The sequence below is a fragment of the Rattus norvegicus genome, chromosome X (genome assembly GCF_036323735.1).
Source record: "Rattus norvegicus strain BN/NHsdMcwi chromosome X, GRCr8, whole genome shotgun sequence".
Taxonomy (NCBI): domain Eukaryota; kingdom Metazoa; phylum Chordata; class Mammalia; order Rodentia; family Muridae; genus Rattus; species Rattus norvegicus.
Window position 1 is genome coordinate 67,104,223 of NC_086039.1, and position 288,358 is coordinate 67,392,580.

At 37.8% G+C, this 288,358-nt stretch overlaps 1 protein-coding gene across 1 annotated transcript; it reads left to right on the top strand.

The window, feature by feature from the left end:
• Window positions 1–31,094: 31,094 nt before the first annotated feature.
• Ar (androgen receptor) lies at window positions 31,095–200,254 on the top strand. Its single transcript, NM_012502.2, has 8 exons — window positions 31,095–33,651; window positions 129,948–130,099; window positions 166,033–166,149; window positions 186,256–186,543; window positions 193,976–194,120; window positions 197,821–197,951; window positions 198,782–198,939; window positions 199,667–200,254. The coding sequence occupies exons 1-8, from the start codon at window positions 32,090–32,092 to the stop codon at window positions 199,820–199,822; spliced, it is 2,709 nt and encodes a 902-aa protein (NP_036634.2). The 5' UTR covers window positions 31,095–32,089; the 3' UTR covers window positions 199,823–200,254.
• Window positions 200,255–288,358: the final 88,104 nt, after the last annotated feature.

Sequence of the window (288,358 nt, forward strand, 5' to 3'; positions counted from 1 at the left end):
TTGTACGATTTTCAATTAGGTGTAAAAAATGTTCCTTGTGGACTAAAGGATAAAACACTTGTTGAGTGGGTGTAAGCACTGAAAACCTGGTGTGAAAGAGAGAACTCTCACCAAAGAGAACTTTAGTTTATATTTTTTCTGCATTTAAATAGCTAAAAGACAATAAAAAGTTTACTTCAGATTTACCATGCTTAGGTTCCTCTTCTGTACAACAGACATAAAATTGTATGTTCTGCTGCATTCTAGAGATTGCTAAGAAAATAAATTAAATACCTCAATTGGTTTGCTAGTACCAAATGGTGAACCCCCAAAACAATATATACAAGTAGCATTATATGAACTGAGCAGGTTATATTTAAGAATGTATATGTGTATGCATATATATTCATTCAATAATGAAAGAAGAGGTTTCAAATTTGAAGATCAGAAAGGGGCATATGGGAAGATTTGCATGGAGGAAATGGAAAAGGAAATGTCATATTATGCTTTCAATAAAAATTGTCATAATGGAGTTCTTATGTTATAAATGATAGACTCAGTTGAACAATTTAAAATATCATTTTCTTATGTTTAGTCTAGATCCATACTGAAATCTAATATTAATCTGAGCTAATTAGAAAAAATTTAAAAAAGACTGAGGTATTATATGTGACTATTTTGTGAACTGCTTTGTTATATACAAAGTTTAGGTGGTATTTCATGCTGCCAAGAAACCAAGCCCCAGAGATGAAGTGAGGTTATCCCCTTTTCTTCAGTCAGAGGGAGAATATAAATGTTATAGCAGTTTGAAATCTATTGAGAATTGTGCCTTCTGTGACAGATAGAGATAGTCCTATTTGCATTGTTTGGCCTTGGTCTGATGTCTTTAGAATAATTCATTATTTTCAAAGAATGTTTGTTTTAAAGAGTATGAACTGAAAAATTTGAACTAAAATATTATTATGGCACATCTCCCTGTCTTTTCTCCCTCCAATCCCTCCCATGTCACCTTTCTCTACATTCTGGCTCCCTGTCAAATGATTGTCTTGTTTCTTTTAATATTATTAGCACAAATATATGCATAAATATATAAATATAACCTGATGAGCCCATTTAGGGTTTCTTGTGTATATATGATTTCACAGGTGACCACTTTGTGTTGAGTAGCCAATTTGGATACCGCCCCTAACAGAAGCTAATATTCCCTCTCTCAGTAGTTATTAGTTGCCTTAGTACATTTTCTAGGAATTAGGTCCCATAAGAATTCCCATTCCTTTTCAAGTCTATTGGTATGGCCATGTTTCAGATCTTCTTTAGGTAGCTGTATTGTTGAGGTATCAGAGGTGTGTGCTTCCTATGATTTTTAAAGGACATAAACTCATAAAAAAAATCTTCCTGGTATTCTGGCCCTTAATATATTTCCATTTTCCCATCTGAGATGTTCCCTGAGTCTTAGGGCTAAGAATTGTGTTGTGGATATGTCCACTGAAGCTGAGCTGCCCAACTGTTGATTTCTGCATAATTATCAGTTGTGATTGTCTATAAGGAACTCCATTTTCTGTAAAGTAACAAATATTCCAGCAGCAAGGGAAGAAACTTCCTTCAAATTGTTAGGTTAGTCCTAGTGACCCTCAAAACAATTTCAGGCACTTGGTTGCCTCATAGAGGTCAGAGATAAGTCTCTATTGCTAAAGACACCATGCACATTAGACACAGGACTATCCAAACTGGATGTAACTTGAAAGCCTCCTTCCAGAAGACTAGATTTCATAGTTGCACAAGGTGCTAAACAAATTGCCAAGAAAGAAACTCAGCAACAACCCTATCCATCTGTGACACATATGGACTATACCAATAACCAGCAAAGAATGATATCTCTAAAGGTATAATCGTGACACTCCTCTTGCCAGTTATCTATGGCTAATTAATTGAACTTAAGGTCCACTCAATAGAAGGAAAATCATACCTGATATTAAAAAATAAGCCAACTACACAGCACTAGTGAGGTCATGGATTGTTGGGAGCATAGCACTAAGGTCTTGTGCCCACAGATCTCCAGAGAAACCAGGAACATTAAGCACACAGGATTGTTTTTTCAATGGGAAAGATGAAAAACCTGTTCTTCAATCCAGAAAGCTGAGAATTAGAAATGATTAGTAGCCCGCTGATCTGTGTTATCTGTTGGCCATATCAAGTCCTACAAACAGGACAGTAGATTAGTAGTAATCTAAATAACCCAAATGGCCAGAGGCTACCCAAAACTCTCACACCAGGACCAGAGATAACCAATAGTACAAATGACCTCTGCGCTATCTGTATGGCTGAGACCAGGCCAGACCCTTAAGCCCTTAAGCTAGTACAGGTAGTATATCTCTAGAGCCCATCTTCTTGGAAGAAATGCCATTATCCTGAGTTGAGTTTCAATGTAATTATACTTCCTTGTGCACTAGGGATTGTACTACACAAGAAAATAGTTATACTGGGCTTAACTACATTGGGAATAAATTGCCTGTTATTAGACTCCCTGAAATCTAATCAAGGTTGATGAAGTCAATCTGTAGTAGGTTTTCATTGTTATCTCTCCATGTAGTTCACTTCCCTGCCTGATTATCTATAGGGATGCCCTCAACGGATCTTAGAAGAAGGTTACTACTATACTTCACTAGACTAGCATAATTTCTAATTGTATTCTAAAACTTATCCTTTTACCCACAAATGAATGTACCTTTTTTTTTAAATTTTTTATCTTTATTAACTTGAGTATTTCTTATTTACATTTCGATTGTTATTCCCCTTCTCGGTTTCTGGGCCAACAACCCCCTAGCCCCTCCTCTCCCCTTCTATATGGGTGTTCCCCTCCCCATCCTACCCCCATTACCGCCCTCCTCCCAACAATCACGTTCACTGAGGGTTCAGTCTCAGCAGGACCAAGGACTTCCCCTTCCACTGGTGCTCTTACTAGGATATTCATTGCTACCTATGACGTTGGAGTCCAGGGTCAGTCCATGTATAGTCTTTGGGTAGTGGCTTAGTCCCTGGAAGCTCTGGTTGCTTGGCATTGTTGTTCATATGGGGTCTCGAGCCCCTTCAAGCTCTTCCAGTCCTTTCTCTGATTCCTTCAACAGGGGTCCCGTTCTCAGTTCAGTGGTTTGCTGCTGGCATTCGCCTCTGTATTTGCTGTATTCTGGCTGTATCTCTCAGGAGAGATCTACATCTGGTTCCTGTCGGCCTGCACTTCTTTGCTTCATCCATCTTATCTAATTGGGTGGCTGTATATGTATGGGCCACATGTGGGGCAGGCTCTGAATGGGTGTTCCTTCTGCCTCTGTTCTAAACTTTGCCTCCCTATTCCCTGCCAAGGGTATTCTTGTTCCCCTTTTAAAGGAGTGAAGCATTTGCATTTTGGTCATCCTTCTTGAGTTTCATGTGTTCTGTGCATCTAGGGTAATTTGAGCTTTTGGGCTAGTAGTCACTTATCAATGAGTGCATACCATGTGTGTTTTTCTGTGATTGGGTTACCTCACTCAGGATGATATTTTCCAGTCCCACTCATTTGCCTATGAATTTCATAAAGTCATTGTTTTTGATAGCTGAATAATATTCCATTGTGTAGATGTACCACATATTCTGTATGCATGAATGTACCTCTTATCCATAAAGGAAACTTTTCTTTAAAGTTTATATTTACTTCTTTACTTAGTATACATAGGTATATACATATATACATATGCATATACATATACACATACACACATACACATATACATGTACACACATATATAATTTCCTCTTTCCTTCTCTCCTATCTAACCCATTCCTTGCTCCCACCCCTGCTCCCTCTCACATTCATGGCCTTTATTATTGCCTTCATAACTGGATAAATATATAAATACAACCTGATAAGTTTATTTAATGTTACTCACATGTATATGGTTAACCACTTGATATTAGATAACAAATTAGGGGTATCAACTTTGGAAAAGACTGATTCTCTTCTTTTAGCAACCATTGATCACTTGTAGTTCTTCATCTAGGTGGGACCTTGTTATATTTCTCCCATCCATATCAGTATGCCAACTGTTGTGGTCTGTTAGGGCAACTGTATTTTTAAGATTTCAAAAGTACAGTTTCCCATCACATATTAAAAGACACATTTTCCTTAATGATGGTGAAGGGCAAATGTTTAAATTGTTGTTTGGGATTCTGCTGGTTAAGAAAAGTAATAGCTGTGAGTTCTCCTCAAATATCCATGACTTCTCTTGCCCTGAGTAGTTAACTAGGTTTCCAGTAGCAGCCATTTATTTCCCTTTTGTTAAGTGAGTCTCAAGTCCTAAGTCCAATTAGAAAGCTTTTGTTCACCACTAAGGTATGCATGTCACTAGTGTGTCTCTAAGGGACCATGCTATGTTGGGTATTGATGTGGTCCACAGCCATCAAATCTGGTTAGTACTGTTGTTTGCTTCCACCCTCTGGTTCCACAAAGGCTAGTCTTTGAGAAGGTATTCAGGTCAATTTAAGTCATGAGCCTCTGAAAGTTTGTTATGAGATTTTATCTCATAGTAACAGCAGAAGCTTCACCCATAAAGTCTCACCAACATGACTGCCTAAGCATGAAAAGAGTAACTACAACACAAATATATATGCCAAAGTGGACAGGTCAAGGCTCTCAAGGCCTCAACCCAGCAAAATACTACAGGCACCTAAGGAATGTTGAGAATGAGAAGAATTGTCTTCCACAGGAAAGAGGACGCCAATTGTTTATTCAATAATAAATGGTCAGCCCTGAAAATATATGTACAATTAATGGTATAAAAACTGAGCAGATCGTATTTAGGAATATGAGTACATATGCATAAAAGAAAAATTAATAACAAAAGATGGCATAAATTTCAGTGGGCTAGAAGCAGTATATAGGAGGGTTTTGAGGGAGAAAACAATAGTGAAAATGTGATAATATTATAATCTCAAAAAGAAAGGTAAATAAAATTATAATCTAAAAAATATAGATACAATCCCACAGCACATCCCGGTCCTCAATTTCTTAAAATCATGTTTTCTATGATGTTGTCAGAGCCATAAGTAAAAAGATTATGTTGAAGATGTACCAATTGGATATGTACAGAATATAGTCAGTTGTTCTCTTCTTGTCCTGGACTCCATCTGCTGTGAAAAGTAGCATCTTTAATGAGTGAGAGCTACATTTATCAGTGAGTAGAAGTATACATATTTAGGATGCAGTTAGGTATTATATGAATTTCTGAAAGTGGCTGTAATGTGTTCTCCTCTAAGATCCATGACTTTGTCAACCATAAGTAGTTGGCTAGGTTGATAGTATCATACATATTTCCTCCTATAAATGGTATTCACAACCACTTACACAGCTACCGGTCCTGCCCAAGATGTAAGTACCATTGTCGCACCTTTCATTACTGGATAGTTTATATATTTACATTTCAAATTTTACCCCCTTTCCTGGATCCCCTCCTCCCATCATACCTCCCCCTGCTTCTATGAGGATGCTTCTCCTCCCACCCACTCATTCCCACCTCAATACATTGGCATTCACCTACGTTGGAGAAATGAGCCTTGAGGTAACACAGCCACAAAAGAGCACACATGGTATGTACTCACTGAAAAGTGGATATTAGCTCAAAAGCTTAGAATACCCAAGATACAGTTAGTTCACAGACCATATGAAGCTCATGAAAGAAGACATAAATGTGGATGCATCAGTACTTTTTAGAAGGGGGAAAATACAGGAGGAAATACAGGGACAAACAGTGGAGCACAGACTGAAGGAAAGGCCATCCAAAGACTGCCCGACCTGGGGATCCAGCCCACATTCAGCTACCCAACCCAGTCACTATTGTTGATGCTAGGAAGTACTTGCTGACAGGAGCCTGTTATGGATGTCTCCTAAGAGGCTTTGCCAGACCCTGGCAAATATAGATGAGGATGCTTGCAACTAATTATCAAACTGAGCATGGGGGTCTTCCCATAGGAACAATAACAATATCAGCCAACCAGACCCCCAGAGCTTCTGGGGACTAAACCACCCTAAAATAGTACACATTGGGGAACCCATGGCTCCAGCTGAATATGTAGCAGAGAACGGCATTGTTTGGCATCAATAGGAGAAGCCCTTGGTCCAATATTGCACCTTTACTGATATCTTGGTAAGTTGCTCATTGTTTTGGTTCACAGAAACCATGTAAATAGTGATTGAATTTCTGCCTTGCTGCTTTGAATAACACCTTCCACTATTATGCAAGCTACTCTTCATGGAAGATACCTCTGAGTCACATCCAAATTAATTACTCCAATTCCTGTGTTTAAAGTGTGTGGTGTCTATCAATAGAGACTTACCTTCAAATTCTGAGTGAAAATTATGGTCAATAGCAATAGCCTATATTGGTTTGGGAGTTATATTTAAATCACTTGACCAACAAGTCAAAGATCTTCTAGTCTGGTTCAGCCTATGACTCTTTGGGCGAGCATTGTTATCTCAACTAGTATAACTTCATTAGTTATATGTGGAATATATATTTGCCTATGGCCTTTTCAAACATTTTTGTGTTATTTATCCCTTCTTCCTTCCTTTGTGTTACCCCTTCCTTCTAGGTTAAAGTCCCTTGTCTATAGTTCCCATTTCTTCAATCATAGAATCCCTCCCTAATAGTCATCTCTCTAAAACTCCACACCACCATTCATGGTCACTTTTAACTTTGCTAGTACTGTGGTTACTCTAGGCTATGTATTCACATTTAAAGATTTAGAGCTAAATATCGTGAATGATAGAGACTACGTAGAATTGGGTTTTCTGGGTCTGAGTTACCTCACTTGATATAGTATTTTCTAGTTCTGTTTATACATTTACCAAAATTTTTCATATCTTCATTTTTCTTTACATCTGAATAATATTCATAGTGTATGTAACACAACGTTATTATCCATTTATCAACTGTAGGACATTAAAGGTGTTTCTATTTCTCAGAGCAGCAATGAATATGGCTGAATAAGTATGTGTGTAGTAGAATGTTGCATCTTTCAATATATGACAAGCTATATATGTATATGTGTGTGTATATATATATGTATATATAAATTTATATATATAAATGGGTCATATGGTAGATTCAATTTTTGCCTTTAGTGGATTCTCCATACTGATTTGTAGAGTGACTGCAACAGATTTACAGTCCTGCCAAAAGTGAATAGGGTCCCTCCTTTCCTTAAATCTTCACTGCCATTTGTTGTCAATTGTATTCTTTATCTCTGTCATTCTGACTAGGATAAGATGATAATTCAAAGTAATTTTAATTTACAATTTCCTAATTTCCAAAGACAATAGGTACCTTTTGAAATATTGTTTAGTTGTATATCCTCTTTTCATAAATCTCTTAGATCTACATCATTTTTAAAAAATGTTTTGTCATTTGTTTTCTGAACTTTAGAATTTTTTTGTTTTTCATTTATTTGTAATATTGATCCATTATGAGGTGAATAGTTGGCAAAGATTCTCTTCTGTGTTGGGGCTTCCTATTAATTGGATGGACTGTTTCCATTTCTGTACAAACATCATGTTTTAGTCTTGTGAGGTCCCACTTATCAATTGTTATTCTTCATTCCCGGATAAATAGTGTCCTACTCAGAAAGTTCTTTCCTCCACCTTGAAGGATATTGTCATTGTTGCAATTGTTTCAAGTTACACACAGAGGTGTTTTGTCCATTTCGGATTGACTTTTGGCAGGGTAATAAATATAAGACTATTTTCATTTTTATACATGTGGATATTTTCCAAGCACAATCAAGATTTGTTGAAGATGCTGCCATTTTTAAAGTTTATGCTTTAGTATCTAAGTCAAATATCAGATGGCTGTAGTTTTAAGCACTTATGCTTGAGTCTTCTATTTTGTTCCATTGTTTTACATTCCTATTTTGTACCAATATAATTATGTTTTTATTATTATAGTTCTGAGGTATATTGATATATGGAATGACAACCACTCCAGCATGCCAGCATGGTTTATTTTCTCAGATTGTTTAAGCTGTACAGGGTCTTTCTTTCTCTCTCTCTTTCTTTCTCTCTCTCTTTCTTTCTTTCTTTTCTTTTTTTTTTTTTTTTTTTTTTGGAGCTGGGGACCAAACCCAGGGCTTTGCGCTTGCTAGGCAAGCGCTCTACCACTGAGCTAAATCCCCAACCCCCCTCTTTCTCTCCTTCTTTCTTTCTTTCTTTCTTTCTTTCTTTCTTTCTTTCTTTCTTTCTTTCTTTCTCTCTCTCTATTCCTGTAAAGAATGCTTTGGAGGTTTTGAAAGGGATTGCATTGGATGTATACATTACTTTGGATAGACGAGTCAATTTACAATATTAATTCTACCAGTTCATTACCATGAGAGGCCATTGCATTTTGTATTGCCTTCTTCCATATCTACCTTCTGAGATATAAATTTTCAATTTTAGAGTCCTTTCACCTGCTTTGTAAGGTTTATCCACAATTATTTCATTTTCTTTGATACGATTACCAATTATTAAAGTATTTTCATAACTTAGTGTGCTTGGACATAATGCATAGAAAGGCTACAGAATTTTGAAAGTATATTCTGTATCATGTGATATAATTGAAACCACTAATAAAATTGTTGATCAAATCTATTGTTTTATTCAGTTTTTATTGTTTAAAGTTTCTTGTGGAATTTTTGGGAATTCTCATATATAACATCATATTATCTTAGAAATATTGGCGATTTGACTTTTTTCCTATCTGTAAACATTTGAGATCCTTCACTTGTATTATATTGTCTAGCTAGTTCTTCAAGTACTAGTTTGAAAAAGCGTGGAAATAATAGGCATTGCTGTTTAGCTTTGAATTTTAATGGGATTCTTTTGAGATTGACAGGAAGATGATGGTTATGAGTTTGTCACATATAGCCTTTCTTATGCAGCGGTATTCTTCCTCTAATCTTACTCTCTCTAGGCCTTTTACGACAGGCCTTTCTGCATCTACTGAAATGATAATGTGATTTTTGTCATTAAGTTCATTTATATGATTTGTCACATTTTATTTTTTCTTTTCTTTTCTTGAATATTTTCTATATTTACATTTCAAATGTTATGCCCTTTCCCAGTTTCCACTCTGGAAAACCCCCCTCACATTCCCCTCTCCCTGCTATTATGAGGGTGTTCCCCCACTCGCCCACCCAAACTCTCCCTGCCCTGGCATACCCCTATACTGGGGCATCTAGCCTTCACAGGACCAAAGGACTCTCATTCCAATGATGCCTTACAAAGCCATCCTCTGCTACACATGCAGCTGGAGCCATGAGTGGCTCCATGTGAATTATTTAGTTGGTGGTTTAGTCCCTGGTAGCTCTGGGTGGTCTGTTTGGTAGATGTTGTCCTTCCTATAGGGTTGTAAACCCTACAGTTCCTTCAGTCCTTTCTCTAACTCCTCCACTGGGGACCCTGCTCTCAGTCCAATGGCTGGCTGTGAGCATCCACTTCTATATTTGTCAGGCTCTGGCAGAGCTTCTCAGGAGACAGCTTTATCAGGCTCCTGCCAGCATGCACTTTTTGACATCTACAATAGTGTCTAGGTTTGGTGATTGTATATGAGATGGAACCCCAGGTGGGACAGTCTCTAGATGGCCTTTCTCTCTGTCTCTGCTCCACACTTTGAGAATTTTCCCCCCTTCTAAAAAGTACTGATGCGTCCGCATTTATGTCTTCTTTCTTGAGCTTCATATGGTCTGTGAATTATATCTTGGGTATTCGGAGCATTTGGGCTAATATCCATTTATCAGTAAGGATATACCATGTGTATTCTTTTGTGACTGTGTTACCTCACTCAGGATGATATTTTCCAGTTCAATCCATTTGCCTATGAATTTCATCAAGTCATTGTTTTTAATGCCTGAATAGGACTCCACTGAGTAAATGTACAACATTTTCTGTATCAATTCCTCCATTGAATGATATCTGGGCTCTTTCTACCTTCTGGCTAAATAAGGCAGCTATGAACATAGTGGAGCATTCACCAGAATGATTTCTAGAGTGCTTGAACCACCTTGCAATCCCAGCAACTCTGGAGGAGTATTACTTTTGCCCCACATCTGGACCAGCATCTGCTGTCACTGAATTTTTTTATATTAGTCAGCCATTCTGACTGGTGTGAGGTAGAATCTCAGGGTTATTTTGATTTGCATTTCCCTGATGACTTAGGATATTGAACATTTTATTTTTTATTTGCATTTAAAATGATATTCCCTTTCTCAGTATCCCGTCCATATACCTCCTATTCAACCCCCTCTTCTTCTATGAGGGTGTATCCACTCCCTAGTCACCCACAACTTCCCAACTCATGCCCTGACATTCCCCTAGACAGCAGGGTCTAGCCTTGGCAAGAACAAGGGCTTTTCCTCCCATTGGTGCCCAACAATGCCATCCTGTGCTACATATGCAGCTGGAGTCATGGGTCGGTTCATGTGTACCCTTTGGGTAGTGGTTTAGTCCCTGGGACTAAATTGTTGTTTTTATAGGGTTGCAAGCTCCTTTGGCTCCTTCAATCCTTTAGCTCCTCCAATGGGGAGCCTGTTTTCAGTTCAAAGGTTTGCTGCTAACATTCCCCTCTGTATTTGTCACACTCAGGCTGAGCCTCTCAGGAGACAGCTATATTAGTTTCCTGTCAGCATGCACTTTTTGGCATCAGCAATATTGTCTGGATTTGGTGGTTGTATATATATATATATGGGCTGGATCCCCCGGGGGGTGCAGGTTCTGAATGGTCATTCCTTCAGTCTCTGCTCCAAACTTTGTCTCCATACCTCCTCTTATGAATATTTTTGTTCCCCCTTTTAAGAAGGACTGAACCATCTGTACTTCGGGCATCCTTCTTGAGTTTCATGTGGTCTATGGATTATATCTTGGGTAATTTGAGCTTTGGGGCTAATATCCACTTATCAGTGAGTGCATACCATGTGTGGATTTGTGTGTGTGTGTGTGTGTGTGTGTGTGTGTGTGTGAGAGAGAGAGAGAGAGAGAGAGAGAGAGAGAGAGAGAGAGAGAGAGAGAGAGAGATTGGGTTATTGGGTTACCTCATTCAGGATGACATTTTCTAGTTCCATCCATTCGCATATGAATTTCATGAAGTCATTGTTTTTGATAGCTGAGTAATATTCCATTGTGTAGATGTACCACATTTTCTGTATCCATTCCTCTGTTGAAGGGCATCTGGGTTCTTTCCAGCTTCTGACTATTATAAATGAGCATGCTATGAATATAGTGGAACAAGCGTCCTTGTTATATGTTGAAGCATCACTTGGGTATATACCCAGGAGTGGGTACAGTTGGGTCCTCAGGTAGCACTATATCCAATTTTCTGAGGATTCTCCAGAGAGATTTACAGAGTGGAAGCACCAGTTTGCAATCCCACCAACAATGGAGGAGTGTTCCTCTTTCTCCACATCCCTGCCAGCATCTGCTGTTACCTGAAATGTTTTATCTTAGCCATTCTGACTTGTATGAGGTGGAATCTCAGGGTTGTCTTGAATTGCATTTCCCTGTTGACTAAGTTTGTTGAATATTTCTTTAGGTACTTCTCAGCTGTTGGATATTCCTCAGCTGAGAATTCTTTGTATAGCTCTGTACCCAATTTTTAATAGGGTTATTTGACTCTCTGGAATGTAGCTTCTTGAATCCTTTTTATATATTTTATGTTAGCTCTCTATTAGATGTAGTATTGTTAAAGATCTCACCCAAATCTGTTGCTTGTTGTTTTGTCGTAATGACAGTGTCCTTTGTTTTACAGAACCTTTGAAATTTAAAAGTTACCATTTGTTGATTCTTCATCTTAGAGCAAATGCTATTGGTGTTCAAGGAGTTCAGGCAATTTTTCCCTGCGCCCATGAGTTTGAGGCACTTTCCCACATTTTCTTCTATTCATTTCAGTGTATCTGGTTTTATGTGGAGGTCCTTGATCCAGTTGAACTTGATCTTTGTACTGGGCAATAAGAATTAATCGATTTGCATTCTTCTACCTGCTGACCACCAGTTAAACCAGCACCATTTGTTGGAAATGCTTTCTTTTTTCCACTGTGTGGTTTTAGTTCCTTTGTCAAAGATCAAGTAATATAGGTGTGTGGGTTCATTTCTTGGTCTTTAATTTTATTCCATTGTTCTACCTGCCTGTCTCTGTACCAGTACCATATAGTTTTTATCACTATTGCTCTGTAACACAGCTTGAGGACAGGGATGGTGATTCCCCCAGAAGTTCTTTTATTGTTGAGGATAGTTTTGGCTATCCTCTGTTTTTTGCTTCTCCAAATTTATTTTAAAATTGCTCTTTCTAACTTTATGAAGAACTGAGTTGGATTTTTGATGGGAACTGCATTGAATCTGCAGATTGTTTTTGGCAAGAAGGCCATTTTTACTATATTAATACTGTCAATCCATGAGCATGGGAAATCTTTCCATCTTAAATCAGGATCAGATATACCAAATAAAGAGTCCCATAACCCCTACAAAAATAGAAGGAGTCATTAAAAGTCCCCCCCCAAAAAAAGCCCAGGACTAGATGGATTTAGTGCAGAATTCTCTCAGAATTTCAAGGAAGACCTTATACCAATGCTTTTCAAACTATTTCCCAAAATAGAATCAGAAGGAATTCATTCTATGAAGCCACAATTATGCTTATACCTAAACCACACAAAGACCTAAAAAAGAAAGAGAACTTCAGACCAATTTTTTTATAAATATCGATATAAAAATACTCAATAAAATTCTCACAAACCAAATCAAAGAACACATCAAAGTCATCAAAGTGATTATCCATCATGATCACGTTGTCTTTATCCCAGGGATGCAGGAATGGTTCAATATACAGAAATCCATGAACATAATCTACTATATAAACAAATGCAAACAAAATAACTACATGGTCATCTCATTAGATGCTGAGAAAACATTTGACAATATTCAGTACCCCTTCATAGTAAAAGTCTTAGAAAAATCAGAAATTCAAGACCCACACCTAAACATAGTAGAAGCAATATACAACAAACCAGCAGCAAGCATCAAACTAAATGGAGAGAAACTTGAAGCAATTCCAATAAAATCAGGGACAAGACAAGGCTGCCCACACTCTCCCTACCTATTCAATATAGTACTCCAATTTCTAGCCATCCTGATTAGACAACAAAATGAAGTCAAAAGGATCAAATTGGAAAGGAAGATGTCTAAATATCATTATTTGCAGATGATATAATAATAAGTGACCCCAAAAATTCCTCCAGAGAACTCCTACAGCTGATAAACAACTTTGACAAAATGGGTGGATAAAAAATTAACTCAAACAAATCATTGGCCCTCCTCCACTCAAAGGATAAACAGGGTGAGAAAGGAATTAGGGAAATGACACCATTCACAATAATCACAAGTAATATAAAATACCTTGGTGTGATTCTGTCCAAGCAAGTGAAAGATCTGTATGACAAGATCTTCAAGTCTCTGAAGAGAGATTTATCAAATTTTAAACATGTATATTGAAGCATTGCTGAATTTCTGGAATAAAGCTACTTGATTGTATGAAAAGTTTGGTATATGCCTGTAAATGTTTTATTGAGAAGTTTTGAATCTATGTTCATTAGAAACATTTTCCTGTAGTTTTCATTGTTGGTTGTAGTCAAGTTTTTGTTGTTTGTTTTATTTTCTTTATTTGTTTCCTTCGGACATTAGAGTAATAGTGGTTTCTTAAATGACTTTCCTAGACTGTTGAGCAATTTAAGAAATATCAGGAGTAGATCTTTATTGAATATCTAGTACAATTCTTCTGTGACTGCATCTGAACCTGAGCTTCTTTATTAGTGGAGCATGTATTTATGATTGTTTCACTGTTCCTATTTAAGTTGTTAATTTCTCCTTGATAAATTTAGAGGTTTAGATGAATTGAGAACTTTATCCATCTCCTTTAGATTTTACAAGTTTATATTGTATGTTTTTAAAGTATTCTTTTATAATAGTCTGAATTTCTTTGTGCCTATTGTAATGTATTCTGTTCTTTTCTGATTCTTTTTATTCCCATTTGCTAGTTGGACTATGAGTCTGTCTATCTCATTTATTTTCTCAAAAAATTCAAATAAAAACAGATCGTATATTTCCTGATTTTCTATACTATTTTCCTTCTTAGAATAGTCCACCCTTAAAGACCCTGAGATGACATTTATTCTACAATGATTATTTCCATTAAGAAGCTACTGATTCCTTTGTCAAGTAGTAATGCATTCAAAATGAATGTGAAAGAAGGTATGTGTGTTGCTATCTAGAAAAATATTTTTCTAGCAAAAATTATAGCAAGAGAATTTCTAGAGTGTATTTGGATATATGATGAAATTGAATAGGGAAGAAGAGAAGGTCTTACTGACAGTTACAAGTTTTGACTCCTCCTTCAGAATTAGAAATGATTTAAATAGAATTTTAACTTTAAATCTCACTATTATTCCTAACACCTGGATTTGGGGTTAAATAATTTTACATAGTTTATAACCACTTTACAGATAATACCAGTACACAATACATTGCTAATGTATAAGAGGTGTTGTAACATTTGGTTTGTGTCAGAACAATGTGGCATCAAGCTCCAGTGTTGCCTCTGTATTATCTTTAAAGGCAAAAAATGACTGGGTATTAACTCAGAAATTGAGCAGTTGGGTAGCTAACTTAATGCTTTGGGTCCATCACTAGCATAGAAAGAAAGAATGATAATGAGAAATCATATTTACCACATAGAATTGTTATAAGAACTACAAAAACCTATCTATCACATAATCAACAAACAATTAAAACAATTCATTATCTCTTTCTTTGCATTATTTTATTTGTTATTTTTTACAACAAACTATCAAGAAGGAAGAGACTTTTAGCTCTATTTTCCAGCAAGGTAAAATGAGGTACAAAATGATTAAGATATTAAAACAGAGGTCACAAGGTATATTAAAAGAAATTAAAATTATCTTTTACCTTTCACCTAATATAACATTAAAATTCCTTTCAAGATGAATATATTGCTGTGGCAAACATTCCATAGCACCTTTTCTCATGTACAGTCTGCCTGTATTGAATGGACAAACTACCTCATCATAGTTTCAGATAAGTAGCTGAGGTATAGAGATCAAAAGAGCAGTGTGTTTTAATGGAACATGTAATGTCATAGGTCTGATGCTGCCTTTTATAAGTTTCTTGATCTTGAGTAAATTACTTAACATTTCTGAGCCTATTTCCTCTATAAAATGAATGATAATCACTCATCCAATGTTATATGTAAAATATGTTATTTTCAATGTGCTCTTATGCCAATAGGTTTGTAGTAAATTATTACGAGTGGCTAAATGGCTGAGCTATGGACAAAGTTACCTGATTTTTTTCTTTTTTCAGTTTTTTAATTTAATGCTTCAAACCTTAATTTTGGTTAAATGGAATATTTAAAACTCTTTGTCCTAGTGCCTACCCAATTACCTTGCACAAACAGAATTTCCACTTATATTTTGAACAAGCAAAATGTGAATGTGAATAAATGACATTAAATTCCATTGAAGGAAGACTGCCTAATAGAATAGAAAAATCTCTATCTACAGTTAGGAGATGGATCTGATTGTGTTAAGTATTTTAAAAGATATAAAAAGAAAGTATCACTCAAATTAACTGTGCTTCAGAAATCTATGAAGCTTCCCCGAAAACTCAGTTTTTGAACTGCATTGTAAAAGATAAGTTACATTTGATCATCAAGTAAAAGATAACTGAATTGTCTGAAAAAGAGAAGAGCACAACACGCATCAGGCCATAGAAGGAAAAGGAATATGATGTAGATGAAAAGAGAAATAAGTAGACATGACTATACTTTTACGGTTAGGCTATAGGACTTGGATTTGAACCTGAAAGCCAGAGAGTTAAGGATCAGCAGTCCACAAACTGACTTTTGTCTGCAGGTAGGGTTACTTTTCATAGCCTTAGCCTAAATGTTGTTTATGAACTCTCAACAGTATCCAAAAATTTTAAAAATCAAGAGATATCATAGTAAAATATGGAATGATGTTGTTCTTAAAAATAATAGAACATCTGAAACTCTGAAGTCACATTCCTGTCTGACAATAAACAGAACTGAATAGTGTCTGCCCACTTCAGATGTATCTGCTCCCTAACCAACCACAGTCTCTACCTTCTATAATATTGGACTCTGATACCTGGTTTTCTTTGCTAATTTTTGTTTAGAAGAACATCAAATGCTTAATTTAAATAACTAAAGATTATGTAGAGGAGACATTATGTGATCAAATTTGTCATTTTGGAAAAAAATATTCTTTGATTCTAGTTGACTACTATACCCTGCAAAACTCTCAATTACTATAGAGGGAGAAATTAAGATATTCCATGACGAAGCCAAATTTAAACAATATCTCTCCACAAATCCAGCCCTAGAGAGGATAATAGAAGGAAACCTCCAACACAAGGAGGGAAACTACACCTAAGAATAAGCTAGAAACTAATCTTCTCGTAACAAACCAAAAAGAAAAGAACCACATAAGCATAATTCTGCCTCTAACAACAAAAGTAATAGGATCATTGGTTCTTAATATCTCTGAACATCAATGGACTCAATTCCCCAATAAAAAGATATAGACTAACAGGCTGGATATGTAAACAGAATCCAGCATTTTGCTGCATACAGGAAACATAACTTAGTGACAAAGAAAGATACTGCTTTAAAGTAAAAGACTGCTAAAAAATATTATAGGCTAATGGTCCCAAGAAACAAGCTGGAGTAGCAATTCTAGTACCAAATAAAATAGACATTCAACCAAAAGTTTTCTAAAAAATGGGGAAGGACACTACATACTCAGCAAAGGAAAAAGCCACCAAGAGGAACTTTCACTTCTAAATAGCTATGCCCCAAATGCAAGGACACCCCCATTTGTAAAAGAGAGATTACTGAAGCTTTTTGTAAAAGTAACATTATTGAAGCTCAAAGCACACATTGAACCTCACACAATAATAGAGGGAGACTTCAACACCCCACTCTCACCAATAGACAGATCATGGAAACAGAAACTAAACAGAGACACTGTGAAACTAATAGAAGTTATGAACCAAATGGACTTTACAGATATCTACAGAACCTTTCACCTTAAAACAAAAGAATATTCCTTTTTCTCAGCACCTCAGGGTACCATCTCCAAAACTTACCATATAATCAGTCACAAAACAGGTTTCAACCAATTCAAGAAGATTGAAATAATCCCAGGCATCATATCAGATCACCATAGATGAAGGCTGGTCTTCAATAACAACAAAAACGACAGAAAGCCCACATACACATGGAAGCAGAACAATGTTCTACTGAATGATAGCTTGGTCAAGGAAGAAATAAAGAAAGAAATTAAAGATTTTTTTGAGTTTAACAAAGGCACAACATACCCAAACTTGTGGGACACAATGACAGCAGTGCTAAGAGGAAAGCATTGTTCTGAATGCTTCCATAAAGAAATTGGAGACAGCATACACTAGCAGCTTAACAGTAGATCTGAAAGCTCTGAAAGGAGCTTGGAACCAAAAAAATGCTTAGAGAAGATTGGAGCTCTCAGAAGACATAATATAAGAGATAGGCTCTAATATTGATCAATAGGAAAAAATATAGAGAAAATATTCTCGTGTTGCTCTATTTGTAGACAAAATGATAGTTGGACCTTACATCTAGAGAGGGTTTGATTTTAAGCACTGTTTTTGTAAGTTTAAATCCTCATCTCCAGTTCAACTCAAATATAGTTATTTAAATGGCTTTCACACTCCTTCTCAGACTATGGACAAGTTCATCAAAGACAGAATCCACATTATCCTATTCATTAGTGAGTCCCAAGTGCCTAGTAATGAGCCTGACAAATAAGAAGTGTACAATAAATAGTTGTTAAGTGCATGACTAGATGGAGTCTCTATTTGTAACTTGATTTTGAAAAAGAAGTTATTTGTTTGTTTGGTTGATTGGTTATTGTTTTTATCCAAACCAAACTCCAAGTTTTGGAATAGAATATTAGATATGTGGAAAATAATTTATTTATTCATTTAGCATATATTGATTACAAACTCTTATTCTAATATGAATTATGGCTCACTCAAAAAAGCTCATGAAAAAGCTAAAGCTGTATTCATAAGTTTCCAATGGGAATGAGGAAGGCATCTTGAAATAAACTAGTCTAGATGTGCTAAACTCTGCTGAAGCATTTGTCTACATTTCATCTGTGTAATGTAGCATATAGGATGTTGCATTTATTTTTTTATTCTTCTCTCATACATTACATTTTGACTGCAATTCTTCCTCCTTCCAATCCTCCACCCCCATCATCTCCCTCTCCCCCAGATCCAGTCCCCCTCCATTTCTCTTCAAAAAATAGAGTAGTCCTCCCAGGAATATCATATTACGGCCAGACAAGGCAACCCAGTAGAAGGAAAAGGGTCCCAGAAGTAGGCAAAACTACACAATTTTGACATATATAAAGAGGGCATAGGTCAGTCCCATGCAGACTCCCTGATTGTAGATTCAGTCTCTCTGAGCCCATATGAGCCCTGGCTAGTTAATTCTGTGGCTTTTCTTGTAGTGTTCTTGACCCTTCTGTCTCCTACAATCCTCCCCTCTCTTCCACAGGGTTCACTGAGCTCTGCCTAATGTTTGCCTTTGGATCTCTGCATCTGCTCCTATCATTTGCTGGATGAAGCCTCTCTAATGGCTATTATGCTAGGCTCTGGTCTACAAGTATAGCATAATATCATTAGAAATATTTTATTGACTTTTGACAATAAAAAGATGTTACATTTAAAGATGTGATGAAGTTTAAAGTTGGTCCAATGTTTGAGCTATGAAATCTTTCTTTTTGCTTATTTTTAAATTTATTTCTTTTTGTTATGCTACTGTATGATGTGGGTAGGCAAACATGCAATGTTGCAAATGCAGAGGTCAGGTTTTTTTTTCAACATCAGATGGTCCTACTTGTAAAGCCAGGCTGTTTACACGCCGGGCCATATTGATGGTACTTTTCTTTCCTTTAGTCAGGCTTATCACCGTAATCATAGGTGTAAAAAAAATCATAGGAAAGAAAATCAGTTTTGAAGCTCTTGCACTTTTACCAAAAACTAGAGTATAAACTTGAGACTAAAAATGGCATCCTTTCTGAAGGTATCGGTGTTATTATAAAGAAATCAAATATTATGTTTTGAAATCTTAAGGAAATGCCTAATGTTATTACTGGAATTGATCAAGCTACACCTATCACAGTCTTGATAGTATGAAAGAGTAAACTCATTTTTTAATAATTTTAAGGGTGTGACAACAGCTCTAGAACACACTGAATCCTAGTAATTTGTTTTCTCAGGAATTGCTCCACCATGCTCAGCTGCCTGGAAACTCAAAGGCTATTAGAGCTATGCTTGAAGGGCACTGGGTAGGTAATTTTTAAACCAACAGAAGCAAGCCTGCTCTTCTCCATGTACTGGTGAATTTGCAGGTAGTTAGAATACAAAGATTCACAAGATCGTGGATGCATCCACTCTGCTATCCAAATCAAACTTCTTGGGTATAACTTGTGATAGGATTTGGATCTCTGCATGCATCCCCTGCAGATGTTTGTAATGCTGTTATAGTAGCATCCATGAGGTAATGGAGATGCTAGGAATACAGAATGTCTGTCAAGGAAAGTTGTATCACACACTTACAGCCAGGCCAGTGGGTTGTTCATGTGGTTTTCTTTTTTTTTTTTTTTTTTTTTTTTGGTTCTTTTTTTTTTTTTTCGGAGCTGGGGACCGAACCCAGGGCCTTGCGCTTCCTAGGTAAGCGCTCTACCACTGAGCTAAATCCCCAGCCCCGTTCATGTGGTTTTCAACTGTAATGAAATACAGGTGTTAGACTCCCATGGCCTTTACATATCACCTGATGCCCCCACATGCCTCATAGGTTTGCCTGCTGAGGTCTTCTCTTATAATCTGATCCATTCTTTCTCACGCTCTATTCCTTCCTAATGGAACTCTTGTTCTATGCCTCTGTACAATGGGGGCTATTTATTATTTTTAAATTTCTGGAGATTTACAGCTACATTTTTGCCTTGAGTCCTAAAGTCAATTTTGAATATCGACTTTTTTTTTTGTCTTTAAATTTTAACTGTTTATTAGTCCACTTTTTTTTTCTTTTTTTTTTTTTAATTAACTTGAGTATTTCTTATATACATTTCGAGTGTTATTCCCTTTCCCGGTTTCTGGGCAAACATCCCCCTCCCCCCTCCCCTTCCTTATGGGTGTTCCCCTCCCAACCCTCCCCCCATTGCCGCCCTCCCCCCATAGACTAGTTCACTGGGGGTTCAGTCTTAGCAGGACCCAGGGCTTCCCCTTCCACTGGTGCTCTTACTAGGATATTCATTGCTACCTATGGGGTCAGAGTCCAGGGTCAGTCCATGTATAGTCTTTAGGTAGTGGCTTAGTCCCTGGAAGCTCTGGTTGCTTGGCATTGTTGTACATATGGGGTCTCGAGACCGTTCAAGCTCTTCCAGTTCTTTCTCTGATTCCTTCAATAGGGGACCTATTCTCAGTTCAGTGGTTTGCTGCTGGCATTCGCCTCTGTATTTGCTGTATTCTGGCTGTGTCTCTCAGGAGCGATCTACATCCGGCTCCTGTCGGTCTGCACTTCTTTGCTTCATCCATCTTGTCTAATTGGGTGGCTGTATATGTATGGGCCACATGAATATCGACTTTTAAGTACTGCTGAAACAAGAAAACTATGGGGACTATGAGAGGTGAATTGAATGCCTTTTCATTGTGAGCTAGGAATGAACCTGTTTGATGCAATGGCAATTTGAATGAGAATGGCCCTGATATGCTGATGTACTTGAATAGTGGTCCCTAGTTGGTGAAATTCTTTGTGAAGGATTAGGAGGTAAGGACTTGTTGAGGGTGCTATGTCACTGGGGGTAGGCACGTTTAAGATTTCAAAAAAATACCTGCTTTCCCCAACCTCTCTCTCTCTCTCTCTCTCTCTCTCTCTCTCTCTCTCTCTCTCTCTCTCTCTCTCTGTGTGTGTGTGTGTGTGTGTGTGTGTGTCTGTCCCTGCCTGTGTCGCTGTCTCTTTCTCTCCATTATGGTTGTGTCTGTCAGCTACTGAACCAATGACATACCTGTCTACATGCTGACATGTGTCTTACCATGATGGTTATGAACCCTTCTTAATGGTATTATAAAGAAAGATATTCTCTATGGAAAACTAAATAAATCAAAATAGATGAAACACTGAAATAATATATGTTCAACAAAAATACACAAATAGAATATTTGTGATCTTGAGTTAGAAAAGTATTTATTTGATCTTGATACAAAACCACAACTCAAATGGGGGTAAATAGATAAGTGAATTTTCATCATAATTTAAACTGTTCAGTCTTCAAGAAACACCGTTTTTCTAATTTCTTATGATTTTTTTATTGAGAGAGAGAGAGAGAGAGAGAGAGGAATGAAATTGAGTTGGTGGGAGGTGGAGAGGATCTATAGAAGGGGAAAAGATATGATAAAATAAAATACAAGAAAAATAATTAAACAAAAAGACACCTGCTTTTAAAAACACTAAAAATAAAACTGCAATGCAATCCAGTTATACCACCCCCTTCCCTCGCCCCCCTCTCTCTGTGGGCGAGGGGTGTGTGATGTGTGGGGTGTGTGAGTGTGTGTGTTTAAAAATACAGATTACAAAAGAGATATGTACACTTTCATTGTCATTGTGCCACTGTAGGCAAGATATAGAATCAGCCTAGGTTTCCTTCAACAGATTGATAAATAAAAGAAATAGAGTATAAATACAAAGTGGAGTTATATTTGGTCATAAAGAAAAGTGAAATTATACCATTTGAAGTACAAGAGGTGGAAATGGAGATTACCATGTGACTCAAATAAACCTAACTTAAAAAGAGATATCAAAGTTTTTTTTTTCTTATATACAGAAGCTTGAAGAAAACCTCACAAAATTAGAAGGGGGAACTGTTTGGGAAGAACAATGGTGGAATTAGTGGTGATAGAAAAGAAAAAGAAAATTGTGGGGGATAGAATATGTTTAAAATCATGATATATATAAAGGTGGAAAATGTCAGAATGGGATTTATCATTTTATAAAATTAATAGGCACTAATGATAGCATATATCCAAGGAATATGTAAGAAGAAAAGGGAACTATTTTGGAAAAGGAAGGGGACTACTGGTAACAAAGTAAGATAGGAAAATGGGGGGAGGTAGATTACCAAAATCTATAACATACATATAAATGAAAATGCTATAAAATACACTTTTATACACTGACTACATACTAATAAAATATTAGAAAGAAATCATTGATAAGACAATAAAAACAAACTATAGACTAAGAAAAACATTGTTAAATCTTATATCTAATATAATACTTGTTTTCAGAGTGCCTAATGTTTTAAAATTTCTTAAATAAAGTATTAAATAGCTGTATTTTAAAATGAGGAAAATTGTAAATATAAAGAGAAACAGACAGAAGATAATCAAACACAAAATAAGCAGTGTAAGAATCTTTGCCATCAAGCCACCAGAAAGTCCCGGATGCTAGGAAAGCAGGAGGCTCCCAGGGCCCAACCCAGATGACATTAGCTGAAACAACCAATAAAGGGAGAAGAGAACTTATAGAGATCATATACAAAGGCTAGGCATGGTCCCCCGTTGAGGAATGAGGTCACCCACCCAACTCAAAAATATTAACCCAGATTTGCTTCTGTTTAAAGGAAATACAGCGACAAAGAGTGGAGCAGAGAGACTGAAGGAAAAGCCATCCAGATACTGCCCTACCTGGGGATCTGTCCCATATGTAGACACCAAACCCACACACTATTACTGATGCCAAGAAGTGCATGCTGACAGGAGCCTGATATTGCTGTCTCCTGAGAGGCTTTGCCAAAGCATGGCCAATATAGATGCTTGCAGACTGAGCATGGGGGCCCCAATGGAGGAGTTAGAGGAAGGGCTGGAGGAGCTGAAGGGGTTTGTAACCCCATAAGAAGAGCAACAATATCAACCAACTGGACCCCCAAACTCCCAGGGACTAAACCACCAACCAGAAAGTACACACGGAGGGACTCATGGCTCCAGCCACACATGTAGCAAAGGATGCCATTGTCTAGCATCAATAGGAGAAAAAGACTTTGGTCCTGTAAAGGGTCGTTTTCCCATTATAGGGGAAAGCTAGGGAGGTGAGGCGGGAGTCATGGGTGAGGGAGCACCCTCATAGAGGCAGGGGGTGTGTGGTAGGGGATAGGGGGTTTCCAGAGGGGAAACCAGAAAGAGGAATAACAACTGAAAAGAATAACTGTAAGTAAATAAAATAACTAATAAAATTTTTAAAAAAGAATCTTTACCATCTAGCCATGTCACAAAAGATTAATATCCAGAATATACAAAGAACTTAAAAACAAATAACCAAGAAAGCAAATGACCCATTTAAAATAATGGGCTACCTAACTGAATAGGGAGTTCTTAAAAGAAAAAATACAAATGGCTAATAAATATCTTTAAACAGATTTAATATACTTAGCAATTAGGAAAATGCAAATTAATTAGTAATTTCCTCTTATTCTCATCAAAATTGCCAATATCAAGGAAACAATTGACAACAATGCTGGCTGGCAAGGATGCAGCGAACAGTGGCCCCTTAATCATGGTTAGAATCACAAACTGTTACAGCCATTATTAAAGTCAGTGTGGAGAATTTTCAAGAAGCTAAAGTATATCTTCTATATGTTCCAGCCAAACAAATCCTTAAAATAAGCCCAAAGGACTCAATATCTTACTCCACAAATATTTGGTCAACCATGTTCATTGATGCTATCTCACAATAGATCTTTTGTTAGAAACGAGAAACAACCTAAATATCTTTCAATATCCTGATGAATGGATAATGAATATGTCAAAGTGCTTACACAATGGAATCCTATTTGATGTTTAAAGAAACATGAAATCATGAAATTTTCAGGTAGATGGATAAACCTAGAAAAGTATTAAGTAATATAGCCAAAATCCAGAAAGACAAATGATGCATGCTCTCTCTTATCGATGGATCCTAGCTTTCAATCTTTAGATGTGAGTACATAACTTGGAATATTGCCAGAAATTAGAAATGGACCATGATGGTAACTCTAGAGCAGTGATTCTCAACTTCCCTAATGCTGCAACCCTTTAATACAGTTCTTTGTCTTATGTTGACCCCAACCATAAATTTATTTTCATTTTACTTAATAAATATAATTTTGTTACTGTTATGAATCATAATGTAATTTAGGGGGATAGAGATTTGTCAAAGGGATAATGCCCACAGATTGAGAAACACTGCTCTAGAGAGAGAAAGAGGGAAATTAGGACATGGTGCTATGAAATGGAAAGTGTGGGAAATGGGGAGGGAATTAACTGGAGAGAGAGAGAGAGTAATACAAAGAGAGAGGGAGAGGGGGGATAAATAACCCTGAAGATGTTTGAAAAGTCCATAGGAAATTTTATTTAATGTTTCCCTAAAATATAGATATAATATATGACACACTCTCTCTTCCTATCTCCCTCCCTCTCTCTCTCTCTCTCTCTCTCTCTCTATATATATATATATATATATATATATATATATATATATATATATATGCCCACAGATTGAGAAACACTGCTCTAGAGAGAGAAAGAGGGAAATTAGAGAGAGAAAGAGGGAAATATATATATATACATATATAGCACATATATACATATACATATGTATGTATGTTTGTATACATGTATGTATACAGACAGAAAGACAGGCAGGCAGGGAGGCAGGTGATTTAAATGAAGTAATGATTTAAATGATTTAAATGAACCTCATTTGTGGTTATTATGCTTATTTCGAGATATAGATTATCTTACAAAATTACAAGTGCCAGGCATGGAACACCTTCCATTGAGTTGTTAGTAAGAAGAGACCTCCCTAAAGCAATATATATACCTACTGATGTTGTCCTTGATTACCTCCTAGAACTTGAGAGTAAGACCTTACTGCTGAGGACACCATACATTTCAGACATAGGACTTCAGGACTTAGAACTGACTTAGAAACCTTCCAACTGAGAAATAGCTTTCATAGCATCTGAAGATGCTCTCCAAGGGAGAAAAGCAACAAAACCAAATACTCTGTGAAGATTATTAACCACAACCAAGACCAGAATGGAAACAACATTGTGTTGCTGCAATAGTGCCAATTATATCTTGGGAGTAGCCAACACCTATCCAATTTGTCTTCAAGTCCACTCAGTAGTAGAGAAGTTATTCTTTGTACTTAAAATATTGTCAACTACTCAGATAATAAAACAGATTACAACTGATCATAGGATGCTCAGCACTAAGTGATGTATCTACCACACGACCCCTACACCCAATGCTCAAAGAGCATCATGAAAGAAGAGAATGTCAAGGCAGGGAGGCAGGAAGGGGGTCTGGGAGGGGTAACACCCTTTTAGAAGAAGGGGGAGGGGATGGAATAGGGGGCTTATGGACAGGAAACTGGGAAAGGGAATAACATTTCAAATGTAAATAGAAAATATTCAATAAAAAAGGAAAGAGAGATGGAAAGCTTGTAAGAGCCCAGGAACCAGGAACTATGGTTCAAAAAAGCTGTACACATGGAATTTTAACAATATTGTCACCCAAACAAGAGCTGTAAAGTGGCAGTATCCAATTTACATGACAATATGGATGGAGAAAATTTTACAAGGCTCTACCCCTAGATGAGAACTATAGGAAGTTAATAGCTGCTGAGAGAGGGAAAATCAGATTTTCCTAGGGATAAACTAGATGATAGATTATACAATCCCAAATGGTTAGTCATAAACATATATTATATATTATAAATACACTATATTTTATTAATACAATATATATCTTCAACATTAAATTGACTCAACTGGTTGTGTCTGTCTGCCCATTTGTCTGTCTTTCTCCTTCTCTCTCTCTGTATGACAATAATAGTTCAAAATTTAGAAAATTATTAGGAGGTTGAGGGATACACAGAAAGAGTTGAAGGAGAGGAGGGAGTTATAGAACTCATGTAAAATAATACTCATGTATGAAATTCTCAAAAATATTAAGTAAAACAAAGAGAAATAAATAAATAGGCAAATAAACAATAAACAAATGTCACCATTGCTTCAGTAGTTAGATCTCTCCGTGCTGACCATTGCTGTGATTCATTGGTGTCACAGCTTGTAAAGACTACTGAATGCCTTCCCTTCCTCAGCAGCTTTCATAATACCTTGTGATACTATGAAACTTAGTTGTCAGGGAGGAGGTTTTCAGGTCAGATTCAGATTGCATCTTCATAATCCTGTGTCTGAAGTGCATGGTGGCTTCAGCAAGAGAGACAACCTAGAACAATAGCAAAAGTCTATATTGTTTTGGAAATCTCTTAGACTCATCCAACCAATAGCTCCCTAATTTGATTTATGACCATTCAGCAGGAGGAAAAGGTATGTCTGGCACTGGAAATCTTTCCAACTACCCAAGGTTAGGGAAGTCATGAATTTTAGAGAACTTATTACCACTATGTTACTATACTAGTGTAATTCCTAACTACATTCAAACTACTTATCCTTATATTTAACATTCTAAGTGTAGCTCTCAACCCTCATCAAATAAATTTATCTTTGCAGCAGGTGGAGACCATAATAGAAAACACACAATTGCTCAAAACGGAGAGAACAACTAACCATGGGGTGCCCAGCCCCAATGGCTACGTGCATAAAGTCTGAGCTTCAGAGAACATAGCAGAAGAATAACCATGAATATACACTCATGACACTTCAACCCTATGGTCTCCTAGACATGACCGAGACAAGGACAACACTAGTAGACATTCTTGACAAACAACTACAGACAACTAGCAACTACTGGGGGGCAGGATTAATCCTCCTCAGAGATAAGCCCTCTGTTTATCCAATACTAAGTAATCTGAAATTGTACATCCAAGTCACATGAAGTAGATTATTCAGGTTATATTCATGTATTTATGAACATGTTACAGTGTATGTATGTATGTATGTATGTATGTATGTATGTATATAAAACAATCACAATTAAAGAAAGCAAATTAAAGTGAGCAAAGGAAGTTTGGAAGAAGGAAACAGGAGAAGTTATATAATTACATTTTAATTAAAATAAAAACTAAACAAATAAATCATAGACAAATATAAAATATTATGCATAACTGTTCATTGAGTAAACACAAATTCAGAAAGAATTCTTCATTCACTTGACTAAAAGGTTATTATTAAATATATTTGCCATATCAAATATTGGTGAAGTTTTTGAAATGCAAATTGGTGTGATTATTTCAGAGTAGCATGGACTATGACTTACCCAATCATTTTCCGAGTGTTATTTATTTAAGAGAAGCTAAAACATAAGCCAAGGTCAAGATTTCTGTGGAGATATTACAGTATCCTTTTTAGTAACATCCTTATCTTGAAAGAAAATATGTATCTGTGAACAAGTGAGTTGCTAAATAAAATGATACAGGAACACAATGGAAAACTACTTAGCAATAAAGAATTAATTGTATACTAATCCATATAAGAGTTTGGATAGATTTCAAAACATTATGTTTGGTGAAAGACATAAAATACAAAGTACATATTTTATTATTTCCTTGCCATAAATTCCTGGGGAAAAGTCAAACTAATCTCTACTGATAGAAAAATCATCAGCTGCTGAGTGGAGTGAAGGAGGGAGGGGGAGACATACAAATAAGCACAAAAGAATCCCTTCACATGCACCAGTTTGCTGCCTTGAATAAAGATACTATTGTTGGTAGATGCATATATGAATAACAATTTCCAAAATTGAGCAATTTGTACAGTTTTAAATGTATGTGGTTTGTTGCGTGTAAACTCTATAAAGCTACTTATAATCTATTTGCCTGATCAATGCCTGATTGGTGAATGAAAAGTTGTCCAGGCAGAAATTGAGAGTGTCTTGAACTGTATCGGAAGCAGCCAGATTAAAAGAAATAAACAGACTTATGGAATATTTCAGAATATACTCAAAAGAGTAAGTAAATGTCCCATTTTCCAAAGGTTAACTCGTTTTAGTTTTCTAGAGCAAAAGCTAGGGAAGATTCCATTCTGAAAGACCCCTGAACTTGTAGAGAAACTTACTATGAACTCAAATGACCTAGGAGAACACCATGGATTCTATTCAACTGCTAAAAATATTTCAAGGGGAAAAAAGAGTAGGAGGAAGCAAAAGAAAAACATTGTGTAAGTACTAATTTCTATCACATTCTTCAGCAGTTGTCTCTTGATCATGAAAGCAAAGTAGGAAAAGTAGATTTGAGAGATGGGCATCAGAGTATGAAGTTCAAATACTGCATATGCCCATAGTGGGACCACTGTAGTCAATCTTCCCCATCATGATATAATTTGTGAAAGTTTGTTTCACTTTGGAAGTTAAAAAAAATCTAGAAGACAGCTCAATCTGGAAAGGTCTCAGTAGCCAACCTGAGGGCCTGAGCCTGAGCCCCAGCACACACATAAATAAAAAGCCAGGGAAAGGCACTGCATACTTTTAATCCCAACATTGCAGAGAGAGAGACAAGTAGATCTCTGAGACTCACTGACCAGCCAGCCTACCCTACATGATGAATTCGAGGACAGTGAAAGACCCTGTAAAAAGAAACATTTTGGGTGGTGGCTGATGAACGACATTCATAGTAACACAGTATTCCTTTGGCCTTCGTGTGTGTGTGTGTGTGTGTGTGTGTGTGTGTGTGTGTGTGTGTGTGTGTGTGTGTTTCTCTGTGTGTTTCTCTGTGTGTTTCTCTGTGTGTTTCTCTGTGTAAAGAGAGATCCTTCCAACTTTTAGAATGCTTCCTTATTCACAAATTGCTTTTATACATTGGATCTGTTTTCAGTCCCTGCAGCCTTCTGAGGGAGGTATTTTTAGTTTCAATTTTCTGTGAGGATATCTGTAAAGACAACTTTGATGCTGTGGAAACAACTTAGGCTTCAGATTTTTCACTCCTGTGTTTGAATCTGTATAGTGCTTTCAGCTATGGAAAGCTGAATCATTTTTCCTGTTCATTTTTCTGAATTTCCTCTCTACAACCTTCCCTCTTTCCTTTTGCCATTGTTTATTCACTGCTATTAGCCCTCTCTTTCATTGTCAGTCTATAAAAGAGAATAATCCTCCTGGCTCTGAGACATACGTTCATTCTAGTCTACCACTTTGCCTGTGCATTCAATTCCCTTGGACTAAAACCATTCAAAAGCTTTGGTAGATGTGAGGCTGTAATGACTATTCAAATAGGGTCTTCAAAGTATCTGTGCGTTTTGAAACACTTCACTAGAATAGTGAAAAATTAGCCATTTTACAGTTTGTCAGCTTTTGAATAACTTTGCTTTTTTTTTTTTTTTTGGACCCTACGGAGTGATTTGTGAAACTAAGCAAAAAGCAATACAATAATCACAATAAGGCCTCAGCTGCTATCCTTACAGCAGATAATTTTTCACCTGGGCAGGAGGAAGCACTCTCAGGTCATTTTGTTCTAAAAGATTACTTCATGCTGTTTTCCAAGGGTTGTGGACCTGATGAGAGCACAACTAATGTAGAAAAAACCTGGAAAGTTTATGTTCTGCTAACATGGGGAACATAACAATGTCCTTGCTTCACTTCTTTATCTGTGAAACAGAGTTGATCATGCATACTGCTTTTTTTTCCCTTGAGGTTTCAGTTAACTCCTTCAGTCAAGGTAAACCCTCAGTATAATGGAGAAAGCCCTCCCCCTCACTGTAGAGGCCTGTAAATGTGGAAATGGCTGGTATGATTGCATAGTCCACCAAACCCAGAATTTCAGAAGCTGAATCAGAAGGATCATGAGTTCAAGATCTGTCTGGGGGTATGAAACAAATCCCTATCTCAAAAGAAAGATAAAATGACTCCCTCCTCCCCCAAATACCCATTCTTTTACTTGCTGGGACAGATCTAGAGGTATAAAGTCTTTTACAAGTGCTGGGGTCTACAGCCTTTCTCTAAGGACATTTTCTCTATAGGTCTACTCTTGATCTTTCTATTGCTCTTTTGTCTTTACAGTTGGGAATATCCTACATCATATTCATCTGTTCTAACCTGTCCATTAAAAGAAAGATCAGCCCTCTGTGATTTCTCTACCCAGGATAAGAATTTTCAAGTGCAAACAATTTGGACATCTAAAGGCTTCTATACAAACAACACTTTGGACAAAATCGAAGGTTCATGTGTGCATGACAAGTGTTTTTGACATTTGTGTTTGCACACTTGTCTGAGTGATTTTTTTGCCTTTGCAAATCTGGAGAAATCAAACAGTGTAAGTTACAGGCAATTCCCAACAGAAAGAAGGGCAAGAAATGAGGTAGAAATGACCACTGGCTTCTTGGGCCCAGAATTCCCAGAGTAAATGGCTTGGTGTCGGGAATTCCCCATCTACGCTACTGGAGGATCTCAAAGGTTTCTGCAAGAGTTGCTTTGGCTGCAGCTTGTTCTTTAATCTCTTGGGACTCTCCCTTCTGCTTGTCCTGGTGGGCCCTGGGGGAGAGGGTACCTAAGAACAATTGGTAGCCGGTACTTCTAATGCCCCTTCCTCCCTCGGAGAATCTGTTTTGGGATTGGGTTCAGGAATGAAATCCGGCCTGTGCTAACCTTTTGAGGAGCCGGTAGGCTTGTCTGTTAAAAAATCGCTCCAAGTTAAAGCTTCTGCTTTGGAGTCTAAAGCCCGGTTCCGAAAAACAAGTGGTATTTGGGGAAAAGGGGTCTTCAGAGGCTACAGGGAGTCCTTCCAGCCTTCAACCATACTACGCCAGCACTATGTTCTCTAAAGCCACCCTGCGCTAGCTTGCGGTGAGGGGAGGGGAGAAAAGGAAAGGGGAGGGGAGGGGAGGGGAGGGGAGGGGAGAGAGAAAGGAGGTGGGAAGGCAGGGAGGCCGGCCCGCGGGGGCGGGACCGACTCACAAACTGTTGCATTTGCTTTCCACCTCCCAGCGCCCCCTCGGAGATCCCTAGGAGCCAGCCTGCTGGGAGAACCAGAGGGTCCGGAGCAAACCTGGAGGCTGAGAGGGCATCAGAGGGGAAAAGACTGAGCTAGCCACTCCAGTGCCATACAGAAGCTTAAGGGACATACCACGCCAGCCCCAGCCCAGCGACAGCCAACGCCTGTTGCAGAGCGGCGGCTTCGAAGCCGCCGCCCAGAAGCTGCCCTTTCCTCTTCGGTGAAGTTTCTAAAAGCTGCGGGAGACTCGGAGGAAGCGAAGAAAGTGTCCGGTAGGACTACGACTGCCTTTGTCCTCCTCCCTCCTACCCCTACCCCTCCTGGGTCCCCTCTCCCTGAGCGGACTAGGCAGGCTTCCTGGCCAGCCCTCTCCCCTACACCACCAGCTCTGCCAGCCAGTTTGCACAGAGGTAACTCCCTTTGGCTGAAAGCAGACGAGCTTGTTGCCCATTGGAAGGGAGGCTTTTGGGAGCCCAGAGACTGAGGAGCAACAGCACGCTGGAGAGTCCCTGATTCCAGGTTCTCCCCCCTGCACCTCCTACTGCCCGCCCCTCACCCTGTGTGTGCAGCTAGAATTGAAAAGATGAAAAGACAGTTGGGGCTTCAGTAGTCGAAAGCAAAACAAAAGCAAAAAGAAAACAAAAAGAAAATAGCCCAGTTCTTATTTGCACCTGCTTCAGTGGACATTGACTTTGGAAGGCAGAGAATTTTCCTTCCCCCCAGTCAAGCTTTGAGCATCTTTTAATCTGTTCTTCAAGTATTTAGGGACAAACTGTGAAACTAGCAGGGCAGATCCTGTCTAGCGCGTGCCTTCCTTTACAGGAGACTTTGAGGCTATCTGGGCGCTCCCCCCCCCCTCCCTGCAAGTTTTCTTCCCTGGAGCTTCCCGCAGGTGGGCAGCTAGCTGCAGATACTACATCATCAGTCAGTAGAACTCTTCAGAGCAAGAGACGAGGAGGCAGGATAAGGGAATTCGGTGGAAGCTAGAGACAAGCTAAAGGATGGAGGTGCAGTTAGGGCTGGGAAGGGTCTACCCACGGCCCCCGTCCAAGACCTATCGAGGAGCGTTCCAGAATCTGTTCCAGAGCGTGCGCGAAGCGATCCAGAACCCGGGCCCCAGGCACCCTGAGGCCGCTAGCATAGCACCTCCCGGTGCCTGTTTACAGCAGCGGCAGGAGACTAGCCCCCGGCGGCGGCGGCGGCAGCAGCACCCTGAGGATGGCTCTCCTCAAGCCCACATCAGAGGCACCACAGGCTACCTGGCCCTGGAGGAGGAACAGCAGCCTTCACAGCAGCAGTCAGCCTCCGAGGGCCACCCTGAGAGCGGCTGCCTCCCGGAGCCTGGAGCTGCCACGGCTCCTGGCAAGGGGCTGCCGCAGCAGCCACCAGCTCCTCCAGATCAGGATGACTCAGCTGCCCCATCCACGTTGTCCCTACTGGGCCCCACTTTCCCAGGCTTAAGCAGCTGCTCCGCAGACATTAAAGACATCCTGAGCGAGGCCGGCACCATGCAACTTCTTCAGCAGCAGCAGCAACAGCAACAGCAGCAGCAGCAGCAGCAGCAGCAGCAGCAGCAACAGCAGCAGGAGGTAATATCCGAAGGCAGCAGCAGCGTGAGAGCAAGGGAGGCCACTGGGGCTCCCTCTTCCTCCAAGGATAGTTACCTAGGGGGCAATTCGACCATATCTGACAGTGCCAAGGAGTTGTGTAAAGCAGTGTCTGTGTCCATGGGGTTGGGTGTGGAAGCACTGGAACATCTGAGTCCAGGGGAGCAGCTTCGGGGCGACTGCATGTACGCGTCGCTCCTGGGAGGTCCACCCGCCGTGCGTCCCACTCCTTGTGCGCCTCTGGCCGAATGCAAAGGTCTTTCCCTGGACGAAGGCCCGGGCAAAGGCACTGAAGAGACTGCTGAGTATTCCTCTTTCAAGGGAGGTTACGCCAAAGGGTTGGAAGGTGAGAGTCTGGGCTGCTCTGGCAGCAGTGAAGCAGGTAGCTCTGGGACACTTGAGATCCCGTCCTCACTGTCTCTGTATAAGTCTGGAGCAGTAGACGAGGCAGCAGCATACCAGAATCGCGACTACTACAACTTTCCGCTCGCTCTGTCCGGGCCGCCGCACCCCCCGCCCCCTACCCATCCACACGCCCGCATCAAGCTGGAGAACCCGTTGGACTACGGCAGCGCCTGGGCTGCGGCGGCAGCGCAATGCCGCTATGGGGACTTGGCTAGCCTACATGGAGGGAGTGTAGCCGGACCCAGCACTGGATCGCCCCCAGCCACCGCCTCTTCTTCCTGGCATACTCTCTTCACAGCTGAAGAAGGCCAATTATATGGGCCAGGAGGCGGGGGCGGCAGCAGTAGCCCAAGCGATGCTGGGCCTGTAGCCCCCTATGGCTACACTCGGCCCCCTCAGGGGCTGGCAAGCCAGGAGGGTGACTTCTCTGCCTCTGAAGTGTGGTATCCTGGTGGAGTTGTGAACAGAGTCCCCTATCCCAGTCCCAGTTGTGTTAAAAGTGAAATGGGACCTTGGATGGAGAACTACTCCGGACCTTATGGGGACATGCGGTAAGTTTATCCTAAAAATGCCTCCTTTTGACCAAGGGCACAGAGTAGCAGTTTGCATTTTGTGGAATCTAGGGACTCCCGCCCAAGAGAACATTCGGAGGGATCCTAAAACAGCTCAGTCCAGTTCTATAGGAAGGTCTGTCCTACATCTGGAGCCCTCCTGGGGACTGTCCTCTTGTGAAATGTTCCACCTAAGCCCAGAGAATCTTGCTGCACTCCGGGGTGCTAATACATACTCTTTAAAATTCCCCTCCAATTTCCCTAGACTTCTAAACTCCTCCATTAAGATCTTTCTGATATTTCAAGTCCTATGACTTCCAAACTTAAATCCAATTGCATGGGCCATTTTCAGGAATGACGCCCATAAGGTTTTTCACTGTTTTTCCTTCTCCTTTCCTCAAAGTCCTGAGAACAGGATCAGAAATGTGGGGAGTTTTTTGTCTATGGGTCTGTTGGTATTCATCTTCTAGTCCGTGAAGTGAATGGTCTTGGCATAATAAAAGGGAAATAAAAGCAAAAACCTGATTTCGGCCCGCATCCTTCAAAGAGAGATAATAGAATTCTCAATTCTCGGAGAAAGAAAAGCCGCATCTGATTGCTGAGGGGCTCGGGGTGAAGGAGTGCAGTTTTGTTTCCCTGGAAGAAAGCGGGGGACTTGCTCTCTGGTTAGAGATCAGCCTAGAGAATTCAACAAGCACATTTAGAGCAGGTAGATGGGGTTACTTTCGTGGTAAACAGTGAGCAAAGTTTGCTCTCACGTATTTCTCAGCATTGACTGATTGTTGGGAGTAACTGTGTGGGCCAGTTTTCTCTTGAAAAGTGTTTACTTTCTGTAGATTAGAACACATCAGAAAGCCTTTATTTGGGGCTCGCACTGAACCTGTAAAGAAAAGAAATGTCCTGTAAATGAATAATTTGAGCAGGTTTGAGTTTGACTTACAAGTTTTGCAAACAAAACAAAACTGTAAAACATGTCCTGCTGCTTGAGTGTGCTCAGAAATTTATACTGGAGAGAGAGGAATACGGCACCACATTACATTTTTCATTTTAAGGACATACTTATATTTTAAACCTGGAGTTGCTTGTGCTAACAAATTGAGCAAGAACTGTCAGTGACCTATGAACCACAATGTTGCCTCACAGTTTTAATTAGGACAGGAGAAAAGTGGCGGGCAATTTTGCCTTATTAAAAGTATTTACCACTGCTTCTTGAGCCTCTCAGAGACTAGTTGAAACCCTTTTCTCACTAAGTTAAGATAATCTTTTCATCTGATAAGATGGAGTATTGACTGAGTAATTAATGGTTGATTTTCCTGAGGTGTTCGCATTTCTCTATGGATTTATGTTTGTGTCTCAAGTGGTTTTCTTTCATTTGGGATGTCCCCCAAATGTCTTTGTTAGATGTGCCATAATTTTTGGTGACTTAATTCTAACAATTTGTATTCTCTTATTGTTCTTGGTTGTTAGGACAATGTCCAAAAATGAAAAAGGGAGGATAAGTTTTCATAAAATACACTTTTTGTTGAGTTGTTGAAGAAACAGTTTATCACAGTTTATATTCTATTTGGTTTTAAGGTTTGTCTTACAGGATTTTCAAAGATTTATCTGATAGCATTAAATCTTTTCCAGTTAAGTTAGAGTGTTTATTTTTGTGATGGGTTTTACTGTGGGATAAAAGGTCTTCGTTTTATGAGAATAGATTTACTCGGTATGGTTAATTTTTTCTAGGGCTGTCAACTAGAGAACGGAGTCCCTCTTTTACTACAAACTTTACTTTGGGTGGGAATGTCTAAAGTGCTTTCTAGTCTAGCACAGTGCTAAGCCTAGCCCCATGAGCTAGCCACCCATCCTCGGTCTATCCCACCCCAACTCTGCACACTTAAGAAGAAGAAAAGTAGTAGTTCTCAGTGTTGGTTTTAGAAGCTGCATTTTTAAAATTACAGTCTGACTTCCTACCAAGTGAATTTAAATACTTTCTAGCATTTATACAGTGAGCATTCTGATTTTATCTCTGTCCTTAGTGGGAGGGGTCCCTTTGCTATTAGAATGATCAGTACACTTTGAAGCTTCATTGACACTTTAAATTTTTGAGAGAGAATTTGGCTAGAGTCAATGAAGTTCCTGTCTAAGTGAGCAGACAATTTCCATTTCTAGGATCTAGAAAATCATTTGAATCATTTTGTTGCAAATTAATTAATTGATCTCATGAGAATGCAACCAACATTTAAAATGGAAATAGTTTCTGACTTTTCTTTTGTTTCCCGTACTTCGTACTTGGATGAAAAGCAAAGACTTTTTAAAGGCAAGTCCAGAGCGCATTCCCTCTGGATGGCAGGCATTCGTGTGCTGATTTTGAATTTAATATCTCAAAATTCTGGAAGCTTCTCACAACTTTATTCAATTGTCGGTGACCATGAACATTAGTTATATGAGGGAGAAAGTTTTTTAGCTTTACTAACAGAAGCAGTAATTCGGTGTCAGACATTAGCAACATGTCTACTGAGAAGGCAGAAACTGAAAATCTGCCCTGTCTTATTTTTACTTAGTAAAAAATAAGCATATGCTTTGAACAGAAAGAAAAATAAAATAATGGGCCTTGTTTATAAGTCTGATGATATCTTATGGAGCTGTTTTCTTTTGGAGATCAAATAAGACTAAAACTTTGCAGCACAATACTGTGGTAAACATGAATGCTTACAAATGAGAGCCCTGGAGAACCCAGAAAAGAATTTGAGTTGGGGCTAAAGAGAAATTACTCAGATGCAGAATGGAAATTAATATTTTTGTGTGTTTGTTGCAACATTCATAAAAGGCATTATTTTACTGACAATGACAAGTTGTACCTTTTGTTTTATTTTTTCTAAGTTTCCTGTTTTATCAATTCTCATGTCATCTCCAATTCTCCTTCCTAGTTACCAAGCATTTTTTCCCAGCTACGATATAAGGAGTAGTTTGCATGTTTTATAAAGCAAAATTTGGCTTTCTGATCAAGGAATGATTTCTGCTGTCCTCTGTAATTTGCAAACACATAGTGAGTTCTTCCTGGGTGTCAGTCACCCGAACACGAACACCAAATAGCCAAGTCAGTTGGCACCCATTTGTAAGTAACCACAAGATGCAGCCATGGCAAGACCCTCTTATGTAGGCTAGCTCTCACAGTAGAAAATGTTTCCTATATCACTTATAACTTTCCAATTGTTAGTTTGAGGTGCTTTCCCGGCATTATTAATTTTACCTCATTAAAGAGCTGATAAATGGAAATAATATGTTGAATGTGCTGACACATTTCTTTTAAGTGTTTTCTTCACTGTTTTAATTTTCTCATCTGGTTTGTATATATACTTTTAAAACAGAGTTCTTTCATCTCCTGATTTGTACACATATAATGGTCACTCTTCAAGGTGTCCTGCAAGTTGTACATGGATATTATTATTATTATTATTATTATTATTATTATTATTATTATCATTATCATTATTGCTATTACTACAACTACTACATATGGTGATAAGGAGACCATTAATTTTAATTGGAGTTTGGTTTAAGCAAGGAACAGAATGAAGACTTGGAGGGACAAAGGCTGATTTATAATCACATCTGAAATCATGATAATGAAAAATATAGATAATTAAAAATAAACAAAAATTTACATTTTTTCATATTGGTAAGAGAATGAAAAAAACCTTCCCCAACCCCCAACTACTCCATTTTCTCTTTGTCTGCAGCTTCCTCAAATCCTGCCTATGCTTGGTTTTCTTTTATTCCCCTTTCCGTGCCTTTGACATCGAAATATAGACTCTTCTTTCTACTCCATAGGATTTTCCCCCCTCATTATACCTGTGGCATGCCCCTAAAGAATCTCTTTAATGAAAATCTGGCAAGTAACAGATCAGGACGAATGCAGAACGCAGCACCTCTCTTAAGACTAGACAGCAGGAGCGAACTGTAAAGTGAACAGCCGCATAGCAGGACATTTTTACCTTCAGGTTAGAGCAGGTTCAACAGTTGCTGCGGAAATTGTGGGAAATAGCTTATACAACTTGAAGATTTAGTGAAATATTTTGCCTCCCCCAACTCCAGGTGTGGATGTATATGTGTGTGTGTGTGTGTGTGTCTGTGTGTCTGTAGGTATATGTCTTGCAGAACTGGAGTTTGAATCCAGGGTCCTCTGCACTGAGCTATCTATACAGCCTATCTTAATCTCTGTCCTTTTCCCTGTGATGACCCTCCTGATAACCTTCTCTCAGACACTGAAGATAATTATACTTGTAGTTTCTCAAAAACTCTGTCTCAATCTGTATCTATTCATCCATTCTGTATGTCCAAGTCAGTTTTTGTCTTCACATGAAGCTTCTCGGACTACATGAAAATTAGTATTGGTAAACAAAATAGTAAAGAAATTAATTTACTTCAGTTTCATTGTCAGCAGTTCGTCGAGTTCTGTGATATTCATTTATACTCAGTTATACTTGTCCTGAACACAACATTGACCTTTAAATAGTGACTTGTGAAATAACATACAATTAATATTATGATAACCTTCATGATATATAAGAAAAATGTACACTTTATGCATACATAGTATTTTCTAGTTTATTCATTAATAGTCAAACAACTTCAAATAGGCCAGTAAGGCACTTAATGTTATCTCAACTTCCTGACTATTGGTCAGAATACTAAAATATTGCATTTTGAATACCTGTTGGTCATTTGAGGAAACGTCTCTGAAGCAGAACATAAAACTTCTGGAAGCTTCTCTCCTGATTCTAATGTTTTAGATTGTTACCTAGTAAGGGCTCCACATAGTGTCTACATCGCAAAGCTGAGACGGCACAAATTGTGGTTTTCAAACTCACGAATGATACTACTTTTCTCTCTCACACTGATTGCTGCCAATCTGCCAGATATGTCATGTTTGGGAATGGCTCACTCATAAATTTATAGCATTAAAGTGCTGTTGGTCACTAGAGAATGTTGACAATTTAGATCATGTTGTATCAGAGTTCTATTTTGTTACCAGTAGCCAATTCAAGACATAATTCACAATCCATACAATTCATCTATGCACATTTGAGTTCTTTATAGCAAATTCTGAGTTATGTACCTTCTATCACAATCAATGTTGGAAACTTTACTCACCCAGTCAAAAACCTATGTGGTTGGTAGCAGTCACCTCTCTACCTAACTCCCAACTCTGATGTAACACTAATTTGCTCTTAGTCTCTATGGATGTACACATTCTGCATCTCATCTAAATAAACACAGCAATGCAACACTAGTTCTAGTGTGACTAGGTTCTTTCATATAATTTTTCCTATATAAGAAAAAGTACATTTTATGCATACATAGTATTTTCCAGTTTATTCATTAATAGTCAAATAACTGCAAAGAGGCCAGTAAGGTACTTAATGTTATGTTAACTTTCTTGCTTTTGGTCAGAATACTAAAACATTGCATTCATTAGAGTTAAATGCACTAAAACAGTGTTAAATCACATAGTGAGGACTTCATTATTTTTTCAGAATTGAATAATTTTTTATATTGTAGATTTTGCCACATTTTGCCAGCTTATGGAAATTATGGTTGTCACCATTGTTTGAGCATTACTACTACTATTATTATATAACTGTATTGCCACAAACTTTCATGCATACTTTTTAAAATGTTAATTTATTTACATTAATTTATGTGTATGAGTGTTGTGCCCACATGCATGTATGTGCACCACATTCATGCCTGGGGTATCTGATTCTCTGGACCTGAAATTCGGGATGGTTGTGAGCTGCCATATGGATGCTGGAAACTAAACAAGGATCCTTGGAAAAAGCAACAAGCGCTCTTAAACACAAAGCCATCTTTTAAATCTTCTGGGTAAATAATAAGTAACAGAAATGTCCTTTCATATAGTACCCATATTATCAATTTTATAAGAATATGCCAAGCTGTTTTCAAAAGTGTCTTTTTAGACAGTTTGGAAGTGTCTAAATTATACAAAAGTGTACTTTAGAATTGAAGGAGTATTATGTCAATATACTACTCTATCCATATCTTGTAAACACTTATTATTATCACTTTTCTTTAAAAGTGTGTGTGTGTGTGTGTGTGTGTGTGTGTGTGTGTGTGTATGCACAGGTGTAGGTACCTGTGAAAGCCAGAAGAGGGCATCACATCTCCTAGAAGAAGGTTGTGAGTCATTTCATGTAGGTGTTGGAACAAGGTCCTCTGAATGAATAACAAGTGCTTTTTACCACTCAACTCTCTCCAGCCCCATATCATTGTCATTGTCATTATTATTGTTGTTGTTGTGATATCTAGTGGGTGTGAAGTTCTAGCTTATTCTCATTTTTATTGTGTATTTTTCCAATCAATATATTTTCTTGAGTGTTTGTTGATTATCTTTTTTGACAAAATACCTATGTATATTCTTTATTCATGCTTAGTTGTGTTGCCATTTTGACATTGAGTTATGAGTCTTTTAAAATATATGTTTGATAAAAAGTCCTTTAATGGAATGATTTGTGAATATTTATAAATTTGTTAGCAGCATCCACGGAAGGAAAACATTTTTGATTAATTTGATAAAATTCAGAGTTTCTTTGTATTGGATTATTCGTTTGCTGTTTTATATTAAGAGGTTTTCCCTAATTCTAAAACAAAAACATATATACCCATGTTTCTTTCCATGAGTTTCCTAGTTTTTGCTACTTATATTTTGTCTTTGATAATCCTTGATTTAATGTTTTATATGTTGTGAAGTAAAGATCCAGGTCCCATTTCTGTTCCTATAGATATCCAGTTATCATTGTTGAATCTTTGTCCCATTCATCTATCTCAGAATTATTTGTACAAATGCATTAACCATGCATATGAGATATTTTGACATTCAACTATATTTTCTGGTCTATATATCTTTACTCATCCCATTTCTACATTGCTTAAATTGTGCATATTTTATTAAGTTTTTTTTATTCAATATTAACACTCCAGCCATATTAATTACTAGTTTCTTCCACAGTTTTTTTGACTATGTGATTGCATTTGCTGAGAATATAATTGATGTCTTTGTCTGGAAAAGTCTGCAACAATATAAATTAAATGTAGCTTAATTAATGAGTCATAGTGTGGAGATTTAAGGAACATATCCACTATGGGGTCAGACCAAGAGTAATTGGTCTGACTGATACAAAGATTTCAACTGATACAAAGGTTTATTTTGAGCTTCTAAATAAATGAGCCCCCCCCCACTTCCCTCAGGGGAGGAAGGGATAAACACAAGTGAAATAATTCAAGGAATAAGAGAAAAATAATAGGGTCATTATTGTACCACTAACAATATTTTACTGGCTGGTCATTGGTGATTTAAAGGTAAGACTTTTGATTGTTTTCCTGTCTTTGAAGCGTATATAGTACCCTTAGATCTATGAAAGCTCCCCATGGAGACTTCCAGATCAGTTCTCTCATTTCCTTCAAGGCCTGTGTACAAAGTGTGTGGTGTCTTCAGTAATAAGCTCTTGCTTTAAGGTTCATGGAGGCAACCAAGGGCAGTAACAATAATCTACATTGCTTTGAAAGTCTCTTGGACTTCCATAAGGAATTACTTATCTGTACTATTTGTTATTCAGTCTATGGTTCTTGAGGTGAGCATTATCTGTGTATCTATAGAATCTGTGTCTATATATTAATATTTATTGATATACTTGTTTTTAAGTAAGCATATGAAACAATGCTTTGCTACATTTTTTCAAATATCTGTAGTGTATGCTTCTTTCTCTATAGTACCCCTCATTCCTGTTCCCCAGTTAAAGTACCCACGCTCATTTTCTCACTTTTCCCTTTCATAGTACTCTTGTGCACTCTCCCTACCCCTCTTCCCTCTAGAGCAGCAGTTCTGAACCCATGGGTTGTGACTCCTTTTGGGGGAGGTGTTAATTTTTTTTTACAGGAGTAGCCCAAGACCATCAAAATCACAAATATTTACATTACAATTCATAATGATAGCAAAATCACAGTTATGAAGTAGCAATGAAAATAACTTTATGCTTGGGGTGGTCACCATGACATGAGGAACTGTATGAAATATCACAGCATTAGGAAGGTTGAGAACTGCTGCTCTAGAACATTTCCAACCCCCTCATAAAATGGTCCATCTTTACTTTTCTAGTTTCTAGGGTTACTTCAGAATACATACTTGAATTTAAAAATTCAGAGCTAGGATGCACTTTCCAATTCCTTCTATAAAGCCAGTATTACTCTAGTATCAAAGCAGGATAAAGATACATCAAGAACAAAAAATTACAGTTCAATATCCTTGATGAACATAAGCTCAAAACTCCTCATTAAAATACTTACAAAATTGAATTTAAGCATATAACAAAAGTCCAACATGTTTTCATTATAAAAGCCCTAGAGTCCTGAAAGAAGATTACCTCAATGGCTAACATCATCATAATTAGAAAGTGACTTAAAATTATCACATTCACATAAAGGTATGTGTATATGCATATGTACATACAGAAATTTAATAAAAAACAAAAATCCACTCATCAAAAAAAATTATCACATTCAAAATAAGGACTAGATAGGGCTTTCTATGACCCTTACTCCTCTTCCACATAGTGCTTGAAAGACTAGCTAGAGAAATAAGAGTCTAGAAGTAAATTTAAGCAATGTAAATAGGAAATGAATACGACAGATTTTCCATATTTAGAGATGATAAAGTATAAATAAGAGGTGCCAGGAATTCCACCCAAAAGCTTCTAGAAAATGAACATTCTGCCCAGATGGTTTACAAATTTACCACAATCCACAACAAAAATACCATGACTTCCTTTACAAAAATAGAACACAAACACACAAAAATCAAATCCACAAAAAGCACACACACGAACACACACACACACACACACACACACACACACACACACATTCAACCTTCTAACAATGATATAAAAGAAGTACAAAACCACTGGATATTTAATCAATCCTGAACAAAAAGAACAATGTTGAAGTGACTATAATATGAGATTTCAGGCAATAAAATAATGTTTACCTTGTAAAAATAGTATAGGTTAAGACTACTGCATATGACTCATTGATAAGTGGCTATTAGCCCAAATGCTTGAATTACCCTAGATGCCTAGAACACATGAAACTCAAGAGGGATGATCAAAATGTGAATGCTTCACTCCTTCTTTAAAAGGGGAACAAGAATACCCTTGTCAGGGAATAAGGAGGCAAAGTTTAAAACAGAGGCAGAAGGAACACCCATTCAGAGCCTGCCCCACACGTGGCCCATACATATACAGCCACCAAACTAGACAAGATGGATGAAGCAAAGAAGTGCAGGCTGACAGGAACCGGATGTAGATCTCTCCTGAGAGACACAGCCAGAATACAGCAAATACAGAGGCGAATGCCAGCAGCAAACCACTGAACTGAGAACTGGACCCCCATTGAAGGAATCAGAGAAAGGACTGGAAGAGCTTGAAGGGGCTCGAGACCCCATATGAACAACAATGCCAAGCAACCAGAGCTTCCAGGGACTAAGCCACTACCGAAAAACTAAACATGGACTGACCCTGGACTCTGACCTCATAGGTAGCAATAAATAGCCTAGTAAGAGCACCAGTGGAAGGGGAAGCCCTTGGTCCTGCCAAGACTGAACCCCCAGTGAACGTGATTGTTGGGGCGAGGGCGGTAATGGGGGGAGGATGGGGAGGGGAATCCCATATGGAAGGGGAGGGGGAGGGGTTAGGGGGATGTTGGCCCGGATACTTGGAAGGGGAATAACAATCGAAATGTAAATAAGAAATACTCAAGTTAATAAAGATAAAAAAAAATTGACCCAAAGAGGAAAAAAAAACCAAAAAGAAAAAAAAAAAGACTACTGCATATGTAGCAGAGGATAGCCTTGTCTGGCATCAATGGGAGTGGAAGCCCTTGGTCCTGTGAAGGCTCGATGGCCTAGCATAAGGAATGCCAAGGCCATGGGGCAGGAGTGAGTGTGTGGCTGGGGGAGCACCATGATGGAGGCAGAGGGAGGGGGAAGGGAGGAATGGATGGGGTTCTGAGGGGAAACCAGGAAGGGAGATAACATTTGAAATGTAAATAAACAAAATAACGAATAAAAAGACTATTATAATAATGTTCACAATTGTGTTCAGAAAGTTTCGGTAATATGCAGATAAATAGCTTCAAAGGAGGAAGGAATTTCAGTTTCACTGTTTTATTTTCAGTATGTTTTTCCAGCTAATATTTATTGAACATTTACCACATGCATAGTTCTGTATCGTCAATGAAAAGGCATTGAAGAATCTAACCGTGGAACTGACAGTGTCACGAGAATATGACAAATAACAAGTGTCATGAAGATGAGATTAGCAGAGTGACTAGGATAAGTACTAAGGTGTGAAATCACAGTTTGTATTTGTTGGTCAGCTTAGGCCTTACTGAGAACGAAGTACTTGAGAAGAGGCCTGAAAGAAATGAAGAAATAAGCCACGTGGCTACACAAGATTAAATAATTTCAGGCACCAAGAGCCTAAAGAAGGTCCACACTAGTCTTGACAAAAGACAGAGGCTTATATTACTAGTTTGCCTAAATAAGGAATGATAGAACACAGCATCAGAGGTGTAAGTGGATCTCCTAAGTATTCTTTATTAATTCAGAGTTTACTCTGAGAACATAAATAAAATAACATAGTATTTTAGTAGAACTCTTTTTCATAGCATCTGTTACTTTAAACCCATGATACATTTATTTGGCAACTTATATCTGTGGAGAAGTGACTGCAGAGTAAATGGGAAACAAGGAGATGAAACTGTTGCAGATGAAGCTGTTTCAAAAGGAAGATGATAGTTCAGAGTAAGGTTGTGAAAGAAGTAAGAAATGGCTGGATTGGGATGTTTTAATGAAAGAGTCAGAGCATTTACTGACAGCTGATACACATGGTGAAAAAAGAAAGTGGACAAACATGATTGGCAAAATGTTGGCTTAAACAACTGGAAAAGCACATTGTCATTTACAGAATGATGAAAAGTATATGTAGAAAAAGTATAGGACATAGAAATCAAATATTTAGTAATATTTGTGTTTTCCAGTGAGCTTCTTCGATTATTCAGGTTTCATTCAGAGACTTCAAGTTTCCTCTTCTTTGAGGAGATTAAAAATCTTACAGATTATTTCTTCAGAGAAAGGATGAACTTTTTTCTTCTTTCCCAAGCTTTAAGACAAGTAATTAAATAGGAAGCCATACAATTTGACAGCTACACCCAAAAGAGTGAATATATTTTTGGAATATTATACCAACATTATAGTTCAGTTTTTATAAGCATAGGTTTTAACCAAGGGTGAAATCTATAGGAAATGTGAACAGAAATAGTCTTAAATTAGAGTTCATAGAATTTGGGCAGTCATCTTTTCTAGCTATCTCATTTTATGGATGAGGTGCCTAAGGCACAGATATAAAAGTCTTGGCCAAGATCTCACAACAAGTTATTGTCTGCATCTAGTCAGAACCTATTCTGAAGGCAAACTGTATATTATTTTCTTAGAAAACTCTACATTGACAACTCCTGTTTCATAACAAATAATTATAACAATAGCAATAATAGCAAGAGCACATATTATTTATTGCTTGTAAACCTTTGACATTTGCATGGGTTAATAAATTTAGTTATTATGCCAACTTTTGGAAACTAGGCCTTTGCCTACATGTCAAAGAGGTGGGAAGTGATTGGATCTGTGTGTTCCCCAGAAAGGTTGGCTTTTATGTTTAAGACTGTTTTTAACCTCTGAGAACTTCTAGCTCTGCCCATATGTGCATCTGTATGGGCTTATCTACTAGGAGATGAGAAACTTACCCATGACTCTGGCCCCAAAGAAATGACTCTCTTCTCTAGCACCTGTCAACTGACTACAGCAACTCAGTCAAGGTGTTAACCTCTGTACTATACCACGAGTTTCATGGATTACCTAACTGGTTCCCTTTACCATCGCAAAAGGCAGGACACTTCAGTGGCTTTGTTGGTCCCTTCTGTTATATAATCCACTGCTATGCATAGGGCAGCTCAGTGGCCCAGATATTAGTTTAGGGATATGGGATGAAAGGGCATGATAAAGAGTGGATAATTTATGGTAAGGATTAGAAAACATGATGGTAGGAATTATAGACGAGAGCTCAAAAATACTGTTTGCTGAACTTTAAAGTGAACTACCAACTTGTACAATCGAATGCCTGCTTAAATAGGACTGCTTTGAAGTAAGAAAGAGAAAAGTGCCCAGTTCATGTGATTCATAATAATCCCAATGACATACATGCATATTCCCGTGCTACAGATGAAGAAACAGCCACACAAAAATTGAATAACATGCTCAAGTTGACTGAACATATAAGCAAAAAACGCTTGTTCAGAATTCACTACATCTATGCAAAGGACTGCTGCTCGTATTACAGAAAGTTTTAACTTTAACAATATTATATCTCAACTTTAAACATTAAACATTTTTAGTTTAAGCCAGTTTCCTGTGTAAGAGCTCTCACAAAGGGAGATATCCAAAATCGTATGTAAGCGACAGAGTCAAATCTTGAAAGTGAAATGCCCAGCTTTCTGTGCCCTTTCTATTCTATCACTCTGGCTCCCTTTTCAACATCCTTTGTTGCCCTCTATTTCTCTTTCTGTCTGGCCTAGTTGCTAGTAAAACACAAACAAATGACTCCATGAACAAGATTAGACAGACAGCTAGTTGAGTGAGCAGAACTCATCCTTTTTTAGAGAGTGATAAAGTGAAATAAATCTGAAAACAAGACAGCAGGTTGTGTGATTAATATTAAATAAGAAGGAAAATTTCATAGCACTTACTCGATGTTATCTCTGTCCTTTTAGGTCCAATTGGTTGCACAGAGTCCCTTACATCATGAGCATGGGTGTCACATTGCATTTCTTTCTTTCTTTTTTTTTTTCACTGTGGCAATGGAGCAGGCTGCTGCAAATGTGCCTTGCTCAGTGTTTTCTTTGAAAGGTGGCATAATCTTTCTACTCATGCAAATGATAACCACTTAACTACTTCTTTTGAAAGTTGGCAATGCCTGAGTGAAAGTGTCTTTCCAAACTTGCCATATTGTGTCACAGCTCTTCAGCATTGTCTAATCTCTAATTTGATGAAGAAAGCACATAAACTCAGGGTTGACAGTAAAGATGGAAACATTTGGTATTCAATATTTGAATGTTAAAATAGAACGTATTATATATCAATTTATTCTGCCTATCTACCTTCCCCTTTTATCTTTGCTTAAAACACCAAGGTTAGCAACTTGTAGTCTGTGGGAGTTTCCAATTGTTCATATGAAATCTGCTTGATCAGCCTTTTAAATAAAAAGGACCAAGTTAGACTGAGATATTTTTCTTAGCAATTATCTAATAATAGAACAAAAATCTTAGCCATGCTCCTGTTTTTAGATGGTATGTTGTTTGCTTTAGATGCATGCTGAACCTCAGTGAGGTACTAGGCTGACTCAAAGTATTTCAGGTCAGATGTAGAAATGAACAGAGTGGTCTCTTTGAGGAATCATTCCCCTTCCAGGTTCAGCATTTTCCATCAGAGTTGACCTTAGAGTTTCTGGGAAAAGACAAGACTAAGATTTTCAGAACTATGGCGCTAAAAGAAAATGTTTCCCTAAGCACTGTTGGTCATTCCTTCTACCCACATTCAAATCCTTATCACTTCTCACTCTATTGTGAAGTGATCTCAAGTTTCTTATCTCCCATGCTCTTTACTGTACTTTCATTCCCGTGGTATCCTTGCCACAAAACAGTACTAAAGTTCAATTAAAATATTTTTTAGAATCTTATTTCAAATATCCCAGGACTGTAAGTTCCTTGACAATTGAAGCCTTACATGATTTATCTCCCTATTCTCAGTATTTGTCACAAAGAAGCTTTCCTGAATAATTACATAATGGAGGATTGAATTTTCAGCTCCTTGGACTAGGCTAATAGAGTCCTTGCCTAGCTTAGGCAAGACAACGGGGTCAATCCCAGTGGTACATGTCTACTACACAACCCCCACACAAAATCAGATCCTCTCCAGTTGTTTGGAAGTTCAATTCCAAATTTGGTAAATATGGTGTTCAGGTCTCTTTATGATCTGCCTCTTGATCTGGCTCATTTTCCCAGTTGTTTCCTTTTTTAACAATCTTGCCAAATGGATCTAGTTGCCATCGCTTTAAACCATCCCCAGTCTTTTGTTTTTTGAACTTACTGTTTTTCCTACTATCCCTTTAACCTTGAAAGCTATCCCAATTTCAATAATGTCTACATGTCTAATCATAGCTCTAATAACAGCTTCCTACAAGATAAATTTTCTCATTCTCCAACCCAAGAAAAAGTGATGTCTGATAGGATATATTTGAAACATGTTTGCTGTAGTTTCCTTGTCTATAAAGCAGGGCTAGAAATATCTAGCTCATAAGATTTTAAAAGAAATATTCTGATGATGGAAAGAATGCTTAGTAAAAATCAAGAATCAAATTATGCTTACCTCTTCATTCCTTATTAATGAATATACATAATAATTAGTCCTTCAAATTATAATCATTTACATGTATGCAAATAATTTTGATGCATATATTCTTTTAAAACTTCTTATTTAGAAAAAAGATAGCTTCCTGGATGTTTCTTTATAAAATTGCCAAAATGCATAACTTACACTTCTCTATGTAATGGATAGTCCATATGTATTAGGTGATTCTAAGTTAATAGCACTGACTGCCACGAACAACTCACCGGGTCAGAAATTCTCTCTCTAGAACTGATTACTTGGAATAAAAAGAAATATTGCCTTGCTTTTATAAATTCTAATACTTGCAATATGTTATTCAACCTCATCATTTATGTGACATTAAGCATGGAGGTGTTAACTAAGATTCTGAAAAAAAAAGTAAAGGAGGAGGACAGCAGTGGACTATTCCCTACATGCATTTGAATGATTATGTTCAATTTTTTTCTGTAGTACCACAAAGAGAAAAAACAATGAGGACAGGTTATATTTTAGTAAAAGAGAAAAGTTGTCCACTAGAACCAGGTATGTTTTACCTACCCTAAACAGTGTGTCTATGAATGCACTCATTGAATTGCTATTCATATTTCCCATGGAAATTCAGCTTTCTACTTTGGAAGTGAAGACCTAACAATATTGGATACTGCCTGGCAAAGGAGAAGAGGAAGTGAAAATTGTTCTGCATCCAGATAGAACGTGTGCAATTTAGTTTCTCCAGGGACCCTTGAACTACTTTGGTCACTTAAGTTATTTACCTAACTCTTATACACATATGAATTTGCCATAGATAGATCAATGGCCTGGGTAAATCCCAAGGGCCATTTTCACTTTAAGAATTTTTGCTCCTCACATAGGAGAAGCTAAAGAAAAAGTGCAAGGGACTTCACAAATCACATCAGACCTGACTTGCAATTCTGACACAATCGTTTACCAGTGGTACAACCTCAAGGTAGTAACTTATCTTTGATCAAGTCCTTTGCCTATGGAATACTTTCCTTAAAGCCTTATTGTAAGCTCTAAATAGAGCATCTTAAACAAAGAGCATTACACTTAAGTAAGTGCTAAAATATTAATTCCCTTTTTATTCATCACACCCTGTGTGTCTATTGGCATGAGGGCATAAGTAGTAAATTCGCCTTGCTGAAGATATTCAGAAACAGACAAAACCTACTGAAAATCATGGGAGGCACAGATTTGGATTCAAACACACAATGCCCATAGTTACCTCCTAACCACTGTAAAGCTTCTAAGTGAATTTAAAATGTTCATTGAGATGACTTTAGGGGGATCCCATGAAGTTCAGGATTTCCAATAAGTAAGACGAAGCTGAGTGTGTGTATGTGAAAGTAAATAATAAATACAAAGCATTCAGCCTAGTGTCTGACTCACAATAAAAACTTGATATACATACAATACCACAACATCTATCATTATAATTATTCCTAGCACTGTTGTTATTACTATCATTATCACCAACATCACCACCACCACCACCACCACCACCACCATCATCATCACCCGAAGGGAATAGGCTTTTCTCAGGCTATTTCTGCCTGGCTTTCTATTATACAATACTTCTAAAATACCTTGGCTGTACTCTAAGTGTGAGGTCATTGAAGATAACAGGGAACCTGGTTTGCTTTGGTAATTCAAGTTATTAAGTTACTTTCCTCGGTCCAGCTGAAATCTTTTACTAGCTAATGCTTCAGAATACAAGACTAAGCTGGTCTAAAGACAGACTGAGATTGAGAAGAACCTTGTTTTCAGCCAGAGGTCATGGTCCTTTACAGGGAACAGAATGACCCAGTGCAAAGTCTGGGCCCTTGGTGACTTTGGAGCCCCTACATTTCAACCAGTTACTTCATTGTACACATTGAGCCACTTTCCCCATAGAATTACAGAGCAGGAATTTCCTGACTCCTTTTCTAGCCTAGAACCATCATCTCCCTTTTCCTCCACTTAGCAGACAAATAGCAGATGACATAACAAAAGCAAGACATTTAGCATACAGAGAAGAGGTTCATAGCGGTGCTGAATTTTTTTAGGAAACTCATTGTAACAGAGGATCTTCCTGACCACTCTTGCACATCCCAAACAGATTAAAATGGTTTTTGTTAATGGCAAGCTGTGTCTCAGAGCAGATTCTTGCCTGGATGTATTTAAAGATTTGCTGAGTCATTTGGAAGCAGCCTGAGAGATTGCAGGAGGCAAGGACCATCCTCAAGTCCACAGATGTGGGTAAATAAGTGATGGATTCTACTTAGTTATTGTCCGTGGGGACCAATAACATGACCTGCTTTTAGCTCCACCCCTTCTTCATTCTAGAGAATATCTTTAGATTTTTCCTTTGAAATTTTATTCTGTTTGACAGTTTCATATATATTCATTATATATATATTTCATATATATATTCATTATAGAATGAATTTTAGTAGTTTATACCCCTGTTTTCTTTCTTTCAACCTCCTCCCTCTTTTGTTAGAGTGCTGCCTCTTAACAAGTTCCCCTCCAATTTCCATGGTATCCCCTCCTTGTTTTTCTCTTACTCTCCTTGGAAACAATGTCCTCTTTTAGAAAAATTGCTGATTAGATACACACAAAAATATGTGTATACATATACACATACATACATGCTCCTAAATGTGTAAATTTAATCTGCTCAGTCTATATAACATTACTGGCAAATATATAACTACATTGGGGTGTCTATTGTTATTATAATTGTTTAGGTCTTCTTTAGGAAGCCATGTTGTTGGCATTTTCATGGATGTTGATTCTCTGTCACACATAGAAGGCACAATAAATATAACAGCGGACTTCCTAGTCCTCTGGCTCCTACAAACTTTCTGTCCCTCTTCTTTTATAGTCACTGAGCCTTAAGTGTCGGAGCTGTGCTGTATCAGTTGGTGCTAAGAACTCCATGATCTGCTTTTGGACCAGCTGTAGTTTTCTTGCAGTGATCTGCTTCTTCTGCAAAATTTTTCTTATTTTATCACACTTGGACTCTTCAGCTTTTAAAAGTAAGAGTGGGAGAGAGCAGAAGCTCTTGTAGAAGAGAGCATCCTGTCTTGAATTGTAAATGCTCTTGCTGTTTATAGTTGATAGTAACATGAACGTATCATATTCATATGTTTTTCCAACTTTCTTTTTCAGCCTCTTGTCTCATAGCTATTATGGTGTGAGTAAGTAGACATATATTTTATTTATACATTTTGACATTATTCTTCATTGCAGTTAAAGATTAGGGAAGAAGTCAATGGCAAGTTTTAATTGAGTGTTCTTAGAGCAATTATGTCCATTGATTTTGTCCCATAAACCCTCAGCACTGAATTCGGGGGGCAGGGGGCAGTGATTGTTCTTGATATTGTACTCTTTGCACTCTATTTCATTGATCATCATCTTCTGTTTCTGTTAAGGCATCTGTTCATTTCCGTTATTTACCCCATGCTCTTCTCAGCTTGGGACTCATCCCACTTTCATCACATTGCTTTTCTCCCTAGCTGCTAACCAAACCCACTTCACTTTTCTTCCTTTGGCTCAAACCATTGCTGGTTAGTGATCCCCCAAAGAATGATTCTTTTATGACTTTAAAATTTGATATTAAGATGTTTTGTCAGTGGCAACACCAGAATATTCCAGTCAGTTCCAGGATCTAAATGAAATCAGGCAAACTAAAAGTTGTTTGGACCTGACAGAAGATATAGTTCTCACTGTCCTTTTCATGTGGATTTTAGATGATCTTTCCCTTTTTTTTTCAGAGGACCTAGTGCTGAGCTTTGGTAAAGCCAGTCAAAATGATAAATGAAGGAGGACTGGAAAATGGGAATAGAGCCATTGGGCATGCTTGTGATTGAATTATTACAATCTCTAAGAAGTATAATGTGCCTGAAAGTCCACCAAGTACTTTCAAGCACATTCTCTAGTTTTCAAAACCAGTTGAGATGTAGGCAAAGGGATAAACATATTTTTATTCACAGATAAGAAAACTAAAACTGGGGTAATTAAAGCATATTCATAAGGCAATGCAAACAATGTGTTCAAGTGGGATGTGAACTATGAACATCTATAGTAGGTCAATAGTTTTTAAGCACACTGACCAGTTTTGATACTTTCTGTGGTTCTGGAACTAGAATGTAAGGTCTATCCCATATGACACGAGCACTACTACTGATCTGTACTTCCAACCCTGAAGATCTGTTATGGAATAAATTAATGAGCAAGTATATAAGTTATTTGAAACTCTTCTCAATTTTGAATTCCTTCAATATTCAACAATGTCAATTTGATTGGTGAAGTTATTTTATTCTTATTCATCAATACATTTCGGTAATGCCATCTTTATACCAAGCCCTGTATTTGATCCCAAGAATAGAAAAAGGAATAAAAAAAATAGTTTAGGACTCAAGATCCTACTCACTGGGGACTATCTCTCACTAATAAACCTCTGAGATACTGCTTATGAAATGTCAAATGAAATAAGCAAAATTTTACATTTCATTCTGACTAGCCAAAGGAGTATGACATCCTTAAAGGTGGTGTCTTTTTATTTCGAGTACACAAAGATGAAGCCTTATGAGTAACTACATTTTAATCTAATCTTGACTTATGAGGAACAGAAGGGAAATGATTCAGCCTCTGTGAGTGCACGTGTGAAGAGGAGGGAGTCTTGAGTTGATGCTACAGGATAGGAGCTAGGAGTTTGCTACATAACAACGAGGTTGACTAGGTTGTCCATCTAAGCTCGAACTATATCTTCACTGTGTATATATTAAGGTTAAGGGCGAGGGTGGCAAATATTATCATATAAGCTTATTTCCTACTTTTTCTAAGTAAATGGTCAATGGCATTGAAGCATAATCTTTATAATTTCAAAGCATAAATTTGCTTTGAAAATCTGGCTCCCACAGCTCTCTCCTCTGTGGGTAAACTGTTTCTGGTCAAACATTACATTTTCTTGAGTATTTTTCTCTTTACTCTTGAGTGTTGTTAGATTTTAATTTTTATTTTTTTGTTTATCTTGTACTCTGATTCTAAGTGGTCCTTATTAGTTCTACTTTATGGGTAAAGAATCAAACTTCACAGAGGTCAATGACTTATTCAAAGTCACACAGTGAGTACCTTAGTGGATTTGGGATTTGAATTTTGATTTCTCAATTTTTTTGGTCCTCTGGCCTCAATGCTATTTTCACAATTCCAAACCACTTTAGCTTTATTTTTCATAGAGGCCATTAAATCTACCCTCCATTAGCCAAACCCTCTTGCCTCCCTTCAACATAGCTCTTTTCTAGCATGTTCTTAGTAATCATCTGAAAATGTTTTACAGCCTTTCTGGGTACTGTGGTCCAGAGTCTTAATCCAGGCACTTAAGTGCCTTGGTTAACTGTAAAATGGAAAATCAAAGTCACAGCTAATTCAGGAAAAATGAGTTTGGGATGTGAATTTCCTGGGCAATGTGTCATCTCTCTCTCTCTCTCTCTCTCTCTCTCTCTCTCTCTCTCTCTCTCTCTCTCTCTCTTTCTCTGTTTTTTTTTTATTTCCTTAGCTTCATAAACTTACCCACAATGTTCCCTGAGGACTAGGAGTAATAAAGATGATGGAGAAATGCTTCCTTCTCCTCTATTCCAAGAGTCCATCAGCCAAGTGTCACACCACCTCCTGCTTCCCCATTCTCCGAGCAAAGACGGAGGTGGATGATAGATAAGCATCCCTTACTGCTTCAGGCTCAAGCCAGGGAGGGCTTTCTTTCTCTCTGGCTGGACGGAGGTAGGAAGAAAAGTTGAATGGCTACCAAGAGGACTGAGAGTGAAAAATGGGCTCCTTGAAAGATCAGTGGACCTACACTTAAAGCATCCAGATTTATGTCCACAATTTGTGGGCTGTTATCTGTGTTTTCTCATCTGTGTACTGGGACATAAATTCTCCTTTTATAGTTGAAAACTTAAGTCTAAAAGTATATTGTCAATTCAAAAATGACTTCTAGATTTAAAGTGCAGCGGTTTTATTATCCCAAATAAATGTTATACTTTAGCTAAGCTACCTTGTTCAATATTTTTCTAAAACCTGAGTATGTATAGTTTAAGGACTGAAACTTAGCCCTATATATATATATATATATATATATATATATATATATATATATATACTTTACAGTTATAGTTCAGCTGAGGGCCAGGGACTGTCTGTACTCTCTTCAGATGTTTGGGGGGGGTTGCTTTTGTTGTTGTTTGTTCATTTGTTTTAAGGAATAATTGTGACACTCCTCTGAACATGACTTTAAAAGAGTAGGTTGAAAGGAAGCACACTTAACACAAAACAAGACAAAATAATCAGATAGTGAGGATTTAGAAAATACCCTAAAACTTAATTCTTTTTGTCTGGATTAGGCAAGTCAAAACAGACAGGAAGGGGGATTATACCAAGTTCACAAAGATATCTTTGGCATAATTGGATTACAGATGATTGTTCTTGCTCCTGGATCATTTGTAAGAGCCCTGTCTAGGTCAAATGATCTTTAAATACAATGGTTTTGACTCTCTCTACTAGAGGACAATGGGATCAGCTGAAAACTAAAGAAAGATTTTTGTGCCCCCATAACCTTTGGTCCTGTGGGCCTCTAAATCAGAGAGAAGGCAATCTCCCTATAGATCTTGGGTTTCTTTACCTGCCTCTTCCCCTGCCCACAACTTACTATGGCCAGGAAGAAATGTTATCACTTCATACTTGGAAAACTCTTTTTTTTCTTCCTTACATTCAGAAAGCAGTGTGGTTCTAAGTCAAAGTCTCTCCCCAAGCTGCCAGAGAATGGTTTTACAAAGGACTTTGCACAGACACCAGAGAGATGAATGTTTCTGAAACACCACCCCCCTTCCTATGGTACTCTAGCTTCACAAGTGAGAGTTTCAGGGAAACTGTTTTGCAAAGAGCCTGACGACCTGAATTCATATCCCGGAAGTCATGCAAAAAAGCCTCATGCTGTAGGATGCATTTGCCATCTCAGCATACCTACAGCAAGTTAAATAACATAGACCAGCTGCATTGTAATATGCAACAAAACATCATAAACAAGAGAGGCCCTGCATCAAACAAATGGGAGGTGCTACTTGTAATGAAGTATATGTTAAGAGATTTGACCTATAGTCTGTAGGATGTAATCTCGGCATTATCTGGTAGGCATCTGAACAAATTTTCTTGGTTTATTCTTTTAGCATGTAGCAACTTGGGGCAGTCTACAGGGTGAGTGGGAGCATAAAGGGGTGATCAGTATAGTATTAACATGCACACATATATGAACAAATAAAGTAAGGAAATAATGGGTTTAAAATTGCACATACTGATTGTAATGCTGAGAAATAATATATGCATTGTAAATCTTTTAGTGATGATTTCATTGTTGTTGAATTAAGTGTAAGGTTTCTGTTCTGTTATTACATTATCTTATAGAAATTCAGAATATTGATGTTATAGAACGTACTTCTTTTACTGGGAAGTTTCATTACCTGGTTAGTAGGGTTACTTCTCTAATTTTGGCTATTTGTTTTGAAGAGTTATCACAGATGTAACTTAAAAGATATCGAACTTGTAGGCTGACTTAAAGACACAGAATATAAAACTAAATTAAAGATGACAGAAATGGATATGCTCTTTATTTGTGTGATATTATCTAGGGCCCAAGAAGACATTTATGGGAAATAGAGAGATAAAGGTCCTGGACAAAAGCTTCCAGATCCCCATGCATCTTTGTTACGGGCTACTGTTTCCAACCAAGAAAAGTAGAAAGAGATGGGTAGAGATGTGGAGGAAGCCAATTGTCACTTTTCTTTCTGGTAAAAATTACTTCTTGTAGTAATTGTTATTGTTGTTGTTGTTGTTGTTTTGGTTGATATAGTCATTACTTGATATATCCTTTTCTATTTTCTGCAATGGAAGGAAGAATGTGGCTTATTCCTTGTTTGTTTTTTTTAAAGAAATTAAAAACAGAGTGTTAAGTGTTACTATAACCACCATATAAACCAATTATCTTGGCAGAGATCCTTGATGCCATTGACAAGGTATGTCTGGTGCTTACTGTGGACAGCCATGACTTTTCTTATGATTGGTTGTATTCACTTTCTTAATATGTATGTAGCATTTTAGGTGTACATTTTCTTCAGAATTGTGACTTGAGAAAAGAAGCTATTACTAACGAATACAGTTGTAAGAAATCAGTTTGCTATTCAATTTAAAGGCTCTATTTCTAGGAATCAATCACTTGGTGTTCAATAGAGGGCATGTACTCCATGAATACTTTAATTGGATCCCTCTTAAAGATTATAGGAGAAATATTTAGAATACTGAAAACTATATTTACAAATACTCTAGACATTATTTTCATACAATTGAAAGAGCTTACTCATTGTATCATTTTATAAAAGTAGACTTATTTAGATTCATTTGAATTATTCATTACTAAAACAATGCAAAAACAAAGCCAAGACTTGTGAGGCTGAAGAATCTATCTTACCTTGAAAGTAAAGAATATTATTATTATTATTATTATTATTATTATTACTATTGTTGTTGTTGATTTAAATTCAGAGAAACCTGTAATTCTAGATTCAAACCAGAAAATGGAGATTTGTATGTTTGTACCATATTCTCAGAAGCCTTTTGAATCTCATCAATTTCAAATTACAAATTTATTTTGTAACTAACAGCCATCATAAAATCTGGCTCAGTTGTTACCTGATGATTGTAGGTGACAACATTCTCACTTATTTAATGAAGAAAAATTAACATCATAGTGAATTTTATACAGTACAAAATATTCAGTTAAAGTAATATCCTAAACCATTCTTTTGCAAGCAATCTCTGCCATTTTATTTCTGTAGAAGGAATTTCAGGCTCCATACTGCCTTTTCTGGAAAGCAAAGGTGAGTATTTATTGAGAAGGAATAGAAATTCCTTGTGATGATGTATCCATAGTGAAAGCCAGTAATAATCCATACATATGGCATAAAATATCTTGTCTTTTCCGTCACCAAATATTTAAGTTGTAACTTTATGACCTCCATATTTTCTGTCTGTAGTGACCTCCAGATTTTCTCTTAACTTGATTGTGAAAATAAAATCAAAATATTTATTTTTACTAAAGTTTCATGAAAGCATTAAGATAATTTCATTAGTATCTGAGACAAGGTCCTAGGTGTTGACCCTCATATTGTTGGAACATTAGACTTTAAAATTCTATCAAAGTAAATACAGCTTCTTGGAGTTTGCTGTGTTTTTCTTTGAAATCTTTTCTTTTCTCTTTTACTAGTATGTGGAAATAAGGATTTGGGCTCATAAGCAGATCATTAGACTGAAGACAAGTCTAGAGGAAGGAAAGTAATCTGACCGGTTTATCAAATAATCACTTACCTGGCAGGAAACCCTACCATGTATTTGCTTAACTCAATAAACTAGTTAAAAACAGTTAAATGTATGAATCACAATTCTAAAAATTTTACAATTGTAATTAAAATGCTTTTTAAGACTACCCTATGTGTATCAATCTTTAACTTTTTCTTTTTATAGAGGAAACTGAGAAAGTGAGACCCGGAAATATGAACTAATTTGACTAGGATACTGTCACTAGAATTTAAGAGTTAGAGTTAGAGCCTAGCATATCACTGTTTTTCTAAAGTTATTGGTTATATTATTTATGTAAGTCTATGGATCAACCCTACACTCTGCTGAGATCGCCCACTCTACAAAACAGAAAACAGAAAGACATTCAAATGAAGTGTCTATAATTTTAGAGAACACTCCACGAGCTAAGACTAAGCAAAGAGAAACAACAAAAATGCTTCAAATGAAGTACTTTAATTTTTTTTTTTCGGAGCTGGGGACCGAACCCAGGGCCTTGGTAAGCGCTCTACCACTGAGCTAAATCCCCAGCCCCTCAAATGAAGTACTTTAGCAAGTACTTGTGAAACATTTACTCTTAGATAATTTGCCTTTGAGTTAGTGAGGTAGAATAAAATAGATGAACCGGTTTTTCCCTGGATTGGTATTTATTTATCTTGCTCCTCTGACATCTAGGCCAACAGTTATATTTGTTCTGAATGCCTTCATGTTTCTCCATATAAGAACAGCAGATTTAAAACAAGTGGATGGGTTATCTAAAAGTATTATATGGAGTGCTACAGTGACTGACCTTTAAAATTCCCTTTCAACTCCAAACCCTTGCCATCTTTTCCAGATCCTCTGAATCCAAACTTTCATTTGGAATACAATTTCTGTTTTCTTTCTAATTAACAGAAGTAAGCCATCAAATGGGTAGGGGGCACGCAGCTGGCGCCTAAGAGTACGTAGTCTTAAATTTAAAGCCAATCTGGGTTACCTAGCTAGATCCTGTTTCAAAGGACAGCCCTGCAAGATACCTTGAAGCTGAGAATATAGACTGAGGACACTTTTCTGATATTCTCCATGGTATTAACATTCTTTATACCTATGGATCATTGAAAGCCAGATTGAAAGAGAGACCTTCTCTGTGTCTCAATGCCACACAGTGAGTTATTGTCAGATGACCAGGTTTCAGTCTAAAGAACAATGTAACAGTTTATTTATAAGGATAATTAGTTCTAGAAGTTCTGCTGATTGATGTACTTACATAGCAGCTTTTATAATTTATGCAGATGTATAAATGCATGATTCATAATGAAGGAAAGTACTTACTTATCTGAAATACTTGGATAGAAAATATACTCTCTGATAAATGCACTTACAGTATTTTTATAGAATCTGGGACAACATATAGAGAAGAAAGGCAGGGCATCTAAGGGTGTGAGAAATGGGCCAAGAATGAGTACATTTTCAAAGTTGACAATGAACCTCTGCAGTGGAGGGGACAGTGTAGGAATGGTGAAAAGATTTGTGATCTACATCACCAATCAGCTCAGAAAACATACAAAGAGCCTTATATGGGTTGATCATGTTATATTTGTAAATATATGTATATACAAATGCATATATTCATGCAATAGCAACTGATGGAAAAAAGGAGAGGAGGGGATATATAGGAGGGTTTAGGGAGAGGAAAGGGAAGGGTGAAATATTGTAAGTGTAAAGATTTGGGTTCATAAGCAGATCATTAGATCCAAGAGAAGCCTAGAGGAAGGAAAATAATCTGACCGGTTTATCAAACAATCACTTACATGGCAGGAAAACCTACCATGTATTTGCTTAACTTAACATACTAGTTAAAACAGTGAATACACAAATCAACAAATAGAAAACAAAAAATGAGAAACCAAAAATATTCGAAACAAAAAAGTTGAACAATTCATCTATTGAAAAGAAACATTGAAAGAGGTCAGGAAAGTGTTTCTTAACTTCTTGTAAGTAATACATTGTTCATTGTTTGGTTTATACTTGAATCATTGTGAGATATGATGGAGAAAATTCTAACATCTTTTTATTTTATTTAAATTAGCTAATAAATGAGTGTTTCATCATAAGACTTCTCCATACATCTTTAGTGTTGTTTAATCCTGTCTGTTTTGTGATCCTTTCCTCTATTTCTGTCCTTAACCCCTTTTAATTGTTTAACTCAGAGTATCTCCCTATTCTTTCATGGTTCTTACTGATACTAGTCAGAAATTGTCAAATCTATTTGAAGAAGGAAAGCCTAATTGTTATCTTTTCCTTGGCTTGAATCAACTATACTACTTCTTTAGAATTTGTCTTATGAAGGCAGAACAATTTTAAGAAATCTAAGAAGGGCTACATTTGATTCAAGCTTTCTTTGACTCAACACTGTTGCCAAAATAAATGGGATCACAGACTAGACTTTTACTATAAATCTAAGAGTCAATAGACTAAAATATGATGGTGATCATTTCCTTAGGCTGCATGGCTGTTTGACATAAATGGTTTTAACAAATTAAAGAGTGGTTGTAAGCCAAAACTGAGAATGTAGAACATATATTTTCAAACTAGCCTAATAGAACATTAGGACATTTGAGCAGATTCCATTTTGACAAAAATGTATTCTCAGTAATATACATCTCAGGAAAAATATATAAATGTCTTTGTTATTTGAAAGAATAGGACAAAGAGGGGAATGAGAGCCAAATGTAATTCCCAATAAAAGTCAGAGACATAAATTTAGAAGACCAGAAAGAAAAGAACTTACTCATTAATATTTTTCAGACTATCCTCTCTGGGTGGTGTTTCATAGGACTACTACGAGTAAAGTGAACTAAATACTACTTGGAATAATAATGTCCTAATCTCCTGGCAAGGGACTTAGTTATTTTCATCTGCCATCATCCCTATATTCTAATCATCTTTCTCAAATGGTATAAAAATAATAGGGCCCAGAAAATGTAAGTGATTCTGTATACTGCTTCAATAGCCAGAAGACCCAGTGCAATGTTGACTTCATTGTGAATTTTATTACTTGGGTTATAAGATCATAAATTCCCATGTGGCTTCTTTATGAACATTTCATTTTGGTTAACCATTTTCACACACACACACACACACACACACACACACACACACACACACACACACATATATATATATATATATACATATTACATATGCATGTATATTTATATATACATAAATATACCCAACCGAGTCCATTGGGTGTTCCTCATATGTATTTAGAGTTGACAATTTAGGATGAGAAAACAAATTAGGAGCTTTTTCCCTGGAGAAGGCAGATTCAGCCTCTCTTTGTGGTCATTAAATTGTCTTAGCTTCTCTCTTACAATTGAGCTTTGTATGTTGGCATATGCTGTGGTCATTGTTCAGGTCTTGTTTGGGCAGCTATATTGTTGAGATTTCATAGGCACAACTTCCCTGTCATATATAAAAAGCATAGTGTCACTTGTTAGTTATCTAGCTCTTACAATATTTCTGCCCCCTCTTCCATAATATTCCCTAAGTTTTTAGTGTAGAGGTTGTGTTGCAAATGTATCAAGCGGGGTTGGGTACCACAAGGTCAGCTGTTCTTTGTTTTCTCCAGTTGTAGATCCCTGTAATGATTTTAATGTTCTGTAAAACTCTAGTTTACACTGCTACCAGCAGTATATAAGAGTTTCACTTTCCCTACACCCACAGCAGGTCCAGTTTCACTTGGACTCCTGATAATGTCAACATCTCTGATGAGGGGTGAAAGCCTCAAATATCTGTGGGTATAATGATGAGTATTTTGAATGTTGTTAGGAATTATACTACTTTAAGAAAGATGCAGGAATGAATTCTCTTCTAAGACCCTTAGCCTCACCAGCCAAAGTGGAAGATCTGGGTTTATCATGTCAGTTAACTGCTTCTTATTGAGTAGCCAGGATATCAGTGCCACTGTTGCACTTTTCAGAATGTCTTCCCATTCTGGTCATTGATATGGATCTCAGGAATCACAACTGTATAGCTTTATACATTGACTTTACCCTTGGCAGATTTTATTGCTCCTTCTGGTTCTATAAATGCTAGTCCTTGGGAAGAAGTCTTCTAGGTCAATTCAAACTGGCATGCTTTGTATCTTAATTTTGTGGTACCTTCCACTTTTATTATTCATTCATTAGTTGATAGACATATAGGTTGATTCAATTTCCTAGTTATTATAAATACAGCCTTACTAAATATGAATATACAAATAGCTTGATAGCAATAGATAAATTCATTTAGGTAGATGCCTAAAAGTGGCATAGCTGGTTTTATACCACACATCCATTTATAGTTTCTTGAGAACTGCCCACACTGATTTCCAAAACAGCCACTCTAGTTTACACTGCCACCAGCAGCGCATAAGGGTTTCACTTGCCCCACACCCCCAGCAGCATTTGTTTCACTTGGACTCGTGATAATGTCAGTTATGGCTGGTGAGGAATCTGAAAGAGGTTTTTAATCTGCTTTTCCCTGATGGCTAAAGATGTGGGACACATTTTAAAGTTTGTATTAGTTACTTGTATTTTTTGAGAGCTTTCTGTTCAGTCCCAATTTTCATTTGGGCTACATCTCAGAACTATAATGATTTCTGACATTATTTACATTTGTAGTAACTCTGAGGTATTCTCTCTCTCTCTCTCTCTCTCTCTCTCTCTCTCTCTCTCTCTCTCTCTCTGTTATTCCCTTTCCCGGTTTCCTGTCCATAAGCCCCCTTTCCCTCCCACTCCTCTTCTTCTATAAGGGTGTTCCCCTCCCCATATATCCCACTTTCCACTCCCCCCAGCATTCCCCAACACTGGGTATCCAACCTTGGAAGAACCAAGGTCTTCTCCTTCCTTTAGTGCCCAACAAGGCCATCCGCTGCTACATATGCAGCTGGGGCCATGAGTTTGTCCATGTACCGTCTTTGGGTAGTGGTTTTGTCCCTGGGAGCTCTGGTTGGTTGGCATTGCTGTTCTTATGGGGTTGTCCCTTCAGCTCTTTCAATCCTTTCTCTGATTCCTCCAATGGGGTCCCGTTCTCAGTTCAACAGTTTGCTGCTAGCATTCATCTCTATTACTAGTCAACCTACCTGTTTATCTGGTTTGCATTCATCTGTGCAGAAGATCATTGCAGAGTTTATTTTGGTAAGAATAACCTCATTTTTACTAAAACTTATTAGTTGAAGTTTTATATGGAGAACAGAAACAAATGCAATAGAAATAAATGGCCAGAAACAGAATTATGGAAAGAAAAACAGTCAAGGACATAAGGAAATACTAGGCAACTTGTAGAGATTTATGTATATTATATAGAAAATTTACTAGAGACAAGTGATATAGTATATGTGTTACAAAAGTATTCTTCAGGAAGAGAAATAGGTATACTTCCATGCCTGAAGCATAACTATATACCATGGGGATCCCAAAAGATCTAGAATATGGATATGGATAATTTGGACTGAGTAGTTTGACTGGGTTTTACTTTAGGCCCTCAATGTAGTCTCTAGCTTCTCTTACCATATGGGAATGAGTATTAACAGTCTTTCTAAAATAACTATTTCCTATATGGTTTCTATTTTAGAGTTATCCAATATTTGTTTTAATTACTATATAAAATATACCTGTTTTCTCCTGTATCTATAGAAGAGCTTCCATTGAATGTGTACATAGACAAGGCAACAGAACTGTGTTCAAGAATAAACAGTTTGTGTCTTGAGAAGTACTGCTATCTCTTTGACATTCCTCTCACTTAATAAAAATTGTATAATACAAAGAAAACCACAGGAAGGAAGAAACATAGGCTGGCAAATATCCACCTCCTGATATATCTTTCCAAGTTTAGATATTCTGCAATTTGCCACAGAGTTTAGATTTTCAGTGAAACGGCCATTAAGAACAGTTATCTTTATTTTTCTGAGATTTTTAATTGAGGCTCATGGACTAAAAAAAGCAGACATGATTCAATCAAATTGCTAAAGGAGAATCAGTGCTAGTAGAAATGACAAGATATCATTTACATTTCTCTGACAATTATTCTTTTCACATTTCATGTTTTTATGCTTTATTTTTTGAATTTAAAACTTTTATTAATTAAATTTAAATTTGACAATTTCATATATGCATATAATGAGTGAATGAGTATTCTCATACCCACTCTCTCCTATTGTCTCCAATATTTGTCTATTCACCTTTTTACCCTACAAATCTCTTTCTCACCATTTTTTGGGTTGATTTGTGACCCATTGAGTTGAACTAATGCTGGGTTTAACAATGACCTGGAAGACAATGGCTCCTCCTCTCCCAGAATCTATCAACAGCCATTAGTTCATACCGTAAGAGCCCATGAGTCTCTTTCCCATCCATGAATTAACTGTTAACAGGAGAAGTTTTATGCAGACACAGTGGAACTAATCATGGCTGCTGTGAGTACATAACCTCATCATGTCCTATTAGATTGCATTTTGCAGCCTTTTTTCTTTAGATCTTACATAATTCCCACCCACTCTTCTACATTGCCTTCATTAGAGGGAATGACCTAAGTGTCTTATTGGGGACAAGCCATCAGCTGTCACTTATTTTCAACATCTTGGGGCAACCATGAGTCTCAGCATTTACCTACATTCACTGCAAAGGGAGGCTTCTCTTATTAAGGCTGGGAATATCTTGTGTTTATGGTTATAAACATAGATAGATGGAATTTGACTGCTATCTCAGTTTTGTTAAACAACATTGACAAGATGCCCCCATAGGTCCTGAGACCTCCCCCTTGGTTCTGACCAAGCTTAGAGTACCAGGCATGAGTTTCTTCCTTTGGGAAAGGAGACAAAACCAATCTGATTGGTTTATCTTTTTAAGAATCCTGCCTTTTTTTGCACTAGAGAGCACATTTTACCTGGTTTTGATTTCCATACAGTTTACAGATGTTAAGATCATTATTGTCTTTTCTCCATGAAGAGTCAGCTTTACCATTTTGAAAGCTAATCAGCAACAAGGAAGTTTCCAGTTCAGTTCCAGCATGCTTGCTATATATCTTAAAATGGAGGTGAGCAGTGTCTTCATCAATAGTGTTTTTAGTCTCTAGTTATAGAGGACAACAGAGAGGACTAACAAGAGCCTGGATTATTTTGGAGACCTCAGGAGTATCCCTGACTATCAAGTATTATTAATGTATTCTCCATCTGACAATGAAAATTTTCATTAAGAATAATGTTCCTCTCCTAACAGAATTATCTAGCCATGCAAAATGTCTTTCTTCAGTATGTTTTTAATTGGGCTATAATATAGTATTTTTCACAATTCCATTTTGTTTTAACCTCCTTCCATTTTGCACTCATCTCTCCAATCCACCCATTCACTTTCTGATCACCAGTGCCCCACTTGTCTTTCTTTCTACTTTATTTTTATCTATGATCTACTCTTCTTCCTCCCTTAAGGTGACTCCCTCCTGCAATGGCCTCTTCCTAATGTCATGGATTCCACAGGTTCTCTGACTTAAATAACAAAATTAATTAGTTGAAGTGAAAATCACCATATGAGACAAAAATATTCAGGTTTTGTCCTTCTAGGCCTGAGTAAACTTACCCAGTTTATTTTTCCTAATCTCATTCATTTATCTTCATATTTAAAAATTTTATTTTTATTTGTAGCTGAAAAAATACCCGTTGTATACATTTATCTTATTGTCATTGTCTATTTGTCAGTTGACAGTCATCTAGGCTGCTTTTATTTTTTAATATTATGAATAAAGCAGCAATGAACATGTATGTTCAAGTGTCCAGGTAGAAGGATGCAAAGTTTTGGAAATAGGCAAAGAGTGGTATAGCTGGGTCATATGGTAGTTCTATTTCTAGAGTTTTTAGAAACCACACTGGTTGATACTGGTTGATAAAGTAGCTAAAGTAACTTATATTTGTATATTTTCTTGATCCTTCCATCATTTCCTGTTGTGTTGTCTTTTAATGATTGAATTAGAAGCTTTCAGCTTTGTTTTAGATGCATGTCTTTTAGGAATAATACCTTTAAAAAACTGATTTTTTAAGCAAGCATTTGTGTTGCTCTAATAAAACTCAATTTTAGATACATTTGCTGCTTTGCTGGATATGAATGTGTACAGCATCTGGTGGCCTTGGCTTCCTGCTGAGTATGAAGGCCAGGACTAGAAATTAATCATAAATGTATCAGAAATTTACCATGTGATTCACTGCCCCCATAGCATTCTTGGATAAGAAGAATTCTCACGCAAAAGTTGATATTTTCAGTTGTGATGCTTGACTTTATCTTATTTGATTTAGAGGCCTTTTTTAGAATCTTGTCTTATACAAACAAAGCATGGACAAAGCAGGACATATGTACTTATGATAGAAAAATGAACATTGTTATTAAATTTGTCATAATTGTTGTCTGTAGGACAGGAGACTTCAGGAGAAAAACTGGATTTTTAAAGTATGTATAATATGTTTACTTGTTTATTTATTTGTATGTTACATAATGTGTGCTTACATTCATAATATATGTGTGGGCCTGTTCAAACCAAGGTGTACTTGTAGAAGTCAGAAGACAACTTGAAAGGTTCAATTTTCTCTTTCCACCATGTTAAGTCCTATAAATAAAACCCAGGTCTAAAGACTTGGCAACAAGCACCTTTTCTCCACCAAACCATTTCCCCAGAACAAAAATCTGTAATTTTTCAACTCTTAGATACTCAGAAGTACTGATGAGACCTATGCAACGTGTATGTAGTGCATATATAAACTCTGTATTTGTGAGTGAGTCAATGGTCATGAATTGTAACTCCATCTACCTCTTCTGGATTTGCTGGAGGCAACTTGTATCTGTGATTTTAAAATTAAATAACCTAAAGTTTAGGCATTAGTCATATGTCAGAAGAACAAAGATATATTTGATTTTTACTTTAAGTATCTACATTTATTGACAGAAATAATATAACAACATTCATTCTTCTACTCATAAACATCTTTCTCATATTACAGTTATTTTATTTCATTTATTTTTGAGAATTTTATTCCATTGATATATACAATGGAACATGATCATATCTACCCCCGTTTCCTATCCCAAATTCCCAAATGCCCCCAAGCAGATGCCTTTTGCAACCTCAGGTCCTTTTAAAAAGATAATTTTATTGAGAGTTTCATGCATTTGTGTGTGTTTCAATAAATAATAGCCCTGATATCTCCATTTCCTCTCTATCCCCATATTTCCATCTCAAGTTCATGTGCTCCTTTTCTGTAAATTCCCAAAGTCCATGTAGTGTTGCCAATATATGCATGGTTTTAGTGCCATATAACAGGATCATGGGTACCAACTGCATCCTTGATGGAAACATGATTTCCCAGCATTCATCAACAGCCAATCAATAGCTCCTGAGAAGAGGAAATTCATGAATCCCTCCACTACCCCTGCTGGCAATTTCTGGCCTGATTTTGGTCTTGTTCATGCAGCCACAACTGCTACTGGTTCATATGTGCAGCACTGTTATCATATATGTCAAACACTGTTGTTCATCAGACTCTCACTATTTCTGGCTATTATAATCTTTCCACTTCCTTTTTTATGATGATCCCTGAAGCTTCAGGGGGAGGAGGTGTGATATTGGTGTTATTTTCAAGTGAGAATGCCAGTTGCTTTCTCTCTGCACACTGAGCAGTAGTAAGTCTATATATCTGATGAGAGTTGAAAGGTGCACTTATCTATGCACATAAAGCTAAGAAATTATAAGGCAGTTTAATACTATGACAACAAAGTAAGAAAGTAAGATCATCATTAGGTTTTCCCTTAGGGCCTACATCCTTCCGAGACAAGAGGTTTTGGGAAAGTCAACATTGCCAGGAATGGGTTCAGTTCTGTGGAGCACTCTATATCTATTTAGAAAGGAGTTGGTTTATGAAATTCATAGGCAAATGGATAGAACTGGAAAATATCATCCTGAATGAGGTAACACAATCACAGAAAAACACACATGGTATGCTCTCATTGATAAGTGGCTATTAGCCCAAATGCTTGAGTTACCTAAGATGCACAGAACAGATGAAACTCAAGAAGGATGACCAAAATGCGAATGTTTCACTCCTTCTTTAAAAGGGGAACAAGAATACACTTGGTAGGGAATAGGGAGGCAAAGTTTAGAACAGAGGCAGAAGAAAAACCCATTCAGAGCCTGCCCCACATGTGGCCCATACTTATACAGCCACCAAACTAGATAAGATGGATGAAGCAAAGAAGTGCAGACCGACAGGAGCCGGATGTAGATAGCTCCTGAGAGACACAGCCAGAATACAGCAAATACAGAGGCGAATGCCAGCAGCAAACCACTGAACTGAGAATAGGACCCCCATTGAAGGAATCAGAGAAAGGACTGGAAGAGCTGGAAGGGGCTCGAGACCCCATATGAACAACAATGCCAAGCAACCAGAGCTTCCAGGACTAAGCCACTACCCAAAGACTATACATGGACTGACCCTCGGCTCCAACCTCATAGGTAGCAATAAATAGCCTAGTAAGGGCACCAGTGGAAGGGGAAGACCTTGGTGCTGCCAAGACTGAACCCCCAGTGAACGTGATTGTTGGGGGGAGGGTGGTAACGGGGGAGGATGGGGAGGGAAAGCCCATACAGAAGGGGAGGGGTAGGGGTTAGGAGGATGTTGGCCAGGAAACTGGGAAGGGGAATAACAATCGAAATGTAAATAAGAAATACTCAAGTTAATAAAGATAAAAAAAAAGAAAGGAGTTGGTGAGGCCCATAATATTTGTACCATTATTATACCAATGATAATATCTTTTCAGTTTTGTCATTTTTGCAGCTATGAGGGTTCACAGCTGGGTAGCATTGTTAATTTCTTTTTTTTCCTTTCAATGTTCATAGATCCTTCTAGAACTACAAAATCTACCCAAAAAGAATGAAGCCTCCAGTTGGGCACTGGTTTGCTTCCCCCCCCCACCATGTCCTATTACACAAATATGTATTATCGTTAGCAATAGTGTCTTGTCATCAAATTCTGGATGGTAACCAAGACTAGTTTGTAATATAGTGGTGGTATATGGGACTCCACTGAGCAAACACATGAAAAGTGATAGCCTATATATAGCACTGTTTTATTTTAATTTGATCTTGTATGGACTCTAACAGAGGAAGTGTCTCTCCATTATAGAGCAAATCAATTTAAAGGTTTTTATTTATGTACAAGTACATTTCTAAAGAACAAACTAACAAACAAAAAAATCCTTATAATAATAAGTTTTTATGTGGCATTTCCAGAAGTCTTTAGTGTTAGTTATCTTTCACCATATTCCTTCCTTTACCCTACTCTCCTATTCTTTCTCCTTTTAATTCTCCCTATTATATTATTTTCCTTTTTCTCTTCATACCACATGTGTCCTATCTCTTTTCCCCTAAGATCTCTACCTCGTTGCCCATTACTCTTTTCCTGATAGGTATGCATACCCCATCTTGAACATGTTTAAATCGAGCGTCCATATATGAAAGGGAACATGCAGTTTTTCTTTTTGTCTTACTCAGAATGACTTCCTTCACTGTCCATTTATCTATGAATTTCGAATTCCTAATCTTTTTGCACCACATTTTCATTATTAGTTCATTGGATGAACATCTATGTTGCTTCAGTTCCTCGTTATTGTCAATAGAGGGGTAATAAACATGGATAAGAAAATACATAGCACAGTACTATGCCCAAGTGCTGTCCAGCTGGAACATACAGTAGATTTATGTCTAGCATTTTGAAGGGCCCAAGCCTTATTTCCATTGTAGCCATACAAGTTTGAATTCCCACAGTGAATAAAATGTCTTCTTTCCTGATGCCCACGGCAGCATTTGATTTGTTGGTCTTAGTTATTCTGACTGGGGTAAGATAAAAATCTCAGAATACTTTCAATTTGTTTTTCCATGATGGCTATTTAGCATTCTTGAGTTAAGTTATTTAGCATTCTTGAAATTTCTCATTCATTTGTATTTATTCTCTTGTCTAGGTCTTTGCCCATTTTTGTCATTAGTTTGCTTTGTTCGCTTGTTTGTTGTTCATATTTTGAGGTCTTTATATATTCTAGATATTAAAACTCTGTCTGATGAATAGCTGGTAGATGTTCTCTTATTCTGTAGGAGGCCTCTTTACTCAAATGATGTGTCCTTTACTGCACAGAATCTTTTAAGTTTCAAGGGGTTCCATTTAACACTTACAGGTAGGTCCTAATGCCTGTTCCACTGGGTTCCTATTCAGAAAATCCATTCCTCTGCCTGTAAGTTGAAATGCATTACCTACTTTATCCTCTAACAGATTCAAGCTTTCAAGTCTTGATCCATTTGGGGTTCTTTTGTTCTACATGAAGTTATCAAGTTTGATCAGAATTACTTGCTAAAGATTTCGTCTTTTCAAACATTAGGTAGCTGTGAAATCATATGCTTATATTTGGTCCACAACTATATTCTGTTGATCAGTGTGTTTGTTTTGTGCTAGTACAACAATACTGTTTATATTACTATGGCTTTGTAGTATAAGTTCAAATCAAGAATACTGATACCTCTAACAATGTGTTTATTGTTAAGAATTGTTGTAGCTATGCAGGAATTTTTAAAAGATTCTTTTTTCATTTTCTCTGAGTTTTGGAATTTCTTTGAAATTTTTATGGGAATTTTGTTGAACCTGTAGACAACCATTAATACAGTGGCTATTTGCACAATATCATTCCTACCAATCCATGAGCATAAGAGTTCTTTCATCTTTTCTTATCATTTTAAATGTATTTTTTCAGTGTTTTAAATTTTTCATTGTACAAGGCTTTCACTAATTATATTATATTTACTTATTCCAAGATACTTTTGAGGCTACTGTGAATAGTATTTTAATTATTTCTTTTTGATGTGTTTATATTTGTATGTAGGAAAACTACCTATGTTCATATTAATTTTATATCATTACACTTAGAAGAATGTTTTATTAGCTGTAGGAAGTTTCTTTTTTTTTTTTTTTTTTGGTTCTTTTTTTCGGAGCTGGGGACCGAACCCAGGGCCTTGTGCTTCCTAGGCAAGCGCTCTACCACTGAGCTAAATCCCCAACCCCTGTAGGAAGTTTCTAGCGGAGTCTCCAGGTTCTTTTATATGTAGAATTATATCATATATAAATAAGAATAATTTGCCTTCTTTCCTTCTTACTTTTATTCCATTTATATCCTTCACTTGTCTTACTACTTTAAGAGAAACTTCAAGCACTACAATAGGAAATAATAGATATAGTTATCTGGTTTCTGATGACAGAGGAAAATCTTTAAGTCCCTTTCCACTTAATATTATGCCAGGTATGGGCCTGTTTATAATGCTCTTATTATGTTGAAATTTGTCCACTATATCATGAATGGATATTAGATTTTCTTTAGGGCTTTTCTCTGAATCTAATGAGATGAACATGTGGTTTCTTTCACTGACTCTATGTGGCAGATCATCCTTATGAATTTACAATTGTTGAACCATTCCTGCATCCCTTAGATGAAGCTGACTAGATCAGGCTGAATAATTCTTTTCAATGTGTGCTTGAATTGATTTTGTAAGTATTTATAGTGAATGCTTGCATCTTTGTTCATTGGAGATATTTTTTATCATTCTCTTGATTTCTTGGGCCTGCGTCTGGTCTTTGTATCAATATAAAACTAGTTTTGTAAACAGATTTTGAAAGTTTTCCTCCACTTTTGAATTGACAGAATAATTTGAGGAATAGATTAGTTCTTCTTTGAAGCTCTAGTAGCATTCTCTACTAAACTCATCTGGCCTGGCCCTGACCAATTTTTAGTTTAAGCGTTGGTTAGTCTCTAAGTTTGTGTATAGTCTGTAGTTTGCATTGCTGATGATCTCCAGTTTTATTCCATTGTGGTAATTTTAAAACTGCAGAACTTTATTTCAGTTTTTCTATATTTGTTCATTTTCTTTGAATCCTAACATGTAGGCAATTTAAGAAGAAGTTGTACTGGTTGCTGAGAAGAATGTGTTGCTTTTGATGGTGAGTAGCATATAGCCTTTTAGCTCAATTTAATTTATTTTATCATTCAACTCCATTGTACCTTTGTTTAGCTTTTGTACAGATGATTTGTCTATTGGTGAGTGTTGGTGATTCCTCAGGGAGCCATAAAGTTCTGTGTCTGAAATGAGTGGTATCTTCATCAATAGGATCTTACTTTTATGTTGTAAGAGGCAACCAAATACAAAAGAAATAGCTTATATATTTTTTGCCGTTTGCCTTTTATTTTATTTTTTTTCTCCATCTTTATTAAACTAGGTATTTCTTATTTACATTTCAATTGTTATTACCTTTCCCGGTTTCCAGGCCAACATCCCCCTAAACCCTCCCCCTTCCCCTTCTACATAGGTGTTCCCCTCTCCATCCTCCCCCCATTACCACCCTCCCCCCAACAATCACGTTTACTGGGGGTTTAGTCTTAGCAGGACCCAGGGCTTCCCCTTCCACTGGTGCTCTTACTAGGCTATTCACTGCTACCTATGAGGTTGGAGCCCAGGGTCAGTCCATGTATAGTCTTTGGGTAGTGGCTTAGTCCCTGGAAGCTCTGGTTGCTTGGCATTGTTGTTCATATGGGGTCTCGAGCCCCTTCAAGCTCTTTCAGTCCTTTCTCTGAATCCTTCAACGGGTGTCCCGTTCTCAGTTCAGTGGTTTGCTGCTGGCATTCGCCTATGTGTTTCTCATATTCTGGCTGTGTCTCTTTTGTGGAAGTTTCTTGGGCTCCTCAACCCAACTACTTGAAGGTAGGTTTCCCATTCAAGGCACAAGAGTTCTTCTTATATAGTCTCAGGTTCTTAGGAGGAACATTATCACCTCAAATGATATAATTTCACTTGATATAGATAGATAGATAGATAGATAGATAGATAGATAGATAGATAGATAGATAGATAGATAGATCGACCATTTGTGCAAGCTCTTCCTTTTACCCCTTCATTTTCCTGGTTCTCCCACACTCAGCATTGCTTAAGCCTTTCCACATCCCTGTATCCTTCCTAATTTGATTCATCTATAATATACGACCCCCCTCTGCTAACATGCATGCCCCCAAACCTTCCTGCTTAATTCACTGGATTCCCCTTGGATTCCAAGTTAAATATATAAAACAGTTCCACATATGAGAGAGAACCTGTGGCCTTTGTCTTCCTTGGCCCGAGTCACCTCATTAACTATGACTTTTTTTTTTTCAGTTGCAACCATTTACCTACAGATTTCATCATTTCCCTATTCCTTTCACTGAGTAATAGTTCACTGTGTACATGGGCTACATTTTTCTTATTCAGTCATATCTATTGCAGGATATATAGCTTAATTCCCTCCCCTCCATATTGAAAATAGAGCATTAATGAAAAGAGTTACATCTCTATAAAAAGATATATATTCCAAATAGGGTAAGCATACCTAAGTACTATAGCGTTGTCATATGGCAATTTTACTTCTAAATCTTTGGGCAATGTCCACACTGATTTCTAAGTGACTGTACCACCTTATACTCCCTCTAACGATGTTTAGGTGTTTCCCTTTTACCATATCTGTGTAAGCATGCTTTTGCTCTTCTATTCCTGATAATGCCCATTCTGACCAAAGAGAGGTGGAAATTGAAATTATATGTAATTTTCTTTTTCCTGATAGCTAAATATGTTGACTGGTTTCAAATCCATTTGCACTCCTTCTTTTGAGAAGGAGTCTTTTGAGTCTCATGGCCAATTTTAAATTTATTCTTTATTATCTTAATGTTTGGGGGGTTTGTTGTTATTTTGTTTTGTTTTCTTTCAAGTTCTTTGTGTAGTCAAGATACTAATTCTTTGTTAGATAATTGGCTGGCAAAGAATTTCCCCACTCTGTTGACTTTTTCTTTGCTTGCTTCACAAGCTTTACTTGTTTCCTTTGTCGTACAGAAACTTTACAGTTTCATGGGATCCCATCTGCTGATGGTTGGTCTCTTTTTATGCTACCAGAGCGTTATTAAGAAAATCATTATGTGTGCTTTTAAGTTGAAATGTGTTTCTTACACTTTCCTCTAGTAATTTTAGAGTTTCTGGTTTTATGTCTAAGTCCTTGACCAATTTGCACTTAAGTTTTGTGCAGAAGGAAAGATAAGGATCTAATTATGTTATTCTGCATGTTAAAATCCAGCTTTCCCAGCACCATATGTTATTTTTTTTCTGTTTTGTTAGCTGTGACCATGTGCAAAGTATTATGCTTCACTGGGTCACCATGTCTTTATTATTAACATATATAAAACCCCATTTTCCCCAATTCCTGTGATTACAAAATGAAGTAATGAACATAAAAGTGTCTGCCACATAATAAATGCTCAATAATGCGATTACTATTTTGCATTTGACGGTAAGAGCTAGTGGGCTTACAATACTGTATTTATTGCACAGTTGCGTGTTATAGTATACTAGAGTCTATAGATAAAAGTAGCCTGGAAAAATGAAAGGAACTGAGCATTTATTTTCTCCTCTATGTAGACCACATTCTTTCTAATTACTAATAGTCATTTTATCTTGATTATTACAATGTTTGAAGGTTCAGTTGAAATTTGCTACAATTATAGCAATCAGTTACATTTATTTGCAAATTTTTGCCTTTTGTAGAAAATCCCTTATTACCCTTTTCTTTGCTATTATTTATAATGTCATGTGAAATGGGTATATATTGAACATCGATTCTATTTTTTCACATTCAACAACTTAAGCACAAAGACATTTACTGACTTGTCTAACTTTACATTCCTAGTTTAGTGACTATTTGAATTAGAAATAGACTTTATCTGTAACTCTTTTCTGCTGTATTATGTCAATCATTTTAAAACCATTTATAATTATTGAATGTGAACATATATTAATCTTTTATTTATTATGCTATTCTTTTTTGGATAAATGTATATTTTAATTTGGTTTTACTTTTTGAGAATTTCATAGATGAGTACTATATTTACATTATTCAAACAGCTTCTATTTCCTTTCCAACTCCTCCTGTGCCCCCCACACTATCTTTCTTTCTTTTTTTTTTGGAATTTTTAATTACTTTTACTTTTTTTACACTCCAATCCTCCTCCAGGTCTGCCTTCCCACAATTCCGCATTCCATTATTCCATTCCCCTGCCCCCCACCCCTGTCTCCAAGACCTTGTGAGGATGTTTCCCCAGCACTGCACCTCTGCCAGGCCTCCTCACTCCTTGGGGCCTCAAGTCTCTTCAGAGTTCAGCCCATCTTCTCTCACTGAGGCAAGAGAATGCAGTCCTCAGTGTCAGGGACCTCTGGCCAGCTCATGTATGCTGCCTGGTTGGTGGCTCACTGTCTGAGAGATGTAAGGTCCCAGTAAGTTGAGACCGCTGGTCTTTCTATGGGGTCTCCCTCCTCCTCAGATTTTCCTCTATTTCTATAATTCAATCACAGTCGTCCCTGACTTCAGTCCAATGGTTGGTTGTAAGCATCAGTTTCTGTCTCAGTCAGCTGCTTGCTAGGCCTCTCAGAGGACAGCCAAGCTAGGCTCCTGTTTGTAAGCACACCACAGCATCTGTAATAGTGTTAGGCCTTGGAGCCTCCCCTTGAGATAGATCCCAAGTTGGGCTGGTCACTGGAACACCTTTCCCTCAGTCTCTTCACCATTTTGTTCCCTGCAGTTCTTTTAAACAGGAACAATTCTGGGTCAGAATTTTTGACTGTGGGATGGCAATTCCATTCCTCCACTTGATGCCCTGTCTTTCATCTAAGGTCTCGCCAGTCTCTCACCGTCCAAGTCCCTGGTAGTTTCTAGAGTGTCCCCTCACCCCCAACCCCCAAGGTTGCATATTTCCCTCCATTCTGCTTCCCTCTCCTGTCTCTCCACAATACCTGATTATGTTCCTCTTTTCCTCTCTCCCTCTCCTCATCCACTTAGATCCTTCCCTCCGTCTAATTCCCCTGATTGTTTTCTTCTTCCTCCCAAATGGGATTGAAGCATCCTATCTTGGGGCCTTGTGCTTGTTAACATGGTTGAGTTCTGTGGATTGTAACCTAGGTATTCTGTACATTTTTTGCTAATATACACTTATTAGTGAGTACATACCATGCATGCCCTTTTGGGTCTGAGTTGCCTAACTAAATATATTTTCTTTTTTAAAATTTTTTATTGGGTATTTTTTATTTACATTTTAAATGTTATCCCCTTTCCCAGTTTCCCGCCCATAAGCCTCCCCCTTCATCTATAAGGGTTTTACCCCTCCCTAACCAACCCCTCCCCCCTGATATTCCCCTACCCTGGGAGTCCAGCCTTGACAGGAACAAGGGCTTCTGTTCCCATTGGTGCCCAACAAGGCCATCCTCTGCTACATATGCAGCTGGAGCTATGGGTCCCTCCATGTGTACTCTTTGGGTAGTGGTTTAATTCCTGGGAGCTCTGGTTTGTTGTTGTTCTTATGGGATTGCAAACCCCTTCAGCTCCTTTCTCTAACTCCTCTAATGGGGACCCTGTTCTCAGTTCAATGGTTGGCTGTGAGCATCTGCCTCTGTATTTGTCATGTCCCAGCAGAGCCTCTCAGGAGAAAGCGATATCAGGCTTCTGTCAGCATGCACTTCTTGGCATCAGCAATATTGTCTGGGTTTGGTGGCTGTATGTATATGGGCTGGATTCCCAAGTGGGGCAGGCTCTGAGTGGCCATTCCTTTAGTCTCTGCTCCAAACTTTGTCTCAAAATCTCTGCCTACGAATATTTTTGTTCTGCCTTTTAAGAAGGACTAAATAATCTGCACTTTGGTTCTCCTTCTTGAACTTCATGTGGTCTGTGGGTTGTATCTTGGGTAATCTGAACTTTTGGGCTAATGTCCACTTATCAATGAGTGCATACCATGTGTGGTTTTATTTTGTGATTGGGTGACCTCACTCAGGATGATATTTTCTATTTCCATCCATTTGCCTATGAATTTCATGAAGTCATTGTTTTTGATAGCTGAGTAATATCCCACTGTGTAGATGTACCATATTTCCTGTATCCATTCCACTATTGAAGGGCATCTGGGTTCTTTCCAGCTTTTGGCTATTAAAATAAATATGACTGCTATGAACATAGTGGAGCATGTGTCTTTGTTGTATGTTGGAGCATCATTTGGGTGTATGCCCAGGAGTGGTATAGCTGGGTCCTCCAGTAGTGCTATGTCCAATTTTCTGAGGAACCACCAGACTGATTTTCAGAGTGCTTCTTGGCCATTCCAGATTCTTCTGTTGTGAATTCTCTGTTTAGCTCTACACCCCATTTTTGATTGGAATGTTTGGTTATTTGGAGATTAGCTTCCTGTGTTCTTTATATATTTTTGATATTAGCCCTTTATAGAATAAAGGATTGGTAAAGATCTTTTCCCAATCTATTGGTTGCCTATTTGTCGTATTGATTCTGTCCTTTGCCTTACAGAAGCTTTTCGGTTTCATGTCGTTCCATTTATAAATTATTGATCTTAGAGTCTAAGCAATTAGAGGTTTGTTCATGAAACAACCCCCCCCCCCATGCAGTGAGTTTGAAGTTCTTTCTAACTCTCTCTTCTATTAGATTCAGTGTATCTGGTTTTATGTTGAGGTCCTTGATCCACTTGGACTTGAGGTTTGTGCAAGGTGGCAAAAATGGATCTATTTTCAATTTTCCACATACAGACTACCAGTTAGACCAGCACCATTTATTGTAGATGTTTCCTTTTACCCACTATATATTTTTGGCTTCTTTGTCAAATATCAAGTATCCATAAATGTGTGGGTTTATTTCTGGGTCTTCAATTCTATTCCATTCATTGACCTGTCTGTCTCTGTACCAATACCATGCAGTTTTTACCACCACTGCTCTCTAGTGCAGCTTGAGGCTAGGAATGGTGAATCCTCCAAAAGTGCTTTTTATTTTTAAGAATTATTTTTTACATCCTGGATTTTTTGTTTTGTTTTTCCTTATGAAATTGAGAATTGCTCTTTCCCTGTCTGAGAAGAATTGTGTTGGAATTTTGATGGGAATTGCATTGAATCTGTAGATTGCTTTTGGCAAGATGGCCATGAGCATGGGAGATCTTTCCATCTTCTGAGGTATTCTGTTTCTTTCTTCAGAGACTTGAAATTCTTGTTGAGTGGATCTTTCACTTGCTTGGTTACAGTCACACAAAGGTATTTTATATTATTTGTGACTATTATAGAAGGTGTTGTTTCCATATTTTCTTTCTCAGTCCATTAAGGATTTGTGTAAAGGAAGGCTACTAATTTGTTTGTGTTAATTTTATGTCCAGCCACTTTGCTGAAGTTGTTTATCAGTTGTAGAGGTTCTCTGGTAGAATTTTTGGGGTCACTTATATATACTATCATATCATCTGCAAATAATGATACCTTTAATTCGTCATTTCCAATTTGTATCCCCTTGATCTCCTCAAAGTTCTAGCTAGAGCAATAAGACAACCAAAGGAGATCCTCCTCCCTTTTAAATTGAAAACCTCTTCTTTAGCTTCCTCCATCCATGCTAGCATGTCAATTGATGACATTACATAGATATTGTTTACCTAAGCATACTTTTGGTGTTTCATTGCACGGCTTTTCTATTATGTCAAGAAGACACTGTCTCACAGCAGATATCGTAGTCCTCTGACATTTTAAGGTATTTCTACCCATTTTTTCCATGATGGTCCCTGAAACTTAGGCACAGAAGTTAAATTATAGATGTATCCTTCTGTGTTAGCCATCCCAGAGGCATGTAGTTTCTTCATTATTCCCAAATATAATTCAACAAATTAATGAATAATAAGAATGTGATATACATACACAATGAAATTCTATTATGTGTAAAGAAACAGGAAATTTGTGGTAAATGAATGGACCTGAAAAATATTATGCTGAGTAAGATAACTCAGACCCAGAATGGAAAATACCACATTTATGTTCTCTCTTATTTGGAGACCCTGTCCATTAATCTCTAGGTTTGAGTACTTAACTTGTAGTAAACAGTAGTCAGAAAAAAAGAGGGATAATGTTAGGATGAGAAGAAATACAAGCTCTGGAGAGGGTGATAATAAAACACAGGTAAAATGCATAGGAAAATGGGGAAATGGGAGGGAGGAATGTGAGTATGGAAGAAGAAGGGTAATACAGAAGGAGACAAAGGAAGGAGGGAAAACGTAACAGTAAGAATGTTTGAGAAACCCATAAAGAAACATTAGTTAATATGTTAACGATACAAGTATAATATTAACATCTATAGAGGCACACACACACACAGACACACACACACACACACACACAGAGAGAGAGAGAGACAGAAAGAGAGAGAGAGAGAGAGAGAGAGAGAGAGAATGAAATTATGACACAAAGAATGATAATGTCTCTCCACATGAGAGCCATAGACTGTCTATAAAACCCTCAGCTCTATACATGGGAAAACTCCCTAACAATTGTTAAGGGAATTTAAGAGACTCTGAAAACAATAAAAATGTTATTATTTCTCTTATCAATCTCCCATTATTTGGAGGTAAGACCCTGTTGATGAGCACAACAGATACTTCCTAGAAAAGACTTAGAGGAATATAGTGGGAAGTAATCTGGAAGCTTCATACTTGAGGACTAGCTCTCACAACACCAGTCACAATTCAAGCTGCTAATGGAGAATAGCAAAGGATAATTCTACACAACTGCAAAGTCTGTAAGTGATAGCAATGATTGGCTCAGCAAGATAGCTCAAAGGGTGCAGTAGTGGCTCTTTTACCTTGTGGGTAACCAGTAGCTCTTTAATTGGACTTATAAGGTCTACTCAAGGGTCAAGTATGATTGCTAGGTGTTTTAAACCTAGGCAATCATCCGTGGATGGACAAGTCATAGATCCTGGAGGAGAATCTACCTTTGCAATCTTCCTAAACAAATCTTATCTCCTACTGTATCCTATTTTTTCTTTGTTTGCTCGTTTGTTATTTACTATGGTTTTGGATATTATAATGACCTCATTTGCTCCTTCTAAGCTCTCCCTCCAAACTTTTTCATATAATACCCCCATTGCTCTCTTTCAAATGCTTGACCTATTTTTCATTATATTCATGTAAATATATCCATATTTTCCTAAAAACATGAATACAATCTGTTCAGTCTGTGTAGTGTTACTTGCATGGATGTTTTCAAGGCAGAGCATTAGGAATTGGGTATGCATTTAATATGTTATTACCATGGGGAGGACGATTTCTCCTCGTCTCAGCATTCATTGATTGTCTGCAGCTTTTTTGTGTAAGTTTAAGGCCCCACAGTCTCCTGTGTACATGTTCACTTTAGCAAGCCTACTATTGTTCTGGTGACACTCACCTTTGAGAAAGCTGGAAGCACACAAGGTGGATCTCTATGAGTCTGAGGCTTGCCTGTTCTACATAGTGAGCTTCAGACCAGACAAGGACTATATGATAAGACCCTTTCTTAAATATAAATACAAAACAATACTAGTAATTGCTTATTATTATAACCACTTATTAGTGTAGATCTCACCCTTCATCAAAGCTTTTATTTTGCAACAGGTGGGTTCTGTTACAGAAAGTTACAACTCAACAAAATGTAAAGGATTGTGTTTTTATTTTAGCAATTTTTTTATCTTGAAGTTATTTCAAATGTTGTCCTCCATTTTCACTTATATTTTGAGACAGGGTCTGGCCTCAAACTCATGATCCCCTTCCTTTAGTCTCCTAAGTGGAAGATTACGGGCATGCAAGTCTGTATATAAAGATTTTGAAGTCCTCTTATTGGTTTATTTTTGGCAATATTTTTCCCTGCCCTGTGTTTTTCAGTTTATTTAATTCATTGTCATGAAGGGCCATAATATTCCTTGTGGTCCCAATGAGCAGTTTTTATTTCAGAAGGATCATGGTATTGGGGAACTAGAGACATTGGATAAGCAAATAAAAACCATTTTCCATGGCAGATGACATTTTATTGAAGCAATTTAAAAGCTATTTACATTCTACAGAAGCACTAGTTAAGAGGAATGTTATAAGAACAAGTTATGCACTTTGGATAAGGTAAGAGATGTAAGCGTCTATGAAAAGGGTGGCGGGTTATTGCCTTGCTTATGTTCAGAAATATCAAGCAAGTAGTCCTTGGAATACTATCTCAGGAAAATTTGAATATACTTTTACATATTCCTAACACAACCATAAATTTGTGGTAGTAGGCCATGGTAGACACCTTGAATAAAAATTGTGAGTTTTGGATTTCTATATAATTGGTAAAGTATTTTATCTGCTTATCGTCATTATACCTTATGCCCTTCATCACATTCTTTCTTTTCAAATTTGCTTGAAAGGACAGTGTAAGTTTGTTTTCCTTTATGTACTAGGACAAATGTTTAGATTGCTGTGGATAATAATGTTGGTTTCGTAAAGTAGTGGTTGTATATTCTCGCCCAATAACCATGAGTAACTTGCTAGGCTTCCAGTACAAGGCATTATTTCCCTCTTGTTGAGTGGGTCTAAAATCCAATGAGAAAACTATGGATTACCACCAATATGTGTGTACGTCACTACGCCACTGTTAGTGTTACCATTCCATGCTAGTCATTGATGTGGTTCATAGGCATCATAACTAAGTAGGGCTGTTGGTTATTGCTTCCCTCCTTTACAAGCTTCTGTGACTCCTGGTAAAATGAAACTCTTCCTCAGGGAGGAGAGATTTCAGATCAGTACCAGTTCAGGGGCCTCTAAGTTTTTGGTGACAATATTTCTCCTAGTAATATCATAAGTTACATCCATAAATACTTGCTTACATGACTGGTCAAATTTGAGCTGAACAAAGATGACACCAAAACACATGACAATATGGACAGGGAACAGCCTATGAAGCCTTATCCCTACACAAAGACTTATAGTATTGATATTGTAACGATTAATCCCATAATACAGAAACATATTAGGTGTAAATGATGAAGAGTTTTTCTTTAATTACTGATCTATAACCTGAATATTTGATGGATGTTCTATTGGAATTACAGCTGTCTTTTTTCTGTCCCTTTTGCCTGTTTTGTTTTCAGCCTACAAACCCTTTCTTCATATTGGCCTTCCTTGACCATTTTATTTGAAGTTAATTCTATCATTATTTCCTAAAAGAGCATGCTATTTATTTCTGTCAAGTACTTACTACTACTTGTCATTAAGAGTTATAATTTATCCCCTCTTTGTTTATAATTCACTCTCCCCACTGTGTTGTCAACTATATGAGGGAAGAAACTTGTTCACTGTTATGTATAGTCCCAGCACTATGAGAGTGTTATGAACACTGAAGAGACCTAGTAAACATATATTCAGTGAATTTATCATAAAAGAATAGCCATATTTTAACACTACGAAGTTAAGCCAGAGATTCATAGTCTTGGTTTCACACAGGAATCATTAAGGGAGCTATAAAAAAATGCCAAAGCATTCTGTCAAGTTGACAATGAAGGTTATCATCACTCTGATACTTAATGATTATTATATGCTAACTACTTTGTTAGGCGTTTGATTTATGATAGTTTATACAAGCAAAATAAGCAACACTGTCAGTTATCTTTATACTTCCCCATGAGTACATTTTTTTTTCGGAGCTGAGGACCGAACCCAGGGCCTTGCGCTTGCTAGGCAAATGCTCTACCACTGAGCCAAATCCCCAACCCCTATACTTCCCCATGAGAAAACTGAAGGTGGAGAAAAATTATTTATTTAATGTCGTCTAGATCATAAGTTGACTCTATCCTGTTTAAGCTTTGTTTTTCGGTCCTACCTATAGAACAGAGTAACAGATTTTTCATATGCGCCTGCCAATATTTAGATCCATTGACTATGAACTATAGAATTTGGAATCACCAACACACACACACATATATACACACACACACATACACACACGCGTGTGCACTTTTAGATATGTCTATTACCATAGAAGAATTATGAATGTGGTTGGCGTTCATGAACTAAGGTCCTATGACTGAACAAAGTGGAGAAGGGAAGCTGAACACCAGCATTTGCCTCATGATGCTTCTTGAATGCAGACCAGTGGTGACTAATTAGCTCATTCCCTAGCCTACATCCCTTTCCTCTCATGATGAAGCACATTCTAATTCTGTGAACTAAAGCAAACCCTTCCTTAAGCTGCAATGAGAACAGGAATTAATACAATTAGTAGAAATCAAGCCAAATCAATCTGCCCTCTCTCCTCCAGTACCCTTCTCTCCTTCTGTTATTCCTATCTACTCTTGTAATTGTGAGATTATCGTAGCTCGGTATGGTACTTTTATTTGACATTGGCTGTCTCTAGCAATTTTTCATAGAAAAATCAACGAAATTTCACTTAAGTTTTTAGGTACTTCTTATAGAGCTTAAGATTCAAGATTCATCATTCTTAAGAAACTTCAATTAAGAAAAAGTCATTACTGAATATTGATAAAGTTTCAAATAGTAAGTTATATTTTATCCCCAGATACTATTTAATGCTACCCAGTTCTTGTTTTGTAGATGTGGTTCGCATCCCTGACACAATCACCTTTGTAAGAACTGGGTTGCTCCTATTTTTGCTCACTTAAAAACACATAACTCATAGACCAGTTAATTGCTTAGGACCTCATGCACAACAGTCACCATGGTGAGCATTTTGTATCAATACTCACAAGAAATCTTCACGATAGTCAATCACACACATTTTATAAATGTGAAAATTTGTCTCAGAGAAAATTGATTATATAGACTGCATACAGCTAAGCCTAGTCTGGGTAGGAATAGTGGTGAGAGAAGAAAAACAAAACAAAATAAAACAGATTACAACAGAAATAATAGACAGGCTCTGATACAAAATTTTATAAAACCCAAGGAATGGAAAATGTGACATACCAAATTATTTAAAAAGTGAAAATCCCAATACCTGGCATTCTATTAGACTAATAGAATGTTGCTACTACGTTTTTTCTTGACACTCTCATACATATGTAGTGCATGCTGATTACTGCCTCTCTGTTCTCCTCTCCCTCTGTCCTTATTAGCTCCCACTTTCCCCTACAGTTCATTTCCACATCCATCCATTTTGTTGTGATTTGTAACCACTGAGTGTAAACAGAGTCATCAGTGTGACCATAAGTTTTGAATTGTCCATTGGAGCCCAGTGGGATCATCACTGGGCACACAACTAAAGATAATTACTGCTTAGTCCTCAGAATCCACCCGTAGCCATATTCTGTGGGGAGGAGTAAGATCATATGGGTTCATGTGCAATCTATGATTATCTACAGGCCCAGGCTTGTGCAGGCAGCTACTGCTGCTGCTATGAGAACAGGATGACATCAGGTATGTCATACATAGAAGATTCCTTTTCACAAATCCTCTCCCTATGTTCCAGCTCTTGCATTCTTTCCACACTTTCCTCTACAATGTTTCCCTATCTGTAGAGAGTGGACTACAGATATCCTATTAAGGATGAGCACTTGATCATCATATATTCTCATAAGTTGAACAAGCTGTTTGTCCCTGCATCTTCCATCATTCATTGTAAAGAGAATGTACTTTGACCAAGTATGAAAGTAAAAGTTATCTCTGGGATTAAACTGGGAATTCAGAAGGAAACATGGCATTATTTTTGTCTTGCTAAATACTGCTACTATTACTACTACTACTATTACTACTACTACTACTACTACTACTACTATTACTACTACTACTACTACTACTACTACTACTACTACTACTAATAATAATAATAATAAAAGTTCTTTTAAGGATCAAGCTTCTTCAACCATGAAGCATTTGTTTTGTTTTGTAGTTGTTGTTTTTGTTTTTACTTGGTTACAATATACAATACCAGGTATGAATTCCCAGACTACACTTGTTGGTGGGTATAAGGAAAAATGTTTATTGCTTTTAGATTGTTATTGGAGATTATGCTGGTTTCATCAAATAATAGGTGTAGGTTCTGCTGCAATATTCATGATTTCATTAATACTGAGTAATTAGCTATGTTTCTGGTAATAAGCAGGGTTTCTTTACTGTTGAACGAGTCTTAAGTTCAGAAAGAGAGCTATTTGTTACTTCCAAGGTATGTGTGTAACTACTGTTCACTTAGAGTAAACAAGGATAACACGAGTAGACATCCCAAAGTGAACTGGGACAAACCAATGAGACCTCAAACCTACTCAATGAACTATAGGCAACTGAGGAATATGAAAGCAGCAGAAATAATTTTCCCCAGGAAGTGCACACCGGTTGGTTATCCAATATCAAGTGGTCATCCTTGAAAACATACATACAAATAACATTATAAAACCGAACATGTTATATTTAGGAATGAATATACATATTTGCATATAACAGCAAATAATGAAAAAATGCCATAAATTGAAAGAGATCAAGGATGACTATAAGGGAAGAGTCAGAACAAAGAAAGCGAGAGCAGAAATATTATATTACAATTTAGAAGAATTTTTAAAAACCTTACACTATGGCTAATCTAGTATATAAACTACTATATAAACTTTATTTGGTGAGTTAATATCTTATTTTTCCTTATGATACCATTAAAATTAAGAAATTGACCCTGACTCCATTTTCCTAGGTAAAGTAGCATGTTCTCTACTGTAGATGAAGACAGAAAGCATGTAAGATAATTGTCAGTGTTGTATAATGAGGAAATGGCAGCTGTGGTAAAAATACAGATCTTTCTTCCCAAAATGCATTGATAATGACATTGCTTGTTGGCTGCTACTAATGACCACACTGTATTCTCATTATAGAACTAAGAAAATTCTTATATTTTATCCTTTTGAAATTCAAAACATGCAAATAAACAGAGAACACCTGATTGCCTTCCAAAGTGTTACCACCAGTCCTACATCAGTAGGAAGATCTTGCTTGATCTTTATTTTTTTATGTTTTTTTCTGAAATCTACCTTTGATGAAAATGCTTTAACAGTTTTGAGATTTGTTTCAGTGGCAAAATAGAGCCAATTAAAATTTATTGTCCTTTTGTCACATCCGTTTATTTTGCAAGGCTATGGTGATAAATGTATGCATATATAAAAACATACCATGACGTCTTTATCGGACTTTGACTTGTTTTGGCTGTAGAAATGTAGTAGACCCTGTTTTCTAAAAAAGTTCAACATACTACCAATCCAAAGACTGAATTTCTTCATCTTTTTTTCTGCTCCTTTTGGCTGATGACCAAAGTAGCACCACATAGCACTCTTTTGTTGAACCATTATCTCTTCATCACATTGGTTGGGAGACCTGGCATCTCGAGAGTCCTGGCATAGGTGGGTGTTGGTTATCAGGAAAGATCAGGTGATATTTTGCCATAGATATACGGTTCTTAATACATGTCAGCTTTATCAGAAGAAATTTTGTGGATGCAACCTTACATATAAAGAATGGCCTTTGACCTAATCTGTTTTAGCCATTGTTTATGCCTAGATAGTTCTCAAGAGAATATCATTTTAAGCTTTCACATCTACTTTTGTGCCTCTTATACAATGCTAAGGATGTAGTTTCTCAAGTCAATTTACTTCAAAACATCCTAAGGAATCCTAGACCAAAACTTGGCAATCCTCTTGCCTTAGCCTCCTAAATACTGGTATTACAATCCATACCACTATCCATGGCTTTTAAGCAGTTCTTATTCTCATAAAATATTAATAATTTGCTGTTACATAAAACCAAGGGGAGACATGAATAGAAAATACATGGAATCTGTATATTTAACATACACTACAGTAACTTGGCTTGGTGGTACATGCACTTGGGAGTCTGGAGCTGGAAAATGATTAAGTTTAAGGCTACTCCTTTCAATATAGTATGACCTTGAATTTTTCCTCCTTCCACCTCAACATGTCCATTGATATTTTATTGTTCTGGTCTTATTTATACAGCCATTTCTAGGACAGAGTACTCCACAATAGACTTTCTGGTATTCTTCTTGGAAAATCTTTCTGACCTCCCTTCTGTGATATTCTTTGAACAATAGATTCAGGGTGAAATGTAGATGTATCCATTGAGGTAGGACTCTCTAAGATATTTTGACTTCTCTAATTTGTTCCATTGAGGTTTGCTGTGATTATTCGGTATTAAAGAGAGGCTTCTTTCATGGTATCTACAAAAATTTGTGGGTGTAAGGAGAAGATCCAGAATGTAGAAAGAAGTTATGTTGTCCTAGCAAAGTGGCAGTAATATATTCTTTTGTAAGATCCATGACTTCACTAACCCTTGGAAACTGACTAGAGATCTAGTTCTAGGTATAATTTTCCTTCTGTTGAGTGGACCTGTAATCCAATTAGACAGCTGTTAGTTGCCACAAACATGAGTGCTCCTTACTGCACCTTTATTGATATCATGCCATGCTGGCAAGAATTGTCGTTCAGAAGTGTTTCAGCTGGATATGATTGTTTAACTGCCTCTGCTCTTGGCAGCTTGCAGATTGTATTTTCTGGTACCCTGAAAGTTAGACTACAGGAAAGTCTAAAATCATTCTTTGTCTTAAGTATGAAATATCTTCAGCAATAGAAGCCCACCCTCACTCAACCCCCGAGAAACAACTAAGGGGAGACATGAATAGTCTTTATTATTGAGGAAGTCACTTGGCATACTCTGACCAACCATTTGGCTTCTCATGCCTGGTACTTGGAATTTTGTCAATCAGTGATTATTGTGGGGGGGCACTGTCAGCCCATGTGTGTGTGCTCACACGTGCATGCTCATTAAATGTATATATGTATGTGTGTGTGTGTGTATTATATATGTATGTAAATATTGTGCATGTATAATACTAGGTAAATATAAAATAGTATGATTCTTCAAGGCTTTATCAAACAACCTTGGTGATATTTGTCCCTTGTCTTTCCTTTTCCTTCTTCAATAGCCTTACTCCTGTACAGTTGAAGCCTCCCTCATTTTTCCATGTTTTTCTCATTTCATATCACCTATACCCTGCTATTCCCCCTAAAAATCCCCTCACCTCCAACCATGGTCTGTTTACACTTTCCTGGTTTTTGTGGTTACTCTATGTTGTTTACTCACATTTGTGAATCTGGAACTAGAAGCCACAGATGAGAGAGAATTGCAGCCTTTGTTTTTCTGGGTGGTAATTATCTCTCTAATACATTCAGCTAGTCATTGGGGAAAATAGAGAAGAATAAATAGTGTGTATGTTCACTGTTCACTGAGGCACACACTCTATTCAAAATTTCCTCTACTCCACCATGTTCTACATTAAATGACCCAGGGGAAACTGTTAATGGATATGGCAGATTAAAGTAAGGAGTTGGAATTTCAAGGCAAATTGTAAAAAAAAAAAAAAAAAAAAAAAAGATCCAGAGACAATACCAGCCACAGTAGTCACTGAAGAAAGCGAATGTGATAGACCCTGAGATCTTCAGTACACATGTCTGGATGATGAGGTCAAAGTAATTTTAATTTTGATACAGAAAGAAATCTTAAATGTATTGACTTGACTTTAATTGAAAGCACATATAACTTGAAGGCAGATATATTTGCATTTGACGATAGCTTTGCCAATTATAAGAACTTGTGTAAGCATTGGTTTTAAATGTGATAGTATAGAGCCCTGTGCTGAGGAAATACTGAGATGTAAGAAAATTAGTCATTGTTTGACTGTTGCCTAATGGTGCACCTTCATAATCTAGGAAAACCACTGATAACATGTTCTCAGTAATAAAGTTCTCAGAAGAGAGATTTGGGTAAATGTACCACAGTGAAAAGCATACGTCTAATTTTATCATATTATCTTCCAACTCCTCTAGACTTTTATATTTGTAATCATGGCACATCTAACTCTTTTGGGAGAGAATGAAGATAATGAAGAGGTCCTCCTTTTCTTTTGCTCTATACTTTTGGGAGTCAGACTGAACAACATTATATTCCAGTTCTCTGCAAACTTTATTCAGACTAGCTTTATTCACTTTAAGTGAATTATCTCCTACGTGAAAAGTGTAAGAATTAAGGATGGGAAAATTGTTCAGTGGGCAAAATGCTTGTTTGACAAATATGAGGACACGTGTGTGTGTGTGTGAGTGTGTGTGTGTGTGTGTGTGTGTGTGTGTGTGTGTGTGAAATGTTGAGTGGTATCTTGTGCCTGTAATCTTAGTACTCCTACAGTGAATGTACAGAATTGTAAGCAATAGCTTAGCTGTATACATGCAGTGGCCCAAAACAAAGAGACTCTGCATTAACCAAAGTAGAAGATTCATATGAACCCCATCTAATTTATAGAAATAACCAGTGGCCTGCATGAACCTATACTTAGAAACAAGAAGGAACATACCATGTAAAGATATTATAACATACATACACTCATATATCATAACCGCAACACAAAAGAAACATTTGATAACAAAATAAATATATCGTGAGCCTCAGAATTTTTTTGTTTAATATAAGCTTGATTATCCACAACAGTAAACTACGTGGATTGAATTTGTGGGAGAAAGAACAATGAAATGGGTTATGGTGTTATATATTTCTCATATTGGTTTCCTTTACAGCTGCTATGAACTATGTTAGCTCTATCAATTACTTGACAGTTTATGATAAACCATAATGTAACTAATATTACTCAAATGACTGACCTATTTGATACATTATCCACTTAATGAATTATTTCTACAGTGAGAAGTCTGAACTTACCATTTGGGTTGTAGTTAATCCAACTCTTCGAATTATACCTGAAACAACTCATTCTGGTTTTGCTCTATGACCAGGGCCCAGTTATGCTCTCAGTAGGGAACTTTAGAAATCAATTACTAGTACCTGCTTCAATCTTTTGGAAAAGCAGGGGAGAGTTGAGAATGGGAAACTTTATCATATCATCAGTGATCAACCTTCAGTTCAGCCAATGGGCTATGTTGTTACCCAAAGTAAATGATTTATCACATATACATATTTTAATCTGTAATTCTGCATCAACATTTGCCTTCTGCAAAAACCTAGACATTTTGGTGTCTACACATGTTTCTACATCTCCAGATTCTTCTTCCCTTTGGTCATTCTTAAGCCGTTATAGAGCTACATAGTTTTTTTATATTGAGTTCAGGGCAGAGTTGTCCCAAAGTTAAAGCCTTCAGCTAGACCTCTTTGTTACAGAGTTGTTGCCAGCTATATTCTCTTTTAAAATGGATTCAAATTGATGCTTCTCAAGGCAAAGATGTGGTGGGTGTAACAAGATGGCTCAGTGCAATTGCTGCTGTTGCAAAGGGCACAGGATCAGTTCCCCAAACCACATTAGATAGCTCACAACTAACTGCCTATAACTCCAGAACCAGGGAATCCAATATCTTTTTTTTCTACCTTGCAGGCATTTGCAGGCACATGGTACACATATACACAAGTTGGCACATACTCATGTACATAAAAGTAAATAAATAAATAAAGATTATACTCCTTTACTTTTTGCCATGTCTAATGGCAAATAGGTTTTGCCATGTCTAATAGGATTCACTGTGATCGATTTCATCATATTTGTTGATTCCCTTGGCTTGCCTGACAATTCAAATATTGTTTTTATCTTGGGCTTTAGAGTATACAAGATCTTTCTTTCCCATGGTCTTATTTGATACTCAGGCCAGGCATTTTTATTTTTAAAACGAGAGAACTAACTTAATTGCGCAATGTTTGTTATTTCAGATAATATAGCTGGGAACCAGGGGCAAAAGGAATTGATTCTTGGTCCTCCTAGGTCCCAGCCCATTGATCTGCCTACTAAGAAACACTGGATCAACAATTAGGCAGTGCAGGGCGGCTACCATATGTGATATTGGTCTAAACGTGAACAGTCTCTCTGGAAGACAGTCATGATTTATGCTGCATAAGTATTCTGTAATGTTTCTTTCATTTCCTCAGGTACTCATATGCTCTCCAGAGGAAGGCAAGCTAGGGCAAGTTAAAAAAAATCAGCCATAAAGTTTGAATGATTGCTTCTGAAGCTGGTCTGACTGCTTTAAAATACTCATTTGGGAATACAAGATAGCACTTACATAGGTTTTATTCATTAGTGCCTTAATATAGATGAACATTTTTGCTGAAAATATTTGGGCGTTTGGAATACTTTCTGATTAAACACACTAGTTAAATCACATCACATTGTGCATATTAGAGAATTCTGCTGAAATAGTGGTAGAATACTCACTTGATATAATGGAAGGGAAAGAACTATCTCTCATCTTGGTAAGATATGGTCAGAGTCTGATCCCAAGCAAATTATTTAACTACTCTGAATCCCCCCCACCTTTGAGGTAGAAGTTGGAAATGCCACTTTGTATGATTGTTAAAAGACTGAAAAGAAGATCCATCTCTAAGCAAAAACACTTCACAAATACCCCTTCTCTCCTTTGCCCCACCCCAGGCTGTATCCCAAGCCACTGTTAAAAGTCAGTGTTAAGTCTTGCTCCTTGCTGAGGTGCACAGCTCCTGTAAGGACTGATTAGTTTTATTCTTCCAAGGCTCTGTGTTCTGCCCCACCCTCCCAGTTCTGGGGGCTTCCAAAGTGGACAGGTACATGATGTTCTGTGGTACATCAGAGGTTGATAATCTCCTGGCCAGCTGTCTCAGTTGCATTTGCACACATTTCATCTGAAGGCACACTCCAGCTCTTGGTGCCCATGTATGTGTCACCAATTCTTGTTCCCAAATTCATTTCAAGTTTGAAAAGACTAAGATCAGACTTGCCCTGAAGGAGATTTCCCAAGTTGGTTTTGCCCCCACACTATTTGATTAACAGAATGTGCTTTAAATTCATTGGACTTTCTCTATATTAACATCAAAGTGATTAGAAGGGTCGTCTGATGTCAAGGAATCCCAAAGCACCTTGCAAGGCAATGTGACTAGTGCTGAGGCCACAGAGGCCAGTATAGCAGCCGCAACCCAGCACTTCTCAATTAGTCATGCTCAGCCTGAGATAATCAAACCTGTTTTTATTGGAAGAGCAGAAGTGGGAGGGAATGTCAGTTGGCATTTTCCCCACATACCCTTTCTGAAAGCGTCCTTGGCTCTTCCAATTTCACCTAAATAACCAGCTCAGGAAAATTTTCCACTACCAGAAAGCAAAATGTGGTGGTGCCAAGCCGATGACAGGGTGATGTCCCTGGACATTGAGTAAACTAGAGTGACCTCAAGATTGGCTTTTATTCTCCACCTCCTTTTGTACCTTAGGTTCTTTCTCCAGTTTGCTTCTTTCCTCTTCCCGGTCTCCAATGTGTTGTCAGATACAGGTCGGCAAAGGCATGAAGTGTGTAATTGTAGGATGATACTTATATTTTCTACATTTGTCTTCTCTAGTCATCACACCATTAATTTTATATTAAAGAGAAATTTGGAAATGAAAATACAATAGCAACTGGGCTTCTTTCCCACTAATAACACTCAATATGCTTGTAGCTTCATCTTCAAACTTGTCTTTCTGGTTTTGCTTAGAATCATAAAGTCAAGGGCCATCTCTGTATTGCTCACTTTGCTTTGTCAGGCCATATACCAAGTCCAACAAAATGTTTGCTGACTATAAATTAAGATCCAATTAAGAACTCCACTGCTAATATCTTATCTTCCACCTTGCTTGTAAGAAGCTGACCCACTCTAACTACTTTCTCTTTATTTCCATATTTTCCAGAGCAAACTTTAGCCCAAGGGCCTTGTGAAGACTGTGTATGTTCAAATGGACCCAACCACTCTTTTCCATGTGTTCTAACTGGTAGAAAATTTAAGACTGGACTTGCATTGACCATTGTTCTGCCAGTGCAGTTCTTTTTTTATGGTATTGACTATTGTGTCCCACAAATGTCTTTTATGATAACATTTTGTTATTGAACCTTTGAAAGATACTTTGAGGACACACTCAACCTATGTAGACCTGAATAGAGTAAGCATTCTTTATCCACCTCCCAGAAATACCTTCCTATTTCTACAAAAAAAGAAAATTAAAGGAATATTCTCAAGAACAAGTCAAAAAATTAGACATGGCAGGTGTGCTTTTGGATAAGCAGGTGGGCGGCATAGAGCCAGGCAGGTTCATCTTAATTTCCTAGTTTATTTACATAGCTGAGGGCGGTGCTGAGACTGGGAGATAGGAAACTGTACCTTCATGCATGCTTAGTAGTTCTTAATGAATATTTGATATTTAAGTAAGGAAGCTTATCTCACTCAAAGGAGCCTTTTTCTTGACTCTGAAATTGACTTGTTATTTCTATTAGCTATAGAGTGAAAAGATATATTTCTTTTCTCTTTTATTTCTTTCATCCTTCTAGATATTAAATGATCTAAGAGAATGCTATCATTCCAATCTTGACTGGTTAAAGAGCTGGGAATTTGGTTTAGGCCATAAATTTGTAAAAATGGGACTAGAGAGATGACTCAGCAGTTAAGAACACTCCGTGCTTTTGCAAAGGACCTAGGTTCAGTTTCCAGGAAGCTCACAACTGCCCTAAGCTCCAACTCCAGTGGTTCTGTCACCCCCTTCTGGCCTCTACCAGCATTGTAATGTGTATGGTATTACTTACACTGTGGCACACAACTATACACATCCAATTATTTATTTAATTTATTAATCTTCATAAACTGTGAGAACTCGTGAACTAAATTAAGTTGGCGGTGTAAAAATGTCTTTAGTTTTTACAGTGAAGATGAAGAAGATCTTAGTGTTAAAGCCTTGAGTTTGCACATGTTTCACTTATGGTAATAGCAATTGCTTGAGCTTTCTTATCTTAAGATTTGAAGTCAAGGACTGGCTGCACTATTTAACGATCTTAAAACATGTGGTTTTACCACTTTAAACTTCAGTTTTCCTCATCTATAAACTGGAAATAATGATAATTGTTACCTCACAGAGTTTGGTAGAAGTACTTATTGGTAGAGGTACTTATCTCATTAGAGAGAGAATTAGAATTAGAGGTAAGTGATGTGGGAGCATTTTGCAACTGGTAAAATATGAACTTAAGGCTATTTTCCTTTTCCTTTCAGTATGCTGTCATTGCTTGTATTTCTGCTTTTTGTATAACATGTTGGATGTGACTCTGGACAGAGAGATGGACAGAATGATTGCTTAAGGTCTCTACAGTTTAAGAGTTTGTAAACTATGCTTTCCTCCCAGACTAACCCACGTAAGAAAGCCATCTTGTAAGACAGAGCAGAAATCTGGAAATCATCAATTTTGATAATGTCTCTTAAAGTGTAATGTGAGACCTTGCTCCTCCATTAAGTGCCGGTGTCTGCCTATTGTTCAAATAAATAGTAAAATGCAAATGACAGGGAGTTGGCTGAGTTCTGGATCCTAGTTTTACTTAGGGAAACAATAAGCCTGCAATGCTCACCGGGACCTTTGATTTTCTGTTTCTGTAGCTTCACACTTATCTGGGATTTTCCTTCTGCTCTGGCACTTACGTTGGGATTTCTTCCAGGTATTAGACCAAACTTTAAAGCAACTCAGTGCATGTGCGTGAGTTGTCCACCTAAAACTAATTATCATAGGAAAGAAAAATGGCATAGCCATGGAGGAGAAATATGAATGCTACCAAACACTGAATTTGGTGGCCAGAGATCTAGCCTAGAGGAAAGAATACCTTGTCAGTTTACTATAGAAAATCTTAGTAGGTACAGAATGAATATGGGGTAAAATGCTCCCATTGACTGGATGGAAGAGAAAAATGATGTTGTCATAACGTAAATCCTTAGTGCAACTGAGAGGAAAATATGGAGGTGAAAGAAAATGTATAGAAAAAATATTTTTTAAAAAATGAACAGGATAGTGCATACTAATCCATTTAAAATCCAAGATTTTGGACTTCTGCATATATTTCTGATGAATTTGTTTACATTTGCTTTTAAGTTTTTTTTTTTTATTTTTAGAATGTCATACAAAACTACTGGCTTAACATCATTTCAACCATACCTCTTTCTCCTCCAAATCTTTCTGTGTCTCCCCTCACACTGCCTCCCAAATTCATGACTCATTTTCTTTAAATATTGTTGCATACAACTTAGTTTCCTTATCCCACTTCCAAAGGAAATAAAAGCTTTATTAAAAGTTAGGTTTGGCTAAGTAGGTTTTTCTCTTTGTGAATACTGTACCCCTTCTTCCCACCATAGTGCGGTTGAATAGGACTCACTAAGAAGACAGGCTCCAAAATCATACAGTTTCGTTAAGTGAAAGTAAGCAAGCCAAAACAGGTTTTAGAATTAAACAAAATCTCTCCAATTGGCGTAGAAGATTTCCTAGGGAAGAGCCATAAGTTGAATATGCTGGGTTTGAAAAGCTGTAATATAACAATGCCATTACTCAGTTTCCCTCTGAGTTCATATTGACTCCTCCTTTATGCCTAATGCTTACATAATATGTGAAATAATTTCTTTCCTTCAACAGCAAAACATATTTTCATGCAAATGACTAAGGAATAAAAGACTCTTTTATAAACACTACATAGAAAAAAAAACTGTTAGTTTGAATGGTTTCTTCATGAATGGGACGATTCTTTTTACAATGATAGAGGATGTACAAGGAGGTATAGCCAAGATAGTAACTAAATGCTGAAATTAAAATACTCTATATCCAATTATGAAAGTAAAATGATAAATTCAAGAGCAAGATCTTGCTTACAAGAACCCTGATGGTCATCTTATTCTTATAAATGATGGTCATGATCTTGTTAATAAAAAACATGTGGCTGGAAAAGGCACTGAAATAAGTCACTTTATTGCTAATGTGGAAATTTGAAGACCTATGTGTAATGCTTCAGGGGGAGATGGCAGAATCTAGGGATAACCAATAGATAAGGGCATAAGCTCCAGAGATAGTTTTCCTGTTAAGTAAATGTAAAGACAACGCAGATATATACAAAGAACAGCCATGTTTTCATATATTGAAAGAAGTTTGGATGAAATCCTTTTTAATAAGGAAAGTCTTTTCACTGATCTTAAGTATGATTTGATATGTAGACATATCACTGACAATCCAGGAGCACTTCTCCTATACACTGAAAACTCAGTTCTACAAGTTCTAGAGCAATTTGACATTCCCTTCAAACAACTGTCACACTTGAGAGCTTAGAAAAGGAAGCTACTGTAGTTCACATCACGTTGCTTCTTGATTTCTGAACTTGTTTTTAACAATATACTTAGGGAAAATATGTTTATTTACTGTCCTAGGTGTTACAGCAAGACTGAAGATTAAATTATACCAGTATCACTTACTTACAATTAGTTTCATCTCCAGTATCAATAACTTATAAATATTGTTTGGTACTATTTCTTATCACAATAGAACCTTGAAAGAATCCTAAAGAGAATGGTGAAATTAGCTACCTCTATAAGTCTTTAATGAGTCACTGAAACATTGCTTGTCCCTGACTTGTGTGATCTCTTCTTTGGATAACGTAACAGAATGGATACATTGTAGAAGTACAAAACTAAAGGCCAAAGAAGCCAGATTCTTGTGACTTCTTTTTTTTTTTAAATGTAAAATAATGCCAATGAAAAAGAGCCTTTAACTAACAGCAAGGAATGCAAACTCTTCTGCTGCTTCAACAATGCTCTTCTGACCATATTAACTTGAGTGGATTGTCACACCACAGATACATCAGAGCTACAATGTTTACTTCTTACCTGATTTTAGAAAAGGTCAATGGTCATAATCTAGCCTCCTGTGTGATTCCTTTTTATAACCTTTACCTGTCCACTGAAGCACGAATGATCTTTTCTTCTCTAGACTTTTCCCTCAACTTAAATTCCTGTTCTTCTTAGCCTCTTTTAAAAACAGAAACTAAATTCAGTATACAAAATATTCTGATTATAGTTTCTCCTTTCCCAACTCCTTAAAGATCCTCCCCATCTACCCACTCAAAACCACATCGTTCAAAAAATTTTTCTTAATAATCTATTTTAAAATCCACACTATTTTATCAGACAAATAATAGAACTGTGAAATCTTTCATAAAACATTGAAAAACCCTCAGTTTTCTTCTTAGTTAATAATGTTTCTTCTTCAAAAATGTTGACAATACCATTGCCACTGATAGATACATGCATGGTTTTCATTTTTAGAAAACACATACAAAATTTAAAGCAATAGATAATTAAATTTTTAGAGTAATTTTCCAAAAATATCCCAGACCTTTAATCAGAGACAGCTAATAATAATTTGATGATTTTAGATCTTTCTCATACTTTGGGAGGATAATCATTTTCAGTGTAATGGAGAAGCTATAGATAGTGTGCTATATTTATGTGATAAAGCAAAACCTTTCTCCTATAAATCAAGTCTTTCTGATATTTTTATCTTAGAACGGATTAAATATTGCCTTTTAAATAAAATATTTTTATTAATTTTTGAGAACTTAATATAGTGAAATTTGATCATATTCACCCTTGCCTATCCACCGCCACCTCCCTACCCACCACATTCTCTCTCTCTCTCTCTCTCTCTCTCTCTCTCTCTCTCCCCCTCCCTCCCTCCCTCCCTCTCTCTCTCTCTCTCTCTCTCTCTCTCTCTCTCTCTCTCCCCCACCCCCACCCAAATGGACTGGATTGCAGTTCGTATTATCTAAGTACTGTTCTTGGGGATGAGGCCTGCCCTAGAGTTTAATATGTCAAGTCTCTTAGTCAGCTTTCTATTTCTGTGATAAAAAGCAGGAATAAAAGCAGCTTGGGGAAGAAATTGTGTATTACAGCTTATGCCATCGAGACAGGTTAGAGTGGGAACTGAAAGCATTAACCTGTAAGCAGGAATGGAAACAGAGATCATGGGGAAATGCTGCTTCCTTACTTGCTCCTCCTAGCTTGTTTTCTTATACACTCTCAGTTTGCTATATTACACACTTCTGGACTCTCTTACCAAGTGCAGCACTGCCCAGAGTGGGCTGGACTGGGACCTCCAATAGCAATTATTAATTATGAACATTCTCCCACAGTCTTTCTTATAAGGCAATGTTAGGGAGGCATTTTCTGAACTGAGGTCACCTTATCCCACATAACTCTTATGTCAAGTTTACAAAAAAAAAAACAATAACAAACAAAAAACAAAAACGAAAAACCTAACTAGGACAACAGAGATCACTCCATTGGAGAAAACTTTCCCTTTGCCAGCAGCAATGAAATGGCAATAGCTCTTATCTGGGGTGGGACTTCATGCTCACTTCCCCTCCATCAGGTTAAGAATTTGTATGGCTTGAGACTGTACAAATCTTGTGTATCTTGTCATAACTGTTCTGAGTTTATATGTACACTTGCCCTGTTGTGTCCAGAAAACAGAGTCTCCATGACATCATTCAATATCCCTAACCCTTACAATTCCTCTATTTCATCTTCTGAATAGACCTCTGGCCCTTCAGGGAAGAGAGATGATATAGACATCCTGTTTAGGCCAGAACATTGTGTAGTCTCTGAATGTTGTGCAGTTGTAGGTCTCAGTGCTACTTCCAATCTTCGATAATAACAGTCTCTGATGAGGGTTGAGTGGTGCATGGGTCTATGTATATTGTAATATGCCACTGGGAGTTGTTTTATTGCTATGTGCTCTTAGCAGGGTGGTATTAGTTGAAATTTTCCCAGGCAAATCATCTATCTAGCCAAGATTCTTAGCCTCATTAACATCATTGGGCATAGGTTTTATCTCATGAAGCAGGTCTTTAACCAGTCAACATATAATCATGGGTAATCATACAATAGTCATCCCAGTACCGTGTCAGTTGACATATCTTCTAGGTAGGTTATTTTTTTAAATGTTTTTACTAGGCAAGCACCTGTACCTTAATATTAAAAGCCAAGTTAAAAGACTTATAGTGGTGGTTATCTTTATTAATGATAGCCACAAATGCTTGATAACAGTTTAAAAAATAGAGGCCATAAATTTGAAAAAGAGCAAGTGGAGGAGCTGGAAGGAGAAAAGGGAATGGGGAAATTCTGTAATGATATTTTAATTTGAAAAAAATATTTTTAAGAACTGCCAAAATAATAACATAAAATTCCATACTAGCATAATAGATGGAAAGTATTGCACATGAGACCAAGTCAGTGTTCAGCCTCCTCTTCCTACCTATTGTAAATTAAGAAATTAAAATCTCATGCTTTATCATTTCTTACATATTTTTTCATGTATAGCATGCAATGGATTCTACATAACTATTACTATTATAAAGTGTCAGTAATGGTGTCTTTGATATAGACTATGGAATGTATTAAATTAAAGTGGTCTTCAACAGTGCATGATTTTACCACTATACCATCCTGAAACAAGTTCTTTAAAGTTTTAGCTCCAATAAGTAATATGTACTCTACTGGAAGTATTATTAATGGGTAATGTCAGCAATTAAAGGTTTAAAAAATTGTATTTGTAAAACTTGGCCAACAAAGTAAGCTCTGAAATAAACCGTGACCTTCTGTGACCTGTTTTATAAAACATCCTTTTAAAAATGTTTTATAAGACTATGTTATCGGTAAAACACTATGCCATTGAGTACATATGTCTAGTTTTATAAAGCTATCTTTATCTTTACTGTTAGGTAAAAGTTGTTTTAAACTATCATTTTCTCTTCATTATATTGTTGCACACATCCCATGAAAATAAAAAAAAATGTCACTAGGTGTCTTTATTTTTCACTTTTGCTTTTGTTTGTGTTTCCTATTGTTGTCCTTGTTTGTTTGTTTTGTACTCCCACAGGCCATGAAAGCTTTTAATTGGTAATTGAAATAATGGCCATGATTGTTCTATCTATTTACATAGATTCCAGCAGATAATGCCTTTTTATGCTAATTAATTAAATTTTAGCATTTCACATTGTTCTATTCCTAGGGATCTGGAGAAACTTTACTCTTTTCCTTGTTTTTCTATGGGTACTATGAGTCATGGGACATTGGTTGGGTTGTATCTATTTTCAATAAAAAAGGATAAATCTTTTTTAATATTTTAAAACCACTGAGTCCAGTTAGTGCTGCCACTATAGCTGTAGGGAAGATGAGACATGAAGAGGCTCGTAGAAGAAACTGAAAGGGCAGTGTGAAGGGTAGATATGATTCGTGTGTGTGTGTGTGTGTGTGTGTGTGTGTGTGTTTATTTTTCACAAAATGAAGAAAAGACACGTTTGGAATCAAAATATTTTAAAGAAGGAGACTAAAACAAGCTATGTAACCACTAAAATAGTGTAGTTTAGTGGTTATTGTTTGCTCATACTCCTGGCATATCCATTTGTCTGGAGTTGTCTTTGTCAAGGAAGCCTGATGCTATTGGCTTCCAGTGAGTAAAGACCAAACATTCTACTAAACTTCCTAAAATTCACAAGTATCTTAGTCAGCCTTAATTGCTAGCTTGTCTAGAAATCTTTGAGAGGAATTGAAATCTCAATTAAGGAATTCCCTAAATCAGGCTTACCCTTGAACATGTCTCTGAGAGTCTTGATTATTAATTAATTCCTGAAGCACCCAACTTACTGTCGGTGGCAGCATATAAAACAGAGTCCTGAGCTATGGGGGAAAAAGCTAGCTAGACTTTAGCCAGTGAGCAGAACCAGAGGGCAAGCCAAAAAGCAGAATTTCTCTACAATTTCTGCTTTGATTCCTGCTTATGTTCCTGTGCTGACTCCCCACAATGATGGACAATAACATATAATATGAGGAAAATCCTCTCCTCCCACAAGCTGCTTTTGGTTGTGGTGCTTGTCACAGCAACAAGAGAGAAACCAGAACAAGATGGGCCCAACAACAAAGACAAAACTAACCCTTTATTCCCTTACAGTGGATCTTAGCAATTCACACACAGCAGTCTAGGAAATGCAGAACCACTCTTGGCTCTATCAATGTCGGGCAAATCAGATAGCATGCCTATATGGTCTCCTTTCTTACAAAATTTGGCAGTCTTAAAGTATATCTAAGCATGAAAATTGCACAAAAGGACAAAATACCATAATCATCTCTTTTCTCCCAGGCTCAAGGACTTTTTTGTGACCCTACTTCATTTGTTTGTCCTTGAGACATTGCATTTTACTTTTTGTTACAGTCATTTGTTGTTGTTTACCTTAATAATAGACAAGAAATAACATTCAAAAATCCATATTGTAGAACAATTGGTATTTATACTTCTATGCTAAATTACTTTGAATATCCTAGTTTTGAAATAGCTTTTAAAATATACTTTTACTTTTCTTGGCTATTAAACCAGGACTACTTCTTAAGTATACTATATACTTTGAGGAGTCTACCTTCTTCCTTGGGTTCAGGGTATGTGTAGAAACTTCTCCTAATCCATAAAAAGCTACTCAGATAATTAGATTATCATTCTACATGATCCCGCCACACTAGTTTCAGCACATGGAGATAAGTAAATTATTGTAATTATAAGCCATTTCTCTAGAGAAACTGTTTGGGTCATAGCCACTGGACATTGGCTTGAAGAACCCTAGGGAACGGTTTCTCAGGTAGGCCAGGACTCAAAGTAATCCCTGATTTGCACTGGAAAGTGAAAATCCCTTTATAAGAAGCAGTTCTAACTTTGCCTGTCTCTCCAGGCCAAACACTAAAAGTATACAGATGAGATGGCACCCATTCTACAAGAATAGAGAAAGCAAAGTAGCTCGCTCTGATTGCATAACTATGAAGAGGTTTACTCAGTGTGGCAACTTGTTCAGAAAGTAGTTTTGTTGAAATGTAGGAAGAGCCTCTGTTAATTGTCTTGAACAGGAATCAACTTTTTGGGTTTTTGTTTTTATTTCTATTTTTTTTATTTATTTATTTTTGAGTGGCAAGTCTAGTAAATGTTTCAGGCCCTGTAAGACGTATTTCCTTTGTCGAAACTAATCTACTGTTTCCCAAAGCAGCTGTGTACAACACTGAAGTGAATGACTGTGGCGTTTCCCAATTCAAACTCACAAAAAGACTTGCTATAGTCTATAGGCTTGAGTCTGAAACATCCCCCAATGTCCCATGACTCAACCTGCCACACACCTCCCTCCACACACTCTTTACTACTTGAGGTGTTCAGTTCAAAACTCTGTGTGTGTGTGTGTGTGTGTGTGTGTGTGTGTGTGTGTGTGTGTGTGTGTATTACAGAGCCTAAAATGTTTACTGGAGAGGCTATAGAGGTGGCTCAGTGGTTGAGAGCACTGACTGCTCTTCCAGAAGTCCTGAGTTCAATTCCCAGCAACCACATTGTAGCTCACAACCATCTGTAATGGGATCTGGTGCCCTCTTCTGGTGCGTTTGGCTGAAGAAAACAACAGTGTACTCACATAAAATAAATATTTTTTTAAAAAAGAAATGTTTGCTAGACTTGCCACTCAAAAAAGATTGTTGATTTGTTGATTCTTGTTCAAGACAATTAACAGAGGCTCTTCATATATATATATATATATATATATATATATATATATATATATATATATATATATACCTTGGGACCCTTAAATCCTTAGGTCATCCAAAATTAACTTTCAATTTTTTTTCACCACAGCCCAGCCTCTGTTATTATTTACTCCCTTCTAGCCAAACATTTGGCTTCCTTGACAAGTAGAAATGTAGATTTTACTAGAGTTGCATGTCGAGAACAGTTTTCTCCTACTGGCCTGTGGAATGGCTCTAGTAACTGTTTTCCTGGGCCTAGATGCCTCATCCTTTTTATAGAGACCTTTGCATGTCATGGCCTAGAAACTGTAAATGTCCTTTGGAGTTAATCTAGATTATTTCCAGACGGCCAGCTATAAAAGTAAAACTAGAATTGAACAACTACCACTCTCTAATTGGATATGGATTGCTTTTGGATAAAAATTATTTTAATACATTTAAATAAATTTAGCATAATTTTTGTGTAAAAGCAAGCTGTTTCAGGAATACAACATTTGAATACCATTCTGAGGTCCTTAGTGTCTTTATTAGTAGCTTAACCAGTGTTTCAGAACTTTGACAATTAATTCTCCATTTAAACCTCTGACTATTAACCTTTGAAGTGAGGAAAGGGTAACAATCATGATAACTGCATTGAATTTGGTTAACACCGGAATGAAGAGTACTAAGGAGTTTTATTGCCTAGCATTGTTCCATATGAATATGAATTTTAAAATTGAGATTAAATGGATTGAATACAACACAAAACATGAAAATATCCATTGTCAAAAAAAATTCCTTTTGTTTTTGTAGGATTTGATAGCAATTAGGTTTTTTTTTTTCATTAGAAAAATTTTCTACTAGGAAGATGGAGATGAGTGGAATTTCTAGAGTGCTTAACAAGCTAGCCTAGCCAAATAAGTGTGCTCCAGGTTCAGAGGGAGACGCTATCTCAAAAACTGATTTGGACAGTGAATAAAGAAAACTGTCAACCCCTAGTCTCTATACATACAGGCACATATATCTATATTCATACACACAGATGAATTGCATACATACATCATACATACACACACAAAAGAGAAAAATAAAAATAAATACATGTTTTGGTTTTATTTTGGATTATTTTTTATATTGATGCTTCTAACTTATTTCAAGGCCAATGCTTTATTAATTTTATTAGTTAATAGTAATATTACAAATCATTGGTTTCTCCATGGCATTATACGATATACTTGGATCATATTCTATACCATACTCCCCTCTCTTGTCACCTCCCATAATCTCTCTTCTACTTTCACATTTTCTATTTTAATGCTAGTTTAAACATATAAGAGTAAACTATGGTATCTGTTCATTTTGAACAAATATGTTCACATATTTATATATAATATTTCTTTGCATGAAGAGTTCTGGTTCATAGGGATACAAGTAGACAATGGAGAAGCTAACCATCATCTGTTCAGTATATTAACATAATATACATAAGAGTTTGAAAATTTCATTAATGCCGACACCTCAAACTCAAATCAGTTGTCTATTTTTTTTAAATATTTTTGAGATTACAATTTGTATGTGTCGAAGCCTCTGGGGCTTTCCCTATCCAAATTATTATGTCTATTGCTGATATCTTTGTTCAGCTCATGTTTAGACAGTCATGTTGGCAAGACATTATGGATATAGCTTCTCACATTATTGTTCATTATATATATATAATAACATATATATATATATAACTAAATATATCAAATCATTCTATTCAGTCTGTATAATGTTACTTATATGTAAGTTTTCATGGCTGAGCATTTTGTATATTCTTCTCTGGGAAGACTATTTCTCGTGCTCACAGCATTCCCTATTTACCTATAGTTTTGTGCATGTGTTGGAGCTCCCAGCGTTTTCCCTAACGATGTTATTATGTCCTTGTTCAGCTCATGTTTGGACAGTCACATTGGCAAGATTTTAGGGGTATAGCCACTGACATTATAAAAGAAAATTTCTTTTTTTTTTATTAACTTGAGTATTTCTTATATACATTTCAAGTGTTATTCCCTTTCCCGGTTTCCGGGCAAACATCCCCCTCCCCCCTCCCCTTCCTTATGGGTGTTCCCCTCCCAACCCTCCCCCCATTGCCGCCCTCCCCCCATAGTCTAGTTCACTGGGGGTTCAGTCTTAGCAGGACCCAGGGCTTCCCCTTCCACTGGTGCTCTTACTAGGATATTCATTGCTACCTATAGGGTCAGAGTCCAGGGTCAGTCCATGTATAGAAAATTTCACAGCAAGGTCCACGATTCTCCAGCTTCTTGAATCATTCTGGCCCCTTTTCTACAATGTTCCCTGAGGCCCACTTGCAGGAATATTTTGTATACGTATCTATTAAGACTGAGCTTCACAACTGCATTTTGGTTGTTTGTTGGTTTTTTTAACAGTCTGTTGTGAAAAGAAGTTTCCTTGATGAGGAATGAGGACTACATGTATGCCTGAGAATAAGAATGGATATTAAAAGTCTGGTTAGAGATTGCACTGCTTTAAGTTTAAACACTATAAAGGTACTGCTCATCCTTAGAAATTTGTTCAAATATTATTTTATTAATATAAAAATATTTGGTTCCAACCTTCTTCTTAGGCATTCTTAGCTGCCTTTGTCTCTCCTTTCCTCCTCTCATGTTTTGTTTTACCCTATCTGTCTCCCTCTGTCTTTTTCCTACAAAGGGCAGATATTGATGTGCAAAATGCTTTTGTATGATTTCAAAACAAGTATGATGACATTTTACTTAGCAAGCATTTCTTCAGAGGCCTCATGATGGACTGAGTAGAATTCGACATCAAAGAGCTGAATCTGAAAGCACACTGTTTATTATACAGCCTCCACTTTGAGGGAGCATTTGAGAGAGGCAGTGGAAATAAAGGTAGTTTAACTAGCCAAAAGAAGATCAGAAGTTAACCAAAAATAGGTATTTATTATATTTCCATTTTTATTTATATGTGAGGAGACAGAGGTAGTATTATTCCATTACTGGCTTTTGTCTACTTGTGGTTGTGATAACTGCTTACTCAACTCTATCTTAGGTAGTCGATATGTGTGTGCATTTAGACTGAATAGAGCTATTTACCCCTGCTGAATTGTAAGGATAAACTGGTCTTTTTTTGCTAGTACAATGAGTTTATTTAATTTCAAAGGCCAGTTTGAAGGACTATGTTTAGGCCCTTGGGCATTTATTAAATCATCAACATTCCATTTGAAAGGTTAAGACCTCTATCTGCTTTCCACTTAGTATTATGTATATACTTGAGATAAGGAAGGGAGGAATGTTGCCACTGAACCTACATATTTTTCTATCCTAGACCTAGACCAGTGCCTAACCTCAAAGATAATTGATGACTGAATCAGTATTTACGTTATAGTACAAATAATAAGAGTTCAAAATGTTTCTCTTTGACAAACGAATTCAATTTTAAAGCTAAATTTTACCACAAAGAACTGGACATATATTTCCTTTTAGAGATTTTACAATATTGATTACTATATTCAAAAATAACTTTGCAACTAAATGGGATCTCAGAAGAAATGCTTTCTTTACTTTTAAGTTCACATTTTTACATGCTATGGCCTGGGGAAGTTGATGAATAAATCAAAGAATGTTCATGGGGCATCCTTATGGAGCTTTTAAATCAAGAAAATGAGTATATAGCAATATGGTATTCTGTAGTGAATTGAGAACTACAAGTTTTTCATTGTTTTTGTTGGACATTTGTAAACAGAAATTGCATATTTAAAAGTACATATAACCATATGTTTATACATTTACAAAAATATGATAAAATATGCTTTAGGTTGTTAAAGGCACATCCTCTATGCAAAGAAAATGAAATTGATTTGGGCCGAAACAGAGTTCTCACTTTTTATATTCTGTACTATTTGGTGTTTTAAGATGACAGTAGTAAGGCATTTTATAATTTAAAAAATATTGTTTATAAAGATTCATCCTAAAATATTCTAATTCATATACAGTTAATAGGCAATATGTACTGATATGAAAATATCACTTTAAACATAGTATCATATACAGTGGATATATCCAAAAAATTTTGAAAACCAAAAAAGAAAAGAGCAATATATTATTTTATTATGTGCATGTTCAACTACCAGCTGAAGAAATTTTGGTAATCAGACTATTTTTTAATTATGCTTTCACCTTTTTAAAGTTTAAAATAGATTTTTATAGCTTTTGGTTAGTTCATGGAGCATTTTGTACAACATATTTAGACCACATTCATGCTACTACTAGAGATCCACCTATGTACCCAACTCACTCAAATTTGTGTCCTCTTTTTCAACCATAAAATCTAGATTGTGCTGCTCATATACTCTTGGATGTGTGGCCATTTATGAACGTTTGATCAAATCCTTAAAGCACACTGAATCTGCATCTCCCGGCAGGTTTTAATTACCAACAGCTCCTTAATTAGGGGTGAGATTTTTGTCCCATCCTCCCTTTCTCATGCTGTGAGTTTTGTCTACTTTTTGTTTGTGCAGAACTTGTACATGTTGTTATAACTGTGGTGAGTTAATATTTACAACCGCTTTGTCATTTCTCAAATCCATCATCTCTGTTCTTTGGCTCTTTACAGTCTTTCCACGCTCTCTCCTTTAATGACCCCAGAGACTTTGGAGGAAGGAGCTAATATGCAGTTGGGGCTGAGCATTACACATTCTCTTATTTTCTGTACCTTGACCAGTTGTGGCTTTCTGTATTAATCATCACCCATTACAAGTAGAAGATTCTCTAATGAGAGTTGAAAGATATACTTATCTATGTGTATAATGAATAGTCCATATGAATTGGTTTAATAATATGTCCACTTAGCAAAATAGCATTAGTTTCTTCCCTGTGGCCTATTCCTTGTGTAGCCACAGATTCTTAGCCAGGAAAATGGTGCCAGGTATTATGGAACAGGTCATAAATCCACTCATAAAGTGTTTTATAATTTCCATGATATTTGTGTCACTACTTCACCAATGGGCATGTCTTGCCATGCAAGTCATTATTGTAGCATACAGGATTCAACGCTGAATAAGACAAATGATTGTTTTTCTCCTCTGCAATCATGCATAGCACCTTCTAGCACTATAAAAGCTAGTCAGTCAGTAGGGATGAAGCTTTCAGGTCAGTACAAGCTTGAGTTCTTCATGATATATTATGGCTCATGGGTGTGGCCTGTTCCTCAGTGGGGTCGAACCCTCAAGTTGTGGAACATAGTTAAGAGCATTACCAATAGCTTGTAATGTTTAGGGGTCTAGGAGAACCCACTGGCAAGGACTCCAAAAATGATGATCTGTTTCATCTATTGAAATTTTTGTTAACTGGTGGTATAAAGTGGAGGAACAGTGTCTGAGCATAGGAGAAGTATGCATTTTATTTTATTTATTTTGTATGTGTGTATAGGTGTATTTAAGAAGTTTTTAATAGTAGTAGAATTTCCAAATGACTTTTTAAAAAGGTCTTTAATGTTAATCATTTCTTCCTCTGCCCTGCTCTCCTACTAAGTCTTCTTTAATATTTTTTATGCTTATAGTACAATGCATTTTATGCAGCCTTCCTCTGTCTACCATTTGAGGAAAGATCTTGACATAGTCCTTATAATCAGGTAACTAGATAATGCTATAATTGTCAAGATAGTCTTTCTGTTGGTTGTTGTATCACTTTTAGAATAGTCCGTCGTTTCATCTCCTTAGTTAACAGTGTGAAAAGGGGATTTTGTGGTCTGAAACTGCTTACATTTCCTTTGCTAGGAACAAGTTTGTAGGAATTTTGATGTATTGGAAAATACCAAGGTCAGAACCCCAAGTACTCCCAAAGGTTTCTTCCAGTGGCCAGTATTAGAGAGAACAGACTTGGAATTGCCTCTTAGTTTCTAGAGATGTGTACATGATTATGGGATGACTCACTGTTTTTACTTAGTTGATTCCACTTTCATTGTGGACAGACTTTCTGGAGGGCCAGTTTTACTCGCATGCGTGTATCCATTCCACCCTGAAGCAGTTTTTATGAGAAAGCATTTGTAGAGCAGTTTGCCATTTTGTTTTACAGGCACTCTGCAGGCTATGAAATGGTCATCTGGCCTGTTAATTTGTCTGAGAAAAGCAGTTTTCCCTTTCTTATATCCATGGCTGACACAAAGCCAAGGGGGTAACTGGGGGAAACCATATAATGTCCATCTGTCTATTCCAAAATGGGTGAGGGGTTAGGTTTGACTCTTCATCTAATTGCAATTTACTGATTTGTATTTGTCCCAAAGTGGACATGTCATATTGTGTGATGCTAGAATGATAGCTCATTGGCACTGCTTCATCAAAGCGAATCAGTCCAACAAAATATATGTTGAGTACATTGGATACTAGGCCTTTTGCTGGACAATCTGTTAACAATGATGGAACTAAAGAAGTTTTATAACATAGACAATTATAAGATGATGAATATGTGATGAATTTTGAAGGGCAAAGTGGTCAGAAAAAAATTTTAAAGTAAGTTGGAGGAGATGAACTTGATAGACTCATTGAGTTCAAGGAAATGGAAAAATATTGTTTAATCAGGATGCGGGTGACTAGCAATATTCTCTGAGGTTGCAGAGTCTTGACTATCATCTCGAAGCTCTTACATCAATTTTTGATTAATTGAAAATTTTGTATTATGGGGTAGCATATAGTGTTTTGATATGGTGTATACCTACTGAAGTTTTTAAATCAAGTTCATTAAATATGTATTGTTTCATATTCTTACAATTTTTAGTAATGCAAACATTTAGAAGTGAATATTAGTTATTTTGAAACATACAAAACACTATTGGCCATACTTCCCATGCTGTAGAGTATATCTCAAAATTTATTCTACCTGACTGGAACTTAGTACTCTGGAGATCTTCAACTTACTTCTGTAAATAGATTCAAAAAGAATTTTTTAAATAGTTTACTATTTATTGACTAAAATGTAAATGCTTCATGTAATATTTTCCAATATTATTCTATCTCATTGAGACTTTACAATTTCTCCACAATTTTAAATATGATTTATACAAAGGATTTTAAGCAGAGGCATTATCTCATAGAAATTTCAATTGATAGTGACAACTTGGGGGAGAAAGACACAGAATGGTAATCAAGAGATAGTGAGGGCATTCAGATAGGCAGAGCCTAAGCTAAGAAGCATTTTGGTAGAAAATGAATGCTATGTGTTTGAGATGGTTCTAGATATTACAAATGCCTAAAGCAAGAGGTTAACAAAAGAATCCAAGATTTCCACTGGCTCTTTTTCATATCATCAACATATAGAAACACACAGAGATGGCCTGATGTTTTTGAAATAACTGAAAGCTTGGAATAAGAACAGTAGGTTCAGGACCTTAACCTACTACATAACAGGTAAAACCACAGTGATCCTCTTTCCCTTTTCCCATCTGGGATTCCCTCAGTTATAATAGAGGACTTGAAACTTTCTAGCCATTTCCTTGAGTTATGTGGAATAAGTGAGATAGTACTCTTGAAAGACAATGTGTTACACAAACATTGGTCTCTGAGGCAGCTGTTGTTAATGGACTGAGTATTGTTCCTGCCTCACAGGGTTGTTGTGAACATCAAATAGGATAATGGGTTGAAAGCATTTTTCAAACTTTAAAGTGTGATTCAAATGCTAGGAATTAGTAAAAATAATAAAAGAGAACAATTCATTCTCTAACCAGATGCTCTGGTTCCATTGTGACTCATATGCTCATTCAGAGCTGTCCAGATGAAATGCCACTTAATTTCTGCTGGCTGGAGTTCCAGATACAACTGAATCAAATGGAACCACGAGATTCTGGGCATTAGCTTCTCCTCTGTCAGAGTTTGACTCTAAGATTAACAGAATACCCATTCGTGCATAAGCTCAGGAAGAAGGACGACTAAAGCGAGGACGCTTCAGTTCTTCTTAACAGGGGGAACAAAACTATTCATAAAGTTTGGAGCAGAGGTTGAAGGAAAGGCCATCCAGAGACTACCCCACCTGGGGATCCAGCCCATATATATACAGCCACCAAAGCCAGACAATATTGATGAAGCCAAGAAGTGCATGCTGACAGGAGTCTGATATAGCTGTCTCCTGAGAGGCTCAGCCAGAGCGTGACAAATACAGAGGCGAATGCTAGCAGCAAATCATTGAACTGAGAAAGGGGTCCCCATGGGAGGAATTAGAGAAAGGATTGAGAGAGCCAAAGGGGCTTGCAACCCCATAAAAAACAACAATGCCAACCAACCAGAACTCCCAGGGACTGACTACTACCCAAAGAGTACACATGGACAGACCCATGGCTCCAGTTGCCTATGTAGCAGAGGATGGCCTTGTTGGGCACCAATGGAAGGAGAAGCCCTTGGTCCTGCCAAGGTTGGATCCCCCAGTGTAACAGAATGTCAGAGAATGGAGGCAGGAAGGGGTGGTGGTAGGGTGGGGGAAAGGGGATGACATCTGGAATGGAAATAAATTATCCAATAAAAAAAACAAAAAAATTAGAAAAAAATAATGAAAATTCCCAAGAAAAAATTGTATCACTAGCTAATCATTGTGTCAGATTTGTATTATTTTTATTATTTTGGTCATAAACTTATATCTCCATGTATTCTTTGTTAGCATATTATAATTCTTTCAAATTTAAATTTCTCGTTTTACACATTCTGTTGTAGCTTCCAATTTTTAATGCTATTTTGAATACTAGTGTCAAATTCAAAACAAGTGACTGATTCAACTTAAATTTAGACTAACTACAATTAAGGAAAATTAATTTTCTGTTCCTCAATCATTATATCCACAAGACAAATGCTGTCTTGTGGATATAATGTGTCTTGTGTACCTAATTTAATAGTGCAGAAATAGAACATTTCCACCAATATTTAAGTTACATTGGGAACTTTAATCATAGAGTTAGTATACCATGTAGTGCTGACGGGTTTTTCTTTTCCTGTTAGAGAGCTGTTCTTTTAATTTTGAGATATTATGGATACAGTGACAGTGTATGCTCTGCTCATGGTTATTTGTTTTGGTTAAATTGATTTTAAGGATCAGTTTCAGAAGTGATGTTTTTAAGCTGCAAAATATGAACAGATTCTGGAACATGCCCTAGTTCTTTTAAATTTTCATAAACTTGAAAATGGTTTTTAATAACATGTGATTATATTAGTGTCAGTGAAATTTTACTAATACTGGCCATTATAAATTTATTAGCTTTTGTTCTGCATCATTTTCATTAAAATCTTGTTTATGTCTTATTTACTCTATGTGCACTTTGTTTTATTAATGTGGGTTCTTAGCTTGATTTCTTTTTACATCGAAAAAAAGTTTGTTTTTGCCTATTTAGATTTTGATTTACTTGTTTGATTTTGAGATATATATATATATATATATATATATATATATATATATATATATATATATATCAAGATCATTGAAGCCTCTTCACAGAATACATTATTTTTATACCAATGTATTTTTGTCTGTTATTTATTTATTTTTACTTAAATGTTTTTGCACACCAGATAATAAAATCTCAAATAAGTGAGTATCTACATTTTTACTGCTGGTTGCTATTACCTCTTCCTGTGACAAAATACAAATGCTAGATATTATTAAGCTTTTAATCCTTGTAAATATGATAGGTAAGAATAGTTAATTATCACTTTATGTTGCCTCTCTTCAACTATGAATGAAGTGAGTATCATTTCATGTGTTTCTTGGCCAATTTTATTTGTTTCCACGTGAGCAGCCTGTTCACAGCCTGATCCTAGCTGTTGTTGCTGTTTATTTGACTTTTCATCCATTTCTTATATAGTTATGGAGATAATTTTATATAGAGGAACTTGATTCCTTGTCATATGTATTACAAATACATTTAAGTTCATTCGTAGGTTTTCTTATCCATCAGACTTAAATTATAAGGTATGTCATCCTTGTCTTCATTGTTTCAGAGTTTGGAGGTCATACTTCCGAGGCTTTAAAGATAAGTTTGATTTAAATCATGTTTGAGAAGTATTTTCACAAAAATGACTCATTAATAATGGGCATGAGAGTTAAAAGGGACCTTATAGATGACATAATTCAATATTCATTTCCTCATAAACATTTAATTTTTCTTTATAAAGGAAAATAAAGTCAGTCTTAGGGAAGGGTAAAGTCTAAAGGGTACATAGGAAGTCATTGCACAAGGGTTAATTGCAACTCCTTAGCTCCTTTGCTCCCTCTGTTTAAGAAAAAGAAACATTTCTTTTAAAAAATACACATTAGGCAACTCAGAGCAAAAAATGTAACATATTTGAAAATAAAGCATCTTACATTTCAGAGTGATTTCAATCATTAAAAACACAAGGATAGGTATTATTTCAACATAAATCAAATATACATGCTCTAGTTATTTAGTTGAACAAGTATCTAAACGAACATTGCCTCCTCAGCTACTGTAGTTACAAATAATAAAAATGTGGCTTCATTTTAACAGAAATTAAGGAGAGTTTTTAATCTGATGAAAGGAATCTGGTGGGCTGATTTCTGTCTTTCTGTGTCTGGGCAAAATATTGGATGAAAACTAAATCCTTTTAAATTGTTCAGAAACTTTGCCCCCTTATCTACTTTGAATGCAGAACTTCCCATGTCATTATTCTAATGCCCTCTTTGGGATCCTCGGTATAATTAGGGTCAATCTAAGGTCACTATCCCAGTTTATCCTAGTGCAACCTAATCACACAGCTTTATTTACACTTGCTTTTGCGCATACCGTTTTCTGGTATGGGGCAAACTTCTATAAGGACTGGAGATAACTTCGTTCCTCGCATTTCTACTCATGAGACCTTCTTCTCTTACAAGCCCAGAATATTGGGTTCCTGACTTTGTTTGCACCAGTTCATATACAAGCTGAAGAAACCTTCACACTGAAAAAGACAAGTCAAACAGACTAGGATACATCATCAGCCCCAGATGATGCTTGTTGAGCAGGGAAGAGAATCATTATGGAAGGAAGTCACTGACCATGACACCACACTACACTGACAAAGAGATGCTGCTTGTGTGATGGGAAGAAGGCCATTACAACAGAGAGCACCCAAACCTTTCATTTCATTTTGAATGGAGCATGTACTTTCTTGTTACAGGCTTTATTGAAGACCATATTGTTCTTCATACGGGTCATCATAAACTAAGAAGAAATTGATAGTTCTATGATTAGATCTTGGACACAAGTAAAACATCAGAGCAATGAGGTTATCAGAGAAACATAACTAAGAGTCATTATTGGATCACCTTCATTGTGTGTGTAGAAAGTTATACATATATGCTAAACTGTGCTCATTCAAGAGTATTCTTTAAAATATGTAAGGCATTCTCAACTTAAGAATAATCTTTAAAATATGTAAGGTGGACTGAACTTTGAAGCATTAGTCAAGGTACATATGGATCTATAAATAAAATAGAGGTAGTATAAACCTGAAAAATCACAAACTGACTAGGTGTTGCTGGAACAATATAATATCTTGACCCAGGGGTAAACTCTTACAATGCCAGGCTTAACAAAAAAAAAAATCATACTTGTCTGCAGTGTATTAGAAGATTTTACCCTATGTAAATGAAGTAGGAGGAAAATATTGGAGGTATTTATCCTTTGATAAATGTGGGACAAAATTTTTAAATCTCCATACTGTGAAAATAGTATTTAACAGTATTTAAGCACATCCTATAGTAAAAGGTAAAAGTCTAACAAAGTGAGTTTAAAAGCACCTCCAATTGGAAAGAAGTCTAAAAGATAAAAATACTGGGCAATGTGACCAGAATCATCAGAGGTTCCACAATGTTGTGGAAACAGAATTCTTGGGAATTGTTCAGCCAGTTCACTAAGCAAACAAATGCTCAAACAGGAAAGAACAAGTCTCAGAAAAGGACAAGTTTCTATTCCGATTCATTAGAATGTGTAAAGTATCTGTGAGACATGTATAGAGAGGGGAGAATATTCCCCCACACACTAATAATTAAGTATAAAAAATGTCCAGGAAGAAATGCAGATGCTATACTTACTGGTAAAGACTTAAAAGTAATCTCTTTTAAGTACACTCAAAAAATAGAAACCATCTAAAATAAAGAAATCATAAGAGTACAATTTCTTTTTTTATTGAATATTTTTTATTTACATTTCAAATGTTATCCCCCTTCCTGGTTTCCCCTCCAGAAACCCCCTATCCCATCCCTCCTCCCCCTCCCCTGCTCCTATGAGGGTATCCCCCACCCATCCACCCACCCCTTCCGATGTCCCAGCCCTAATATTCCCCTACACTGCAGTGGGGGTGGGGGGAAGTCCAGCCTTGGCAGGACCAAGAACTTCTCCTGCCATTGGCACCCAACAAGGCCATCCTCTGCTACATATGCAGCTGGAGCCATGGGTCTGTCCATGTGTAAAGAGTACAATTTCAATAATTACACAATGGCAATAAGAAGACAGATTCTAAAGAAGAGAATAGAAAACCTGGAGCTGAGATGGATAATAGTTGAAACTAAAAATTTACAGAAAGTGTTTAAAAGTAAATTTCAGTTGGCAGAGAAACTAAACATAATATTTGAATATATAATAAACAAATATATATTTTATAATGTAGAAAAGAAAATGATAAATGGTACAGAAAACTAGAGAGTCTTGAAGACATATGGGACACCTTACTGACATGCCAGCCTGAATGTTCTAACACTATTAGAAAGGAAAGAGAGAACAAAGCCATAAGAAGGTTTGAAGAATGCTGAAAAAATATTGAGAAACTTGCTAAAAGCATTAAGCTTCACAACAAAGCTCATAAGAAAATCCTTCCAGAAGGAGGAGACTGACATTCAGACAAATCAGAGTCCAAGTGGGGAAGACAAATATAAAAAGACCCTTGTCATCAGCCAGAGAAAAATATTAGGGAAAGGACAATAAAATTAAGCTGTCATCTAATTCAATACAATGAGCTGTTGATCCGGATTTTCACATATTTACATTTTCTAGTTAAAACTATTGAAACTAACTTTCAAAAAAGAGTTACATAGCAAGATAAGCAAGAACCTACGTTTATACATCTCATCGAAATTTGGAACCATGAAAATAGCCCTCCTGAAGCTATGGAGCCCGCGTTAGGTTTTATACTTTTACTACCAATTACAGTTTTATGTACTTATTCGCCACAAAAAGAAACCGACGGCTGAGTTAAAACTAGAAAAACAATTGCCTTTAAAGTCTCTTTCATGACTTATTTGTTTATTACCTGGATTTTATCCTTCTCTACCACCTAATATTTATCATTTCTTGTTCTCCTTTCTACATGCTATAATGTAACCACAAGTATGGTTGTTTACATATGCAAATATGTAATGACAACAATAAAAGAGAGAATTTTTCTGGGATTTTATGACCTTGTTTAATATTATATATTGTACGTTCATCCATTTTCCTATAAAATTTGTAATTCTATTCTTCTTTAGAGCTGAATAGTATTCTATTTTATAAATTACAAGTGAAATAAAGACTTACCAGGAAAATGAAAATGGCAGAATTTGGTATTAGTTAACATACTTTGCAATCAAATGAAAATAACTGGCTAAAGACTAAGGATCAAATATTTATAGATTTTTATTTCCTTAATTTTATATTTTCCATATAGTAAAAATCTGTATGGGAGTTTATAAAAATAGTATACTTTTGACAATGAAATACAAAGGAAGGGAGAGAAATTTAACACAATTTGGAGTAATGAAATGCTATCACATAGTGAATAAAATCACAGAAAGTAATGACAAAATGGTATTAATATTACTGAAGATTGACATAAAAATTTATATAATTAATCGTACATTTTTTTCACTTAACTTACTTAAGTGACATAAGCATGTACTCGTTTATTGGTAATTCATATAGACAGATCATAGATATCCGATGTAATTCAGCCTTGGGAGCCAGGGTCTCTCTACTTAGTCCTGGCTCGCCTTGAAATTGCTGAGAAGTGTTAAAGGTGAAGACCACCACACCTGACTTTGATAACTTCTTATTTAAGAAGAGACAGGGGAGCTATGGGGGAGTCATTTTAGCAACTCACTAGTTATTTTACAATTCATATCTGAGGGAGATTCCAGAAACAATGTGTATCCCGAGAGTAATCACTTGGGAAATTATATTTTGAAGAAGTTATTAAAACAGTTAAAATTTGTAACAAGAAAATATACATGTTTCAAATTACGAAATAATAAAAAAGTAACCCAGGAGCAAAATAGTCAAGGGAAGCAAGATGGAAGAAGGAAATGTATCTCTAAGAGTAATACCACTAGGTAACTTGCCTGATACAAATGACGATATTCCAAAGAGATTCCTGGGTCTATCAATCTGAGTATGAGACAGTTGAAACAAATGACTCTCCCCAACCACCAAAAAGGGGGGTATTCCCAACAGAAATCCCATGCTGGTAAAAGGAAAAGGGGTGGAAGCCATAGGGACAACAGTTCTCCTAGAAATAAATTTCAAACAGTTGTAATAGTTTGTCAGGAGTCCAGACAATGATGGTTCAACGGTGTGTGGAACCACATAAAGCATGAAATGTTCTCTAGATTAAGTCATATAATAAGACATATAAAAATACTTTTCAGCTTCAAATAATAATAATCAAGGAAGTAAAAATCCAACCTACAGAGGGAGACAACACGATTTCAAACCATGAATTTTATAAGGGGGTTTTAGGAAAGATATTTAAACACTTACAATCTCATAATTAAAGGACAAATAAACATGATTTAGGTATTTCTCCAAAGCAAACAAACAAATAGAAGTTGCTAAATGTAGCTCAACTTTATGGAAATAAAAGTAATGACGACACTGACTTAGCATGTCATGTTGATTAGAACGGCAATAACGACAGCAGTCACAGTAATAGAGAAAGTGACAAGTACTACCAAAAATGTTGGAAAATCAAAGTTGGTGTGCACTGCTTGCTAGTGGAGATACATACAGGTACCTGTGACTTGGCAAAATATAGTGGGCACTTAAAGCTAGTCATGCAAACACCCTATCACAGTTCACAATCAGGCATTATACATATTAGCTACTTCATGCTTAGATACATATGCAGGAATAGAAATATATAGTCAAATAAAAACCCAAATGCAAATGTGATTAGCAGCATAATTAATATCCTTGAGTAGAAAAAAAACAATATGTTTATAAAATGAACAGATAAACATAGCGAAGTATGTCTGTATAAAGCTTATGCATTCCTGCTATAAATGGCTGAACCTTGAAAGTTCAATATTGAGAGCCAGTCATATTTTGTAGGATTAAATTTACATAAAATGTTCAAACTTGTCCAATCCATAGAGATCAAAAGGTGGATTCAATTCATAGATGCTGCAGAGATAGGAGAATATGGAGAGACTGCTAGGGTTGTATAGGTTTGCCTTTAAGGAAATAGCACTATCCTGGAATTGAATAGCATTGATAGTTGTCCAACTCTGTAAATACACCAAGATCAATCATATTCTATACTTTATATGGATAGGCATTTTGCTACATAAATTATATCTCAATGACTATGCTCTTTAAAACAGAAAAATAATATTTCCCTACTCCCATATTCTTCTCTTATTCTATATTAATTTCATTTGTTTTTTGTTTCCAAATTGCATTTCAATAACCCTGTTGTCTGCCATTACCTTGAGAGACAGTTGTGATCTAAAACCTATTTGGCTATGCAGTGTGTGTGTGTGTGTGTGTGTGTGTGTGTGTGTGTGTGTGTGTGTGTGTGTGTGTATTGCATCCCATACACTGTGCTAAACATATGACATGGAATAGCTTCCTTAATTTAGACAACTGATAAGAAGATACAGTGAGAAACTGTAGTGGTATATGTTACTATGGATACTGCAGGTGGCAGTGGATTAAGAGCTAGTGAATATTGATCCCCCCATCACACACACACACACACACACACACACACACATTGGACTCATTCTCACTCTCCAACTCAGTCCTAAATATCCAGAAAATATTTGAGTACCAGAAACATGTAGTAAATACACAAAGTAGAATATTTATTTTAAATGGATCAGAGAGTCACAAGCACCCCAGCCTTACTTAGACCTCAGTAAGACTCCAGGCAACTCTAGCCCAAATCCCACAAAACGATGTTCTTTACAACTTCCAAATTGTTCAGAAGGTAAGAACTACCATGTTGCTAATTGGTTGTTTGTTGCGTAAGTGCAGTGTACAAAAATAACTTTCCACACCCGAGTGCAGGGGATAACACTTAAAGCCATCTCTGAACCATGTCTTAGAGAAGAACAGTTCACTATCATCTGGCCTGGTTTCACTTCTTTCCACTCTATTTTTTCTCCATGTCAGGGCCCACCTATTTCTTGCTACATCACCTTGTCCTTAGGAGAAAGCAGCTGAGCCTCCTTTTTTGCCAGAAACATGAAAGCCCAGGCTTCGGAAAGTTGTATTCTCTTATCCATTCATTCATTCATTCATCCATTCATTCATTCATCCATCCATCCATCCATTCATTCATAGATTCAAAGAAAAGTTTTCACAAAACACTAATTAGAGGAAAATGAATATGCTAAGGACCAAGGATAGAATGGTGACTAAAATAGTTCTTTGACATTCCCAAGGAACTAGAGAGCCACGTGGACCAGCACTCTGACCCCATATTAAATTCTATGTGTATAAGTTTCCTGCTCATTAGCTCACCATCCATTTTGCCTCACCTTCCTTCAGAAACAGTGTAAACCAAACTGAGGACCTAAAGAGTAAGCTTTCCAGAAACTACTAGAAAATAAACAGAATGAACATGGCCAGTTTAGTCAGAAGTTCTAGTTTCTTAGGCCCAAGCCCAACTCTGTTGTTTATTGGTTAGCTAAGTCACTTAATTTCTCTGCCTATTTTTTCCTCATCTGGAAATGGAATGAAAATATTTGTCAGAAGAATGTTGGAGTTAGCAGCATCTGAAATTATTTGTTTCAACATTCCGTACTTGTTTTACGTACTACATATGCAACATAGAAACCTTATAATAGTAGGGAATCGTATCTGTCTTTTTTGCCACTGTACCCTCAGCTCAATAGTACCTGGCTTATTTATGTACCAAATAAAATTTCACTAATGGAATGGATTGGTATAAATGCTCAAATACTTTTAAATTTATGAAATGCTATAAGTTATTGTTGCCAATTCAAGTTTCTTTTTTTCTTTTCTTTTCTTTTTTTTTTATTATTAACTTGAGTATTTCTTATATACATTTCGAGTGTTATTCCCTCTCCCAGTTTCCGGGCAAACATCCCCCTCCCCCCTCCCCTTTCTTATCGGTGTTCCCCTCCCCACCCTCCCCACATTGTCCCCCTCCCCACAACAGTCTAGTTCACTGGGGGTTCAGTCTTAGCAGGACCCAGGGCTTCCCCTTCCACTGGTGCTCTTACTAGGATATTCATTGCTACCTATGAGGTCAGAGTCCAATGTCAGTCCATGTATAGTCTTTAGGTAGTGGCTTAGTCCCTGGAAGCTCTGGTTGCTTGGCATTGTTGTACATATGGGGTCTCGAGTCCCTTCAAGCTCTTCCAGTTCTTTCTCTGATTCCTTCAACGGGGGTCCTATTCTCAGTTCAGTGGTTTGCTGCTGGTATTCGCCTCTGTATTTGCTGTATTCTGGCTGTATCTCTCAGGAGCGATCTACATCCGGCTCCTGTCGGTCTGCACTTCTTTGCTTCATCCATCTTGTCTAATTGGATGGCTGTATATGCATGGGCCACATGTGGGGCAGACTCTGAATACTTGGGTAGGTTACGTGATCAGGAGATACTTGCTCTTTGGAAGAATTTTACTGCACAATTGAGGACACAAGCATGCTGTTTCTGAGGTTATAATATCAGAGAGGGCTTCCTGGAGTCATTGCTGGCCTCTTCTGCTGAAACCTACATAATGATGTAATGTTAAGAAAGAGACAGTTGTCCAAGGCAAGGTGGAGAGTTTGTGTTCCAGATAGGCTCAGTGTAAGTAAGAGCAGAGCACTTGAAATGGCAAAGGTTAGATTAGGAACTGCAGCAGCTTTGGACCACTAGCAGACTATATGAAAGAGGTTGCAGAAGGAGTGAACTTCAGAAGTAGAAATAAGCCTTGAATGGCCAATGAGTACTTTGAATTTATATTTTATTTGACAGTGGTTTTCAACTGGGCATTTCATAGAATTACAAACACTCAGATTTGACCTGTAACTCTAGACTGAGAAGACACTAGGTTCAGTAATGATCTTACAAATAAGCTCCTCTTGTGATTCTAATGTGTCAATGAGTTAGAAGCACTTGAGTGAATCATACGTTGTTGAGAGCTGTCAGAGAGGAGACTTATAGAAGTAGATTTTTTGCTAGAATGCCACTGGTGTCCTCTGTGAAGATCAGACAAGAATCAGAAGGACTTGAATAAGGCAGTTACAGTTATTTTGAAGACAAAACTACATGTGTGTGGTGACTATTTAGGCTGTAAAATTAACAGATATTAGTCACTGATCGGCTGATAGGAACAGTGGTGGCAGGTGGGATGCACTGAGGAAGTGTAGTACATTAAGTCCAAAATGACTCAAAGTTTCTGTGTTGAGTCACCCCAGAATCTGTCACACACTATGAGAGACTGTAGCCTAATGGTTGCCTCTGGAGTCAGAAAGGACTTTAGTTCAAAGTGTAGGGCAATCATTTACTGCTTAGGTGTCTTGAGCCGAACCATTTAGGTGCTGTAGCCCCAATATTTACTTCTATAAAATGATAATGATGATATATACCTCACTGAATTGTTCTAAAAATCAAATGAGGTTAAACTTTGAAGTCTTCCAGCTGGGTAGTACAGGCACTTAATAAATGCTAGGTGTTACTACTATACTATTTATTATAATAAATATATCCTGGAATCAAATGGATTTTTAACCATTGACAATAAGCTCTCTTCCCACAATAATAAGTCTATTACTTGGAGGAACAGGATTTCTCCAGTTTCCAGTTAATAGCTGTCCTTGTGTTGGAGTTTAAGAGATCAAAGTAAGTTCTGTTCTGTTGTGGGTCAGAGATACAATAGATCTATTTTTCTAGCTCCTGTGCCTTCTTTGAGCCAACTTGAAGTGTCTAACCTTGGCTTCCTGGTTTCAGATCGAGATTCAAATCTAATCTCATGTTTCACTGTTACCAAATTGGGTTTGTTCGCATTGTTTTCTTTTAAGTTTCAGTGGCACAGAGACACTTGCCTAGAAAAAAAAAATCACATTTCTTATACCAAAGTGTATGTGTTTTCCCAGCCTCAGACAATGTCACGAAGGGTCTTTAAAAGTAGAATGTTTTCCCAGTGTTTTCAACTGGCTGTTACTTTTCAACATTAAGTAGCAGTATCCAGCATAGCAGGCAGTTGACTATACTGTACAGCTCACTATACAGCATGAGATTCTCTAATTTCAAGGGGAAGTTGGAGTAAGGTGGTGAAACAGGTAAAAGTAACCACTTTGGGGTTGGTATGCCAGGTCCTTTCCCATGTAATGTCTGATTTACTTGTTGCAGTAACCTTCTGAGCTTGGAATATTATGCTCCTCATTTTGTAGTTAAAGAAACTGATTATACGACTAGTGATGAGCAACACTGGCTTTCAGCTCAGAACTCTCTGTTCCTTAGAGTCTTTGCTTTTTCTCTCCTTCAGCCCTACTCCAACCTACTCGAATATGTGTTTCATTTGAGCTTCATTTGCCTCATCGGTGAATGCTGGGTCTGTGGACATTTACTGGCATTCAGAGCAAATGTTACAGACTAGACTGAAGAGAGGGATCAAGGACACATGTACCTTTGGATCCTTATATTTTGTGTTTGATTCATACTAAAGAACTCAATAATATTAGAGAAATTTCAGCAAGCTGGTAGTCCCATACTGAGTGGCTGACATCTGCCTTGGTAGCACTTGTCTTGCTTGTTGCTTTTAACATGTCTTTAAGTTTTCTGGGATCTAAATGAGTGGCTGTATTATGTAGGTTATTATATAGGTTCCATGTATCTCTTTCACATAGAAGCTAAATAAGACTGAGTGTCTTACTCTGCAACAGAACCCGAGCCTGGGAATTATAATAGCGGAATTAGAAGGTCAGGCCTGTTAATTCTCATCAGCTCTCTGTCCCTCTTGGGGCACAAATTTTTACAATGAATGTGGAAGGAAGTGAACAAGGCCAATACCAGATATTTCTGGACATTAAAGCATTTGGGTAACTGGGGAAAAACACCAAATCTCACTGAAGTTATATTCTGAAATCAGAATAAAGGCATTGATTAATTTAAGGAAGCTCCTATATGAGTTTAATGTGTGGCTAAGAGTAAGAAACATTGGACCAAAAGATTTTTAGTTACCATCCAATTGTGATAGTTTATAGGACACAGTGATATATAGTAAAATGAAAAGAATATGGGATTTGAAGGAAAGTCTTAGGGGTTTTGATGCTATAATAAAATACCACAACTAAAAGCAACTTGGAGATGAAAAAACAATTATTTAGGAAACATGTCCAGGAAAGAGTCCATCACTGAGGGAAGTCAGGGAAGGAACTAAAGTATGGCAGGAACTTAGATGCAGGAACTGAAGCACAAGCCATGATAAAGCACCGTTGCTGTTTTTTTTCCTAGGGTATCCTCAGCCTGCATTCTTATGTACCCCAGGACCACCTGGCAAGGGGTAGCACCACCCGCGATCATCTGGCCATTCTCGAATCAGTCATTAAGTTAAGAAAATGTCCCATAGTCTTGTCTCCAATTCAATATTACAGAAGCATTTCCATCAGTGGTTTCCTCTTCTCAAATAACTTCAGTCTATGTAAAGTTGATATTAAAGCTAGCCAGCACAAAGACAGTGAAATTGTTCTGCCACATATTGGTTGTGTGATTTTGAAGACATTACCAAATGCTCTGGGACCTCTAGATCCCTCATTTTTGAAACAGACATATCCTATGTACACTATAGTAATAATTGTGAGAATTAATCACTTTTGATGGTGCATAGTACATAGCAAGCCCTTAGCAAATAGTCTTCTTATAGTCTTTTTAATAGCAAATTAAAATCAGAGATGTGAGAAGAATTGCAGTCCAGGAATATTTAACATGTAAGCTGAGATGAGGTGCTTTTTAAAAATATTAATTGATTGCTTGCTTTGTGTTTCCTGTTCATTGGCAATGCATTCCGGAAACAGAATATGGAAAGTGATCTTGCCTCTAACACTTGATGACACTGCAGGAAACAATCTGGTTAGTTCTTCCATGGCTGATTGGCTATGATGGCTTGAAAACCGTTGGGGAAAAATTGGCTCAATGAAGATAGCAGATGTGGTTTGGGAAATGCAAGGATATGACTATAATAAGCATTCATCTGTTCAGCTCCATTTCTAAGAGTAGTAACAGGAGAAAAGGATAGATCTGTCAAGTCCACAAGACATTGATATAAAGTCTTGCTGTCACCATTTTATCTATCTTGGTATGTTTTTCAGTGCTATAAGGTTTAGAAAAATGGATATAAGCACAGAGACTATATCTGAAGCATAGTAGCAGGGAATGTTTATATTCACCTTTGTATACTGTTTAAAGCAGTATATATTGTTCATGGTAAAGGCTTCATTACAGTTTAGGAACATAGATACTGCCATCTGATCTCTAGATTCAACATTAAAATGCCTAACGCCATAAGTAATAAGACTTATAACAAAGGAAGCACACCCCTCAGACCCAACCTGGCTCTTTTCACAGCATTTCTCTTGCAACGGTTTGTACTTTTGTAACCCTAACTGAAATTAGGAAAACCCCCTGAGACTAAGTCCAGTGCATTTACTGTCTCTGCATACCCAGCATTTAGCAGAGTTGTCCTATATAATGTTACTTACTAAATACAAAAAATAATAGATGAATGTATGAATAAAGAATATTATTGGCTCTTTTCTTTCATGATATAGTGTATATATACGAATGAGTTTTATATTATGTACAATACAGTATAATTTGGAAGATGGGACATGAAGGATGATGGAATGAGAGTATTTACATATCCACCCTTTCATAAAAACAAACAAAAAGTAATAAGCAAAAGCTATGAGACTCAACCCTTCCAGAACTCTAGAAATGAAACAAAGATAATATAAAGAACACTTATTCAAAAAGTTATGTTGCTGTGATGGAAACAATTAGACATCAGTAGTAGAGGAAAAGTGGGAAATTCCCAAATAAATAAGAATAAACAACAAACTCTTGAATAAATGTGGGATCAAAGGAGCACCCACAGGTGAGATGAGATAGTCTAAGACAGATGAAACTGAAACTGTGTTGCACCGAAACCTAGATGAAAAATGAAAGTACAGGTTCCTTTAGAAAACAAGCTTGATAATACATATTTGACATTGTAATAGTGCATGCCAGAAAGATGTACTAAAGAGGAAAGGCAGGAGAATCATGTGTTCCTGGCTTGGCCTACTCCTTGGGCTGGCACTGTAGCTCAGCAGTAGAGCATTTGTCTAGCATGTCTGAGGCCCTGGGAGAAGTACTGGATTTTAATTGAAATTTCAAATTTATTTAGTCATTTTACATGAATATGCATTTTGTCTGCAGGTATGACATATATGCATACCTGGTGTCCAAAGAAATCCAAAGTGGACATCAGATCCCCTGGGACTAGAGTTACAGATGCAGGTGCTGGGACCCAAACCTTGGTCCTCTGAGAGAGACCCCGTGCTCTTAATAGCAGACCCATCTCTCTAACCCCATAATTTAGATTTAAAAACATCAAGAACAAAATACTAGCAAATTGAGTCAACTGGTCGGTAAAAAAATATTGCAAATAATGACAAAAGAACTCTATTGATCTGATTACCATATTGAAAATAAAAGATAGGACCATAGGGACTTAATTCGATGGAGGGGTCCTTACTTAGCACGTGAAGGACCCAAGGATTAACTTCCAATATTGACAACAAAACAAACAAAAATAATAAAAGATAACAATACCAGAAGTATGTCTACAGATACAGAAAAAAATTATCTTTAATCGCAGACAATATGAACTTAAAGAGGCTAGTTTTAAGAAACCCACATTGAACTCTTGGAAATAACCAAACAAGTTCAGTCAGGTTGCAGAATTAAAGACGGATGTGTAAAACCAAACTACATTTGTATTTGGAAAAGAATAATTTGGAATTTTTTTTTAAAAACATGATTTCTATCATCCAAATAGCAGAAAATATAAATGAATTTAGTAAAAGAAGTATAAGGCTGACCCACTGAAAAATCACAAAGCATCATAGAAAGTAATTTCAAATAGAAAAAAAACAGAAATAAACAAGAAAACCATTCCAGGTTCATGTATCAAAATATTTAGCATTGTTAAAGGTATCAAGAAGTTTTAAAGAATGAAGGAATGTTATAGCAAAGTAACAACTTAGGAATGAGGAGAAAAAGAATTTTAAAAGCATGGTTAACATAATCAAAACAAAACATATGCAGGTATGTAATATCACAGTGAAACTATTCCCTTGCACAATGTATATTAATGATAATTTTAAAATCTTAGCTGCTTTCTTAGCAGAAGTTGAAAATTGGCCCTGAAGTTCTTATTGAAATATAAGGATCCTAGAATGGACAAAACAATCTTCAGATTAAAAAATAAAGAAAATCCAAAAGTATGACTAAAAACTCTTACCCCAAAGTTTAAAATGAATGTTTAAGAAAAAATTAAGAAAAATGAGATGGAGAAAATTGAGATAAGTGGTTGGCAAGATCTCTGACTCTCTGTCTTTCTGTCGCTCTCTCTTTTCTCTTCTCTCTCCACCCACGTGTTAGCTTCTTAATATTGTTTGAGTTTTTATGTATATGCAGCAACTAATTAAAAGGTAAAAAATGTCAAAGGGAGTATCATATGACATGAGATGGTCACATATAGAAGAACACTATTAAGAATCTGAAAATAAATGTTTACATTTATGGTTAATTGATTTTTAACAGTGTTTGCTCAAACTTTGGTGGTTGAAGGAGTCTAACACTGGTTTGACTAGCTATAAAGCCATGATGAAATTTGGACACATGGCCCTTAGGACTTGGCTGTTTCTCTCTGGAGCTAATAAGGAAACAATATTGGACCTAATAAGGAAAATTCCTGAGACTTTTGCATTTTACTATGGTTCCAAAATCATTGGGGGGCTTGCTAAATTAAGGCAACTTTCAAAGCATATCAGTATATTGGCAACAAGAATATTTGTGGGCAAGAATGGAGAGAAGCAAAGAGAGAAAGGGAAGGAGGGAGGGAGGGGGAGGGAGAGGGGGAGGGAGAGGGAGAGGGAGGGGGAGGGGGAGGGGGAGAGGGAGAGGGGGAGGGGGAGGGGGAGGGAGAGGGAGAGGGAGAGGGAGAGGGAGAGGGAGAGGGAGAGGGAGAGGGAGAGGGAGAGGGAGAGGGAGAGGGAGAGGGAGAGGGAGAGAGGGAGAGACCTGAGGTTGACCTGGTATTTTCAGGCTGACAGCTTTTGGCATTTAGCTGTGCATCTTTAAGTAGGCAATGTAAACTTGTAAACTTGGGGAGTTGGAGGAAGCATGATGCACTTGTTCTCAAAGCAAACTTTTGTGCTTGCATATAGAGTGTTAGGAAGATGATACTAAAACTTTTCAAGTTCTTATTTAATTCTTTATAATTATAGTCACAATAATAAAGAATATATGCCCAATGATAAAATGAATGAATACTCATGTGCTATCATTAAAGAGCCCACAGTGTTATTAACACCATTACACTAAGCCCGCTAGGATTCAGGGTCTGTGAGGGCATGAAACTTTGGTCAGCATTGTTCATTGCCCTATCTTCCAAAGCCTAAAATGCTACCTGACATGTGGTCGGTGTGTCATGATATTTCTTTCATCCTCAGATCAGCACCCCCAGCAGTACCTCAGAGCTTACCATTGTACTAAATTTGGGACCTATTATTCTCTTCAATTTTAATAGCTTTTCACATATCCTCCTTAAAAATATTGTTGCTTTTTTTGAAAATTCATACAACAAAATCAAATGCATCCTCTAATGAACTAGACCTGTTACACATTAGTACATAAGATTTACCTATGAGGTTTCAGTCAATCCTTGACATTGTTGGATTGTATTTTGTTGTATAATATGCCAAAATTCATTTCTCTTTTCTCCTATCAATAGATATTTGGCATTTCTCCTTCTATGAACAAAGCTACTATGAGCTTCCTGGTCACATGTGCAAAAGTTTCACCAGAATATGAATCTGGGGAAAGAAACTGCAGACAGAAATTTTATTTTCATCTCCCAACGTTTAGCCCATGAGTCAGAACTACAGCATGCTTTTATTCACATGAAGAGAGAGTTAGTAGTGCTGCTGTCCAAAATATTTTGAAAACTGAGTAGAATAAAAAGGAGAAGGGGAAAAGGAGAGGAAAAACCGAGTCTAGTGAAACCTGTGGTTACTTGGGCCTTTAATCAAAGTGAGATCTAGCTCATAAAGATTCTAAAATCGTCTTCATTAGTTTTGTTCTCTACTATTTTCTTTTACTAGTTTTTAAAATATTGTTTTAAAGTATATGTCTCCTCAACAAGATGGTGATTGTTTTAACATTCTCTTAGGTATACATTTGACTAGATTATTTAAATACTATAACTGTAGTTTAAATTTCGAGGTGAATAAAACTGTATATTTCTTTAACTTTGTAATGATAATACAATACCTACACTCCTAACAAAATTGAAGTGTGCAGTATTATATTTACTGTAGAAAGAATTTGCATCACACAGTTTGCAAATTTACCTTATTGAAGAGCAACTCTTTTCTTAGTCTTCTTAAAAAGAATAATTTACTTATCTATTTTCTGTATTTTTCCACCTTGTTAGCTTGACATGCAATTTGTACCTAAAAATGTTATTAGTGTTGTCACTTACCTGCATGGACACTTGTACCTTTTAAAAATACTCCTGTTGTTCATCTGCTTTCGTATATGAAGCAGTCGGAAATTATATTATTTCCCGTGTTATTTTACTTTTCTTGCCTCTTGAGTTTCTGCTGTAATAGATAGTGAGCTGCAAAAAGGAAAGAACACACACTAATTTTCTTCTGCTGCTTCTTTCTGGACTGAAAATGGAGGCACAGTATTTACGCAAGTGAATGATTTTAACCAGAACACTGACTGATGTTCTTTGCACTTGGCTGACTTGTGTATTTAAAATGGACTCCTTTCCTTTGAAACATGTGGCTCTGCTAGCCTTCATTCTGTTTAATTTTTAGTTATGACATGAAATGAAGGTTTTTGAAAGAGACTAGGGACCACCATTTTACTGAATTTTCATATTTATAGAACTGATATTTGAAATTCTTCTTTCTGTTTTTGCACTCAGGTTCTGAAGAAAGGTGGGTATTTCCTGTCCAGAAGACTTAGAAAATATAGCCTAAGTTTAATTCGCTCGTGCCTTGCCAGAGATATTCATTTGGGGTGGCAGGGAAAAGAACATTGAATACTTTTCTAGTTTCTGAGGACTATACTAAGCATGAAAACAAAGAGCCTCTAGCAAAAATCAGAGGTGAACACTTAGAAGATATTAGGGAAAGGAAAACTGTATTGAGTTTAGAATCAGGTGAATGTAGCTTGGTAGGAAATACTTTTAACCCTCTCCTTTCTTATTCTTCCTCATTTCCTCTGTATAATATTAGTGGGAAAATAATCTTGCTTCGTTTGCGTGTTATGACTTGATAAACCACTAAGCACAAAAAGCAAAGTCCAGCTCTGGCTCATTTTTCTTCCTTCTTTGGTAGAAAAACACAGAGAAATCATAAAAGTTGTGGTCTTATGGCTTAGAGTGTGGACAATTGTCATCTTTGAGGCAGATGACCATAAGAGGTCACTTAAATTTTAACTTTTGACATAGGACATGGAACGGAGACAAAATTTGATATTTGGTTGACAAGAAGCATAATCTATTCAGACAAATGAATTAATTCCTAAAAGAGATGGAGAACTAACAAACAGTAAAGAGTTTAGAATTGCTTTTTCTATCGCTTTTCTTTTGTGTCTACCTGAAAATTATAGGTATAGATCTTGGAGTTAAGCACTTAGACTAGGTGACTTTTAAATCATGATCCTCATCCAGGAAACCTAGGAGTCTTGTGAAGGTTTTAACAGCATCCCTCAACCTATTCAATACTGATATGTATCATTTCTCAGGAAAAGTGTATGGTACAAGGTTTCTGTCACATTTTTGTTGCAGAACAGGGAAAGGGACAAGCCCATGTGACACAGAGAGGCTCAAGAAGAAAGCAAAGGAATTGATATAAACGAACAATAAAAACTGGTATGATAATGCTAATTTATCCTTTACTTGTATATTAGTATCAAGAGTAACTCATACATTTAATTTATGTTGTCACAGCAATAACTCAGTACTGCCTGTGACAAAATTGCTGTTTTACAGGTAAGACTCCAGGCTCCGACAGCTAAAATATATAAAATTCTTCTGGTATTTGATATGGGTTGATCATAGGCCTCTCTTTGGAAGAAGTAAGTTAAGTTCATAGAGTTAAGTTCAAGCCATTTAATGACTGTATATATTGTCATTGCTGCATCACATTAAGTTGCTATCTTTACCTCAGGTTTCCAGCTATCTTCCTTCTCTTACAAATGCAGAGCCCATGAGATTGGCTACTCCCTCAGAACTTGTTTAATTCCTTGACAGGGTTCAAAGTGTCCTGCCAGTACCATGGGAACCCTTACCAAAAAAAAAAAATGTTCAGAGAAGCTCTCAAAAGAGTACAGCTTCACACTGATTCACCTGAGCAATACTTAGCATAGTCACTCATAGGTACAGTCTCTCAGAAGACCATTGGATTCTGGTCAATTTCTGCCACCCACTGACATGTGCTGCTTTGTTTTGTGTGTGTGTGTGTGTGTGTCTTTTCAGTTTGGACAGTACCAGGGACCACGTTTTACCCATCGACTATTACTTCCCACCCCAGAAGACCTGCCTGATCTGTGGAGATGAAGCTTCTGGTTGTCACTACGGAGCTCTCACTTGTGGCAGCTGCAAGGTCTTCTTCAAAAGAGCTGCGGAAGGTAAAAAGTCTTACCTACTTCCTGATATTTTCCCCTTTTCTTTTGAGAAGGACAATGACCTTCAGGGGGCGTCTGATCATCCCAGAGACTGAGTCATTAGCAAGGGCCCTCTCATGGTACATGTAAGGTCAAAGAAGCACATGGTGGTATTTGCTAGGCTCTGTTGGCTGCCCTGGTTGTACAAGCAATGAAGGTGATGTAGGTGGTCCCAGGTGGTGCTTGGTGCTTGGTGGCTCCTTGGAATGAAAGCAAATTAATGATTTGAAAAATTAAATTTCCTTCCTGCTTGTTTTCAACTCTGCTTCCCAGTGAGGGAAGAAAAAAATGTCCTTATTAGAGAGGTTAGAAGTGGAGAAACCCCAACTGACTCTGCAGACTGTTTTTTGTAGTGAATATGAGACTGTTCCTTAGCAAAAGCTTCCTGGCCTTCCCCCCAGAAAAGAAGTATTCTCACTGTTCAGCAGACCATCAGTGTCTGCACCTGCTCCCTCCTGCTCGTTGCCTCTTTGGAACCTTTCTTTGCAATAAGGACTCCAAGCTAGGTAAGAACTCAGCGAGAAGCATCAGAGGACTGCCTTCAGGGCATGACAGTTGGTACAGAATCCCAACATAACTTGCATTTTGTATCCAGCTAAATGGGATGAAGCCTTTACTTGTTATCTGCACTAATTATGATGTTTCTAGCCTACATCATCTAGCAGAAATTCCCACTGCAGCCCTTAAAAGTAGTCTAGTGATCCCTCCCTTCTTAATCATGGGGTGGTGGTGGTGGGGCTTAAACCTTTATTCATACACTCTAGTACCTTCCCTCAGTTTGGTATTCCATTCTCAGAGACACTGGAAAGCTGTCCCTATAAGGTTGACTGTGGCAACAGACTCCGTTTTAAATACTACTTTGCAATCCTGCCCTGGTCTCTGGCTTCCCACTAAGGGGGAGCTTCCTGCCAGTGAGGTTTTCCTTCTTCCTACCTGTCCAGGAAGAGTTTAAGTCAAAACCAAAACAGACAGCCCTTTCTCACGCAAAAGAAGCATCAGAAAAGAAATACATTTCCTGAAAACTATACTCAACACAACAGAAGCACCAGGGAGTATTTGGCAACAAGAGAAAGGATATGAAGTGGGTATCCTTGCACAACTGTCCTTGCTGACAGCCGATGTTATCTGTCCTTGCTGACAGCCGATGTTATCAATGATTTTACTGTCAGCATTTTAGTAGGTGGGAGAAATACATTCAAAACACAAAGCTACCCTTTTCTTCCAGTTCTGCAAAGTATAAGGAGGCAACTGGCACTTGGTATTATTAAAAACTGAGCTACACGTTTCACCTTTACTCTCAAATGGCCCACTGTTGCTGTCCACAGTAGACTAGCATGACATCCAAAGCCCTAAGGCATAAGCCTAGACTTTTAGAAAAAGTCTTAAAGCAGTGCCTTCCTTTCTTAGCAGTGTTTATAAAAGAACTATCAGGGAAGGAAGTGAAAACCTGTTCGAAGGACTTCAGATCACCCTCCCCCGCCCCTGCTGCTTCTCCAGAGAAACACCTTTACTTCCTAACAGCCTGTCACAGGTGATCCTGCTCTCACAGCAGCAAGAGAAGAGGAGTAGCATTCTAAAGCTATTCCAAAGCAGCAGGTCACATTACAATTGTAGCCATACCAGGAGGGAAGTGAGTTCCAGTGAGCAGATTAGGTCATGACCAGTGACACCTTTGGGAAGAATTTTCAGTCATACTAGCCTATCCTACATGGCAGTTTTCTGGAGAACTTAAATCTAAAGGAAAAAAGAAGGCAGAAGGGCAGCTACCAGGACTGCATGGCAGGATCTCTACCATCAGTAGATTCTATTTGGCAACAGGACAGACAAGGAATGGAGGCTACAGGGGATCATTCAATACTCAGAACACAGAAAAACAGCAAGGTCTCCACATGGTTCCGACCCTATAGTCATTTAAGTTCCTGAAACTCAGTAATACTTTAAGAAATTCAAGATCACCAAAGGATATTTATTTTGTTTTAAACATATAAGTTTATTTTACAGATTTTCCATAACACAAATTAAAGACAGTGCAATTGCTTAAAGACCATGGTTTGCACAGCAGAAGTTTATGCATGAGAAAACACCCTGACTGGAAGAATATGCTTCATGTGAACATTCAGACATGGAAAAAACTAGCTACTTTATTTTATTTAATTTTGTATTTATATAGTTGTACACTTATATGCAATATGTACATGTGTACATATCACATATGTACATATACATAATACAAATATTTGTGTGTATACATATATAAATATAAATATATATGTATACATATCTTCACATATGCACATATACACATATACATGTATATGAATCCATCTAGTATTAGTCATAAGGATATACATTTAAGAATAACCACTTAGGGACAGCAAAGCATGGTGGCACATGCCCTAATCCTAATACTTGTGAGACAGATTTTGAGGCCAGGATGATTTGCATAGTGAGTTCTAAAAGAGCCAGAGCAGCTATGTAGAGATTCTGTCTCAAAAATATCAAAAAGAAAAAGAAGAAACAAAAAGAATGACAACTTGAAGTTGGATAATCTCTCTCCCTGCTCTAACTCCTCCTGTATTTCTGCTAATCCCTTAAAAATTTATGACTTCTTCCTCTTGAATTATTATTGATATATATAAAAACATACACATATATGCACATATGCATATACAAATGTGTGTATATATGTATATGTATATATATGTATGTATATATGTACATATATACAACCTGTTGAGTTCAGTTAATGTTGCTTGTTTATATATGTGTTTACAGCTAACCACCTGAAGTTGGACAACCTATCAGAAAACTTGTCTCAGAAAAAAACAAAAATGTCACTATTGTACCTTTGAGGAAATTTTTCTGTACTGGTCACTATTTTCATTCAGAGACTTTATATCTGAGTAGCACTGCTGCTTGATAACCCTTGCTGGCTTGCATAGCTCCTTTGAATACTATGAGAGCTAGAGCTCAAGCAAGAGGCTTTCAGGCCACTACCAACTCAACTCTTCTAAGTCCTAACAGGGATTTGCCTTCAAGGTCTGGGAGACAGCTAAGGGCAATGACAATAGCCTATATTATTTATTCAACTTTTCTGACTAATGATTCGGTTACTTTGAAATGTGGGCCCTAGGTTTCAATTCTCAGTCCTCTGAGAGATATAGAAAGGTATTTTAGGGGCAAACAAAATAAAACAGAAGGGTATTATTATCACAACACTCAGGAAGCAGAAGTTAGTGTGTTTGCAATTTTGAGGCCAGCTAGGTCTACACAGCTAGATCTACACAGATCTATGCCAGCCAAGAATACCTAGTGAGGCCATATTTAAAACAGATGACGACGATGATGATGGTGGTGGTGGTGGTGGTGGTGGTGGTGGTGGTGGTGGTGGTGGTGATGATGATGATAATAATAACAATAATAAACTTTTGCTGGTGTTTCTTCTCTTCCCTGTAAAAGGTAGGTGATTGATTTGGGTTTGCTAGCATCATAACTCTACTTGAAAGCAGAAGACAATATTGTTACCCACAAAGAACATATATTGATTTTAAATATTTTAATATGTTTATTTGAAAGTGTTGAAATTTGGAGTTCCACCTGCCTTAGAGAGAGTAGACGAAAATATGTCTCTTCCTCATTCATTGTCAGTTAAATCTGACTCAGTATTTAGCACATTGACTATCATATTATACACATTTGTCAAAGATCTCTGGCCTGGGCACAGGTACAAGAGCTAAAAGCCTGGCATTTCAGGCAAAAATTCATTTCTAGCTTTGGTGGCTCATAAACCATAACATTTTAAAGCTGTCACTGGTAGGGGGCTCTACACAGAATTGATTGTAATCTGGCCAGGTTTTCTTGTTGGAAGGAAAAGAAGGGATAGCCCCACAGCTTCATGTAGCTGATAATACTGAGGGGTGAGTGAGATTTGGGCTGAGCAGGGAAGGTTCTGTATATTCTTAAAGGAAGAATAGGCCCTGGAGGTTAAGTCACTAATTTAGAAAAGAGTAAAAGGGTAGAGACCATGTGAGTATGAATGTGGGAATGAATATGTTTGGGAATGGCCAATGAGTTTGAAATAGGCAGAAGAGAAAATGTGTTTGTAGAAGGGTAAGGTAACTGGGAAAGTGAAAAGGAAGGAATGTTGAATATTATCTGAAGAGACCAGGAAATCAAAGAAAGGACGTGCTTTTATATTGGTCCGAAAGACTTAGTTGCATAGGCTGAGTTAAGAAATTTCTCCCCTTTGGCTTTTTTCTGTTTGTAGAATAGATATATTTTATAAATGTCCTTGCAGGGTCTGGAGAGATGGTTCATTTATATGATAATGGATTTCTTTTGCCAAACACATGGGTTCAGTTGCCAACACACATGTATAGTAGCCCACTACTCCTGTAACTCCAGCTCCAAGCTATCCAGAACCTTCTTCTGGATTTCCTGGCTACCTGAACTCATCTATAACTACACTCCGCTCCCCACTACATACACACACATATACATAAGTACAAATAAAACCAGGTTTTCAATAAATAAATGTCTCCCCAGCTTAGAATTTTGGGACAATTCTATAATTTATAAACATCACTATTTCAGCAAACACAGATGCATTTTATACCTGTATGTGCTTCGAGTTTGACTTTGTAGCAGATGGTAAATGCTAGACCTGTATCAATAAAAACTCAATCTTCAAACGGGGCCAGAAAGAGCTGAGAGTGCATGTGGAAAGGCTGGGTTAACATAGAGGACTGAGCATGGATGACTAACTTCCTTTCCTTTCCATTTGCTCATGTGGAAAATCAGGATATGATGCCCCATCTCTATTATCATGTTTCAAAGAGGGTTAATTAATTCATTATGCACATTATGTACTTGAGAATTTACTATTTTTCGGACATTTTCTAGTAAAACATTTGAGACTGCACATCCATTTGTTTTGTACACATGGTGCACTGTTTGGTACACATCATAAAATTGAAACTGTAGTTTACATTCTGAACTCAAAGAATTACACCATCCTCACTGATGTTTACAATAGGTCCCAATTTAGTTTCCTTGGCAAATTTTATATAAGTATGGCTTTGATTTTCTCTCCCACCCCAGGTTTTTGTGAGGGAAGAAATATAAGTGAACCTTTATTGAACTCGTTCTGTCCTTTAAATCCACTTTCCCACCTCAACTCATGTGGAATTGAATGTTACCTCATTTGGAGTTTTACAGCAAGTTTTTGGTGTATGATAGTCCACTTCAGTCCCTGACTCCTTGAGTAATGTTTCCCAGGGGCAAATTAATTCAGCTAAAAACATCAGTTTGTAGATCCAACAAAGACTTGACCAGGTATTCTGGACCCAAAGGATGACTGATTCTGGCTGCCTTTGTGAGTCCCTGAGATCATACTATAAAGCTCTGATTATCTTTTTATCTCTCTTTTTCTTAAATGTTATTGCCAGACTAGATTCTAGATGAGAAGCAGATAAACTTTTTCTATAAAAATGCAGGTAATAAATATTTTAAGCCATGCAGGTAACCTGGCCTCAATCTCAGCTATTCAGCCTTGCCTTTGTAGACTGTCTAAAAACTAATGGGTGTAGCTGAGTTCCAATAAAATTTTATGGGCACTAAAATTTGAACTTCACTTAATTTTCACATGCCATTAAGTATTGTTTTTCTTTTGGTGTTGTAAACCCATAAAAAAGAAAGAAATCTCAACTCTTACCCTCACAAAGACAGGTGATAGCCTGGATTTGGCCTGTGAGAGACAGTTTGTTGACTTTTGGTTCAGGTGGTCTATCTTGTACTTGCAAATGTGTATAATAAATTTTAGTCATCTCTAGCCTCTTGATACCTATATAACAATCTAGAGTACAGCACTGTTACAAATGATTCCCAGTTGTCGAAGTTTTTTTTTTTTTACATTTTATTTTATTTTTTTTATTAACTTGAGTATTTCTTATATACATTTCGAGTGTTATTCCCTTTCCCGGTATCCGGGCAAACATCCCCCTCCTCCCTCCCCTTCCTTATGGGTGTTCCCCTCCCCACCCTCCCCACATTGCCGCCCTCCCCCCACAGTCTAGTTCACTGGGGGTTCAGTCTTAGCAGGACCCAGGGCTTCCCCTTCCACTGGTGCTCTTACTAGGATATTCATTGCTACCTATGAGGTCAGAGTCCAGGGTCAGTCAATGTATAGTCTTTAGGTAGTGGCTTAGTCCCTGGAAGATCTGGTTGCTTGGCATTGTTGTACATATGGGGTCTCGAGCCCCTTCAAGCTCTTCCAGTTCTTTCTCTGATTCCTTCAACGGGGGACCTATTCTCAGTTCAGTGGTTTGCTGCTGGCATTCGCCTCTGTATTTGCTGTATTCTGGCTGTGTCTCTCAGGAGCGATCTACATCCGGCTCCTGTCGAAGTTTTATAGAATACCTTGCATATTGGCTTCTTGTGCTTTATTATTAAACAGGAGAAAAATAAGTTTAGAAATTCTAGAAGGGAATTTTTCAATGAGCTGTTATACCATTTTATCTCAAGAGATCCATAAAGGAAAAAATTTAAATATTTTTAAATGTGTCTAAACTCTATAACCTTTCAGATAATTAAGATGTATATGATATAAATATATGATATCTATAATATACATTATATATATGTATACATATAATATTTTGCAGTTTTGCAGTATGAATATACTGAATATTCCCCAAAGGTTACACAGAAAGGACTTTGAGAAATATCTGGTACCAAATATTATGTTTAAATATCTATCTCACAGAAGTAAAGCCTGAGTGGCCATGTGAGTTATGGATCTGTCAAATATTATCCGGGATGCACTGACTTTACAAGTCTTCTAGCTTAATTTTGATTTTTTTTATTTATCAGATAAACTACAGGCTTATACAATAAATAATTTTGCTGTGGTACTTACTTTAATTGGTGCCTATTAAGTCTCTGTCAGTGTCAAATTCGTGACCCATACACAGAGTTTTCCACTGATATACTTTAGAGTAGCCTTTGGCTGCCTAGTTCATTTTAAACAGTTAGTTATCAGCAAGGAAATACAGGGACAAAGAGTGGAGCAGGGACTGAAGAAAAGATCATCCAGAGACTGCCCCACCTAGGGATCCACCACATATGCAACCACCAAACCCAGTCACTATTGCTGATATCTAGAAGTGCTTGCTGACAGGAGCTAGATATGGGTGTCTCCTAAGAGGCTGTGCCAGAGCCCTACTGATACAGATGAGGATGCTTGCAGCTAACCATTGGACAGAATGAGGGAACTCCAGTGGAGAGTTAGAGAAAGGATTGAAGGAGCTAAAGGAGTTTGCAACCCCATAGGAAGAACAACAATATCAACCAACAGACCCCCAAGAGCTACCAGGGACTAAACTACCAACCAAAGAGTACACATGGAGGAAACAATGACACCAGCCAGGGCGTTGAGATTGGGGTGGGTAGGTGTGAGTGGGAGCATCCTCATAGAAGCAGGGGGAGGGGAAGGGGTATTGGAGAGGGGGGAAGCAGATAACATTTGAAATGTAAATACTTAAAATATCCAAGAAAAATATCAATAAATAAATAAATAAAAGAAATTGTCATAGCACTTATACAATTAATAAATATCTATAGTGTTTACATTAAATTTGCTTCTTGCAAGATTTCTTGTATCTATTACCTCTTTCTCTCATATCTAACTAATTTCTCAGTCCTTTGTCATAAGCCTTTGTGTGCTTACAGTATGCTGTAGACAGAAGCTTCTTAATCCCTCAGGAGACTCTCCTCCTGGTGATTGTCAAGTATCATGTGGTTCTTTTTCATAGCTCGTTTCCACTGCAAGGTAAGAGTCTCTTCAGACATAGTAGTTATGTCTGTCTTCTTTGAGATCTAGTTCCATAACAAGAAACATAGATAACTGACCTCTGCAAGAAGTCATCATGACTTCACGATAATGAATATGTGTGAGCATTTTGAAACCTGTTATTTGGGTGCCCGTGTTCCTTCTCTGTCCACTCTTAGAAATGTAACTGTTCTGAACCTACCAGAGAGAGGCATGAGCTTTGGTAACTGAAAAGTCTTTGAAAAAAGAACTAAAGTTAAGGAATCGATAACCCAGGTGTGGTGCTGTCTCATGCCTGAGATCCCAGTTTTGTGGATGGCAGAGGCAGGAAGGTTGCCACAAGTTGAAGCTACCAAGGGTAGGTTACATTGTAAGTTACAGATTGTCCTAGCCTATATAACAAAACACTAACTAGAAAACTAAAAAGAGCAAACAAATCTTTTTGAAGGGGACAAGGAATAGGATTCTCATCCCTTTCATTTTTATTTGTGTTGTGATTACTAATGCTCTCTAGTAAATTCCTGACACCTCCTGTCTAAAATAGTGTCTGGCTCTATGGAACACCTCATAAGAGTATACCTAGTTCTAAATGTACTCAGGCATTCAGTTAGTGTTTGCCAAATAGTTACTGCATATAAGTAAAAGGCTCAAAAACTCAAGCCACAAAGCCTGTTTTCCTCATTTGAAGATCTGAAATTTGAACTTTGGTCTGCCTGGACCTGAGCCGACGTTCACTTTGACACACCAAACCTTCCCCACAGATATTTAAACATACTGCACTGATGAAAAGAGTAATGCCATGTCTAAAGAAACAATGAAAGCAGCAGTGAGAAGGACCAAGACAATCTACTAAAACCGAAGGAAGTGAGGAAAGACGAGAGTATTGTGGAGAGAAAACAAAGAGCCACCAAGTGGTACAGGTATCACAGGAGAGATTGCCTTCCTAAGAAAAGTGTCCCAAACCTGAAAGAGCTGGTGTATCATCAGCAACTCTCTTCATTAGAAGGAACGTGTGGGCCATCATCTTGCTACCATCTCATTACTCTTCAAAAGTCAGAGTTCTGCTGCTTCTGAAACCAAGCTAGGTAGATCTTAAGTCACTCTTATCATTCAACCACAAAACAGGAAGCGCAGTTTACCATCTGGGCTCATGTGAACTTTTAATCTTCAACACATAGCTAAGAGAAGAGCTCAGAGACAGGATGTATGTATGTAATAGACACATGGGTCCTTCGCCCTTTCCTCCGTGCTGTTGCAGAGGAACAAACTGCTGACTTTTCAATTGGGGTAGAGATAATAGAAATCCATTTTTCCTCATAATTTGTGTCATAAAACAAACAACATTCTCTTTTAGGAAGCTAAAAAGAAAAAAGAAAAGAAAGAAAGCAAACGGGGTGAAAGTATTGATTCTTTTCTCAGACTTTTAAATTTTTTTTCTTCTTCCCTCTCCTGTTGGATATCTCATTGTGTGAATGAACTTAGTTATAGTGTTATCTGGATGAGGAGACTGGAAACTGGGCACCTCTAACAGTTTCTTAAATTAGACAAGCACATTCCTACAGATCACCAACAGGCTCAACTTTGTCTGTTTGCTTTTTAAAAGAGGATTCTTAAGGGGTTTGTAGTGCTTAGAATCACAGCAATTTTAAGTGCTTTCCTAATAGATTTGAAGAAAGCGAACTAGTAATATAAGCAATCTAGTCAAACTATTGGACTATGTGTGGATGACAAAACTAAGATCCACAAAGAGGAAGTGACTTTTTCTGGTTCATTTAACATCTAATTAATGGCATCAATGTTTCCTGACTGAGATGCTCTCTTGTCTCACAGCTGCTCAGCAGAATCATGAAGACTGTTACCTTGGAATGCCTGGGAACAATGTGAGGCAGCCTCATAAGCATTCAGCACAAGACATTTGGTCCCTGTTAACACCCTCTGCCTCAACCACATTTTTATGTTTTTGTATCTATTCTTTGAGAATTTCATAATGTAGGTTTTGTTTATATTCTTTCCCTCCCTCACTCCTCCCTGATCCTCCTCTATCTCTCTACCCACCCAAATTCGTGGTCTTTTTTTCTTTCTCTTAAACAAAAAAGAAAAACTATGGGTTCCAATATGTGTTGGCCAAATCCACCATATTTGTAAAGCACGTTCTGTAACTGAAGGGCTTCTTACACAAGCAGAGAATGAGTTATGGTGATGGTCCATGTTAAGAGGGCTTTGCAAGATAGGTCTTGGAGTGAGTGCCAATTTGTTCTAGATCAGTGTGGATATGTGAACGTTTTAGGAAAATCTTTCAATGCTTTCATATGATTCTCAGGGGCTGTAGAACCAAGAGAAGATTTCAGAATCCTGGTGTAGTATCAGATAAGGATTTTATAAACCCATAATGGAGTATCCAAACAATAGTCACTTCCAACATTGCTATTTGATGACTGATTTTTTTCCAATGTAGATGTATCCAGGTGTTGTTTTTACTGTAGTTAGGTATAGAAGGCGCTGGTATAAGGGAGTGGGGGCATCCTCATAGAGACAGGGGGAGGGGGAGGCAGGATGGGAGAGGGGGAATATTTGAAATGGAAATACCAAAAATATCCAAGAAACATAAAATTTAAAAAAGAGGTACAAGAAAACAGCATAAACAATTTACTGGGCACTCAATACATGAGATGCTTTCCAGACAACAACCCTGCAGTCTTGTTGTTGCTCTCAATTACAGGTCAGGGAGCTAAGACAAAGAAGAGTGAATTTGTCCAGAGTCATATAGTTAATTACTGTGAACATAATGTGTCACATAGTTATCGTTACAATGGTGATGTCTGTCAGTACTGTCCTGGAATTACATGCAAAATTATTTAATAAGACCGTATGTGAAAACTATTATTTTGCTTGTAAAGTTTCAGAAGATGTCACGGGAGATAACAATTGATCTTGGTCCTTAAAATGATGCCCAGGAATTTTCCAGGTATAATGAGGTAGGAAAATAACTTCAAAAGGAGGGGAAAGTCTGAGCTAAGTTAATGTGTTATGTGAGGGCAAGGTTTGTTTGGGGGAATATTGAGGCTAGAGGTCATCCTGTGGAATCTCACCAGCTGCAACAAGGTTCTTGAGAAGTTTTGAGTTGACCTTTTGTGCCTGGCTTCTTCCCCATAGCTGCCCCAGTTTAATCTCTTGGATTTTTACAAACAGACTCCTATCGAGGTAGAGAAACAAGATGCAGTGTAAGAAAACCAGAGGGCTCTGTCTCTGCCACTAGCTTATGTGTGGTCTTCGGGGTAACTTGTCTCTTTACACATCGAAACCCACATCTGATAAATAAATGGTTACACCGAATGTTCTTAAGTATTTTAACACACACACACACACACACACACATATGTATATATACATACATATATACATATTTATATATGAAACAAATGATTTTTAAAATAATGATCTTAAGAATTTTTAAAAATTTTATAGTTATCTCATATGTTTCTATGTCTACTGATACACTTTGCCTGAACCATCCTTGAGAACTCGGCAGATTGAGGTCAAAATTTAACTTTAAAATGGAATAGATATATGACTTGGACAAAAACCACTTAATTTCTCTGTGCCTCTCAATAATAGCCCATGAGGCTATTAAAAGTATCAAATAATATATAATACAGTTTCTAGTTCCCAGTAAGTTTTGATTCCTTCTTGTAGAGTAAATATTAGTCACTGGGTTACATGCACTTAAGGTCTTCCTGGCCTAGACAGGAAACAAAGGTAGAATGTGGTAACAGTGGTAATCCTCAGGATAAAGGAAATGGAGGATGTATAAAATTCCCGGGGCTGGGGATTTAGCTCAGTGGTAGAGCGCTTACCTAGGAAGCGCAAGGCCCTGGGTTCGGTCCCCAGCTCCAAAAAAAAAAAAAAAAAAAAAAAATTCCCAGACAACTACTTATCTTCAATATTGCTTAATAGGTGACCAGAAAAGCCACTAGCATTTTTAGGGGGAATACTGAAGGTCAGTCTCCTTGTATTCATCTTTTGCTGCCCAGAAAGTTATGAGCAACACTGCCCAACCTCTCCAAGTTTCCAGGCTTTTGACTTTAAGGTGATTTTATATATATATATATATATATATATATATATATATATATATATATATATATATATATATATATATCCCCAGAATATCTGAGTTTCAAGCGCTATAGGCCAGGAGAAAAGCTAAAAAAGGTCATAAATTATACTATATATTCTTTAGCCATTGGCTTCCCTTGTCCAGTCAGAGGCATGTGTGAAAATATACTGAGGCCAGATTCAATAGAAATCTGAGCCAGCACCTGTGCAAATAATTTTAAGGCTTCTTTTTCCTGAAGTTGGATGAGTATTTTTTTTTAAGTAAGCCAGATTATCTTTTATCTGAGGTGCCATCTTTTACATTCCTAATGCTTTAGATTTCTTCAAGATATGTTTTTTAGTTATAGCAATATTGCGTTGCTCTTTTAAGCAGGATCTGGGCAGTTCTTTTAAAAAGGATAGTACTTTGACATAGCATATGACTCTATTCTGTTTAAAATGGGTATCTAGTAATATATCAAATTCATAGTTACTACCGATTAGCTTTATATCTTACTCCCCAGTTTTTTCGGAAGATGTACTAAAGGATACATGAGACAAGAAAGTGAAAAAGACACTACAAAGGAGGCTATAGTGTGGATTAAAAATAGCAAGTGCATGATCAGAGATGAGGGGAAAGAGATTCTACTAAAATTCACCTTGTTCAAAAATGTTATAATAGTATCTAGTCCCTGCATGCTAATTTCAAAAGTGAAAACAAAATACTGTGATCAAGATACATTATGTAAGCATAATTCCATTTGCAGTAAGTGTAAAAATTTAAAAATAAAAAAAGGAGGAAAAACAAACAAAAACAACAGGTACATACCTACAAACACTACTTTCCAATCTCGTTCACTTCCTGTGCCCTTGAGAACCCAATGCTTAGTACTTACGGTTCTGGAGCTCAACTTCACAATACAAAAAGAATGGGCCCTTCATGCACTCTTATGACTTGAATGTGATAACGTCACACTGTGCTGCGTGACCTCTTCTCCCTTATCATCAGTTGTGTAGCTTCCTTGACTTCCCAGATAGTTCTCTATAGCTTATATCATTTTTAAAGGCATTAGTTGTTGTTTGACAAGAATTAAGTAGAAAATGTATATAGATGATCATTCTATAGTCACAAAGATGATGAAGGAAACAAGTGTTTCAGAGATAATTTTTGTAGAATGATTTTATTGTTGACTTAGGGAGCCCTATGACAATGTTACAACTACTTGGGAACTCCTTGGATGTAGGGCTCAAAAACATAATTTGAGATTAATACCAATGTATTACAACTTTTGATGATGTTAAAATGCATTTTACATGCACATACCCAACCTTCCAAATGTCAAAACTTATCCACATGGGCCACTATATCATATCAGTGGTTTATTCTCAATCAAATGGCTGACTAGGAATGTGGCTCCATGCCATCACTCAGGATCCTAAGAGCATATCTGCCCCCTTCCATGGTGTGATTTTTCATCTCTAAAATGGGAACAATGGTGATAATCTCCAGAGAAGTTATAGGGACAATACGAAATAAGGTGTCGTAAAATTTCCTAGCAGAGTGACAGACTTCTGAAAATAAACTGAACCAATCACTAGCAACGTCGTAGTATAAGAAAGAGAAATCAAATTTATGAATAAAAATAAAGAAAGGGAAATCAGTTCACCATCAAATGGTAGTGTGTTTCTAGGTTTCCAATGATGTCATTATAGAAATATTATTATTAATTCAATAGAGGTAAGCCTATTTAAAATACAAAAAAACAAGAAATATAGACTGAAAGCTTTTAGGAAAAAGTGGGCAGCATAGAGCTTTCTAGACTATAAGCCCTTGGCCCCAGCTAAATGGAACTTGAAAAACTGGATAATTGGGTTCTTATGGTTCATGTCAGAGAAGACTGGGCAGTGACAAGTAGGTGTCACTACCGAGAGATGAATGTATATCAGCTCCCTTCTCAGGAAATCTCCAGACCATAGGGTATGCATTCCAAACTTCATTGCATATTAAACATTTCACAAAGCATCTAACCACAGCAAAGACAATGTTTTTTAGTATCTTAGAGTTACTATTGCTGTGCGGAAACACCATAACCAAAGCAACTTTTGTCAGAAAGGGTTTATCCAGCTTATACTTCCATGTCATTGTCCAGCATTGAAGGAAGACAGGGAAGGAACTCAATAAGTCAGGAGGAGGGACCTGCAGGCATGAGCAGAGGCCATGGAGGGATGCTGTCACTGGCTTGCTCCTTGTGCTCTGCTCAGCCTGCTTTCTTATAAAACCCAGGACCACCAGCCCAGTGAGAGCTCCACACATGATGCTAGGTCCTCGCCCATCAATCAATAAATAAGAAAATGTTCTACAGGCTTACATACAGCCTCATCTTAATGGGGGTATTTTCTCAATCGAGGTTACCTCCTCTCAGATGACTGCAGCTTGTATCAAGTTGACATAAAACTATCCAGCACATGGGACATGGGAGAGAACAAAAGATCAGGTATGGCCCCTTTTCCCTAGGACAAGAGATAACCATGAATGAGATTTAGCAGCTCAAAGATTTAGGATCTCAAAACCTTAATGGCAAGCCATAATTGAAAATAATTACAAAAAAAAGTTGCATCTTATTTTAGGGATAAGGCATTGTACTAGCAGTTCACTTAATCCTCACAGCAAATCTAGTGGATAGTACTGTTACTGTTCTATTTTACAAATGAGAAAATGGTGTCGCAGAGGACTGAGGGCACAGGAAGGCATCTAATACATTTAAGTCCAGCAAGCAGAATGCGCCTGTTATAGGACAGGCTTTGTGCCGGATGCTAGAGACAGATGACTAGGGCTTGGTTTCAGTTCAGTGAGAGTAGCAGGCAGCACACGGTGAAGTAAGTATGGTCTAACATTCTCACTGAGGGGGACTCAATGATGAATGAGACAGAGTCCCTTCCACAAACATCTCTAAGATTTAGGCAAATTATAGATGGGAAAAAAAATTCAACACCATTGTGATAATATTACTCAGAAAAATAAACCTAACATCTAATTCATATCAGAGTTTCCAACAAAAGAACTTTATAAAGTTTTTGAGCAGCAAATTTGCATCAGATCACAGATAGCATTTTGTTATTTTATTTTTGTTTATTTGATAATTATTTTTCATTCTACCTCAAAATTGATGTGCATCAAGTTTCTCCTACCTAGGATTACCAGCATGCTTCAGGGGATAACTATGAAAGATAGTTAAACTATTCCTTTACCCCAGTGCATGCCCAGACTGCCCCTATTCCTAACTTGTACTCAATCTATCTTTTCTGCCTCAAGTATTGTCCCAATGTCTCTATTTCATTAAGTACTATCATTCTTCCAAACCCCACTCAAAGCCTTCTTTTCCACGGAAAGGTACCATACCTTCTTTAATACTCACACAGTATACCATGGGCGTGTTTCTCTTGTGGTTTTTACCATTTCCTGCTTCAGTCTTTTTGTAATATACTTGCTGATCCTTCCCCGTCCACTACTTCTATAGTGAAAGGGTTATTTTGCTGAAATCATGATTTTCTTTCAAATGCCTCACACCCTCTGGCATGCACTGGTCCTGCTGGGCTTCGCTTTTCAATCTTAAATATATGAAATTGCACCATATGACTACAAATTTACAATTTTTACCACTTGAGCACAACTAACAAAATGTCTTATTTTCACGAGGTCTGGCTCTCACACAAGCATAATTTCTACAACCATTGCTTTGTTTTGCTTTATTCAGGACCTTATTCTCAGAGACTTGATTTTTTTTCTCCATGAACTAAGGTTATATTAATATACATCCAATTTTCTTGTTTTATCATTTAATATTGATCTATTTCTATCGGTGGAAATTCAGGACCATGTTTAAATCAAACAATTTTTTTTAAAAACAAAGATTAGAAGTAGAAGCATTTAATCATGCATTATGATAGGAAATTGGAGAAGAGTAGAAGACTAAAGGAATTAGAAAATTCTTGAAGTTACTCAATACCCATGATTTGCCTGTTTCTTAAACTCTTAACATATGTAGACTTTTTTGTTGTTGAAGCACTTTATTCAGAGGCTTGGGGGAAAGGTTGTATGTAGAAGCCCACGCTGTCTGCTGTCCTGCACAGGGCAGACCTTAGACATATCCCTGTGGCTAAGAGATATGTAGACTTTTTAAGGAAAGCTTCACCTCTTAGGATGCACTCATCAATAAATACTATCAGAAACTGGATTTTTAGACCCTGGAGGACTATCTCCAAACTTGCAAAGGATTAATGGAATCTAAGACAGGTTCTGAGTACGTGTTTATGAGGAATGGGGAGGTATGAGTAGAAAATCAAAATAGAAACCTCTGGAACCAGAAGTAAAATGGAAGCCCTGAGCACTTGATAAGATAAAAGAACAAGAAGAGGGAAGTAGAAGAAACGATGATGGAGAGAGATAGATGTGTTTTTAACTTGAGAATGTTGTGCCTCTTTGTAGGCACAGCAGAAACAACATGATTTGTTTTAAACCAAACAGATAAATACATTCTCAGTAAACAAGAGGGAGAAACTTATTTTTTAGGTAGCCTCAGTCCCTGAGGGTCATTCCGGTTCAAGTCATCTGCCTTACAACATCAGACTAAAATGGGAAGTTTGCATGTTTTAAATAAAAGAGTAGAAACAAGGGGATTGAGAGAAGCACAGCAGACCCAGCATATACAAATTAGTTCATGCAAGTCACCAGACTGTGTCATGACAGACTTGTGGGATATAGGCCCTGCTACATAAGGGCAGGCATTTCGAGTGGCAAGCATGTGTTGAGAGTTTGAGACAGGAGAAGTCTATGTTTATCAAGTAGTTGACATTGTTGGTATGTTTGGGACTGTAGTTTCCTAACCTTCCGGCCTGCTTCTCTGTAGAGGCTAAAAATTCCACATGGGAAAAAATAGGCCTAAGTATGTTAACACAATGTGGGAACTAAAAGCTCACAGAGTATTTTCTAGGTTTCCTTGTCTTCGATGAGATTCCTCTTGTCTTATTTCACTTTGGTTCCTAGAGCCACAACCTACTTTTCTCCCTTGTGGTAAGAATTCCTTCTTTGGGAGGACTGTAACAGTTTCCACTTCCTCTTTACAGCCCCAAGGATAATTCCACCACTTTAGCTTAAGTAACCAATGATTTTATTGGGCTTACCCAGAGAGCGTGGTGGGGAGGAGCTACTACAGGAACGTAAAAATCTAAAGCTTCTGCTGGGGAAAGTCTTCACACCTTCACACCGCATGGATTACGGCTTCCCATAGTAACATAGGTGGAGCCCACCATCATCACTTAATTTTACCCTCCCCAGCCTATAGCAGTCTAGCATTTCCCAACACCCTGAAGGGCCATGCAATTACGGCATAATTGTAGTACGGAAGCAGTATTTTGTAGTGGCTAAAATCTCAGAGGAAGGTGAAATGACACTCTACACCAAAGGTTCACAACTTGTGGGTCACGACCTCATTGGGATTAACTGAATGTTTCACAGGAGTCACCTAAGACCATCCTGTATATCAGATATTTACATTAAAAATCATGAACATGGCAAAATTGTAGTTAAGAAGTAGCAAGAAATATCATTTTGTGGTCTGGGGTCACCACAACCTAAGAAACTGTATTAGCCCGTCATAGCATTAGGAAGGTTGAGAACCACTACTCTATATGCTCTTCCACTGAGAGAACACCAACTGTCAACAGAGGCCATTCTGATGAACTCTTGCAAGCGAGCAGAACTAATCAGATGAAGATGGTGGCTATTTTGCTGAGATTACATTGTCTAACATTCCTCCATCTCTATCTTGAATATATAAATGTTGATCCCAATTCTTTAGTTGTCAGAATAAAATATAAATTATCTCATTCTTCAAATTTTCCATTAGTAATATGATGAACAAGAATAAATGACATAGAAATACACCATAGAAAATAAAATTGGGATTCTGTTCCTTAGAAACTCGGCTTAAAAAGGAGGAGTTTATGTGAGTACTGTTTGCCTTCTTATAAAATGATTCACTTTTAAACATCTCAACTTGGCCCACTTGGTAATCTACACTTGGTAAGTCTTACATGCTTGGTCTTTAACAAATTCACTATATTCATATGCAACCATTGAGAAATGTCCAGAATATACGTATGTACCCAGTAAATGGAAGTCCCTTGCTAATAGCAACCCTGTTTGTGGTAGTGTGAATCTTTATCATCCTTGTGATTAGCAACACAAGCAAATGACCTAATGTTTTCTTGCAGAAGAGAGTGACTGATTATATAGCTTCAGTATCTACAAAATAAACTACAGGTTTACCGACTCACACTAGGGAACATATGCAGAGAATAGATCTTTAAGCCTTCCCCTGGGTAGCTTAAGAGATTTTTTAAGAGTAAAGATGTGGTTGAAGGAAAGGACACTGGAAGTAAGGAAATACACCTATTCAATTAACGTCGCCCAGCTTTCATATTATCATATGTAAAATGGAGTTAATAGTAGCCAAAAAGACCAAAAGTGACAATACTTGTGAAAATACTATATAAATTGCAGTGTAATATGAATGTTTCTAGGAGGTCACCTTGCCATTGTACAGGAAAATTATGCCTATTTTAAAATAAATGCACACTTGCCCTCCATGGAACACTCAGCAAAAAGTTGCTTTTGGAGAAACAGTTTTACTTGTAACTCATTCCATTATTTTCTCTGCACATCTTTTTAGCACATAAGGCAGATTTCTTCCTTCTTCACCAGAATGTCTAGATCCTTGAATACCCCCCAAGACTCTTAAATTTGGACATTCCCCTTCAAAAATTAATATATTGCAAAGATAACCCCAACTGGAATGATAAGTCTATCCACATTTGTGTGATACAAAAGTGGAATACACACACACACACACACACACACACACACACACACACACACACAAATGTATATGGTCTTCCAGGAAATAAGTCATGGCCAGAAATGGCTCCAGGGCCATGGAGGGTTCCTTTCTAGCTTTGGATCTTATTGCAAAGTTACAAAAGGCTTGTACAGATAAATTGCAGAATTTATGGCCAGAGCAAACCATTCCCCATAGCCAAACCTTTGTTTCATTTTCTGGTGTTTTTAATCTCAAGCAAACATGACTTTCATTTGACATTCTGTAATGTCGGACTCTCAAATTGTTGTACACAATTGGGCATCAGTGATGATCATATTGGAAAATACAGTTGTAGTAACTTATACATATTAATATGTGGACTTTTTCCAATCCTACCACCTTTAAAAACTGAGCTGGAGATCCTAAAGGAGTATGCCTTCTCTGCCTTTATAAAGTGTCTTTTTTAAGTTTGTGAACTCAAATTAATTAGGAAATTAATTAGGAAATAATGATTAGGAAATTATTCCTAAAGTCCTTTCTTTCTTCTCTCCTGATTCCTAAACTTGCAGGGATGGTGGTGGTTATGTTTAGCTGAAAATGTGGTTGCAGCAAGCTGAGCTTTGTCTGCTAGCCTCCCTTGACATGTTTTATTCACAGTTCTGGAGACTTGAAACCAGAATTTCACACAGTGGCCTTATTAAACTTTAGGACTAAGAGGTAAGGGCAGGGTTCCAATCAGCCATTATCAGGATGGTGAGACATAGATTTGCAAAACTGCAAAGCTGATTATTTTCACTCCAGAAAGATATTGCTTTTCTTTAGTAAAATACTAAAACCTCATGAATGTGTCAGAACATTTGTGTTTTACTTCGAAGCATATTAAAAACATGAACATGAACCAATCAAAGATCATTCAACCATTCATCAAATAGGATACATTGACAGTATTTCAATATGCTAGACAGCAAATAACAAAAAGAAATATGTCTTACATTGTTTCCTACACACCTGAATAAGAGAAGAGATATTCTTTTCAATTTACAGTGACCTATAAGACTTCATATATGGCTGGGTATTGTCACATGGCAATATGACAAGATAATAATTGAAAGGTGGACAGAGGCCATGGGAAGGATTGAATCGTGGATATAGCCTCTCTCAGGGATCCATTTTGAAATTCTGGGATTGCACTTTCAAAAGGCTATTTTGAATTCCCACCCAGTGGCACTGCAGATAATAGAATCTTGATGTCACCAGAGGTGACAGAATGGATAATAGACTGAAATGAATGAGATGAGAAATCATGAAGAGTTGGAGTTCATTTTTATTTTGTGAAGAGCCTCCTTTAAGGACCATGGCGAAGTAAAGCCACCATTAGACAAAAGAACAGTACCACATAACTCTAGACAAGTCTCTGAGGCTCTTTAGTCCTTTTGCTTTGTCTCCGCAAATCATTAATGAGATTTGTTCTTTCTACTTCATGGCTGTACTGTGCGATGATGCATGGCAACATATCTTAAAAATGTATGAATGCCTAGCATATCCTCAAAGACTTTTGTATGCTTTTACATTAGGCCAATTATGCTATAATTTACAAAGTCCTTTTGATTTCTTTTTCAGACTTCTCTTCCAGAGACTCAGAATTACTGGCACCAAAAAAGCACTCTAGGATTTTTTTTTCTTTGAGATGTATTCTACATGCCACATTATTCACTCTTTTAAAGTGTACAATTTTGTGGCTTTTAGTGTATTCAAGAAGTTTTACAAACATCACCACTATCTAATTCCAGATGGTTTTCATTACCTCAAAAAGAAATCCTGTACTCATTAGTGCTTGCTCCTCGTGGCCCCTCCTCCCAGCTGCTGGCAAGCACTACTTTACTTTCTGTCTCTGTAAATTTGTCAACTCCAGAAACTTCATATAAATGAAACAATATAATATGTGGTATCTCTATGTCGATTCAGTGTAGTGAGCATATTCCCAAGTTCTAGCAACATCACACCTTGTATCAGTTCTTCATACATTTCTCTGGCTAACTAATATTCCATGTATAGATGTACCACTTTGGCTTGTATATCCATTGGTAGATGTATACTTGGGATGATTCTATTTTTCCTTTCTGATGAATAAATTTCAATGAATACTCATGAGTAAGTTTTCATCCACACATATGTTTTCACTCACTTGTGTTTATACTTAATAAGTGTGAGGATCATATGAAAGAACTAGCAAACTTTCAGTGACTCATCCTATCACATTTCTTAGCAGTAGTATATCCAGTTCTAATTCCTACATATACTTTCCAACACAAATTATTATTCATCTCTACCTTTATTATTATCACTGATCCCATTTTAGTATATATGAAGTGATAGTATTTCACTGTGGCTTTCATAAAAATTGTAAATGGCTAAAACTGTGCATTTTTTGTATTCCTTTGAACTATTTATATATTTCTATGGATAAATAACTACTCATGTTTATTATTCATATTTTAATTGAAATATGAATAATATTTTAATTGGTTTTTTGTTGTTGTGTTATATGTATGTTTTCTGACTTATTGATACAATCTTCCACCAGATATTAGATTTTCAAATTTTTTCTATTCTATAAGATATCTTTTAATTTTTGATGGTCCATCAGAAAGTTTTTTAATTTTTATAAATTCAAATGTATCTCATTTATCCTCTTGGTTTTTTTTTTTGGTGTTTTGTTGTAATATCTAAAACTATTGCCTAATAAAAGTTCACATGAATATCTCTCTTGGTTTTCTTTAAGAATCATAGAATCATATACTTTTAACAATTAAATTTGGCACTGTGATTCAGTTTCTTAATGTTCCACCTATGAGAATAGGGATTCTAATTCATTCTCTTGCTTAAAAACATCCTGCTGTCCTGTTAATGTCACCATTAACTAATTTGTGCTTTTATATGCATATTAAGATTCTTTTCACAATTTCTGTTAAGACTTGTCTTGGTATTTTGAAGTGATAAATTGTTTTGGGTAGAATGGCTATTTTGACAGTGTTAATTCCACCTGTGTATGAGTTTTTTTCCTCTTTTGCTATCTTCTTCAATTTCCTTGTTTAGTGTCTTAAGATTTTCACTGTAAAAATCTTTCATAACTTTCATAAGAGTAATTCCAAGATTTTTCTGGGCTATTTTGTGTAGGGTAGTTTCCCTGATTTCTTTCTTGGTATGTTAATCATTGGTATTTAGAGAGACTGCTGATTTTAAATGTTAATTTCGGGTTCTGATATTTTAATTAATGCATTTTTCAGCTTTAAGAGATTTCTCAGGGAGTCCCTTAGCTCTTATATAAAAAGAATCAGATCATCATATAACAATACTTGGACTTTTTCCTTTCCCATTGTATCTCCTTTTTCTTCTTCTTTTGTCTTATTGTTTTAGCTAAATCTTCAAGCACCGAGTTGATTAGGAGTAGAAAAGGTGAACATTGTGCTCTGTTAGTGAAAACTCTTTGAGTTGATTTCTACTTAGCATGGTGTCAGCTGTGGGCTTGTTGTCTATTGCCTTTATTATGTGGATATGTCTCTGTATCCCTAGATTTTACAGACCTTTTATTTTACCATGAAGAGATATTACATGTTGTCAAAGACATTTCAAATCTTCTGTCATTCAGTATATTTATGTGGGTACAATCTTTGTTTTGCATATGTAAACCAACCCTACATCTCTGGGATAATTTTGACTTAATTATAAATGATCTTTTTTATGTAGTCTGGAATTTTATTAAGAAGTTATACATTGACAGGTTTGGCCATGTTCTAGTTAGGTTTTCTAATTTGGTGATTAAACACCATGAGCAAAAGACATTTGGAGAGGGGAGAGTTTATTTCACCTTACACTTTATTGTGAAAGGAAGTCAGCAAAGGAACCTGGAAGCAGAGGCTGAAACAAAGGCCATAGAGGAATTCTGCTTAGTCCTCATGGCTTGTTCAGCCTTCTTTCTTATAGCACTCAGGCATTTTCTCAACTAAGATTCCTCTTTCCAAATAACTCTAGTTTATGTCAAGTTGACAAAATAATAAATAACAAGGATAATTGATTCCTTGTCAACTTGACAGGATAACACATTACTTTCAAACGATAACATTTCCTTTCTTCATTATCACTGTCATCTCATATAAATAGCAATATCATATTATCAAACTAAAGTAGAACTGTAAAAGTCCCATAGTCTTTACAAGTTCAATCTCGTTAAACTATCCAAAATCTAAAAATTTTTAGAGAGACTCTAAGAATCAGTCACTCTAAAAATCTGAAATTTCTCTAAAACATTTAAGTCTCTTAACTGTGCACTATGATAAAATAAAAATTAAGTTACATACTTTTTGTTCCAAGAACAACAAACCAGGGCCAAAAGAAATTTGGAGAGGAGAGAGTTTATTCACCTTACAGTTTAGAGTCTTTCATGAATGGAAATTAACAAAGAAACCAAAGCCATAGAGGGATCATGATTAGTGGCTTGCTTCATAATTCACTCAGCTCACTTTCTTACAGCACTAAGGACTACCTGAATAGGAGAGCACCACCTCCAGAGGATCTGTCCCCAATCAATCACTAATAAATAAAATGTACTACTGACTTGCCTTCAGTCCATCCAATGGAGACATTTTCTCAGTTGAGGTCCCTCTTCCCAAATAATTCTAGCCAGTATTAAGTTGGGGAAAAAACTAACCAGGACATCTTATTATTATCCATTTGTGTTAACTTGACACAAACTAGCGTTATCTGGAAAGAGGACTCTCATTTGAGAAAATGCCTCTATCACACTGCCTGTCGGCAAGACATTGGTGTATTTTCTTAATTGACGATTTATATGGGTGTCCTCAGCTCACTGTTTTAGGGGATACCCCTGGCCGACTGGTCCTGAGTGCTATAAGGAAGAAGGCTGAACAAGCCTTGAAGACTAAGCTCATTCGTCTATGGCCTCTGTTTTAGCTTCTCCTTCCAGGTTCCTTTTGTTTTATTTCAGGTTTGGGAAATGCAGACACCATATAAAGGTTTCTTTCTTTCTTTCTTTTCTGTTTTATGACATAAGTTCAGAAGTTCTGGATTTATTAGAATTCTGTGATGAGTCCATCAGCCCTGAGTTTATTATAGTTGGGAAATTTTTTAATAACTACTTCTACCTTGTTTACTTTTGTGGATCTGTTTAAGTTATTTACCTCATCTTGACTCAACTTTGGTAGGACAAATATAGAAATTAACTCATGCCTTTTGGATGTCCCAATTTAGTGTCCTATGATTCGCTGAATTTCCTCATTTTTATTTCTCCTTTTTTATCTCTAATTTTATTGGTTTGGGCTCTCTCTTGAGTAATTTGGCTAAAAATTGTCAATCTTCCAAAGAGAAAAGTTTTCATTTCCTTGATTCTTCATATCGCTTTATTTATATTTCATTAATTTCAGTGCTGATTTTGAATCTCATCTCATATACTTATTTTTTTTTTGTTTTATTGGAGTATATTCCTATCTTTTTGAATTGTTTGAAAAGAGGTATAATCATTCTTTTGAATTCTTTGATAATTCTTCCAAGTCATTTTTATAAGTTGTCATTGTTGTAGGATTATTGACTTATAAAAGAGACGTGCTGTCTTGCTTTATTTTTCCTTTCAGTTTTTTGAGATGGTATTTCTCTCTATAACACTAACTGTCCTGGAACTTGCTTCATAGACCAGGGTAGCCTTAAACTCAAAGATCTGCCTGTCTCTGCCTCCTGGGTGCTAGGATTAAAGACATGTACCATCACCTTTGGCTGTCTTGTTTTAGATGGACAGATAGGTAGGCAGGCAGGCAGGCAGGCAGGCAGGCAAACAGACAGAAAAACAGACAGACAGATAGATAGATAGAGGTATAGTTTTGTGCTGGAATTTATGTATCTAGAGTTAATTTTTAATTGTATCTTCTATTCTGTCTTATGTTTTATTTTAATTTTTCAATTCTGGCCACCTTTGTTCACCGCTGTGTTCATTACATGACTAAATCCTAATGTGGTTAACGTGTCCTTTTGCTTTGTGGGTCTGATTGGTACTTAGAAAGGAAACTCTATCTCAACTCTTCCTCTGATGATCAGATATTGCCCTGCTATATAGAGTCTCCAACCTAGGCCTGCACAACTTCTGGTGAGTTGTGGACCCCCTTCACATATCTGGGAAACTTACTCAAAACCAAATAAAGTACTCTGGATCCCAAGAACCACTGGAACTTCTTGGGGATATAAAACTTCCCACTGGCCTGTGGGCCTAACCTGAAGTTAAATCAAGCTGCCACCTTTATCCAAGGGTGCTGCTCCAAGATGTGACAGTTAGCCAAGTTATGATAGTCCTTACCCAGGTTTAGGATAGTCTTTCTGCACAGTTCCAGATTTAGCTTGCTAATATTTTGTTCAGTTATTACCCTGTGACCATAGAAATTCCTCCATAGTTTACTCTTTGTACTATCTTTGTCTTGGATTGTTAATTGAGTAACATTTTTATTATGAAATAAATTGGGAGGTTGTTACTATTATTTTCATAAGCTATTTGAGAAAGATTAATATTAGATCTTTAAATGTTTCATAGAATTCTCTATTAAAACCAAATGATCCTGCGATGCTGTTTGATTAGGAGTTCAGTATCTTCACTCATTACAGGTCACTTTTGATGTTTTAAAATTGTTTTTCATCAGTTTAAGTAATTTGTATCTTTATAGTAATTTCTTGATTAAGTAAAGTTTCCATATATTTGGATAAATTCACACACATTTATAGATGCTTCCAAGACAGAGAAGAAGAGCAAACTTAATATAGCAGAGCCTAAGTCAGAGAAACACTGATCATTTCTTTAGTTGGAAGTAATTTTCCACTCCTGATATTTGTGAGTTAGCATTTTCAACTGGAATGTCAAAAGCCTCTTTTTTCTGGATTATTAAAATTATTGATGATTTAAAGCCAAAGATGACCTTTTTGTTTTCCAAGAAAATGTCTGGTACCCCATTGTTATAAATTACCTCCAGAATACAAACTCCCTTGGATACCTAGATACTTTTGGAACATTGACAATTTTGAGATGAAATAAACATTGTCAACTGTTGTTATAAAGATGGCCATAGTATGATTTGAGAGAAAGATTTGACTTTAGAGGATATTTCTCCATTAAGTTACTCTAGTGACCTAATGTACCTTTGAGTTCTCTTGATTTTGAAATCACACTGCAAGAGAATTACTTACTTGTTCTATATTATAGAGCACTTATAATATGCTAGTCTTGGAAGATTACTGATTTTGTATGTACCTATTTTTTCACAGTTCAGTTGATAACCCCATTTGGGGAGGATTTATCAATAATAATTTTCATTTAGCTTTGAGACAAGAAAAGTATAGTCATATATCTTTAAGGTATAAAATATGATTATATGCACGTATCAAGCCAAACTAATAAGAACTTCTATTTCATCAAACATTAATCATTTTCATGCATTGGAAACATTGATACATATCTTTTCTTTTTATTTTGAAAGTTAATGTAGATGTTTACAGAAAATAGCTAGCCTATTGTGATATAAAGAACCACAACTAATTCTTTGCATGGAACTCCTTTGATGAACTCAAATAGATGATCTAGATGGAGCTTTCTCTATGGATGCAGTCTTCTTACCTTGCAGTCTTTCGTGCAAGGACATAAAAGACTAGAGATACACCCAACATACCAACACTATCTTACATATTTTCAAATAACAGCATTATGGTCACATCTGTTGGTCCATTCTTCCAATAGTTCTAGCAGATAGTAATCATTCAATGTTGTGAAACAAAAATAAAATCAAACCTGTTGGTCTCTCTTATATTAGTTTTAAGAAGAATTTTTTTTTCTCCTAAATCTCAGGATTTAGGAGACCAGAGAAGAGGAATCATGAATTTGATACCAAGTTTTGCTTCATAATGATACTATACATCCCAAATAATTTTAATTTTTAAGAGGAAAAATGAAACCAGTGAAAAACTGTCACTGTGGTTGGTCAAAGCTAATTGAATATTTTAGAGGTTTGTATGACTAACATATCATAAATTTCACAACCTGTTTCATGTGTCAATCTTGGCTCTTTCCAACTTCCATTCCTTTTCAAACACATCATGCTCTCTGCCTGAAACACCCTCCAGTGCTTTGTTTACTTAGAAAAAAGTCTGTTTTTATTAAGAATACTCTTTCTGTGAAATGAAACTTCTACGAAATTCTTGACCTCAGGAGTTTAACATTTGTTAGTTGTTAGTTCGTTTTGCAGATTATTATCCTGTCAGTTTATCTTCTGATTCGTTGTGTAACAATTGCTACCATTTTGCTCAGTTTTTAAAAACATTTTATTCAGTCCTATCAAAATTTGCTCATCTACATTTCCATATTTGCTTATCTCATGAAATAGTTACTGAATGCTTATTGCTTTGCAAGCAGTATTACATTTAAATTTTACAACTGATCTATGTGTTCTCTCCACTTCACAGAAGGCTAAATGTACATCTAAAGAAATCCAGTAGTTTCTTCCAAGTTTTATCTAATAAGACAAGCTACCATGTTCTACTTCTTACTGAGTAAATTATATTGAACCCTCTCTCTTTCTGTACTTTCCACTGATTCTTCTCTGAATGTAATATCAATCCTCAGAAGGATTTGTGGAGCTTTCCTAGAATCAGAAATGAATTTTGGATTCTTAGTGTTTTGGGTTCATCATGGTATAGCTTCTTAGGGGGACATTATTCAAAATAGTCCTTGGGAAAAGCATGAAAGAAAGCATGGAGAAAAAAAGAACTGTAAAGTATCTGTGGTATGCAAGCTCCCATCCCCTCTTGCAGTTGTTAGTACACATATTCTCAGTGGAAATGTCAGTGACTGTAATGCAGGTAATACCCTTTAGTTTATCTTGATGCTGTCAGACAGAGTAATGTTACCTTAATAGGGCTAAGCTTAGGCTTCTCTTTCTGAATCCTCTCCTCCTTCCTTCTCTTCTTCCTTTCTTTCTCTTCCCTGTCCTTTCTTGTGATTCTTATCCTCCCTTTTCTCCTTTGCCTCTTTTTTTCTCCTTCTCCCCCACCCTACTCTGCTCTCAGTCCTTGTCTCGCTCTCTCTCCCATTTCAATCTTCTCAAGGAGCATATAAGTGTTTTATAAGTGGAACAGTACACTAAAATCACCTTGGTAAGTAGCTCTAGATTTTTTTTTCAGAAATCAAATCAGAAAAGCTCTCCAGAATCAAAGTACTGTATATTAAATTTCAGTTTTCAAATTCCATCTCGGGTGTTTGAATAATATGGGGAAAGATCTGAATAATTTGTTTTATTGTGAAGCACTTGGTAAATAAACAAAATTAAGTACACATGTGAGGGATGTACAATAAAAGAGCTCAGCCCTCTGGAATTATTCAGCCTTTCTGGGGTTCCTTATTACTCTAGCAGAATTTTCACTTTGCTTATGATTTATCAGTTAACTAACATTTTCTAGACACTTCACACATATTGTTTTAAATGTCACAGCTCTTCAGAAGTGCTTTTATCCAGCTCATTTTTTAAAGGAAGACACTGAATTAGAAAAGATCTGCGGTTAGCCCCAGTTACAATATTTGACACTAGTAGGTGGAATTTCTGGGATTTTTCAAGCCTAGCCTTCTGCCTCCTAAGTCTGTGTGCTTCAAGCACATCCTGTTATTTTTGCCCAGGTAACAAATATCAAGTAAAACTAATAGTACTTATTATGTGTGCCTGATAGTGCTTTAGTATCTGGGCTGAATATTAATTTATCAGATGACTACTAAATTCATCTTTCTCAGGCTGGCATTTCATGTGATGAAATTGAAGAACACAGTTCCATGTTTCCCAAGGCCTCACAATGAGCCACCCGGCATCAGCCATGACCTAAATATCCTTGCCTCATTCAAAGGTCTCATACATTCTTGCATATTTGTAAGACTGTAGCTTCATGTGCACTTCCACAAACAGACAAAATGCAGAAAACAATCACTTCTCCTTTTCACCAACACACACCTGTTTTCTTCCTCAAGCTTGTTTTAAATGACTAACTAATGTTTGGAATCAAAATTAAAATTTGTGACCCTTTTAAAAGGGGAGTTTTCCTAATTCCTCGGTGTGGTGAACACAAAACACACGTGCTGTGAATGGGGACTATCGATGAGGAATCAGGATATTCTAGGAATCACGTTTATTTCCTCACTGAAGTGTTATAGGAGGCAATCGTTTTAGAATGTGTGTGGGAGTATCGACTGAAGTTCAGAGAGCGAAAAGAACCTTAAATACAAGGTAACACAGACATAACAAAGCTGTTATGTAGAAGATTAAATAGTAAAAATCGTCTCCCAATTCTACAGAAATTCAGTCATCTGTCTCAATATCTGTGATATTTATCAAATTGGGTATATTCCTTCAGAAGTTCTATACACAAACATAAGCAAAAAACACAACAATTTTATTTACTCCACATTGTTACATATAAAATTGATTTGAATGGGCATGGTTACATAATAATTTACCTATTCTTGTACTGATGGGTATTCATGCTGTTCTTAATCTTGTGCTGTTATAACAATATTGAAGTGATTGTATAAATGTTATAAATGTGTAAAACGTGCTCCAAGTCAAAGTATATGTGTGTATTTTGTTTTTTTTTTACATTAAAAGAGAACTCAGTTGAAACATATGTAATCAATACACTGATATCTAGAAACACATCAATTGGGTAAAGCATGTGAAAATGGAAACACTTTTTTGTCGTTGTTTTGTTTTTGTTTTTAGCATCATTGATTCTGCTCAGGCAGTGATCCTAATAATAAAAACAAATCCAAGATGTGCTCTTTGACAAAACTATAGAGAGAAAATTACAGAGGTCAGACCCAAGTGGGAGGGAGTAAAATAAGCTTAATGTATTCTTCCCTCTTCATATTTGTCCTATGTTTTGGTACAGTGCAGGCTGTGTGCCTAAACCTGTCTACACTATTCTACAAACTCAAGAGCAATAAACTAGTAGAAACACCTAACTGGGACTCAACAGGAATTGGGGAATTTTCAAAAAGTGTTCAACTGAGTGATGGCATTAAAGGTTCTAGGTTATGATCTCATTGTATCTATTACAAATCATGCTGAGAAGAGGTGACAAGAAGTACAAACTTCAGTGACCTAATGCACATTGTGGTGACCAGAATTCATAATTCCACACTTCCACACTTGAAAGTCCTAAAAATATAGATTTGTAATATGCTTCCAGCCAGAAAAGGTAATTAAATGTTAACTATATTGATTTAATTGTTGTTTTATATATATATATATATATATGCTTTAGAGAACTAGACAAATATACTATTTGCCATGAACACTTTTGTTGAATTAATAACCGAGTATATCTAAAAACATACTTCCAAGTTATATAGAAGCAATTAAGATCATCATTAATAACTGCATGGCATTCCTTTTTATAAATATGGAATAGTTTAATTAACCTCCTAACAGTAGACATGTAAATACCTCTATTCTGTTTAAATAATGCTACTTTAAACTTATTTCTAAAAATCTCACTATTCCTACAAGTTAGATTTTTAGTAAAAATGTATATATATTCTTACTTATTTAAAATAACTAACAAATAATTCCTTTCACCAATACTTAGTATTTAATTTGACATGCAATCTAGAATGTAAAATGGTATTTAATTTGTCTTTCTATTATTTGAAGGAATTTCACCAATTTTCATATACTTCATAGTTATTTTCATTTCTTCTTATATTTTCCTGCTCGTGATATTGTACTGTTTTTCATCTTTTGTCAAATATACAGAAAAATAAAAAAATGAACTAGAAGAAATTCAATAGTTCAATTGATCAATGGACTAGTAAAATAGCCACAATTCTCAAAAGATGAAATACAAATGATCAGTTGACATTTTAACATTTTCTTCTCTGCTGTATATGTGCCAAGGGCCTCAAACCAGCTCCTGTATGCTGCCTGGTATGTGACTCAGTGTCTAAGAGGTCCAAGTTAATAGAGACTGCTGGTCTTCCTAATGGGTCTCCTCCTTCCTCAGCTTCTTTCAGTTTTTCCCCAATTCAACCTCAGGTGTCTCCATCTTCAGTCCATTGCTTGGGTGTAAGAATCTGTGTCTGTCTCAGTCAGCTGCTTGTTGGGCCTCTAAGAGGACAGCGGCACTAGGCTCCTGTTTAAAAGTACACCATAGAATCAGTAATAGTATCGGACCTTGGAGCCTCCCCTTGAGATGGATCCCAACTTGCAGTGAGAGAAGAGGAACCTAACCCTGGAAAGACTTGAGGACCCAGGGAGTGGGGAGGCCTAGTGGGAGTGGGCTAGGGACATCCTCTTGGGGACAGGGAGAAGGAGAAATGGGATGGGGAACTGTGGGAGGGTAGATTAGGAGGGGGGTAAAGACTCAACTGTAAAAAAAATAGTAAATATAAAAACAAAAAAATGAAAAAAATACAAACTGTGTTCTACCCAAAGATGTCTTTAATAGAGGAATAAAAGATTTCTCCTTTACTAGCCATCAGAGAAATGCAAGTAAATTATATTGAGATTTCAACTCACCCCAATGAGAATGGCAGTCATTAAGAAAATAAAAACATGTGCTATCAGGAATGAAGACATAATAGAATCCTTGTCCAGTGTAGGCTGAAATATAAATTAGCCCAGTACGGAGTTTCCTTAGAAAACTAAAACCAGATCTACTACATTATCAGAATATACTACTCTGCATAGGTATCCAAAACAATCCAAGCATTATGTCACAAATGTACACCCATTTTTACTACAGCCCCATTCATAGTAGTTATGTTATGGACTTGACCTTGGTATCCAACAACAGAAGAGTGGATAAGCAAACATGTCATATACATAATGCAATAGTTTTGAACATAAAGAGTGAAGTTTTCTCATTTGCAGGAATATGGATGTACCTATGGTTAATTATATTGAGTGAATTATGTCAGTCTCAGGAAAACAAAAATCATATTTTCCTCATATATGGGTTCCAGAGTTTATATTGGCCTGTAAAATGGTTAACCACTCATTTTGGAATCATATAGCAAATAATTTATATTTCATTCAATAAGTTGGCATGATGTATGATATAGAGTATATATGTTTTGGGCTTTTCTTGTTTCTTTTACAAACTAACCTGTGCTGAAGCTATCAAAGTATTATAACTGTCATATCATATCTTTCCATTTAATTCAGACCTTCTCTTACATACATTGATAATTTATTTTGTTTTTGCCTTGGAAGTTCCACATTAAAGCTCTCTATAGAAAGTCTAATAAACTATATTCTTCAGCCTGCACTGTAGATTAATGATGATGATAGGTCAACACTATCTGCATTTATATAACACAATGACACTAATAGTGGTTAAGTCACATACCTTATTTGTTTACTCAAAATGGTGCAGTTTTTTTTAAGTGGGAAGGAGCTTACTTAGACATGGATGTGAAGTCATAATGGGTGGAAAAATGTAGGTCTGACGGAAAAGATCAGAAACTGGGTAGTTATGGAAAGAAAGTCTGTCTTACTGTCTCAGTTCCTGCTGACATGGAATCATATTCAATATTTACAATTAAAAAGAAACAAGGCAAGAAAGAAAATGTAGAACATAGGCCAGTCAATAATTTCAGAGCCAACATACAAGCAGAATACCTCTTGCCAAACTCTTCTCAGTGTTATAATGCACTGAAATGCATGTTTTCTTTGCAGGTCTACAGTGTATCCTTAAATGTTTTAACATGGGAAAGACTTTATATTTTGCCAATCATTTCACAATGACTTTCTGTAAAAACTTGATAATGGATTGTTGATATATTTTTGCTATTGAAAATAAACAGTTTCAAAGAGTAGGCTTTAATGTTTAGTCTCCGATGAGCAGGAGCTAAATAGGTATTTGCATTATCTGTGCTAATTGTTCAGCTACCTAGACTACAACATGAAATGATGTGACCTTCTAAAACCAAATTGAAACAGACCCAGATCCCACTTACAAATTTCTCTGTCAACTGGAAATACAGACACTGACTATAAACGAGTAATAGAAAAAGATATCTGACACACTCAGAATGCTATTTCTTCAGGCTATAATCATTTAGTGTACATTTCCACTGTGTGCAATTTCCAAATGTTATGCTCACTTTACCACCTACTTGTTGTGACTTTGTCTATCTCCACATATTCTGCCCAATTTCATACCTTAAAAAAGAATCCTATTTAATTTTTTTATTAGAAAGCTTTTAATGGCCTTAACTGGTCAGATTTTGTGTCACCAATATTGATGAATCAGTACTACAAAGAGAGAGTAAGCTTCCTGGAAGAAGGTATCTTTTAGCGGAGTCCGGAGATATTACAAACTGAGTCTTAATTCAAGAAAGTGTGGGGGAAACATTTTGCAAGTATGTTATAGAGGTCATTCAAGTCTTGTGTAGAGGAGTGGGCTTGGTGTAACCAAACAACATTTTAAATTCTTTCTCATTTATTGAGGTCATAGTCTTAAAGCAAACCAAGGGCGTGATGCCAAGCAGGTCGATAGGCCTGAAGAACATAGATGAAAGAACCCCTGTAACAAATACAATTCAGCATTGTATTAAAAATTATCCACTGGGGGTTGGGGATTTAGCTCAGTGGTAGAGCGCTTGCCTAGCAAGCGCAAAGCCCTGGGTTTGGTCCTCAACTCCGAAAAAAAAATTATCCACTATGATCAAAAAGGATTTATTACTAAAATTCAAGGCCAGTTCCGTACGTGAAAATAAATAAACTCACCATGTTAACAGAATGAAACTAAAAATTCATATGATCATTTCAGCAAAAATTGAAAAAGCAATTTGTCACGTGAAATTATTTAAAATCAATCCACACTACCACCAGCAATGCGGTTTCCCCTCTCCCATTGGAGCCTCCAAACTGCCCATATCTTTCAGGCCATCCTTCCCCTGCTAGCCCCTGCGCTAGCCTGCAGAGACAGGTGGTCACTGGCTCTAAACCCCTAACCCCATGTAAAGAAAACTCCTGACAAATAGAGGCGAACGCTCACAGCCAACCATTGGACTGAGCTCAGGGTCTCCACTGGAGGAATTAGAGAAAGGATGGAAGGAGTTGAAGGGGTTTTCAACCCCATAAGAACAGTGCCAACCAACCAGAGCCCCCAGAGCTCCCAAGGGCTAAACCAACAACCAAAGTGTACACATGGAGCAGAGCAACCCATGGATCCAGCTGCATATGTAGCAGATGATGGCCTTGTTGGGCATCAGTGGGAAGAGAGGCCCTTGCTCCTGTGAAGGCTCAATGCCCCAGTGAAGGAGAATGCCAGGGCGGGGAGGCAGCAGTGGGCGGGTGGGTGGGGGAGCATCCTCGTAGAATCATAGGGAAGGGAATGAGATAGGGGGGTTGGGGGGGGCCAGGAAAGAGGCTAACATTCGAAATGTAAATAAAAAATATCCAATCTTTAAAAGGATCAGGGGACGGGGGCGGTGGAGAAAACTCCAGAGGCTTGTAATTTATCAGTCAGACTAATAACAGTAAATTCTCAACCCACAAAACACCCACAGAAAGACCTCAAAACGCAATTGATGTAGACACAAGCTACACACCTAGATTGAACAGATATGTTCCATATCATTTAATCATCTAAGAAATTCCCAATTACTTATGGCTCCCAGGACCACGTGGTTCTGGTTCATCTTCCTCCCCTATAGATTGCATCTTGTCTCCTCCTTTCCATCTCTCCTCTCTGTCTCTCTGTCTCTCTCTGTCCCCTCTATAAAACTCTGAGTTCTCCTTCTTTGTCCACTGCCAATCTCTAGCCTTATCTTTCAGCTGCCCTCATCTGTGTACAGACAGCAATCCACAGCATTTGGCAAACTTTATCTCATGATAAATCCTCTTAATAAACTACACAAATGTCCCTATAACACAACATAAAGGTCATATATAGGTCTATAGTTAATATCATACTTGTGATCTTAAAAAAAAAAAGAGAAGGATATACATTGCCACTACAAATGTTGAACATAATGCTGGAAGGCCAAACAGTTTTCATCATAATGACCTTTATTTTTGTTACTTCTTTAATATGTATTCACTGAAAATTATTACTAAGGTTGTAAACACATCAAATATGATAGATGTATTATTATTATGATATAGAACTCTAAATAATGTCATCAGCCATATTGTGAAACAGAATAAATAATAAAGAAAACATTTAACCAACTATTTTCTTCCATCTTGTTTTATCCCTAATTCAAAATGTGCCGATTAACTGTGGATAATGTATTGCAGACAATTTCTATGTTGACTTCTTTTACTCGTGCATCTCTATGGTCTGCATACTTGTTAAGTGAGTCCATATGTGTTTATCAAAGGCTTGCTATGTGTGGCCTTGGGAACAATCTTCCTTTCAGTAATTCTTATCCTGAAAAAGGGGAGAGATTTCCATACAGATCTGTAAGGACAAGAATTGTACAAGGTTGTGGTAATTTTTCTTCTTCTACTGAATTCAGAGGACTTCCTTTTGCTTCCCCTGATTCATCACACGAAGAGCAGGATTTATTGCTGACTTTTACAACGTCCAGGCTTGGGAGTGCCACCATTGGCAATATAAAAAGAGAGATCAAGTAAAAAAAATTAATATCCTGGTTTTTTAAAAGCATCTAATTACCTTAACTATGAACCTGTGCATGATTACAGGTTTCAGTAGGAGGATACATTGATTAAGTCAACATCTCTTCTGTGTCAAGCTAACGGAGTGATAATTTCCACAATTGGCCATTTTCTCAAGGGCACCCCTGGCTTTTAGTCAAGCTTAAGCATATTTTTTCCAAAAGCAGTAAATAATCCTCATAGTGGAAGTTTTAACAAGAACTGAATTGCTAATACTTGTTAAAATAGCTAGGAAAATGGATGCTGTATAATCAACTTGTTTGGGGCCACTATCTCTCAATTTGTAGTATATGTTAATCTTCCTGCCTAGAAATACTCAAAGAAAGAAGCTCCAGAGTCGCATTAACAGCAGGTCTACTATTCTTTCATTTCTTCTTCCAGGGAAACAGAAGTATCTATGTGCCAGCAGAAATGATTGCACCATTGATAAATTTCGGAGGAAAAATTGTCCATCGTGTCGTCTCCGGAAATGTTATGAAGCAGGGATGACTCTGGGAGGTATGATATTGTTCTCCTTTTTTCTCCTTGTCCTTCTTCTGCTCACCTTCATCCTTTATAATTATTGCAGTAGACCTAGATTCTCCTCTGTAATACTCTTAAGAGTACCAGCTATGCAATAGATTCAGATTGACCTTCTCATGGTCCCTTCCTTATTTTTGTCTATGGCATTCATAACTTGGGATTTGGCATAGGACCAGGAAGCATGAAGGAAGGATCAGAAAATAAAGGAAGATGAATGAGGGTGTGCTTTTTGGATTCAGCTCCTTAAGTAATATATTAACGCTGTTGCTGTTCAGTGGTCGGAATAAGAGAAGCGAGTAATCAAAATGGTCATAGGTGCAGGATGACCATGGCACAGGCAGGCTCAAAACACCTGGGCCTATCCCTCAGCTAACTGTTGCGTGTACTGTGGGGACAGCCAACTGGAGTGTGAAGCTGCTTCTCTTTGGATCCTGTAACTAAGGTACCAAACAGAGCCAATTTCGTATCCTGTGTCTCCCAAAAATCAGCAGGCTTTTTAATCATTTCCTTTTCTTTACAAATCCATTGATCACTTCCAAAAGCTTTTTCCCAGGGGCACATTAGCTTCTTAAAAGATACAGCCCTTTCAAGGATGACCCTCTATCATAAGGCTCTGTGTTCTGTGAGCCTGTGTCTACCATGAGCACTGTCATCCTTCCAAAATGGCCTCATACTACTTGCTTGACATATACTTCCCTGCTTCTAATTCTTCACATCTTCATCTGCCCTGTGCCAGATTCCACTCTGCTGCCTGCTGCTTCCAAACAGATGCATCTTTCATGAGAAAAAGAAGCTCATTAGTCTACATTGATTTAGAAATGGAACTCAAAGAAAAACAAATCTATTTCTGAGTGCCTAAAACTATAACCTTATATTTGATTACTCATTATCAATCGGGAAACCCCAAGTGACTGGAATCAAGTCCACTCTTCTCCTATCTCATGGCTAATTTGGAACAATTGTTCTTTCTATAAGGAACTGAATGTCTATTCTGCCTAGATATCATTATAGATAACTACATCTCCCCCTCCACACAGCAGTAGTACTTTTCTTCAGACCATACTATAGCAAGGAGTTTGTTCCAACTACATCTGTGAGTTCCAATAGGAGCATCTTAAGTAATGTGTAGTTCTCTCAGGCATCACAGATAGAATCCCTGTGAGTTATTTTCCAGGCAACCGCACCAAATCAGATTCAAATATTTGACCAAAATCTCATCTTGTTTCTGCTTGTTTGATCTACTCTAAGGATATAGTATAGTTGTGGTCTGTAGTGGGAAAAAAGACACAAGATCACTGGAGAGGACAGAAAGAAATCCAGGAGAGGTAACAGAGTGAAGGATTGGCAGACAATTTTACTGCATGAACGTTGGAAATATTACCCAAGTTCTCTTGAACGCTCATTTCTCAATTATTTAACCTCCTGTGAATTATGCACAGTAAACACTGGCATCTAAATTGAGGATCCCCTGTCTTGTCATCATTTGCAAGTCTTTATAAGCCCATTTTCATACAAGTAAAATTTAATTATAAAATACTCCAAATTAAAGCATTAGTTTCATGTCAGAGCCCATATCTTCCATTACAAAAAAAAAAAAAAAAGGTGTCTTCTGACATGATTAAAATGAGCTTCTTTGGAGGAAAAATCTGCATGACTATACAGTGTACCACCCAGAAATAAATTTCTGAATTAAGTCACTGAAAAGTGGTACAAAAAGATTTCTGATTGGTTTAGTGGGGGTGGGGTGGCCATATTGGAGTGAGCTTGGTGAATACATTGCTAAATTGTTATGGATGGTTTTGATCTCTGTTTCCTTCCCAGGTGTCACTGAGGGACAGATACATAAAAGACAGCAAGCACATTAGGCACTAGATGTTCAGGCTAAGAGATTTCAAGGAAAAGAGAAAAAAGATGCCCACAAAATACAAGGATCATTTTGTTTTCTTTTGCCATACAGGGGATTGAATCTAGAGCCCTGTGCATGCTAGGCAAGTATTATTCCACAGACATACATGTCCAGGCAAGTCATAGAAGAATTACTGATGTTGTATAAATGACTATACTTTTGAAGTCTGACCTAGATCAAAGCCTAGATTTTTTTTTTACTCCAGGTCCCTGTGAGTATCATTTTCATTATCTGTAGTTTCATTTCATCCTCAGAGTTACAGTTAAGATCACATGAAAAGGTAAATAAAAATACCTTTGAAAAGGTGCTAGATGAATGTAAAGCCTTATTACAATGAGGTCATCAAAATATTAGGTAGGCACAGGCTATTCTTTTTTTCTTCTTTTATTGGTTATTTTATTTATTTACATTTTAAATGGTATCCCCCTTCCCAGTTTCCCTGTCCACAAGCCCCCATCCCCTCCTCCTTCCCTCCTGCCTCTATGAGGGTGCTCCCCAACCTGCCCACCCACTCCTGCCTTAGCCCCTTAAGCAATCCCTACCCTGGGTCATCAAGAGGACCTCCACAGGACCAAAGGGCTCCCCTCCCAGTGATACCAGATAAGGCAATTCTCTGCTGCTTATCAAGCTAGAGTCATGGGTTCTCCCCTCCCACCCCCATGCACTCTTTGGTTGGTGGTTTAGTCCCTGGGAGCTCTGGTTGGTTGATATTGTTGTTCTTCCTATGGACTTGCAAATCTCTTGAGCTCCTACAGTCCTTGCCCTAACTTCTCCATTGAGGTCCCCACTCAGTCCAATGTTTGCAATTCTTAACACTGAGCAATGACTCTCCTTAAGTAGCTTGGCTTGCCATACAATACATGTGTGACATGTAACGACAGGCAATGAATCACTCAAAATAACTTCTGGTTACTTCACTCTGCAAAGTGCTACCAGCATAATGCTTAAAATCTGATATAAATCATTCTAAAAACTATATGTTAGTGTTGAAACACCAAGTCAGTAAAAACGAAAGTGTGTATTCGCTTAGACTTTGCACATGGGTGGAGTTAAAACTACACCCCCTGCTTCCTGACATAACCTCTTCCAACATTTATTGTTAACTTAGAGTATCAGTATATTTCACATTTTTATTCAAGTAAAAAGATAAAAGAAAGTAATGGTTCCTAGTGGCCATTGTGAATACATTGGCAATATAATATCTTCTGCTTTTCAGCAGATTTGGGTTTAGCATAGACTTTTTGATCACCTTCAAGAAGTCACATAATTTTAGTTCCTTTTCTGTACAACTCACACTACAATTGTATAATATGTAATGGAGCAACAGTTAAGAATATGATACTCTTTAAGTCCCTTCTCCATTTTTCCATCGTGAAACTAAAGACCCTTCTGTTGTTAAAATTTTGTGATTTGATGTCAATAGCCACAAAGAAAAGATTGTAGTTCATCCACTTCTTCCTCAGTTGCCAATTACCTACCCATAGAAGTACTAATATGAGAGACTTATTTGCATAAAAATTCTAGCTGCCCCCATTCACACTTATAACAGGTATATGCCAAAACTGTAATTGATGCATAGATGATTGAAGTTGTGGAAGGGAAAGCAAATAGATGTTTTCAGTTCTTGGAGATTCTGGTGTTCTTCAGATGATGTCTGTTTGGTCTCAACACTTTATGATCTCTAGCATGACTGTCTCTATGGCGTTCCATATGCTGGTGACAGGAGTTCTTAAACTAAGAGACGCTTGCTAGATAGAGAGCCATTTCTTCATGCTTCCACGCCTACCTTTCTACCCCTTGCTTGTCTTCTTAGTCACTATTGGGATTTATAATAGAATCCAATAGGTGTTGAGTTCTTAAGATAACTCTTCAGGCTCTTAAATGCCCATCTATGGAAAAAGGTATGCCTTGCTTTGTTATTGATTAATGCCTAGCTGCATCTGTAAACCTTATATCAAGAACTGCTTAAAGAATTTAAATGCCTTACCCATTTGTTCATTTAAGAAAACACTTAACTGTCTGGATAAGAACCTTCCCTTCAGCGAATTGGTGGTGACTATTACATAGTATGTAATTCAGATAAATGAGTAGATATCTCTCGCTTTGATTTGTACATCCCAAGAAATCCTTCCAGTTTCCAAAATGGAATTGCAGAGAAAAAATAGCAACATTCCTGCCATCTTCTTTCCCGAAACTTTCCTCAGATCACTTCCCATTTATTCTTATTTCCCTAGACAAATAGTATTTGTTTTTGTGTTCTGGGACTCTTGAGTTCTCAGTACATAGTAAATAGCATGGACTTAATTATCCCTTGCCATGGCCTGAGTCATGCAGTAAACTGTACATGAATTTTAGGTACTAGATACTACCCACAGGAAGGAAACGACCATGGGCACCCAAAGCATGTGAGATTTAATGAAGTGTACATTTACTTCAACATTTATTTGAGCCTATTATCCCAGTATTTGTGAGGCTAAGATAGGTATATCACAACTTTAATTCTAGCTCGGCTACATAGTAAGTTCCAGGCCAGCTAGGACTACAGAATGGGGCATTCTCAATAAACAAAAATGTCAATTGAGAAGGACTACTAAGACATTGAACTTTGCCTATAAGGATAAAACCTTAACATGTATACAAGTTTTCACAAAGTCTATGAGTTCTCTAGTTAGGAAGATAGCTCAGGGTTTCCTGACAATAGTCTGATGCCATCATAAACAGTAATTTCCATTGTTGAAGGTAGTCTTTACGCAGTTACCTCATCAGTTGCCCTCTCCAAGACTCCAAGAGAAGTGCTGCACTGCTCCCTCTTTGATGCAAGAAAATGATTGTAATGCTACAATACAACTTATGTCATGGTTCTTTGTGCATGTTTTTATTCATTGAAGTGAATTCACCTATTTATGCACTCATCTACAAATACATTTTTTTAATATCTCTTGAGTGCTAAATATGTACCAGAGTTTATGCTGGACAATGGGGGAAGCTGATCCTGATAATAGAGCTGTAATATATGTCTTAAAAATCATATAGGACAAAGGAGATTGTTCAGTGGGCAAAAGCAATGGCTTCCAAGGCCTACAACCCATACTTGATCTCTGGAACCTACATGGTACATAAAGATAACCAATTTACTCAGATTATCCTCTGACCCCTACGTCTGCAGTGTGACACCTTCAAACATGCATGCACATGAATGCATATATACATGTACATATATGTATACACATATACACACTATAAATAAATATGTTTTAAAATATGTTAAATCAAAGATATGTTGATTATGATTATACATTACTCCTAAGGTATAAGTAGAAAATTATTCAGGAGAAGTTTAGTGAGATGCAAGAGAAGGGCTATTCAAGGCCATGAGCACAGCTTGACAAAAAGGCACAGAGACATAAAAGGTATGAGGAGGCTTTAAAGAACAGCAAGTGATTTAAAATGGCCAGAGATAGGAAAATAGGGAAGGAAGCTGTGACCACACTGAAAGTGAACCCGATTTCAGGCAGTTGAAGATTTATGGTTGCCAGACAGACATGACCGCATGTCATGTTGCTAAACTGTTTATGTGTTTCAAGAGAATTTTTGGCGGCTTAAATGTTATGTTAGGAAGGGCTTACATTTTACCAAAGGAAGAGTGGCACAACATTCAGAGTGAAACAGAAATTTTTTTATTAACTTGAGTATTTCTTATTTACATTTCGAGTGTTATTCCCTTTCCCGGTTTCCGGGCAAACACCTCCCCTAAATTTTTAACTTCAAATTTTGCTAACTACTCATGCTTGGTTCTTGGGCTCTACTTACCTCCACTTGAGATTGAAATCTGCAAGAACTGAGCATGCCAAAGAGAAACTGGCCTAGACCAAGGTTACTGTCTTATATGAAAAATCTGCATATATACTAACTACCACTTGCCTTGATCCTGACCACAGTTTCCCAGTGAAAGCTCATAGATAACTATTTCAGTGAAGGTTTTAGAGAATCTGATTTCTAAGTTCAAATGAGGAAAAGAAACCTACATATTACAATCCTTAGGAAGATTTGCACTGTGTGTGGTAGGTTTTGGTGAATACTGTAATAAAATAAATTGAGCTTTAACTGAGGATTCCCAAACTAAATTAAATTTCACCTCTCCCTTTTCACATTACACCATTTAACATCCTACCAAAACACTGCTTTCTGGAAAACACCGTTTAAAAAAAAAACAGGTATAAATAAAGACCTTTATTCTGTGAGCAAAAAAGTACCTACTTAATTTCGTCCATTTCCTAGATCTGCATATCTTCATTTACTGGATAAATCAGTAGAGCATGCATTAACAAACAAGAGTAGTCCATCACTAGCACATGCATGGCTACCAACTCCAATAAAATATGCCAGAAAATATCTATACCATGCTTGTCTCTCACAAAGGATAGAAGACAAAGGCACAGGTATTATCCATAACAACTAGTAACTATAGTCACATAATACTGTCCCAGAAGCACGCTAGAAACATTATTCTATGAAATTCAATATATTCCAGCATTATAGAGAGTGACCACTAACAGTTTTGGTAAACACTCTCTGATAAGCATCCCCATACACAGTAAGAACACCAACATGATAGTAAGATTCAATGACTGACTTCTATGTATTTAATGTTTACATTTAGCAAAGAGTTATAAAGCACACTTAACAATTTGAGACACAAATAGAATAGTGTGTTCCTGTAATCCTAGCATTCAAGGGACTGAAACAGGAGAATGATGAGTTCTAGGCCAGTCTTGGAAACATAGCAATGTTCTATTTCTACAACAAGACAAATACAGCTCAGTGGTAGGGCATACACATAGCATACACAAAGGAAAATAATAATAATAATAATAATAATAATAATAATAATAATAATAATAATAATAATAATGTGGAACTCAAGGACTGGTTTTTGTTCATTTTTGGTTTTTCATCTTTTCCTTAACTCTCCAGGCTTAGTCTAAATTGTCCTTAGCCTGGGTATCATAGTTAGGATCTCTATAGCTGTGAAGAGACACTGTGACTACAGAAACTCTTATGGAGGAAAACATTTCATTGAGGTCAGCTTGCAGTTCAGAGGTTTAGTCCATTATCATCATGATGGGAAACATGATGACACACAGGCAGACACGGTGCTGGAGAGGTAACTATGACTTCTACATCTGAATCTGCAGGTACACATAGCTGGAGCATCTGGAACTTCAAGCCCACCCCCAGAGACATACTTCCTCCAGCAAAGCCACACTTCCTCCAAGGGCACAAATCCTCATAGGGACATTCCCTATGGTCATATGGGAGCTATTTTCACTCAAGCCACCACATTGAGAATGCATCTGTTGACTCTCAGTTCTAAGAAGTACTGCTTCTATACAAAATTCTCAGGTACCTGAGTACTTAAGAGCTCTGCATCACCAACGGATGTGCAGAGGAGCAAACTTTCACTATGTGTCTGAGCATCAACATGTATAATGTATGGCTGGCAATTAGAACTTTAAGGTATTTGTTGTATTGTTGAGTTGTTGTGCTGAACCTGAAGACTCAATACATTAGGCAAAAACTACCAGTGAGGTACAACACAAGTCCTTTTCTGCAAACAAAAGTCCTGTGGTAGCTATAGTAGAAATAACATGATAGACTTAGACATAGGTTTGGTTTCTAGACCTGGGTCTAATATTCTAATTTTGCCCGTTTACTATTTTGGTGAACTTGTGAAAGTCTGTATAGCCTTCTAAATCCCATTTTCACCAGCTGTATGACAGAAATACCATTTCTTATGAAATTTGTGCAGAAGTAAATATGCCATCATGCAGTAGGCACACAGTAATTATTGTACTTTCTACTTGTTTTTAAGTGAAGATTGATCTTTCTATTCCCAGGTACCAGTACAGACTTTTCTTTCTGTCCCTTTGAAAATGGCTTTTAATTCTTGCTCTTTGATCCTTTGGTTTCTGATTTACCTTTTAGTCAACACGTGAAGCCTTCTACACGTGGCCACCATTGCCATCTTCTAGTTGTACACACACACACACACACACACACACACACACACACACACACACACACACACACTTCAAAAGGAAGAAAGTTTGCTTCCAGGGGTTCTTTTCAAGAACTTGTGTTGGAAGAGACCATATATTTTCTCTGTTACCTCTAAAACAGTTATCTGCAAAAATACATAGATGTGCTCTGTTTCTGAGTACTTGCTTTTAGAGAACTATGCTTAGAGGTAAGTAATATTTTTCTAATCATCAAAATTGATGATACTCCATATCTAATACTTGAATCTTGTTTGTAAACCATCTCCTTAAAATATTTGAATTCTTACAATGTGCTAGCCTTAGAAAGATTTTACTGGTATTTACTTTTGCTGTGAGAGATCCAAAAGCCCATATTTGATCTTGAAAGAGAAAAGATAATGCTGTATTTTCTAACATATTGAACAAAAAACACACAACATACAACATGTAGAACCATATAGTTCCCAAAACATAGTGTTCCAAGAAAAACTTTTTTATATATTTTTTTAAATTTAACTACCTATTTGATTTTATCTTATGGGCATTGGTGTGAGGGCATCAGATGCCCCTGGGACTGAGTTACAGACAGTTGTGAGCTACCATATGGGTGCTGAGAATTGACCTCTTGGGTCATCTAGAAGAGCAACCTGTGCTATTAACCACTGAGCCATCTCTCCATCCTGTTATTTGATCATTTGAACTTTTCCTATTTCTGGTTATAAATTGAGAAATATATTCCTTATTTTACTGAACTCAGATAATTTACCTGGGTAAGGTAACCTTTTAGAGACATTTGAACATCTTTTGAGACCATGCTGCTTAGAAGAACTAGGGAAAGAAATATGTGTTCACTGAGGAAGAAATAAAGCATCCATATGAAGTTTTTGATAATATTTCCATGACAATTTATGACTAAATAGCAAAATGGAAATATAATTACTACCCTGCATAACCTCTTTTGTCATCAGATTCCACGTTACTTAGTCCAACTAATTGGCACCAAATATAAACCCAGGTGTGCCAATTCCTTCTTTACCTACTGGCTTGCCATCCTGTTGAATGAAGGCTTCTGAGGCTGAAATGGGAGTAAATTGGTAAGGGACATTTCAAGCTTCTAACAGTCAGAAACTAAAATTATATAATTACCAATCACTATCAGAAAATTTGGACTTGCATTTGAAATTAAGAAATAGAGAACTCAAGCAGCCCAAGCCAGCACAGTGAAGTGTCATGTTGGCAACTCTGAAACCAAAAGAAATTGAGGGTTCTTTCTCCTTGACAGGCAATAAGGCATGGAAGCTTTGACTATTGAACTATAAGGCACAAAGATATTCATTTGTAAATGACTTAATTGCCAGACTGAGTAAGGATATAGAGATTTTTATGCAACATTTTGGCTGATGCAAACAATTCAAAATACCATCATGAAAGAATTGTTGTTGATCTTTTAGTGGTTGTTACAAAAGCATTACATTTTACCATCCTGTTTCTTTGCCCCTTCATATTCTCTACTCTGAAAAATTATTTCTTGTCTAGAATATATAGAGAACTATATGAACACATACTCATACTGAAGTCATTAAGGTAGAAAAGAAAAATTAATCCCCAAATAGCAATTGTCAATTTCTTCATCTCACCTTCTTCTTACAAGGTAAGAAAACTTGGAAGGCATGGAAACTCCTTTTCCAAAATGGTGACTGCCCCTCTCTCCACTTGTACCTGATGCTTTCTATCTCAGAAGAACTGACTTGGGCATCTGATTCTTGAACATAGGGGGTGCAAACCCATCTTAAGCCACTACTTTAATCACAACCACTCTTTCATATTAGAAAAATTCTTGTTTGGCAATTACATCTCTCTCAAAATGACCAGACAGTAAAAAAGACTGTTCTGAATTTCTGCCAAAGACCCAACTGTCAACCCCAAGCTTTGTGAAAGAACTGGAGGAAGTTGCTTATCCACAGACAGGGAAGAAGGATCAAATTTTTGCTTCTCTTAGAAGAAACACCAGCCAGCCCCTCTCTTAAAACACTGGAGTTAAAAAACAGAGTCAAATAGTCCTCCTCTTCTCTCCTCAAGGTGACTCTGTTTGTAGCAGCCCACACAACTTTAACTTACCATAAGGTGGAAGGCAAATCTGAGGAGCAATGCATGCTTCCTTTGTTTCCCTCCAAGGCTGGGCTAGTGGAGGAAGTGGGTTTGGTATTCCCTCTTAGCACCTGAGAACTTCCTCCACTCCCTACTGCTCCCTCACTGACAACTTTTCCCTCTATCTGATCAGATCAGCTGTGAGACTTCCTCAGACACTTCAAACATTGTATCGATAAGATACTTAGTATTCCCTGAGCTTTGTTGTCTTGCAACAACCTCCATCTGGATAATCATTCCCTCCTGTTGGAGGCACAGTACATGAGGCCTGAACAGACAAAACATGAAAGTAAAAATGCTCTCCGTCCTTGATTTGGACCTAGCTTTTCTGTCCTGTCCCTTTCCGAGTAACCACACGCGCACACACACACACACATACCCCACATCTCCCTTGCATATATGCATACACTCTTTCTCTTTTCCTTTGCTTAACCATATTTTGGGGTATACAAAAACAAGGAAGGACTTTGGGAGGTATGTTTCCTCCTCCTCCATACAAAATTTAAATCTGACCAATGAGAACTTCCTTAATGTGGATTGAAAGGCAAGCGTGGTTTGCTTTTTAACTGCTTGCTATTCTTGAATACTATTTCTGATAGTGAAATTTTCCTAAAAAAACATTAATATACCAATGTTTTTTTGTTTTGTTTTTGTTTTGTTTTGTTTTTTATTTACAACAGACTGACAAAATTAATGTTATTAACATTGGTGCCCCCCCCTTTTTTTCACTTCTCTTTCTTTCTTCTTTTTTTAAGGAAAAAAAAACCCTCTCATTTGCTTTCCAGGTCATACTGACCTGTTCAGCATGGACTGTTTCGCATTTGTTTTTAATGTCAGTTTAAATGTAATTGTAAAAGCATGTATGCTCTAAATTCATGTAGTTACTTTTTCCAGTGGAAAAGCCTGGTATGCAAAACCATTTCCAGGCTCTACAATTTCTCAGGAGCAGGTTTGGGGTAACGACCTTGTGCTCCTCACTCAGGATGGCATCTGGACAGTGAACCCCTTTCCTCTGGCTCAGGAAGTCAGAGAAGGGAGAGTTGGAAATAGTTTCTGTGCTTTGGCAAGGGTGTGCAGCATTGCATATCATTCTATTATTAATTATGTTTACTCCTCCACAAACTAAGAACCATTAGACTAAATAGTCCCACATAAACCTTGAAAGATAAAATTTGATATTCTTTCCCCTGGCTATTCTCCTGACCAAGAACTGGGACTAGAAGGAGAATGAGAGTCAGCACCAGGCAGGGGTGGGGATCGAGGAGCCTTCTTGCCTGAAAGGGTATTTGTCATACATTTATTAATCCCATTTGGTCTCATTCTCCTGCTAAGTTCTCACTTCATGGTTGCCAAGGACTGGCTTTGTTCTCTTACCTGCTATCCCTGTCTCAATTTTTCCCAATCCAATTCCCATTCCTGCTTCTAACCCTTCTTACTAATAACATGCTGGTGGAGCTGACAGAGGGGCAAACATACCTAACGCAGAGAGAAGACACCCGAGTCTGTCTTTTGTTCTGCCACTAACTATGTGTTTTGGTAAGATTTCCCTGTGCCCTTTGGTATCCCCGTCTATAAAATAAGGTGGGAGAAAACAGAGACAACATCCAAATTCTCCAAACACTTTTTCTGAAACTGGAATCTTTTCTTCAAATAAAATCTGAAATTTTATCCACCTAAATGCAAACTATATTACTGCTGCTCTAATTTGAAAGGAGGTGGTGAGGTCACATATTAAAGTTCACCTTGCCCTTTCCACAGAGACTTTTGAAGACATTCACAGGCTCCTAAGAGCTCTACTGGTGTACTAAAGTGATAGCTAGTAATCCTTTGAACTCTCATTTTTTTCCTGTTAGATTTTAGTCACAGTGGAAATTGTAAATTTCAGAAAGAAGATACTTTTTTCCAGAACATTCACCAGTTTAGGACATGGAGTATTGTGCTACTCAGTAAGAGTGAGAGCCATCATCTATTGGTGTACCTAATTCACTCTGTGCTAAGCAATATACACTCTTCCCCCTCCCTAACCCTTTGTAAAATCACAACCATGTGAGTCTGGTCTTGCTGTGTACAATGATTCTGAAAGCTGTCAGTCTGCCCTTCAATCTTTCACCCAAAATGAAAAATGATACTGCTCATAATTTGCCACTAGAAGGATCTCCTCCAAGTGTTTCTCAGACATCCACTCTTGAGAAAAGCCATCACCTGTCAACTGCATTTTCACAGAATCCAGACAGGTCTCATGAGGCTTCCCTCATTTCCTCCTAAAAGTAGTCCTATAGAGGAATTGGAGTGTATTTTCACCAAGGAGATTAGAAAAGTATAAGAGAAAACAAGGGATTTGTTCCTAACCATACATGCCATAAGACTCTGATATTACCACTAAGCCCTTGATATTTTAATAACATTTTAAAATTCCAGTGTCATTTTTTTTCTTTTTTGTCCTGGAACTCAGAGGACATCTCACCATATGTGAATGTCCTCAGTGGTGAAAAATGTGTTTGTTAACCTGAGATACCACCATGGTGTCTCTATTCCTTCAAACACTCTTATAATTTAGATACTATTCCCTCTATCTTACACATGAGTTAACTAAGGCATAGAGAGACTTCATCTTGCCCTGGGTTTCACGAAAATAGACTCATGGCTACTAATGAGACACTCTAGCTCCAGAACCTTTATTTTCTTTTTTTTTTTTGTGCTTTCTTTTTTTTTTTTTATTAACTTGAGTATTTCTTATATACATTTCGAGTGTTATTCCCTTTCCCGGTTTCCGGGCAAACATCCCCCTCCCCCCTCCCCTTCCTTATGGGTGTTCCCCTCCCAACCCTCCCCCCATTGCCGCCCTCCCCCCATAGACTAGTTCACTGTGGGTTCAGTCTTAGCAGGACCCAGGGCTTCCCCTTCCACTGGTGCTCTTACTAGGATATTCATTGCTACCTATGGGGTCAGAGTCCAGGGTCAGTCCATGTATAGTCTTTAGGTAGTGGCTTAGTCCCTGGAAGCTCTGGTTGCTTGGCATTGTTGTACTTTTGGGGTCTCGAGCCCCTTCAAGCTCTTCCAGTTCTTTCTCTGAAACAATATTTTATTCCTGAGAATTTTCTCTATATGTGTAAAACATGAGCGTTTTTAAATAGTTCACTTTCTTCATGAATGAGGAAAACATCCCTATGAGTGGAGAAAGCTGTCTTGGCTCATAATCTAGTACTCCTCTAATCTTAAGTCATATAAAAAGATCTACTATCCTAATACTAGTAAATGGAATGATGACCGATATGACAGGCCAAAAGTCATGTGAGGAATTCCATCAGTTCAGAATGGCATTTATTTACTCCCATCCACTGCGCTCCATCCTACCATGGCTCAGGAAACATCCTGGAAGAAGAAGCAGAAAGAATGAAAGGTGGAAGATGAGGGGGAGCGCTGTGCAAAATGTTGTGTGGTGGACATGAAATATCTACTGCATACATCAGCTATACAGGACCTGTGCAAGATCCAGCCAGATGAAATATACAGCATGGAGCACGAAGGGGTACCTAGTCACTAAGGCCACCTGAGGAACTACTGGTAGTTGATGGCTACTTTGGGAGAGAGAGATACATTTCTTCGGGAGTGGAATTTGTCTTTTTGTTGATTCCTTCAAATGATCATGGTCTTAATGCAAAGAGCTCAGTATTTTAAGAGCTTACCTGATTCAGTCAAGCCCTTAGCATTCAACTGAGTTGGAGCCTTAATATCATTTTCTCAGTCTCTTCATAACAACAATCCATTTGTTACTAGACTGCATAACTGAAAGAAGATGCATATATCTGTGGGACTCAGAATCATAGATGATATCCTAAAAATTAGTCTCTCAGAGAAGGTAATTCTTTGATACTCCAAATTCTATGATGAAATCAAGGGAACAGAGACATCCTCAACCTTGGGCATAATAATTTAAAGTTTCAAAGACTATAGAAGCATCACCTATACCTCTCTCTCCTGCCTATGAGTGACAAGGTATATAACCCTAGAAAACAAAACAATTAATCTGGAAACATCCCAAAAAAAGTCACTGAAGCTATAGAAGTTACAAAGCACATGTAGACCTCCTTCAAAACACACCACAAAGCCTGCTTTTTAAAAGCTCGCTTTGTGCTGTGGAGGTAGTCTCCACAGAAACACACTGTCCCCAGGCTAATACCAGCATACAAGCTTTCCAGGACCCTGAACATCAGATGGCAACAAGGTCGTACACTGTGAGGGCCCTTTCTTTCCACTACTCTAACCTAAATATAAAAGCAGTTACAAGATGTAGAGCAGCTCATATTCTATTAGAACTACCCACTTTTACTGCCCCCCCCCCTCGGTTTTGCCATTCAGTTTAAGTAAGTCTCTGCCTTGACATGGTGGTTAGTTGGTATGTACCTCATGTAGAGAATTGTTTTTGACTCTGGGGCTCAGGTGCAGGGGAAGGGAGGAGCATGGGGGTGGCCTTCATGGAAGAAAACAAGGCCTTGGGCACTGAGTAACAGCTGAGACTAGCAAGCTTCATTGTCTAGGAGTCCAAGTCGTCTAGCAACATGCTGGCCTCTGCTGCGGAGAGAGAACAGAGGATCCCTACAGAATGAATGGAATCCGATTTCAATTATGTTTAGTACAGTCACGCTCTTCAGGCAGATAGCTCAGAACACCTGGTGCGGCTTGAACCACTATGGTCACCCAGACAGCATATTACTGAGGCCCCGAGGACAAATGGGAATTCAGAATCTCTCCCTCAAGCAGATGCCTTATAACTGTAGAAGACAAAAAAAAAATGACAGGCAAGTTCTGATTGGCACAATTAAAAGAAATGGGAATAATTTTGTCTCGATGGACCTTCCCCATAGTGTCTATGCATATATGAATCTGTTTAGGCCCATAAGTCGTCACCTCACTGAGATTTTGGCCACAAAATCTCACAGGTCACAGAGTAGTGGCAACAGACTAAATCTCGTCGATTGTACACCAACCACTCTTTGTCCCTATACCTTTTGACTAAAATCCTCTAGATTCATGTTTGTATCATTCATTTTGGATTTGTTCCTTCTTTATCAATAGCTTTAGTATAGTATGACAAATAAGACATCTGGCCCAGAAATCAGTCAACATTCACAGTCCTACTCAACAGACTCTCTGAGATAATGGAAATGTCCTATATTTCTGCTTTTCTGTTATCAGTCACTGGCTACATGTGGTTTTAAACACTGGAAATAGGTCAAGTGATAATCATTGAATTTTTTATCTTATTTTCAAGAGTCATATGGAGATAGTGGCTATATAAAATACTGCAAGCCTAGGAAGGTGCTCAGAGAGGTACATACTGAAAGAGAGCAGGAGTAAATTAGTAAAAGAGAGCAATGAGTCATAAGGAATTTAAAATTACAAATAAGAGCCCTGGTTCTAATCCTAGCTCTGCCACTAGATTGTTTCACCCTCACGATATTCAACTTCTGCCTCTTTGACTTGAAAATTTGGACTAATACAAGAATTCTCAAAGTTATATCTAAGGTTTGCACTCAACTTAGAATATATGTGTTTCATGAGAGATTTAATGTCCTGCATGGTCTTCTAGAGTTGAGAAGACACTAAGACATTCCATTTCAGTTTGCCAGGAAGAATGCCTACCATTATTTTATACACATACCTACACACTGCAATTCCTGGGTAACTTTTGAATATATTTGAATCTGTGAACCTTGGACTCTTGTGACTCTAAGGACTTTTCCTTTTTGCCAAGCTGCGAATCTATATACCACTACCATACCCCAAATATGTTTCTGTTTAGGCAGGGAACTGAGTATTTTCACAGCCTCTTGATTCTCTATTTCCAGATGTGAAAGTCCATTGTCAGAAATAAAGATTATAGTCAAATGACTATACTTTAGGGATTCAGACTTGGTGGAAAAGCCACATGACAAAAAATAGAGAATGTGGATTTTCTAGCTAAAGGAGGTTCCGATTATTAGGGTTATTTTTCCTATGTTTAAGACTAGAAAATACCAGCAATAAGGATGAAGTCTGTCTGGAAACTGCACCAGAGTCATTCTGGAGGCATTATCACTTTGGATTCACAAAGTAGCAAAAGGTGAATGCCAGCCACTCACTTTGAAAGGAGATAGGCTGGGTTCATACCAAACCCCAAGCGTTATGCCTTTAATGGGAGGTGAAAGTTAGCAGTGGATGTACATATCTATTTATTACTAGCTGTGCCCAAATCCTATAGAAATGATGGTTGGAAAAGGTCATCTTGCAGTCAGGATTGGGTTCCAAGGCATCCTTATTATTTTCCCTCTTTTCTTCTCAATGCTTCTCTCTGTCCTAGGTATCAATACAATCATGTAATTTACTATTACGTTGATTTACTTAGTAAGAGTATGATAGAGTTTACAGTAAAGATCTTACTTTTCTAATTAAGGCTTAAAGTCTGTTCTGGATATGTCATTTTTCTATGGAGCCAGAAGCAGATATATAGTAGTTTTTTTTTTATAATAACATTTATATGCTTGCTTTCAGGGATCAGCTTCTCTTTATTTTATGTCTTTCTTTACATATTTAATTATTATTTTAAAAGATTAGAGAAAATACAGTTTATGGTCTACTCTCGGTGCATCAGCTTATGATAGATCTCAGAGTTATGACCTTTTCAATTATTTAAACTTATCAATATAAGTGCTTGGAAAAACAGAACAAAGTAACCATTGGAATGCCAGAGGACTTTTAAAGTGTGAGTGTGTGTGTGTGTGTGTGTGTGTGTGTGTGTGTGTGTGTGTCTGTGTTCTATGAGCATATTTGGAAGACAATTTTTTAAGTTTAATAATATTTTTTCTTTTATTGGATATTTTTACTTACTTTTCAAATGTTATCCCCTTTCCTGGTTTCCCCACCACCCTCTATTGCATCCCTTCTCCCCCTACTTCTATGAGGGTGCTCACCCAACCACCTACCCACCTCCCCATCCTGACATTCCCCTACACTGGGTCATTGAGGCATTGAGCCTTGACAGGACAAAGGGCATCTCCTCCCATTGATGCCCAACATGGCCATCACCTGCTACATATGCAGCTGGGGCCACAGGTCTATCCCTGTGTACTCTTAGGATGGTGGTTTAGTCCCTGGGAGCTCGGGGGGGGATGTCTGGTTGGTTGATATTGTTGTTCTTTTATGGGGTTATAAACCCCTTCAGCTTTCAGTCTTTTCTCTGACTCCTCCATTGGGGACCCTGTGTTCAGTCCAGTGAATGACTCTGAGCATCTGCCTCTATATTTGTCAGGCTCTGTTAGAGCCTTTCAGGAGCCAGCTTATATCAGGCTCCCGTGAGCATGCACTTCTTGGCACCCGAAATAGTGTCTGGGTTTGGTAGTTGTATGTATATGGGCTGGATCCCCAGGTGGGGCAGTCTCTGGATGGCCTTTCCTTCAGTCTCTGCTCCACACTTTGTCTCCATTTTCCCTCCTGTTAGTATTTTTGTTCCCCCTTCTAAGAAGGACTGGAGCATCCACACTTTGGTCTTCCAGCTTCTTGAGCTTCATGTGGTTTGTAAATTATATCTTGGGTATTCTAAGCTTTTGAGCTAATATCCACTATTCAGTGAGTGCTTATCCTGTATGTGTTTTGTGATTGGGTTACCTCACTCAGAATGATATTTTCCAGTTCCACCCATTTGCCTAAGAATTTCATGAAGTCATTGTTTTTAATAGCTGAATAGTACTCCATTTTGGAAATGAACCACATTTTCTGTATCCATTCCTCTGTTAAAGGACATCTGAGTTCTTTCCAGCTCCTGGCTATTATAAATAAGGCTGCTATGAACATAGTGAAGCATGTGTCCTTGTGATATGTTGGAGGATCTTTTGGGTACATTCCCAAGAGTGGTATAGCTGGGAGCTTAGTTAGTACTATACACAAATTTCTGAAGAACCACCAGACTTATTTCCACAGTGGTTATCCAGCTTGCAATCCCACCAACTAGGAGGGAATGTTAATGAATGAGTTTGGGGTACTGTTACTGTGATCATCAAAGAATATTATTGTATCTAGTATTCTAACGGCTGTCTTCTAAAATGATTTTCATTTTATGGACAGATGATAGAGTTAGGGATCTTTTTTTAAAATCCTATTACAGCTTCTAACCCTTTACCATACTTTTCCTCACTTCTCTAAAGAAAAAAATCAATATGTGCTATAGTACATGATTAACAATGAATATTATTCAGACAATATCTGAGGCACCTGATGATGTGTGGTAGGTAATAGAACACCAAAAATTTCCTGCTCACTATTCCCAAGGTGGGATGGCTTAGGAGTCTGAAAATATAAAAGATTTTCAGAAGGTTTTCTAAACTTCATTTTCATTTCATACTTAAATTCTTGACTGCTGTCAACCTAGTCTCTGAACCCATACAATGGCATGAGCACGTGGCAAATTTTCTATCCTCAGAGAATCTTAAATACTTTTGCGTGTGAGAGAGAGCTAAGCCTTTTAGCAAAGACCTGTATTTCCAGCTACAATGGGGAGCTGAGATGGAAGAATTATAAATCCAAGTCCTGTCCAGGTTACAGAGTGAGTTCAATGCAAAGCTGATTAATTTTGTTAAATTCTTGCCACAAAAGTAAAGTAAAAATGGGGACTTAAAATATTGGTTCAGTGATGAGTATTTACTAAGCTTGGATTATGTTCAATTCCCAGTGCTGAAAAAATATGTATATAGAGAAAAGGGACCTCATTTCCAAGCTGATGTACTTTTTGGTACCCCTTTAGCACCCATGTAATAAGTCCAGATCTTCAGTCAACAGGTCTTTTTAGTCACTTTTGTTAACACAGATGTATTTGCATGACACTCTTGTTTACAGCATTCAGTATTTGCCTATAACCTAGAAGTCAGGACATCATATATATAGACACAATTACATTGTTGTCTTGGTTACAATGTTCATTATTTGCTTATTGCCTGTAAGACAAAGCCTGAACTTCTTATTATAGTATACATTAAAAACCGGGCCACATTTTATAGCACTGTAGATAGCCATTCTTTCCATATATGCAATATAAACTATAGGCACACTGATTACTGGTTTTTCCCATTTCCTTATGTCCTTTCTACCCATTTCTACCTGGTGAGATTTCTTTCTCTCTCTCTCTCTCTCTCTCTCTCTCTCTCTCTCTCTCTCTCTCTCTCTCTCTCTCTTTTTAATTTTATTAACTTGAGTATTTCTTATATACATTTCGAGTGTTATTCCCTTTCCCGGATTCCAGGCAAACATCCCCCTAACCCCTCACCCTCCCCTTCTTTAAGGGTGTTCCCCTCCCCAGCCTCCCCCCATTGCCGCCCTCCCCCCAACAATCTAGTTCACTGGTGAAGTTTCTTATCAATGTTTAAGCTCTAGGTCAAATGCCATCTTTGAGGTGAAGTATTATCTAACTTCACCATATAAAAAGATGTCTCCCCTCTTCATGGTGCCTCTATTGTAGTCTCTACTGTTCTGACACTTTCCAGAATTATCAGTATTTACTTCTCTTCTAAAAAACTGGAGCATAACCTATGTTCTTTATGCTACCCAATAACAAATATTTGCCAATGGAAGTGTGGGTAATAGATGAATAAAGAAATCAGCCATGAATGTTTCTGTAAAGGAATCAATTGGAGGAATGTCCCAGATATCAATACTGAAGTGTGCATTCAGGCAGAGCTGATTCAAGGATATACTAGAGTGGTCTGGAACGAGGATCAAAGGGGAAAGCAACATATGAAAGTTTTGGGTTTAGCAGGAATGATAACTATCTCATTCAACCAATGTTAATAAACACTTGTCTTTAAGAAGCTGGTATTCTATGACCAGAAATAAAGAAGATATTATTATTAATAACATTACTATCATCATTATTTTAGCTCTCTTACTTTTCCTAACAGGGTAAGTATTATGTGTATTTTTGGCCACTGATAATAAATTCAAGTTTCTTTTACTTCTCAATAGCTCGTAAGCTGAAGAAACTTGGAAATCTCAAACTACAGGAAGAAGGAGAAAACTCCAGTGCTGGTAGCCCCACTGAGGACCCATCCCAGAAGATGACTGTATCACACATTGAAGGCTATGAATGTCAACCTATCTTTCTTAATGTCCTGGAAGCCATTGAGCCAGGAGTGGTGTGTGCCGGACATGACAACAACCAGCCTGATTCCTTTGCTGCCTTGTTATCTAGTCTCAACGAGCTTGGCGAGAGACAGCTTGTACATGTGGTCAAGTGGGCCAAGGCCTTGCCTGGTAAGGAAAAGGAGAATGATGATCTCGGATAAGGGACATGATAATTATTGAATGGTTCTTTGAGTCAGGTACTTGTTACCATATGCAGTCCTCAATGCCACACTGTGGAGAAGTGATTTTCATATAAAAATTTTTGACTGTCAACACTGAGGAAGTTGAGACTCTGAAAGCATGAGAAAAAAACAATATATTAGTACCCCACGTGACTATACAGCAACACAGTAATCATAATTTGTCATTTAAGCCCAAATCACATATCTTATAGTTACAGCTACATAAACCGCAAGATGTTCTTCTGTGTGTAAACATGGAAGTTTGCACCAGAGGTAGCATTAAGCCTGAGTTATCCCACAGGAATTTTTATGATATGGTAGAAAGAAAGTTGGAAGTTAGAATACTTAGTTTCTAATCTTAGCCCTGCTCAAAACCCATTTTTGATCCTTTACCATTCTGGAACTGTTTATTTCTATGTATCAAGAGTATTTTGAACTAACTTGATGATTTTTTTAAACTCTACATCAAGGAACACTTTAACATTCTTTATAGTACTTTAGAAATCACAGTGGGGCTGGGGATTTAGCTCAGTGGTAGAGCGCTTACCTAGGAAGCGCAAGGCCCTGGGTTCGGTCCCCAGCTCCGAAAAAAAGAACCAAAAAAAAAAAAAAAAAAAAAAGAAATCACAGTGGGAAGAAAGGTTATATCATAGTAAAAGTTACCAAGTGATTATCTTACTTCTCTTGGAATAGGAGCAAACTTCCTTGCTAGGCCATCCGAAATTTAAATAAGTCTTGTAATTTAACTATAATTGATTAGGAAAGCTTTAGATATCTTTTATCTATGAATTCATAAACGTTTTAGCAAACAAATTGTTTATCTCTTTTTTAAAAATGTATACAGATACAAGTGGCTCCATTGATTTAAAACTGGAATCTTTGCCTAATCTTCAATCCTTCGCCATCTCATCTCCCTCAGCACTACCCCCAATTAAGCCATAAGCTACTAGTCACTGTCATACAGTCTTGTGACTCTTGGGAACTCATTTTGAAAGGCAATGAAGCGTATGCTCTTTAAAGATTCTCCCAATCCTGAGATTATATGATTCAAAGATTCTTTTGAAATATCAACAACCAAGTCTCCTTCTGTCAAGTCAAAGATTAACCCACACTTTAATGAAAACTGCTATTCAGACGGGAATTTGTAGTGTGGGGAAAAAACAGTTTTCTGATTGGACTATCATAAGAATTCACTGTAAAGTAGGAGCCTTTTCTTCTATTTTACATAGAATTAAATTCTGACAAGAGGTTTAATGATCTTAAGTTAAGACAAAAATAAGCGCATTCATACAGACAGAACATAGACACATATGAAATAAAATAAACACAACTTGAGCCCAGGCCCTCCTAATTCCAAAGAACTCCCAACTTATGAACTCTAGCAATTATGTATAATGGCCCTCCATTTCTGTCATTCTTGGCTTTACACTGAGGGGCAAAACCTCCTAGAAGGCCACCTGAATTGTATAATGTCCATTCTACTTTTGAAAATATTGCATTTTGATTGTCAAGAACTCGTTTTTTATTTCTAACCCACAAGGCCCCAATCCCAGCTTCTAGAACTTTCCTACTACTTTCTCATGTTGGAAAACTGAGTTTACATAGCCAATAAGATTACTGGGCAGGAAGCCCAAGGACTGTGGCTGGATATATACTGTGCCAAATCTGAAAGTTCACACAGGGAGCAAGAATGCAAACAAGAAAAAAGGCATTATTGTCATTTATCCAGCTGGATGTCTTGATGCCATTTTTAATGGAGAGTCTCAATTTCCAAATATTTAATATGTCTCATTTTATAGGATTCACAAGCTCTCCATATATATGAGTCTCAAAAATGATCCTCATTTCTATTTCACACACCATAGCTCAAAGGAGTTAACTAACTTATTAGTTAGTTACTTAACAATGGAATAAGAGCTTATACTCTGATCATTTGATTTCTAATTAAGTGGTCTTAGAAATAACCTAGTACAGATAACCATGGCAGAATCTCTCTTACCTGGAAATACTGGCTGTCAGTGTCTGAACCCTCAGCATGGAAAACCTTTTCCTCACACTAACAAATCTGCAAGCCAAAATCAGTTTAGTGTCTGCATTTCCAGAATAAATGACCTCTGACACTGAATCATTTAGAAGAATAGCTCCTAAAGGAAGCTGATTACTGCATTCATAAGAATGGCTATTGAAATTGTCCATAATCACCTACTAGTTCAAGTAATTTGCACATTCAACGTTTGAGTTTCTGTTCTATACAAGAACCTAGTCAGATGAATTCTATTGTACATTTTCTGTGGTGGTGATAATATCTGGAAATTTCCTCATAAGGTTCCTGGTACATTAATAATTCTAATTAAAAATAGGAGACATTTGAATTTGATTGTAATATACACAATATATTTGTAAGCAGATGGATCTAGATTGGGATCTTACCTATGAATTGATATATAACCTTAAGTAAATCATACAACTTTATGCAGCGTTTTCCTCATCTCCTTTTAGAGATGGTAGACCACTTTGTGAACTGTCATCAGCACAGAGTTTATGTATAAAGAATAGCTAGCAAGGAGGTAAAACATAGTAACTGCTGTCTAGATGATAGCTTATAATTATGATGATTGGATGTTAAAGCTATAGCTTTCATTAAGCTCAATCTGAATTGCCAACAGCCTTCTGTAGACCTCATATATTGACCTTGGGTTTGAATTATCCTCTTTGAAAACATTGGCTTGTCATTACTCCGGAGCAACAGACATTTCCAGGCCTTGTTTTTCACACACTGTCCCAGACATGAAGCTATATACTTCTAGTGGTGTAGATGATTGGGTAATAATGCTGATTAGATTCTAATGAGAAAACAGAGAAGCATCATCTATTCCTTGTTGGTTGTGTCTCAAAACCTGAGCATAATCCTCAACAATAAAAGGACTTCAGGGGGAATCACTATCCCTGAACTCAAGCAGTATTACAGAGCAATAGTGATAAAAACTGCATGGTATTGGTACAGAGACAGACAGATAGACCAATGGAATAGAATTGAAGACCCAGAAATGAACCCACACACCTATGGTCACTTGATTTTTGACAAAGGAGCCAAAACCATGCAATGGAAAAAAGATAGCATTTTCAGCAAATGGTGCTGGTTCAACTGGAGGGCAACATGTAGAAGAATGCAGATCCATCCATCCTTATCACCCTGTACAAAGCTTAAGTCCAAGTGGATCAAGGACCTCCACATCAAACCAGACACACTCAAACTAATAGAAGAAAAACTAGGGAAGCATCTGGAACACATGGGCACTGGAAAAAATTTCCTGAACAAAACACCAATGGCTTATGCTGTAAGATCAAGAATCGACAAATGGGATCTCATAAAACTGCAAAGCTTCTGTAAGGCAAAGGACACTTTGGTTAGGACAAAACGGCAACCAACAGATTGGGAAAAGATCTTTACCAATCCTACAACAGATAGAGGCCTTATATCCAAAATATACAAAGAACTCAAGAAGTTAGACCGCAGGGAAACAAATAACCCTATTAAAAAATGGGGTTCAGAGCTAAACAAAGAATTCACAGCTGAGGAATGCCGAATGGCTGAGAAACACCTAAAGAAATGTTCAACATCTTTAGTCATAAGGGAAATGCAAATCAAAACAACCCTGAGATTTCACCTCACACCAGTGAGAATGGCTAAGATCAAAAACTCAGGTGACAGCAGATGCTGGCGAGGATGTGGAGAAAGAGGAACACTCCTCCATTGTTGGTGGGATTGCAGACTGGTAAAACCATTCTGGAAATCAGTCTGGAGGTTCCTCAGAAAATTGGACATTGAACTGCCTGAGGATCCAGCTATACCTCTCTTGGGCATATACCCAAAAGATGCCTCAACATATAAAAGAGACACGTGCTCCACTATGTTCATCGCAGCCTTATTTATAATAGCCAGAAAATGGAAAGAACCCAGATGCCCTTCAACAGAGGAATGGATACAGAAAATGTGGTACATCTACACAATGGAATATTACTCAGCTATCAAAAACAACGGCTTTGTGAAATTCGTAGGCAAATGGTTGGAACTGGAAAATATCATCCTGAGTGAGCTAACCCAATCACAGAAAGACATACATGGTATGCACTCGTTGATAAGTGGCTATTAGCACAAATGCTTGAATTACCCTAGATCCCTAGAACAAATGAAACTCAAGACGGATGATCAAAATGTGAATGCTTCACTCCTTTAAATGAGGAAAAAGAATACCCTTGGCAGGGAAGGGAGAGGCAAAGATTGAAACAGAGACTGAAGGAACACCCATTCAGAGCCTGCCCCACATGTGGCCCATACATATACAGCCACCCAATTAGACAAGATGGATGAAGCAAAGAAGTGCAGACTGACAGGAGCCGGATGTAGATCGCTCCTGAGAGACACAGCCAGAATACAGCAAATACAGAGGCGAATGCCAGCAGCAAACCACTGAACTGAGAATAGGCCCCCCGTTGAAGGAATCAGAGAAAGAACTGGAAGAGCTTGAAGGGGCTCGAGACCCCAAAAGTACAACAATGTCAAGCAACCAGAGCGTCCAGGGACTAAGCCACTACCTAAAGACTATACATTGACTGACCCTGGACTCTGACCTCATAGGTAGCAATGAATATCCTAGTAAGAGCACCAGTGGAAGGGGAAGCCCTGGGTCCTGCTAAGACTGAACCCCCAGTGAACTAGACTATGGGGGGAGGGCGGCAATGGGGGGAGGGTTGGGAGGGGAACACCCATAAGGAAGGGGAGGGGGGAGGGGGATGTTTGCCCGGAAACCGGGAAAGGGAATAACACTTGAAATATATATAAGAAATACTCAAGTTAATTAAAAAAAAAAACAAACCTGAGCATAATTCCTCTGTATTTTGCCAGAACAGTATAACATTGTCTGACACTAGAGTTCCCCCCTGTCTTCCTTTATTAGCCATGCAATCTGAGGGGGCTAGTTCAAAGGCTATACATTTAAAGAACTGTCAGGTATTACAAACAGAATGCACCTATATCAGAAAACAAGTGTTTTACATTATTGGTATGTGCACAAGTATTGTGTCTGAGTTCTAAGCAGCTCTGAGTACTGTTAATTAATATTGCAGACTAACTGAAATGTTCCCCTTTAACATTTTTTGTTAGTTATCTGTTGTTAGAGAGTAGGGGAAACATATGTAGAGATAATTTCTTTGATACCTGCACAGTTTAATTCTTTCCCCTCCATGTACCTTCAGATTCACACGTTTCACCAGAAGAACAAAGTTTATCAACCAATTTTTTTCCTGTCTACTACATCACAGCACAGATGTTCATGGTTCCTATTTCCAGGACTCTTTTACCATGTTAACCTTAAATATTCCCTTGTTAAACCTGGCCTCTTGTCTTCTATAAGGAGTTTAATCAAGGGATTCTATACCATAGAAGGTTTCCAGGAGAGAAATGCTTTCAAGTTTGAGGCTCCAGCCAGTTTGTTCATTTGTCAATACAATTAAGAGAGAAACACAGGTTTGGGAACTAGGATAATGACCAAGAGCTTATGCCTGGGAGATGTGAAATCTAAAACAAAATGAAAACCGAAGGGAGTGAGTGTGTAGGTGAGTGGGCAGAGAGCATTCTGATAGTGAAGATCTCACACTTGAGCTCATAGATAAGAAATAGCAGATGACCCACATAATCTCTGAGCTGTGACCATTAGGAGATGATTAAGGAATAGAGGTGAAAACTAAAACACATGGATTCCAGTTCCAGTTCAGCCCTGACTGCATGACCTTGGGCAAGTCACATAACTGTTCCAATCTTCAGGTTCCATGTTGATAAAATAAATAGTATATTGCCTGTCACCTAGAGTCATGAGTATCAAATGAAGTAAATTTACACAATGCTTGCCCTAATATTCTTAATGATAATTCTGAATTTGTATGAGGAAAATAAAGGAAGTACAAGTAGAGGTGCGCTGCAGGGCAGTGCTTTAAAAGTTTTAACTATTCTAAGAATTGGAAAGTTCCGGTAAAACTTGGTTATATATATTTTACCTATGTGTTATTACAGATGCAACTTTTGGAGGTTTCTTCCTGAACTTAAGGGAAGCCATTTGGAAGGAATCAAAGTCCCATTCTATAAAAATTGAATAAATAACTACTTAGGCCCCATATTATGTATCTCATATCTTTCAAGAGCCCAGTCAAATACCCGGGCTATGATTTGTATTAGGGGGCAAAGATTAATAGGAAGCTAAGCTTGAAGTCTTGTAGAAAAGAAAGATGTGTCCATTTATAAATCAGAATGTTTTAAACAGAGTTCTTTAGTCTGCTAAAGCTACTCCAGGTTCCTTGAAAAGGCAAAGAATCCTGATGGGTCCATGGTCGTGAATAATATAGAAAATACTTTACAGAGGAAGTAGTTTTGGAAAACTAGGTGAAACGTAAGTGAATGTTAAATCAAAAGTAAAGGCATCTGCCTGAGTGGAGGCATGGAAACACTTGAGGCATTCGACTAATTGTAAGGTTTTAAGGAGGGCTGGGACCTAAATTATCAGAAGGCAAGTGACAAGAAATTAACCTAATCAGGCAGGTCATACAGAGTTTTTCCTATATAAAAATAGCAACTTATCGGTAGCAGATGGATATAAAATTAGGAGGGGCAGAGTTAAATAGGAAATAGAAATTCAAGAAAGCATGGGGTACAAGAATTATGGAGGAAAAAAGCCTAAAGGGGGATATAGAGAAAGCAATATGTATTAACCACCTCCCATAATTTGCAGATATGTAAGATTATCCCTCTCCTATGGTTGTGGCATGGCTGACATCAGATTACAACTAGAAGACAGCTTTGTAAAATGAGAAGAGCTGTCCACGTAGGAGAACTGGCAATTAAAGTGAATCGTGCCAAAGGCGTAATCATCAAGAATGTGGGCTTGAGAAATCAGCCTGCTAGACACAGTCATATGACCTTGAACATATTCCTGGGCTTCTCTGTAACTCATGTTCACTGATGCACAGAATGGGGATAATAAATGCACCTATTTTATTCCTTGTGAAGATGAAATTAGTAACAGAAGTAAGGGGCTCAGGAAAGAGTCAACTTGCTATAAGTAGTATTAGATTCTGACTCTCTTCCAAACATCATCACCCTTTCTGAAGCCATCATGATCTCATTAAAGAGCTCAGTGAAAGAAAATGAATAGGGCCCTACCATACAGACTTTCTTCTTCACTACCATTCCCTAAATAGCTATCAGTGATGTTCATTAAGGCTCCTGGCTGGCTGTGTGAGGGCCAAATTTTCAGCAAAACAGAGGCTCAGACATAATCCACCCCACCAATGGCAATCTGACTTTGCTTTTGCTCTTTCTGCTCCAGGCTTCCGCAACTTGCATGTGGATGACCAGATGGCAGTCATTCAGTATTCCTGGATGGGACTGATGGTATTTGCCATGGGTTGGCGGTCCTTCACTAATGTCAACTCTAGGATGCTCTACTTTGCACCTGACCTGGTTTTCAATGAGTAAGTACTCTTGTGATCAGCCTTTGGTCCCTTTGCTATCACTGATGACTTCTCTCAGTCACCATTTGTTGAGCAATTACTTTTGTGCCAGACTATGTTCCATACTTCTAAAACCTGTCTCACTGAGTTCTTATGATAATCTGATCTGTTTTCATAGTCATGTCTTTTAGGATGTGGGAGTTTATATGTATCAAAATTAAATTGACATTGGCCCTAGAATTTCCTTTTTCTTAAGAGATTTAATTCAAATCTGTCTTCCTACTTGCTATGTTTATTTTTCATGAATTTGGTCAAGGGCTCAGATTTTAGAAACATATTCTCTCCTAATGTCTTCGTTCAGCTATTATCCACATCTTGATCTTTGAACAAGACCCCTTCATGTCTCTGACTTTCAGGTTCCTGAAATTTTCAGCTTTCTCATAGAGCAACAAACATTTTAAGAGGGAATTGATAGGTGTGGTCTTCCTGGCCTATGTTAAAGAAAATACTTTTTAAAATGAAGACTTAAACGAATCATTTTGCCCAAGAATGGTGACTTGAAGTATCCCAGCATTCAAGCAATGGAGGCAGGAGAATCAGGAGTTCAATGTTAAACTTACTTTTATAGGACATTCAAAGCCAGCCACCAGCCTAGGCTGCAGAGTAACATCTTTCACTGGATGAGAAAGAAAAAGGAAAAATGAAAGGATAGGGTGGGAGAAGGAAGGGAGAGGACATAAAGGCAAGGTAAAGGGTCAGGCCAGGGACCCCATTCTCTTTCCCTTTCCCCTTTTCCTGTTAGTATTAGTGTTCTCAGACTTCCAGTGGCCCTGAAGACACAGAACTGACCAGAATAACTGGCCCAAGAACCTTGAGCTTGATTCATTACAGTGAATCCTTTCAGTGAGAACAGGCACCATGCTTCCTCCCCCTCTGGGCCTTTCAATAATCCTCAAAAAGAAATACTCAAGTTAATAAAAAAAAAAAGAATAGCAGTGCCATGAAAGGCAGAGTAAGTGTCCCCAACTGCTCTCTTTCAACCTAGCCAGCCCTGGTAGTCAGAAGCTAAGAATAGCCACTAGGATTTTGCTTTCTAGACCTTCTAAGAGTTACCAATGATGCCATCTTCTGGGGCAGACTTTGTAACACCCCATAGCTGTTCATTGCCTCCTCCTGAGATCCTGCTACTCTACATTGAATCAACTCCTCAAGCACTACTTCCATCTTCTGTAGAACCCTGAAACCTTTGGAGTTTTTCACCATGATCAATTTCTGAATATCTATTTCCCTCTCCCTCCACATAGGCCTGTGGCACCCTGCCTCAGCTTTGTAATTAGGTCTTATTCATCTCATGAGAAGATACCATAGGGCTTCTGATAGCACCAGACTTGGGTCTATCAAGCCACAAGGTTCCTGAAATAAGGCTCCCTTCCATTTGTAGGAAACCATTGCCTTGCAGCCATTAGAGTCCCTACAAATATCTAGGTCTGTGTTTCTCAACCTACATACATACTGTTGATATTTTGGAATGGTGTTTTCATTGCGCAACAGGTTATGCCATTTCACACCTAGTATCCCTCACACTTGCTTGATAAATAAGGTTTCAGTTGCTTTGACAGAAAAATGACCCACTACATTTCTACTGCCCACTGGAAATGCTATACTCTCCAGTTGAAAATAATTAATTGCTGTCAAGTGAGGCCCAGAGAGACAGAAATTGGGACTTAAAACTTGGAAATCCCATGTACTACGGAATATCAAAGCCCTATTCTCAGTAAAGTTATCTTCATTCTTTCCCTCTCTGTGGAAATCCTGTGTTGTAAGGATAATGGGCTTAAATTCTAGCTCTATAAACATGGGGAAATTGCAGTTTGCTGAGTCATATAGCTCTCAGCACAGAATGCTGTAACAATGAATATGACATAGCAGCACCTTCCTTACACATCATTGACTAAGATGTGACCGGCTCTATGTTCAGTGTTTGCCAAGCTTCGTTTTTCTTTTCATCTACTCTTCTATTAATACCTCCTTCTGCTCTCTGGGTGAATCCCAGTCCTACTCATTATTTTTACCCTACTGTTCATCCCCTTTCCTTCCTTTAATTCTCTCCCAATTTTCTCCCCCTGCTTCCTGTTTATTTCCTCCTTGAATTCCTCTCATTGCTTATTCCTCTTCTCTCCCATACATTCCCTATCTTTTCTGTCTCAGGGGCCTGAAGCAATATTCTAGGAATCCTTTATGCCAGGACCATGATTTCAAACACTGCAGTGTTGACATCAACAGAGGCATGCAAATACAATGGAGACAGAAGCAGAGACAGGCTCCAGGGGCAGCAGAACTTACTCAAATGTCCTCTAGGGTAAAAGAGCTTAGAGCAGCATTGTTCTGCTCAATTGACTTGTGATACCATCTAAACACTTCCCTTGTCCAGTTGGATTTCAGCCTGGATTGAATAATTCACCACCTGCTACCTTCTCTCCCTCTCCAGGGCAGCCAAGGTCTCTATGAGATAGGTTGCAGAGCTTCTGCCCAGGCAATGACAATCCTGCTCAGCCTGTGCCCGAGCTTTGGGAACTAGAATATCAAAACATGGCCTTTATAGTCCATCTGGGAGGTCTTTGTCCTCATCACTTAGGCACTTAAGCTGGTGTCAAATTCCTCTTCCTTTCTTCACATGCTACAAATAAATTCTCCTCTCTCTCTCTCTCTCTCTCTCTCTCTCTCTCTCTCTCTCTTTCTCTCTCCCTCCCCCGTCTCTGTCTCTGTTTCTGCCCCCCCCTCTCTCTCTCTCTCTCACACACACACACACACACACACACACACACACATACACACACACACTTCTGAACCTAAAGGCCTATTAGTTGTCATTTTTAGAGACTTGCCATAGCCAGACATGGAACAGAGAGGTTGCCTCCACCCTGAAGCTGTCTGAGCCTTGGCCACTTCCCCATATAATTTATAGGTGATAATGTGATAATCTGTTCACAACTCACTATAAGAAAGCAGCTCACAGATGTTAACAACTCCCAAACTGTGGTAAGGAACAGCCAGTCTATGAGGGAGTGGGCTCCCCTCTGCAGAGGACATTGAGAATAGACATTGCAAAACACCCCTAGCACATTTAGAAGCACTAGAAATCATTGTGAAAGGGCAATGTGCGGTTTATATCTATTGCTAGGTGTTTTTAAAGAAATGATTAAATTTCTGTTACAGGAAATGGCAGGCAGGAGGGTTGACAAGATAAACACCTGTGGCTACTTGCAAATCCTGGTATTCTTACAGGAAAGAGCAGCTTGCCCGAGTAGTCTCTTTGAGAAATCCTGAAATGGGCTGCCTAGGTGGCTGCTTCTGGCTCTGGCCTTAGCTGTGATATTAGCACCGTAGTCAGGGAGACCATGTGCCTGCCCCATTGTGTTCATTTGCTTATGCTTTCCTGTCCCTGACTCAGGAAACAGAACGGAAATACAGACCTGGAAATTCCATGTGCTAAACCATATCCTGACTAGGGAAGATGAGTCTGTATCAGGCTATGAGATGTTTTGGGCACAGGGTGAACAGCATAGTTCCTTGTCACTACAGTTGTACTGGGACTATCGTAGCCAGACTTTTTTTTTTCTTGGAAAATCCAGGGTGGGAGAGACAACAAGAAACATTTCATGTGGACTCTTGGGAAGCCTCCCCCTCATTTTTCCTTTTCATCTGTGTGTCTCTTGCCTAGGTATCGCATGCACAAGTCTCGAATGTACAGCCAGTGCGTGAGGATGAGGCACCTTTCTCAAGAGTTTGGATGGCTCCAGATAACCCCCCAGGAATTCCTGTGCATGAAAGCACTGCTACTCTTCAGCATTAGTAAGTGCCCGGGACAGCAGAGGATGCTACTGGGAACACAGACGCTCGGGGAGGGGGGAGCTCCATTTTCCACTAAACTGTCTAGGAGAACATAGCTCCTAGACATTCGCCTTCTCTCTCCCCATCCCACCTTCCATGTTCCCTCAGCATCCTTTCTCCTTACAGAGACTAATTTCATGTGTAGAGATCAGTTTCATTGGTCAAATTCAGCCTCTACCAATTTCTCCACTTTCATTCCTTCAGTGAGATGAGGCCTTCTAAGGAGGTTAGCGTAGAGCTCTAAAACTTCCTTGGCCTTTACTGTAGAAATAGGCAAGAGCCACCTTGCATTCTTTGCAAAGGAGTAGAGTAGAAGGGATCATTTCCCAGAATGCGTTTCCTCTTCTATCAACCAAAGGAGGTTGATGGAAGAAACTCAGACAGGGATTGCTTGGCAGCCAAGGGAGATTTCTTTACTATTTCCTCTAAGCAGAGTGAAATAGGGAGAATGAAGGCATTTGGTATTTGATAAACCAGATTTTTCGAGTGTCTAAGTCACAGTTGGATGGAATAAAAAAAAGTTGTTTGGGACCTGAGAAATGGGTACATGGAAAAACTAGTAAAAAAAAAAAGTTTAGTCTAGTTTCCCTAACTCCCTCCATGTTAGGGATAGAAAATCCTTTACTCTGAAGGCCCCAGATACACCGACTTTATCTGAGAGAAAGCCCAATAAATGATTCCTTCTGTGTGGGGGTGGGGGATCAAGTTTGTGGTCAGAAAACATGGTGCTTTGTCTAATGTTCCTTTGTGGGCATGCTGCCCCTCCCCATTTTGTCTTCATCCCACATCAGTTCCAGTGGATGGGCTGAAAAATCAAAAATTCTTTGATGAACTTCGAATGAACTACATCAAGGAACTTGATCGCATCATTGCATGCAAAAGAAAAAATCCCACATCCTGCTCAAGGCGCTTCTACCAGCTCACCAAGCTCCTGGATTCTGTGCAGCCTGTAAGCAAACTACAGAGGGTGTTTTCTCAGGGACAGCAGCTTGATAGAGCCCAGTGATAATACGCTCCTCTAGGGTCTGGCACCACCTGTTGGGAGGCGCTTCCATTTGCCTCTGGCTTTGAGTATGGTCCAAGAAGAAAGTGCAATGGAGAAGAAAGGAACACAGGTCACAGTGTCCCAGCTGGATGTTGTGAAAGGGGTGGAGGAGTTGAGTACAGAGAAGCTGGGTGGCAGGGAAGAAGCTTAAGGCAGATGAGTTCCCCACACAGACAAAACAGACCTAGATATTTTTCCTTCCTCTTTCTTGAGTCATATGCATATGAGAGAGAGAGAGAGAGAGAGAGAGAGAGAGAGAGAGAGAGGAAGAAGAATGGAAAAAGGGAGAATGAGAATGAGGTGGTAGAAAGACAGTGTGTGTGTGTGTGTGTATGTATACACACACACACACACACATATATATATGTATATATACACACACACATATATTATATATGAAGAAAAGAGCAACTCTCAGTCTATGAGTCCACAGTGCCTCCATGAGGATCATTTTTCAAACACACAAATGAGTAGATACACACACACACACACACACACACACACACACACACACACACACCACACAGGGCAGGATCACGGGTAAGTACTAGAATTCTGAGGTGGGAGAAAGCTGGGCAGGAGCCTTCTTTTTATTAAGCCAAGTTTACACTGTCTTTTACTCTCTATACAGATTGCAAGAGAGCTGCATCAATTCACTTTTGACCTGCTAATCAAGTCCCATATGGTGAGCGTGGACTTTCCTGAAATGATGGCAGAGATCATCTCTGTGCAAGTGCCCAAGATCCTTTCTGGGAAAGTCAAGCCCATCTATTTCCACACACAGTGAAGATTTGGAAACCCTAATACCCAAACCCACCTTGTTCCCTTTTCAGATGTCTTCTGCCTGTTATATAACTCTGCACTACTTCTCTGCAGTGCCTTGGGGGAAATTCCTCTACTGATGTACAGTCTGTCATGAACATGTTCCCCAGTTCTATTTCCTGGGCTTTTCCTTCTTTCTTTTTCTTCTTCTCTGCCTCTCTTACCCTCCCATGGCACATTTTGAATCCGCTGCGTGTTGTGGCTCCTGCCTGTGTTTTGAGTTTTGTTGTATTTCTTCAAGTCTGTGATGATCTTCTTGTGGCCCAGTGTCAACTGTGCTTGTTTATAGCACTGTGCTGTGTGCCAACCAAGCAAATGTTTACTCACCTTATGCCATGGCAAGTTTAGAGAGCTATAAGTATCTTGGGAAGAAACAAACAGAGAGAGTAAAAAAACCAAAAAACAAAACAAAAAAACCAAAAAGCAAAAAAAAAACCAACAAACAAAACATGCTAGGTTTGTTTCTTCATAGTGTACAAACACATAGGATTCCCAAAGAAGCCAACAGTGACTAGAAGAAAGTAAAATATTACAAATCCATGAAGAGTCACTGCTTTTGTTCATCCTGTCTCTCTGTAGGAAACTTTAGTTGTTGCTAATGGCTGTTGCCATTAAAGAGCAGGATGACCCCAAAGCTTACTGATAGGGTAGAGAGAAAAGAGGACACGGAGGGCAGATGGATAACCATTACCTCCCCACAGCCTTTGTCCCTGAGTCCTAGAGTGCTCAGTTGCAGTGCAATTCATTGTACTGAAATGTGCTTCTTGTTTGAAAATTTGTCTGCATGTGAATGCCTCCTCCTTCCAATCCTTTTCTCTCTTAACCTCTGCTTCCACCCTCAACTGACTTTCAATAGCTTTCCTCAGAGCTTTGTACTAAATGTTCTCTTTAGCCAAAACTTGGCCACTTCCACTGAAGTTATGTCAGTGAGAAGAAAGCAGAAAGATCTGACTCTTTGGAAGGCTCCATTCAAATTTATGTTCATATTTCCATGTGTGAGCCATAGAGGAGCTTTGTGTGGCTGGAGTCAGAGGAAAAGGAAGGGGTGGCTTAGCCATTCTCCCTTTAGAAACAGTGAATAGTTGATCCCATCATGCAATCATCTTTTCCTGTACAGGAATAGGACCTACAGACTCCATGCAGCCACATTCTCCCTGCACAATTCTTCAGTGTTTGGTGGCCCTGAACTTCATAATGCATTTAAGCCAAGGTGGTAAAGCTTATACACTTCTTTGGACATGTTTGTAGACACTGCTAAGATCTCCCTCCCACCACTACCACGAAGGCTTGCAGACCAGCAGCCACAGCATCTATGTTTAGATGTCAATAGTGTAAAAGACATCTCATTCAATGTCTTTCATCAACAGTCAATTTCTGGAGCCCTTAGACAAATTGGAAAGAAAGCATCAAAGGGACCAGACAAAGTGGGCATCTTGCCCTTGTCCTCCAGAGACAATATATTCCTATCAAGTGGAGAAATGTCAATTTCCTCCTCAGAGCAACTAAAGGGGCTACCCAGACCATGGTAGAGAAGAAAACTAAGTAACCTAGCTGGGAAAAATGAAGACACTAGAACCAGAGAGCATAGAATTTTTTTCCTTTCCATCCAGCATACCCATTGGCAGAAATGATGGAAAGAAGAGAGAAGGCCAGAAGAAAACACAGACTGCTGAAGTCTTCAGAGGCAAAGTCCAAAGCCAGATGAACATCATCTGGCTAAATGGGCACTAATTTGCTCATCTTCCTCTATTGTAATTGTTGGGCTGACTTTGGCCAATGTTACTCAGAATCTCCACCATCGTTGTCACCTCTTGGTCAGAGGGTGCAGGACCACTGAGACATTCTATAGAACTGTGACTCCCATTGGACAAATCTGGCTAGCCGGTGTGGCTACAAATAGACTGCACCCATAAACTCAGGGCATGCCCTGGGTCACTGGTTTCATGGCAGCCTTCTTTACTGTGGACTCTGTTCCTCAACCATGAGTGCAGGAGGAATGCCCACCTACTCTTGTATTTGTATCATTCCTCCTCACTCAGCTCTTCACTTCCCTGCAGAGCTTAAGAAATCAGGGGTCAGCCGCTGAGCTGACCATTTTTATTGGTATGCTATGTTAATTGAAAAGGTGGTTTCTGAGTGACAGGTTTTCTTCCCTGATTTCTTTGTTGATATTAATAGCAAAAGCAAACTTGCAAAACAACTTCTTTAACAAGGGAGGGAGAATATAAGATGGGTGATATGCTAATCCAATCCTGCTGGACAAAAACTGAAGCTGACAGGTTACATTTTTTAAATAGTACAGACAGTTTCTGATTTGCTTTGTGATGACACCATCTGGCTTATGTACAGGATCTCTCTTAGCTGTACCATAAGCAGAAAAAAATATCACTACTCGTTTTAGTTAAACTAGGTTACATTTTAATAGTTCCTTTACATCTATTCTGAATCGATTTTTGTCTTCTGTGGTACATGGGTTTTATTATAACATTCTAATATTTGTCTTTGTAAATACGAGAGACTCTTCGTTCCACTTCTCTAGGAAGTTTTGCATCTTATGGAGTTCTGAATCATGACTTTTGTCTTTATGAATGTATATGTTTTTTACTTGCAAAAGCCAAAAATCAGTGAAACAGAGTGCAACTAAAGCAACACAAACTAAACTCCAAGTTTTCAAGTGATGATACTAGACAAAAACAGTGTACACATGACTTTATGTCTACTGCTTCTGCAGTGGGTTTGAGTGAGCAATGGAAGCCGTAGATTGGCTGTGTTCTCCCACACAAGCAAACAAGAGCTTGGTTTTTGCTTTTTGCCTTTTGGAGTTTGTTCTTTTTTGTTTTGTGTTGTTTTGCTTTCCTTGGCCATCAATGTTCCAGCTCATATGATTGGCAGAGCAAAGCACTCTGCTCAACAGAGTGAATGTTGCTGGTACACTATGCTCACCTGTGAACGACTGGCCATTTTTCCATTCATTTGGTAAGACAGAAGATGAGGATCATTTCCTGGACAAGTCAAGGTGATCATCTCCAAAGAGGTTTACAGTACTTGATGGGAATGGAATATGAGGATGAGAAAAAGAGGAGTATCATGGAGAAGGCCCAACTGGGATGGACAGCAGACAGCTGCCAAAGTCACGAACTCTGAGATTAAAGAAGAGTCGTGTAGTGCTTTCAACTCTCATTTGCAGGGCAGCTCACTGTGTGTGGACTCTGAGCTGACATGGGAGTTAGCTTCTTTGTTCCATAGATTTTCTATGCCATAGGCAATATTATTGTTCTTGGAAAGTTCATTATTTTTTTAAATTACCTTACTCTGAGAAAGGGATTTTTTGAAGGATTCTGTCATATATCTTTCGAAAACAGAAAATCAGTAATATGTATATTTTTATGTATGTTCACTGGCACTTAAAAAAGAAAAAAAAAGAGAAAAAAAAGCTTCACTCTGTCCTTTGGGTAGTTGCTGAGGTTAATTGTCCAGGTTGAGAAATGTTGCTTATGCTAACATCCTTCTCTGTCCACACTCTATTTCTAAATACATATAGATATGTATATAACAAAATATAGTCAACACACTTTAAGATAAAAATATGTCCACCATCCACATGATAAACTGATACTCCACAAATTACCTGACTTTAAGCTTCAAGTGACTTCCAACTGTTTTATTCAGTACAGATATGGCCTTGTCCCCTTCTTTTCCCTAAAATGCAGCACGGCACAATGGCCCTAGCCACTCTTATACCTCCCCAAGATTTATGCCAGCATCATACTTCAGAAGGTTTTCTGAAGACAACCTACTTGCTATTCCTGCATGACCCTAGCATGGTCCTGCAAAAACAAGAGACTAACTATAATTCCCCTCCAATACTTGCCTGGGTAAGAGGTCATTGGGCCAAGGGCATGGTTCTTATGCTTATGAACCATGAATGCTTACCTACTAGATTAAATCCCAAACCAAAAGTCAAAAGAAGCCATTTAGCATGTGAAACTTCTTGAACTAAGAAGTCTCTTTCCTGGCCACTGTTGCAAACAGGTTTGTTCCCATTGCTTCTCTCTTTGAAAATCTTTGAAGGCATTTTTAAGTAAAAAAAGGAGATGGAAGCATTATATTACGTAACCAAAGATTATATTGTATCTGCTAAGATACCAAAATTTATAAGGGCAGGGAAGGAGCAAGCATGAGTGCCTCTTTGGTAAACTATCCAAAGACAGACCGAAGGACTTTTCTGATGACTGACTTAGAAGACTTTGTGGGGAGGGGTTGTCTCACAATATACATATTTAGAAGTGTTGAGAATAATTTTGGGGTGAAATGGGATTATAGTGTCCTTCACTAACTGATTTTATAAGCAGAACTAGCTTTCCTTTTTTAAGTAGTTACAGAGCAAATTCTTGAAGCTCCATCTTTGCATGGTTGGAAATGGAGCTGGTCTTGGCCACTGTGTTTACTAGTGCCCATGTTAGCTTATTTGAAGATGTGAAGCCCTTGATGAGAAGGGGTACATTTAAAGGATTAGATTTTTGCACTAGAAGGAGGGCAGGCAGAAACCCTCATTTCTGCCCAGTTTGGACAGCACAAAAAGTTCTCTGCAGCTTAAGGCAGAAAGTTGAAATATATTGTAAATGAGTATTTGTATCCATGTTTCAAAACTGAATTATATATATAGATGTAACGTGTTCTGATAGCTTTACCTTTCTCTGCACCTTTATATTTGGTTCCAGGTCATATCTGATGCCATGTACTTGTAAGAGAGGTTGCAGTTACATTTTGGATGCTCTCTCAGAATGGATAAGACACCTGGATTGATCAGATAACTGAGATCCTTTCCCTTCTTGGGCCTGCTGTTGAGGCCTTGCTAAGGGTGGAAGAGGAAAGGGTAGGGTACATGATGTATTGCACTTTACTAGCTTAAGACAGATGAATGTGGAAAGGGTGGTGAAATTTCAATGAAATTGCCTGGGAATTGCAATAGGGAAAAATCCAGATGTGGGGCCAGGTACCCACCCAAAGGACTGGCCAGCAGCCTCTTCATGGGATCTGAGGCATTGGGAAAAGAAGGTTATTTCCTTGGTTTTCACCATTCTTGTTAGAGAAGGGCAGTTGCCTGATCTTGGGAACCTGGAGCAAATGCTCCTTCTGTCACATCAATTCTTTACCCTGCGATTGAGGTGCTCTTGCTACTGGGTGTCCGTGTGCTCTAATTCTGGTTTTGGATATGTTCTGTAAAGATTTTGATAATTGATAATGTATTTTTCTCTGTTAAAATTTGTTAGTGTGTTAGAAGTCATATCTCTGTAGGTACAGGTCCTTTGCTACTCATGAGTAGAGGGATTTTTTTTCTTCAATTAAGAGTTTGACACTGGGGTCTGTTGCCCGGAGCCCATCCAGAAAAATCCACATTCGTCACTATTTTTCTGAAATTTCAGTCAAGGTAACAAATCACTGGGAGTTCTTCTCTTACCCCTCAAAAAAGTAGATAATTGAATTTAGTAGGTGGTGTTTTAGAGCAAACAAAACAAAACAAAAACAAAAAACAGCCTTTGACCCAGCTTTAATATGACCCAGTTTAATCTGGCCAGGAAGCAGGTAATCTGTATTAATTGGTTTCCAATCCTGGTTGAGTGTGGCAAGGTTCTATTTTGTTTCCTAGTTCCTTTTGTCACTTGGCCTTTCACGGAATGACAGGAGAAGCTGTGAAATGGGCAGCACTGGTAGCCTGGAACAGTTTCCATGTGAGCTACTCAGTAAGACCGGCATTCAGCAGATACTATTGGCCAAAAACAACTGGAGCACACACATATACATAACCTAAAGGAAAAACAAGCCTGAAATGCAGCTGTTTGTCTGCAGACACTCTACGGATCTGCTGCCTCACAGTTTGAGTCATTGTATTCTACATAACAGACTGACCAGGTTAGCATTATCTTACAGCATTAGCACCTGGTACTAACTGTCCTGCAAAGAATTGCCTATGGGGTTGTCCTATAAGCCACTTCTGTCACTGAAAGCAGCCACTAACAGAATCTCCCAGGTTTAAAAAAAAAGAAAAAAGAAAAAAAAAAAGATCCTTCACTACTCTGTAACACACACCCCTGCTTTCCTCTAGACAGATAGACCGGACATTGATTAGAGAATACATTGCAGATGACATGCTTAAACTGCCCTTGAGATTAATTTCGCAGTAGGAGGGAATAGACAATGTAACCAGAGATAAGAATTAAATCTGGATGCGGAGAGAGCAAGAAGGAAAGCATTATTCAAATTTTTTTCAAAAGAAACCAATTTATTTCGCTTGAAACTTCTTTCGATGGGGCTTCAGTTCTCACAGCGGCACTTGGCCTCCACTGGGCAGCAGGACCAGCCCCAAGCGCTAGTGTTCTGTTCTCTTTTTGTAATCTTGGAATCTTTTGTTGCTCTAAATACAATTAAAAATGGCAGAAACTTGTTTGTTGGAATACATGTGTGACTCTTGGTTTGTCTCTGCGTCTGGTTTTAGAAATGTCATCCATTGTGTTAAATATTGGCTTGTCGATCTGCCAGCTAAAACTTGGCCACAGCCCCTGTTGTGACTGCAGGCTCAAGTTATTGTTAACAAAGAGCCCCGAGAAAAGCTGCTAATGTCCTCTTATCACCATTGTTAATTTGTTAAAACATAAAACAATCTAAAATTTCAGATGAATGTCATCAGAGTTCTTTTCATTAGCTCTTTTTATTGGCTGTCTTTATTGGAGTCAAGAGTTGGTACCATGCCCAGTGGCCTTTTATGCTACTTTGATTTTCATATATTTTTAAAACTCTTAGCCAGTGGTTATAAATTTGCCCTGTCTTAACCTTAACATAGGTTGAACTGAGACCACCAAAATAACAGAACATCTGTGTTAGAAAGCGCAGATGAATACCAACAGACCATTGCAACCTTCTGTGAAAAGCCCCAAGCTCATCAGCTAGGGAAATCTGCACAAAGCTCAGCTACTCACACTCACATGCTGCTTCCTACAAGAGTATGGTGCTTTGCTATTCGGTTTGAACCAAGCCACAGACAAAGGGAGAGCACGTTCTCAGCCTCAGTTGCTTTGTGGAGCAGAGTGTTGTCAACCACTCAGGTATAAGCTGAGTCAGACTTCCTTTGGAGTCCTTCAGTTCTAGGACGACCACTTCCTGTTGCATTCCACTGCTAGCACATGCGAGATCCCAAACAGAATCGTTGATTTTTGAGCTGTCATTGATCCCTCAGTGAAGAACTATAGGTGCCTTAAGCAGCAAAAAGAATGTTCTCTATGCTTCCTATCCTCATGTGTAACAGCAGTTGTTACAAGGCCTCCACACTGGTTTGGGTTGAGGATAAGATGAAAACATGTGTCACCCAGCTGGTGGGCTATTTGTTCTGGCTCTGCTCCCTATTAAAATTCCAGAACCCCTGATAGAGATCCCACATTGAGCCATTTTTTAACATTTTCCATCTCAAAGTACATGGATTTCTCCAATGTTTCCCGGTATCAGTGTAAGAACAAGAAGAGAGAAATAGCAATTATTCTTAGGATGTGTATCTGTGTGCCTACAATGAAGAAGAGGAATATGTTTGTAGGCTACATGAGACTGAGCTTGTCTCCAGAATAGGCCACTGACTACCATTACTGACATTGCCCTCCCTTGTATCGACAACGAATGACCTATATAACAGCTCTGTACTACTTGATTTTATTTACTACTCCGTTCCTGGCAAGCTTGCTAGCAGCTACCACAGGTTTTTCCAGAAGTAGCAACACCAAGTTTCAAGACAAGGCACTTAATAGGCTTGAAAGAGCCTGCAGACAGAAGTCCAGCACATGACTCGCTAATGGTCATATAATTAATATATAGATATGATCCAGGTCTATTCATTTACTGTATTGCAATGAAAAGTTCCCTACCCTTTCCTGGATTGAAATTGCTTTGTCGGTACAGTAAGTGTCTATTAGGAGGCATTTTGACCTACATGAGATAGAAAGTCTTTTCTAGCCCCAAACCTGTAACGATTGTGAACATAAATAGGAAAACTGTTTTTCCTATTGATGAGTAAAGGTGAAAAGGAAAAGGACTCATTATCCCTGGAACACAAGCTTGGAAATAGTATACCCATGGTTTGTACTCAACAAATATTCAGAGAACAAATGGGAGGAGTCAAATGTCAAATAACAACAAATACTATTAACCTCTTTATGGATGGGAAAGGACACAAAAATGAAATCATGTGTTTATCATAGAAATTATCACATACATGACAGAGATAAGTAGCAGGTAAATAAGCCCTAGTTATGCACCATGGTTTCAGCAAGTCGATGGTCTATTCCATATCCTAGATTAGACCACTCTGGAATTATAATCTATAACCTATGCCATAAATTTCCCACATCCTTCCCCCAAGCAAATAAAGTTAATATTTAGTTTAGAATTGCTATCTTTAGGGCTAGAATGGTTCTTAGACATGGTATATTCCAAATTTTTACTTTACAGAGGAAATCTGAGCTAAATACTTAATTGTATTATGGTCTATGTCCTGTAACAACAGGCCATCTTTAGAACCCAATTTTTACTCCATATGTGGGAAGCGTTTCAAGGTGGTGAGACATCCAAGAACATTTACCATGCCTCTGCATGTTTATTCAAAGCCTGAAAACTGAGACATTCAACTTCTTGATATATGGCTCTTACATTTGCAGACCAAGACTCTCCACCCCAATTACTGAACCTATTTTGCCTTCTGCCCACGCCAGATGCTTTCTTCATGACCACTGTAAAGAAGGGAGATAAAAGAGGAACCATTTTATGAGTTCTTACAGGAATTGTAAGAGCAAATGAGAGAGAGATGGGTATGAGAATGGCTCTCTGAGATAAATTTAAAATTATCAGATGTAGATGGCTTAAGCATCCAAATCATCCTCCCATACTTTAGCCCATAGCTTCTCATCTTCCCTCAGTGGCTTAACTGAGAAAATTCATGTGGGTGACTTGATCTAACTGCTAACCAGTAAGGTTCCATGAAGCCGATTTAAACCAGACTATGTGAACAGTCTTTCACATCTCCCCATTGCATTGCCTCAAATCTCAAACCAGAAAAACAGGCTATCAGGAGAGATAGACTCTACGACAACACATATAACTGATAAGTTAGCAATCAACATGCATAACCAAAATAGGAGAACCCTTTTGATGTGCCAAAGATAGATCATTTCAGTGTTCAATTAACTATGGAAGAGACTCTTATTGACTGAAAATACTGCAGGGACGTTCACAATCACATTATCCAATGTTCCCCTTAGCCATTGACTTTCAGTTGTTAAGAAACATTTATTTGTATAACCATTTTGTTTTGTTCCCAAGAACAAGAAAGTCTTGGTTCTATTCTCATGAAGATCTTGGTCTATTGAAAGAGAAAAAGATACAGATCATTCACTGTAGTATCACCTAATGGGTGCTATGGTAAGGAAATCACTAGGTTCTGTATTTGACTTGGAGGAACAGTGCCTGTCCAGTCTAGAGGTAAGGTCAAAGATTTCCCAAAGAAATCAAGGCCACAACTCAAATTGGATGAAGATGGGCATGGGTGTGGAGAAAAGGGATCCTTCCTAAGGTGAGAGTTGGCAAGCTTGTAAGGGAAACAAGAAGTACTTGAGTTGAGATTATAGGTCAAACCTGAATAAGAAAATGTCTGTAAGTGATAAAAGTAGAGAAAAGTATCACTCAGACATAGAAAAAGGTCCCATAAAAAGAACATGGCTTTATCTAATTAATAACAAGAATTCTTAGTACTTGCTAGCATTTTAGTTCCCAGAGCACTATCAAATAATTGACCTAATCTAAACATCATAACATCCTAAGGATGCAGGGAGGTCACCAATCAAGCAACTTGCAGAGAGGCAAACTGATGACTATGAATATGATTTATAGCAGCACAAAGGCTGCTACAGATTAACATCATTAAGTCTAAACCAAAAATCCTATATCTCCTGATTTCCAGTATCATCATCCTCACATTATACCAATTTAATGAAGAACCTCAGGACTGAAGTATTGAAATGCTCGTATTGAAGAGTCTCTGTGATGATAGCTTGTGTTGCTTACTACCCTGTCTGCCATGGCCTTACTAGTGTGATGTTGACACCAGGTTCCCAAGAGTAAAGAAGAAATCCCCAGAGAACAGGATAGTTAACATCAACTTCATAAATAATAAAAGCAATGGGAAGTCTGCTAAACTGGTGCTCAGTTCATTGTGAGAGCTCATTTCCTCATCTAAAAAGGAAATCAGAGAATTCTAGAAAAATGACATCTTTCCAACTTTCTAGATGTGGTATTATCTGACTGTGTCCTTGAATAATCGGCTACAATTTCCCAGGAGAGGAAGGCAACTAGGTAAACAGTGAGTGCAGAGAAAGGGTGGGTGTGGCTTCTTCCGTGGGAAAAATGCAAAGCAGACAGAAACAAAGAATCAATTTAGAGCTGAATCTGGGGCAGCACTCATTGTGAAAAAGCTTAATTTTGAAGAATTAGAATTTCATCTGTAGATCACCCATCCTCAGGTGCCATATGTGAAACATTGGAAAACTCTGAGAACCACTAGGACTGGATGTGTATCTGACACATCCCTCACCAAGCTACTTTCTCTCCATTCTCTCCTGCTTAAAAAAATTAAATATGAGCAAAAATGAGACCAACCACCTTGAGAGGAACATTCAAGGCCTACCATCATATTTCTAAAGACAGTTATCTATGAACTTCAATATTTAAAATATCAACAAATGTCTTGCCACAACTCATAACTAAATTCAGAACACCATTTGCAATAACTAAGAATTAAGTGTGTATTAGTCAAAAAGCTCAAATACCCATGATGCAACTCACAGACAATATGAAGCTAAAGAAGAAGAAAGACCAAAGTGTGGCTGTTTCAGTTCTTAGAAAGGGGAACAAAATACTCACAGGAGGTAGAGGGTGGGAGAGACTTGGGGGGAAGAGAAGGGAGGGTGAAGGGAGCAGGATTGGGTATGGGAGACAGGAATGATATACAGAGGGTCAGGAAATTGCATGGAGGTGTGTTGCAACAGGGGATACAGAACTGGTGGTAGCCATCAGCAAGTCCCAGATGCCAGAAAAACCAGAGGCTCCCAGGACCCAACAGTAATGAGAGTAGCTGAAATGCCCAAGAAGGGAAGGGGAAACCTGTAGAGACCATATTCAGAGGTTGGGCAAGCTCCCTGGTTGGGGGATGGGGCCACACACTCATCTCCAAATTTTGAAGCCAGAATTGCTCCTGTCTAAAAGAAATACAGGGACAAAGTACTGAAGGAAAGGCCATCTAGAGACTGTCCCACCTGGGGACCCATTCCATACACAGACACCAAACGCAGACACTGCTGTGGATGCCAAGAAGTACTTGCTGATAAGAACCTGATATGGATGTCTCCTGAGAGGCTTTGCCAGACGCTGACAAATACAGATGTGTATGCTAGCAGCCAACCATTGAACTGAGCACAGGGTCCCCAGTGGAGCAGTTAATGAAAGGACTGAAGGAACTGAAAGGTTTCCAACCCCAAACGAAAAACAATAATATCAACCAACCAGACCCTCCAGAGCTCCCAGGGACCAAACCACCAACCAAAAAGTACACATGGAGGGACCCATGGCTCCATCTGCATATGTAGCAGAGGATGGCCTTATCTGGTATCAATGGCAAGAGAAGCCTTTGGCCCTATGAAGGCTCAATGCCCCAGTGTAGCGAATGCCAGGGCTGTGAGGCAGGAGTGGGTGGGGTGGGAGCACCCTCATAAAAGCAGGGGAGGAGGGATGGGATAGGGGGTTTGCAGAGGGGAAACCAGGAAAGGGGATAACATTTGAGACATAAATAAAGAAAATAGCCAATAAAAAAGAGGAAAAAAAAGAATTTTCAATGATGCTTTAACCTGATGGAAGTCAAGCTAAAACTTGTACAACAATCTAATAGATTGTGAAACAGAGATTGATTAAAGAATAGAATTGAAAGAATAATAACAAAATATAATAAAATATCCGGAAGTAGTACTGCCAAGTTCCTTCTACCATGTATGTTGTAAAGCTCTCTACACTACATGTGCTATGTAATCCTCTTATCATCCTTAAACATCAAGTATATATCCTTATGCATCTCTCCCTATATAGATAAGTAACCAAAGTCTTTTCCTAGCATAGACTAAAATTACTTGTAAATGATTCAACCTAATCTCCAACTCAAGAAAATGAATTGCCAAAGTCTATTATCTTGGCCGTGGTATCCTTCTTAAAAGGCTGGTTGTTTTCTTTTTTCAATTGCTTTACAAAGAGAGTCAAGAAACCCCAAAACATGCAGCAGCACTATAGAACAGGAGGAAAAACATCTATATCATAATGGAATTGTCTTCTTACTCAACTCCTTTGAGAGTGTCAGTTATATCTGACATATAAGAAGTTATGATTTCCACATAGCCTTATCCCCAAATTTCATATAACTATGTAAACCAAGGCCATTGTTTCCCATGCTGGTCTGGGTAAGAGTATTGTGGTGGTATGGCAGTTCATTTGACATCCAAATAACCTATGAACATATTTGTCTGTTAAGGAAGCCAGAGGAAATAAGGTATTCAGGGTTTATCAGCTTCTGTTAATAACTAGCAAGTAAGTTCATAGCTCTCGTAGCTTTTGGGGGTTACTATGTCCCATATGTAGAACAAAGGAACTAAAAGACTGCCTGACTTATTTCTTTCACCTATATCATACTATCTTAAACTATGAATGAAGGCTAAAATGAGAATTTTGTCAATCTTCGGTTCTCTCATTTTTATTATACTCATACTTGTTTTCTTAGGTTTGCATTTCAAAACTCTATATCCTAGAGCTTCCTCTAGCCATCAGCTTTGTCTTCACTCATCCAGTAATTTGCTTCTCATTTTCCCATAACAGGCTCTATCACATAGCATACTATCCTGCTTGTCACACATATGGATGGGTCAATCATGGTGAGAAAGTGTTTCTGTCAGTGTTTCTTGGGCCATTCACAAGCCAACTATATTGATGTGAGCCAAAGATACAAACAAATAAATATTCAATACAGATATAAGTGGTCAATTTTAGATCCTCTGAGGTATTGGAGGATATAAACTTAAACAACCAGAATACAGGCAGTGGAAAAGCAGGATAAGGCCAAAGGTTTTTTCTGGGGGAGGGGGGAGTGGGGAAAAATCTTTTTAGAAGTCTTTGTTCATTCAGGTAGGTGTCTAATAGGAAATGTTCTTCTATATTTCTGCTAGCAAATCCCTCCTGGCTATCAATGCTAAACTTGAAAGCAATATTTAGAAATATATATGCATATATATGCATATATAATTTCTACAACTTGCAATGAACATTTCTCTTTTAAACTTTGAATCTCCCCTTTGTTCTGCTTTTACAATATTGATATCATTATGGCACAGACAACTCATAGAACTCATACAAGAAAATCTGGTTGGGAACTACTAATAACCATTGAGAAATTAATGGAAATGTGATTTTAAATATAAAAGTGACATTTTAAAAGTCATTGTCAAAGTAATATGTTAGTAAAGAAGCCAAAGAAACCCAAACCTAAGTGCAGTCAAAAATCATATGTAGCAGACAAGGATTACAGCAGAACTTTGCCTTTAGAATTTTATCAGATCTTGGAAGAGGATACATTTCTGTTTTGGTGACCACATGAAATGGAAGAAAGGGCAAGAAAGCTGAGAGCCAGAGTCCATCTGGAGGCCATCTCTATGATGCCTGCATGCCAGCATGCCTAATAATGCTGCCTAGGAGAGAGCAGAGTTACCTCCCAGGAAGTGCTGCTCCTCATATCCAGGGGACAACCTGGAAAATGAAAAGAGGCCATGGTGGGGTGCAGCAGTCCAGAGAAACTGCTAGGAAGGGACTCACTACTGCCCCTTCCTCTATACCCTGAAAAAGGAACACTGGGACTTCAGGGACCAAGCTTCACATTCACCACATGGCATTCTTTAGTAACATGTAATATATACTCCGCTATTACTCATCTGTCTTTTTATATTCCTCTCACCCTTTTCTCCTCCTCTTTTAACCTACTAGTTATACCCTTCCATAGCTCTAACTATCTTTAAAATCTAGTTAGGTTAATACTATTCCAATTTTCTGCTACATTATCCACGTGGGGTTTATTTTCATTTGTTTGTTTGTCTTTACTTTCATGGTATTCTCCCTGTCGCTACTTCTCTCCCTCCACAACTAAAATCTGAATATACTCCATATAAACTTGGTTATTTGTCATCAAGCATTTATCAAAGTGGAAGTGGCTACTGCTAATAGTGGGCTAATACGACATCTGTGTTGTAGTCATAGTAAGTAGCAGTGGTTGATCTCACAAACAATATCCTAGTCAGGGAATAGTATGACTTTTATACCAGGTGCCTTGAGCTCCAGAAAACACATTCAACATTAACACTTCCAGATCTCACATGAACACTGAAATACGTCTATTGCAAGAATATACCAGATAAAATAGAATCTGAGCAAAGAAATAACAACAAATATATATATAAATTCTAGTGCAACAATTTATGGAGAATGGAAAACCAATACAAGTCCTCCAAAAAGTATTAATCCGGTAGAAACAGCATCTATTGAGAGTAAGTTGGATGAAATTCCAGATAACTCAAAATAATTGTGTGTGTAATGAAATAAAGAAGAAAATTATCTCCTACATGAGAACATGAACAGCTGTATGAAATGAGGAAGGGGTTGCAAGACATAAAAAGGGAATTAAAGAAAGATAAATACCGAAGGAAAAACTGAAGTGCTGGAGATGAAATACACACTCAATCAAAACAAAAATTCTGTGTCAGTTTCTGTCAATAAATAGATAAAAGGGAATATATATATACTTGCAGACAAGAGAGACAGACTGCAGCAACCCAACAAGGACAAAGATAAATTAATAAGAAGGTATCAGTGGGAATTCCTATATGTATCTGACACCCCAAAGGGAAAATGAGTTTACAAATAGTAGGATGGAGGAGAAGAATCTAGTTCTAAAGGCATAGAAAACATTTTTAAAGTAAGCATAGAATACAATTTCCCAGAACTAGGAATAAGAGATAACAATCCAGATATAAGAGACGTGAGGGACATCAAATAGACAAGGCAAGGAAAGCAACTTTCCTCATCAGATTAAAATTAAAATACTAAATATCCAGAACAAAGAATGTGAATTTCCAAGAAAGAACCAGTAAGTCATGTTTAAGGGCAGGCCACTGAGAAAAGCAGGGTTAGCACAGTTGGACTTGCAATTTCTGAAAGATATCAACTAACAACCCAGACTACTAAACCCAGTAAAGCAGTATCTGTCATAATTGAAAAAAATTCATAATAAAAATTAAAGGAATTTAAGACCATTAAGCCATATGGAATACATTATTGAGCTGCAATGTGTACATATATATATATATATATATATATATATACACACATATATATATACATACATATACATATATATATGGAATCCTTCAGAATGAATAGAAACATGAATCTTTCTATGAGGCCTCAGGAAGAATAAGCCACACTATAATAATAGTTAATCAAGAGAGGAAAATAAAACACTTCAAAATCAACAGGATGGTAGGAATCAATCAATATACACTCTTCAATAATAACCCATAATACTAATGACCTGAATCCCTCCAATCAAAATACGCAGACTATTAGACAAAATAAAAAGCAATCACCATCTATTTTCTACATAATGACACTACCAGTTGACAGGATAGCATGAACAGTAAAATTTCATAAAATCCCACCCCTAGATGAAGAGTTGCAATCAATGGCATCTGAGAAAGGGAGAATCAATTTTTCAAGGGAGGAACTCCCTTATAGGTCAGCCCTAACTCATATACATACAAACAAAACTAAACAAACTCAGAAAAAATACTTTTTCATGGATACATATATATTTATGTATACAGATGTTATTTTATATTATTTATGCACACACACACAAACACACGCGCGCGCGCGCATGCGCGCGTGCCTTCGGTCTGTTTTTCTGTTTGTCCCTCTCTCTGGCCCTCTATCCTCTATGGCTCTCTCCCCCTCCCCCTTCCCCCTCCCCCTCCCCCTCCTCTCTTCTCCTCTCTTTCCCTCTCTCTCTCTCTCTCTCTCTCTCTCTTTCTCTCTCTCTCTCTCTCTCTCTCTCTCTCTGTTTAAAGAAGTGGAAGGGAAATGTGTATAAATAATAAAAATATAGTTATCACATTGTGACTATTCATCAGTTGGTGTACACTTGAATTTTTCGATGTTTTGACTATTATGATTAATGATACCATGGACATTCATATAAAAGATACTGTGTGAATATTTGCTGCTGTTTAATTTTTATTCAGTATATAACTCGGAGTAGAATTCTGCAGTCTTAATGATTCAGTATTTTGAGAAAATGCCAGCTTTATCCAATGCAAGAGGCTTAAAACATTTGTATATCCATCAGCAATGTATAAGGGTGTATTTGTCATACATATTTAACAACATTTGTTAAACCTTTTTTTCAGTTAGTGTACAAAATTATGACCTTTGCTGTGGTGTTCTCATACATACTTTTATTTGCCCACCTCGCTCCTCTCATTATGCTTCCCTCTTGTTTCACCATTCTCTCCTCTTTACTAACCCTCTTCTCCTTTCTTGTCACACATATTCATTCCACTGTCGTCCTTTCTTTTTCATTTTCCTCTTCACTTCCTCATGTCCTTGAGATCTATATTTCCCATCTAGTGGTTGCTGCTTAGTTTTCTCTGACAAGAATAGAGTATATTGGGGTTTTGTCTGAACTTTTCTCTTATTAGGTCATCCAGAGGTGACTTTTAATCTGTCATCTTGCTTAAATATGTATTCTTATCTGTTTTTTTTCTCGCCATCACAGAGGGTGTATACCAGCATTTCAGTTAAATTTTCATTTTCACTTTTCTCTCTTTTAAGAGACAGATGAGCTGGAACTCATTCTGTGTTCTAAGCTGGCCTTAAAATCATTACTATCTTCCTGTCTCAGCCTTCTAAGTGCCAGGATTAGAGGCATGAGCCACCATGATGGGCTTATTTCATTTTCATGATATTTAATGATGTTGGTAATCTCTTGAGGTCATCATATTGGTTATCTGTGTATCTTCTTTGTAGAACTATTCTTTCAGATAATCTGCCCGTTCTTAAATTATATAATTTATCTCTTCATTATTGAGTTGCAACATTTATATATATAATCAATATATATATATTATATATAATCAATATACATAATCAATATATTATATATATATATAATCAAGTCATTGTATTATTTTAAATAGATTCTTCCATTCTTCTTTTCCATATGACACCTTCTGATCTGCAAGAACTTTAAATTTTGACTATGTTCGTTTAGCCATTATATTGATTGTTGCTTTTGCCTTTAGAGTATTCCCAAAATATTGTTACCTAAAATAAGAATTTAAAATATTTTACCTATTTTTCACACAAACTTTATAATTTTAGTTATGTTTAGTATTTTATCAACTTTCATTAATTTGTATATATTATTGTGAGATAAATGTCTGTCGTTCATTATTTGGTTTCTGATATCCACTTATCTCAGTACTGTATGTGGCAAAGATTATCTGTTCCCCCATATAGTCTTCTTGGTACTGTTCTCAGAAATAAATTTGATATTAAATGTCAGGATCTATTTCCATTGCTTTATTTGTTTCTCTTTGCATCAATATTTTATCGTCATGAGTAGCATAACTTTATGGTACCTTTTGGTCTCATGAAATGCTATTCTGATTTTTTTCTTTATTGGTCTGATGTTGCTTATGCGGATTCTGTTGTACATCCACGTGAATTTTGGAATCATCTTATCAATTTCAAAAAGATGATACTGTCAATCTTGATAAGAATGTCTGAATATGTGTTGGTAGGTCTGAGGTACTGTCGTTTTAAAAGCATTAAGTCTTTCAATCTATAAACTTGTTAATGTCTATCCATTTCTTTAGGTTTTGTTTTGTATCTTTCAGCAGTAGTGTATGGTTTTCAGTGTATACTTCTTGAGCCTCCTTGATTAAATTTATTCTTAAGTATTTTACTAGTTTTAATGCTATCAATTTGCATTTTACTGTTTGCTTCCTCATAGCATATTTAACAAGTTGCTTTGTCTTTTAGAGCTTCTGAAAAATTGGTCACTGAAACTAGTGGCATGATCAAATTTAGGTTCAAAAGGTTTTGACAAGAAGTCTTCATATTCACAAATGTGTCTGCTTATTGAACAAAGTATCAAGGTTTTTCCCTGCTATGATAGCAGCCATTTATGACCACTGTCTAGACTTGCTAGTACATTAAGGGTTGCAAAATAGTAACATCCTCATCAAGCATGTTGATAAATGCCTATAATCTGAGAACCTGGAAGGCTGAGAACTATATAATGATACTTTCTCTTTAAAAAATAGTAATTTTTAATTCCTTCATTCCTCACTTACTAGATCGGATACTTCTATAGAGGGAAAAGGTATTTTGACTGTTTTATTATTTTTCTCAAAGCTATTACCAAACACTCGACAAAAATAAATTTAGAGGACCAAGGACTTATCCTGGCTCACAAGTTGAGGGTAACTTCCTTGTTAAAAAGTAGACATTTTGGTGAGGCAAATCTTAGCTGTGATGACAACAGGAGAATGAAGCTATGTGCTCACCTGTGGATGGATAAAGATGCAGGACGAAAGGAACGCTGGTGCTAAGCACACTTTTTCTTTATTCAGTCTAGGACCCATCTCTTGGGACTGTGCCATGCACATTCAGAACAGGTCTTCTAATTGCAATTAATTCTATCTGGAATCATTTTTATAGGCACACCCCAAAGAGAGAATTACTAATGCCCAAGCTGTTTTCTTTCTTTTGTTATTTATTTATTTATTTACACCCCCAAATGCTGCCCCCCGATTTCCCTTCATAGAGTCCCTCCCCCCACTCCCCATCCTCTTAGAAGGTGCCTCCCCTCCAGGTATCCCGCCTACCCTGGTGCATTAAGTTTCTGCAGGATTAGGTACATCCTCTTACACTAGGCCAAAGTAGCCCTGTTGAGGAAAGGATACCACAGTCAGGCTACAGTTTTAGGGGAGAGCCACTTGTTGGGGGACCCACAAGGAGACTGAGCTGCCCAGATGCTCCATATGTACCCGGGGCCTTGGTCCAGCCTGTGTATGCTCTTTGGTTCATTGCTCAGTCTCTGGGAGCTCCTAGGAGTCCAGGTTAATTGACTCTGTTGGTCTTCCAGTATGATTCCTATAATGTCCAGAGCCGCCAACTCTTCCATAAAGGTCCTCAACCTCAGTACAATGTTTGGCTGTGGGCATCTGTTTCAGCCAGCTGCTGGGTAGAGTCTCTCAGAGGACAGTTATGTTAAACTCCTGTCTGCAAGCAAAACAGGGTATCCATGGTGTTAGCGATTGGTGTGGGGCAGTGAAAGGCACCCTGGTTCCCGGTTGAGCAAAGGCTTGAATCCCTGGTGACCCTGAAAAGGACAGTAAGCGGTTCGCCTGACTCCCAGCAAACCAGGCCCTGTCACTAGCCACAGCCCTCCATAGATTTGGGGCCATCAGTCACATAGGGGCAACGCCCCAAACCCCTCCACAGGTAGAGGATGTGACGATAGGTCCCATAGGCTCAAGACAGATCTCCACTATAATGAGGTACCTAAAGGCCTGGAGGGTTAGCCAATAACCTTTCCTTCCCAGACACTCCTCCCTACAAAAGGTGTTTAATCTCAGGCCCACCCTGAGAACTTGGGTATGGTTTTTTGCATCTACTTTCCACCATGACAATAAATTATTTGGAACCATGGATTGGCTCTTTTCATCAGCTTCCACTTCATTGGCTTCCACTGTGGGTAACCCTAGAGAAGCCCTTCACCTACAGAACCACCTTCTAATCTCCTATAGAAGGCCTGTATGTGCTCTGAGCCATAGCCACCAAGCCTGCCACTGTCCAGCCAAGGACTCCCTGCACAGGACCAGTTGGAACTCTCCCTCTTTACCCCTCAGCCCCAGGCTAGATCCATCTTGAGGGCCCACACTCCATTCTCAGCTCTTCCACGGTTTTCAATGGCACCTGGATGCCCAAGATGGTCCTGGCCGCCTTGCAGGCCCAGGGACCCCCAAGTCAGCTCTGGCTGTGTCCCACACTGCAGACTGCACTTCCCTACCCCTGGATCAGTGTCCTTCTGCTTCCCACAGCCCAACTTCCCATGTCCTGCCTCCCCAGCAGCCTGAGTCGTGTGGCAGAGCAGACAGACACAGGACCAATAATCCTATACATGGGATCGGTATCAAGTTGGGCTGGTTATTGATTGGCCATTCCTTCAGCTCTGCTCCATTTTTGTCCTGCATTTCTTTTAAAGAGGACAAATTTTGGGCCAAAGGTATATTGGTGGTTTTGTGTCCTTATCCCTCTACTTGGGGTCCTGCAGGTTTCATGTCTCCACAGTTCTGCATCTTGGCTAAGGTTATCTGCCTTGACTCCTGGGAGCCATCCCAGTCCCAGGTCTTTGGGACTTCCTAGATATTCCCCCCACTTCTGGACCTCAACATAAAACCTGATACACTAAATCTAATAGAAGACAAAATGGGAAATACCCTTGACCATATTGCTACAGGAGACAATTTCCTGAACAAAACACCAATGGATAAGGCTCTAAGATCAACAATTGATAAATGGGAGTGCATGAAACTGAAAAGCTTCTGTAAGACAAAGGATACTGTTAATAGGATAAAATGGCAGCCTACAGATGGGGAAAAGATCTTCACTAACCCTACCTCCAACAGAGGGCTAATATCCAAATTATATAAAGAATTCAAGACGATAGACTCCAACAAAACAAATAAACAAATTAAAAAACAGGGTACAGAGCTAAAAAGACATCTCAACAGAGCAAACTCAAATGGCAGAGAAACATTTAAAGAAATGATCAACATCTTTGATTATCAGGGAAATTCCATCAAAATGACCCTGAGATTCTACCTTATACCAATCAGGATGGCTAAGATCAAAACTCAAGTTCAACAGCACATGTTGGTGAGGATATAAACAAGGGGAAACACTCCTCCATTGCTGGTTGGGAATTCAAACTTGTACAACCACTCTGGAAATCACTCTGGCAGTTTTTCAGAAAATTGGAAATAGTTCTCTACCTGAAGACCCAGCTACACCACTCCTGGGCATATACACAAAAAGATATTCCACCATACCACAAAAACACACGTTTATAGTAACTTTATTTGTAATAGTTAGAAGCTGGAAACAATGCAGATGTCCCTCAACTGAAGAATGAATGCAGAAAATGTAGTTCATTACACAATGGAATACCATCCAGCTATTCAAAAAGAGGACATCATGAATTTTGCAGGTAAATAGAAGGAACTTGAATTTATCAACCTCACTGGGTAACCCAGACCCAAAAGTATATGCACTCACGGATAAGTGGATATTAGCCATAAAGTACAGAAAAACCATGCTACAGTCCACAGACCCAAAGAAGGATGAAGGAAGGCCCAATCAGGGATGCTTGAATCTCATTTGGAAGAAAGAACAGAGCAGTATGGGAAATAGAGGCAGGGAGGAAACTGGGTGGGAAAGGTGGGGATGGGAATATGGTGGCAGAAACAGGTGTGGGGAAAGACAAGAGAGAAGCCCAGATTGCCAGAAGAATGAATGGAAATCCCAGATGTTTTTAATGTAATCAAATTGACAATCAAATCAGACATATCTACTATTTGATGATTCAAAATATTGTAAAGTTTAATTATTAAAGAAAATAGTAACTTTTCACAGGCTTCTGGAATTATAGAACATTCAGTTGAAAGACATTTGGATTATCAATAAAATGTACTTATTCAAAGCCAAAATAAAGCCATAATTTACCTGACTTAATTTAGGACTAAAACCCTCAGCTTTCAATTGATATATATTAGGAAAAACAAGTGTATCTCAACTAATTGTTCAAATCCGTATGAGTTATGTCACAAACACAGTGTAGGATCATGGACAGAGAAGTGTAACTTCATCTGTTGCACTATCTATTATCTCCAGCAGTTTGGATCTTATTAGCAATGCCTAGAAGACAGTTCCACTAGTGATTTTAGATGCCTGTACTTTGTTTGATGCCTATGAATATATTTTTCACATAATTTCATAGGTAGTCATATATATGAATTTTGTATAGCTTTTGGCCAAGATCATACAAAGAATATATTATTATGATTAATGAATGTTATATTTTGAATTACAAATAAATAAAGTACATGGTAATTGTATAGCTCTTCAACTGTTTATTAGATATACTAGGTATAGGTGTATAGTCAAAATTAGAACATTCATTTGCTCATCTATACTTTCAAAAATGTTACTCAAAATTAGGTGTGTAAGACTTTGTGTTAGTTGCTGACAAAGCAGGGCATATAAAATATGGGCTCAAAAAAAGCATGAGCAGAGGCAACTGTAAGGAGAGAATCATCGTGGTAGAACAAGAGGGCTTAACATATTGTATTTGACTATGTTGTTCTAATTTAGATGTCATATAAAGCTTAATTTGGAAAATAAAATGCTTGCTGTCAGAACCCATGGGATGTATGCGGCTATATGCTCCCAAAGCATTGCAGAATGAACACACATGCACTCTTAGAGAGCAGTCTAGAAACCTTTCCATCAAAAGTATATAAAGCCTTCTTTAAATGGCCTTGTCAGGTATCAATGGGAGGAGAGGCCCTTGGTCCTGTGGAGGCTCCATACACCTGTGTAGAGGAATGCCAGGGCAGAGAGGTGGGAGTGGGTGGTGAGCACCCTCACAGAAAGAAGCAGTGGGGATGGGATAGTGGGGTCTGCAGAGGGGAAACCTGGAAAGGAGATAACATTTGAAATGTAAATAAAGAAAATATCCAATAAAAGAAAAGAAAAGCCTTCTCTGCTCTTACAAAGGTCTAATTACCTCAATTTCCCTCTGTGTGGTCTGATAATGTCAATGTATAGCTGAGAGGAAAGGCTGTTTTGGGATTCAGTAGGAGACACCACACACATCACCACCTGTTTTCTCTTCCTTATCAGTGTTTATCAGTGTTTAAGGTTTAAGTCTGGCATTCCTTGTTGGTTACCAAAAAAAAAAAAAAAAAAAAAAAAAAACACCTCTTTTATTTCCATGTGGAAAAGTACCAAATAATAAAGCTTAAAGAGAATGGAGATTTGAGTGCATAATTCGCAGGAAAAAAACAAGTCCTTTGAAGAAGTGGGTGAAAGGGGGATGAGGTGGGAGGGAGCAATTGTCCTGCTCTGCCTTTATTCCATCAGCTAGACAGGAACAGTACCACATACATTCTGTCCAAATCCTTTTTATGACTCACTTTCCTGCCTAATCTTCTTTGGGCTCAGGGTAGGACATACCCAATGAGCAATTTAATTTGTATTATTTCAAGTTATCATTAATTTACTTTCTCATCTTTCTCATTCTACTTGTTTCCCTTTTCCTCCCTTGTTCCTGTTCTTGTGCTCTTTCCTGACCTTTCCTTCCCTTCTTAATTCTTTCTTCCCTCTTTGTGGGTATTTTATTTATTTTCATTACAAATGTTATCACCTTTCCCAGTTTCTCCTCCACAAATCCCTTCTCCTATCCCCCCTCCTCTGCTTCTATGAGGATGTTCCCCACGCACCCACCCACTCCCACCTCACCGCCCTGGCATTCCCCTACCCTAGGGCAGCGAGCCTTCATAAGACCAAGAGCCTCCCCTCCCATTGATGTCAGATAGGACCATCCCCTGCTACATATGCAGCTGGAGCCATGGGTCCCTCCATGTGTACTCTTGGGCTGGTGATTTAGTCCCTGGGAGCTCTGGGGTGACTGGTTGGTTGATATTGTTGTTCTTCCTATGTTCTTCCCTTCAATTCCTGCAGTCCTTTCTCTAACTCTTCAGTTTGGGTCCCTGTGCTCAGTCCAATAGTTGGCCCACATTTGTATTTGTCAGGCTCTGACAGGGCCTCTCAGGAATCAGCTATAACAGGCTACTGTCAGCAAGTACTTCTTGGCATCCACAACAGTGCCTAGGTTTGGTGGCTGTATATGGGATGGATCCCCTAGGTGGTCAGTCTCTGGATGGCCTTTCCTTTAGTCTCTGCTCTACTCTTTGTCCCTGTATTTCCTTTAGACAAGATTAATTCTGGGTTAAAAATTTGGAGATGAGTCAGTGGCGCTATCATGCAACTGGGGGCCTTGCCTAGCTTCCGGATATGATCTCTACAGGTTCCCCCTCCCGTCTGATGGACATTTCACCTAATCTCATTCTTTTACTTTCATTCCATCCCTATTTTCTATTTCTATCATCTTAAACAGAAGTTGATGATCATGGTTTTGCTCCATTCACTTCGAATCTTCTATTTCAATGCAGTCACATTCACTGTCTACTGTCAGTATATCATTTTCTTCTTTGTCTTAATCTTACACTCTGAGCTTTATTGGTTCTCCTTTTAAACTTGGCCAATTCCTTGTAATGCCTGTACAAATCCATCCAAAGGGTACAGTTAGTATTGACTTGTACTAGGACCAATCTTGACACGAAATAGACCCCAAATTTGCCTTTGATGTTGAAATTTAAGAAATACATACCAAGCCATCTCTTGAAAACAAGCAGTATCTTTTATTTCATTATGTATAATAACTGTATTACTCTTGACTAGAAATTTGCAAGAATAAGGGTTATTAGTCTCCTTTAAAAGCAAGAAATGGGAATTGGGAGGTAAGGTTCATAGACAAGCATGATTAAAGTCACATACTAGGCAAATATAGGAATACATTTTATATTTATTTCAAGGCCTATAGTGTTCCCATTTTAGTACTAACATGATAGAAACTTAACTCTAATACTATTCATGGAGAGCAGATGAAGGATAAGTGTAAGGAATGAGATGGGAAATGGATACACACGTGATGTTATCCAATTTGAGGGTTGCAGTCTGGGCTCCAAATCAATTTCAGCCATCCTTAATAAGCCAATTAAAAGAATCAAATTAATAGTAGATGGTATTTATTCAGTATGATCACATTGGGAGGAGAAACAAAGAAGTCTTACAACATTCCACCTATGACAATCTTTGGGGTCCTGCAGAGAACTTAGGTCAGGATTTGTACATCTAAACAGTCTCGGTTAGGGGTCGTCTTGCCCCGCAATGATCCATCCTTGTCTGGACTCATGAAAGGTGGTCTGTCAATGTTGTTAGAGCTGGAGGAAATCTTTCTGGAGTATCACTTTCCCCTTGGTCTAAGGCCTTTTCCTTCTCCTAGCATGAGTTCTGCAGGGAACCTTCTCATTTCTTTGAGGTCATTCGTTGCAATAATCTCACAGGCAGAGTGAGAGACACAAGCAACTTTAGAATATCCTCATGTCTGCCAGGACTCGTACAGTTTAAGACCCAGCTATTTCCCTGTTCAACTTCCCTTTTGTCATATTCATGATGCCATTATTACATGTCTTCACCAGTTTCTGAGCCAGTCTTCAGCATGTCAGGAAAAAAATCTTAGAAGCTTGCTCTTTTCCACTGAACTGAAATATAGAAATGGCTTTCTTTCCCTTCCCTGGAGCTGACACTAAGTGACTGCATTGTAAGTCTCACTTTTTCATTCTCTTCTTTACCACTGTTCACTGAATCAGATAACTGTCACACGAGCAGTGAAACAAGAGAATTTGTGTAGCCTTCTATCTCCTCAGTAAATCCATCACATTTGTAAGGCTCCTTCTGTTACATTGAATTCACTCAGTACTGACCATTGGTCTAGAAGCTCATACTGTGTATTATTCCAACCCATTCATATGATGTAGCTAAATGATGTTCCACAAAGCATATGTGGAAAAGGTAATCAACCCTCTTCCATTTTCCTGGGACCTTTATTTCAGAGAAATGTGTTTCTCCTAATCATTGTGTTTGTCCAGTGCATAACTTTGACCTCCTGCTTGATTGTCTTGCTTCATACAGTTCTAAACATATATATTTGAACACATATTCATATCTCACAACCTTCTATTTCCCAGAGAATATTTCACTCCCGTGTCTCATGAACTTCCCATCCTTTAAAGATATGTCAACTTCAATACAAATGAGCTAACCTGTATTGCTTCCATTTTGCCCTGCACTTCTTAGGCTACTACATATACTAGATTGTCACTATAGTCTTAATAACCTAGGCAAATTCTTCCCCATCAAGCCTATGTCACTATGTACTTAGAAACCCAAGTAGTCCTATATCTGACTCACAAAGAAAGCAGAATTTAACCCCAAAGCAAATGGGAGCCTGATCTCCTCCTCCACCACATTATCTTGCTTCTGCAGTTACAATCTAGACTAGAATTAATTAGGTAGTACACATTTCTCAGGTACAGCATAACCTTTCCACAGAGAACTCTGACTGACAGATTCTAATTTATAAGCTTTATTCTGGTGCATAGACAAACACTGCCATGCTCAGACTGTATCTTTTGAAGGTTATAGCATTTAGACCCCAAAGCTCTTAATTTTATTGGAAATGGAAGAAAAAATGTCATACAAATATTTCATTTTGAAGCATAATGATTCCAACATACACACCTCTTACTGAAATAATTGCCACCCTCCCACTTGTACCATAATCTGAAAATCAGCCACAGGAGGCTCCAGATTCTTGCTATGTCTGTATTTGGGGTCCCAGAGAGAAAAAGATAGTAAGACTTTTTATCTTAATGCTTATAGAATATCATTTTGCTATATCACATCAACTAGAAGCCACTTTGAATGAACGTTTCATATTTTAATATATCCTGTGTAAAAACATGTAGCCTGATAAATCTGATGTAGTCCTAGACCAGAATCCCTTTGGTAGACAGGCTAGCAGAAATACCCTAATACCTGGCAGCGTGGGGGGAACAGACAAGAGAAACCTGGGCAATGCTAAGAGGAGATAAAAATATCCAAGTCAGCCATGAGACCATTGTCTGAGGGACAGTTGTATTATGAACTCCAGTGGCAATCAAGCCTACAAAAAGGAAGTATTGTTTAATTAAAAATAAAAATGGGGAAACTAAGCCTACCTCAAAACTGAACTAGAAATAGAAGGAATAGAAAATAAGACATGCTTACAATGGCAGCCAGAGATTTGTCATGAACTCTCCACCATATATATCAATCACTAGGAAACACTTGTCTTTCCCACAGGTTTTGCTGATAAAATGTCTAAGGGGAAAGCTTATGATTAAAAAATGTGAAAATCAAGGTGTTGAAGAAATGTGTTACTGGAGCCTTGGTTTTTCCTAAATTGTAAGTCCATATGAAGTCTTCTTTTAAGGGAACTCTCCTGGAAGTATTCACAGTCACATATAATTGAATTCCAAACCAGTTTCCATCACTAGGTGACTATATGCAAGTAATTTTACCTCTCTAAGCTTGACTTTCCCTTTCTTTAAATTTAGATAATCTTAAGGCCACCAGGAAAGCTCCTTATAAGTAACTAGATTTCATATAGCCATGAATGTCTTTTGCTACCAGTAAGAAAGCAGATATAAGATGTCTCAAGGTACTGAAGAGATGACTCAAATATTTTTAAAAAGAATGCACTCTCTCGCAGAGGATCTGAGTTTTGCTCCAGGTCCCTAAGGCAACTGGCTCACAGGGATTCCAGCTCCAGGGATTCTGACACCCTCTTCCATCTCCATAGACACCTGTGCCCACCTAAGGACATACCCACTCCCCAAAATACATACACACATACTTAAAAATAAACCTTTATAAAAATTAATTTTAAGATTGCAGTGGATGGGGTGACAGCTTCCTCTACTAAGTGAATGGGACAGAGGTCCAGCGAAGCTTATAAAAGTAAAGATAGTGTGGATGTCAGAGGAGAAGTTGGTTACTAGGATTAAAGCTATTCCCCAGAGAACAGAGAGAAAATGGCCAATATAAGAATTTTTAATATAACTAGGGTGTCATCCATCATAGCTCTTCATTCTCAACACTTTCAATACTGATGTCAAATGCCCTTGACCTGCATCAAGTTAAATCTGTCCTTCCCTGAATCATCTGGAATTTTTGTCTCAGATAACTACCCTATCCATTTTTCTCTCTTCTTTACCTCTACTCCCTGTCATCAGAATGGATATGGGAGCCATATTTTACGGATCACTTGCAATCCTCTAGATTTGATCTTTGATATCAACTTGTATGCCTATGTTGGAGAGAATGCCAAACCTTATCACTGTGTATTAATAAGTGTTGGAGCTGAGGGGCTTACAAATTATTGAGCACTAACCATGTACTTAACAGATTCCTGAACACATTGGCAAACGTTACATTTGTGTTCATTTTTAATGAGAGCTTAAGTCTCCGGTCAATCTAAAGATGAGAAAACTGAACAGAAGGTAGTAAAATTATCTGAGGTGACAGGTAAGATGTGGCAAAGTTATCTTGCTTTTAATTCCCTTGCTATTAGGAGTCCTTGTATGAAACCTTAATTATTTTTTCTTTAATCAAGTTTATTATATCAGAGTCCTATTCTGGTTTCCGATATGCATGGGCCACCACTTTAGTAGATGTGAGAAGCCAGGGAGCCATTGCTCACATTCATGTGGGCATAATTTGGTTGTCAAATTCACTCTCAGATAGTCAGGGAGCAATACAAATGAGTCTGTTTACTATTTCCAATTGAGCTTTCTAAGGATATCCTGCAAATCTGTTTGAATAGGATATGTTTCAGATTTTAGTAACCAGAGACCTTTTCTTTATAGCCATCTTGCTAACTATCCCCTGTTAATCCAATTCTCATCTGTACTCTCAGCCCAAAATTCCCTTGTGGAAAGACTGACAGAATAGCTCTCAGACTGATTGGCATAAATGCTGCAGAGAAGGGAACCGACCTCAGTTCTGCAGCCATGAATGCCACAAATGAAGCCTTGCGATCTTCCTACTGCCTAATTCAGTGACTTCACTCAAAAAAAGCTAATCAAGATTTCAAATCAATTAGGCCATCAAGGTCAACTATTTTCCTGCAGCTTGACTGTGGCCTTGACCAAATCTGCACCTTGGAAGGAATGGAAGAGTCAGTCAGGCTCAAGAGCTCAGCCACAGCTGCTCTGGGAGGCCACAGCTTGTGCCTGGCCCATTCTCTAGCCCTGCAGTTTTATTAGCTTCATTTTTATATGCTTTTTAGCTCCCTGAATGCAGCCAAAACCAACATCAAATAACATCAAGGAACACAAGGTCATGACTTCCCCACCCCCTCAGCATTCACCACCCCCCCTCAAGCACACACACTCCACTTAGAGATGGGGTATGCAGAGAAATGCACCACACTTTCCCCCCTGCCTGTCTTTTCAGAGGTTGGGGAAGACTGCTGCTGATCTGTGAGCTATTCTCAGGCACTGCTGCCTCAGAACTGACTGTGAGAGATGTTTCAGGTCACCATAACCCAAGGAGCAGAAGGAGGAAAAAGGGAGGGGAGTTGGAAAACCCAGTTAGCTAGCAATCTTCAGATATCTCCCTCAGGCTAAAAGAGTTAGGCCTAATGCTCCTGCCCACTACCTGCTAGGAGAGAGAGACAGTTGCAGACACCAGTTACCTGCATTTAAGGGTTCTTCCTTACCCCTTTCCTTTTCCTTTCCTTTCTTTCTCCTTCCAGAGGCAACAGGAATGAGCATTCCAACAGAGCTCCCTGGTGGGCTGCAAATCCTCTCTACCCCAAGGGATTCACCAAACCTTTCATTTGAGCTTTTAGGTAGGGAAGCCAAGAGCCCAAAACCGGTCTGGGAAGTTTCCCAGTACAGCAATCTGGGCACTGGGCCTGAGACCAGATGCAGGAGCCAAACTGCCTGAGTGAAAGGAGTTCCCTGGTCTACAGCAAGTCAGAAAACCAGTTTGGATTATAGTTTTACTGACTCACAATGCTGGGAGACAAAGGCAAAGCCCTAGGATCAACAGGATAGAGCTTTTGCCTTCTACTCAAGAGCCATAAGTTCTAGTTCTAAATGTGTTCTTCCAAAGTCTCTTTCTTAAACCCAGAATCTCCAGAAACATAGCAACTACTCTCGTAACTGCATTCTTCCAACATAGAACATGCCTATTTTTTTAAAGTTTTTAATTGTAGCCTTTATTGACCCTGTTTTGTGCATGTGTACACACATATGTTTTAGTGTGTGTATGCACAATGCCATAGCACACATGTGGGTGTCAGAGGACAGCCTGTGGGACTTGGTTCCTTCCTACCATCAAATATGTGAAGTATTAAACTCAAGCCGTTGGGCTTGGCTCCAAGTCCCTTTACCTGTTGAGTGGTTTCACCAATCCCATATCTATTTTTCAAACACATAATATAGAATATATAATAAAGATAATATACTGACATTTTAACTGTCAAGACACTAGTGAAGAAATCTTTGTGGTAGCCATATGGAGCAAGACCATTTGAAAGCCAAGAAAGCAATACTTGTCTGTAATTGCTCCTTAGAAAAGCAGGGTTCAGACTACCCTAAGACCCTCCCCCTCCAACCTTAATCATTTAGAATCCCAGATTCTAAAACATCTCTGGGATCCTTATGTATAATGTTTACAGAGTTTCATTAAATGACCACTGTAAAATTCTCGAGTATTTGTTTGATAACATTATGCCTCTGAGGTTTCTTTCCTGCCCATCTTGATAGGAACTTTTAAGGGCTTAATATTGGGGCTGGAGAAATGGTTCAGTGGTTAAGTGCACATTCTGCTCTTGCAAAGGATTCAAGTTTGCTTCCCAACACTGAATAAATTGATATGACTGCTCTGAGGTATGGTAAAATGGAAGGTTTTTATTGTATATATGAGGGAGAGAGCAGCCAGAGGCATCTGGAAGAATCCAGAGCAGACAGAGAAGATAGAAAACTGAATGTGCCCAGCAGACTGGACCTGGCTTGGAGAGAAGCAGGGGCAGAACAGAGAGAGATTGAGAGATGGAAGGAGATGACCAAGAAAGAGAGGCGAAAGAGAAAGGATACCAGGGTTATAAGGAGAAATGAGTAGCTGGGGGGAGGGAAGCTCTTGAGCTAAAGGGCGTTTATGGTATGGCTGAAGGTGAGAAAAACCAGGATGCTAACATGAATTCTGAAATGGATCGCAGGTACTTGTGATACTATGGGAGCCTGTGGGCCAGCATACACTTTAGTATGCTAATAGGCACCACATATAGCCACTTGCCATTTCTGCCAGTAATTGGAGAAATGGCTCCTTTTGTTTGAAGGGAGTCAGCTTCCCAAGGTCTTAAAGAATGCTGGCCTTTATCTAACTGCCAGAATTTGAGGAAGTAGAGCTTCCTTTGGACCTAACAAGCACCTACTTTGGGTAGTGTGGGTCACAACTCCCTGCAACTTCAGAGGACTGAACGCTGTCTTCTAAATAAGCACTCAAATGTACTTACACACACACACACACACACACACACACACACACACACACACACTTAAAACTCAAATAAGATGTTAAAAGTGTTTATATTGTTTCTCAAGGGTAATGTTGGCTTTATATATGTATTTGAAATATGTATATGTATATGTATATATATATATATATATATATATATATATCTTTTCCTCTACCTACATTTTACTTATAACAATCTAATTTTCTACCAGCCTATCTATGGGTATCAGAGTTTCTTTGCTATTGAAAAATAAGCTATTCCCTAGATCTTATTGTGATTATAATCCTGTTTGTAGTTCAGATGAAAAATAATGAGTTCACTCTATCCATTTGTAATGGTAATAAGAACAGATAAATAATATAGCTTATTTCAAGTGAGAAACTATTGATGACATACAGTAAATAGAGCTATTTCATCATCCTGTCCTTCTAGCTTTCAGAGGTTCCTGACAAGAAAAATCATAAATTCTGATCAAATCTTGACTCTATAATATAGTAGTTGTTGACCTTGAAGAAAATTCTTTACCTCTCTTACATGCACTTAACCATTCACCAAACAAGGGATTAATTAATAAAAATATAGCCATAACTCAAAAGTTATAATAGATAATTGGAAGTACTTCTTCCTCTGCAAACAACAAAGGTGTATAGATATTTGTCCAACTGAACCCAACTCCCAACACCTTTCAAGTACTCAGGGATTAGAGATAAATAATGCAAATTTAGAAGAGAACATGGGGAGTTTTATGGCTTCTAATACAGAACAGAGAGACAGATGAGAATGAATGCATTTAGGTAACCATCCCTGTCATTTTCTCATGGTGTCAAGTTCTGAGAACTTCCTAAACTTTCTTGGTTTCCAATATCCTCCTTAGCATCTCATCAATTTTTTTCATGGTATGTCTAGACCAATAGGAGTACACAGTGTTTACATTTATTCAATAGTTAACTTCCCCCAACTTAGTATGTATTCATTACAAACAACAAAGTAGCCACTTAAGATGGTATGCATAAATTAAGATAAAATCTTAATATAAAGAAAATATTTTATTTCATCTTATGTAGTCAAGCATTGGACATCAGACAACTTGCCAAATCTTAGAATCAGATTGGACAGCATTTGTTTTATTTTCTGATCCTCCTGGACTTACACATGGTGCTTGATTTTTAATATCATAACCATAAAAAATGTAGTACAATCTAATGTTAAAACCGTGAATTGCTTCAAACAAGCATGTTATGGTATTATTGACTAATGTTGAATATCATGGTGTTTCTCTTTAAACTTTTAAATATCCCCAAATAATCTCTGTGAGTTTAATTTGATACCTAGAGAAATTTGTGAACCCCATGGTTAAATGAACAGATTTCTGAAAATTCTGAAACATAAATTCTTCTGTTGCCTGGTCAAAATGTGCTTCCTTGGTTCTGCTTCCATGAAATTTCATTTTCCCTCACAGAAATGTGAGATAGTATTATGTCTGTCATCCATCATAGCTAGAAAAAGCATTATAAAAGTACACATCTAACATACAAATCAGAGCCAAAATCATTTTGAATATTGACAAGAGTGAGTGCTGGTGAGAATGTAAAGTAACAGATTCTCTCATATAGTATTAGTAACACCAGTGATATTTGGTTATTTTGTAAGGATATCTGTCATTTTCTATTAAACTTGGACATGTGTCTATTCTTGGACTTATGTATACTTCATGAAAGAGAACGTTTTCCTTATTCATTTTATGAGTGGGGGTATTTTCTCTGCATGTATGTATAAATACTATGTGCATTCCTGGTACCTGTGGAATTCATAAGAGGAGGTACAGATGGTTTCAAGCTGCCATATGGGTGCTGGGAATTGAACCTGGGTTTTCCAAAAGAGCAAACAGTGCTCTTAACTGCTCAACTAAACCTCGAGCCCTCTACAGCGTTTTTACAACCTGAACACTAGCATAGCTCTGGCACCTGAATGGTCATCACAGTACACATACTGTCTGCAACTCAGCATGATTTATGACTTTGTGTTGCTGTCATGCTCTAAATCTGCTTTTAGAGGTCTTATAAAATAGGTGAGATGTTAGCATAAATATCAGGAATATATATACATAGCAACTCAAGCTTGGCAATGATATGGGGGCCACCCTGATGTGTTATGAGGATATTTAAAGCCATAGAGTTCTGTACATTGCCCTTTTCATATTTGAACTTTAGAATTAAGAAGGGAAATATCTGCTGGCTGTGTGAAAGGACAGTTGGCACTTATGTCATCTTCTGCCCCCCCCCCCGTAGTATTAAGAGTGTCTTGAAAAGGTGAAGCTTTCACTTTATTCTAACAAGAACAAAATAATTTAATAATTTGAATTTCTTTCAGGTGGGAACAACAGAACTAGTGAGTGGCTTTTCTGACAGCTCCCAAGTGCTAGAATTGAAAAGAAGAACCTATATATCTAGCTTTCAAAGGTTCCTGACAATAAAACTCATACATTTTGATCAAACCTTGACTCTACAATATACCAGTTGTTGACCTTGAAGAGAATTCTTTACCTCTCTTAGCATGCATTTAACCATCCACCAAAGAAGGATAATCCAGGGAAAATAAGATCATCTCAATATAAATTGTAGCAATTCATATGAGATGTATACTATATTGGCTAGCTCCTTAGCTGCACAAGCCTGATTGACCTGAGTTCTGATACTTGGAACCCATGAAAGAGCTAAAATTAATGATGTGTAACTCCAGGACTTGTGCTATGACATTGGTGATAGAGATGGGAGAATTGCCTGTAAAATCGTGGATCAGCTACTTTGGAGAACACTGTAGCATCAGGAAAAAAATAAAGAGACACTGATTTAAAGCAAGGTGGAAGGTAAGAACTGATTTCCAAACTGTCCTCTAACCGCCACAGGCATGCCACAACAGTTGTCACCCCACCACACATATAACGCAAGTTTTCACATTTTTACTTCCTTGAGAATTTTATACAAAATATTTGATTATGTACCATTCTTCCTCCAAGATCCTCCCCTACCTACCTCACTCCATACCCAATTACATGTGGTGCCTGCCCTGAATTGTGGCCAATATATACCAGGTATCACTCCCTTGAAGAAAATTAACTTTCCTTCTTCTAGAAGCAATCAACTGCCTATAGTTCCATAGAAAGGAGTGGGACTTTTTGCCTACTTCTCCTTATCCATGCTGAGATATCGTCTGGTTTGAACTTGTGCAGATCTTGTGTATGCTGTCACAGTCCCTGTGAGTTCATATGTCCATCTGACTTGGTGTGTCTGGAAAACATTGTTTCTTTGAAGTTCTCTACCACCTGTGGCTCTTCCAATTATTTTCCTCCTCTTCCACATGAATCTTTGGACCTTGAGGAAAGGGGTGTGATATAGACATCCTATTTAGGGCTGAGCATTCTAAAGTCTCTGACTCTCTGCACATTGACCAGCTGTAGTTTCTGTGTTGTCATCTACTATAAGAAGCTTCTGATAAAGGTTGAGTGATACACTGATGTACGGGCATAGAAATATGTCATTAAGAAGCATTTTATTGCTATGTCCATTTAGCAAAATAATCAAAGGAGATTTTCTCTAAGAACCTATGACCAATTTAGCCACAGGTTCGTGGTTTTATTGATAGTGTCATATATAGCAGTGCTTTTTAACCTTCTTAATGCTGTGACCTTTTAATACAGTTCCTTATGTTTTGGCGACCACTCAACTATAAATTTGCTACTTTATGACTGTTACAAATTATAGGGTAAACAGCTGATATATAGGGTATCTGATACCTCAAAGAGGTTGCAGATTAAGAACTATTGATATTTAGGTTCTATCTCATAGACTGAGTGTTAAATCTAATTTTGTTTTAGGATTCAAGAAAGTCTATTTTTTTATTTTTCCACTGATTTATTTATTAATTCACTTTATATCCCAATCACAGCCTCCTCTTCTCCCAGTGCCCCCTCACATAGCCCATACTCTTGTTCCCATCTTCCCTTTTCCTCTGAGAGTTGGAACCCCCACCCTGAGCCCACCCACTCTGTCATATCAAATCAGTGCAAGACTAGTCACATTCTCTCTACCCACTTCTTCCTATATCTGATCCCAGTCCTGTACCTCTCCCCATCTCCTCTTCTACCCGGTTCCTTCCCTCTATCCACCTTCAATGATTATTTTATTTCCCCTTCTGACTGTGATTCAAGCATACTCCCTTAGGCCCTCCTTGTTATTTAGCTTTCTTGGGGCCTGTGAATTGTAGCGTGGGTATTCTGTGCTTTACTTACTTATAAGTGAATACATACCATATTTGTATTTCTGGGTCTGGGTTTCCTCACTCAACATATTTTCTAGTTCCATCCATTTGACAGCAAATTTCATGATGCCCTTGTTTTTAATAGCTGGATAGTATTCCATTGTGTGAATGAACCATAATTTCTTTATCCATTCTTTGGTTGAGGGACATCTAGGTTGTTTCCAATTTCTGGCTATTATGAATAAAGCAGCTATGAACATAGTAGAGCAAGTGTTCTTTTTTTTTTTTCAGATTTTATTAACATATAGAAGTATAACTTTAATGCACTATAGATGTTAAATATATGTTCCAGTGTGTGGTTTCCAAACATTTCAAACATTTTGTGCATCATAGCTTCCCAATCAATCCTTATTTTAAAAGCTAGAACAATAAACTGGACAAAGAAGAAAAGTGATGTAAGTTTGTATGAATGTGTTCATGTATGAATATTAATGCATACATAATTGAATACATGTTTAAATTATATATATGCATTTCTTTTTTTTTATTAACTTGAGTATTTCTTATATACATTTCGAGTGTTATTCCCTTTCCCGGTTTCCGGGCAAACATCCCCTTCCCCCCTCCCCTTCCTTATGGGTGTTCCCCTCCCAACCCTCCCCCCATTGCCGCCCTCCCCCCATAGACTAGTTCACTGTGGGTTCAGTCTTAGCAGGACCCAGGGCTTCCCCTTCCACTGGTGCTCTTACTAGGATATTCATTGCTACCTATGGGGTCAGAGTCCAGGGTCAGTCCATGTATAGTCTTTAGGTAGTGGCTTAGTCCCTGGAAGCTCTGGTTGCTTGGCATTGTTGTACTTTTGGGGTCTCGAGCCCCTTCAAGCTCTTCCAGTTCTTTCTCTGATTCCTTCAATAGGGGACCTATTCTCAGTTCAGTGGTTTGCTGCTGGCATTCGCCTCTGTATTTGCTGTATTCTGGCTGTGTCTCTCAGGAGCGATCTACATCCGGCTCCTGTCAGTCTGCACTTCTTTGCTTCATCCATCTTGTCTAATTGGGTGGCTGTATATGTATGGGCCACATGTGGGGCAGGCTCTGAATGGGTGTTCCTTCAGTCTCTGTTTTAATCTTTGCCTCTCCCTTCCCTGCCAAGGGTATTCTTTTTCCTCATTTAAAGAAGGAGTGAAGCATTCACATTTTGATCATCCGTCTTGAGTTTCGTTTGTTCTAGGGATCTAGGGTAATTCAAGCATTTGGGCTAATAGCCACTTATCAATGAGTGCATACCATGTATGTCTTTCTGTGATTGGGTTAGCTCACTCAGGATGATATTTTCCAGTTCCAACCATTTGCCTACGAATTTCATAAACTCGTTGTTTTTGATAGCTGAGTAATATTCCATTGTGTAGATGTACCACATTTTCTGTATCCATTCCTCTGTTGAAGGGCATCTGGGTTCTTTCCAGCTTCTGGCTATTATAAATAAGGCTGCGATGAACATAGTGGAGCACGTGTCTCTTTTATATGTTGAGGCATCTTTTGGGTATATGCCCAAGAGAGGTATAGCTGGATCATCAGGCAGTTCAATGTCCAATTTTCTGAGGAACCTCCAGACTGATTTCCAGAATGGTTTTACCAGTCTGCAATCCCACCAACAATGGAGGAGTGTTCCTCTTTCTCCACATCCTCGCCAGCATCTGCTGTCACCTGAGTTTTTGATCTTAGCCAATCGCACTGGTGTGAGGTGAAATCTCAGGGTTGTTTTGATTTGCATTTCCCTTATGACTAAAGATGTTGAACATTTCTTTAGGTGTTTCTCAGCCATTCGGCATTCCTCAGCTGTGAATTCTTTGTTTAGCTCTGAACCCCATTTTTTAATAGGGTTATTTGTTTCCCTGCGGTCTAACTTCTTGAGTTCTTTGTATATTTTGGAAATAAGGCCTCTATCTGTTGTAGGATTGGTAAAGATCTTTTCCCAATCTGTTGGTTGCCGTTTTGTCCTAACCACAGTGTCCTTTGCCTTACAGAAGCTTTGCAGTTTTATGAGATCCCATTTGTCGATTCTTGATCTTAGAGCATAAGCCATTGGTGTTTTGTTCAGGAAATTTTTTCCAGTGCCCATGTGTTCCAGATGCTTCCCTAGTTTTTCTTCTATTAGTTTGAGTGTGTCTGGTTTGATGTGGAGGTCCTTGATCCACTTGGACTTAAGCTTTGTACAGGGTGATAAGGATGGATCGATCTGCATTCTTCTACATGTTGCCCTCCAGTTGAACCAGCACCATTTGCTGAAAATACTATCTTTTTTCCATTGGATGGTTTTGGCTCCTTTGTCAAAAATCAAGTGACCATAGGTGTGTGGGTTCATTTCTGCGTCTTCAATTCTATTCCATTGGTCTATCTGTCTGTCTCTGTACCAATACCATGCAGTTTTTATCACTATTGCTCTGTAATACTGCTTGAGTTCAGGGATAGTGATTCCCCCTGAAGTCCTTTTATTGTTGAAGATAGCTTTAGCTATCCTGGGTTTTTTGTTATTCCAGATGAATTTGCAAATTGTTCTGTCTAACTCTTTGAAGAATTGGATTGGTATTTTGATGGGGATGGCATTGAATCTGTAGATTGCTTTTGGTAAAATGGCCATTTTTACCATATTAATCCTGCCAATCCATGAGCATGGGAGATCTTTCCATCTTCTGAGGTCTTCTTCAATTTCTTTCCTCAGTGTCTTGAAGTTCTTATTGTACAGATCTTTTACTTGCTTGGTTAAAGTCACACCGAGGTACTTTATATTATTTGGGTCTATTATGAAGGGTGTCGTTTCCCTAATTTCTTTCTCGGCTTGTTTCTCTTTTGTATAGAGGAAGGCAACTGATTTATTTGAGTTAATTTTATACCCAGCCACTTTGCTGAAGTTGTTTATCAGCTTTAGTAGTTCTCTGGTGGAACTTTTGGGATCACTTAAATATACTATCATGTCATCTGCAAATAGTGATATTTTGACCTCTTCTTTTCCGATCTGTATCCCTTTGATCTCCTTTTGTTGTCTGATTGCTCTGGCTAGAACTTCAAGAACTATATTGAATAAGTAGGGAGAGAGTGGGCAGCCTTGTCTAGTCCCTGATTTTAGTGGGATTGCTTCAAGTTTCTCTCCATTTAGTTTAATGTTAGCAACTGGTTTGCTGTATATGGCTTTTACTATGTTTAGGTATGGGCCTTGAATTCCTATTCTTTCCAGGACTTTTATCATGAAGGGGTGTTGAATTTTGTCAAATGCTTTCTCAGCATCTAATGAAATGATCATGTGGTTCTGTTCTTTCAGTTTGTTTATATAATGGATCACGTTGATGGTTTTCCGTATATTAAACCATCCCTGCATGCCTGGGATGAAGCCTACTTGATCATGGTGGATGATTGTTTTGATGTGCTCTTGAATTCGGTTTGCCAGAATTTTATTGAGTATTTTTGCGTCGATATTCATAAGGGAAATTGGTCTGAAGTTCTCTTTCTTTGTTGTGTCTTTGTGTGGTTTAGGTATAAGAGTAATTGTGGCTTCGTAGAAGGAATTCGGTAGGGCTCCATCTGTTTCAATTTTGTGGAATAGTTTGGATAATATTGGTATGAGGTCGTCTATGAAGGTTTGATAGAATTCTGCACTAAACCCGTCTGGACCTGGGCTCTTTTTGGTTGGGAGACCTTTAATGACTGCGTCTATTTCCTTAGGAGTTATGGGGTTGTTTAACTGGTTTATCTGTTCCTGATTTAACTTCGATACCTGGTATCTGTCTAGGAAATTGTCCATTTCCTGAAGATTTTCAAATTTTGTTGAATATAGGTTTTTATAGTAAGATCTGATGATTTTTTGAATTTCCTCCGAATCTGTAGTTATGTCTCCCTTTTCATTTCTGATTTTGTTAATTTGGACACACTCTCTGTGTCCTCTCGTTAGTCTGGCTAAGGGTTTATCTATCTTGTTGATTTTCTCAAAGAACCAACTTTTGGTTCTGTTGATTCTTTCTATGGTCCTTTTTGTTTCTACTTGGTTGATTTCAGCTCTGAGTTTGATTATTTCCTGCCTTCTACTCCTCCTGGGTGTATTTGCTTCTTTTTGTTCTAGAGCTTTTAGGTGTGCTGTCAAGCTGCTGACATATGCTCTTTCCTGTTTCTTTCTGCAGGCACTCAGCGCTATGAGTTTTCCTCTTAGCACAGCTTTCATTGTGTCCCATAAGTTTGAGTATGTTGTATCTTCATTTTCATTAAATTCTAAAAAGTTTTTAATTTCTTTCTTTATTTCTTCCTTGACCAGGTTATCATTGAGTAGAGCATTGTTCAATTTCCACGTATATGTGGGCATTCTTCCCTTATTGTTATTGAAGACCAGTTTTAGGCCGTGGTGGTCTGATAGCACGCATGGGATTATTTCTATCTTTCTGTACCTGTTGAGGCCCGTTTTTTGACCAATTATATGGTCAATTTTGGAGAAAGTACCATGAGGAGCTGAGAAGAAGGTATATCCTTTTGCTTTAGGATAGAATGTTCTATAAATATCCCTTAAGTCCATTTGGCTCATGACTTCTCTTAGTCTGTCTACCTCACTGTTTAATTTCTGTTTCCATGATCTGTCCATTGATGAGAGTGGGGTGTTGAAATCTCCCACTATTATTGTGTGAGGTGCAATGTGTGTTTTGAGCTTTAGTAAGGTTTCTTTTACATATGTAGGTGCCCTTGTATTTGGGGCATAGATATTTAGGATTGAGAGTTCATCTTGGTTGATTTTTCCTTTGATGAATATGAAGTGTCCTTCCTTATCTTTTTTGATGACTTTTAGTTGGAAATTGATTTTATTTGATATTAGAATGGCTACTCCAGCTTGCTTCTTCTGACCATTTGCTTGGAAAGTTGTTTTCCAGCCTTTCACTCTGAGGTAGTGTCTGTCTTTGTCTCTGAGGTGTGTTTCCTGTAGGCAGCAGAATGCAGGGCCCTCGTTGCGTATCCAGTTTGTTAATCTATGTCTTTTTATCGGGGAGTTGAGGCCATTGATATTGAGAGATATTAAGGAATAGTGATTATTGCTTCCCGTTATATTCATATTTGATGTGAGGTTATGTTTGTGTGCTTTCATTCTCTTTGTTTTGTTGCCAAGACGATTAGTTTCTTGCTTCTTCTAGGGTATAGCTTGCCTCCTTATGTTGGGCTTTACCATTTATTATCCTTTGTAGTGCTGGATTTGTAGAAAGATATTGTGTAAATTTGGTTTTGTCATGGAATATCTTGGTTTCTCCATCAATGTTAATTGAGAGTTTTGCTGGATACAGTAATCTGGGCTGGCATTTGTGTTCTCTTAGGGTCTGTATAACATCAATCCAGGATCTTCTGGCCTTCATAGTTTCTGGCGAGAAGTCTGGTGTGATTCTGATAGGTCTCCCTTTATATGTTACTTGACCTTTTTCCCTTACTGCTTTTAATATTCTTTCTTTATTTTGTGCGTTTGGTGTTTTGACAATTATGTGACGGGAGGTGTTTCTTTTCTGGTCCAATCTATTTGGAGTTCTGTAGGCTTCCTGTATGTCTATGGGTATCTCTTTTTTTAGGTTAGGGAAGTTTTCTTCTATGATTTTGTTGAAGATATTTACTGGTCCTTTGAGCTGGGAGTCTTCACTCTCTTCTATACCTATTATCCTTAGGTTTGATCTTCTCATTGAGTCCTGGATTTCCTGTATGTTTTGGACCAGTAGCTTTTTCCGCTTTACATTATCTTTGACAGTTGCGTCAATGATTTCTATGGAATCTTCTGCTCCTGAGATTCTCTCTTCCATCTCTTGTATTCTGTTGGTGAAGCTTGTATCTACAGCTCCTTGTCTCTTCTTTTGGTTTTCTATATCCAGGGTTGTTTCCATGTGTTCTTTCTTGATTGCTTCTATTTCCATTTTTAATTCCTTCAACTGTTTGATTGTGTTTTCCTGGAATTCTTTCAGGGATTTTTGCGATTCCTCTCTGTAGGCTTCTATTTGTTTATTAATGTTTTCCTGTGTTTCCCTAAGTGTGTTCATGTCTTTCTTGAAGTCCTCCAGCATCATGATCAAATATGATTTTGAAACTAGATCTTGCTTTTCTGGTGTGTTTGGATATTCCATGTTTGTTTTGGTGGGAGAATTGGGCTCCGATGATGGCATGTAGTCTTGGTTTCTGTTGCTTGGGTTCCTGCGCTTGCCTCTCGCCATCAGATTATCTCTAGTGTTACTTTGTTCTGCTATTTCTGACAGTGGCTAGACTGTCCTATAAGCCTGTGTGTCAGGAGTGCTGTAGACCTGTTTTCCTCTCTTTCAGTCAGTTATGGGGACAGAGTGTTCTGCTTTCGGGCGTGTAGTTTTTCCTCTCTACAGGTCTTCAGCTGTTCCTGTGGGCCTGTGTCTTGAGTTCACCAGGCAGCTTTCTTGCAGCAGAAAATTTGGTCTTACCTGTGATCCCGAGGCTCAGGTTTGCTCGTGGGGTGCTGTCCAGGGGCTCTCTGCAGCGGCAGCAACCAGGAAGACCTGTGCCGCCCCTTCCGGGAGCTTCAGTGCACCAGGGTTCCAGATGGTCTTTGGCTTTTTCCTCTGGCGTCCGAGATGTGTGTGCAGGGAGCAGTCTCTTCTGGTTTCCCAGGCCTGTCTGCCTCTCTGAAGGTTTAGCTCTCCCTCCCACGGGATTTGGGTGCAGAGAACTGTTTATCCGGTCTGTTTCCTTCAGGGTCCAGCGGTGTCTGTGGCAGGGGTCCTGCCGCTCCTGGGCCCTCCCCCACGGGAGCCCAGAGGCCTTATACAGTTTCCTCTTGGGCCAGGGATGTGGGCAGGGGTGAGCAGTGTTGGTGGTCTCTTCCGCTCTGCAGCCTCAGGAGTGCCCACCTGACCAGGCGGTTGGGTCTCTCTCTCACCGGGTCTGGGAGCAGAGAGCTGCTGCGGGCCGGGATCCGCGGGTGTGGGACTTCCGGTAAACACAGAACGTGCCCGGTTCTAGAGAAATTCTGCTTCCGTGTGTCCCAAGCTCACCAGGCAGCTTTCTTGCAGCAGAAAATTTGGTCTTACCTGTGGTCCCGAGGCTCAAGTTCGCTCGTGGGGTGCTGCCCAGGGGCTCTCTGCAGCGGCTGCAACCAGGAAGACCTGTGCCGCCCCTTCCGGGAGCTTCAGTGCACCAGGGTTCCAGATGGTCTTTGGCTTTTTCCTCTGGCGTCCGAGATGTGTGTGCAGGGAGCAGTCTCTTCTCGCAAGTGTTCTTTCTATTTGATGGCACATCTTTTGGGAATATGCCCAAAAGAGGTTTGGTGGGTCTTCAGGTAGAACTAGTCTCAATTTTCTGAGAAACCATCAAATTGATTTCCAGTGAGGTTGTTCAAGTTTGCATTCCCACAAGCAACGGAGGAGTGTTCCTCTTAATCTACATCCTTGCCTGCATGTGCTGTCACTTGAGTTTTTGTTCTTAGCCATTCTGATGGGTGTAAGATAGAATCTCAAAGTCATTTTGATTTGCATTCCCCTGGTTCATTCCAGGGAAGTGCTCAGAATAGACAGTTGAAGAATGCTGAAAGAGCCTTTATAGGCTCAATGTTGCCTCCACCCATAAGCATGTGCACCCATAAGCCTGCATACACATAAAGCTAACCACTGTCTACATAGTATACTTTGACAGCTAAAGTGATATTGCAAGTAATCATTTTTATTCCATTACTTAATCATTGTTATATGAAGATTCTGAGGGAATATCTAAATTGTAGGGGGAAAGGTGGTGTGATACTTGTGCACAAGTGTAGGAAGAGGGTGACATCTTTATTACATGATCATCACTATAGACCTTAGAATGTGTCTTCTTATCACCTGACCTAAATGTTGAAATTCTTCCATTGTTGTTTCATTATTCTAAGAAAGACCAAGAAAACAATGAAGCTTTATAGCATGTCTCATAGCAAGGACTGACTGAAAGCCATCTGGACTCTAAAGATACCATAGAGGATAAGATGAGCTGTTAGAATTTCAAACATAGAAAAGCAATGAAACTTCTGAATTGTAAGCTAGCTTTAGTGTTTGCCTGGGCGTCCTGAGGTTCCTACACTCATTACCAGCCACAGACGTCAGGAAGCTGGAAGTAAGTCTCACTTTGCTCCTTTAAATCACACTGTTATCTTAGAGAAGCTCACATAAACGGTGTGGGCCTCAAAGACGAAAATTATACAGAAAATGTTTATAAGTAATTCTAACTCAGCTAACCAGATATCAAGACTTCCTTTGCTCCCTTTGTTATTCTTCTCCATTCTTGCATCTTCTCCCAGCTTTCTTACCACTTTCCTACTTCCATTCTTCTTCCTGGCATATTTCTTTGTGTGTGTTTCCTGATCAAGCTCCATCTGTGCCAGCCAGCCCACCTTAGTCACCCTTGACTGATTTAGACCTTTGATTCAGAAGAAATTGTGATTTGTAGATGCCAAGTAGTTATTCATTACAAGGAAATGATCCTTTCACTAATACCAAGATTGTGGTTTCCAGTGGGAATGTTCACAGCAAGATCATGGGAATAATAGATAGAGTACAAGAAAGAACATCACCTAGGCTTTCTTTTCGTTCAAGGACCTAGGAACAACCTGGTCTAACTTTCACCAAGCTACTCTTCCTCCAGCATCTTTTGGACTTTCATACACACACACACACACACACACACACACACACACACACACACACAAACAATTAATTGACACCTCTGGTCTATGTTTTAATACATGGTATATTTTTCCATCTTTATTAAATTTGGTATTTTCCATTTACATTTCAAAAGTTATTCCCTTTCCAGGTTTCCATGCCAACATCCCCCTAACCTCTCCCCCTCCCATTCTATATGGGTGTTCCCTTCCCAATTCTCCCCCCACTACTACCCTCCCCTCAAGAATCCCATTAACTGGGGGGTCCAGCCTTAGCAGGACAAAGGGCTTCCCCTTCCACTGGTGTCCTTACTAGGCTATTTATTGGTACCTATGCAGTTGGAGCCCCAGGGTCAGTCCATGTATAGTCTTTGGGTAGTGGCTTAGTCCCTGGAAGCTCTGGTTGGTTGGCATTGTTGTTCATATGGGGTCTCAAGCCCCTTCAGCTCTTTCAGTCCTTTCTCTGATTCCTTCAACGAGGATCCCGTTCTCAGTTCAGTAGTTTGCTGCTGGCATTCACCTATGTATTTGCCTTATTCTGACTGTGTCACTTAGGAGAGACCTACATTTGGTTCCTGTCAGCCTGCACTTCTTTGCTTCATCCATCTTATCTAGTTTGGTGGCTGTATATGTATGGGCCACATGTGGGGTAGGCTCTAAATGGGTGTTCCTTCAGCCTCTGTTCTAAACTTTGCTTCCCTATTCCCTGCCAAGGGTATTCTTGTTCCCCTTTTAAAGAAGAGTGAAGCATCCGCATTTTGGTCATCCTTCTTGAGTTTCATGTGTTCTGTGCATTTAGAGTAATTCGAGCATTTGGGCTAATATCCACTTATCAATGAGTGCATACCATGGGTGTTTTTCTGTGATTGGGTTAACTCACTCAGGATGATATTTTCCAGTTCCATCCCTTTGCCTATGAATTTCATAAAATCATTGTTTTTGATAGCTGAGTAGTATTCCATTGTGTAGATGTACCACATTTTCTGTATCCATTCCTCCGTTGAAGGGCATCTGGGTTCTTTCCAGCTTCTGGCTATTATAATTAAGACTGCTATGAACATAGTGGAGCATGTGTCTTTGTTATATGTTGGAGCATCATTTGGGTATATGCCCAAGAGAGGTATAGCTGGGTCCTCAGGTAGTTCAATGTCCAATTTTCTGAGGAACCTCCAGACTGATCTCCATAGTGGTTGCACCAGTCTGCAATCCCACCAACAATGGAGGAGTGGTCCTCTTTCTCCACATCCTGGCCAGCATTTGCTGTTACCTGAGTTTTTGATCTTAGCCATTCTGACTGGTATGAGGTGGAATCTCAGGGTTGTTTTGATTTACATTTCCCTTATGACTAAAGATGTTGAACATTTCTTTAGGTGCTTCTTAGTCATTTGGCATTCCTCAGCTCTGAATTCTTTGCTTGGCTCCGAACCCCATTTTTAGTAGGATTATTTGTCTCCCTGTAGTCTAACTTCGTGAGGTCTTTGTATATTTTGGATATTAGCCCTCTATCAGTTGTAGGATTGGTAAAGATCTTTTCCCAATCTGTTGGTTGCCGTTTTGTCCTAACAACAGTGTCCTTTGCCTTACAGAAGCTTTGTAGTTTTATGAGATCCCATTTGTCGATTCTTGATCTTAGAACATAAGCCACTGGTGTTTTGTTCAGGAAATTTTCTCCAGTGCCCATGAGTTCCAGATGCTTCCCCACTTTTTCTTCTATTAGTTTGAGTGTATCTGGTTTGATGTGGAGGTCCTTGATCCACTTGGACTTAAGCTTTGCACAGGGTGATAAGAATGGATCAATCTGTAATCTTCTACCTGCTGACCTTCAGTTGAACCAGCACCATTTGCTAAAAATGGTATCTTTTTCCATGGGATGGTTTTGGCTCCTTTGTCAAAAATTAAGTCACCATAGGTGTGTGGGTTCATTTCTGGATCTTCAATTCTATTCCACTGGTCTATCTGTCTATCTCTGTACCAATACCATGCAGTTTTTATCACTATTGCTCTGTAATATTGCTTCTTCAGACCATTTGCTTGGAAAGTTGTTTTCCAGCCTTTGACTCTGATGTAGTGTCTGTCTTTGTCTCTGAGGTGTGTTTCTTGTAGGAAGGAAAATGCTGGGTCCTCTTTGCATATCCAGTTTGTTAATCTATGTCTTTTTATTGGGGAATTGAGTCAATTGATGTTGAGAGATATTAAGGAATAGTGATTGTTGCTTCCTGTTATATTCATATTTGGAGGTGAGATTATGTTTGTGTGCTTGTCTTCTCTGTTTTATTATGAAATGATTAGTTTCTTGCTTTTTCTAGGGTGTAGCTTGCCTCCTTGTACTGGGGTTTACCATTTATTATCCTTTGTAGGGCTGGATTTGTATAAAGATATTGTGTAAATTTGGTTTTGTCAAGGAATATCTTGGTTTCTCCTTCTATGTTAATTGAGAGTTTTGCTGGACACAGTAACCTGGGCTGGCATTTGTGTTCTCTTAGGGTCTGGACATCTGTCCAGGATCTTCTGGCTTTCATAGTGTCTGGTGAGAAGTCTGGTGTAATTCTGATAGGTCTGCCTGTATATTTTAATTGACCTTTTTCCCTTACTGCTTTTTTTAAAGATGTATTTATTCATTATGTATAACTACACTGTAACTGTCTTCATACACACCAGAAGAAGGTATCAGATTCTATTACAGATGGTTGTGAACCACCATGTGGTTGCTGGGATTTGAACTCAGGACCTCTGGAAGAGCAGCTAGTGCTCTTAACCACTGAGCCAACTCTCCAGCCCCCCTTACTGCTTTTTAATATTCTTTCTTTGTTTTGTGCATTGTTTTGACTATTATGTGATGGGAGGATTTTCTTTTCTGGTCCAATCTATTTCAAATTCTGTAGGCTTCTTGTATGTTTATGGGCATCTCTTTCTTTAGGTTAGGGAAGTTTTCTTCTATGATTTTGTTGAAGATATTTACTGTCCTTTTACATTGGGAGTCTTAACTGTCTTCTATACCTATTATACTTCGGTTTGATCTTCCATTGTGTCCTGGATTTCCTGTACGTTTTGGGTCACTAGCTTTTTCCATTTTCCATTATCTTTGACAGTTGTGTTGATGATTTCTATGAAATCTTCTGTTCCTGAGATTCTCTCTTATATCTCCTGTATCCTGTTGGTGATGCTAATCCATGGTATATTAAATGTAGTCTGAAATCAGAAAGGGGAGTTTTCATGGAGACTTGGCACATTTAAGGTTTAACTCTTTTCATTTTGATTCTCAAGAACAGGCTTTTCCTACTGTACCAAGCTTGAATTCATGAGTTCAAACCTTGGATGTGTTACTTCTTAGCTGTGGCAATCTGTAGTTCTTTCTGTACATTAGGTACATAACAGTACCTACCTCACTGGAAATATGTAAATTTTTAAAAGTTTCTTCCCTTTTTAGGATTTAGAATAGTACTGTAGGCCCATGAAATATGTTTATTAAATGTGTGATATATTGTTTCTAGTATTTTCAAGCTATATAATATTAGTATATTACTAGGTTTTATATTTACTTCAATTTACTATTATATAAAGATTATTCTAGGAATGAATAGAGAATACAAGAAAGTTGGTCTTCAGGAAGAAACTCTACTCAATTATTACCTCTAATAACCTCCTCTATCTATATTTTTCTTTAAGCACTTCTACCTACTCACACCCATGAGAGCTACATGGTTTAGGAGTGGGAGCAGCAAATTTTTCTCCTTCCTAGAAGGTTGTACTCCATATAGTACAGAGATGACTTATTTTGTGCCACTTTAGAATGGAAAGCAAAGGCAAATGAGACAGAAATGCTGAAATTCAACATAAGGGGACATTTTCTAATAATTTGCATTGTCAGTATAAAACCAAAATGGCTAGATTACATTATAGGGTATTAAGGATAGCACAATAGGTAGGTTGTTCTTTTAGAGGGGTGTTCAAACAAAGATACTTCCTCATAATAAAACCGAGATTCAATTATTCTTTTATATGTAACTCAAGAAACTTTCCAGCAGTTTCTACCATCGACCCTGGTGTATCTCAATGTGTGATACCTAAATCATATATATTAGCACCATGGGAGGTACCTATTAAATATTTTATTCCCAGGACTCCTCTATAACAAATGAATCACCAGAAAATGATATTGAGAAAAAAATTCTAGCTAAATAGTTCTCTGGCTACCTGTTTACCTGTGCTGGGCTCATTTGTACATTTGAATGTGCATCATTTTCCCAATATAGTCCCCCCTCACTCTGTGGTGTGTGTGTGTGTGTGTGTGTGTGTGTGTGTGTGTGTGTGTATGTGTGTGTGTGTGTGTGTGTGTATCATTTCTGTACTTATATAGATATAACAAACCTCTTAGCCTACTTTATGACAGGAAGGGAGAGAATAGGAAGAGAGGGAAAGAGAAGGAAAAAACAAACAGTTTCAGTTCTGTATTCTCTAAGTACTTGCTATGTGGAAGACCACCCAAAAAGCATTAGGGCTACAGAGTTCAGCAAGACATCAGTCACTACCCTTAAAAGGAAAGGAAGCATTCCTATCTAATACTGACAGTACAATGGGAGCTGAGAGAGAAAGCTCATATTCTGACCTGTGTGTGACAGAGAGAATCAGGTTAATCAATAAAAACGTACAAGTCAGAGTTACAGAAGACATTGAAATGAAGATGAAATGTAAGAAGTGACAGGGTGAGGCAAGTAGAAAAGGTGAATACCGGCAGACTATCCGATTTGGTAGACACCTTGAATGTGAGTTGTCTATGAGTTCTCCAAGTAAAGAACAAACATAGTTTCCTAATGCTCAAAAGTAAAGTTAAGCTTAATGAGCTAGACTGGAGGCAGATACACTTAGAAGTAAATAATGAAGTCTTGATGCAAAGAAAACCAGGTAGCTGATGTTAGTGAGCAGACAAATATCAATCCTCATGGTATTCCAGACACTCTTCTTCAATGATTTCTTTTTTTTCTCTCTCTTTTCTTTTTTTTCAGAGCTGGGGACCGAACCCAGGGCCTTGCGCTTGCTAGGCAAGCACTCTACCACTGAGCTAAATCCCCAACCCCTCTTCAATGATTTCTTATAAAATGTTCTTTTAGGGTTTCATCAATGCTTTTCTAGCCTCAACAATGCAAATTAGAAAGAGACATTCTTTGGACACCTACATGTAGGGAAATGTCTCCTTTATGAGGAAACAGAAGCATTTAGTATCCATTTGATAAGCAATATAAGTCTCTTCTACTCTTCAGATTTTGCTACATTCTTAGCTAACTATCTTTGTTATCTAAAACAACAATAGTACATCGCTTTTGTCATGAGCTTTGGTACACAACCAGGAATTTAGATGCAAGTTAGGAATTAGGTAACCCAGGTAAAAACTCAAAAGACAAGAGAGTAATATTGTAATAATATACAGTAATCTAGTATAATATAATATGATAATATAGTAATAATGAAGTCAAGTAGCACTTTGGGGGATTGATTCTAAATCTGACATCCATGCTAGATTGGGGTTACTTATTACATCAATGAGGCCTTGGCCTCTTGAGAAGTAAGTTAAAATTTGAAATCCAAAAAGATTAGAAAAGAGAGAGCCAGAGTACCTTGATTTCTTTAGCTCTTCCAGCCTATCCGTGAGCTATCTCTGCTCAAACTAGAAAGCCAACATGTAAAACTACTGCCCGTGGACCACACTCTCCTTAACTAAGAAGAACATGTAACTAGATATTAGTTTTGCCAACAAGAGTTGTCACCAGCAGAATAGATTGGTGATGACAAGTCATCTTAAACTGGCTGTGGCTGATTGTACATCCAACTGAGAGTTGATTAAAGTCTTGCCCATCGTTCCACGTGCTCGACCCAAATATTGTTGGGTACTTGGTATCAGATCTCACCTATGGGACTTACTCTGTCTATGGTACTATGCCCTGTATTACCTTAATTCCTCTTGACAGGAAGGATTCAAACTGTGTGTCAACAGTCTCAAATCCTAATTTTGGCACTGTTACATGTGAAAAACAACTTTGCAAAATCTTGTCCTTGCTTGTATCACTTTCTCCATCAAGAGAATGGCAAGATTGGATTCTTAAATCTTCCCACCCAGATGACTCAGAAAGAGAAATATTGCATATTCCTCTCTCTCTCTCTCTCTCTCTCTCTCTCTATATATATATATATATATATATATATATATATATACATATATATGTATATGTGTGTGTGCATGTATATATATATATGTGTGTATATATATATTTACATATATATGTGTAAATGTGTGTACACGTGTATGTATATGAGATATAAAAGTAGAAGGGGACTTAGAATACATTTCAGGGCAATGAAGGGTATGAGCAAAAGCAGAGAAGAAGTTAAGATCAAAGGTAGTAAAATAGAAGAGAAATCCACAAGTGATCAAAAGTCAGAGAACAGATCATATGGTGTTCTGTTCAGGTGTTAAGGTCACAAGTTAAGGACAGAGGGTCACACAAAATAGATGCATATGGAAAGGTGAAAACCCAAACCAGAAAGAGGTGACATGTCAAAATAAGGCTAGGTCAGGCTCTTGGGGAAGATACAAAGACACAGAAGTGTAAGAATCCATGAGACCTGTTCTCTGCTTTTTGAACAGATGTGATTTTCTATTGTGGTAGATGGATGTGTTGCAGAAAGAAGTCTCTTTCATGAGGGGTAAAAATATACTCTCATCTGTGGATATAAGAATAAATAGAAGATGATTAGGAGAGTTATTATTGCAAAGATACTGAGGTATGGATATGAGCAAGTTACAAGGATATTCATATAGTAAAATGTCAGAATGAAACTCATTATTTTGTACTCTAATTGTAAAATCCATAATAATATAAAAATAATTTTTAAGAAATCTGTCTTTGGCAGATAACTTAAACTGGTATTTTTCAAATATTGCATCAAACCTAACTCTGAAAATTGTTTAATTGCTCCAGCAGATAACAACTGACACTTTCCAAAAATGAAATTAATTAAGTAAAAAATATCCAAGTGATTACACATGCTAGCAGTATTATTTAGAGGAACTTTCTTTTATATTAGTTCAAAGAATAAAAAATTTCCAACATTTAGTTATTCTGACAGATAAAACTTATAATTTTTATCCACATGAAGATAGGTACACATGTACGTACATATGTGCGAGAATGTGCATAATCACATAAACACACTGAAAGTCTTTATTGTTTCATGCTATACAAAGTCTATGCCACATATTGAAAGTTTGTTTTTGCATAGTTTGTAAGTCGTTGCCTTCAGTAGAAGAGATTACCAGTGGTGACTTATGGGTAGGCCAGAGGCTAAGGGTTGGGAGAACAACTCACCCAAGTACTTTTGGGAAGCATTGTTTCTCTGATAGAAGAAGCAACCATTATTATCTGTAGATCCTTCTAATTCTGAAATCAGAATACTTCTAAAAATCAGAGAAGGCAGAAAATAGCTGCAAAGTGATAAATGTTAATTCTACTTTACCACTATCCATGAATGGCCTAAAGAAATACAAACATTGAAAAAATAGGGAAATGAGACAGAGAGAACAACCCTCAACTGAGTAAAAGAAAAAATACTTTTTCAAATATAAGTAAGGATTCAAAGAAAATTAATAGCAAATGAATGAATTGAATGATAAAAAGAACTAACCAAAGTTTGTATAACTATGATGACAAAAAATATACCTAGAACCACTTCAATAAATTGTACATAATATTGTCTTTCAATTTGATTTTGAGAATTTCATATATATTTACTATATTCCTCTCCCCTATTCAAGTCCTGGGATCCACACTCCTCAAATACATGACCTGTTCTTGTTTGTTTATTTGTTCTTTATTTTTATTGGATTTTTTATTTATTTACATTTCAAATGTTATCCCCTTTCCCAGTTTCCCATTCATAAACTCCCATCCCATCCCCCTCCCCCTTCTTCTATGAGGGTGTTCTCCCACCCATCCACCCACGCCTTCCTGCCCTCCTGCCCTGACATTCCCCTACACTGGGAGTTTGAGCCTTGGCAGGACCAAGAATTCTCTTCCCATTGGTGCCCAACAAAACCATCCTCTGCTACATATGCAGTTGAAGCCATGGGACATGGCTCGCTCTCTCTCTCTACACACACACACACACACACACACACACACACACACACACACACACATACACACACACACCACAACCCCTACAGACACCTCCCTCTCCATGCACAGAGTTGCTTAAATTAGCATGTATTTAAAGCTTACCACTTGGGATTATATGGCCAATTAACTTATTAGCCTGAGCTGACTGCCCCTCTCAGCAGCCATTGATTGCCTGTAGTCCTTCATCTGTGAGTTTAGGATCTTGTGAATTTTTTGCCATCTACATGGGCATGTGTACTGCTATTCTTACTTTGGTGTTCTCCCCCAAAGACCCATATTTTTAAAGGATTAGACTACAGGATATAGCTACTAAAACTGATAGAGCCTGTGCAGGGATGGTACCTACTGGGCCTTTGGGTCCTTGGTGATCTGCTACCAAAGGAGCTTGTGGAGTGTGGGAGCCTTTCTCTTTTTCTTTTTCTTGTTGACCCGGTACTACAAAGTTTTGCTCTTCTACATGTTGTCACCATGATGGAGTGTTTCACTAAAGAATCTAAATAAATAAAGCTAACAAATGGCCGTAGACATCCCCAAACTAGAAAGCAAATACAAATTATTTTACCTTAAAAAATTAATGACTTTGGGAATTTTGACACAAGAACAGTAAACTGACACACAGAGAATAGATTATGAACAAGGCTTTTAACAGTCTTGAGTAATGGTTGATAAGAAAGCTAAGGCTTACATAGGATGAGTAATTTGTTCAAGTTGGTATGGTCCATGTTTTCTTTTTCACAATATTTTTTCATGAGTTAAGCAGTCAGTCACTCACTCTCAGTTTGACCATAAAACATACATATACAGCCACCAATTAGACAAGATGGATGAAGCAAAGAAGTGCAGACCGACAGGAGCCGGATGTAGATCGCTCCTGAGAGACACAGCCAGAATACAGCAAATACAGAGGCGAATGCCAGCAGCAAACCACTGAACTGAGAATAGGTCCCCCGTTGAAGGAATCAGAGAAAGAACTGGAAGAGCTTGAAGGGGCTCGAGACCCCAAAAGTACAACAATGTCAAGCAACCAGAGCTTCCAGGGACTAAGCCACTACCTAAAGACTATATATGGACTGACCCTGGACTCTGACCCCATAGGTAGCAATGAATATCCTAGTAAGAGCACCAGTGGAAGGGGAAGCCCTGGGTCCTGCTAAGACTGAACCCCCAGTGAACTAGACTATGGGGGGAGGGCGGCAATGGGGGGAGGGTTGGGAGGGGAACACCCATAAGGAAGGGGAGGGGGGAGGGGGATTTTGCCCGGAAACCGGGAAAGGGAATAACACTTGAAATGTATATAAGAAATACTCAAGTTAATAAAAAAAATGTAAAAAAAAAAAGAGAATAAAAAATTAATTAATGGGTAGCTGCAAATGACAGCCTTTGAAATAACATATCTAATGCCATTTTGTCACTGGCAAAAAATATGTACACTTCATATGTCCTACTAAATAACAGCCATACATTTTGAAAAAAACATTTCAGTTGATCCTATCATTAAGAAATCACCATAAAATATATTTATACTATTATTAAACATAGCATAGATCAACCACTTGATCTAACGAAAATCAAGAGCATGCTATGATTTAAATTTGTTTCCACAAAGGACCATATGGTAAAGATTTAGTTTCCAACCTTTAATAATTTGTAGTTCTGGTGTAAACTTAAGGAGGTAAGGCCTAGAAGATGTAGGTTAGATTATCAAAAGCATTCTTGTTAAGTGATTTTAGGAAAGTTGGCCCTCTTCCTGACTCTCCCTTTGTCTCTGAGATGCCATGGGATGAGCAGTTTCTTCTGCCTGCACTCACACCACAATGTACCACCTGGCTGCAGGATTAAAAGTATTACAGCTAGTTGACCATGAACTCTGGAAGCAAAACCATTTTTTCCTTTCCTAGATATTATTCATCTCATATATTTTATCACTTTAGTATCCTCTTCCAGGGCTATAATCCTACAGAAAGCTTGCAAATGACTGAAGCATCATTATAAAATTAATGACTGCATCATTTCATATTTATCATTAAGTACAACTTTTAACATTTTTAAAAATTAATTTTAATAGTGTATTACTTATTTCATTTACCATAGGTAAAATGTGATCAATTCAACACTCAGTTCTTAGTTGCCAATAGTGGTGAAAATTTACGTTTTAAATTTTATTTTATTTTTAATGTGCATTTACTGTACAATATAATAGATTACATTATGATATTTGTACATGTCTGTATAATGTAGTTTGGTTGACTATTGCCCTCTCTTTAACTCTATTTCTCTCTCTCTCTCTCTCTCTCTCTCTCTCTCTCTCTCTCTCCTCTCTCTTCTCTGTTCCTTTTTCTTTTCCATATCTCTATCTCATTTTTCATACTATTTAAATTCCAATATGCATTTTTTACTTAACTGTCAAATAGTATCAGCTACATATTAAGAGGTTAGTGAGTGACTATCTCATCAGATACCACAAAACTAGGAACCAGAAAAACCTACAGCCTCTCACTGGGACTCACCAATGTCAAAAGGCTGCTTGTGATTTACCTGTTAAAACACCTTCCTTTTTGTCAAATCATCCCTAAGCAGTGCTAATGTTTTTTTTATTTTTAATTCATTAGCTTACTATTGAAATTTTTAACATAAAAATAATGAATAACCTGACTAGATTCTCTTGCTATAGTTCCATAGTCCGTCTATTCTAATTTAATTTTTATCTCCTGTCGTATTTTAAAGCAAATGCTACATATCTTATCATTTATTCCATCAATAGTTCAAGAATTTTTGAACAGCAATAGTGTTTTAAACATGATTCCAATGTTCAACAGTATTAGTAAGTCTTTTGGGGAATTATTACTCAGCCACATCCCATTTCATGGTGGAAAACCTTCGCAGGTAGGATAGGAAATGAAGATGTACTTTTCCTGCTAGTCACTTTACCTATCTGAGAACGTCATTCCTTCATCTGTAAAATGAAGATAAAATAGCTAACATTCTGAACTAATGCAATCATTCTGTCAAGCAAGTAGACTTAGAACTAAATACATAGTGACTGACACAAAGAAGCAGCCTAGGAAAAAGATTTATGCCTGCCTGTGTAGAAGGGCAATGTCAACCAACATATACTATCAAGCTAATAATTCCCAGTGTTCCAAGCTTCGTGCTTTATGAATGAAGCTATCACTTCATTCCCTTTTGTTGGAACCACATCCCATTATTCAGTCAAGGTATTCACTATCAATTAAATGTCAATGTCATTTTCTCAATTGCTTCTACTGAATTGTGATGTTTTACCTTGAAATTGTACTTGTACCTTTACTGTGTAACAAATATTCCTACTCATTGTCTCATAGTATAATAGTGTTCTAAAAAGATTCTTTTATATCATTTTATCACACTTCCATTCATCTGACATTAGGATTTCTACATTTTGACAAAAAGGAAATCTCATCTCTACCTTTTGCACTGATCTGAAAAGAAAAGGAGGGATAAAAATGGAAAGTAAGAAATGAGAAATGATCATGTGTCCAAACCAGGAATTTATGGAGAGATGGTAATGTTCTGCCTAGTTTTCTTGATTCCAGATGTCAACCCACCTTTCTTTATGCACCACAATGGCCTAAGATATTTATTTACATGCCATTTCTCTAAACCAGTGGTTCTCAAACTGTGGGTCACAACCCCTTTGGCGTTGCACATCAGATATCCCAAATATCATATATTTACATGATAATACATATCAGTAGCAAAATTGAAGTTATGAAGTAGCAACAAAATAATTTTATGGTTGGAGCTTACCATACGTGAGGAACTGTATAGGTTACAGCATTGGGAAGGTTGAGAACCACTTTAAAGTCTAAACCATTCTCTCTCTCTCTCTCTCTCTCTCTCTCTCTCTCTCTCTCTCTCTCTCTCTCTCTCTCTACCTCCCTCCACCTCCCTCTCCCTCCTTCTCTCTCCCAATATTGCCCCCTCACAGTAAGCCTCACTCAATATATTTTTCTCATTTCCCTCTTCATAATACATGTATCCAAGTATTCCCTTTTTAGAGTCCCCTCTCCCCACCCCATCACAGTAACATTTTGCTTTCCTCATTTCTAGAGTTATTCTAGGTGGTTACACTCACTTCTACAGATTCTGACCTAGGATACACAAGCAAGAGAGAATGTCACTTTCCCTTTGGGGTCTAAGCTTCCACACTCAATATATTTTCTAGTTCCATTCATTCACTTGCAAAGTTTATGATTTTATTTTTCCTTATAGCTAAATAGTGTGTAATGTGCTACATTTTCAAAATCTATTAGCCAGATGAAAGATATTTAGGTTATGTCCATTTCTTAGCCATTGCTAACAGAGAAGCAATGAACATGACTTAGCAAATATCTGTGGAGTAGAACACCAAGTCCTTTGAGCAGATGCCAGGGAAGGGTGTGGCTAGGTCATATGATAGATTTATTTTTAGCTTTTGAGAATACGTCATACTAATTTCTATAGGGGTTGTACCAGTTTGCACTCCCACTAACAGTAAATGAGGGTTCCCTTTTCCCCATATGTCCTTCAACATTTGCCATGCACTATTAAGGTGATAGTTGCCATTTTGACTAGGGTAAAATAAAATGTCAAAATCGATAATTTGTATTGCCCTAATTGTGAGGAACGATGAGTATTTTTGAGATATTTCTTAGCCACTTTCATATCTTCTTTTGTTGTTGGCTTTTTGGTGTTGTTGTTGTTGTTGTTGTTGTTGTTTTGTTGTTGTGGTTGTTGTTGTTGTTGTTGGTGGTGGTGGTGTGTGTGTGTGTGTGTGTGTGTGTGTGTGTGTGTGTGTGTGTGTATTCAGGGTGGTCCAGTATTTACTTTTTTTTTACATTTTCATCAAATGATCAATGACTGTGGTTGTGTGCACTCATATTTTGGACCTTTTGTCTTGTTTTATGATGTATACTACCTTTGAGCCAGAACCTTGATATTTTTATTGTTATACTTGTGTGATACAAATTGAAATCGAGAACAGTAATCTTGCCAACATTTGTCTTATTTGCTTAGAACTGCCTTGGCTATGTGGTGTCATTTGCGGTTGCATATGTGCTTTAGGATGCTTTTTCCTATATCTCTGAAAATTGTTGTGGGGATTTTGATTGGGACTGTAATCAGTGAATTGTTTCTGGAAGAATAGTTATAACTGTTAGAATAATAATTCTACTAATCTATTATCATGAGGGAGGTCTTTCTATCTTCTATTGTCTTCCTCAATTTCTTTCATTGGAGATTTGACATTTTCATTGTAAAGGAATTTTCCCTCCTTGATTAGGTTTATTCATAGCTGTGTTGTTTTCTTTGAGGTTATTGTGACTTGGGATTGTTTCCTTGAGCATGTTTGTTGACACATGGAAAGATGACTGATTTTTTTAAGTTGATATTGTATTCTGCCACTTTGCTAAAATTGTTCATCATTTTTAGAAGTCATCTGGCAGAATTGTTGGGATCTCTTAGGTATGATACAAAATCTGAAAACAGGGATAATCTGACATCTGATCTATTCATATCTCTTTTATTTTCTTCTTTTTATCTAGCATTCATCAAACACTATATGGAAAATAAGTGAGGAGAGAGGATAGCCTTGTTTTGTTACTGGTTTTAAGTCATTTAATTTTTTCTTGTATTTAGGATAGTACTAGCTATGAGGCTCGCATATACAGACCTTCCTCTAATCCTACTGTGACTAAGAATTTATCACAAAGCTGGATTTTTGTCAAAGACCTTTTCTACATCTCAATATTGAGAGGATTATTTACTTTTAATATTAACTCCATTCATATGGTGTATTACACTTCTTGGTTTACATATGATGAACTATCCTTGCATCTCTAGGCTAATGTCATCTTCATCATAGTGGATTATCTTTTTAGACAGATGCATGTATTGGATTTGCAAGTATTTTCTTGTGTAACTTTTAATCTATGTTCATCTGAAATTGCATCCCGTACTCCTTTTTCCTATTTACCTGGGTTGGTCATTAGAGTAACAGTGGCTTCATAGAATGGATCTGGAAGTACTGCTTCTGTTTCTTGAAAGTCTAGTAGAATTCTGCTTTAAATTTCTCTGAGCCTGGGATTTTTTCAGTCAGAAGGTTTTAATTACTGTTTCAATTTCCTTATTTTTATGGATCTGTTTAAATTGTTTATTTCCTCTTGGTTTAACTTCAGTGGTTTGGATGAATCTAACAATTTCTCCATTTCTTTAAGATTTTCTAACTTAATAGAGTACAGGTTTTTCAAGTATCCCCTTATTATATCCAGAATTTCTTTGATACCTATTGGAATGTTTTCCTTTTCATCTCTAATTATATTAATTTGACTCATCTCTTTCTTTCATTTGGTTAATTGGTTAGAGAATATGTCAATCTTGTTTATCTTCTCGAATAATTAGCTGTTAAAGTCACTGATTCTTTGTACTGTTTTATTAGCTTCTATTTAATTTTGACAGAATTTTTTTCCTTTCGATCTATGGGATTTGGATTTGGTTTGGCTTGATTTTTCCAATTCTTGAATTGCATCATTATTTGTGCTCTTTTTTATATTTCTTTTAATTTTGGCATTTAGAGCAATAAATTTTCCTGGTAAGACTGCTTTTCATGTGTTACAGAGTTATTGTTATATTGTGTTTTTATTTTCATTTAGTGCTAGGAATGTTTTTATTTGTTCTTTGACCCATGTACCTCTCAGTAATGAATTGTTTAATCTTCATGAGGTTGTATATTTATTACAGACTTGTTTGCTGTCTATTTTAAGTTTAACTGCATTAAACTGTAGTTTTATACATGAAGTTACTTCTTTTTCTCAACTTTTTATTACTTTTTTTTTAAATTCCAGGATGTGGTTTATTTTAGAGAAGTTTCCATGGGCTGCTATGTACAGATTATATTCTATAGGTGTTTTGCATAATTTCTGTAGAAATCTATTCAATCCGTTTGATTTGTTGTCATTGAATTCTGATGTCTGTTTATTTTTTGTGTAGATGATTTGTTTGTAGGAGAAAGCAACATTGAAATCACCTGCTATTAATTGGCTGATGATATTCTATATCTTTAATTTTATTACCCTACTTTTTAGTTTAAAATCTATTTCATTAGATATTAAGATAGCAAGTCCTGCTTGCTTACTAGTCACATTTGATTGAAATACTTTCCCCAACATTTCATTTTAAAGTAATGTCTAAATCCTTGTATACAACAGAGAGATGGATTTTGTTTCTTAGTCCATTCAGGTAACCTGTGTCTTTTGATTGAATCTTCTTTTTAAACTTTTATAATTTTTATTTTGAAAAAGCAAATGAATGACATACAAAAGAAGAGTAGGATAGAGCACATCACAGAACATTCATGACAGCTCCTTTACTTGCTTTGATTTCCAAACAGACATTGGCTGGCAACTGCATAGCCAAAGCCCTGATTTTTTTTTCTTTATTAACTTGAGTATTTCTTATTTACATTTCTATTGTTATTCCCTTTCCCGATTTCCAGGCCAACATCCCCTAACCCCTCTCCCTCCCCTTCTCTATGGGTGTTTCCCTCCCCATCCCCCCCATTACCGCCCTCCCCCCAACAATCACTGAATCAAGGGGTTCAGTCTTGGCAGGACCAAGGGCTTCCCCTTCCACTGGTGCTCTCACTAGGCTATTCATTGCTACCTATGAGGTTGGAGCCCAGGGTCAGTCCATGTACAGTCTTTGGGTAGTGGCTTCGTCCGTGGAAGCTCTGGTTGGTTGGCATTGTTGTTCATATGGGGTCTCGAGCCCCTTCAAGCTCTTCCAGTCCTTTCTCTGATTCCTTCAATGGGGGTCCCATTCTCAGTTCAGTGGTTTGCTGTTGGCATTCGCCTATATATTTGCTGTATTCTGGCTGTGTCTCTCAGGAAAGATCTACATCCGGTTCCTGTCAGTCTGCACTTCTTTGCTTCATCCATCTTGTCTAATTGGGTGGCTGTATATGTATGGGCCACATGTGGGGCAGGCCCTGAATGGGTGTTCCTTCTGCCTCTGTTTTAATCTTTGCCTCCCTATTCCCTGGGTATTCCCAAGGGTATTCTTGTTCCCCTTTTAAAGAAGGAGTGAAGCATTCACATTTTGATCATCCATCTTGAGTTTCATGTGTTCTGTGCATCTAGGGTAATTCAAGCATTTGGGCTAATAGCCACTTATCAATGAGTGCATACCAAGTGTGTTTTTCTGTGATTGGGTTACCTCACTCAGGATGATATTTTCCAGTTCCCTCCATTTGCCTATGAATTTCATAAAATCATTGTTTTTGATAGCTGAGTAATATTCCATTGTGTAGATGTACCACATTTTCTGTATCCATTCCTCTGTTGAAGGGCATCTGGGTTCTTTCCAGCTTCTGGCTATTATAAATAAGGCTGCTATGAACATAGTGGAGCATGTGTCTTTTTTATATGTTGGGGCATCTTTTGGGTATATGCCCAAGAGAGGTATAGCTGGATCCTCAGGTAGTTCAATGTCCAATTTTCTGAGGAACCTCCAGACTGATTTCCAGAATGGTTGTACCAGTCTGCAATCCCACCAACAATGGAGGAGTGTTCCTCTTTCTCCACATCCTCATCAGCATTTGCTGTCACCTGAGTTTTTGATCTTAGCCATTCTCACTGGTGTGAGGTGAAATCTCAGGGTTGTTCTGATTTGCATTTCCCTTATGACTAAAGATGTTGAACATTTCTTTAGGTGTTTCTCAGCCATTCAGCATTCCTCAGCTCTGAATTCTTTGTTTAGCTCTGAACCCCATTTTTAATAGGGTTATTTGTCTCCCTGCAGTCTAACTTCTTGAGTTCTTTGTATATTTTAGATACAAGCCCTCTATCTGTTGTAGGATTGGTAAAGATCTTTTCCCAATCTGTTGGTTGTCGTTTTGTCCTAACCACAGTGTCCTTTGCCTTACAGAAGCTTTGCAGTTTTATGAGATGCCATTTGTCGATTCTTGATCTTAGAGTATAAGCCATTGGTGCTTTGTTCAGGAAATTTTCTCCAGTGCCCATGTGTTCGAGATGCTTCCCCACTTTTTCTTCTATTAGTTTGAGTGTGTCTGGTTTGATGTGGAGGTCCTTGATCCACTTGGACTTAAGCTTTGTACAGGTGATAAGCATGGATCGACCTTCATTCTACATGTTGACCTCCAGCTGAACCAGCACCATTTGCTGAAAATGCTATCTTTTTTCCATTGGATGGTTTTGGCTCCTTTGTCAAAAATCAAGTGACCATACTTTTGATTGAATCTTAAGGCCATTAATATTTAAAGTTATAATTGAAAGGTATATTGTAATTGCTGTCATTTTTGTTTGATTGATTTTCATTTTTATTTTGGGTTTGAGTAATTATAGTTCTTTTTCCTGTAGTCTCTGGGCTATGTTTATCCCCATCTTCAATCAAAACGATTGCTTCAAGTATTCTCTGTAGGGCTGATATTGTGAACACAAATTATTTTAGCTTGTTTTTTTTTAATCATAGAAATATTTCCTTTCTCCTTCAACTATGAACAAAAATTCTTCTTGGTACAGTAGTCTCTGTTGGCAAATGGTCTTCTAGAACTTGAAGCACATTACTCCATGCTCTTCTGACCTTTAAAGTTTTTATTGAGAAATTAGCTGTTAGTGTGCTGGGTTTTCCCTTATGTGTGATTTGTGGTTTTTCTCTTGCAGTTTTCAGTACCCTCTTTGCTCCATATAAATAATGTTTTAACTCTAGCATACTTTAGGGAGTTTCTTTTCAGGTCTTCTCTATTTGATGTTCTGAGTGCTTTTTGTATTTGTATGAATGTGTTTTTCCTTGATTTGGGGAGCCTTTCTTTGATCTTCTTGAAGATATATCCTATGACATTGATATAGTATCCATATCCTCCTTTCATGCTTATAATTAAATTTCATCTTTTCTTGGTGCCCCATAGTTCTTGCATGATTCTTTTATGTTTTTTTTTAATTTTTCAATTTTCATTGAATCCCTACCACCTATCTTCTACTTGATCTTTTCTACTCATAAGGAATTCCCCTAACTTTTATAATTTAACTGTTGAGTTTTTAATCCCTTCTTAATTTCAATTTCCTTCAGCATTTCAATTTCTTTACTGAATGTGGTTTTCAAGTTCTGAATTGTCATTTTATTTAGCCATATCTTTGTGTTCTACTAACCATCACTCATTAATTTATGTTTACCATTTTTAATTTTATTGACTAGTATGTGTATATGTGTGTGCGTGCCTTAAAACCACAGATAAGGAGAGTCTTCAACTCTCATCAAGAAAACTTCTTTTTGCAACAGATGAAGAACATGACAACAAAACCACCACCAATCAAAATTCAACATTGTGAAGCCCAGAACCAACGGATTCATCTATATAACACTACCATGCCTCAGGCTCAAGGAACATTGCAGAAGAGGAGGTAAAAAGATTTTAAGAGATGAAGAATCAGGCTGTTTTCTGTAAGATGTTTGGTAGTGATGTGAGAAACTACACTCACAAAATCCTCACCAACATCACCATCTAAACATGAGGCAAACAACAGTACACATGCTAAAGTGAGTAGGGAAAAAATCCAAGAGACCTTAGCTTTACACAAAGAACTGCATGCAACTAGGGAATGCTGAAAGCAAGAGAAGTATCTTCCTTAAGTAAAAGCACATCAAGTGATTATCTTGTACCTAATATTGGTACTAATAAGCCCTAAAAAATACATACAAGTAACTTTATACAGACTGAGCAGGTTGTCATTATGTACTTAGGAGATATATATATATATATATATATATGAACCATTAATTTAAAAAGTCTTTTGTTTAAAAGATAGGAAGGAGGGTTATGTGGAATGGTTTGAGGGTGAAAAAGAAGGGAGAAATGTAACTATATTATATTTTCAAAAATAAGTTACAGAAAATTAGAGTTGACACACAGTCTATAAATATAAACTCTAGGAGATAGAGAGGTGACTCAGTGATTAAGAGCATTTGCTCCTCTTCTACAGGACCTGGGTTCCATTCCCGGCATCTACAACAGGTAGCTCACTATTACCTGTAATGTTAGTTCAAAGGATCCAACTCCCTTCTGGCCTTCTTTGGTACCTGCATACATATGATACACCTGCATACACTCAGGTACATGCATATACTTATAAAAGAGTAAATAAATTCAATTTTAAAATAAACTCTTTAAGGAACTAATGATAAAAAGGAAGTGGAGATACCATGGTCCTTCTATCTTTAGTCTTTTCTCTAAGAGTATCAGAGATGGGAATACTTTCAAGGAAAAAGGAAATAGATGCTTGGGCCTAATGCCAGAGCCTGCCTGGGATAAAGAAGGGGTCCTTAGAGCAAGCTTGGCCCATTGAATCTGACAGTTCCTGAGCCATTAGTAAAATTATATTGCACTGATTTGTCCTTGCTTGGCCTGATATTCCAGACCTTCAGCCCTGGCAGCCAACTGGAAATCTTATTCCATTCACTGCTGACCCAGCCAGCCAGTGTGTGGGGCTCTCCCTGACAGAGGCCAGCCAGGCTGGGGGAGAGATTAAGGTTGGAGCTGCTTTCTCAGCTAAGGCTGTGTTGGTATTCAGCAATCAAGGTCATTCCCATGGTACAGGCCTTGAGAACTGTCCCCAGGAGCACTTGGAAAAGGTGACCACTGCTCTGAAAGAATGAGTGGAGGACTGTATATTTCAACAAAATAACAAAACACGCTCACAAATAAAGACACAAGGTGATTACTGGTAAATTTTGAAAACTGTAAGGGAGAAGAGGAATATTTCAGGTCACAGAGTAAGGCTCCAAAAAGTTGTCAACAGGCTGATGAAATAAGTGGTTGAACCTGATCAGATGATTGACAGTTACAAATGGAGAGGTCACTACTCGGATGCTGATAATCGACTGACTTCACAGAATGAAAGACCTTCCCCTTAAAGCAGTTTAAAGGAAAGGGACTTGAGACTTTTCTTAATAAGTATCAGCAATATTAATATTTTAAAGCCAAAAAACAAATGACAACTTATGCTTCATCAGCATGTATATAGGGTTCAGATCAAGGGAATCAACTGTCCCTTTGCACTCTGCTCTGGTTAAGCCCTTACTTAAGGGCTGTGTCTAGCTCATTGTATCATATATTAAGGGGACCATATGTATGATGTATCCAGAAGGGAGTGAACAGACAGAGGATGGGAGTGCAAAAGTTGGATCTATGGCTGTTTATGCTGGAGAAGGCAAGGCTTGGGGGAGGAGCTCTCTGCCTCTATTATTTCTAAAGAACTGCCAGGGACAGGAAGAGCAGATAGGGCATGAGAGATTTCCCACAGGCAGGACTGAAATCCAAGAGTAAAACATAGGAGATAGATTTGAACCAAAAATAAAGAACTTTCTAAATGAGTGGGCTATAAATGAAACTTCATTAGATAGAGTGAGTGCCTTATCAAGGGTGATGTATAAGAAAAACCCCCTTGACAAGTGTTTATCTAAGATGTTGCCTAGGAGAATCATATATAGGTTAAGGTTTATGGGGGTAATTTAGGGGATATCTTAGATACCTTAATGAGCCTTGCTCTATGCACCTGATAATTTGTCTGGATTGGTAGCATTTGGCAGCTTCTGTGGAGTGAAATTTGCTATGCCATTTCAGTGCTGACTTAACCTTAGTCATCTCAGATTCTCCATGCTTATTTTAGAGTCAGATGAAGGCTGAGAATCAGAGAGATGCAGAAGATATTGTGATCAACTCACCTAGAAAAAAAAAGCTGACACACCTGAGATGGTCTGGGAGATAGTCAAAAAGACTGATAAGATGTATATAACTTCCAGTGTGAGTCAACGGATGAAAGAGATGAGAATAGAAGCCAGTCTGTTTGCATAGTACATTCAGTAGCTTCTTGTTATATTGACAAAGTTCACACCACAGTAAGTTTAGCTGTTATATAACCTCTGGCTTCTAAGAGATTTATAAATACAGAGTGCTTTTGAATTCAGTCTACCAGAAGAAACCAATTGCTCAATAAATCAGTAATGTACACTTCATGGACTTTTTTTTTGTTTCAGAAGGAGAGAGCAAAGCATCCTCTCATCTCCTTCCATGAACAAATCTCATGATCTAGGGTAGGTAGAGATCTAACTGATATAGTGTCTTTGTTTTTTGTACCACCTGCAAGCCTCATGGGACATATGGTCTCCTGTCTTACAAATAGGAATGCAAGACTGTCACCTTGCTAAGTGATGAAAGGACCTGGCAAAGTTATGATAAAGGCAAGCCAACAAATAAATAGCTATTCCGGTATCTTACATATTTGCACATGAGAAGACAAAGATGGCTCTCAATGTGGTTTCCTGTAAGCTGGGAACTCTCCTCTATATTCTTATTTCAATCCCCAGTCATACATTCACCAGCTTCGTACAGAGTATACACTTGGTGTTAGGCATTGCTCTATACACAAGTATGCAAAAGTAAAAAAAAACAGGTAACCAAGATTTCAGCAGTTCTGGAAAAGATACTGTGTTTAGGAAATTATTAAACAATGAACGTATGAAGTGAGTTGAAAAGTAAACAATACTGTGAAAGGGGATAAAAGTGGAGAAATAGAATTAATGGAGCATAGTGATCAGGGTGCCAAGATACATGTCTATTATCCAAACACTGGGAAGGCAAGGGCAGAAAGGTTGTCATTTCATGACCTGCCTGGGTTGCCTAGCAAGTAGGCACCGAACTTGAACTATGCAGTGAGATTGCACCACAAACACTAATGCCTCCAAATAAGAAGTGTCCAGTGAGCTACTATTCTCTTCAAAGATGAAAATTCTGAGTTCTGAGAAAAGATGTGCCTTCCTTCCCTGGAATTGAGATTAGGCTTGTGGAACTCTCATGTTGCTCTTCTGCCTCCAGAGATACACAGCTAAGGAGGTGAAGAACAAAATATGGACTTGCTAGCATATATGGAGGAACCTGTGTATAAGGCATATGAATAGAAAGACTGTTATAGTGAACTATAAACAACCTGTTGGCAGAAACCTTTTACCTGCAGGACAGAGTTTTAAAATAAGTCTTCCTGCACCTTTCCAGTCCAAGCAAAAGGCATTCAGAACAATGCCTCTTTATTGTTAACTTGATGTGATTTAGAATCATCTCTGACAGGTCTGTGACAGAGCTTCTAGATTGGGTTAATTGATGTGAGTGATCCAGCCCATGGGCAGGTGATTTCATTCAAGGAACTGATTGATGTCTCACATTCAACAAACATTAGAAAATGAGCTGAGCACTAGCATTCCTCTCTCTCTCTCTCTCTCTCTCTCTCTCTCTCTCTCTCTCTCTCTCTCTGCTTCAAACACAGTGTCACCACATTCCTGTCACCATCACTACAGTTGTAGTCACACTGACATTTTCTCCATCATGTTGGCCTATACCCTTAAACTGTGAGCCAAGATAAAGCATTCTTCCCTTAAGTTAATTTTACCAATTATTTTCAAAACAACACAAAAAGTAATTAATGTAGTGTGATGCTTTGTATATACTTGGGTCAGGGAGTGGCACAATGAGGAGATGTGGCCCTGTTGGAGTAAGTGTGCCACTGTGGGTGTGGGCTTTAAGACCCTCATTCTACCAGCCTAGAAGCCAGTCTTCTCTTAGCAGCCTTCCAATGAAGATGCAAAACTCTGAGCTCCTCCTGAGCCAGGCCTGCCTGGATGTTGCCATGTTCCTGCCTTAATGATAATGGACTGAACCTCTGAGCCTGTAAACCAGTCACAATTAAATGTTGTCACAAGAGTTGCCTTTGTCATGGTGTCTGTTCACAGCAATAAAGCCCTAGCTAAGACATAGAATTAATGTGGTCAAAAAAGCAGTAGTCATATAATACTGAGTACAGTTATAGTTCCATACATTTGGTGGGACATTGTTTCCTTTGGAAGGACATAGACCTTCATTTGTACAGTCAAAGAACTGGATGTATAAGTTTTCTAAGATTTCTTCTTTTTCTGGCATTCTATTGGCCACTGATCTTAATAACAGAATTGAGATAGTTAGAAAATACTGTAACATTCTCTAATTATTTTTACTATAATAATTATTATTCTAATTCTGTCATAGCCCAGCACTGAGTATGACCAAGACCCATTTTTTTGTATAAGCCCAAATAGGAGAGAAGCTATGAAGACAGTGCTCAATTAAGAGTTAAACTTTGTTTTGGCATATGAAGGTAGACTCCAAGGAAACTTAGTGATAACAGTGAAAAGGGGGAAAAAGCAGATAGAATCAGAGGGAAGCACTCTAATAACTTCTCCAAAACATCCAACCCATCTTACTATCTACATAAACACAGGCACCTACACACACACACACACACACACACACACACACACACACACTGCATGCACACACACACATCTGCTCTCACATGCACACATAAGTACACACATGCACACACAAAGAGAGACAGAAATAGAGAGGCAGGGAGAGAAGGGGAGAGCGAGACTCTGGAAAGCACTTTGTATCCAGCTCCAGCTTACCTCTGACATAACCCTGCGTCTTTACTCTCCAGTTTGAACACAAATATTTCAAGAATTTTTTTTTTTGTAGTGCAGCATGTCTACTTGACTTTTTGTGCAGCTCTATTCCTGAATAACTGACCTTGGGCACGTCTCTCCCTTCTGAGGGCCTCATCTGTGACTTAAATTATTTGGTTCTTCTTAACCTTTTGTGGCATCTCAGACTTCTAAGACTGATGAAATCTTTGGTTGCAGACACCACAGTTCAGCATATAATTTCAGGGCAGTCACGGGCCAGTAAACTAAGGATTTCTGCTTGCTGTGCTAAGGATTCTTTCAGCTTGGAGTCTACGGTTCTGTGATCTGGGCATAAGGCCAAGGCCCGCCTGCCCCTTCCGGAGGAAGAGGAGTTGGAATCCACCTTCCAAATATATCCCTTGGCCTGTGCTCCCAGCTACTTTTGGCTTTAATCCATGTCTCTGAGACCATGAGGAGTTCTTGCTACCCCACAAAGCTTGAGACTGAGCAATGAAAACAAAAACAAGGCATTAGAGTTTCCTTTAAAACCCAGTGCCTGTGAGGTTCCTTCCTAAGGCCTCTCGTGCCCAGCCTAAAATTAAAGACAGTGGCAGGTGGGCCTCTGATCCAGGCAATAAATGATTCCAGGAGGACTGGCTTGAATTGCTGGCTGGCAAGGCTTGTCTAGACCGTACTGTCCTCTGGTGGCTGTAAGCATATATAGGAACTTAGTTATAGACCGCTGGCTTTAATAGAATTATAAGAACAAGAACCAGCTGATTAACACATCCAAGGGAAGTCCCTTAAGGGGAATGGAGTTTTTGCTGGAGTTACTACTATAAGGAAAGCTCAAAATGTGGGATGTGGGAAGCAAAGAGGATTGACAGTGCTATTAGCATTTTCTGAGATTATCCTGAGCAAAACTCTAAGGTACAGTCTTAGAGGCATCATTACTGATTCTAATGAGGTTCCTGTCTCCTCTTTTGCAGTTTCCTGTTATTCTTTACCTATAACCTTGGAAGAGAACACCATATTTGGGAATTACTGAAACATTTACCATGATAAAGGTGGCATTTTATAGTGACTATCTTGGTACATTAAAAGGGGGGGGGCTCTTTATTCAGTGCCAAGGACAATCCCATGTGTTCTTTTGGGCTCATTACATATTGAACTGCCTTCTGAGCACCAAATACCTATATGACTCTTTTTTTTAATGTTTAATGTAACCTAAATTAGCAGTTTCCTTTCATAACCTATTTGTATCATCTTGGAGCCCTTAAGACTCAAATAACAGAAACTTAAATAAAATTAACTTGTGATAAAAAAAATCTCCATGCCTTTCACAAACCTTCTGAAGATGGTTCATTCTGGTGTTAGTCAAATAAGTAGCTCAATTATATAAAGGATTGAAGTTCATTCTATCTGCTTGCTTCTCATTAGCGTGCCAACAGGTGAGTACAGTGGTGCCAGGCAACAAATGTCCATACCATGATGCCCAAAGCCTGAAAGACAGAGAAACTGTTACGTTTCATCCTATTTTTAGGTAAAGAGAAGTCTCAGAAGTTCTTCAAAGGACTTGTCCTCACGTTTCACGAGTAAGAATTATGCCATAGTACTTAGCAGTTGGAACTAGACTCTGCTGTACCATGGTAGAAAAACAAAACAAAATAGATTGTCTGGATATAATCCTTTTATTTTTTCTGGTACAGGAACCTAGAGGCAGACAACGCAGTGTGGTATGGTATCTTCAGAAAAGTTTTGAGAGACATAGTCCTTCCTCAGTTCTGTTCAGCTATTCTTATGGTAGTGCCCAGATCTACTTGAATTCCATCTACCCGATGGTGTAAGAGCCCTGACATGACATACAGATTCAGGAAGGAATATGTAGGGAAGCAAAAACACAACATACCCTAGATATTTTAAAAAATCTTCCCACAAGTCTCATATCACATTTCCACTTAAACTTGACAGATCAAAACTTAATATTACTGCTAAATATTAGAATTCTATATCATCACCTAAATTTTGGCATTCTATTGCCACAGAATAAGAGAAAAATGGATAACAGGGAGTATTAAGAACTCTGAGTAACATGGCACTTCATAAAACTTGTTCTAAACAAGCAGCCGTTTTGGATTCAGGACACACTTAACTGATTTTAGAGACATTTATATTTATGTTACAATTTGAAGAGAATAATACTACTTAAACGTGGTAGGTAGAAACCAGAGATGTAATGAAATATTCTACAATGTAGAGGACCAGCCTCACAACAAATAATTATCTCACCCCAAATTTCAACAATACTAAAGGGTGAGAAATGTTGCCTTATACTTACCAAGATGCACTAAGCACCTACCCTTGGCCTTCAGGCTCTATAAGGCTTACCTGTGGCTATGAATTGCACTGTTGTCCTATCTAGTTGTTATAAAATTTGAGGCCTTTTCCTCCCATGCTCATAATTCTGCAGAACCTTCTCATAGTACAGAATAAAACACTATAATCTTTTACATTATACTTGAAAACTTATGTGGTCTTTTTCCTACCAGAGTCATATCAAACCAGTCTCTCTCTCTCTCCATTCACAAGGATCCAGTCACAATGGCCTTTGATTTTGGCTTCTTAATCATTTTCAATACCCCATTTCAGCTCTTCTGCTTTGCTGTCTCCTTCTCCAGATCCAATTGTAACAAATTACTCGTCTTGTCACAGTTTTTAATCCTTCCCTTTATCCATGCCAATTGGCATGTGTCCTAGTAGTGCCCTTCCATTTCAAGTCAAAGCTTTGCTGCGTGATTTTTCTTTAATCACTGAGAAGTTCCTGTGTTAGGGTAGTTTTTGTTGCAATAACAGTCTACCTGTGAGTAAGCGATTTAAAAAGAAACGATATTTGCTTTTTTTTTCTTTTTTTTTTTATTAACTTGAGTATTTCTTATATACATTTCGAGTGTTATTCCCTTTCCCGGTTTCCGGGCAAACATCCCCCTCCCCCCTCCCCTTCCTTATGGGTGTTCCCCTCCCAACCCTCCCCCCATTGCCGCCCTCCCCCCATAGACTAGTTCACTGGGGGTTCAGTCTTAGCAGGACCCAGGGCTTCCCCTTCCACTGGTGCTCTTACTAGGATATTCATTGCTACCTATGGGGTCAGAGTCCAGGGTCAGTCCATGTATAGTCTTTAGGTAGTGGCTTAGTCCCTGGAAGCTCTGGTTGCTTGGCATTGTTGTACTTTTGGGGTCTCGAGCCCCTTCAAGCTCTTCCAGTTCTTTCTCTGATTCCTTCAATAGGGGACCTATTCTCAGTTCAGTGGTTTGCTGCTGGCATTCGCCTCTGTATTTGCTGTATTCTGGCTGTGTCTCTCAGGAGCGATCTACATCCGGCTCCTGTCGGTCTGCACTTCTTTGCTTCATCCATCTTATCTAATTGGGTGGCTGTATATGTATGGGCCACATGTAGGGCAGGCTCTGAATGGGTGTTCCTTCAGTCTCTGTTTTAATCTTTGCCTCTCCCTTCCCTGCCAAGGGTATTCTTTTTCCTCATTTAAAGAAGGAGTGAAGCATTCACATTTTGATCATCCGTCTTGAGTTTCGTTTGTTCTAGGGATCTAGGGTAATTCAAGCATTTGGGCTAATAGCCACTTATCAATGAGTGCATACCATGTATGTCTTTCTGTGATTGGGTTAGCTCACTCAGGATGATATTTTCCAGTTCCAACCATTTGCCTACGAATTTCATAAACTCGTTGTTTTTGATAGCTGAGTAGTATTCCATTGTGTAGATGTACCACACTTTCTGTATCCATTCCTATGTTGAAGGGCATCTGGGTTCTTTCCAGCTTCTGGCTATTATAAATAAGGCTGCGATGAACATAGTGGAGCACGTGTCTCTTTTATATGTTGAGGCATCTTTTGGGTATATGCCCAAGAGAGGTATAGCTGGATCCTCAGGCAGTTCAATGTCCAATTTTCTGAGGCACCTCCAGACTGATTTCCAGAATGGTTTTACCAGTCTGCAATCCCACCAACAATGGAGGAGTGTTCCTCTTTCTCCACATCCTCGCCAGCATCAGCTGTCACCGGAGTTTTTGATCTTAGCCAATCGCACTGGTGTGAGGTGAAATCTCAGGGTTGTTTTGATTTGCATTTCCCTTATGACTAAAGATGTTGAACATTTCTTTCGGTGTTTCTCAGCCATTCAGCATTCCTCAGCTCTGAATTCTTTGGTTAGCTCTGAACCCCATTTTTTAATAGGGTTATTTGTTTCCCTGCGGTCTAACTTCTTGAGTTCTTTGTATATTTTGGATATAAGCCCTCTATCTGTTGTAGGATTGGTAAAGATCTTTTCCCAATCTGTTGGTTGCTGTTTTATCCTAACCAAAGTGTCCTTTGCCTTACAGAAGCTTTGCAGTTTTATGAGATCCCATTTGTCGATTCTTAATCTTACAGCATAAGCCATTGGTGTTTTGTTCAGGAAAATTTTTCCAGTGCCCATGTGTTCCAGATGCTTCCCTAGTTTTTCTTCTATTAGTTTGAGTGTGTCTGGTTTGATGTGGAGGTCCTTGATCCACTTGGACTTAAGCTTTGTAGAGGGTGATAAGCATGGATCGATCTGCATTCTTCTACATGTTGCCCTCCAGTTGAACCAGCACCATTTGCTGAAAATGCTATCTTTTTTCCATTGGATGGTTTTGGCTCCTTTGTCAAAAATCAAGTGACCATAGGTGTGTGGGTTCATTTCTGCGTCTTCAATTCTATTCCATTGGTCTATCTCTCTGTCTCAGTACCAATACCATGCAGTTTTTATCACTATTGCTCGGTAATACTGCTTGAGTTCAGGGATAGTGATTCCCCCTGAAGTCCTTTTATTGTTGAGGATAGCTTTAGCTATCCTGGGTTTTTGGTTATTCCAGATGAATTTGCAAATTGTTCTGTCTAACTCTTTGAAGAATTGGATTGGTATTTTGATGGGGATTGCATTGAATCTGTAGATTGCTTTTGGTAAAATGGCCATTTTTACTATATTAATCCTGCCAATCCATGAGCATGGGAGATCTTTCCATCTTCTGAGGTCTTCTTCAATTTCTTTCCTCAGTGTCTTGAAGTTCTTATTGTACAGATCTTTTACTTGCTTGGTTAAAGTCACACCGAGGTACTTTATATTATTTGGGTCTATTATGAAGGGTGTCGTTTCCCTAATTTCTTTCTCGGCTTGTTTCTCTTTTGTATAGAGGAAGGCAACTGATTTATTTGAGTTAATTTTATACCCAGCCACTTTGCTGAAGTTGTTTATCAGCTTTAGTAGTTCTCTGGTGGAACTTTTGGGATCACTTAAATATACTATCATGTCGTCTGCAAATAGTGATATTTTGACCTCTTCTTTTCCGATCTGTATCCCCTTGATCTCCTTTTGTTGTCTGATTGCTCTGGCTAGAACTTCAAGAACTATATTGAATAAGTAGGGAGAGAGTGGGCAGCCTTGTCTAGTCCCTGATTTTAGTGGGATTGCTTCAAGTTTCTCTCCATTTAGTTTAATGTTAGCAACTGGTTTGCTGTATATGGCTTTTACTATGTTTAGGTATGGGCCTTGAATTCCTATTCTTTCCAGGACTTTTATCATGAAGGGGTGTTGAATTTTGTCAAATGCTTTCTCAGCATCTAATGAAATGATCATGTGGTTCTGTTCTTTCAGTTTGTTTATATAATGGATCACGTTGATGGTTTTCCGTATATTAAACCATCCCTGCATGCCTGGGATGAAGCCTACTTGATCATGGTGGATGATTGTTTTGATGTGCTCTTGAATTCGGTTTGCCAGAATTTTATTGAGTATTTTTGCGTCGATATTCATAAGGGAAATTGGTCTGAAGTTCTCTTTCTTTGTTGTGTCTTTGTGTGGTTTAGGTATAAGAGTAATTGTGGCTTCGTAGAAGGAATTCGGTAGGGCTCCATCTGTTTCAATTTTGTGGAATAGTTTGGATAATATTGGTATGAGGTCGTCTATGAAGGTTTGATAGAATTCTGCACTAAACCCGTCTGGACCTGGGCTCTTTTTGGTTGGGAGACCTTTAATGACTGCTTCTATTTCCTTAGGAGTTATGGGGTTGTTTAACTGGTTTATCTGTTCCTGATTTAACTTCGATACCTGGTATCTGTCTAGGAAATTGTCCATTTCCTGAAGATTTTCAAATTTTGTTGAATATAGGATTTTATAGTAAGATCTGATGATTTTTTGAATTTCCTCCGAATCTGTAGTTATGTCTCCCTTTTCATTTCTGATTTTGTTAATTTGGACGCACTCTCTGTGTCCTCTCGTTAGTCTGGCTAAGGGTTTATCTATCATGTTGATTTTCTCAAAGAACCAACTTTTGGTTCTGTTGATTCTTTCTATGGTCCTTTTTGTTTCTACTTGGTTGATTTCAGCTCTGGGTTTGATTATTTCCTGCCTTCTACTCCTCCTGGGTGTATTTGCTTCTTTTTGTTCTAGAGCTTTTAGGTGTGCTGTCAAGCTGCTGACATATGCTCTTTCCTGTTTCTTTCTGCAGGCACTCAGCGCTATGAGTTTTCCTCTTAGCACAGCTTTCATTGTGTCCCATAAGTTTGAGTATGTTGTATCTTCATTTTCATTAAATTCTAAAAAGTTTTTAATTTCTTTCTTTATTTCTTCCTTGACCAGGTTATCATTGAGTAGAGCATTGTTCAATTTCCACGTATATGTGGGCATTCTTCCCTTATTGTTGTTAAAGACCAGTTTTAGGCCGTGGTGGTCCGATAGCACGCATGGGATTATTTCTATCTTTCTGTACCTGTTGAGGCCCGTTTTTTGACCAATTATATGGTCAATTTTGGAGAAAGTACCATGAGGAGCTGAGAAGAAGGTATATCCTTTTGCTTTAGGATAGAATGTTCTATAAATATCTGTTAAGTCCATTTGGCTCATGACTTCTCTTAGTCTGTCGACATCACTGTTTAATTTCTGTTTCCATGATCTGTCCATTGATGAGAGTGGGGTGTTGAAATCTCCCACTATTATTGTGTGAGGTGCAATGTGTGTTTTGAGCTTTAGTAAAGTTTCTTTTATGTATGTAGGTGCCCTTGTATTTGGGGCATAGATATTTAGGATTGAGAGTTCATCTTGGTTGATTTTTCCTTTGATGAATATGAAGTGTCCTTCCTTATCTTTTTTGATGACTTTTAATTGAAAATTGATTTTATTTGATATTAGAATGGCTACTCCAGCTTGCTTCTTCTGACCATTTGCTTGGAAAGTTGTTTTCCAGCCTTTCACTCTGAGGTAGTGTCTGTCTTTGTCTCTGAGGTGTGTTTCCTGTAGGCAGCAGAATGCAGGGCCCTCGTTGCGTATCCAGTTTGTTAATCTATGTCTTTTTATTGGGGAGTTGAGGCCATTGATATTGAGAGATATTAAGGAATAGTGATTATTGCTTCCCGTTATATTCATATTTGGATGTGAGGTTATGTTTGTGTGCTTTCATTCTCTTTGTTTTGTTGCCAAGACGATTAGTTTCTTGCTTCTTCTAGGGTATAGCTTGCCTCCTTATGTTGGGCTTTACCATTTATTATCCTTTGTAGTGCTGGATTTGTAGAAAGATATTGTGTAAATTTGGTTTTGTCATGGAATATCTTGGTTTCTCCATCAATGTTAATTGAGAGTTTTGCTGGATACAGTAACCTGGGCTGGCATTTGTGTTCTCTTAGGGTCTGTATGACATCAATCCAGGATCTTCTGGCCTTCATAGTTTCTGGCGAGAAGTCTGGTGTGATTCTGATAGGTCTCCCTTTATATGTTACTTGACCTTTTTCCCTTACTGCTTTTAATATTCTTTCTTTATTTTGTGCGTTTGGTGTTTTGACAATTATGTGACGGGAGGTGTTTCTTTTCTGGTCCAATCTATTTGGAGTTCTGTAGGCTTCTTGTATGTCTATAGGTATCTCTTTTTTTAGGTTAGGGAAGTTTTCTTCTATGATTTTGTTGAAGATATTTACTGGTCCTTTGAGCTGGGAGTCTTCACTCTCTTCTATACCTATTATCCTTAGGTTTGATCTTCTCATTGAGTCCTGGATTTCCTGTATGTTTTGGACCAGTAGCTTTTTCTGCTTTACATTATCTTTGACAGTTGAGTCAATGATTTCTATGGAATCTTCTGCTCCTGAGATTCTCTCTTCCATCTCTTGTATTCTGTTGGTGAAGCTTGTATCTACAGCTCCTTGTCTCTTCTTTTGGTTTTCTATATCCAGGGTTGTTTCCATGTGTTCTTTCTTGATTGCTTCTATTTCCATTTTTAATTCCTTCAACTGTTTGATTGTGTTTTCCTGGAATTCTTTCAGGGATTTTTGCGATTCCTCTCTGTAGGCTTCTATTTGTTTATTAATGTTTTCCTGTGTTTCCCTAAGTGTGTTCATGTCTTTCTTGAAGTCCTCCAGCATCATGATCAAATATGATTTTGAAACTAGATCTTGCTTTTCTGGTGTGTTTGGATATTCCATGTTTGTTTTGGTGGGAGAATTGGGCTCCGATGATGGCATGTAGTCTTGGTTTCTGTTGCTTGGGTTCCTGCGCTTGCCTCTCGCCATCAGATTATCTCTAGTGTTACTTTGTTCTGCTATTTCTGACAGTGGCTAGACTGTCCTATAAGCCTGTGTGTCAGGAGTGCTGTAGACCTGTTTTCCTCTCTTTCAGTCACTTATGGGGACAGAGTGTTCTGCTTTCGGGCGTGTAGTTTTTCCTCTCTACAGGTCTTCAGCTGTTCCTGTGGGCCTGTGTCTTGAGTTCACCAGGCAGCTTTCTTGCAGCAGAAAACTTGGTCTTACCTGTGGTCCTGAGGCTCAAGTTCGCTCGTGGGGTGCTCCCCACGGGCTCTCTGTAGCAGCAGCAACCAGGAAGACCTGTGCTGCCGTTTCCGGGATCTTCAGTGCACCAGGGTTCCAGATGGTCTTTGGCTTTTTCCTCTGGCGTCCGAGATGTGTGTGCAGGGAGCAGTCTCTTCTGGTTTCCCAGGCTTGTCTGCCTCTCTGGAGGTTTAGCTCTCCCTCCCACGGGATTTGGGTGCAGAGAACTGTTTATCTGGTCTGTTTCTTTCCGGTTCCAGTGGTGTCTCAGGCAGGTGTCCTGCTGCTCCTGGGCCCTCCTCCACGGGAGCCCAGAGGCCTTATACAGTTTCCTCTTGGGCCAGGGATGTGGGCAGGGGTGAGCAGAGTTGGTGGTCTCTTCCGTTCTGCAGCCTCAGGAGTGCCCACCTGACCAGGCGGTTGGGTCTCTCTCTCACCGGGTCTGGGAGCAGAGAGCTGCTGCGGGCCGGGATCCGCGGGTGTGGGACTTCCGGTAAACACAGAACGTGCCTGGTCCTAGAGAAATTCTGCTTCCGTGTGTCCCAAGCTCACCAGGCAGCTTTCTTGCAGCAGAAAATTTGGTCTTACCTGTGGTCCCGAGGCTCAGGTTCGCTCGTGGGGTGCTGCCCAGGGGCTCTCTGCAGCGGCAGCAACCAGGAAGACCTGTGCCGCCCCTTCCGGGAGCTTCAGTGCACCAGGGTTCCAGATGGTCTTTGGCTTTTTCCTCTGGCGTCCGAGATGTGTGTGCAGGGAGCAGTCTCTTCTGGTTTCCCAGGCTTGTCTGCCTCTCTGAAGGTTTAGCTCTCCCTCCCACGGGATTTGGGTGCAGAGAACTGTTTATCCGGTCTGTTTCCTTCTGGGTCCGGCGGTGTCTCTAAGATATTTGCTTTTATCTCACGGTTCTAAAAGTTCAAGAACATGGTATCAGCAACTGCTCAGCTTCTGGTTATTGTCTCTTGACAGAAGAGTGAAAACTAAGTTAGTGTGTTCAAAGAGAAGGAAGTAGAGGAAGTGTGCAACGAGAGGGGCACACATGTGAGAGGATAATGGGAGGGTCGCACTCTCTTTTACAAGGACAACTACCCCACTTTTTCAGAGGAAGTGCATCAATGAATTTGCCAGGGAAGAACAACTCATAATCTATTATTTACCTCTTTAAACGTCCTGCCACCTATCAATTACCTTAGGGTTTCATGCCTCAGTATGAGTTTTAGAAAGAACAAACCATATTCAAACCTCAAATGTCTGGATAAATGACAGTGTATCAATTCTTAAAATAAATGTTAAAAAATACATTTATGGCCAGGCAATGGTGGCACATGTCTGTAATTCCAGCACTTGGAAGGCAGAGACAGGTGGATCTCTGAGTTTGAGGCCAGCCTGGTCTACAGAATAAGTTCCAGGACAGCCTTGGCTACACAGAGAAACCTTGTCTTAAAATACCAAATAGAATTTTCTTTTCACCATTGTACCCAATCAAAGAAATACTAGCTAAACAGCACTTCAGCTGATCTCCAGATTTTGAGGGAGAAAGTAATACTTATTATTATATGGCATTGAAATTGTGTGATTTTTATACGGATTTATTATACTGAGAGATAATTGATAAACCCATCTATTGTGTGTTACTTTGATATTGTTCATACTACTCTATAGTTCTCATCTGTTCTCTTTGTTAAAATGCTCTAAGTAGGATCTTGGTTTTCAGCACTACTTCCTTTCATCCAGTCCACCACACTCCTTCCATAACTGTAATGCCATGAAATAAAACGAAATAACTAGTAAAGTATAATTATACAAGCCTCTTTCTTCAAATTCCTTAGTGGTTCTCTATTACTTTCAAGATAAAATCGAATGTCTAACTCTGGCATCGCAGGCCTACTTTCTATGCCGTTTTTACTTGTGAAATCATGTCTCCCTAGTTCTTCCTGGTATGCTCTAATCACAAGGCTACAATGTGTTCTGTGATTTTAGGCCGCTGGGCTTTCAGTTTCCCTTCTCCTCTCTTTATTCTGTTCCTTTGGATAAAATCGTTTTTAGCTTTCTGGGAAAGGACCCAATACACTCTCTTCTCTTGTCTCCGTGTCCTCCAAGCTCACTGCATTATGCCTTTCTTCTTGCTTCTGTAGTCAGCTGTTTATCCCACTTTTTTCAGCAGTGTGATAAAACTAATTCCTTAGGAAGAGGACTATATCTGATGAGACTTGCTTTGTGACTAATATATGGTTCATTTTGGAGAAGATTCTGAGAAGAGGGTAAAATGTTCTTCTTTTGTGTTTGGGTAAAATGTTGTGTAGACCTGTAGGTCCATTATTTCCCTGTTTACTTTCTATTTAGATGACCTGTCCATTGGTGAGAATGGGGTGTGAAAGTCTCCTACTATTAATGTGTGGGGTTCAATGTGTGATTTAGAGTTTACTAATGTTTCTTTTGCAAATACCAGTGTCCTTGAATTTGGGGCATAGATATTCTGAGTTGAGACTTCATCTTTGTGGATTTTTATTCTGATGACTATGAAATGTCCTTTTTTATCTCTTTTGATCAATTTTGGAATGGGATCTATTTTATTAGATATTAGAATGGCTACTTTAGCTTCTTTTTTAGGACTATTGCTTGGGAAAATACTTTTACAACCCATTACTCTTAGGTAATGTCTATCTTTGTTGCTGAGGCAAGATTCTTGTAAAAAGCGAATTGATCCTGTTTTTTGCATGCCTTCTGTTAGCCTACATCATTTGATTGGGGAATTGAGTTCACTGATGTTGAGAGATATTAATGACCAATGATTGTCAATTCCTGTTATTTTGATGTTGGTGGTGATACTGTGTGTGTGTGTGTGTGTGTGTGTGTGTGTGTGTGTGTGTGCGTGTGTGTGTGTGTGTGTTCATTCTTTGGGGTTTACTGGTGAGGACAATGGGAAGGGAGGAGAGAAGGGACTGGGAGGAAAGGGGAGACTGCAATTGGGATGTAAAGTAAATAAATAACTTAATTTATTTTCAAAAAACAAAAAAAGAAGAATGAAAAGTAGGTGGAGGAAAAAGAGGAGAAGAAGAAAAGGAGGAGGAGGAGGAGGAAGAGGAGGAGGAGAAGGAGGAGAAAGAGAAGAAGGCTATAAAGACAGCTCAGTTGTTAAGACTGTATATTACTCTTGAAAAGGACCTGAGTTCAACTTCAAGCACCCATTTGAGACAGCTCACAACTACCTATAACTCTAGTTCCAGATGATCCAAGGCCCTTTCTGGACTCCATGTGCACTTTTACTTACTTGTGTGTCTGTGCGTGCACACACACACACACACACACACACCACCACCACCACCACCACCACCACCACCACCACCACCACCGCCACCACCGCCACCACCCCCCACCCCATAGAGAGAGGCAGAGACAGAGACAGAGAAAAATATCTTTTTACAGAGAACTTACATACTCTACTTCCTATAAATTTCCCGATGTCATTTCTTACAGTCTCTTTTCAGTCTCATGCTTTCCCCAGATTTAACCCAGAACCTTGAGCAAAGTAGGTGCTCATTAATGTGTTGCATTAAAAGAATTTCTAACTTCAAATTCTGAGTGACAAATTTGGTAAGTGTCGTCCATTGACAAGTCACTGAAGTTACTCATTTTAAAAGTGTTTTAATCAGCGTTCTCTTTTTAACAGTGATTTAATACCAGGAAGAAGGGAGCATACCTTGTGTGTTATCTATGCCATCCCTCAAGACAAGACAACATTTATTTTGAATAATGGTAGAGTAGAAATATTGTGTACCAGCCAGAATACAGCAAATACAGAGGCGAATGCCAGCAGCAAACCACTGAACTGAGAACAGGACCCCCGTTGAAGGAATCAGAGAAAGAACTCGAAGAGCTTGAAGGAGCTCGAGACCCCTTATGAACAACAATGCCAAGCAACCAGAGCTTCCAGGGACTAAGCCACTATCTAAGGACTATACATGAACTGACCCTGGACTCTGACCTCATAGGTAGCAATGAATATTCTAGTAAGAGTACCAGTGGAAGGGGAAGCCCTGGGTCCTGCTAAGACTGAACCCCCAGTGAACGTGATTCTTGGGGGGAGGGCGGCAATGGGGGGAGGATGGGGAGGGGAACACCCATAAAGAAGAGGAGGGGGAGGGATTAGGGGGATGTTTGCCCGGAAACCGGGCAAGGGAATAACACTCGAAATATAAATAAGAAACACTCAAGTTAATAAAAAAAGAAAAAGAAATATAGTGTACCATCACATAAGATGCACAATGCATGGGCACTGGAAAAAATTTCCTGAACAAAACACCAATGGCTTATGCTCTAAGATCAAGAATTAACAAATGGGATCTCATAAAACTGCAAAGCTTCTGTAAGGCAAAGGACACTGTGGTTAGGACAAAACGGCAACCAGCAGATTGGGAAAAGATCTTTATCAATCCTACAACAGATAGAGGCCTTATATCCAAAATATACAAAGAACTCAAGAAGTTAGACCGCAGGGAGACAAATAACCCTATTAAAAAATGGGGTTCAGAGCTAAACAAAGAATTCAGAGCTGAGGAATGCCGAATGGCTGAGAAACACCTAAAGAAATGTTCAACATCTTTAGTCATAAGGGAAATGCAAATCAAAACAACCCTGAGATTTCACTTCACACCAGTGAGAATGGCTAAGATCAAAAACTCAGGTGACAGCAGATGCTGGCGAGGATGCGGAGAAAGAGGAACACTCCTCCATTGTTGGTGGGATTGCAGACTGGTACAACCATTCTGGAAATTAGTCTGGAGGTTCCTCAGAAAATTGGACATTGAACTGCCTGAGGATCCAGCTATACCTCTCTTGGGCATATACCCAAAAGATGCCCCAACATATAAAAAAGACACGTGCTCCACTATGTTCATCGCAGCCTTATTTATAATAGCCAGAAGCTGGAAAGAACCCAGATGCCCTTCAACAGAGGAATGGATACAGAAAATGTGGTACATCTACACAATGGAATATTACTCAGCTATCAAAAACAACGAGTTTATGAAATTCGTAGGCAAATGGTTGGAACTGGAAAATATCATTCTGAGTGAGCTAACCCAATCACAGAAAGACATACATGGTACGCACTCATTGATAAGTGGCTATTAGCCCAAATGCTTGAATTACCCTAGATGCCTAGAACAAATGAAACTCAAGACGGATAATCAAAATGTGAATGTTTCATGCCTTCTTTAAAAGGGGAACAAGAATACCCTTGGCAGGGAAGAGAGAGGCAAAGATTAAAACAGACACAGAAGGAACACCCATTCAGAGCCTGCCCCACATGTGGCCCATACATATACAGCCACCCAATTAGACAAGATGGATAAAGCAAAGAAGTGCAGACCGACAGGAGCCGGATGTAGATCGCTCCTGAGAGACACAGCCAGAATACAGCAAATACAGAGGCGAATGCCAGCAGCAAACCACTGAACTGAGAATAGGACCCCCGTTGAAGGAATCAGAGAAAGAACTGGAAGAGCTTGAAGGGGCTCGAGACCCCATATGTACAACAATGCCAAGCAACCAGAACTTCCAGGGACTAAGCCACTACCTAAAGACTATATATGGACTGACCCTGGACTCTGACCCCATAGGTAGCAATGAATATCCTAGTAAGAGCACCAGTGGAAGGGGAAGCCCTGGGTCCTGCTAAGACTGAACCCCCAGTGAACTAGACTGGAGGGGGGAGGGCGGCAATGGGGGGAGGGTTGGGAGGGGAACACCCGTAAGGAAGGGGAGGGGGGAGGGGGATGTTTGCCCGGATACTGGGAAAGGGAATAACACTCGAAATGTATATAAGAAATACTCAAGTTAATAAGAAAAAATAAAATGCATAAAAAAAAAGATCTCAATAGTTATGTGTGGCTGTAGCTACAACAATTACAGCTTAAATATATCAACACTTTAAGTAATTGAAATGTCAGAAATCACTATATTAAGCCTATTTACATGCTTAAAATATGATTAAAATATACAAGGAAATGTTGATCGATTGAACAAATATATATCAGACAAATACAAATCCAAAAAATATGAATACAACAGATTAATAACAGACAAATCGGTCTTCACAGAAGACATCTAGGGATAAAGTAGATAGTTCTTCATGATTACAGGCTCATTCATCAAAAAGGCCTAATGAACTAATTTGTCTAAGTATGTAATAACAGAGTCTCAGACTGATGGTAGAGCAATACAAATGTAAAATTCTGAAGCTATTATACAGTTATACAATATTTAAGATTATTTAAAGGGCTTATTGTTGAAAATCTTGGTATATTAATGCAATATATACTAATATGGCAAGAAAATTTATTTTGCATGAAATGTCATCATTCTTCTGTATTGTCGCCCATCTTTATTTCTGGTGGATGGTGTTTATACCTCTGACTGTTATAACCCCACCTTTGATATTTTTCATTTGGAAGCATGTCCTCTGCTATGTCATGTATGATTTTATCTTATTTGGATTTCCTACTTTCCCTGTTATCTACTATATTTCAATGTTCTCCATTAAAATCAATTATTTCCTCTATAGAACAGGAGTGAAATAAAAAAAAAAAAAGATGCACATGCTGAGCCAGGCTGAATATCAACACAACTGACAGCACCAGGGTGGGCAATACACACACACACACACACACACACACACACACACACACACACACACACACCCTAAGGATAGTGTGATAATGTGTTACAGTGACACTGTTCCCGAGAGACAGGAAAAAATAGGTAGTTACCCTAAATATGGAATCAATTAACGACCAAAGCATGGATACCACTGAAGTTCAATTGGGTGAGCCAAATAGTTTTCTTGGGGTTTCTTAGAGAAATATTGGAGAGGGATTACTAATGGGAGCAGGACTGACTTCAAAACAGCTACAAAACGCAGCATGAGTGGTGGCCCCACAAAAGCTGAGTGACTTTCAGGCAGGTTTACAGGTTGGAGGATTGTCTTTTCCAGGTAAATCAATTGCTGTGAGCCTCTTCCAGGTTGCTCACCTACTCTGCGACTCTTCCAAGTATCTCCGCTAGCGTGTCTCACCTGGTATAAAAGTATCTTTATACACATCTTACTTTAAAAATAAGTTTCAATAGGCAAGATTCTGGTACATCCAGGCAATTTCAAGGATTTCCTGAGGTTTCTATGTTGGTTATCTCTTTATTCTCAAGGAGCATTCCTTGAGATCTTCCTGAATCATAATAAACTTCCCTTCAGAATGGAATGCTTCACCTCCTTTTAGAATATGTTTTTCTCAATACATTATTCTATTCATTTTAGGTATGTGTATGTATATACCTGTTTGTGTGTTTGTATGCTACATGAATGCAGAGCTTATGTAAATCAGAAGGGAATGGACAATCCCTTTTGATTTGGAGTTATAGGCAGTTGGGTAATGCACAAAGTGGGTGGTGGGAGCTAAATCAGATGTTCTGCAATAGCAGCACATTCCCTTAACTCCTGAGTCATCTATATATTCTCAACGTCCTGGATCTTTTTTTTTATTTTATTAAAAATAGTTTTTCACACAATACATTCTGATTACATTCCCCATTCTGACTCCTTCCAGTTCCTCCTCTGTCATCCATAGCCACCTCTTTCTGTCTTGCATTAAAAACAAACAGGCCTCTAAGGTATAACACAGAATAAAACATAAAATGGCAAATAAAAACTAATACATCTGAATAGGTCAAAGCAGAAAAATAGAAGGAAAACAGCCCAAGATAAGGCACAAGAAACAGACATAGATGCATAGATCCACTCATTCATATGCTCTGGAATCACATCAAAGCACTGAACTGGAAGTCATTACACACACACACACACACACACACACACACACACACACACACACACACACACACACACTGGACTTAGAGAGAAACATTTCAACTCTAAATAAAAACAAAAAATTAAACACACAGAAAAAGAAAAGAAAGGTTACAGTATGTCATTTATGAGGCAAGAACATTTTTAAATTTTTTTAAAGATTTATTTTATATGAGTGACTTGAAGCTGTTTCAGACACACCAGAAGAGAGTAGCAGATCCAATTACAGGTGTTTTTGAGCCACCATGTGGTTGCTGGGAATTGAACTCAGAACCCCTAGAAGAGCAGTGAGTGCTTTTAACCGCTGAGCCATCTATGCAACCCAAGAAACTTTTAAAGATGCCATTGAGTTCATTTCTGTTGACAATCTACTGCTGGTCATGCAGCCTACCTTTAAAAGAAAAGATTCCCTAGTGAAACTCCCTTAGAACAAGAACTTTATTTTTTATTTTCAAGTGGTCATCAATTGGACTTGCTTCTGAGTCAGGGATGGGGGCATTTGTCCACTTCTTTCTTTAGCTCTAGGACTCTGTCTGGTCCAGATCCACACAGGTCCTGTGCATGCTGCCTTGGTCTCTGTATGTTCATATGTGCACTGATCGTGTTGATTTAGAGGGAGGGCCTTCTTTTATTTGTGTCCTCCATCACTCTAATTCTTATACTCTGCATCCTATTTTGCAGGGTCCCCTGAATATTGGGGGATTAGATTTATGGAGAAATCCCCTTTAGGTCTAAGTGTTGTAGGGTCTCTGACTCTCTGCACAATGTCTGGCTGTGGTTCTCAGTATTTGTTCCCATCTACTGCAGGGAGAACACATATTTGACACCAGGAACCTGAGACTAGATAGGCCAAGGATCTAGGGTAAAACCAAATGCTACTGTTCACACAAACAAAGCAAAACAAAATAAAACAAAGCAAGAAAACAAAAATTTAGCAATAGAACATTCCCTAATAACATTTTGCTTATACTCATACATCAGGGTCTTGTTCAGCCAGCATCCTGAGTCTTAATGATCTTCTCTCAATATAGAACGCATCAACTTGAAGAAAATTGCTATACTACTAGTGGTTCTAAAACATAATACATAGGACAGAAAGCAAGTAGAAGTAGTATCAAAGAAGTCAGGAAAGTACAGTAGAAGTTAGGAGCAATGGTAAAAATCAAGGGCAGAAGCTATAGCAGATTTCCTTCATGCCTTTAGTATATTAGCCCTCATTTTATAGCAAACCATGTTAGTTTATACAGACTATAGTACAGGATAGAGTTGATACAGAAAATGCATGCTTCATAGATGGAGTGCCTTCTAAACCTCTAGTGCTAAACTTCCTTAGGCTTTACTTTCATCTCCAATGTCTTGCATCAAGGAGTTTCCAAAAACCTATTGATGTATATCATAGTTCTCTAGCTAGTAGTTAATTCTCTGTATGATCCTAGGTTGATTCTTTCTTATCATCTGTACTATAGGTATTTCCCAAGGGCTGAAATATTTTATAAAAGCTTACCTCCATGATTCTGCATATTTTACTATTCCATCACTGTATCCTGAGTTTAATATGATTGTGCATATATATATATATATATATATATATATATATATATATATATATGCAAACCTGAGTATGTCTCTGTCTTTCGGGGCTAAGTTTATTCTTGTGTACAATAGAATCATGTGGTTTCTAAAGGCCTTTCCTAGCATTTATAAGCCACACTTTCATAATCTATAGTATAATTGATTCCAACCATTTCTCCCCTGGTTATATATTCTTGGACCTCTTCTTATATCATTAATGCATCTTTATTATCATCATATCCACTTAAATATAGCTCAAAGGTTCTTAGCCCATTTTAACTTCTACAAAGAAGCATGAAGATTCTCAGGCTCTGCTCCAGAGGTAAGGAGCCATGTTCCCCCTGGTCATATTACTCTCAGCTACAAAGCACTATAAAAATGCCAGCGGCTTGGAACAGTCTTACATTGCTAATAGCTATTTTTTTACAGTTGTCTTGAGAAACTGAATTATTCTCCAAGTAAACCCCATTTAAGTTTATGACAAATGTGATTTAAGTGAGAAAATTATCACCCTTTCAGGCCAGGAAAGGACTCCAAACTCTCTAGGGAAGAAATGCCTTCATTAGCCGGGGTCTCTTCCGGACTTGTCCAGTCTAGGGCTTCACCCTGGGGGTGGCACATCGAGAAATACAAAGGTATCAGTTTTGAGTGATCTCACAGTTTGTATAATCCCTCCTGGGTGTCAAAAATATTCAAAGATCATTTTGCTACCATGAGAATTATCCTAGACAACCCCCTGCCCTCACCGTGGGCAGCTTCTCTTTCAAACAGATACACAAGGACTCTTCTGGTTGTAAAGGTCTTTGGATACCTCATCCTGCTATTTATGGCTAAACTGATAGAGTTAGAAGGGTTCTTAGAAATCAGCAGCTCTAGCTGCTTTGAGGCAAAGATAAGGAGATTGATGTCTACAGAAGAAAAAGCTTAGCAAAAGTGAATCAGTAGCAAATTGAGAATCCTCTTAAAATTTGGAAAAGCAACAACCACATTGAGGTGTGATTTTGCAAATTCTCCATATCACAACCTTCACCCTTTGTCACCCAGTTCTCTAATCCAAGTTACTCATCAGATGAATACCAAGTTATACAGGATAGGAGAGTCTACTGTTTTTTCTATGTTGTAATTATTCTAGAGGCTTCTTGGAAGTTTGAAAATCTGGCAGCATAATCTTATTACCAGCCTCTGGTATTCATCGATAGGTTCTTATGTATTTTATCCTTCATCAGATGCAGGCATCAAAGGACTCTTTCCTCAGAAAATGACTGCTATGATTTCTGAAAGTTATATATTTATTCCTAGAAACATTACTTAAAATGCCCCATCTAAAGAGAATATTGCTGTGTCTTACTCTTCTTCTACGAAATTTCTATCTTTTCTAACACCCTCACTTATTAAATACTTCTGCTGATAGTCGGTGTGTTCTGACATCTCTAAGTATTCCTAGATGAAGCATGGGATATAATGAAACATTTTAGGACATGATCCAAGGTTATACATTAAGTGATACGTATATGGAAGAACTTAAGTGTTTTCATTGGCACATCTAGAGTAAGAAGAATATGATGATCACTTTTGTGTTCTGTATTCGAGCATCACTTATTCACTGCAGAAAACAAATGTCTACTATGAGTCAGAGCCTGTGTAAGATGCTTAGACAAAATAATAAAGTACAGACCATTACTCTCAACGAGTTCCCAGAATAGTAGCAACAGCAGATATGGTAACATATATGCTGATCACTGTTAGATGAGAACTATGTTCAAGGTATTGAGTAAACAAAAGGAGATTTTAATTTTCTTCAAGCAGTCAAGCAATTCTTTACAAAGAAGATAATTTTGGTATGGTTTATGTAAGCAAATGCATATTCTCAATAGAATTGGTAAGAATGTTATAACTAAGATGGCGGGTCAAAAAACAGTGGCTAAGTCATAATAGCTAACATTTTAATGAAAACTTATTTATGCCAGGAACTACATACATTAACAGATTAAACCTGAAAACAATCATTATGAAGAAAATGGCAATTTTACTTCATTGGCAAGTTAACTGAGAAATAGAAGAATCAGATGACACATACAAGGTAGCTTTTTATCTAGAACAAAAGAGAGGCAGTAAACATAAATGTCACTAAAC

What these genes read in the sequence shown, in the direction of transcription:
- Ar (NM_012502.2), top strand. Translation starts at nt 32,090, where the DNA reads ATGGAGGTGCAGTTAGGGCTGGGAAGGGTCTACCCACGGCCCCCGTCC. An exon ending in GGACCTTATGGGGACATGCG is followed by an intron (nt 33,652 to 129,947) that starts GTAAGTTTATCC and finishes GTGTCTTTTCAG; the next exon opens with TTTGGACAGTACCAGGGACC. An exon ending in CCTGACCTGGTTTTCAATGA is followed by an intron (nt 194,121 to 197,820) that starts GTAAGTACTCTT and finishes TCTCTTGCCTAG; the next exon opens with GTATCGCATGCACAAGTCTC.